The 269,379-nt window shown below is 57.9% G+C and overlaps 2 protein-coding genes across 30 annotated transcripts; one reads left to right on the top strand and one right to left on the bottom strand.

The window, feature by feature from the left end:
* Positions 1–34,054: 34,054 nt before the first annotated feature.
* SH3TC1 (SH3 domain and tetratricopeptide repeats 1) lies at positions 34,055–83,795 on the bottom strand. Of its 6 annotated transcripts, XM_060148774.1 has the most exons (19): positions 70,699–70,832; positions 64,961–65,145; positions 61,333–61,404; positions 58,932–59,059; positions 57,514–57,619; positions 56,615–56,761; positions 55,822–56,002; positions 54,937–55,013; positions 53,949–54,144; positions 50,600–50,733; positions 48,916–48,954; positions 47,171–47,286; positions 45,379–46,927; positions 42,635–42,815; positions 41,375–41,525; positions 40,021–40,143; positions 39,191–39,341; positions 38,124–38,320; positions 34,055–34,413 (listed from the first exon to the last, which is right to left on the bottom strand). In XM_060148774.1, the coding sequence occupies exons 2-19, from the start codon at positions 65,097–65,099 to the stop codon at positions 34,156–34,158; spliced, it is 3,945 nt and encodes a 1,314-aa protein (XP_060004757.1). In that variant the 5' UTR covers positions 65,100–65,145; positions 70,699–70,832; the 3' UTR covers positions 34,055–34,155. The 6 variants fall into 6 exon arrangements, with proteins under 6 accessions (XP_060004757.1, XP_060004759.1, XP_060004760.1 ...); XM_060148776.1 differs by lacking the exons at positions 64,961–65,145; positions 70,699–70,832 and adding an exon at positions 83,462–83,503; XM_060148777.1 differs by lacking the exon at positions 64,961–65,145 and having other exon boundaries at positions 70,699–70,818.
* An 18,233-nt stretch (positions 83,796–102,028) lies between these two features.
* On the top strand, positions 102,029–254,083 carry ABLIM2 (actin binding LIM protein family member 2). Of its 24 annotated transcripts, none has more exons than XR_009540427.1 (23): positions 102,029–102,156; positions 142,679–142,822; positions 151,137–151,320; positions 156,893–157,008; positions 164,292–164,418; positions 167,343–167,436; positions 178,720–178,807; positions 183,261–183,319; positions 191,900–191,974; positions 199,042–199,188; positions 201,321–201,353; positions 202,995–203,115; positions 204,501–204,599; positions 212,571–212,672; positions 213,223–213,276; positions 218,913–219,032; positions 219,997–220,049; positions 220,535–220,676; positions 231,525–231,586; positions 237,075–237,129; positions 238,490–238,601; positions 238,693–238,773; positions 252,329–254,083. XR_009540427.1 is itself a non-coding variant. In XM_060148773.1 (21 exons), exons 1-21 carry the CDS (start codon positions 129,805–129,807, stop codon positions 252,440–252,442), a joined length of 1,950 nt encoding a protein of 649 aa, XP_060004756.1. In that variant the 5' UTR covers positions 129,723–129,804; the 3' UTR covers positions 252,443–254,083. The 24 variants fall into 24 exon arrangements, 3 of the variants coding, with proteins under 3 accessions (XP_060004756.1, XP_060004754.1, XP_060004755.1); XR_009540426.1 differs by lacking the exon at positions 102,029–102,156 and adding an exon at positions 129,723–129,829 and having other exon boundaries at positions 220,538–220,676; XR_009540425.1 differs by lacking the exon at positions 102,029–102,156 and adding an exon at positions 129,723–129,829.
* Positions 254,084–269,379: the final 15,296 nt, after the last annotated feature.

Here is a 269,379-nt window from a genome sequence, read left to right as displayed (position 1 = left end):
TGGCGGGTAGCCGGCCCCGCCGCGTTTAAAGGCGCCGGCCTCCCGCCCGCCCTCGCTGGAAGGGGGCGGCCCGGCCCCTCCGCCAGCTCCGCCCCGGCCCAACCGCCCCCGCCCGGCCTTCCGGGCCTGGACCCACCCGAGGCCGAAAGCGGGGCCTGCCTGGTCTGGGAAACCGGTGTGATGGACATTCTGCGACCCCGCCCCCCGGCTAGGGGCCTTGGGGAGGAGAAGCCACCAGTGTGCGGGCCTCCGGCACCCCTGGGGATCCCTGAGCTAGCCGAGTTCAAGGCTGAGTTCCAGTGACCTCAGCTACTCCCCCTCCCCCTCCCCCTCCTAGAAATGGGCCGTCCCGGCTCCTCCCCCCCGCCTGCCTCCCCTCCCTCTCCCCCGCCCCCCCCGCCCCCCCCCCCGGGCCTCCTCAGCCAGGAAGCCCTCAGGACAGGGCCCGACCAATCCACGTTGGCGAGAGGGATGGATGTCACGGCTCCCCACCTCCACTGGGGACAGACCTTCCGGAAGTGCCGCCCCCACCCCCTGTCCTCAGGCTTTAGGGCTTGGAGGATGTGGTCCCCCAGGCTCTGGACAGGGCCTGTCTGGGGGCAGCCCCGCCCTCGGTGCTCTGTGGCCCTGGCAGTTGTCTTACAGCTCCGTGCCTCAGTTTCCTCTCCAGGAAAGGGGAAGGAATAGCACTTGCTGCCTCATAGGACGTAGGGAGAGTCCCACGCAGTGGATGGTGGAGGAATGTCCGCGAGCACTTTGCGGGTGGCGCGCAGTCGGCCCATGGGAGCGGGAGGCTGCTCCACCCTCCTGATTATTCCGCACACGGTCTCTGAAAAGCCACTTCAGACCCAGGCCCTGCCCGAGGGCCCAGAGCCGGGTGACCATGATGTCATCAGCGTGACGAGGGCTGTGGGGATCCGAGGAGAGGGCAGGACCCTCCTTTGGAGGTGAGCTTCAAGAGGGTGTAGGGTCTGGGACTGCCCTGGTGGTCCAGTGGTTAAGACTCCGCGTTCCCAATGCAGGGGGCCCGGGTTCGATCCCTGGTCAGGGAACCAGATCCCGTATGCCGCAACTAAGGGTCCTGCATGCCGCAACTAAAGATCCTGCATGCCGTAACTAAGACCCGGTGCAGCCAAATAAATAAATAAGAGGGTGCAGGGTCTGGATGCGGTCCTGGGCCTGGGGGCGGGCGGGGTCCAGCCGGGAGCTCTGCCCCACCTGGGCAAGTCAGAGTGGCGACCCATTCGGCAGAGAAAGCCCTCGGGTGCAGGCCCTGGAGTTGGGGGTCTGTACCCTCTCTGGCAGGCCCTTCAGCCGCCTGGTGAAGTCTGGCGAGCCCTGCTCGGAATGATGTCTTTTAAATGCATAAAACAAGCGGCACAGCATTACTAGGGGGAGCAATGCTCTGATTAATCCAGGTAGTTAAACATATAAATCCACGGTGTGTACGTGGCTTCTCTGTGAACCGCTTGAATAAGATCTGGCCAGCAGTGGGACACCCGGCCAGATTTCAGAGCACAAGGGGGTCTAGAGGTGCCTGCAGCCGCTGCAGCATGGGGGGAATACCTGTGTTCCTCTCGGTGACAGGGTCACAGGGGCCCTGTGGCTTGGGCCTGCTTCACCATGGAAGGATATGCTGGGCTTCAGGGGAGGGGATGGTGAAAATAAAGATTTTTTTTTTTCATCCGAGTTTTCAGACCCCCAGGTTAGGAATCTCTGGCTCAGAGGAGGGAGAGGGGTGGGGGGGAGGGACTGTGTCTGTTCCCTGAGGGCCTTGGCGTCCTTGAAGGACTGGGCACTGCTGAGAGGTTAGACGGGATGTGGCCCATCTGACAGGTACGCTGGAGGAAGTGGCTCAGGCTGGGGTACAGAAGGGGAGCTGGGGGCCCTGAGAGGCAGTGGCCGTGAGCGTAGGGTTGAAGGTCAGCTGGAGAACGGGCCGCAGGAGGCTGGGTCTTCCCTTTCTAAAAGGCCCTTTGACAAAGGGCAATGGGATATGCACTTCTGCCTCGAAAAACTGGAAATGCATTTTGCTTTGAAGATGTGGAGAATTTCAGGCCTTTCTTGGAATAACCCAGAATACCAGGGGTGGGGGACCACAGGGCTGGTCTGGGCCTCCCCCAACCCTGGCCAGGGCTCCTGGTTTGTCTCTCCTCTAAGGAGGGTGCAGGTCTGAGGGGCAGAGGGAGTGGCCCACGGACCCAGGACATCCTGGGGGACCCAGAGTAGGCTCCTTGGGGGGCCTCGGCATGCCAGACACCCAACCCTGCCGGGATGCTGCAGTGCACAGAAAAGCAGAGACCTGGGTAGGACCGGGAGCTCATTTCTTCTAAACCTTTTGTCTACAGGTGGGGAAACTGAGGCTCAGAGAGGTCCTAGGCTGGCCACAGCTGCAGACCAGAGCTCTCACGGCCCTCTACAGTTTACACGGGACAACGCCTGCTGTCCTTGGGCCCTGAGGCTGTTCGGGTGCTCTGCTCACATGAGTTGATGCCATATTCACGGCTGCCCTGGGAGGTGGGTATCGCGATCCTTGAAGGAAGCTCTGGGATGCACGGCTCACAGTGTGTGGCAGCCTGGGACTCAGTCCATGCCCTTCCCTCAAGACCACACTGCCCCCAACGGTCACCTGATTTGACCTTTACAACCGTCTTGCAAAGGGGATATTTATTCCCCTTGTACAGATGGGGAAACTGAGGCCCAAAGTGAAAGGGCCCATCCGTGGCTTCCCTTCTCCCCTCTGAAACTGGGGTGCAGTCCCTGGGTTTGCCTTTGTTTTTGCCTGAAATAGGCAGGCCCTTCTCACAGAGGCTGCAGTGAGCATGGCTGGCCCCGGGCCCAGAGTGCTCTGTCGGTGAAAAGGGAATCTGTTTCCAGATGTTCCTGCAGCTGCCGGGGAGACGGAGGGAGCAGCGCCCCCTGCTGCTCCGACTCCATCCTGCCTCTGGGTGCGAACCAGGGCACCTTCAGTGGCTTCCCCGCCTGCTGCGGGAGCCCCTCCCGCTGGATCTGAGTCTCCCCCTCCACCCCACCGTGGGTGAACGTCCTCGGAGGCCTGGGATGCTCCCAGGTGCTGCTTCAAGGAAGGTGGAGGCTCTTCCTATTACTCCCCCTTACCCCCCACCGTTGGTACTTAAGGCCTTTTACAAACAAGAACAAGATAAAAAGGAAGGAAGAGAAATCAATTAAAGCAAAAAAGAGTGAGAGAAAAATAATGGGAAGCCAGAGGTGGAGCTAATATCCAAATTCTTGTCACGAGATGCTAGTTCTTAGCGCATGCCCGTAAATTTGGCCCCCAGCTTCCTGGTAGCCAAGGCAAAGATGGAAACGTGATGTCCGTGTTGACGGAAGAAGCCATTCTCCAAAGCAGCCTGACTTCTCACTACTAAGGGGAGAGAGGTGTCCCCAGGGAGCCTCAGGAAGGATTCTGCAGGAGGGCCTGACACCTGCCACAGCTGGTTCCGTGAGGCTCCCCAGAAAATAGCTCTCAATGGGAATGAGGGGCAAGCCAGACTAGGGATCCTGCTAGCAGCTGCACTCCTTAGCAGGTGGGATTCAGACTGGCCCAGGGGGCGCAGGGGAGCTCTGCAGTAAGTGCCCAAGCTTGGTGGAACGTCCTAGAACCTCATTCAGGACCTGGAGCAGGTGATACCGAACTTGATGAGAACAGGCGTCACTCACTCGTGAGAACGCCTTCCCCATGTAACACACTACACCGCAGGGAAAGAGCTCCACGCACCTTTCAGTGCACGGGTTGGGTCAGCCCATGTGACTCCTGGCACACAACACAGCAGGGCGAGAAGGTTCCAGAAAAGGGGAGCGGGCCATGAGGACTGAAGGCCATCAGACCCATGTCAACGAGGGCCGCAGACACTCTGCCCTGGGACCCTCTAAGAAAACATAGCCCAGGGGACCGAGGCATTCTCCCCGTAGCCTGGCGCCCAAGGGCCCAGGCGGGGAGACCGGTGGGGTTGCCTGGCGCATCCCTGAGCGCCGGCAGAGCAGCGAGCGGTGGGCGGAGGGCAGTCGTGCTCCCTGCAGACTCTGCCTCACGGTCACCATCTGGGTATGGTCACCATCTGGGTCGTGCCTGACTCCGCTCCAGATATCAGCCCCTCGCAGAGAGGGGCAGTGTCTCATCTCCCCAGCGCTGGCCAGGCTGGGCGCTGGCCAAGGTTACTTACACTAATTGGAATGGAATTGAGTCTGTCCAGGCGGGAGCCCTGGGGGACCTCCAGCCCAGGCCTCCATCTCTGCACAGAGTTGGACAGCTGGCCGGACCTGGGTCCTCGGGTCGAGCTCTCCAAGCTCTGGGAAGCCTCTGCCCTTTGACCTGAACTTTGTCTAAGGCTTCACGTTGGATGAGGTCATGACTTAAGTCACTTTGGGGACTTCGCATCCCGACCGCACCTCGGCCTGCAGTAAGACTCGTCAGCCCACGTTAGTGGGTGACTCAGAGGGTGGGCCCCCTGCACAGGGTTAGGGTAGGGAGGGGGACGGAGTGGGTGGGACCCACTCTGTCTTCAGCCCCCAGCCCCTTGGCCCTTACCACACTTGGAGGAGGTGAGTCTCTCTGAGAGAGAGACTTCCCTCCTCACCCGTGTCCTCCCTGGCCCCTGGCCTCCAGGGACAGAGGGGGAGGGGCAGGCACCAGCTAGCACTCAGGACTGCTCTGGGGACCCTGGGGAATAGGTGCTACTATAGTCCCCATTTTGCAGGTGGGGCAGCCAAGGCACAGACAGGTGGGGTAAGGTGGCCAAAGGCACGGAGCCTGCCCGACACGGCGCAAGATATGGACCCAGGGTGTATGGCTCCAGAGCGCATGCCCGCGGCCAGTCCACTGCGGGGTCTCGGGGCAACCACACCATGACAGCACGCGGGGAGGATGCTGGGACAGAGGGAAGCCTGGGGGCTGGACGGGGTCCACTCTGGGGCCCAGGGGAAAGGAGGGCCTTCCCTGAGTGGACTCTGAATGCTGGGAGGGGCTTGCTGGACAGAGCAGGAAAACAGGGAACCCCAGGAGAGGGTGCAGGGGTGCAAAGGGGGCCAGCAGGGTTAGGGAAGGCAGGCCTTCTCTCTAGGGCAGTGGGGACCCCTGGAGGAGGAGAAGTAGCAGCACAACGTGGTCAGCTGTTCTGAGACAACTTGCTCTGGCTACATGAGGGCCTGGATTGGCCAGAACAGGGTGTGCAAAAAGTAAGCGACCTGGCGGGGAATTCTGCAGAGATCCAGGTGCAAGGTGATGCCTTGGCCCCAAGTTGTTAAAGCCCCACTCCAACTGGCTTCAGCAAAAGAGGGCTTATCGGTGCACCTTCCTGGTAGGGGCAAGGTGATCTAACGTCGGGTATGGCCTGATCCCAGTCCCAGGTGGCAGGAAGGTAAGTCTCAGAGACTGAGCTGAAGGAAGCTGCACAGTGACCGAGACCAGCAGCTCTGGGTATTCCCTTCACAGAGGTGGACACTGCTTGCACACCTCTAGTGACGGGGAGCTCACTACCCATCAAGGCAATCCTTCCCGTTGTTAGAATGTTTTTCCTTCAATTGAGCTAAATGCTGCTCCTGTAATTCCCATCTCTGGACTTTGCTGGACTCCAGGAGACTGTGGAGAGAACATCAGTTCCCTTATCTACAAAAGAAAGCTGCAGGGACTTCCCTGGTGGTCCAGGGGTAAAGTGTCCGCCTTCCAATGCAGGGGTTGTGGGTTTGATCCCTGGTGGGGGAACTGAGGTCCCACACGCCATGGGGTAACTAAGCCCATTCACCACAACTACTGAGCTCGCGCGCTTCACTGAAGATCCCGTGTGCTGCAACTAAGACCCGACGCAGTCAAAAAACAAAAATAAGAGTAAGGAAAATTTAAAATAATAAAGAAAAAAAAGAAGGTTGCAAACATCAAAGGCTGGTCATCACGTTGCTTCTCTATTAGTTCCCTTGTGACCTTGGGCCTCAGTTTTCTATCTATCTAGAGAATGACGAGAAGGAAACTTCCTCCTGGGGTTCCTAAGGACCAACAGAGGCAGTACGTAGGGATGTAAGATGGCCCCCAAGGTTCCTGCCCCCGGTGTACACACCCTTCCTATGCCCCTTGAGTGTGGGTGGGCCTGACCTAATCAGGTGGGCCCTTAAAAGGGCGTGGGCCCTTAAAAGGGCCTGGGCCCTTCCTGAAGGCAGAGGCTCAAAGTGTAGAGAGATTGGAAGTGTGAGGGACCCATGGAGGGGGCCACAGGCAAGGACCTGGGGTGACCTCTAGGAGCTGAGTGGTCCCCAACCGACAGCCCACAAGACAGTGGGGACCTCAATCCTACAACCGCAAGGAAATGAATTCTGCCAGCAGCCTGAAGGGCCTGAAGATGTCTTCCCCACTGGGCCTCTAGTCGGGGGTTGCAGGCAGCCAACACTGTGTGAGACCCTGAGCGAGGACCGAACAAGTCGTGCCGGAGTCTTGCCCCACAGATACCACGAGACAATACATGTGCGTTGTTTCCAGCCGCTAGGTTTGTGGTGATTCGTTTTGCGGCAGAGAAAATGAATACAGGAGGTGAAGGCTGAGTAAGTGTGTCGTTAACTCTGAGGGGACGGAGGGGTGGAGGGGTGGAGGCGTGGAGGACAGCAGCCTGGAGGAGGGGAGGCAGCCCTTGGGGCCAAGCCCCAGGCCCGGAGAGAGCCACTCCTGGGCCCCGCCTACTGGCCCAGCTCTGCCCTGTCTCGGGGAGTTTCTTTAAGTACCACAAGGCGGGCGCTAGTTACACCCACCCCTTGGGAGCAGAAAACTAAGCTAGGAGAGGTTGAGTGGCTTTCCCAAGACCCCGAAGCCATTAGGCAATGGACCCAGGGTTAGAAAATAGTCGGGTCTGAACCCAAAGTTCATGCTCTTACCCCAGCACCACACGTCTGTTCCATGCCCATTTTATAGAAGGGAAAACTGAGGCCCAAGAAGGGGAGGTGGGTTGCAGAGATGCCGGGCTAATTGTTAACAGAAGGTCACATGATTGAGCCTCAAAGCATCTGTGTCTGGTCCTCACCACATCCTCCCACTGACATGCCCGTTTCACAGATGAAAAGAGCGGGGCACAGAGGTTCAATAACTTGCCCAAGGTCACACAGTGAGCAAGGGAGCTACAGAATCGGGATTGGAACCCAGGCAACGTGCGTCTCCTACAAAAGCTGGTTTGGAACCAGCAGGGCTGCGTGAGGGCCAGGCAAGGAAATCTGAGAGGAAGGAGTGGGTAGACGTCATAGGGTCCAGGCTGATTGAAATGATGAAATCAGAGCTGTCCGGCCAGCAGGACTTGGTCCTTTTCCCTTCTTTCAAGACAACAATTCTCCGGTTTGACTGTCTGCAGCCCAAGCCCTTCTTGGAAATCACCCTGCCCCACCTCAACACTGACAGGAGTTGGATGTGAACCTCCCCCTGGACCAGAGCGGCCCACCCCACTCCTGGGAGGGTACATCCTGTCCGTCCTGTCCAGCACGGCGGCCCTCACTGGACAGCCGGCTCACCCCCCAGCCAACGGAGCAGCTGTCCTGGAGGCTGCTGGGCCTCTGTCCACCCTCTGAGGAGCCGCCAGCCTTTCTTTCAGCCCCGGAGGCCCTTCTCCATCCTCGCCGGAGCTGGGGGGCAAGTTGATGCCCAGAAACAGTCACTCTGGCCATCCAGGGTGTCACGATGGGCAGGCTTGTTGGGAGTAATGGGCAGGGATCTGGCGCCCCTCTCCCCTCTCCCCTGGGCCACACTGCTCTCCGGGACCCCTGAGCTGTGTCCACACGGTCCCAGTGGGCTGCTAGACTGAAGGTGAGCCAGAGAGGAAGCACTTCAGAACTGAGGGCGAGGGGACCGCCTGCTGGCCCTCTGGGGCTCCTCTCCAAGCTTTCATGCTGCTAATGGGACACAGGTGCTCCCTAGGCCCCCGCCCCGTCAACGGTCCTAACGTGAAACCCGTTCCCACCATGCTCTGTGCCCAGGTGTGGTTTAGCCCCCGGGGCGGGGGGCCCCTGTGCAGAAACTCTTACCATCCCCATGTTTCAGGCCTAGGGAGGTGAAGCGACTCACCCAGGGCCGCACAGCTGGGCCCTGGTTTGTGGGTGGCCAGTTGGAGACTGAGGTCACCCAGTCACAAAGATGAGCTGCTCCGGGCCAGAGGGAGTCCCACAAGAGTCTAGAGTCCCCACTGAGCGTCCTCCTCATGGGCTTGCACCCCCTCAGGGATGGGAGCCCCTCCCACACACCCTCCAGGGCAGCCCACCCCCCTTTGTTCCCTGACCTGGCAGAACCTCACACCCATGTGTCTCCTGCCTGCCGGGCCGGGCTCCCGGGCTCCCCGCGGCTCCCTCAGCCTCTCAGCCTGGACCCAGGGCAGACCTCCCGGCATCCACCCTGTGACAGTATGAGCCCTGGAGGCAGATCCCGGTGCTTTCTGAGAACCGCTTCCCATTTTCCCAATCGGCTGGAGCCTGGTTTCCTATCCTCCTCATGAAACTCAGGTGGGTCTGAACCCAGGGCCATTCAAGGGTGAGCCCTGATCGGGGCTGAGCTCGTCAGTATATCCCATCCTCCTTCCATGGTGGTTGTTTCAGGCGTGGGTCCTTCACCCAACGAGAGCCTATCCATGTAAGGTACCGTCGGCTGACACTGTCAGGAAGAAACATTTCCTTCTGCACAGACACCTTCCCTCAGCGTGGGAACCAGGAAAAGTGCGACTGGCAGCCACCCGATGACCTTGAGGGGACAGCCTGCCTTGAAATGGAGCTAACTGAGGAGTGGAACTGAGAAAAGGAGAGAAGGCAAGCTGGTCTTGAGCCTGGATCATGCCATGCCTGAAGCTGTTTTTTCTAAGCCATCAGCCGATTGAGCGAGTAAATCCCCTGTGATGTTGAGGTCAGCTTCATCTGAGTTTCCTACAGTTCCCTGCAGCTTAGGTTGTCGTACAGGGGCTGTGCCCAGCCAGACCCTGACAATAAACATAGATTCAAGAGGAGGGCTCAGCCAAGTGGTGGGGGTCGTGCACCTGTCACTTACAGAGTGCCTGCCACTGCTGGGCACTGTCTCTTTTGTGCCCCCATGACAAGGTTCCCTTTGTGCAGGTGAGGACCTGAGGCCAAGAGATCGCCGAGTCTCACCCAAGGCTAGGATTTGAACTTGGGTCTGTCTGACTCCGGAGCCCATGCCCTCCTCTGCCCCTAGGCAGTCCCCAGGCACTGCAGGTGTGCTGGAGCCCAGAGCCTGGCCACACTGGACATCCAGAACCAGGGAGGCCGTGGGACTCCCCACCCTGTGGACCCCACCACGCACAGCCAGCCCGCCAAGTCCACTGGAACTCTCTGGACCGCGCATGGCAGGGGAGCAGCACTAGCTGGCTCTGAGGGTCCCTGCAGGAGGCCTGGGCATGGCCTACGCCTGGCACTTTGGGAGGCAGCGCATGGTATAGCCGTGAGCCAGCTCCAGGATGCAGGGGGCTCCAAGCTCAAGTTCTAGGCTCTGCCACGTCCTGCTGTGCGACTGTGTCAGTGCTCTTTCATCTCTCTGACCCTTAGTTTCCTCCTCCTTAAAATGGGCACACTGAGCTTCCCTGGTGGTGCAGTGGTTAAGAATCCGCCTGCCAATGCAGGGGACACGGGTTCAATCCCTGGTCTGGGAAGATCCCACATGCCGTGGAGCAACGAAGCCCGTGCGCCACAACTACTGAGCCTGCGCTCTAGAGCCTGCGAGCCACGACTACTGAACCCACGCACCACAACTACGGAAGCCCGCGGGCCTAGAGCCCGTGCTCCACGATAAGACAAGCCACCGCAATGAGAAGCCCACGCACCGTGACAAAGAGTAGCCCCCGCTCGCCGCAACTAGAGAAAGCCCACGTGCAGCAACGAAGACCCAACGCAGCCAAAAATAAACAAAAATAAAAATAAGTAGATTTATTAAAAAAAAAAAAAGGGCACACTTGGCTCTCACCCTCCTGTGCACTACATCGCTCTCAGCTGCCACCAGGTAACCAGCTGAACAGGCGGCAAAGAACCAGGGCCCCTGTCCCCACCTCTCAGCCTGGATACCGCCTCCGCTAAGTACCTCAGGACTAAACGTACCCCACAACTCCCAGCCCTGTGGATGATGGTTTCCAGCCTAAACACACGCCCCTCACCCGCCCATCATCTCTTTGACTCTCATCCACTCCCCTGGCCCGAGCCCACCCCTCCCCTCTCTCCCAAACCCCGGACGTCTGTCCCCATCCCCACCGAGGGACTGTGTGACAGCACATCCGGTGACCTGTTCCCAGGACTCCTCACTGCAGGGAATTCCTCCTCCAGCCCTCCTTGGTCCCGGCTCTTATATCGCCAGAAACTGCTCCACCTCCGAAATCTCAGTTTCTAACAATGGTTTTATTTTATTTATCTATTTATTCTGGCTGTGCCGTGGGGCTTGTGGGATCTTAGTTCCCCGACCAGGGACTGAACCTGGGCCACGGCAGTGAAAGCACTGAGTCCTAACCACTGGACTGCCATAGAATGTCCCCCCCTTGGTTTTAAAACAAATATAACAACTTCATCGGGATATAATTCACATGCCGTACAATTCACCCTTTTATAGAGTACGATTCAGTGGTTTTTCAATATATTCACAAGTGTGTACAACCATCCCTACAATTAATTTGAGAACACTTCCATCACCCTAAAAAGAAACCCTGTACCCGTCAGCTGTCACTCTCCATTTCCCCTTCACCCAGGCCCTGGTAACTGCTCATCTATTTTCTGTCTCTAGGGATTTGCCTGTTCTGGACATTTCATATAAATGGAATCCTATAACACGTGGTCCTGCTGTGACTGGCTTCTTTCACTGACCATCACGTTTTCAAGGTTCAACCATGTTGTTGCATGTATCGGTACTTGATTCCTTTTCATGACTGAGTAATGTTCCATTGTGTGGATATACCACATACTGCATTTCCATTTGTAATCCATTGTTATCCGTTAATGGATGTTTGGGTTGTTTCCATTATGGAAAACACTGTGAACATTCATATGTAAATTTGTGTGGCCATAAGTTTACAGTTCTCTTGGGTACATACCTAGGAGCGGAATTGCTGAGTCATATGGTAATTCTATGTTTAACCATTTGAGGAACTGTTTTCCAAGGTGACTGCACCATTTCACGTTCCCATCGGCAGTGAGGCTCTGATTCCTCCACATCCTTGCCAATACCTTTTATTTTCTGTCTTTTAAAAAATTAACATAGTTATCGTACTAGGTATGAGGTGGTATCCCCTTGTGGTTTGGATTTGCATCTCCCTAATGATGAGCATCTCTTCGTGTGCTTATTGGCCATTTGAATATTTTCTTTGGAGAAATGTCTATTCAGATTATTTGCCCATCTTTAAACTGGGTTACATGCCTTTTTATTATTGAGTTATAAGAGCTCTTTACATATTCTGGATAAAATCCCTTTATGAAATATATAACTTGCAAATATTTTCTCCCATTCTGTGAGTTGTCTTTTCACTGGTATCCTTCGAAGCACAAGAATTTAATTTTAACATGAGTCCAATTTGTCTATTTTCTCTTTTGTTGCTTGTGCTTTTGGTGACATATCTAAGAAGCCTTTGTAACCCAAGGTCACAACGATTTATTCCTGCATTTTCCTCTAAGAGTTTTATAGCTTTGGCTCTTCCATTTAGGGCTATGATCCATCTTGAGTTAATTTCCGTATGTGGTGTGAGGTAGGGACCCAACTTCATTCATGTGCGTGTGGGATGCCGTGGTCCCAGCACCATTTGATTAAAAGACTATACTCTCCCCACTGAGCGGTCTTGACACCCTCTCCCCTCCCCCACTCTGATATGTAGCACTTTGTCCATCACCTGTCCTGCTCACGTGCCCCTCTGCAACGGTTCTGAGTCCCAGACCCCCTGGAGACGACCAGGCCTGACCTTTCCCGTTTTCTGGAGTCAGTCACCGTCCTGGGGATTTTCCTCTCCCTTCCTTGGGCGGCTCTGATCTTAGTGTCCATTCCTCAAGAAGTCCTCGCGAAGCCTGTTCTCTCCTCTTCGCTCTCCGTCTCTATCTCTCTTTGTCTCTCTACCTCTGTCTCTCTCTATCTCTCTGTCTCTGTCTCTTCCACAGGTTTTCTCCTGGAATATTTGAGGGCGAGTGGCAGACATGAAATCTCTTTACCTTCAATTTCTCGGCGCACGTGTCCTAAGCACAGGGCACCCCCTGCGTATCCACAACACAGTAAGCAAAGGCTCAGGTCTGCTTCTGGGGAACCCGGCCAAAGGCGGGCTGAGGTGAGAGGGCAGACCGTCTGAGTGTCCAGCCTGAGGTGAGGCTGGGAACCCAGCCCAGAAAGGGGCAGAGTTGACATCTGAACCCAGGAAGAACCCGCAGCATTTCGGCAGCGCCCTGGGGATGCTGGCTCATTAGCGGCGCTGCCCTTGAGGCTTGCAGCTTACCGGGGTGGGACAGAGGTGCTGACCCCGGCACTGGGACGCAGCCAGCCTCTTCGCCCTCCCCGTGGCAGGCTCGTGTCACTGTCTGCAGCGTGTCTCCTCCCCAGCTGGGCAGACAGGCAGGGACACCGCCCTGCCCCACCGTACACACCTGCCTTCCCACCTGGCGATGCTCTGCCTGTGACCCGCCAGGTGGTTGTTGGCTGTAAGTGTGTCCGGTGAGGGAGTCGAGGTGCAGAGAGACGGAGGTGCCACTTATAGCACGGGGACGCCCACTCCTTCCCAGGGTCCAGACTCTGGGCAGAGTGCCCATGGCCAGGGCTGTGCTGCCCGGGACTGGACACAGTTCCTGCCTCCCAGGTCCAGCCAGAGGGCACTGATGGTGGCGCGGACGTTCCCACCGGGCAGCACTCAGCATAGCCGGAATGTCCCACCGCCTGGAGGAGCCTGAAGGAGGCTCTCTGTGGCCAGAGTGTGGGAAGGGATGGAGAGGTGGGCTCTGGCCGAAGATTCCAATCAGGGCTCCTGGGGGGCAGGGGCTGGAGGGTGAGCTGAGGTGTGTCCTTGAAGGGTGGCGTTGGCCGCTGTGTGGCCAGGAGGGGCGAGGCAGGGCTGAGCGGGGATCGTGCCCATCCAGGCTGCGTCCCAGTGCTGTCCAGCACTGAGCTCGGCACTTCTGTGGCACTTTGAGCTGCAGACACGATGCCCCTTCAACCTTAGCACCCTGTGTGGATACGGTCCGTGCAAAGCCTGCCAGGCTGTTCCCATCCTGCGCGCGGCCGGGGCCCCTATAATTTCCCTGAAGGCTGGGCCGGGAGCTTCCCTGTCCCCTGTGAGGCCCCAGCGCTAGGCCCCAGCGCTAGGCCAGCTCCCGTCACCCCCCAGCCCTCCCTGACTTTGTGCAGACACAGCACTTGGGCTCCTACTCTGGCCCAGCTGTCCTGGGTGACCTCACCTCCGAGGCATGCCCCCTGCCCGCACCCCTTCCCCCTCCCCTTCTCCGGGCCTGGCGCTCCAGTGCGTGGACTGGGCTCCAGGGCCTCCACAGGGTGTAGCTCAGGCCCCTCCTCTCCCTCTCCTGGGGCCCTGCAGCCCCCAGTTCTCTGCCTCCCAGCTTGGCCAGGCTCCCTGCAGTGACACATCTGTCTGCAGATGGATGCATTGCTTAATGCTACGGAACTGTACACCTAAAAGTGATCTAAAAGGTGAGTTTTATGTTATAGCTATTTTACCAAGCCTCGTTTACTGGCAATAAAGGGCCTCGTGCTGTGACGCAGTCAGCCCCCGCCATCCCACGTCTGTCACCTCTGCGCCACCTGGGGAGATTCCTGCTGGCAGTACTCACCCCCAGGCCGCTGCCCACACTGCTTTCCCTCCGAGCGGAGTGCCCGCTTCATCTGGGAGTGCCCTCTGTGTTCCGAACCCGTGCAGGGTGCCTTTGGGGGATGGGGACACCTGGACAGACGGAGGGACAGGGACGGATTCTTGTACAGGCGAAATGCTGCTCGCAACAGGCTCCTAGGAATGTATCCCCAGGAGATGGACAGTTAAGGCTTTGCACAAACTCTGAGCTGTGATACGTCCCACGGCGCTGTTTATGACACGGAAAACCAGGTGTGACTTAACGCCACGTGGCAGGGGGTCTGAGGGATGGTGTGTCCTGGGGCACGGCACTGGTATGCAGGCTTCCACTCAGAGCAAGTGGAAAGTGTCACTTTACCTCCTAGGGTGACAAAAGGGGTCACACCCCAGAGGGGCCCTATGATGCCATTTTGGTTAAACTTAGACGGGATGTATGCCTACACATCTTTCTATCAAAATCTGGAAGGAAGTTCTCTGACGTGTGCACCGCGGTGGAGGGACCCTGGTGATTTTTTTTTTTTTTAATTGGGGTATAGTTGTTTTACCATGCTGTGTTAGTTTCTACTGTACAGCGAAGTGAAGTGAGTTCCCTGTGCTATACAGAGGGTTCTCATTAGTTACATACTTTATACACATTAGTTAGTGTATCCATGTCAATCCGAATCCCCCAATTCACCCCCCGATACCCCACAGCCCCGCTCCCCCCTTGGCGTCCATACGTTTGTTCTCCACATCTGTGTCTCTATTTCTGCCCTGCAAACCGGTTCATCTGTACCATTTTTCTAGATTTCACATATATGCGTGAACATACGATATTTATTTTTCTCTTTCTGACTTACTGCCTTTCTCTCCATTGATGCGTATGGAGGGTATAACTTCTAATAGTTGTTTCATAGAGATGTGTGTGTGCGCACACGTGGGCACATGCATATGTGTGTGCAATGTGTGTGCGTGCACGTGTGTGTATGTGTTGATGCGGTGTGTGTATTGCTTTGGGTGTGCAGGGGCCCACCTATGTGTGCTCACGCATGCGTATGTGTGTACGTGTGTGTGCGTGTGCAGGGTGTGTGTGCTGGGTGTGGTGTGTGTGGGCCTGCTCTGCCTGGGTGTGTGTCGGCATCTGCACTCTAGCCACTGTCCCGCCCAGCAGACAGTCCTGGTCCCCGAGGTGCATTCCCAGGGCCAGGAAGAGAGTTCTTCCCAGACTTCCTGTCCTGGGACTCATTCCTGGAGGCCCATGGCCTCCAGCGGGGTCTGGGCAGGGGCCAGGGTGCTGAGAGCGCAGCGCTGGTCAGTTTCCCGGGGACAGAAACTTGCTTTTCCCTTTGCTGCCACAGACCAGAAGAGCAGAGCTTGGCAGGTCTCAGAAAGCACCCACCCGGCGTGTACAAGTGGGGAAACCGAGGCCCAGGGAGGGCACGAACTACGCCCAAATCAGAGCGCACGTGAGCGGCACAGTGGGGACGTGGACTCGCGGCTCAGAGCCCTGCAGCTCCTGCCCCTTCAGCCACCCCCCAAGGGGTCCCTCCCCCGCAGGCCGGCCGCTGGCTGCGCAGGAACAACATAGACATGAGCCCTGCCCTCGAGGAGGTAGGTCCAGGAGCATTTATTGAGCACCACTGCGTACACCGCCGGGACAGGCCAGGGGACAAGTTTCCAGTCTGCATTTGGCCAGACTCCGCATTGGAAATTGTCCTTGAGACCCCGTGCCCTGTGCAAGTCGCAGCTCTGCCACTCCCCAGCTCTCAGCTGTGAGCAACGACCCAACTGTCTGAGATGCTGTGTCCTCACCTGTAAAGCGGGGGTGACCATGCTGACCTGCCCCAGTGGGGTCAAGGGTGACCTCCCCAAAGTGCTGCCCGGACAGCGCTCAGTAAACACGCTCACGGCCTCCCATCTGCTGCTCCCCGACAGCCTGCGTCACCCCCGCCATGTCCCCCTCCTCTCGGGCCGCGGCCCCGCTCTGTGCCTACACACCGGGGAAATGCCTGTGTGATGACGTCACCTGGGCACACCGACACAGCCACTCACTCCGGCAGTGTCCAGCCCTCTGCCCGGGGCGGGGAGGGCCGGGGCAGTGGGGGACGGGCATGTTTGCGCACCCGGGAGGGTCTGGCCCTCTGTTATCCATCCTTCTCAACTGTCTCTCTCTCAAGTTGGGAAAAGTAACTGTTATTATTGTGCAACTCATTTCTTACAGTATTGTGATTCCTACTGGTGCTTCTAATAATAGAATATTCTCGTGGATCATTTAGAAAGTAGGAAAGAATAGGCAGACCGGTTTTTTTTAAGTGTTTTTTTTTAATTTAAAAAAATTTATTTATTGATATATGTACATATGTATGTTTGGCTGCGTTGAGTCTTCATTGCTGCGCACGGGCTTTCTCTACTTGCGGCGAGAGGGGGCTCCTCTTGGTTGTGGTGCGCGGGCTTCTCATGGCAGTGGTTTCTCTTGTTGCCGAGCAGGGGCTCTAGGCGCAAGGGCTTCAGTAGTTGTGGCTCGTGGGCTCTAGAGTGCAGGCTCAGCAGTTGTGGCGCACGGGCTCAGTAGCTGTGACACATGCGCTTAGTTGCTCCAAGGCACGTGGGATCCCGCCGGACCAGGGATGGAACCCGTGTCCCCTGCATGGGCAGGCGGATTCTTAACCACTGTGCCACCAGGGCAGACAGTTTTTAAAGCTACCCCATCATAGTAGGTTGGATGGTGGCCCTGAAAATGGTATAGCCAAGTCTTAACCCCCAGACCAGTAGGAATAAATTGAGTTTGGGATTGACATACACACACTACTATATATAAAGTAGATAACCAGCAAGGCCCTACTGTAGAGCACAGGGAACTCTGCTCAATATTCTGTAATAACCTAAATGGGAAAAGCATTTGAAAAAGAGTAGATACGTGTGTATGTATAACTGAATCACTTTGCTGTACACCTGAAACTAACACAACATTGTTAATCAACTCTACTCCAATATAAAATAAAAATTAAAAAGAAAAAAAACAACAGACCCCGTGACTGTGAACTTCCTTATTTGGAGATAGGCTCGGGACTTCCCTGGTGGTCCAGTGGTTAAGACTCTGCACTTCCAATGCAGGGGGCGCAGGTTTGACCCCTGGTCGGGGAACTAAGATCCCGCCTGCCACTTGATACGGCCAAAAAATAAGTCAAAAAAAAAAGGAAAAAAAAGGAAATAGTGTCTTCACAGATGTAATTGAGCTAAGGGTCTTGAGATGAGCTCACCCTGGGTTATCTGGGAGTGCCCTAAATCCAGTGACGAGTGTCTTTGTAAGAAACACACACACAGAGAAGGAGGAGGAGATGTCCACACAGAGGGAGGCAGAGATTGGAGTGATGGGGCCACAAGCCAGGAACACCTGGAACCCACAGAAGATGGAGGGAGCGGACTCCTTCCGAGAGCCTCTGGACGGAGCCCGGCCCTGTAGACTCCTTTATTTGGACTTCTGGCCTCTGGGGCAGTAAGAGAATCAATTTCTATCTTTTTAAGTCACCACATTTATGGTACTTTGTTATGACAGGTCCAGGAAATGAATACTGACTCCAACCCCAGCAGTCAGGGTGGACCCTGGCTGACAGGCGGTGTGTTGTCCTCTGGCCTTGAGTCTTGGGGCGTGTATGTGTGTGTGAGTTTGTTATGTAGTTTAGATCTTACTGACAGACTTTGTAGTATCTTCATTTTAAAAAACAAGGTTTCATGAAAAATTTCTCATTTTATCCAGTAATTTTCACAGAATGTACTTTTTTCTGATAACCAAATGTATATTACACAAGACGTGTGTATTTCATAAAATTTGGAAGATACAGAAATATACACATAAGGAGTAAACATTATACTTGACGATGGCAACCAGAGATAGCAATCGTTTGTGCTTTTCTCCGACGCGTGCACCTCGCTCAAAATCTTGTCGGGATGTGTAAAGTGGTGCGGCCACTCTGGAAAATAATCCGACAGTTTCTTAAAAAAAAAAAAGAAACCTAAACTAAACCTATACATAGGACTCAGCTATCGCATTCCTGGGTGTTCATCCCAGAGAAACGAAGACTCGCGTTCACACAAAACCTGCACCTAATCCTTCAGAGCCGCTTTCTGGGTAGTGGCCCAAAGCGATGACTTACATGAACGGTTAAGTCAACCGTGTGTGTCCGTCCATCCCATCCGCACCGTGGACACCACTCCCAACGCAAAGGAGGAACCCACTGATAAACACAACAACCTGGGTGGCCTCCAGGACATCATGTGGAGGGGAAAGGTCAGTGTCACACTTCACATACTGTGTGATCCATTTATGTAAACTTGGAAGGACAAAATCACAGAGACGAAGAACAGATTCGTGGATGCAGGGGTTTAGGGACGGTGGGGAGGGTGTGACGTAGGGAGATGGCCGTGGGGGAGGATTAGCTCTGTGTCTCACCTGCAGGGTGGTTGCGTGAATCTATATATGTGATAAAGTGGCACAGACACACACATACGCACACCTTCTAACGTCAGTTTCTGTGCCGTTGTTACATAAGATGCAATCAGCTGGTTGAAGGGTACATGGGACCTCTCTGTACTATCTCTGCAACTTCTTGCAAATCAATAATTATTTCAAAATAAAATGTTAAAAAAATCCTCCCGGGAAAACAGACACCAGTCTCGGCATTTCAAACAGGTGATGAATAACAGGCACTGGGGCTTCCCTGGTGGCGCAGTAGTTGAGAGTCCGCCTGCCAATGCAGGGGACACGGGTTCGTGCCCCGGTCCGGGAAGATCCCACATGCCACAGAGAGGCTGGGCCCGTGAGCCATGGCCGCTGAGCCTGCGCATCCGGAGCCTGTGCTCCGCAACGGGAGAGGCCACAGCAGTGAGAGGCCCGCGTACCACACACACACACACAAAAACAAAAACAGGCACTGGTCACGGCACAGCAATGGAGGCACAGAAAAGTTGCAATAGGCACGAAGCCACCTCCACCCCTGGGGGCAGAGGAAGGAGGGGGGTTCCCAAGCTCTGGGGTCCCCTGGCCGCAGCTGGGGGAGATCTGGGGATCCCTGTCCCTCCCCCACTCTCCCGGGAGCTGAGCCCAGCTGGAAGCCAGCTGGCAGCCCTGAAGGGGTCTCCTCCCCCAGACACAGGGTGGATACAGGGAAGACGAAGGGGCGCTGGGGAAGCCGGGTCAGTGAAGAGCAGGGTGTGCGTAGTGGACACTCCCATCATGGCTGTGTGTCACGTTTATCGACTCACGTCACAGAGCGACCACGTCCCCCTTCGTTAAACCTTCTCAAAAGCATGCTTTAGGTGGCCACGTGTCACCTAGCCGGGTGGGTGCCGTCATCTGTTCAGTCAACTCCGCCTCCTCGCACGGTGCGCTGCCACTGATGACGCCGGGGTGAATGTCCCGGGCGTGAACGTTTGCGGGCATCGTGATGGCGTCTTTGGGGGGAAGTCCTGTAGGAGTAGTCACGGGGTCACGGATATAAACTCCTTTAAGACTTGGCACTGAGGGCCAACTTGCTTTCTAGAAAGGTTCTATTGGTTCATCCCTCCTCCAGCAGGAGGGCCCGTCTTGGTGCACCTTGGCCATCCTGGAGGCTTATCTCTGAAAGAATATTTGCTGCGCGTGGTACCCCTGCAGCCCAGCTCCTGCTGCCTGAGGAGTGTCCTCGGAAGGTGACGGGGAGGGTGTCCAGCACGGAAGGCCGGAGAGCCGCCTGTGCTCGGGGACGACGCCTGGGGTCTGGCCGGCAGCTGCTCACCTCCAAACCCTCCCACCTGGCGGCTGCTTCCTGGGCCCTCCCCGCAGCCCTGCCCTCGGCCACACCCTGCAGCTGCTGGTCCCAGGGCCCGGCCCTGGCCCAGGCGTGGCTCTTCCTGGAATTGCCCTGGACGCCCCTCTAGGTGCTGCTGCCTCCCGCGCACTCACCCATCCACACGTGGCATCCTGGGGCCGCACAGACAACACTGAGAGCTGGAGACGTTGGCTGTCGCACAGAGTCAGGCCCCTGAATGCTTCCCCTTTGTGGAACCCTCCCCAGCCCCCAGGCGGGGTGTCCAGCCCCTTCTCTGCACGCACTTCCTGCTTTCTGTCTGCCTCATCTGATGGCAAGAGGAAGGAGCATCTGCCTCTACCCGCAGCGTGTGCTGCATCGTTCCTCCCAGCGGCCCCAAGGGGACCCCAGACCCAGCACCCACCCGGCAGGGGCTCCGTGAACCCCTCACCTCACTGATGGGACCCAGGTCTCTCAGGTACACTGTGTGGAGCCCGCCCGCTTCCTGTCGCTCTGAAACATGTTCACCCCTTCTCCCATCACCATGTTATAGATGAGAACCCGGGGCCCGAGAGGGGAGCGGCTGGTCCCCCGGCCCACAGCTGGCAGGCGTCTCTCCAACCTGAGGTTAGACCAGAGCGCCCTGCCCAGGTCCCGCCAGCTGCAGGAGGTTGTGATTCTGTGCAGGGGACACAGGGCTGGATGTCCCTGGACTGAAAGAGCCCCCATGGGAGTAGGGGGTGCTGGGCTTTGAGTCAGAGGCTGTTGGAGCTTGGGGGCGCCCACGAGAGGCAGTCGACAAACACCCCCCCAAGTTCTAATCACCACTCGCTGAACTTGGAGTTCAGACTTCTGGTCTCCCACACCCCGGGGCGGGGGGCCATGGTTTCTCTTCCCGTGTGGCTGGTGTTCAAACCGAGACTCAGAAGAGGGAAGGGCTCGTGTTTGACAAGGAGGAACGTGTGGGTTGCAGGGAAGTGAGAAGCAATTTTATGTCTTCTCACTGAAGTGCAGCATTGCGCCGCGGCCAAGGGCACAGGGCCTAGGTGGACAGCTGCATGGATTTCCACAGACAGCACTCCCGTATCACCCCACCAGGTCAAGCAGCAGGTGGCGACCAGCCCTAGCTGTCAGCTACTGAAGCCAGGGCGGGGCTTACCGGCCCCGAGAGTCCAGGTAGACTGGACACAGCTCTCGCCCTCACTGTTTGCCAAGACAAACTCTCACGAACTGGGGGCCTAGAACTTGTTTGCTTTTGCAGTTCTGGAGGCCAGGAGTCTGAATCGAGGTCCTGGCAGGGCCGCTCCCTCCTAAGCCTCCAGGGGAGGATCCTTCCTGCCTCCTCCAGCTCCTGCAGGCCCCAGAAGTTCCTGGGCTGTGGCCACGTCACCCCAGCCTCCACATCTGTCACCACCTCTTCTCTCTCTTCTAAGGACTGGCCTTTGGATGTAGGGCCCATCTGCATCATGATCTCATCTCCAGGTCCTTAACTAATTACACCTGCAAAAACCCACGCTGCAAACACGGTCACGTTCTGAGGTTCCGTGTGGACCTGAGTTTGGGGGATGCTATTCAACCCACTACCCGTCCTCAGGGCCTTCCCAGCCTCCTTGAGATTATAGCTACATTTTAAGCCTGACCAATAGGGAAATAATACTTGGCATGATTTTTTTACCCTGAATCGCGGTGCCATTTTATTGCCCCAGCTGTAGGCCAAGGGCCCTCATGCAACAGTTAAAAAAATAAACCATTAAGGGGACAAGGAAAGCGTTGAAACTGACACAGGTGATGAGGGGAGATCTGTGACATTCACAGCCCCTACTGGACACCATCCAGGCTCCAGCTCCAGCCCACTTCCCACCCCCATGTGCTGACCACCCCAGGGTTACCAGGACACGCCACCCAGGGTGCAGGTCGAGGGGAGCTGGGAACCACAGGCTGGGTCTGGGTTCTGTCCTTCCAAACCAAGGTCGCCTCCTTGGGCCTCAGCTTCCAGAAGGGGCTGGGGTCATACGGTCCCTGCAGGTGCTTCATCCTGAAAAAGCCACGGCTCCAACCATCCAGCCAGGACACGTGCATTTGTCGTGCAGGACACAGGACACGTGTAGTTCAGAACAGAAACTCCCACACGTGCATTTGTCAAACACGCAATTCACAGAAGTAGCCTGGCAACGTCTCTGCAGCAGGAGATCCAACAACGATCTGCCTGGCCCGTCCTTCGGTGGAAAATATATACGACAATAACTCATGGTGAAAAACATGGCCTGGGAAAGAGGCGCTTAAGGGATTTCTGAGAAGAGAAAAGAACATTCTGTTCTGTGCAGAAATTCTCCGAGTCTCCCTCCATGTGGGTTCAAAGCCCTTTCTCAGCCACGCAAGGCAAACCTGCTGCCGTGTCCAGGGAGGCTGAGAGGCTCCCTCAAACCCCAACCCCTGGGGACACTTCCGTCCGCTTCCTGACCATCTTCACGGGAGGCTTACTCCTCCCGGACCCGCCTTCAGTCAGGAGGTCTCAGGCCCGTGCCTTCCTGTGCTAAGCCTCCTGGGAACCAGCCCAGTGCTGGGAGTGGCACAGACGGTGGACGGACCCACCCCAGGCCCCATGGTGAGCAGGACCCCGGCGGGCAAGCCGGCGGCGGTGACAGTCTAGTGTGAAGACTGCTGCACAGTGAGGTGTAGAGAACAAAGTGGTGTCCTGGCGAGGAAGCCCTGCAGCCAGCAAAGGCTTTACGGAAGGGGCCATTCATAGTGGGTCCTGAAGGGCGAGTAGGAGCCCACTGGGTAGAGGAGGGAGCACGCATGTGCAAAGGAGGTGTGATGGGTGGATTATGGCCCAGTGCCTGTGGGTCATCCCTGACATGCTTCTCCCAGAAAAAGATAAGAACAGGGCCATTCATTGAGAGTTTGTACTTTACAAACACACCCTCACGTGATCCTTGCAGTAACCCCTGAAATCGACATCATTACCCCCATTTTACAGATGAGGAAACCAAGACTCCAAGGGGGTTAAGCTGGTCACAGGTGTAGGTAGCTCTGAGCTCTGGGCTATGCCTTGGACAGGTCCCACGTGGTCCCTCATAGGCCCGGTGCGATTGCCAGGAGTGCCAGTGCCCCTGCCAGCTCCGTTCTGCGGTCGGTCTGTCCACGTGGGCAGGCATTTCTGGGGGTTGCCGCTTCCTGAATTAGAGACAAGGTCCGCGCCCTCAAGCAAGGCGATGGAGCCGGGCAGACCTGGGTGGGAACACCGTTCGGCTGCATTCTCTCCCTCCCCCTGATTCCTCTCCTTCCTCCTTCCCCCCACCACTGTCTTTCTCTCTCTCTCTCTCTCTCTCTCTCTCACACACACACACACACACATACAAACACATCTCTCAAAGGAAAAGAAACCCAGATCTCAGGATCCAGACCCCAGCCCCAGCACACAGCAGCCCTCAAGGGCACAAGGGACTCACACACAGCAGCCGGAGGGCTTCCACTTTCCACTTTCGAGGAACGTGCCAGGCCCCGCCTGTGTTCCTGCAGAGCCAGTGGTGCCCACACAGGATCTGCATTCCCAGGCTCCAGGCCACCCCCTTTCCCTCCCTCTGGGGCACTCAGCCTGCCTGTCCCAGGCTGCTGGTGTGGAGGGGACCACCGCCCCTGCCCACTTCTCTCTGGCGCTTGGCAGGGGGCTGCACACAGACAAGGGTCTGTTGAAAACTGCGCCCGCATCCCATCTCCCTCACCTGGCTCTGTAAGTCCACCTACAGGGTTTGAGTTGCCTTAGGTGGCTGTGGGCAGCAGGATGGTGCTCTCTAAAATGCTCACTCCCTAACCTTGGGCTCTGGGACCTTATATGGCAAATGTGGTTACATTGAGGACCCTGAGATGGGGCGTTCTCTCGGCTTATCTGGGTGACCCTGCACGCACTCACAAGTGTCCTTACGGGAGGGAGGTAGACCAATGGTGATGTGAAGACGGAGCAGGGTCACGTGAGGATGCTGCCCTTGAAGGGGCTGTGGCGTGACGCGGCCGCGGACAAGGAAGGCCAGCAACCAGCGGTGCTGGAACAGGCGAGGAGCCATCCTGCCCTGCAGCCTTTGGAGGGGGGCCCTGCGGACCCTGGATTTCAAACCTCTGGCCTCCAGAACTGAGAGCGTACAATTCCGTTGTTCTAACCCAGCCAGTTTGTGGGCATCGGTTACAGCTGTCTCAGGGAACGAGTAGGTTCTTATACCTGAATAAACGAGTGAAAAGTTAAAAGGAAGGACTGGCTACCAGCCCAGATCCCTGTGTGCACCTGGTGTGTTTCCCTTGCGCCCCTGCCCCGCCACCTGCATTTTCCCAGAAGGTCCACCCTGCACTGCAAGCCTGCAGAGGAGAAGGGCTTGCTTTGAACCAACGCTCAGAGCACTCCCAAGTCACCTATGGGCCCTGGCAAAGCTGGCAGGTATGGGTACAGGGAGGGCAGACCCCACCACGTGGGAGTCATGGCCCTGAGCGCTGAAAAGATCAAGGTTCTCTCTCAGGCTGCTCTCAGAGTCATCAGGGAGCTTTAACCAATTTTTTTTTTTTTTTTGACTGTACAGCGCGTGACATGCGGGATCTTAGTTCCCCAACCAGGGATCGAACCTGGGCCCCCTGCAGTGGAAGCGCAGAGTCTGAACCAGGATCACCAGGGAAGTCCCAGCTTTAACCAATTCTGTTGCCAGGGCCCCACCTTGAGCCAATGAACGAGAAACTCAGGGCAGTGCCCATGCTCGCTCCATTCCCGTGACCGTGTCACTCTCGGCTTTAAACGTGGCAGCCTTAGGATCTGAACTCGGCCACCTGGAGAGGCATCTCCCCCTTCCCCTCAGTTCTCGGGGGCTATGAGACGACTCTGCCGTCAGGGAGGACCCCAGCTGCCGAGGAGACCCACACCCCATTCCTGGATGTCACACTGCTGGCGGCCACGGTCCTGCCCAGGTCACCCGACATGAGCCCCCACTCCATTCACACCCCTCAGCTCTTCCTGGCCCCCGAACTGGGGTCCGGGTCCCTCTGACTGGCTGTCACCCCAGACACGGCCGCTGCACCGCGGGGAGCCACATTGGACCACCTTCCTCTCGCCCCCCTGCTCCAGTTCGCCTAAGAGAGTTTGATGGGTTTCAGTTTCCAGAGGGCAGGGCGTGGGGCGTTTATCGGAACCATCACCCTCCTCTGATTCACAGCACCTCCGCCGGACCGTCTGTCTTCAGTGGACCCTTGACCGATTTTTTTAAAAAAGACTTTATTTTTAAGGGCAGTTTTAGGTTCACGGAAAAATTGAGGGGAAGGCACAGAGAGTTCCCATATACCTCCTCCCCACAGAATGTTCAGCCTCTCCACCGTCAGCATCCCCGCCAGGGTGGTCCCTTTGTCACAGTCACTGAGCTACAGTGATACATCGTCATCGTCCAAAGGCCACAGTTTACGTCGGAGTTCACTCTTGGTGCTGTGCTCTCTCTAGGTTTGGACAAATGTATCATGACATGTGTCCATCCTTACAGAGTCACACAGAGTGGTTCTATTGCCCTAAAAACTTCCTATGCACCACCTCTACATCCCTCCACCCACCACCCTGGGCAACCACTGGACTTTTTCCTGTTTCTACAGTTTTTGCCTTTTCCAGATGTCCTATAGTTGGAATCACACAGTCCGTAGCCTTTTCAGATGGGCTTCTGTCACTTAGACATATGCATTTAAGGTCCCCCCCCCCCACCACCATGTTTTTTAGTGGCTTTTTAGCCCTGGATGGTAGCTAGTTATCTATCCATCACCTACTGAAGGACATCTTGGTGGCTTCCAAGTGTTGCCAATTACGAATAAAGCTACCATAAACACGTGTCTGCAGGTTTTTGTGGGGATATAAGATTTCAGCTCCTTTGAGTAAATACCATTTGATTGCTGGAGCAAATAGTAAGAGTACGTTTCTTTTTTTTTTTTTTTTTTTTTTGCAGTACGCGGGCCTCTCACTGTCGTGGCCTCTCCCGTTGCAGAACACAGGCTCCGGACGCGCAGGCTCAGCGGCCATGGCTCACGGGCCCAGCCGCTCCGCAGCACGTGGGATCTTCCCGGACCGGGGCACGAACCCGTGTCCCCTGCATCGGCAGGCGGACTCCCAACCACTGCGCCACCAGGGAAGCCCTGTTTCGTTTTATTTTTTAAAACTGGGCTTGCGAATAGTCCAATCAAGTCTAACATTTACTTCTTTTTTTTTACATTTTAGTTATTATGAATTGTAACATGCATACATAAAAGTGTACACATTGTAAGCAAGGCAGTTTGATGAATTTTCACAGACACATTCGTATAAGCAGCCTTATCAAAACCCCTGACAATACCAGCACCCCAGAAGTTTCCTTGAGCCCCTTTCAGTCACTAAGGATAATCGCTATGAACTGATTAGGCCTGTTTTTAAGAGTATGTTTAGTTTTGGAAGGGACTGCCGCGCCGCCTTCCGACGTGGCTGCACCATTCTGCGTTCCCACCAGCGGCGAGCGAGAGCTCCTGCTGCTCCGCGTTCTCGCCAGCGTTTGCTGTTGTCAGTGTTCTGGCTTTCGGTCGCTCTGATCGGTCTGTGGGGCCCTAATCCAAAGTTAGTAGGGAACTGCTTTTTGGGGTACCTTTTCCCATCTGTTAATCTAGGCTCATAATTGTAAAACTGTTTTCATCCCTTTAGCCTTTGCTCCGAACCGTCCAAGCCAAGCCCTTCTGGGATTAAAAACAAAGCCCGCTCCATGTCAGGTGCTTCCAAGTCAAGATGGGGCAGAGAGAGGGGGCGAGAGGGGTGCCGTCGGGGCAGGGACAGGCTCTGGACTGCAGGACATAACCCCGGAGACTGGCCAGGACGGGAGAATCTGCGCCACCTGAACCAGCGTTTCAAGATAACAAACGTCATATCAGTGGTGTCAGACCGTGTGCAGCGTGTGTAATCTGTTCTTCTCGTTTAATCAGTATTTATGAGATTCATCTAATAATGGCCCTGATTCCTTCACTTTCACTGCTGGACGGCATCTCACTGCACAGATCAGGATGCACGTAATTCTCCCATTGGATGTTGATGAAGTCTTCAGTTTTTCATTGTATCTGTCAACTTTTGCTGACAGATGCAAGGCAACAAGCCATCTCAACACTTAGTGGGTCTATACAATGACGCTTTTATGTAGCTCAGGCGTCCCTGGGCCACCAAGCAGCTCTGACTGGGCCGGCCTGGCTGGGCCGCTGAGCTCTCTCATGCCCCGGTGGCCAGCGGGCGGCTGCGTGATCGCATGATCTGGGACGGCCCTGCTCACGGGGATAGCGATCGATGAGGGTACCTGGGTCCTCCTCCTTGTGGCCTTTTGCTCTGCAGGAGGCTCAGCTCTCTCTCGTGAACGAGTCATTGCAGCCAAGCCCCGGTGCACAGCGTTTTTCGAGCCTCTGCTCGCATCCCACGTGCTAATGCCCGCTGGCCGAAGCCACTCCCCTGACCAATCAGGATTCAGTGTGCGGGAGGGAGACTCCACCTCTTGAGGGGAGGGAAGAACTGTGTCCGTTACCTTCTGCCACGTTTACCATCACGAAGCCGCTTCTGTGCAATCCTACGCGTCCCTGGGGCCCGTGTGAGGTTTGCTATATATGAAGGTGCCGTACTGCTCTTGGAAATGGCTGTGCCTGTCCTAATCTCAGCAGCAGCGCATAGACACTACCCTGTCCGCGAGCTCACCAGTGCTTCCGGTGCTCTGGGATGAGCGGGCATCTCACTGGCTGGAGCTCATTGACAGGACTGCTGGTTGATGCTTTGCAAACTTTATTGGCCAATTTGCTTTCTGCTTCCACAATTTGTCTGCTTCTATGTTTGTCCCTTTATGCAAAATGACTCTGTGTGTGTGTGTGTGTGTGTGTGTGTGTTTGGTTATATATGATGTTTGAGATTATCTATCTTTATATACAGTTATATGTGTATACAGTTACATTATTTATTATATACACGTGCATATACATATGTGTGCATTACACATAGCGTGTGCGCACACACGCACACACACACACAGATTGTTACCACTGCTCTGGATACATGCATTGCAAACATCTTCTCCAAGCTTGTGGCTTTTTTTTTTTTTTCCTGAGCTGTCTTTTCATGCACAACTTTAATGGTAAACAGACATCAATCTTTTCCTCTTGTGCTCTTTGTGTCTTGCTGGAGACATTCTTCCTTAGCCTGGCTCATGGAAATATTCTTTTTTTTTTTTTTTAAAAAGCTCACATCATTTCTTCTTTCCATATTTTGGTTTTTAATCTGACAGGAATGGGTATTTGAGGAGGCTGTGAGGTAGGGATAGCATTTCATAGGTGGGCAACTCAGTGCCCTTAGGTGGTAACTCAAATATGTAACTTCTCCCTGAAGATCTGCACACTTTATACCGTGTCCACATGCTGGGTAGTTCAATTCTAGGCTTTTGAGTTTTTCCATAGTTATTTCTTTATCCCTGTCCCAATACTACCCTGTATCCATGAAGTAACTTTGTAATAAACCATTGGATCTTATAGGGCAAGGATTCTGAACTGTATGATTTTCCAAATGGCATTTCCTAACTCATGTCTGTAAGAACGAAGTTGACTTTCGTTCCCTCTTCTCCCAGGAAACTTGGCTTCGTAATCATCCTAAAAGCTGTCTGAGGCTCGTCTGGGGTTTTCTGTGTAAACAATTTCCGTTGGTGAATAATGGCCGTTTGTTTCTTCTTTAACAACCTTTAAACCTATTTCTTTTTCCTTGGTTTGCTACGTTTTCTGGGACCTTCAAAGCGATACGGACTAGAAGTGGTGGCGGAGGCCACCTGGCCTCATCCTTGAACTTACGGGGAACACGTCTTAGGCTCCACTAAATATGGTAGAAAACCGTTCTCAGGTCGAGGGGGTCTGCTTCTTATTTGCTGAGAGGATTTATCGCGGGTTGGGTGAAAGAACACGCAATGCGTTTCCTGCACCCGCTGCGGTGGCTCTGGGGGTCTTCCTTCGCTCTGTCGGCTGGGGACTGGGGTGAGACATCAAGGCCTGTGAAAGGCCACGAGGTGAGCAGCTGAGCTCACGGAGGCCCTGGCCTCCTTCCAGCCAGGACCCATCCGCACACAGAGGGCTGTCCCCAGGGGCCTCTCCATCTCGGCCACCCTATCCCGGGCAGGGCCCTCTGGCCGTGTCCAGGAAAGCAGACGTCCAGGCCCGCCCATCCCCCAACTCAGCTCCCGGATCCAGGCCATGTCGGGAACAGGCGTGTCTGCTCGTGCTGGACAGCAAAGCCTGTGGTGTGCAGCCGTGACCGCGCTCTGCGGGGTCCTGCCTGCTGGCCTCAAGGAGGCTGCCCGGCCGCCTGGGTAGCAGCCGGCTCACGGCGGGATGCACGATGCAGGCAGGGGCTGCCCCACGGGGTGGAGGGGAGAAGGGGGCCTGATCCTGGGCCTGTCCCAGTCCTGCTGAGGGGACCTGCCACTCCCGCTGCCCTCCCCGAGGGGCGAGCCTGCCGGAGGAGCCTGAGATACCAGTGTTGCAAGAGCTGTTTCTCCCTCCCTCTGACTTCTCTGGAATCCCAGCCCCGCCCTCCCCTAGCCTCACGGCCTCCCCAGATTGAGAGGTCCCTGGAGAGGTCTCCTCACCCTGTGGATGGGGCACCCGGAGCCGTCAGAGACGTGGAGCCCACCCTGTCTGTGTGCTCCCGGAGGGACGGCCCCCGTTTCCTGGAGACGCCCCTACCCTGCATTCCCCTTCCTGGGACACAGGGCAAACCCAGCCCGAAGCCACAGGGATTGTGAAATTTTGGTTCTGGCCGGCGGAGACGGCTGGCCTGTTGAGCACAGTCCTGGGCAAGCAAGGGTCATGCTTGCGCCACAAGCGACTGCACCCGGGGGAGAGGGATGCCCCTCAGAGCCCCTCATGCCCATGGATCCAGGCCCACCCCAGAAGATTGCCCTCTGCTCCATGACGGAGGCCCTGAAGCCCAGGCTGCCCCGGGGGCTGCAGCTGTGCCGGAGGGTGGCTGAGAGCCTGGGGTCCTGACACGCGGGCCCCCCCGCCCCCACCTTTACTCCTGGTGCAGAAGCTGAACTTCAAGGCCTCACACATGGACGTGTAGAGGCTGGAGAGCATGGGCAGGTGGGTTGTGGGAGGGTGAGGATGGAGGTCTGCGGGGAGGCCAGAACGTGGGTCCTTCAAAGTGGGGCTCCAGGCTGCAGGGACACCTGGGGCGTGGCCTTGGTATGCGTTATCTGTGCCTCATAATAAATAATTATAAACGTAGTGGCTAAAAGCACATCCGTTTACTATCTCACACTTTCTGTGGTCAGGAGTTGGCAGAGATCTCTGCGCAGGGTCTCAGCAGACTGTATTCAAGGTGTCAGCTGGGCTGTGACCCCATCTGAGAATCAGGGGCCCCTTCAAAGCCACGTGGTTGTTGGCAAAATTCGGTCCCCTGTGGTCGCAGAGCAGAGGTCCCCATACCCTTGAGGGCTACCAGCCGGGGACCACTCAGCTCCTTGCCATGTGGCCCCCTCTATAGGAATTTCACTCCATGGCTGTTTGCTTCTTCAAGCCTGTAGGAGAATTTCTGCAGCTTCAAATCTCTCCCCGCAGGGAAGGCTGGACCCTCTTCTAAAGGGCTCACCTGATGAGGTCAGGCTCACCCAGGGTAATTCCTGTTTGAGTGACTCAGAGTCAGCTGATTAGAGACCTTAGTTACATCTGCAAAGTCTTTACCTTTGCACATACATTACCTAATTATGAGAGTGAAATCCCATCACATTCCCGGTTTCACTCAGATTATACTGGCCCTTTTAGAATTCTGCCTTGGGACTTCCCTGGTGGTCCAGTGGTTAAGACTCTGCGCTCCCAATGCAGGGGGCACGGGTTCCACCCCTGGTCAGGGAACTAAGATCCCACGTGCCGTGCGGCACAGCCAAAAAAAAAAAAAAAAAAAAGATGGAATTCTGCCTTCCCTCTGGGTGAAAACACATCTTCATTCACATCAACGCTGGTGACCTTAAACCTGGGAGAAAATGCTAGGTGTTTATGCTGTTGTTAATCTCGTTAACAGTCTGACGAGGAACGTACCCCCTTTACAGATGAGAAAAACGAGGCTCAAAGCACATTGGCATATGAAGGGCACATGAAGGGTGCCTTCTGCTGGATGCTTCAGGTCACACCAGGTTAGAGGGAGGTAAAGCCTGGACTTGACCTTGCACAAACAGACCCCCACCTGGCTGCCGACAGGTCCCACCACCTACACAGCCTGTGACTGACAGCCCCTCCCCAGCCAGGCGCTGGGCATCCAAGGAAGCACAAGCTGACTGCTCTCAACTCCCCCAAAATGCGGTGGGATCACGGACGGTACAGACCCTGGTCCGAGGGACATCTTACATCCCCTGAAGACTCTCAGACTCCGTTCAGGAGGAAGAGCTTCCGTGGCCTGCCTGAAGCCCTCGCTGATGGAGAGCTCCCTTCTCCCTGAGGTAAGCTTCCCCTTCTCTTGAGAACTCAGCCGGAGAATTCAGCTTCATGCCGAGACACACCCACCTCCTTGCAGCTCCCACCCGCCCGTTATTCGGAGGTGATGGGTTGCTGGGGCCCCACCATGATGACGAAGATGACAGATACGCACATACCTGAGATGTCACTCTCCCTCTCTGAGCTTCAGTTTCCTCATGCAAAGCTGGGGGCCAACCTGAACTTGGTTCTCCAAAGGTGGAGACAGCGTGCTGGCAGGGAGATTCAGGGCCTCGTAGTCAGGAAGGGTGCTGTGTGACCCTGGGCAGGTTGCTTTCCTTCTCTGTTTGGGAAAGTGAGTGGGAGAGTCTTCAGGGACCCCCCACAAGGAGCGTGATTTTTATCCCCAGCCCCGGGGACTTCTCCAGGAGGGGCCCCTTCTCCCTGCTTCCATGGCTCCGCCCTGTGCCTGGCCCACGGTCGTTACTGAGCATGTGCAAGTAAGTGCACAGTGAACCTGAGTGAGAAGGTGACTGGATGGACCCAGTGGAGACACTGTTTCTAAAACTGGGGCAGCAGGGCTTCTGGGCTGTGTGCCTACTGTGCGCCAGACGCATGCCCATCTCACGCCTACTCTGCTGAAAGAGGAGATTGGGGCCTTGCTGCCCGGGGCCCCGGCCACCAAAGGAACAGAGAAGGACCGGAGCCCAGTTGGACTGGAGCCCAGCTGGCCTGGGGCCCACGCCAGCCGCGCGCTGGCCTCCAGCCGCCTGCTTCTCGCCTTGGCCACAAGCGGGGGGCCGGCCACCCTGTTCCGCGTGCCTACTGTGTGCGGGCACAGTTTCTCTTCATGCTCAGAACCTTGAGGGAGGGTTTGGTTTTGGTCACAGATGCAGAGGAGACTGAGGGTCTGAGAGGCCGAGAGACTCGATCAGAGTGACTCAAGCTTTGGTTCGGGGCTCTGCAGCCTGCGGTTGCTGGAGCCCTTCCCGTAGCAATAAGCACCGTTAATAGGAAACAGGCCACTACTGGCCTGGACCTGGCCCTGCGCTGAGCCCTCTGCCTCTCGAATACTCACTTCAACCCTCATCCTCGCTTTAGCTGCGACCAGACTGGGGCTCAGAGAAGTAAACTTTCTCACCCCAAAGCCCACAGCCTCTAAGTGGGGAGCTGGGATTTGAACCCAGATGTTGGACAACCGAGCCTCGCCTGGACCTCCAGGTCTGCCGCCCGAGGGCAAGGGGTCCCAGGAGGCCAGAGCCCCCAGGGGGGGCCTGGGGTGGGGGACCGGGACCCCAGGCGGGAGGGGCAGGGGCACGACAGCTTGTGGAAGGCACGGGTTCCGAGGCACGTGGTGGGCCAGGAGTGAGCCGGCCACCGTCCCCAGCCCATGCGGCGAGGCTGCGGGCCCATGACCTCAGAGAGCTGCGTCCTGGGGTTACTGTGATGGGGCTTCCGGCTGCATCCAGCGCAGGTCACCCCGCCTCCGTGTTTCCAATTACAGCTGGCCCCCTCCTACCTTCCACACCCGCCCATCCCACAGAGAAGGCAGCCTGGGGTCAAGGTTAGATGGAAGGTTTGTTGGCAGTTCTGCTGGGACCAGCTCCTTCCCCCAGCAGTTGCCAGTTCTGGAAGCTCTCTGCTGCCCCCTGGTGGGGGAGGCCTGGGAGGGGCCTGCAGCGTGGCAGGGCCGCTCTGGGGCTCCCCGACCCACCCCAGGACCAGAGGAAGGATGATGGAGCCCCCCTGCCCTCCTTCCCCGGGCCTTCCAGGCGCTGCATCCCGGGCGCAAAACCAAACCAGGGCTCTCCTGCCTCGGGAGCCCCTCTCCAGGCTCCGTTTTTTTCTGTTAATGGGGAGGATGGGAAGTACAATGACTGCTTCAGGGTCCGGGAGATTTCTTTGGGGACACGAAAATGTTTTGGAGCTGCGCAGAGTGGTGGCCGCACAGCAGTGCGAAGCCCTAGGCGCCACTGAACTGTTCACTTTAATGGTTAATTTCATGTTACGCGCATTTCATCTCATGAAAAAGAGAAGCTTCGGGACGTCCCTGGTAGTCCAGTGGTTAGGAATCCAAGCTTCCACCGCAGGGGCGTGGGTTCAATCCCTGGTCGGGGAACGAAGACCCCATAGGCCACACAGCCAAAAAAAAAGAGAGAGAGAGAAGTTTGGAATAGTGCTGTGGGGGGGGTGAGAGCCACGGGGGATGCCCACGGCCTCTGAACCTGGCACCCTGTCTGGAAGTCGGGGAGCTGAGTTCAACCCTGCCTAGATTCCTGGTCCTTGGTGGGTTGCTGGGAGGGAAGGGGAGAGAGAGGGCGGGGAGGGCTGGGGTAGACGGCCCAGGTAAGCCTTTAAATACACTCCGCAGTGGACGCCATGTCGGGCTGGAGGCCCTGACACCACGTGTCCTGAGGGCCGACTGGGGGCTGGAGGTGGGAGTGGCCAGGCTGGGCAGGAGGACAGCCAGGTGGGGGGCACTTGGACTCCCTTCTCCTGTCTCCATCACTTTCAGGACACAGAACTGGGGTAGAGAGGTATGGAACCATGTACCCGCGCTTGGGTCCTAATGGGACACATCACATGGGGCAGGCTGGCAGAGTGGTGCAGTGGTTACTATGCTGGGCTCTGGAGCTCTGCCCCTACCTACCTGCTGTGTGACTTCAGGCAACAGACCTAACCTCTCTGTGCCTCTGTTTCTTCAACTATAAACAGATATAACAGTCCCGACTTCACAGGGTGGTTTGAGGATTAAAGGCAGACAGAGCACGGTGCTGGACATTCAGTGAGGGTCCAGGGAAGGGAGAAGAGGCCCAGGGAATCCCACCACCTGAAACTGGGGTTTGAGGGAAGGACTTGCCCAAGGCCACACTGTGAGTGACTGGCTGGGGGGACCTGGCCTGGGTCGGCTAGACTCACAGTCCTGCCCGCTCATACCCGAGGACGGGATGCAGCAGCAGGGTGGCCCCCGGGGACAGGGCCCAGTCCCCAGACACTCCCGAGGAGGCAGCCCATGGAGGGGAGCCTGAGGACTCCAGGTTTCGGCAAAAAACATTTATTGCTATTTGACCCCTGCCCTCGTGCCCGCATTTCCCAGGAAGCGAGCCCCCTGAGACACTGGGACAGACGGAGGCCACGGCTCAGGACGGGGGCCCGGGGACCAGCCAGGCCGCCCGCCCGCAGCACCGCCCAGGGGCCAGGTGTCCCCGGCGGATGTTAAGCTCGGTGGCAAAGGTCCGAGCCTTCTGGTGGAAGAACAGGGACTTCTCCCGGTCCAGGAGGAAGTTGTGGTAGATGGCAGCCAGGCGCGTGTAGATCTTCATCTGCGCCCTCTTGTTGCCCAGGTCCACGGCCGCTGCCAGCGCCAGCTGGTAGTACCCGGCCGCGTCGAGCGGGTCCTGCCGGGGAGACGGCATGTAATCAATAGGACGGCTCGCGCCGGCTGCTTTGGGGGAGCTGTCTCCCCCAAGGCTGTGGCCTGCCTGCCTCTCCAACCCCAGGGCTGGGCCCGCGACAGAGCTCCAGGGGCACAGGACGCTTCATCGCCCCAGACGGGCCACACCCGGGGCTGCCTGAGAGCAACTGGAGGTCTGCGGGGGCCTGGACTGGTGTCTCGGTGGCCCTGGTCCCTCCTGTGCTCTAGACCCACTGGTCCTCCCCCTTCCTGGAGCCAGGGTCTCGAACCTCGTAGCACCCAGCGTCCCCTCGTCCTGGAAGCCTCTTCCCTGCTCACTCCTGGGACCTGGGGGGACATCTGTGGCTTCCCCTTGAGCTGAGCTGGGGTCTGACCGGCTGCTCTGAGAGCCCCCAGCAGGGCTACCCCGGCCCAGGGTGGCCACGGCTTGACTCCCTCCAGCCCACGTCCACGCTGATACCAGCACGAACGGCCTTCCCCAGGCCAGGCCCAGCGCAAAGCCGCTCATGGGTGTCATCTCAGAATCCCCTGCAGCTCCAAGGGGGCGTGCCTCCCCCCAGGTCATGGGATCCCGTTTCAGACACATCTTTGCCTCAAACCCAGCGTTCCCAGGCTGGGATGTCCCCCACCCCCGCCAACTCCTGTCTCCCACCCCAGCATCCCCAGGTCCTCCACCCGAGGTCACCCAAGGGACTGCCCTAAACCCAAACCCAGCCCGGCCACCCCCTGCTCACAATGCCTGCCCAGGACAGAGGACAAAGTCCAATGTCACCAGCCCTGGCCCCTCACTACCCCCCCGCCCCCCGCCGAGCAAGGACCCAGAAGACAATTAAAGCAGGTGTGTGTAGCAGTTCAGCGACACTGTCCCAGCCCCGGCCCCGGCCAGGTACAGGACCCTGTGTGGATGGCAGGGACGGGGAGGCCAACACGGCGGATTCTGGAACTACAGGACCACAAGGGTCGACCAGCACTGAAACAGAGGGAAGCTGTGGGAGCCTGGGAAGCACCTGACTCAGCCTGGGGTGGGATGGGAGGGCTTCCTGGAGGAGGAGGCATCTCAAATAATGGAAGGAATTGGCCAGAGTGGGCGGTTGGGGGTGGTGGTGTGCATTCCTGTGCACGTGTGCACATGTGTGTGTAGAGGCTAGCGGGTGGCAGACCCAGAATTCACACCCAAATCTTTCCTAGTCCAAGCCTCGCTCTTTCAGCTATGACCCACCGCACACAGGCTAAAGATGGTCCTGCCTCTGTCCAGGTCCTCTTTCTCCTTCCCATCCCTGCCCCACGCAGGAGAGCCCCTTGGTCACACACAGGGCACAAGGGGGCCGCTTTCCCTCCTGGGCACGTGGAGAAGGATGGGAGGTGAGGCCTCAGCGTGGTAAAGGCAGGCGTGGCCTTGGCAGGGCGATCACAGTGAGGCTGTGGATGGTGGTACAGCCTGGGAAGCCCATTTGGAGGGAAGCGAAGGCGTTCTCTGCCCCTTGACCCCAGCTGCCCAGCCAAGGGAACCTGGCCTCAGCTGCAGCCCTGCCCTTTCCTTCCTGCCCGGAGTGACTGTGAAGGGATTAGCCCCTGTCCCCAGGGCTCCCTCCCAGCGTCAGGGGCCAGCGAGCGTTCCGCCTGGGCTTAGATCAGATACCTGGGGTCTGGAACTGACCCTGGCCTGGCTCACCCCCCCTTCCCCATCTTGGGTAAATCTGTTCACCTCCCCAGCCTCAGTTTCCCCTTCTTGTTTTGAGCTGAGGAACCTCACACGGCTCCCTGCTGAGGTGCAGAAGTGATCATGCAGAACCTGGGGTGGTACGTGCTCGATGTGGCCCTATCCTCAGACCGTCCAGGGCCACAGGGCTCGGGGCGAACGGAGAGGTTGGCTCAGGAGAGGCTGGCCCCAGTCGCTCCACCACCAGGCCCCCGGCCCAGGAGGGGGGCCCTGATGTGGAGAGAACGAGCAGGGTCGCAGGGCCCCAGGGTGCCAGGGTGTGAGTCTCGGAGGCCCATGCCCGCAGGGCAACAGGGCTGCAGAGTCCCAGGCGCTGAAGGCGAAGTGCGCTATTCCTCATTCTACCGTAATTAGCTACCCACTCCTGGCCTCAGTCTCCGCCCTGTCCTGTGGACTCACCAGCTCCTCCTACAGCAAAGCATTTGAAGAGCCAACCACACAAATCCCGGACAGCACGGAGCCCAGACAGCATGGAGTCTGGACAGAACGGAGCCCGGACAGCACGGAGCCCGGACAGCACGGAGCCCAGACAGCACGGAGTCTGGACAGCACGGAGCCCGGACAGCACGGAGTCTGGACAGCACGGAGCCCGGACAGCACGGAGCCCGGACAGCATGGAGCCCGGACAGCATGGAGCCTGGACAGCATGGAGCCCGGACAGCATGGAGTCTGAACAGCAAGGAGCCCGGACAGCATGGAGCCCGGACAGCACGGAGCCCGGACAGCACGGAGCCGGACACCACGGAGCCCGGACAGCATGGAGCCTGGACAGCACGGAGTCCGGACAGCATGGAGCCCGGACAGCATGGAGCCCAGACAGCACGGAGTCTGGACAGAATATAGCCCGGACAGCACAGAGTCTGGACAGCACGGAGTCTGGACGGCACAGAGCCCGGACAGCATGGAGCCTCGACAGCATGGAGTCTGGACAGAACGGAGCCCGGACAGCACGGAGCCCGGACAGCACGGAGCCTGGACCCCGGTGGGGCTCAGCCGCAGGGGTCATCACTGCCCTTGGGATCCCCCAGCACTGCCTGGCTCTGACAGAGCAGAGGCTGCAGTGACCACTTCTGACCACCATGTGTCACCAGTGCACAGCCTGGTCTGCCCTATAGACGGGGACTGGGGGTTACCTGCAGGGAGTGGGGAAACTTCCAGGGCCACGCCAGCTCCTAGATGCCATTAGTTGGGGAGGGGAAAGGGAAGTGCTCAGCCCCTAGGCTGGGGCACCCTCACCCCTCAACCAACACAGAGCAGGGACACTGTGCAGGTGCTGTGCTAGACGCAGAGTGGGGGTGACGGGGGGTGTCTGCCCATACGGGGAGTGGCGGGGAACAACAGAGGAGACATTTCCAGGCCCTTGTCTGCATCCACGGCGGGGCTCAGAGACAAACGGAAAAGCGGTCCCCTTCTCCTCCCAGTCCTGTGGCACCCCACCTCGAGCCCCAGCTTCCCTCTCTGTGAAGTGAGGTGATAACAGTGCCCCTACCCCCATCCAGGTGATGTGAGGATTCCAGGAAGGAAGCGCTCTGCACAGACTGGCGAGCTTCCTGGAGGAGATGCCAGGGTTTGGGTTGCACCTTGCAACGTGGGTCTCTGGGAATAACGGCGACCCTGCCCCTGCCCCAGGAATGTCTTTAGCCCCCTCCCCCATTATTTTGTGGCTAATTCCTGCTTGACTCTCGAGACTCAGCTTTGCTCAGCTCCTCCGGGAGCCCCCCGCCGCCACTACGCACCATTTTGTCCTTTACCAATGGCTGCATCATCTGTTCACACGTCAGCCTCCTGCCTGACCCTGAGCTCTAGAGCGCAGGGCCTGACCCGCAGGGGGACTCGGAGAGTGTCCGCTGGCCTTGCCTCTCCTCACAGGAAGCCCAGAGCTCTGGGGAGACCGCTGGGACCCAGGCCTCCCCGGTGTGCGTGCACGACGGCCGCCTCACCCCAGCGTCCCAGCCCTGCCTGCACCCGCCCACCTTGAGGTCATAGAAGATGATGTCTCCGAGCACCAGATACACCTTCACGTAGTACAGGGTCTCCTCGTCAAATTCCAGTGGCGAGGTGCAGAGCGAGAGTGCCTTGAGGTAGAAGTGCTCGGCCAGCTCCCCGTGGCCCAGCTGCTGGTGCAGGGCGGCCAGCCGATGGTAGGCCACCCGCTCGTTCAGCCGGTCCCCTGGGGATGCAGGGAGGGGTCACGAGTGAGGACACGGCTGCTCAGGGTGGCGGGGCACAGGTCAGCCAGGAGCGCCCGGCCGTCACCGTCTCCGAGCTCCAGCCGGCCCCTTCCTGGCCCCAGACTCACTTTCCCATCTGTAAAGGGGACCTGATAAGGCCCGCTCCCCTCTTCCTCGGGGATGCGGCAGAGTCATGGATCACGCTGCCCTGGCTCTGGGCCTGCACGGACCCTCCTGGACGGGGGGCTTTGGTGACTGTTTTGACTGGAGAACCCAAAGTCCTGCGGTCTGTGCCCCTGCAGGTGCCAGGGCTCTGGTCAACCTGCAAACACGACCTTTGGCCTCCCGCTGTACAGTCAGCGGCCCCTACGCCGTCCTCGGGGAGTCACCACACGAGGCTGTCTCCAAGACCCTCCCCCTTCCAGGGCTCCCTGCTGAGCACCTACTGTGTGCCCAGCCCTCCTGGGCTCCCTGTCTCGGGGAAGACATGAGGCACAGAGGGATGCCAGGCCTTGAGGGACCGGGCTCTGGAAAGGGGACTGGGATTTGGCCAGCCAGCAGGGGCTGGTGGCGGCGAGTGGGGAAGGGACAGCGGGAGGGGACAGCAGGCAGAAAGGCACGGGGTGGGCCCGCCTGGCGCCTTGGCCAGCCTCGTGGTCAGCAAGGTGGGGGGCGGCGGGGGAGCCGCAGAGCTGGCGTTGCCCGTCCAGCCTGCGGCGCTTCCTGAGACCCCGGGCCGGCGGACGGGGCGGGTGCGCTGCTGCCCGTCTCAGCAGCCTGGCCCGCAGGAGAGGCGCCTGCGGCCCGGGAGACGCGCGGCCGCGCTCAGACCTCAGAGGTGGAGGCCCTGGGCCCGGGGTGCGGCTTACCGAGGGTGACGCTGAGGGCCAGGGCCGTGTGGGCGAACTCCAGGCCCTCCTGCGGCGCCTCCGTCTCGGCCAGCAGCGCTGCCAGCTTGTTGCAGAGACGCAGCTCGGCCTCCTGGCTCCCCGTGTTCACGGCCAGGGGCAGCGCCCGGTCCTGCGAGCACAGGCGGGCGGGTCAGGCCTCCGCCCACAGCAGCCAGCCAGGCCCGGTACCCTCCTCAGAACCCCCACTAACCCACTGGAGCTTTACACAGCTCTGCCCCCCCAGGAAAGGCCAGCTCAGAGTGGTGTGACACCCCCAGCGTCACTGGGCCACGAGTAAGCTGGGTGTGAGCCTAGCCCATCGAGCTACACCACACACACTCAGGCCAGCCCTGACCCTCCTGGGTGGTGGGCGCCTGACCAGGAAGGTCCAACACCCCTCTAGGCTCTAAATACGCCGCGTTTATCTGTCCCCTGGGGCTGAGCCACACGCACGAGCTGGGCAGACGGACGGGGAGGAGCTGCCCTCCCTGGCAGGCACGTGCAGACCTGGCCCTGGTCCGGGTCCTCCCCTGATGTGCTGTGTGTCCTTAGGCACACCCCTGTGCCTCTCTGAGCCTGTTTCTTCATCTGTAAAACGGGGACAGTCCTCGCCTCCCAGGGGTGTTTGGATCACGGGGATGGATGTCCTACGATGGTCCTTCTTTGCTCTGTCCCTCCCAGGCTGGGGATGGGTCCCAAGATCATCCCTGACCAAACCACCGGGAAACTAAACATGTGCGTGGGGGATGCTGCCTCCAGGAGGGATGCCCCCTGAGGCCCACCCGCCTGGACCCACAGCCGCCGCTCACCCGGTAGAAGGACACGGCTTTCTCCCGCTCCCAGGTCCCGTTGAAGAAGATGTCTCCAGCCGCCTCAAAGAGCTGCAGCCCCAGCTTGGGGTCCCCTGTGTACAGGGCCGCGTTCTGTGCCACCTGTGGGGATGCAGAAACTCTCATGGTTCCCCCAGTGACCCGGCAGGGCGAGGCGGCAGGGCCCGCTGGGGGAAGCTCACAGCCACCTGCCGGCCGCCCGGGACCCTCTATCACACCGACACGGAGTGAGGGTTCTTTCCTCTCATACACCTCAGTCCCTGTGCATGTGGGGCCCTTGTCACCTGCTGGCATGAGGGCAAATCATCTAAGCCCTGTGTCCCAGGAGGAGGCCTTTCCGGCTGAGGCCCCAGGAGCCGGCACGTGTGGGCTGGGGAGGCGCTCGGGACGGAGCTCAGAGTCAGCCTCCGAATCCCGCCGGCCAGGCCCAGCCCACAGCATCCTCTGCGCGGCTTCACCTGGGGCTCCCAAATCCTGGCTCCTTGGGGCCCCCTATCTTCCCTCCCGAGCACTTAGAGACACCCGACCGCACGTCCACTTGTCTCTCCCTCCAGAGGACTGAGGCTGTCGCTCCTCTGCCGCGTCCAGGGCTTTGCACGTGCCTGGCGCGTAGTAGGTGCTCAGGAAAAAACGCCGAGTGACTGAGGGGACCAGCCCTGGTCCGCAGTCCAGCCACACCCAGCGGCTCGCAGCCCTGACCTTGCTGCACTCCCGGGCACCGCTGGGCCTTTGCACCTATGAGTCCTGGTGCAGGAATACCCCACATGCCTACCACCGCCCTACAATTCCAACAGCCTCCGTGACCCCAGGCTGACCGAGCGCACCCCCCGCTCCTTTCTGTGCCGCAGCCCTGGCCCCAGGCAGCGTTCCCTGTAGAGGAGGCTGTACCCTCCACCGGCCGCCAGCTACTGATCTGGTTCGTCAGCCCCGGCCTGGCCCAGGGGAGGGACACAGCAGGTGCCCAAAAGGAAAAAACCCACAAGGCTCTTGAGTCTCTCAATTTGTCACAAATCACGTCATGTTTGAGAAACTGTCAAAAAACGGAGCTTCTGTGATAAATGTGTTTTTTAAGGAGAAATGCCGTGCGCTGCTGAAGCAAGTTCTGTGTGTCAGCTGAGCGGGCACGACATTTGCACATTTATCGAGCACTTGCTGTGTACCAACACAGCCGGGGGCATTGTCCCCAGAGCCTCTGTCCCCAGAGCTCAGTTGGTCATGGAAGATGCTGGAGGTCTGGGGCGGCGGGAGACGGCGCGGGCACCTGGCACGCGGCGGCTTAGGGGTGAGTGGGCGGGTGGGTGAGTGACCGCGCGCACGCCCGGAGCCCTCGCACCTGGATGTAGACATCCACCAGCTCGTTCTGCTGGAGGATGTAGTAGATCTTCCCCGCCTGCAGCCAGGCGTGCGCCTCCTTGTCCTTCTTCTGCAGGTCGATGAATATCCCCAGACTGCGCTTGGTGTAGTCCAGCGCGGATTTGTAGGCCCTGGAATTAGACGTGGGCGGTCAGGACGGGTCTCCCAGGCCAGCCGCCCGTGTGGATTGGACGGGGCTCTCCCCGGGGCCGTCTGGTGACCGTGGACCTGAAACGTCAGGAGCAGGAAAAGAGCCTGCCCTTCCCAGGCTGTTGGGAGATCCGGGATGAACGTACAGCAACTCGTCCAGCAAAGACGAAGGAGGCCCTTGGGACGGAAGCAGGCACCGCAAGGCAGGAGGAGCGCACCGTTCGTCTGCCTCACTTCCCCAAACACAGGCCCGTGTCACTTCCAGACGCAGCAGGGATTGTGGCCACTGGGCAGAAATTTAGAGATCGTCCAGGCTACTGGCTATCACACCAAGGGAAAATCGGAACCACCCAGGGGGGCTGTTCAGACACAGATCGCCGGGCTCTGCTCCCAGAGCTGCTGACTCAGGAAGTCTGGAGTGGGGCCTGGGAATGTGCATTTCCAGCCAGCGCCCCGGCAAGGTGGAGGCTGCTGATGCAGGGTCCCCACTTTGTGGAGCATCGATCTAGGTCGCTGGCCCATGGGCCCTGCTGTGAAACTGAGGCCCGAGGATGAGAGGCGGAGGCCAGGACGGGCACACCTGAGTCCCGGGGAACCTGGCTCCTTCCCCGCCCTCGGGGAGCCCCCACGCTGCCGGGGGTGTTGGGAGACTCTGCAGGCTGTGTGGTCCAGCCATGTGTCACCCACCCCCGGTCAGGATGCTCTGGGTGGGCTTCTTCATATGTGGTTCTGAAATCCTGTCCCAGGGAAGCAGGTGGGACAGTCGGCTGTCTCCAGTGGATGAGAATCCTCTGGGCACACGTGGCTGCTGTCCTCACATCTGAGGGGACAGGCGAGGACCAGACTACCTCACCCAGAGCTGGGCCAGCGAGAAAAGACCCAGGGCAGAGCGGGGTCAGCTTCCAGAAGCCACCACGGCAGGAAGAAAGGTCCAGAAACACATGCTCTGCCTCCCTTGGGGATGAGACCAGGCCTGCTGGCCCAGAGCCCGTCTGACCCTAAGGGATGAAATGGCCCTTGAGGAGGGGCTGTCCTAGGATGGTGGTCCAGCATCCTCACCACCCTGCCCGCCCCCAGGGCCAGCCCTCACCTCTCGGTGCCCAGGGACAGGTAGAGCTGGCTGATGGCCTCCAGGAGCTGCCCCTCCAGCACCTTGTCGGCCACCCTGCGGGCCAGCGAAAGCTGGAACTCGTGGTAGACGACACACTGGGCCTCACTGGGCATGACTGTGCTGTAGAAGTGACACAGCCGCTGGACGGCGTGCAGCTGGCCTGGGCGGGAGACAAAGGAAAAGGCTCCCATCATGCATCACAGCAACGTTTGCAGGGTCAAAGTCCCCTGCTGGGTGCCCGCCTCTGTGCGCTGGGGTCATTGCACATGCAGACAGGCTGAGCGTCCTGCTCAAGGTCACACAGCCGGCGAACATCTCGAGACAGGGCCAGGCCAGGCATGTCACAGGGGCTCCAGGGACAGCACCGACCACTTTTATAACCCTCAGGCTGGGCCGTCCTGGCCGGGCTCTCCCACCGCGCCAGGGTGCTGTTTCTGCTTCACAGAGCTCCTCCCAGCCCAACAGGGGCTGCCCTCACACCGAGCGGACAAGGCAGCGATCACCGGCACCCCCTGTGGCAGAAGGGCAAGCTGAGTTCAAAGCCGGGGCACACGGCATGCGGGGCAGAAGGGATTCAAATCCAGCTCCGCTATTCCAGAGCCGATCCTCCTTCATGAAGCCGGGCTCCAAGCCCTCAGCCGTACTTGCCTCTCCTAAAACCAGAGGGTTGGGAACCATTGGGAGCTTCCACTCTTAAAAATAACCCGGGGATGAACAAGCCACGAGAAGACGTGAACGACACGGCGAACCAACCAGACCTAAGAGACCACAGAACGTGCCCCCAGCAACAGCAGAACACGTGTTCTTCACGTGCCCACGAACATTCTCCAGGACGGACCAGAGGCTGGATCACAGAACTATTCTCTGTAAACGTAAAAGGACTGAAATCATGCGAAGCGTGTTCTCCAGGTGCAACGGAATGAAATCAGGAATCAGTAACAGAAGGAAGTTTGGGAAATTCACAGACCTGTACACATGGGCAGCATATTCCTCAGTCACCAGTGGGTCAAGGAAGGAAACTAAAAGATATTGGAGATGAGTGAGCATAAAAGCACAATGTACCACAATTTAGGGGATGCGGAGAAAGCAGTGCTTAGAGGAACTTTATTACTGTAAATGCCTGTGTCAAACAAAGAATAAAAAATTCAAATCAAAACCCTAAACTCCCCCCTTAAGAAACTAGAAAAAGAAAAGTTAATTAGACCCAAAGCAAGCAAAAGGAAGGAAAAATAAAAGTTCAAGCGGAAATGATAAAATGATAGAGAATAGAAAGATGGAGAAAATCAATGAAACCCAGGGATGGTTCTTTGAAAAGATTAACAAAATTGACAAATCTTTAGCTGGACTGACCGAGAAAAAAAAGAAAGAAGATGAAAATCACTAAAACCAGGAGTGAAAAAGGGGACATTACTTCCGATCTCACGGAAATAAAGGGCATGCTATGAACAGCTGTATGCCAACAAATTAGGTAACCAAGATGGAACGGACAAATCCTAGGAAGACACAAACTACTGAAAGGGGCTAAAAAAGGAAGAAGACCACGCACGGAGCGACCCTGGGGTGTCACCCTAGCCCTTAGTCTCCTCGCTGTTCAATACAGGGGAGGAGCAAACAACATGACCCTCTGGGTCCCCCAGCTCTGCATTCCCAAGTCTGAATCCCCCAGGGCCCGGGTTTGGGGAGGTGGGTCAAAGGAGGTTTCTGACAGGCACACGGGGGAGCCACGTTCCACTGCCGAGCACCACCAGGACCTGCCTGAGGGCACGGGGAGGGTCAGGGACCCAGCTCTTGGTTCCTTCTGGAGGTCCAGAGGGACCCCTTCCAGCCTCAGTGAGTGCTCTACATCCCTCAGTAGCTCCCCAGCGCTCTCAGGAAAAACACCAAACCACAGCCTGGGCTCCTGGGCTCCTGGGCCCCTGCCTAGCTTCCCACCTGAGGTTCTCACCACACCCCCACCTGACCCTCTCACTCCAAACTCTGCACCTCCCTGCGCGGCCCAGCTCACTCACCCCAGGGCCTTTGCACTGGCTGCTCCTTCTGCCAGACCCCCCTCCCGTGCTTGGCTAAAGCCTCTTCCTCCCTCAAGTCCCAGACTGATCAGACCTTCCCGAACTACGAGCTGAGGCCTGGGCCCCATGTTTAAGCTGAGCTCCTGCTTTTGTCCTCTTGTGACCCAGGCATCTGTTTCCCACGCTTGGCCGCCAGCCCCCAGTGAGGACCGCTCGGGTCCCTTTGCAGGTGGAGCCCCGCACAGAGCCTGGAGTATTCATCCAAGTAGCTGTTGGATGAAGCAACTGTCCTGCACCCTCTGTGCAGGGGAGACGCCAGGGCTGCTGGGAGATGCCAGCACCAGCTAAAGCACCCAGCATTCAAGGCCCAGGGGGCTCCTCGGCACGGCTGCCCCCGCCTGGCCTGGGCTACATCCAGGGTCACCACCGCCCATTTGCCGGAGATGGCCAGGATTCCCGGCCTCGGGACTTTCAATGTACAAAGCAGGACGGTCCCAGGCAAACCGGGATGAGGCGTTTGCCCTGGTGACATCTGGCCCGGCGTGGGACACCCTCAAGGCGTCTGCAAACGTCTGCTGGTTTCCAGCACTCGGCATTGTCAGTGCAAAAACAACCGCTCGCCTCTGAATCGCAAACCCCAGGTGTGTTCTGAACAGAGGTGGAAAGAAAACGTGTTTTCTTTCTTTCCAGGAAGCCAGTGTGGCCCACACTTACTCTCCAAATGGTCCGTCTCCACGGCGACCAGAAAGGCCCACTCGTAGTAGCACTTGCCCTGCCGGGTGAGGGCCCTGCGGGTGCACAGGTGACCCAGCCGCAGGAGCACCTGGGTGAAGTCTGGGCCCCACTCTCCGCTGGGCAGCCGCGAGAAGAGCTTCACGGCCTCCAGGAAGTAGTGCTGGGCCAGCCTGCCGGCGCCGGTCTGCAGACACAGGGTCCCGAAGTTGGCCAGGACCACCGCCTTGTTCCGCTGGCGACCCAGGCGCCTGGCGACCCTCAGGGCGCGGTAGTAGCCCTCGGCCGCCTGCTGAGTCCTGCCCATCCTCTTCAGGGCGATAGCCGCCATGTTGGCGATCACGCCCTCCTGGTCCAGGGCGGCCACCGCCGCCTCCAGGACGGACTCCAAGATGTCCAGGGCTGCCGGGATCTGCCTGTGAAGCACGTGCAACCAGGCGAGGGCCACCAGGCGGTCCACGACCGTGCGGCCGCCAATCTGGGCGTCCGTCTCCGCGGCCCACGTCATGAAGGCGATGGCCCTGCCCTGTCGCCCGTGCTGGCTGTGCAGCCGGGCCAGGCTGGCGTAGATGGGGCCGCGCAGCGCCCGCCCCGTGCCCGAGGCCGGGGAGGCCAGGGCCTGCAGGAGGTAGGGGGCGAGCTGGGCGGGGAGGCGGGGGAGCTGGGGGCTGCCCCGCAGGACCAGGGCCGCGCTCCGGAGCGCGCTGTCCAGCGAGCCCCGCGCCCGCCGCGAGGCCACCTTGACGCAGCTCAGCGCCAGGTGCGGGAGGCACTTGCGGCTGTAGACGTCTGCCAGCAGCAGGTAGCAGTCGACGGGCCACGAGGCGCCCGGAGCCCCCGAGGCCCCGTGCAGCTGCAGCAGCCTCTCCAGGAAGGGCAGGGCCTCCTCGGGCCGCTTGCCGCGGGCGTGGTGCTCGGCCAGCAGGAAGCAGGCCCGGGCCTCGGCCTGCGGGCTGCGGGCGCCGATAGCCCTCCGCAGGCCCAGCTGCAGGAGCCCCGACTCGGCCTCGGAGCCGCCGACGTGGCCGGGCGTCCCCAGGAGCAGGGCCAAGGCCTTGGGCACCACCTGCGCGCACTTCTCCCTGTTCTTCTGCCGCAGGTGGACGGCGGCCAGGCTGGTGTACACGGCCGCCACCAGGACGAGGTCCCCGAAGCGGCCCCCCAGCGCCCCCAGGGCTTCCTCGAAGTACACGCGGGCCTGGGACAGCTTCAGCCGCCGGACGCACAGCCGCCCCAGCAGGAAGCAGAGCCTGGCCAGGGCCATGGGCAGCCCGGCCTTCTTGGCCACACCCCGGGCCTCAGCCAGAAGCCGGGCCAGCTCCTCATCGTCGGTGAAGCCGCCAAACACGCCACTCAGCCCGGGCGGGGAGAGGTCGTACAGGCCCTGGAGGCCGGCCTCGAAGCCGGGCTTGTCCAGGAACTGCAGCAGGGAGCCCAGGGCCTCTGGGTCAGCCCGGGCATCCCTGGCGTCCAGGCGGAAGGAGGGGTCCTTAGTGTCCGGCGAGCTCGCGCCACCGGATGCCCCGTGGACACCCGGGGACGTTGGCTCCTTGGGGCAGCCCCGGCAGGACTTGGTGTCCGGCGAGCTCGCGCCACCGGACGCCCCGTGGACGCCCGGGGACGTTGGCTCCTTGGGGCAGCCCCGGCAGGACTTGGTGTCCGGCGAGCTCGCGCCACCGGACGCCCCGTGGACGCCCGGGGACGTTGGCTCCTTGGGGCAGCCCCGGCAGGACTTGGCGTCTGGCGAGCCCGCACCACTGGACGCCCCATGGACGCCCGGGGACGTTGGCTCCTTGGGGCAGCCCCGGCAGGACTTGCATCGTTCTAGGACATTCTTCACCTTCTGCAGGGTCTCACGTGGCTCTGGGTGCAGGCAAGGCGGGGGCATCTCTGCAAGTGACCAGAATGCCCACGTGAGTTAGAGTGTGACCTGAGTCCAGGCTGGGCCAGGGGGCGTCCCTCCCCGAGCCGCAGGGTCCCTGTCACCTCTCCCACGGGGCTGCCCTGAGCGCCTGAGATTTCTGCGGATTGTGGAGCGCAGAGCTGGGCGCAGTGCGGGGCCGCAGTAGGAGCGACTGCTGGGGGGACACAGAGCAGGTTGGCCAAGCTTTTATCGAGGGATGCTCCTCGCCTCTGCCCTTCCCTCTCAGCCAGGTGAGGAGCCCCCGTGAAACCAATCAGTAGCCAATCAGCCCTGCTGGCCAGCGTGAGCTCAAAAGCACCCACAGAACCAACAGTGGCCTGTGTGCCCATCTGCCCGGCTCTAGCGTGGGGGTCATTATGACAGGAAACACCGGGAATGGCTCCCAGGGCCCGGGGCTCCCCCTTCATCTTGGCTGGTTTGGGAATCTGAGGCTCACGGGCACTAAAGGGGTAAAGAGGAGTGCCAGAGAGCCTGGGGACAAGGAGGTGCCCACAGCTGCCCGCCAAGGGACTGTTGGCCTTGGATGGACTCAGCACCCGGAGGCATGTCCAGCCTCGAGGAGCAAACACGCTACATTTCCTGTTGCAAAAACATGGGCTTTGAAGGGGAATTTGTTTGGAAGGAAAGAACCAGGATCTAAAGACTCTTCTGTTTCGAGTTCACTTGTAGAAAAATATGTTCAGAACTGTCTGTTAGTCTGTAAAGCCTAAGAATTTAAAACATTAAGTACGGTTGAGCGGCAAATGTGCGACGTGACCATGTACTCGATTAGCTAAGAAACGCCTGCATCCAGTGGCGGCAAGTGGGCTCCCCAGGGCATCTTCCCACGTTATCCTGGTTATCCTGTCCCCGACAGCGGAGATCCTCCCCGAAGAGAAGCCTGCAGAGGGTCTGGGGAGGAGGGGGGGCCCTGGCATCGCCCTGGGGCCCCGGGGGCTGGCTTCCGGGCCTCTTCAACCACACCCCACAGTGGTCCGTCCGTGTTTGTGCTTAGATGGTGCCCATCCCCAGGGAATCTCAGAGGGTCCTTGGCACCTGTGTCCCCAGGCTCTCCCTGCCTCCGACCCCCTACTGTGGGGAGGGGGAGTGTGGAGGGAGAAGGAGGGGGTCTCCCCGAACCAGCCCCCCACAGGAAAGAGCAGATCCTCAAGGGACTTTTCCAACGTAAGCCTCCAAATTCAGCAAGCTCCACACCCCCTTCACCCCTCCAAGCAGGGCGCGGGGCAAACTTCAGCTGCTCTAGGTTACCTGAAAGGAGCCCAGAACGAGGCATGAGCTCAGACAATGGCGGGGACGGTCCGTCTTTGCTGGGGACAGTGCAGGGGGACCCGGCATGGGCTTGGCCATGGAGAGGTCACCCTCCCTACACAGGCACAGTGCAGGGGGGCTGGCATGTTTGTTGGGGACCTGCTGCGGCAGTGGAGGGGAGCCTCGCCTCCACCTCACCCGACGCCCCCCCTCCAGCCCTCCCCCACGGAGGAGTAAGGTCCATGGCCAGCACCCATCCAAGCCCAGCTCTGCCCCCTCTGTCTGGCATCACCCCACGGCCCAGCCCCGTGACCGGAGGGACCCCAGGCCATGTGGGAAGAACGTACCATGTTCTTCCTGTTGCTGCATCTCAGCTTCTTCTGTGTCTGAAAAGGGAGAGAAGGAAAGCATCACCGTCTGGCCAGCACCCTGTGTGTCCAGGGCCAAGTCAGGGCGGGGCGGGGGGGGCGCACCAGAATTGTAACGTCCCTGACACCAGCTCCCTGAGGGGAAACGGACTGGGCCGGGGGTGGTGGGGCACTGGCCGAGGAGCCATATCTTCCAGGACGTGTCCCCGCCCTAGGCCTCCCCTGCAGGACTCCATCCTCCCTGAGAGGCCGCTGACTTCTGTAGCTCCCGCTCTGGGAACAGGGGACGCGCTCCCCACTGATCCCGTCAGCTCTCCCAGGGGCAGGGCGGCAGATCTGGGATTGAACCCCCTCCCCTCCCACTGCCAGCGCTCCCCTGTGCCTCAGTTCCCACCTCCTGGAAATGGGCTGGCACTAATTGCCCACGGCGTTGCCACAGAGACCAAAGGGGAAAAAGAGCTGTAAAGCCACACGGGAAGTGTGACGTGCTGCCAACTACAGAGCACCCGGCAGAGAGGATCCCACAACACCCCGCAAACGAGGGTCCCAGTGCGGCCTCCGCAGAAAGAGAAGAAATCCTGTGTCAGGCTGGCTTAAGCCTGATATGCCAGGGCCACATTTAAGTACGCCTGTTTAGGAAGAAAAACTGATTCGTGGGATCTCGAAAGTTTAAATCTAATATTGGCAGGAAAAGCCTTATAACACGTGTCAGCAAGCAGGCAGAAAAGATGTGTGTGTACATATGTGTGGGTGTGTGTACATAGGTACACGCATGTGTACATGTGTGTGTATGTATTCACTTGAGTGTGTGCATATGTATATGTACATGGTGGATATGTGGGTGTACGTGTATGGCTCTGAGTGTGTCTGTATGTATTCATCTGAGTGTGTGTGCATGTGTGTACATATATCTGTGTGGGTGTGTACACACGCGAGCATTTATCTCCATCCAGAGGGGTGAAGGAATGAGCTGTAACGTTACGTCCCCACGACCCGTGGGAGCTGGGGGTAAGTTTGCTCCAGCACCGTCCCCTCTGCTGCATTTCCTTTCGCCGTGGCTGCTGACACGCTTCCTTCATCTACGATTTGCACTGCAGCCCAGGGCCCGCACGCTGGCCCTGCCCCAGTGCAGCAGGGGGCCTTAGGCGGGCACCTGGAGTTAGCGGAGGAAAGGCTTCGCTGAGGCCCATCCTCGGGCAGCTGGGAGGCTCGGGCCCGCTTTCCTGCATCTCCCGGCCCCTTACCCTGGCTCCTCTGTGTCTGGCCCGGCATGTCCCCACCTACCGGGAGGGCAGTGACAGCAACTGGCTGGTCACCTTTAAGAGCCCAGGGTCTGGCATTCATTACAGTGGCGTGACGGAGGAAGCAGAACATTCCCGAAGGGAAGCGGGGTGGGTGCCGCTGTGAACAGTGGCTGAAGCAGGTCCATCCAAAGCTCTGCTGAATGGACAGTCCAAACTCACAGAGCCCGGTGCCGACCGCATAGGGCTGATGGGGTCTCAGCCACGGGACAGCTCTGCACCCTTCGTGGTCTTTCCAGAAGTCTGCCCCGAGAAAACTGTCCTAAATCATGGGCTGTAGGGTGTAACCAGCGGCGGGTCCTGAGAGGGGCCCGCAGTCATCCCGAGGGGGGTGGGAAGAGCGCCTACCCAAGCACACCTACCCAAGCTGTACACAGTGCAGACGTCCGTGCTGGACATCCTCCTGAGTAGCTGCCTGGCATCCTCCTCGGAAAAGCGTCCTTCGCTGCTGAAGAAAGACCTTTCCTCTTCATTGAGAAAAATCACATTTTCCAAGCTGGAAAAAATAAAGTGCATTTAGATTGCACGTTTCCAAGATTTCACACAAAGACCCTTTTCCACTCCCTCACTTGACAGATGGTCCCTGCATACCTATCCTGTGCCCAGCGGTGAAGACACCAAGATAAAAACAAAATAGATCCTGCCCTTAAGGTTGCTTTGTCTGGCCAGAGGCAGACGCCCAGGAGTGGGAAATGCCATGACAGATGCAGCTGGTCACAGCATCCTGGGAAGGTGAGCTCCTGGGCAGCCTTCAAAGCCCCACCTTAAATGCCCCTTCCCCTGCAAGGCCGGCCATGACAGCTGCAAGCAGACTCAATTCCTCCACACTGTAAGCTCCACACAGAGCCTCACACAACACGAGCTCAGGGCACGTGTGTGCTCCAAAAACTCAGGGAGAGGAAAACAGGAAGGAGACAGGGAGGGGGAGGCAACTTCTGCTTACAGGGCTAAATTACCAGCAAAATATGAAACTTTCACACGTACTTCGGAACTTAGAGGGAGCTCTTTTGAGAAGTTAAAGAAAACCTTAGGGTAGATTGCAGGACATTCGATAAAATAGGCCTGTATTCCTCAAAAGTGTCGGTGTCCTAAAGGACAAAGAGAACAGGGAACTGTCTCAGATCAAGGAAATGAGACTAAAGAGACAGACAGGTGCTCACATGGGGTCTGGAATTTTCTTTGGCTATAGAGGGAATTACCGGAAAATTTGGTAAAATCTAAGGTCTGCAGATAACAGGATTCTATCAATGTTAACTTCCTGGTTTTGACAGTTGTGCTGTGGTCATGCAAATGATGTCCTGATTTCTGGAAACACATATCGCATTATTTAGGGGTAAAGGGACATTGTGTTTGCAACTGACTCCCATAGGAAAAAAAAAAAAAAGAGGAGAAAGTAAACGTCATAACATGTCAACATTTGGGCAACCTGGGTGAAGGACATCCAGGAATTTTATGCCCTCTTTGTATCTTTTCCCTAAGTCTGAAATTATGTCAAAATAAAGTTAAAAGAAATGAATAGCTACCAGAATGCTCATTAAACAGAAGATAAAAGACTCAGATCTGGGATAGGAAAGATGTTCCGTAAACATCTGTTGAGTGAATGAGGGAAGCTGTTAGGGCTTCTCCAGCTGTAAACGGGACCAACGGCACTGGGCCCCGTCACGCTTCTGGGTTAAGGGAGGGCAAAACAGACTGGCTCATTCCCACAGCAATTGCAGCTCAGCCCGTTAGCAAGCTCAGGACAGGTTTAAGTCACATGGAGCCCAGACATCTGTTAAGCCGTTGTGGTCTCCCCAGAGATGATGACCAAGGGTGCCCAAGGAGTGTTCCACAGAACAACAGCTAATAGTGTTATCTGGGGCTTCCCTGGTGGCGCAGTGGTTGAGAGTCCGCCTGCCGATGCAGGGGACACGGGTTCCTGCCCCAGTCTGGGAGGATCCCACGTGCCGCGGAGCGGCTGGGCCCGTGAGCCATGGCCGCTGAGCCCGCGCGTCCGGAGCCTGTGCTCCGCAACGGGAGAGGCCACAACAGTGAGAGGCCCGCGTACCGCCAAAAAAAAAAAAGTAGTGTTGTCTGGAGGTCAAGTGTGAAGAACGCATTTCAACAGGAGAAAGAAAAGTTTCAGACTCTGGGTGCCTTCCTCGTGCTGGGAATCCCCGTGGACCACCAGCCAGGGCGTGTGGGAAGCACATCCTCACTGATGAAGTTTGAGATGGAGCCCTGGGGGGAACACACTTTGGGAAACTTGGGTCTAGCTGCTGCTCTGGGCATCCGAGCCCAGCCCAGCTTCAAACAGTTTCTGATGAACAGGAGGCCATGGAGCAGACAGACACTTGAATGAGGAAACAGAGTGACTGGTGGGACAAGTCGTGAAGCCAGAGTGGCCTCTGAGACTTGGTTTGGGAGGCGTTGGTCTGTCTCAGGTGCCAAGAATGAGACGGTGTGTACGTCAGGGCTAGCGGGGCGCCGAGGACGAGCATCTCACAGTGCGTCCGAGGGGCAGACGCTGACCCAGTGAAGGGTCCTTTCTCTACACTGACCCCTGGGCCGAGGTCTTAACGACAAAAGGCCAAGAGCACAGCTGTGCCGGCTGACCACTCTCTCAAGACCCCCCTGCTGCTGCCCAGGGCCAGGCAGTGGGGACTTGGAGGTGAGCAGACAGTCCTGGCTCAGAATCCCCTGGATGGGGGTGGGGAGGTCACACGGGGAGTAGAGCACAGCCAGGGAGGGTGCGCCCAGGGATGAGCCATTGGAGGTGAGACTGGGGGCCATGGAGAGCCCCCAGGAAAACGGGATGGTCGGGGTGGAGGGGGCATCTCACGTAGAGGGAGGCGCATAACCCAGAATCGTTCTAGAAGGGGTGAGCCAACCCGCACGCTGGCCTCAGGGTGACGCAATGGTGAGTGGTGGCCTTGAAACTGGGGGTGACCAGGGCCTGGGTTGCAAGAGGCCTTGAAAGACAGGCCCAAAGCTTCGAAGGGCTTTATGAAGGGGAATGGCAGGTGTACTGGCTTGAATAACGTCCCCCCCAAACCCATGTTCCCCTGGACCCTCAGAAGGTAACCTTATTTGGAAATAATAGGGTCTTTTCAAACGTGACCAAGTCAAGGATCCTGGTACGAGGAGATGATCCTGGTTATCCGGATGGTCCCTAAATCCAAGGACTGGTGCCCTTACAAGAGGCAGACGAGAGGACACAGATGGAGGAAGCCACGTGAAGACAGAGGCAGGGGTTGGGGTGATGCGGCCACGAGCACCGCCTGAAGCCACAGGAGCTGGAAGAGGCGGGAAGTCCCCTCCCGTGGAGCCCCCAGAGGGAGCTCGCCCTGGCCACACCGTGATTTGGACGTCTGGCCTCCAGTCTGTTGTTTTAAGCCCCCAGTCTGTGATGCTGTCCCCGCAGCCCCAGGACACCCGTGCACGTGGACACCTTTGTATTTCAGGGACCAACCCTGGCAGCACTTGGAGGAAGGGCGGGAGGGGTCCAGACAGGAAGCTGAAGCCATGCCCTGGGGACAGTGGGGTGGCCCTGGGCTAGGCCCAGCCCTGGGGACGGAGGTGGGAGTGACGACCAGGAAGAGGGGCTAGGGAGGGGCAGGAGGTGCCGTCCAGGACACTGCGGGTCTGTCACCTGGGAAGCAGGTGGACGGGGTAGGCTTCCCACAGGGGCGGGGGGTGGAGTCAGAAGGGGGCGAGGCCTCAGCCACTCACTCAGACGCTTGGCCCTGCGCACTGATGAGGCTCGTCTGCACAAAGGCGACCTGGCCGGAGGCCGCGTGCCGGCCCAGGCACCAGGGCAGGCCGGGCACCTGGGCGCCCAGGATCTCGATGTGGTCACCGCTTCGGAAGGTCATCTCTTCGGGCCCTGAGCCCTGGCAGTCCGCCACAGCCGAGGCCAGGCCCACAGCTGCAGGAAGGAGGCCACACGGTCAGTGCTGGGGGGGATAGGGACGGGTGGCCCTCGGCCACAGGGGTGGTGTCCCGGCCAGGGAACATGCCGTCCTGCTGAGGAGCTGATTCAGTACCTGGCCAGGGTGCGGGGCTGCCGCACACGAGGGGCTGGACATCCACGCGGTACCTGAAGCGGGGGCCTCTTTATCCCCACGCTGAGGATAAGAAACTGAGGCCTGGGGCTGTCGGCCTCCAAGGCCAGGGCCCACCCAGGGCAAATCCAGCTGTAAGTGTCCTCCCATGGGGCCTTATGTCCACTTAACAGGTCCACAGGCCACCCAGACACCAAGCAGCCTGGGGCAGAGCCAGTGCACTGGACCAGGGACCCAGGCCGTCTTTTCTAAACAAGACCCCTGCCTCTCGCTCCTCCATTTGCACACGTGGCGAATTCAGCCGGGGCCCTGCCCACCCCACCTCCACCGTCTGAGGGCCCTCCGAGGTGTCTGACCCAGTGCCAGAAAGAGAGCAGAAGTTGCAGAAGTGCTGGTCAAATAGGGTGTGGAAGTTACTCTCTAGAGGCGGGGTGCCCAGGGACCCCGGCCTGGCCTCCCCGCGTGCTGTGTGAGTTTGGACCAGCCAGTGGACCTCTCTGAGCCTCTGTTATTGCCTCAGGAACTGGAGGGGATTCTAGCTACCTCTTCTGCCTTGGGGAGGATTCAGGGTGGGTGCAGAAGCTTCGGGAATTCTGGTGCCTGCCCTTCCTCACTCACCTCTTCCCCAGGGGAGGAGGGCCAGTGGAAATACTTACCCATTGGCTGGATGTCCGGCGTCACAGGTCCACCCATGGAGTCGTTGATGGGGTCCCAGGGGACCCTAAGAGCCCACCTGGAGTGGGATGAGAGAGGATTTTAGGTTTAGGGCAGATTGAAACTGTGTGTAGGCTGGACAGGTCAATGGCCCCCAGGGACCCGAGCGAAATCCACCACCTGCCCCCACTGCACGTGTGCGCGCACACACACACATCCGCCCAGGTGTGCGGCCTTCAGCTCCAGCCATGCCCCACGGCCCCCGGCCCAGGTGTCTCCTGCCGTCCCTCATGCTGGCATCCTCGGGGACCTCCCTCCATCACCCCGGGAGAGAAACTCAGCCACAGACTGTCATTTCATAGACACTGAACACGAGGAGATGCAGTTTCTCTCTTTGCTTTGGCCACCAGGAAGCTCAAGCCAAGTTTACGCCCCACGTTCAGCACACGAGCATGAACTTGCGTGTTACCTGTCCCTGCCTTCCCCAGGCCGTCCCTGCCTTGGTTCTTATCTGCACACATCCCTGCGTGCTCCCTTGCTATGAGCACAGGCTACGTAGCTCCCTCAAAAGCTTTCCAGAACAAGCTAGAACAGGAAGCCACAGCCCCATGTCGTACACTCCCAGGCCATCCCATCCCAGGACAGCCCTGCCGGGCGGTGTCGCTGTCCTGCTGTGCAGGTGGCAGCCCCGAGGCCCAGAGAGCTGGCTTGCTGAAGCCACACACTGAAAATAGCAGAAGGGGTCGTGGCCAGGCCTGCCTCGGGCTCACACCGGTCCCCGTCTACCCGCCTTGGCCTACGGTTGGACCCGGGCCTGGGGGAGTCTCCGGGAGGCCGGACAACACGCTGGACCCACAGGAAGCAGAGAAACAAAGGTCGGTACCTACTGATGGAACGGAATCAAGGGCTCCGCGGCTGTCCGCTCCTCTGAGGATGTGTTGTGGCTGGGGGCCAAGGAGTCCACTGGCAGCGCCGCCTCTGCCCGGGGAAACCCCGAAGCCTGCCCAAGGGGCTGGAGGCCGTTCATCACTTTCACGCGGTGGTCAGGACACAGCACAAAGAAAGGCCCTTCAAAGCGGCAGAGGGTGGTCATTCAGGCGGCTGGACACAGGTGCAGCTGTAGTTTGCAGGCGGGACTACCTGTTCTCCACCAGGGATACCTGCAGGGGTTCCCCCACCCCAGTTTCTGCATCCACAGAAAGACACTGGAGGCCCCAGGGGCCCAGACCTGGAGGCTGGACCTGGGCTGGAGTCCCCAGTCCGCCGGGACTTGCCCGGGAGCCTGGCTCAGCCTCAGGCTCTCTGGGCCTCAGTTTCCCTGTCTGGGCTCTGAGGGGCTCGACATGTGATCCCAAGGGCCCTTCCTGCTTGGACCGCAGCGGCCTCCTCTTGTCCGCTCTGCGGCTGGGGAAGGATAGGCAGCCAATGGCCTGTTTGCTGCGGCCTCGGGGCCCAACTGTGAGGCCACCGAGGTACTGGGAGCAATAGCTCCGTCAGGAACTCGGGCTTAGGGGGGTGCTGGCCAAACCCCTTTTCTGTTATTTCTTGGGGGGGCTTTTCCTTGCCCCAAGCGCCCTCAGTCTCCGGCACCTCCAGAGCCCTTAGGCTGCCCGTGGCCCCGGGGCGTCCCCAGCCCGGCGAGGAGCTACCCAAGGTCACCATCGCCTGCACAGCACTCACCTTCCTGGAAAAGGAGGCTCTCGTGCGTCAGCTTCAAGGCCTCCTCATCCACGTGGACTTGGATGGCCGTCTCCTGGTCTTCATCAGGCTCGAGCAGCCAGAAGGTCTGGTCCACAAGCAGGTTTTCCAGGCAGTGATGAGTGAAGCCTGGAGCAGACAGCCCTGGTTACCAGTGGGCTCCAGGCCGGCGGCAGGGAAGCCCTGATGGCTGGGTGTTGGCCGAGCCCTGCGCCGACCAAGCCCAGGGAGATGGACCACCCGGTCCTTGGGGACTCGTGGTACCGTCCACTACCTGGGCAGGCCACAGGTCAGACCATCTGGGCTGCGAGAGGACCAGCCGTGATGGTGGACAACTCATCTGCCTCCCTGTGCCCTGGGAAGTTCGGGCGGGGTCTAGTTACTTCTTCTAGGACCCTCGGTCTCCTCTTCTATGAGATGGGACGGGAGATCAAGGAGCTCACGTGCGCTGCAGGCGTGGGCACAGCCCTGCTCCAGGGGCACAAGAAACGGTCACTGTGAGTCTAATTTCTCACTTCCTCAGCCCTCAGGTTCCTGAGGGAGTGCGGGAGTGGGGCAGCAAGTTTCCCCAGGAGAGGCACTTACACGGCCAAAGTCTCCCTTAGAACAGGGAATGTTTCAGAAAGAAAGCACTTGGGTTGAGGTTGAAACAGGGTTTCCTGGTCTGTGCTCGGCCAGTGACAGCTCAGCTGCCCCGGGGGCGAGTCGCGCTCAGACCCGTGTGCATCTGCGACTCCGCCCATCACAACCTCACTGAGAACAGATGACGTCCGCAGAGGCCATCATGAACTAACTTAGTCTAAAGCCCCGACTGGTAACATAAAATGCTTGGTGTGTGACACGCGTCCCCATGACGGGGTCTGCGAGGGTCACCGCCTTACCGAGAGCGTGGTAGGTGGAAAACTTCCAGATTTCTTCAAAAGTCTTAAACGTCACCACAATCCGATCCTGGTCACTGTGGATGGACAGCAGCCTGGCCGATAGCTCCTTACGGGGAAGAAACAGAAATGAGAAACAGTCCCAGTGGCTTTGGGGCGTCTGCCCATCAGGAGGACGGAGCCACGCAGTAGAAACGTTTTGCAGAAGTGACCCTGGCGGGACGTCCCTGGTGGGGGCCAGTGGGTAAGACTCCACGTTCCCAATGCAGGGGGCACGGGTTCGATCCCTGGTCAGGGAACTAGATCCCACATGCCGCAGCTAAGAGTGCATGCTATAACTAAAGATCCCGCAAGCTGCAATGAAGATCTCGCTCGCCGCAACTAAGACCCGGCACAGATTAATTCGTTAATTTTTTTTAAGTGACCCTGATATGGACAGCAAGCACAGAGCTGATTCTTTTACAACCAAGCTGCTCCTCTCCTGCTTCTCAAGCCAGCTGTGGCTCCCCAGGGCTGTACCAAGCCCCACTCCTTCCCGGAGCTCACAGCCTCCATGCCCTGAACCTGCACCCTCTGTGGCAGGTCCAGCATCCCCTCTCCTGACACCCATCCCATGAACACTCCTGGTGGTGCTAGGGCATTAAAAGTGACACCAGCTGACGCTGACCAAGGGGGAGAGGGTACTATTATCATCTCCATCTGGATTAAGAAATAAGGTCCCGGCTCCTTTCCGAGGTCTGACCCTGGGACAGCCGGGATTCAGCCCAGAGCCAGCGCGCACCCAGGACGGGCATCACAGGGGCAGCCCCCCTGCAGAGCACCGTGCTGGGTGCACCATGCCTGCTGCTTGCAGGTCCTCACGGCAGCTCCGTGGCGTGATAAAGCTAAGCATCTCCTGTATGTGGCTGAGGAAGCTGCGTTCACAGAGGCTGAGGGACCTCGGCCAAGGTCAGGCCAGGCTGAGCGCGAGGTCAGGTTGTGGCCTCTCAGCCCTAGGCCATGGGGAGGTCGCCCAGCTCAGCCTCCTCCCCACCAACCTCCTGACAGACCGTCCGCCTGTGCGAGGCCCGTCACCAACAAATCAAGCAGAGAATAGGACCAACTCACAGCAGTCCTTTTTGCTCCCTATGAAGAGACTCAAACTCCTAGCAGGGTGGGGTGTCCATGGAGAAAGGGACTGGGGCATTCAGAAAGTGGTGGCCCATGTGTGTCTGGGGCTGTGTGACCCTTGTTCCCGGAGCCAGACAGCCAGGAGAGCAGACGGGGGACAAGTCACCCCGGTGGTGGTACCATCAGGTAAGGTCTGGACACCATGGACAGACCTCCTCCTATGTCCACTGCCCTCTCCTCCTCGACCCCATTCACAAGAGTGGATCCCCTGCACCTCTGCCCGCCCAGGCCCCCCGAGGAGCCAGACTCACCCCGAGAGCACGGGCCACCTCCCAGCTGTCATTCTCCAGAAGACGGAGCCGGCCCCGCAGGACCTGCTGCAGGCTGGGGTCGGGCAATCCGCTTTTCCTCTGCACAGCCAGCAGCTGCAAAGTCAGGTCTGGAAGGGGAAGATGAAGGTGGGCAGTTTCCCTGGCCCAGGCCAGTTCTGTGGGGTGCTTTCCCCTCCCTGAGGGTCCTTGCCCACAATCACGGGGACCCGGATTCACAGCCCACGTGCACTGCCTGTGAGAACTCTGCACAGGTGCTTTTCTCCCCTGAGGCCCAGTTTCTTTGGTGGTAAATGAGTTACGTGCTACCCATATCTTACAGAGATGGGAGGAAGTGGACTGTGTCACAGTCCCAGGACAGGCCAGCACAGGGCAGGCATTCAGCAAATGGTCCCAAGTCACCGTGACCTCCAGCCCCGACTGCTTCCACGCCTGGGCTCTAACGGGACATCCAAACTCCAGCAGACACCCCATGGGCATCCTAGAACTCTTCATCGCCCCCCGCACCTAAAACTGGCTTGTCCTCCTTTCTTTACCATCTCCAGAAGGACCGCCTCCCCCACCCTGCTCAGACCAACGACACCTCCTTCCCTCACACACCACTGGCTGGTCCACTAGCGAAGCCCACTGACCCACCTGCAAAACCAGGCTGAACGCACCGTGCTCACCCCTCACCGTGGCCCTGCCCCATAGGGCCTCCTGAGCAGTGTCTGAGCCCTGGCCCTCCCTCCAGATGGTTCTCTGGTCCACAGAGGGCCAGAGGGTCCCCTCCCAGCCAGCTCTGGCTTATGGAAAGCCTTGGCTCTCAGCCCTCTGGGCATTGCTGTTCCCCAGAAATTTCTGCAGCAATGGACATGTTTGCTCTCTGCACTGTCCTGCACAGAGGCCACCAGCCACATAGGGCCCTGAGCTCTTGAAATGTGGACAGTGTAATTGAGGAACTGGATTTTTAATTTTATTTAAGTTAAATTTAAACATAAACAGCCACATGTAGCTACTGTATTAGACAGCACAACCCCGGTGGTTTCGCCTCTCGGGAAGAATAAAATGTGGATCCTTTCCACCTTTCCAGGTACAGCCTGGAGCATCCTGCACTTCACCCCGCCCGCAGAGCCCCACCTCTTCTCCCCCTCCCTTCCAGCCTGTGGCCGCCTCTCTGATGCCCTGAGACATCGAGGCATTCCCCCCCCCCCCCCGCAACCCACCCCAGGGCCTTTGCACTCCTCTCCCAGACCAATTCCTGGCCTGGCTGGTGCCCTTTGATTGGATCCCAGCTCAAATGTCCCCTGCCCACCCACACCCCGTCCCCCTGAGAGGCCTCCTGGCCGCAGGGATCCTCAGATCATGGGCTGTTCCAAAACTGGAGAGGGGAGATGAAGGGGAGAGGAAGGGCAGGGGCAGGGGAGAAGAGAGAGGGAGAGAGGAAGAGGGACAGGACGCGGAGAGGGGGAGGGAGGTTCCTCACACCCTCTGAATAAGCCTTGCACCTGCCTTGGAATTTTCCAGCTAGGGGACCCTCGAGCAGACATCCCCATCCCGTCCTGGGGGGCAGGGCCGGAGCAAAGGAGCACATCTGGGATCTGGAATCAGGCCCCTCCCCCAGCAGGAAGCCAGCCCAGCATTTCCCAACCGGTTCTAACAAGTGACCCCTCCTACTCCCGTAAGAGGGTGGGGTTGAATTGTCAATCTCATAATAATCTCCCTCGTTGCTCAACAGTCCTGGTCATCCCGAGTGACCACAGGCAGCGCTGCCCACCCGAAGGAAAAGCCGGAGGATGGGCGGCTGTCACGGCAAAGGTGGGCGGCCGACGACGCTGGGGTCTCCACGCCCCCCACAGCTGGGGCTCGGGAGTCGGGTCTCCGGCGTTAGGGGCTTCTTGCTGCCCCCCTCCGCCCATCAGCGCCCTGCGGAAGTCCCGCCGTTCCGTCCTCGGAGCCCCTCCCCGGAAGCAGTTCCCCGATGCCTCTCCCGAGGGCCCTTGCCATCCCCCTGCCCCCCCAGGGTGTCCCTCCTGGGGTTTCACTTCCCCTGCATGCAGCCTCCAGGGCCGTGCCCCCCTCTTGTGTGGGCAGATGCAAACACAGAGTCGAGGGAAGCCCTTTGCACGTGCAGGCGAACCCTGTCCCCAAGTGAAAAATGCAGAGTCCTGGGCCCTACCCCAGACCCCGGCAGGACCCAGGCATCAGTGTTTAACAAGCCTCTCATTCAGGGTGACCTGAAAGCAGGGCGTCCACATTAGAGAAGCCTGGGTTAGACGCTCCTGAACCAGAAGCCCACGGGATGGGTGAGGCCGGAGGGAAGGGGGGACGCCCAGGGATCCCACATTCACGTCCCCAGCCCAGACTTAACACTGACGCGTGACGTAGCGCCCAGGACGTCTACCTGTGGGGTAGGAGCCCATCTGGCCAGGAGAGGGCCCAGCAGCCGGTGCAGAAACGCCAGGGGCAGCAGCGTCTGTAACAGAGCAGGATCCTGTGATTAAGGTGAGAACAGGCAACTCTCAGCTACAGGCGCCAGCCCCCAGGTATTTCCAGAAGAAAGGTATGTCCACACCCGTATAAACCACCGTTCACACCCTTCCTCCAGGGTCATAAAGCCCAACAAGGTCAGAGGCTGAGTCTCCTACTGCGCTGCCGTTACTAATTACCCTACCCTAGAGGCTTCTGGAAACAACACAGTGTTATCTTGCTGTTCTGGTGTTTGAGACGGGTCTTGCTGGGACAAAACAAGGTGTGGGCCGGGCTGGTTCCTTTCTTCTGGAGGCTCCAGGAGAGAATCTGTGTCCTTGCTTCTCCAGCTTCCAGAGGGGCCCCGCATTCCTTGGCTCCAGGCCCCTCCTCCATCCCCAAAGCACAGCATCTCCAACCTCTCTGTGACTCTGACCCCAGGATAATCTTCCCGTCTCACGATCCTTAATCCCCTTTGCAAAGTCTCTTTGGCCGCGGAGGTAACGTGTGTGTGTGTGTGTGTGTGTGCGCGCGCACAGGTTCTGGGGACTAGAATGTGGACTTCTTTGGGGGCCTTTACTCTGTTGACCACAGAGGACAGGTGACAGCCCAGGGGGAACTCGGGGTCTGTGGCAGATGGGGCTGCATTCTGATTTTGACTGGCCTGTGAGGCCGGTCCTCTGCTGGTTGTCCCTGCCCCCAGCCCCCAGCCCCCAGCCGGGAAGCCAGCTCCCAGTCTGCATCTTGGCCAGGCCCCTCCACGCACACACCCGTCTCTGCCCTGCTCGGTTCTCATCTGTACAATGGGATGAGCAATCAGGGCCTTCAGATCAAAGGGGATCTGATCTGGAAACACCTGTGGTTCCGAGAGATGGTGCTGAACCTCACTGCAGCCTCTTCACCCCGGGGAAGTACTGCTCAGCCGTGGGCACGATGCTGCCACGTTGGCCTTGGACCGTGCAAAACGATAGGCTCATTTCTGCTCTCTCCCCACCTACGTTATACCAGCCCTAAGCCTGTGTGGTCAGAGCCCATTTCCAGCCCTTCCTTGCTCTGCATCCCCAGAGCGGGGGCTCAGAAATGCCTGTCAAATCCAAATAAGGGCACGGCACCCAGATCTCGGCTTTAAGCTCCGTCCTCCCCCTGAGAAGCCAGGGCTCCTTGAGGAACGGCTGATTCCAGGGCTGCGACAGGGAGAGCAGAGATGAGATGTGAGCCTCTTTTTGTCCCAGAAAGTAGGATGTGCTCACAGGATGCTGGAGGTGCATCACAAGACCAAATCGGGGGCAATATGAACAACAAAATAAATAATGACAGCAACTGATAGAGTCCAGAGAAAGAAATAAAGACCTCTGAGCCCACCCACGCTAAAATAAATCAATGAATACCTGGGGAGAGGGGACAGCTCTTCTTTTCAGTGGAAGGTCCATTAACAAATGTCAAAAGAACGCAGCATTAGAAAGTCACCACTTAGCAACCATCATAATGTCATGATTTCAGTCAAGAACCTTGCACGGATGATAAAACTAGTCCTTGATTAGGACCAGAGGAACCGGCTAGTCACAAAGTCCCCAAGTATCTTCCCACGGGCTCCTTACTCATGACAAAGGGAAGAAGGGTGACGTTGACAGTGACATGTACGCTGTCAAACGTCTCCTTAATCAAGCGATGGACGTGAGCCGTGAACGTCACCAGGGACCAGACAAATGGACATCGAGGTCTCCTGGTCGGCCGCACAGAGAGGAACCGAACACTTCCGCGGTATTTCTGCCCGGAGTGCCTGCCTGCAATCCTGAAAAAACAGCCACGCTTGAACTGAGCTGTACCCAAACGTTCTGCAGAATATACCTGGCCCAGAAGCTTCAAAGTATCAACCTCCAGGTTAGAAAGCTCCACAGGCACGCGGCCACAGAACGCAGAGCCTGACCAGGGTTTTCTTTGGTGGAAAGGACGTTACGGGGGCAGATGCAGGATGGGAGTGAGGTCCGTCTGCAGATTAGATAATGGTGGTGTTTAAACCAGGAGAGTTGGAAGTTTGAAAAAATTGCACAATGGTTCTGTACGGGCAGGTCCTGGTTTGAGGAAACACACACGCCAGAGCCCTGGGGGATAAAGGGGCATCGTGTCTGCAGTTTACTCTTAAACTGTCCTGAAATATAAATAGATCTGTGAATGCAGAAAGAGAGAAGGCAAGCGTAGTAAAATGTCAACATTTGAGGAACCTGGGTGGGGTACGTGGGAATTATTTATATTATTTCTTGTGACTTTTGTTGTCAATTTGCAAAAGAAGCTGAAACGGGAAGGGGCTCTGGGTGGATGGGGTGAGTCCACTGGCCACTTGGCTACTCGGGGCCAGAGAGCCCAGGAAGACAGGAGGGGCTCCCAGACCCCGCTGCCTGGGCTCACAGGTCCACCCCAATGCCAGCCAATGCCAGCTGTGCTGTGGGGCAGCTAGGGCAGGAAACACTTGGCAACACGGTCAGAATGCTTCTGGCTTGGCCGCGGCACCGACGGCAGGAATCCCCGTGCTCCAGGACTCACGGCCCCTCCGGGGCTGGGCTGCCGTGCGGGAGGCTGGTCTGGCCCCCAGGCATCCGGCGGAACCCAGCTCCTCTGTGGCGTGCTGGCGAGCACTGGAGGGCGCCCGGCCCAGTGGGATCCCCAGGCCAGGCAGGTGTCTGACTACAGGAGTCAGCACCCACGAGGCCACCCCGACCTTTCCCATCTCCGCTAATCGCCAAGGTGTAAAAATTCCGCTGATCGCCAAGGTGTAAAAATACCTCTAATCGCCAAGCATGCACGGCGTCAGGCTCTGGGCCAGGCACCGAGTATGAGGTTTTGTTTCCATCCTCCCAAAGCATCGATCCTTCGTCATTCCAATATGTGCTCAGCTGCTATGTGCTGAGCCCTGGAGGCAACTAAGCAGGTGACCAGGCTGAAGGTGACGATGTGACGAAGGGAAGCCCAGGGAGGGACAGGAGGACAGGCTGTCCCGGGCTCGGGGAGGGGCCTGGGCCCACCTCAGCCTTCCCCCCGCCCTTCCCTCCTCGCCTCCAGGACCCAAGAAGTTAGGGAGAGGGGTCCTGGAGATCTCCTAGGCCACCCCTCGGGTTTCCACGTCACGTGGCCCAGCCCTGCTCCCGGCACAGCCCCTCTCGTGCGCACATGGGCAGGTCGGGTGGGAGATGGCTCTGCCCTGGTCACACCCCTCATCCTCCGCTGTTCAGGAAGTAATCCTGCCCGGGGCCTGGCCCAGGCCCTGCTTCCTTCCCCTCCCTGGGCCTTGGTTTGCGCTCCTGGAAGAATGAGGGACGCCCCGTCCTGAGGAATCCCCGGGACTCACCTCCAAGGACAAAGCAGAACTGTGGGCACCCAAAGCTGCATTTCTAGAGGTTCCAACCCCTGCCCCTCCCGCTGCGCCCTGGAGAAGCACCAGGTGGGCCCCCATCTGTCGTAAATGCTCACTGGGCATATCCTCCTTCAACACAAGCACTGACAGTGCAGGCGTCCAGCGGCATCCTGGGTGCAATGGACGGCAGGGTGGACGCACACGCCGCACTCACCGCTTCCCACGGTAGCCTTGGCCTCCTCAGGCCCTGCTCGCCCCCAGACGGCTGACGCACTCGCTCCCGCTCTCTGGACCTCGCGGCCACCGCTGCCTCCCGGGGGCCCCACGGGCCCCCTCCCCGTCAGGCCCTCCATGACGCAGTGGACTCAGCGCCAAGGGCCCGGCATGCCGGGCTGGCCTCTGTGGAGAGAAGAGAGTGCAGGGGTCAGCAGTGGGGACCTCTCTAAGAAGACAGGCGGCCAGCACCAGCACAGATCTGCTGCCAGAGTTGGGGGAAGAGGAGAGAACGCCTCCTCTTTGCCTGGTGGACCCTTGAGCATCCTTCCAGAGCTCTGCTCACCGGCCACTTCCCCTCCAGACAGCACAGTCTGGGCGGGTAGGGGCCATTCTCACTCATCAACAGACCCTGAGGAGGTAGCTCAGATCCTGGCACCTGGAGGCTGCTCAAAACCTTCCCACCGGGGCTCCCCTAGTGGCGCAGTGGTTAAGAAGCCGCCTGCCAATACAGGGGACACAGGTTCGAACCCTGGTCCGGGAAGACCCCACATGCCGCGGAGCAACTAAGCCCGTGCGCCACAACTACTGAGCCTGCGCTCTAGAGCCCGCGAGCCACAGCTACTGAGCCTGTGCCCTGCAACTACTGAAGCCCGTGTGCCACAACTACTGAAGCCCGTGTGCCACAACTACTGAGCCCACATGCCACAACTAGTGTAAGCCTGTGCGCCTAGAGCCCGGGCTCCGCAACAAGAGAAGCCACAGCAACGAGAAGCCCACGCACTGCAACGAGCGCGACACGGAAGCAATAAAGGCCGTGTGGGAACAGGGAACAGAGCAGGTGTCCTCTTGGGACATCCCGGGACCGTGGTTTAGAGATAAGCCCACTGCACCTCCCACCCACCGAGGGCTGGGAGGGACAGACTCCCCCAAAGACAGCGCATCTCCTGAGAGAAGAGTACGCAGCTCCATTGCATACGGGGCTCAGCTGGGCTGTGACTCCAGCCTCGGATTCCCAGGGGGTCCTGCTGCTCCTTATAACTAAGTCCGCGTCCTGGGGGCCTCAGTGGGCCCCGTTTCTCTCACCGGAAGAGGACTTCACCCTGTCCAGTTTTGCAGGAAATGGGCCAGGTCCCACGCTGCCCCGTGAGGGGAAGAAGCAGGTGGCAGAGGGAGGGAAAGGAGGAAGTGGCCGGGGAGGAACCAGAGACCGCTCCCCACTCCCGGGGTGCCCTTGGGCCTCCCCCCGAGAGCCGGTCATTATGCACCACTCTTTCCTGGGGCCAGAGAGGAGTGAGGCCCTTTCCGACCCGACAGACGGTGCTGCCAGGGTCTGGGGTTTGGTCACCAATTAGAGGACACAGCAGGACACAGAGCCCCTTCCAGGCACAGGTGACAGGGAGGGCGGGTGTGCAGCCTGGGCTGGGGGGTGAGGCACAGAGGCAGAGCCCCTGCCCCCATCCACAAGGACGGGAGTCAACTACGCCCCCCTCAGTTTCCACCTCGGGGACAGAGGGGACAGGAATGGCCCCGCTCACTCACACGGAGGTGGGCAACAGCAAGGCCGGGAAGCAAGTGCAAGAGAAGGTCCTCTTGTCAGGTCTCTGTTCTCTGATGAAGAGCTGGGAGGGTTCAACCCCAAACCCCGACCAGGCCGGCAAGAATTCCCTCTGCACAGAGCGGGACGCACAGGGAGACAGGAGAGCGCACCTCTGAGCCCCTTTCCTGGGGACAAAACTGCAAACTAGAGAGCAGGTGTGGCCTCCTCCAGACCCACACCCCGTCCTGCGGTGGGTGCTGGGGAACAGGGGGCCCAGCAGAGACCAGAGGACGCTATGAGGAGCATGGGGCTCAGAACCCACTGGGCCTGCACAACCCCGAGAGCCCCTGGCCGGCCTCCCGGCTCCACCCGCTTCCTGCAGCAGAGAATGGGCAGCAGATGCGGGGGCGGATGGCGGCAGCTGTCGCGTCACCTCGGGGCTGGGGGCTCGGGGCTGGGGGCTGGGGCAGAGGACACGGGGCACGCAGGGTTGCGGGGGGCACAGCACTGAGCGCCCCGTGAACGCACAGAGGAGCCACCAGAGCGTCTTAAACCCTGAGAAGGGCTGCGTTCTATCCCTTGGAAGTTTCGTTCCTGTATTTGTGCAGAAAGGACAGAGGAGAGAGTGGAGGTGGGACCTGCGAGGGGTGGAGCCTTGGGTTCACTTCCCTGCCTCGAATTTTCACCAGGGTCAGGGAAGCTGGACCTCCGTCAGACCCAGCAAGGAGTATTTTCTTCAGAACTACGGACCCAAGGCTGTCCCAGGGCGGTGGCGAGTCTCCACAGGCTCCCAGAGGGCCTCAGACGCAAGTATTTGTCAACACCTGCATGCGCCAGGTGCCTCAGCCAGGTGCACTGCAGCCGGCGGGGAAAGGACATCACCCCGTTCTACAGATGGAGAAACCGGGCTGGGCTCCGAGGCGGGGGGCAACTCAACCCCCTACACACACACACACACACACACACACACACATATATATACTCTCACATTAACACTCTCTCACACACTCACATCCCCCCCCCACACAGACACCCCTGCCCATGCCCACCCTGCTACCCTTCTAGGCAGCCCCTCGCCCCCAGGGAGGAGGGAGGAGGCCGGGGGGTGCTCCCTTGCCAGAGGAAGAAGCAGCGTGGACCGGCAGGTTCCAGGAACGCAGCACTGCTGCAGAATTCTCCAGCAACCTTTGTTAAATGTCCAATGTCATTTCAAGCCCTGGTGCCTTGCACTCCCTGTGCCCTGGTCCCCGGGGGCCATCCCCGCCCTTGTCACGCACGAAGACCTCCTGGCATCTTTCAGGGTGCCGCTCCATCTGCCTGGCCCTCCTCAGCCCCCAGCCAAGCCATCGTCTGTTTCCTTCCTCTCTTTACTCTGAAAACGGCGAGCCCCACACCTGTCATCGAGGGCACCGTGGCCTGGTCACAGGTGGGTGTCGGGACCGGGAAGCACGCGGCTACGCGGCTTGGAGGCCAGGCTGCTATCCCCGCTGTTCTGCTCTTCTGAAGCATCTCAGTAGGGCACTTGGACCCGTTGTCCTGCACAGGTCCTGTTTGTGGGGTCTCTATAACCCCCAGCCGGGGTCCTCATCCCCCCCTCTCTACAGCCAGGCATCTTGCACAACCCACACCCAGGGCGTCTGACTCTTGTCCCCGCCTCCGCCCAGGAGTCAGGACCAGCCCATCAGCACCTGTGTCCCTGCCCCACAGGCCTGCCCCCAGCAGCTCAGGGCTGGTTTCCTGAGAAAACAGAAGGCTTCGGGGCTCAGGGGACTTCCCACTCTTGATGAGGGGCCTGCCCATCAGGCAGGGCTGCCGGGGACAGTCGTAAGCATGGGGTTCCTGGTCACAGCCCGCGTGAGGAAGTGGGCTCTGTCTCCCTGGGAGGGTCCCTCCCTGCTGGGTCCTAAAATAGCCTTGCTCAGCCCAACAGGCTGCCGGCTCCCGACTGCAGGAGGGGCCGCCCAGCTCGCAGCCTGGCGGGTGTCCAGAGCCCCCACGGGCGGCCCTGCGGAGACTCAGGGACTGTCCTTCCCTGTGGCCTCTGGCCCCTTTGCTCTGTTCACTGTTGGGCCACCCGATGCGTCAGCAACAGGCCCCAGGTCCCAGCCAGCACCCAAACCCAGGGGACGGGAGTTTGGCACCAGAACACCGCCCCATGCCTCAGTTTACCCACCAGAGAATGAGAATGAAAACACCACCTACAAGGAGGTCAATGGATTAAAGGCTGGTGCTCCTGGGTTACAGCTGCGTTTAATAAACGCGGGCTGGACAAAGGGAAGAGATGGTTTGGGGAGGTCTGGCCAGAGCTTTCTCTGGACCCGTACTGAGCAAATGCCTCGAGGGCCATGCAGACCTCGTCCACCTCACCAAGAAGCACCTCTTGAGGGTTGTCTGGTCACCCCCTGTACTGGGGTGACCAGTGCACCCCCAAAGTCATGTCCACCGCTAACCTCAGAAGGTGACCTTATTTGTGGTACGCGGACCTCTCACTGTTGCGGCCTCTCCCGTTGCGGAGCACAGGCTCTGTACGCGCAGGCTCAGTGGCCATGGCTCATGGGCCCAGCCGCTCTGCGGCAGGTGGAATCTTCCCGGACCGGGGCACAAACCCGTGTCCCCTGCATCGGCAGGCGGACTCTCAACCACTGCGCCACCAGGGAAGCCCAGGTGACCTTATTTGGAAACAGGGTCTTTGCAGGTGAGGTTAGGATGAGGTCACACAGGACCGAGGTGTCCCTGCATGCCTGGGGTCCTTATAAGAAGAGGAGGGACACAGGCACACCTGGGATGCTGTGTGACGATGGAGCCGGAGGCCAGGGCGATGCGCCCCACAAGCCCAGGGTCGCCTGCAGCGGCCAAGAGCTGAAGGACCCTCCCTCAGAGCCCACCCCCCCGGGAGGGGGGCACCGTCCCCACACCTGGGCTTCAGACTTCCAGCCTCCAGAACTGGCGGAGAATTAACTTCTGTGGTCAGAAGCCCCCAGTGTGTGGCCCTCTGTTACGGCAGCCCCAGGACAGTAGCCGCCCTGGGTGCCCCGCGCCTTGAATTTCTCTGCTGTAAAGTTGGCGTTTTGGGAGGAGGATTAAGTGACCTCAGGCCTCAGACGCCGGCTCAACACCGGATACAGGAAGCCTTGTCATGGTCGGGAGCCGCCGCCCCGCAGCGCTGAGTGTCCCCGCTTAGTCCTCATGACGGCCTGCGGGAGCAAGCGCTGCGCCCATTGCACAGAGGAGCCATGACGGCTCCGTGAACAGCTGTGCTGACTCCGCCCGGCCGGGGCGGCTCTGGTGGGATCTAAACCCAGGAGGGTCTGAGTCCAGCCCTCCACACCCACCCTGAACCTGAGCACACCCTCCACGGCTGCGCCTCTATCCACAAGCTCAGCCACGGCACGGCCCCCCCGTACCCAGCCCCCCGCCCCGTGGGAGGCTGCGCCCCAAGGGACCCGCAACACTAACTCCCGCCAGTGTGGCTTTGCCGTCTGTCATCTCTAGGAAACTCCCCCAGACAGGGCTTGGGGCTCCCGGCGGAGGGGGCCGGGGGTCACTGCAGGCCGGGGGAGGGTCTCAGTGATGTGCTGGGACCACACACCCAGGGCAGGACCTGGTGCTCTGAAGCCTTGGGTCCGGGTTTCCCCTAGAACCTTCCGGTAGGGGCCCCTAGTCAAGTCACTCGTCCCATTTGTTGATGGAGAAGAGGCCCAGAGGCGGTGACCTCAGAGTGGCCAGGTCACAGCTACAGCGCCACCCGGGCCGGGACACGTGGTGTCTACCAGAGGTGGCGTCAACCCAGGGTGGAGGCCCACTTGAGGCCCCCTAGACCCAGAACCCTGCTTGCTGGCGATGTTCCTGCATCCTGGCCAGACCTTCGGGACGCACTGGCTGGCTGCCTGCGTGAAGTGGGGGACAAGCGAGATCACGGGAGCGACTGTGCTTTGTCAAACCCGACATCATCACTGGGGCCATGGCTGCCAGCCAGCACGGGGTGCTCCCAGAGCTCTGCCCGGGAGTCCGCTAACCCGGGAGTGCCCACAGCCTTCGGGCCTCCCCAGACTCCACTCCTTCTCCCTCCCGATCCTAAAAGGTCAGAAAAGTCTCCAAGAAAGTGAAAGGCAAGACGGCTCAGATCCGACCGTGGCAAGACCCAGCTCTGTGGACGACGCCTGCTCGGCCGTCCTCGCCCGCCCGTCAGCGCCCCGTACCTGCGCCCCGCTCTGCAGGACCGCGGCACCAGGCGGCCGCTCCCAGCTCCTCACTGGCTCGCCCCGCAGGCCGTCTCTGCCGCCCGCAGCCCAGCTGACTGCACAGTGGCCGCCACCGGCCCCTCTTCCTGCCCTACTTCCTCCCTGCACCCGTGCCTCCGGAGAGAGGCAGGCCCCACGCTGCTGCACCGCCCCCAAGGGCTGGTTGATCATTAGCTCCGTCCTGGACCGGCTCCAGGCCCTGCCCCGCCTGCCCAGGGCCCGGCACCCAGGCTCAGATGTGGAGGCCACACCGCCTCAGCTGCCAGGATTGGGGAAGTCTGACAGCTGCCCCGCCAACCTCAGCTCTGCTCTCTCTTCCTCTTCCACTTACCGCACACACGTGTGCACATGTGCACACACGCGACATACATGTGCACACGTGTGTGCGTGCATGCGCATACGTACAGCTCCTTCCCTCTGCCCCGGTGCTGCCCCGGCCCGTTGGCCCAGTCAATGGGAACGCACACAGGGGACGGCTGGGCGTCTGCTGTCCTTCCCTCTTTGTCTTTCCACTGGGCTCCAGGCCCGACCTGGGTTTGACAGCAGGGGATCTCAGCCCTGCCTGGGAAGCCAGAACTGGGTCTCCTGGGTCTCAGACAAGAAGCAGGAACTGAACGCGGGTCGGCCCCTGGCCCTAGCCTCCCATGTGCTCTCAGGCCCTCACGGAGGCAGGGGTGTGGCTCTGGTTGCTGGCCCCAGCCCAGACCCAGGAATCAAGAACAGAGGGCCACCTTCTCCGTCCTGTGCTTGAGAAAGGCTGGACTTTCACTCATGGCCTGGCTTCATGACCAGGAACGTCTCTGAGTTCAGTGGTAATGTGCCCATTTTACAGACAGGGAAACTGAGGCCTGGGACATGATGTGGCATGCCCAAGGCCGGTGGTAACTAGAAGGTGAGCCCAGAACCAGGTCTGACCGACACCGAAGCCCCCGGGCTTGGCTTCTAACTGCGGCACTGCTGGGGCGATTGCTCTCTGTCACGGGGAGGGGGTTGCCATGTACGCTGGGATTTTAGCAGCATCCCTGGCCTCTACCAGCTGAAGCCGACCCCAGCTGTGACAACCATTCACATCTCTAGACACTTGTCTCCTGGGGGCAATGTCACCCAGAGTGAGAACCACTCAGGGCCGAGATATTTCTGGATGACCCCCTCCCCGCCCCGTCCGTCCTTCCTCAGATCAACTCCCAGCATTAATGCAGTCACCCCAATGTCACAAACTTCCTCCCCTCCCCAGTGGGCCAGAGCCCAGGCGTGAGGGGGCAGCTGGAGGCGTGTGGGCGCGTGGCCAGCTCACACCAGCGAAGCCCCCACTGAGGGCCAGCATGAGGCTCGAGCCCCTCTCGGAGCAGCTCTGGCCGCTGAGGTCCAGGGCAGGCAAGCCACTCCCTCCGGGGGCCCCAGAAAGGCCAGGCCCGGAGCTCGGGCTGCCCACACCCCCAGCCCAGCCGGGCCACACCCCACACGCCACCAACATGCTCGGGGACCACAAGGCAGGAGCCAGAGGTTCTAGGTGGCCATTTTCACAGTCCCCTAAGACCACAGGCCAAGTAATGGGGGAGGATTTCACGCCACCCCCTGGGTCCCAGGGGGCCAGGCAGCCACTCCCACCAGCAGCTCTCCCTCTCCGCCCCAGGGAGGTGCGGCCTCCCCAAGCCTGGCCTCTGTCTGTGGATTGGGGCCCCCTAGTTCTCCAGCCGCCTCTCCAGAACCCCACATTGTGTGGAACATGAGCTGCTCGCTTCTGCTCCCTTTGTTTTTCTGGAAACTGTGTTGAAAGAGGCCCCAGATGGGCTCCACAACCATAAAAGGGTCTGGACGCATTTCCTCTCCTGGCCATTGTGCCCCGCTGCGGCCCGAGCCCCCGTATCCTGTTTGTCTCTGTAGCTGCATTCTTGGCCCAAGGCCGAGGGGGTTTCCAAGAGCCTCCCCCACTGTGCCCAGCATCCTTCAGCTCTGCATACCGTACCCCAACTTCACAGCGTGTACCCCAACTCTACAAGTGCACCCTAATAGCCTTCCAGAGGAAGAATGTGAGCCTTTCCAAATAAGGGGTCCCTCCTGGAAGTTGCACCACAGGGCAGCCCCGTACAGCCCTGTGTGCAAGAGGCTGGTTTCAACCCCAGCCCAGCCCAGGTTTCGGGTGCCCCTGAGAGAGCCTGTCACCCCCTGGGCCTCACTTCCTCCCTTTTAAATGGTCAACTTGGGCTTAGAGATCTCTAAGTGCCCTCCCAGGTCAGCAGCTCTGATCCCTGCAGGGTTGTAATAAATTCCAATTATCACTTGCCAAAAAGATGCTGGATGCATGGATTGTAGCCATTCCAGTGTATTACCACCATCCCACTGGACTGAGTAGCAAACGGGCTTAGGAGAGGCAGGACCTGCCCCGGATCAGGTCACACAGTCCCCAGGCTGACACCAGGGCTGCCCAGGGCCAAAGCGGACCCCTGACACTCTAAGGCATGAGACACACGGCCAGAGGAAGAGCTCTCAGGAACTTCCTGTGGGAAATCCTGTGGCCACCCACCAGCAACCCAGCTGCAGCTTCTCTTTAACCCTCCCTGTGGGTCTGAGGTGGCCCTCTCCCACCTTCAGCCCGCCTGGACTCTGCTCTGCCATTGTGGACGGAGGTTCCCAATGAGCTCCCAGGACGGCTCCTGCCTGATTCCTAGACCATAGACGCTGGCCCTGGGCTGCCATCCAGAGCTGGGGGACAGGGGCTGTGGGGTGCCCTGCCTTCCATCCTCTGCTTATATTTTAACTCATGGAGCAAAGAGCAACAACTGTGGTCCTACAAAGACAAAAAGCAATTTCTAATTTTGTCATGTCATCTTAGAGCATTTTCAGTCCTCTAGGGCTGTGAGGGGCTGTATTAGCACAGTCCTGGGCCAGGAAAGGTGACCCAGTCCAACCCCCAGGTCCAGCTGTGATCCTCTGGACAGCCTCCCTGGCACATAGTCCAGCCTCTTGGGGGGTCCCACACTCTGCCTTGTGACTGCTCTGCACTTTGGGGTTCAGAGCTACCCCTGCCACCACCCATCTTGGCTCCATCATCCCAGTTCTGACTTCAAGTCCCCACCCACAAGGGGGCTCAGACAAGTTGGGGTTACAGACTTGGAAACAGACCGGGATGATGTAGCACGATCTGTGCAGTGCCAAAGGAAGGGGAAGAAGAGGGAGGCGAAATCTAGGAAGGCTTCCTGGAGGTGGAAGCGCCTCAGCTGACTCTTGGAGGAAGAGGGACTAGGCAGAGAGAAGGTGTAAAGGTCTGCCTGGGGACAGGGCCAGCCAGAAGAGCACATGAGCCTGGCCTGCTCCAGGTAGGCAGCTTGCTGAAGCATCCCACAGCCACTTCTGGTGGCTACAGATTCTGGGGGCAGGTCACCCTCTCGCCCTGAGGGTTACACTACAACAGGCCATAAACATAAATGGTGAATCCCAGGAATGCAGAGGCCCTGGGGAGGGGGTGGGTTAGGGTTGAGGGACAGGACGACTCCCTGCTGGGTCTCTGCAACAGCCCAGACAGTGGAAGCAAGACGTACAGGTGATTCTAGAACAGGGGCAGCAGATGCTTTCCATAAAGGGACAGAGAAAAAATAGGTTTGGCTTTTCAGGTCGTAATGTGGGATCCACCAGAACCCTGCGGTTACAGCCTGAAATCAGGCTTAGGTGATAGGAAATGACTGGGCCTGGTCCAGCGCCAAGAAAACCTTATTTGCAAAACAGGGGTGGGATTTGGCCCTGGGTATGGGCCCTGCTCTAGAGAATGGGGCGGGATGGGGAATTCATGGAAAAGCCCCTCAGGATCACCCTGCCACTGACGCAGGAAGGAGTCACCACGAAACATCCCTTGCCACCCTGGCATTGGGACGTGGAAAGGTTCACCATTAGGGAAACAGGGAAGAACAGAATCTGACTCCATGTTGGATCTGTTTCTTTTACTTTAATCTTTGCTTTTTGTTGCTTTTGTTACTATAATCACTAAAAGGATGCTGCCTATAGCTGCAAGCTAGGTAATGGCCTGCCTCGGGGAACCCTGCCCCTCTGCCTGAATGTTAAACGAAAGTGCCTTTGTTCACCTCACAGGAAGACATTCTGACCCTGCCCACCTGGGAATGGCTGCAGAAAAGAAATTAACACATCCCCTCCCAGAGGCTGGCCAGGCCAGGAGATATTTTGCAAGACAGGCAAAAAAACAAAAAAAACAAAAAAAGCCTTTTTGCTTTACTTCCTCCCTGTCTCTGTTCTATAAAAAAAACTGGCATGAGACCCAGATAAGATGGTACTCTAGGGGACTTCCCTGGTACTCTAGGGGGCTTCCCTGCTGGTGCAGTGGTTAAGAATCCACCTGCCAATGCAGGGGACGTGGGTTCAAGCCCTCCAGGAAGTTCCCACATGCCACGGAGCAACTAATCCTGTGCGCCCCAATTACTGAGGCTGCTCTCTAGAGCCCGCGAGTCACATCTACTGAGCCTGTGTGCCACAACTACTCAGCCCGCGCACCACAGCTACTGAAGCCTGCATGCCTAGAGCCCGTGCTCCGCAACAAGAGAAGCCACTGCAATGAGAAGCCCGCGCACCGCAACAAAGAGCAGCCCCCGCTCGCCGCAACTAGAGAGAGCCCGTGCAAAGCAACGAAGACCCAACGCAGCCAAAAATTAAATAAATAAATTTATTTAAAAAGAAAGATGGTACTCTAGGACATTAGTCCGCCATCTTCTCAGACGCCCAGCTTTCCAAATGAAGACGCTATTCCTTGCCTCAACATCTCGTCCCGATTCATGGGCCTGTAGTGCAGCGAGCAGACCGAGCTTGGATTCGGTAACATTAGGAGAGCATCTCAGTAGAGAACGGTGGAGCCGGCACCAGCACCAGGCAGCCTGGAAGACCAGTAATGACCAGAGAGCTGAAGACCGTCCTGTGCTTGATGTCGGCTCAGGACACGATACAGGAAGCTGCACCCTTCCTCCCTCCTCCCGCTGGTTAGGACTGCAGCTGCTAAATTATCGAGGGTTACCAAGAACCGGCACCTGAGAATGTTCCCAATAAAGACAGGTGATTGGGCTGCGAGGTAGCAAAGTCCGTCCTTCAGGCTTCGGAGGAACTGAGACTCCGGCAGAGAAAGCCCCTCACCCAAGGTCACAGGAGGGGGTGAATCCAGTACCCCCACTGGTCCACGCCAGGCAACGCCCCGTCACCTTTCCTGGTCTCTGGCTCCACATCTGTCAGATGCAGATGGGACCCGACTCAAGCAATCTCCCAGAAAGACACTCCTGCCAAGGCCAGCGCATTCCTGAGCCCCACCCGGGTCTAAGGAGCAATCTGCCTGAGACGTCCTTCCTTTGCACAACCAGGTCTGAGGTCGGAGCCCCGGACGGAGGGAGAAGCTGCTCGTCTGGAACCAGGCACCCGGCTGCCGCTGGACCTGCCGCAAGGGCTAGAACCAGGCGTGTGCTCAGCAGAGTTCGGTCCGTGTTTGTTGTTTCTGGCCTGAGCAGCTGAAACCAGGCCCAATCAAAGATGAGCAGAGCTCTAGGCCCCGTGATTTCAGGAACTGCTCTTTGCAAAACAAGGATATCGGGACTAAACAGCCTTTCCAGATGACTGATGGCCACCCGGGCCGGGTCGAAGGCCTGCAGGAAGCGGTCAGCAGTTCCTGTGGACCGGAGACGCCACCCGCAATGGCCGTGGCCCCAGCCCGTCCGGCTCTGTCCGGGCAGGCGTCGCCCTCTGTCCAGGAATCGCTGACTCTGCTGCCCTGTCTCCCCTCCTCGGCCCACGAGCTGGCCAGGTGCCTGGGTGTATTTGTGCCTGGGAATCTTCCACATTCAGAAGAGGGGTGCTCCCTTGTCAACACCCCAAATAATGTGACAGGGCACTCGGAGCAAGTTGGTAAGAAAGGACAAAGGTTGTTTTCACAGCCTATAAGGGAGCAAGGTCCGGACTGGCATGTCCTCCTTGTCACATCCTTAGGGGGGCCCTGTGGTACCCACCAGTTCAAAGTAGCCCCCTCCTTTAAAAACTAAGGGACGGGGTGGAAACTCCCCTGGTGGTACAGTGGTTAAGATTCCACACTCCCAATGCAGAGGGCCCAGGTTCAATCCCTGGTTGGGGAACTAGATCCCACATGCCACAACTAAGAGTTCACATGCCACAACTAAGGAGCCAGTGAGCCGCAACTAAGGAGCCCTCGAGCTGCAACTAAGACCTGATGCAACCAACCAACCAACCAAATAAATAAATAAATAAATAAAATATATAAAAAAGAATTAAGGGATGGGGTTCTAAGCGGCCACACAGCTGGCAGTGACCGTGTCTTAGAGGTTCCTCCCATCATAGGACAGGCTCGCCCCACTGCCCTGGGCCATCCATCCCCTGAGTCGTGGGTGACCAGGAGGCGGCTGCCTGGAGGAGATGGGAGTAGGGGGCTCCAGACTGGGATGCACGGTGTGGCCTTCACGGCTGCCGTTTTCCCTGGGAGCCTGGGGAAGTCACCCAGCTTATAAATGAGACCCCAGGGACACCCCGATCCCGTGGGCCCTCACCCTCCAGGGTACCAGCATTCCCGAAGCGGGGTGTGGCATCCACCGGGATTCTGGGCGTTATCCCAGCCCAGGCACCAGGGGATGGATCTCGAACTTGGCTGTGCAAACATTAACCCAGGCCCCAGCACACACTTCCCAGAGGCCTCCCAGACAAGACCCACCACTGCAGGTGGGACAGGGCAGGAGGGCTCGGGGGGAATTTCTGCAGCCCCCCGATGCCGCTCCCTGCTGCGCCAGGACTACACATGGGTGGCGCTGGCTGGGGGCGTAGCCCCCTTTCAGCCCCCGTGTCGTTCATTTGGCGACTTCTCATCTCTGCTCCCTCTGGCGAAACCTCTAGAGCCTTCTCCCCCAGCCAGCTCTGTGCCCCTCCTGAGCCTCTCCTCACCCACTCCCCAAAACTGCCCTTGCCCAGGCCGCCAGCACCTTCCGCGTTGCTAAATCCAATGGTTTCGCCCCGTCCCCATCTCGCTGGCCCCTCAGCGGCCACCCTCCGCCTACCTGCCACACTGCTCTGTCTACACTCGTTCTCAGGTGTGAGCGTGAAGGTCGGGGACTTCAGAGCCCTCTGCCCACACTGACAGCCCAGGTGCCACCTCACACCTGAGGGCGATGCCAGGCCTTCCTCTCGGTGGGACTGGACCACTGCCCCCATTGCCCACCACCCACCCCTCCATCCCCCGCATCTCAGAAAACAGCACCACCGGCCACTCAGCACCTGGTCCTTCACTTTCCACTGACCTGTCACACTCAGGCCACCCCGTTCCCCCGATGGTTGGGGTCCTTGGGCTCCCTGATCCCCTGTGCCCCCCACCACTTCCTCTGCATTTGCACATCCTTTTCCTGGTCACCTTCTCCTCCAGGCTGTGACCTCAACTCCTGTCTGTCTCCTTCCTGCATTGCCTCCTTCTGAGGCCTCGCTGACGTGGAAGCCACCCCTTCCCCAGCCCTGAGGGTCCTGGGCACATCTGTGCTGTAACTGGGGTTTCTTTCTAGGCTGCCGCTCGGCTAACACTCGAGGACCCTCAAGGGCACTGCCGGGGAAGTCTGCAAGCGTTTGTTGAATGACTAACAAACAGGCACCTGAACAGGAGCCCCTGTGCGAAGGACCTGCCTGCCCCAGACTCGCAGAAAGGGTAGCCCCCTGAGTTACCGCCTCGGATAGGGCAAAGCCGTACAGGACGCTCACCCGTCTCCTCCTGGCCGATTTGTAGCTCCCCGCTTTCTTCCTGGCTCTCCAGGGAGGCAGCTGGGTGGGAGGGACTCAGGTCTCATCCACGGGCCCCCGCAGGCTCCGAGCAGCAGCCCCGCTGCAGGTGGACATCCGCACCTGAGCCCTTCACACGCCCAGCCACCCAGCGGCAGGTTTCACAGGCCGCGGCGTGGGGGGCCTGGCTGGAGCACCCACCGATCTGGTGCCATGCCCTGTTTCCGCAACATCATCTCACGTCGTTATGGTACGTTTGTCACAACTGATGAAGCGATATTGATTGATACCTCACCATTAACTGAAGTTCATACTTCATTCGGTTTCCTTGGCTTTTTCCTAGTGTCCTTTCCTGTCCCCAGAGCCCACTGGGGCCACCACCTCACACTTCAGTATCATGTGTCTTTAGGCTCCTCTGAGCTGTGCTGGTTTCTCAGACTTTCCATGTTTTTCATGACTTTTGACAGTTTTGAGGCCTGACCAGGTACTTTTGCAGATTGGACCTCAGCTGGGATTTGTCTGCTGTTTTTCTCAGTCCCTTTACTGTTCATTTTCAACAAACAAAATCTGCTGCGGGTTTTGGTTCCCAGTCAGGCTGGACCCGGCCCTCTCCCAGCAGGTGTTTCTAATTAAACCGCACCCGAGATGCTGACCCCCGTATTCCACGCTGGAGGAAGAGGCCAATGACTCTACAGAAAACCTTGGGGACTGGACACGGGTCCGTGTCCTTGAAATGCATGAAATGATGCTTGGAAGTGCAAAGTGGTCCCAAGAGACCCTTTGTCACCTCCCAGCTCCACAGCCACCGGCCTCTGTCAGGACACCCTCAGCGGGGCTGCGGCGAGCCCGGGTCCAGGCCCACCTGAGGCTGGGTTACCCCCCAACTCCTGTAAAGCCGCAGCGTTCACCCTTTGCCTGGCAGCCTCTGGCATCCCTCCGCAGATGACTGCCTGCTTCTGAGACGGCAGGGCTCCGAGGGGGCGGGGGCTCTACAACAGCGACTTCTCGGAAATGACCCAGGTGTCAAATAAATCAGCGCCGCAGAGGGTTGAGTTGGGAAGCCTGGGAGATTCTTTTCAGGTTGCGAAACTCTGTGTGATTCTGTGACAGTGGATACCTGACACCGTGCATTTGTCAAAAGACTTTAAACTTTATAGCACAAAGTGAACCTGAACGTATGCAAATAAAACAAATTTAGGAGGACAGGGGAATGCCAGGTTGGATGCAGAGTACGACAAAACAGTGAACAGTATCACAAATGTACGAAACAGCGTCACCGAAGAGAGGGGAGAGGTACCTGCACATCAGGTTGGCAACGAGTGGAGGCTGAAGGTTGAAGGCAAAAGACCTCACACATGGGCCCTGGGCTCAAGCTGGTCGTGTTGTTCCCCACGGGGGCCTGGGTTACAAAATCTTACGCTTCTATACGTGTGTCCGGTAGTCAGAATGTGAATAATTAAGTAAATGGGTGGTGGGTGGTGACAGCCGGGTTTCTCACTGTTGGAGTGGGAGCTACAGAAAACCAAGGAGAGGAGGCTGGAGTGATCCATGGGTGACGGCTTAGAGGTGGAGACATCGCTGTGAATTCGTGTTTCACTTGATAGAGATACACAGGTTACATATAGATACACTTATTAGATATGTGTGTATACGCGAGTTAGTATATGTGTATATATACATGCTAACTTACAGATCTGTGTATATAGATGGGTTAGTATACACATTCGTACACACTAACTTATAGATATGTGTATATATACGGATACACGTACACACGAGTAGATACTTACAGATATGTGCGTATGCACGGGCTAGTGCACACATATATACAGGCTAACTTATAGATATGTGTATTTACATGGACGTGTGTACACATAAGTGTACACATACATGTGTGTTTATACATGGGTTCGTATGCACATGCACATCTGCTGAGAGGTCCTAAAAGACACCCAGGTAGCAACAAGCACACACAGAGTGCAGGTGAATCTTGGTTCCTAAGACTTTTCTCCCACAAAAGGAATCAGGACTCTTGGAGAAATGGCCGATTCTAGGACTGGGCCAGGATAGAGACACGATGAGCCTGGCTTGTAGTGGCAGAAAAGTAAGGAAGGACATGAATGAAGCAACAAATGAATGAAATCCCACCATGATGAGATGTGTCAGAGGGAGGCAGGGCCAGCTGAAAGAGCCCTCCGTGGCCAAAGCTAGAAAAACTTGAGTTAAAAAAAAACGAATTAGCATCAGATTATAACCCATAATCCCTGTCTAATCAGAAAATTCCTAATTGAGGGGCATTTTACAAAGCACCAAACCAAAACTCCTCAAAAACAAAAGAATTCAAATAAGAAAGGCTATACAGGTGGCCAACAGGCACATGAAAAGATGCTCAACATCACTAATTATTAGAGAAATGTAAATCAAAACCGCAATGAGGTATCACCTCACACCAGTCAGACATCATCAAAATGTCTACAAACAGTAAATGCTGGAGAGGGTGTGGAGAAAAGGGAACCCTCTACACTGTCGGTTGGGAATGTAAACTGGTGCAGCCACTATGGAGAACAGAATGGAGGTTCCTCAAAAAACTAAAAATAGAACTACCATATGATCCAGCAATCCCACTCCTGGGCATATGTCCAGACAAAACTATAATTTGAAAAGACGCATGCACCCCTATGTTCACAGCAGCACTATTCACAACAGCCAGGACATGGAAACAACCTAAATGTCCATCAACAGAGGAATGGATAAAGATGTGGTACATGTATACAATGGAATACTACTCAGCCATGAAAACGAACGAAATAATGCCATTTGCAGCAACATGGATGCAGCTAGAGATTATCATACTAAGTGAAGTAAGCCAGACAGAGAAAGACAATACCATATGATATCACTGATATGTGGAATCTAAAATATGACACAAATGAACTTATCTACGAAACAGAAACAGACTCACAGACATAGAGAACAGTCTTGTGGTTGCCGAGGGGGGGTGGGAGGGATGGAGTGAGAGTTTGGGATTAGCAGGTGCAAACTATTGTATAGAGAATGGGTCAACAACAAGGTCCTACTGTAGAGCCCAGGGAGCTATGTTTAATATCCTGTGATAAACCATACTGGAAAAGAATATGAAAAAGAAGATTTATATGTATAACTGAGGCACTTTGCTGTACAGCAGAAATTAACACAGCATTGGAAATCAACTCTACTTCAAAAAATAGAAGAAAAAAAAAGAAGAAGAAGGAAAGTCTGGGAAATTGTCACAGTCCAGAAGCCCTGGGAGATGTGACTAGTAAATGTCACACGGGGTCCTTGATGGGGTCCTGGGGTCCTGGGACAGAAAAGGGACATTAGGTAGAAACAAAGGAAACCTGAATGAAGTATGGGCTTCACTTAGTAATAATGAATCTATTGGTTCACTAACTGTGACAGATGTATGGAACCGATGTAAGATGTTAGTAATAGGGGAGACTGGGTAGGGCTTACAGAAGCTCTCTGTGCTATATTTGCAATTGTTTTGTAAATCTAAAACTGTTCTTGGACTTCCCTGGTGGCGCAGTGGTTGAGAATCTGCCTGCCAAGGCAGGGGGCAGTGGTTCGAGCCCTGGTCCGGGAAGATCCCACATGCCGCGGAGCAACTAGGTCCATGAGCCACAACTACTGAGCCTGTGCGTCTGGAGCCTGTGCGTCTGGAGCCTGTGCTCTGCAACAAGAGAGCCCGCGATTGTGAGAGGCCCGTACACCGCGATGAAGAGTGGCCCCCGCTTGCCGCAACTAGAGAAAGCCCTCACACAGAAACGAGGCCCCAACACAGCCAAAAGTAAATAAATAAAAAAATACGGGAGTCCATGTATTTAAAAAAAAAAAAAATCACATCTTTTTTTTTTAAAGAGGCCCAGTAAGGTGGAACAACCTGCAAGTGTGGAGAGAGAAGGATGGAGGGCGTGTCTCAGGCCTACTTGCCGTGTGGCCTTGGGCCAGCCTTGGAGCCGCCCAGCCTGCACGAGGAGGCCGAGAGGGGCCGAGCCTGGCTCTCCTTGTGCTCTCCTTGCGGTCCGAGGCACTGGGAGAGCCAAGGCAGGCCTTCAGCGGAGGCCCCGGTTCCAGCCACGACCTGGTGGTGATCTCCGGCAAGTTACGCCCCCTCGAGCCTCCTCGGGCCGGGCCCCTCCACAGGTCACCTGAGAATTGTAGGCTCTGTTTTGTGTAAACAAAACTCAGCCTGGGGCCTGACCCGCAGCCCCCGAGGTGGGGAGGGAGCGAGGGAGAGTCACCAGGCTCTCAGTGCCTCGCCTGGGCCACAGGGCTGCCCCTCACCCCGCCCGTCCCCGCCATCAGTCTACGTGAGGTCTGCAGTGCACCCCAGGGCCGCGGGGCAGGGACGTTCCCCACCCCTTCCACCTCCGCCCCGTCCCCATTCAAAACCCACTCTCGGGCCCACTGCCCAGTGTTGCAGGGACTTTGGCCCCTGGGGGGTGGGGTGGGGGCTGGGGGAAAGAGGAAGAGCAGAGACCCCCGGTGCTGATGCCCAGGGTGGGCGGGGCAGTCTTAGAGGCAAGGGGAAGCCAGGACCTGGCCCCCAGCCCAGGGCTTCTGTTCCTCTCCAGGGCTGTGGGCGCCGTACCCCCCGGGGCACACCGTCCTGAGCCCCAGCACGGACGCTCACCTCTCGCAGATGGCAAACTGAGGCTCAGAGGGGGAGGCGCTTACTCGCAGGCCAGGGGCTCAGCCGAGATCGGAATCCCGGGGCTGCTGCCCCCTGGGCCCTCGAGAGCCCTCCCCGCCCCCCGCTGTGAGCCCCACCCCGGGGAGGCACCTCCTGCCTCACAGCTGCCACCCCGACAACGTCCAGCTTCACCACCAGCCCTTGGCCCCTTTCTCAGGCGCAGGACCAGCTGAGCACTGCCCTGCCGCTCCCCGGCCAGGACTGTTTTGGGGACACACGCCCACCCTCCCCTGGCCTCACCTGCCCCGACAGGTGACCCTCAGCGTGGGGCTGGGGGCCGCAGCATAGGGGCGGCTCCTCCTAGAGCAGTCCTGCCCGGTGGTCTGGAACTCACCCTGCCAAGGAAGGGAGGGAGGGAGGCTCCCGGGGCCCCTCGGGACGGTCGCTGGCTGTGCGATGCCTGTCGCGGGCAGGAAGGCGCACATCTGCAGCAAGCTGGCCCTCCAGGCTCCGATCAGGCGGCCCGAGCTGTCAGCCCGGGTCATTGGCTGTGCCCGCGGTCAGCCCGCCCCGCCAGGAAGGGGCCGAGTCTCCTCCATGACCTTCCTCCTCCTTACCGGCCCGTGGAAGTCAGCATTCCTGAGCTGGGCGGGCAGGGGAGGCACCCCCCTGGTCCCTGTACCGCAGAGAGGCAGGAGGATGGGCCCTTGAGCACGGCTGGGCTGTCCAAGAAGAGTTCGCCCCTCTTGCTGGGGCCGGTTTCGGTAGCTGGGAGCTCAGCAAACATCCACTGAGCAACTGCTGTGTGCTGGGCCCTGTGCGAGGCAACAGCAGATCTCAGGGCGTCCAGAGAGACCATTTCCCAAAGTAGTTCCTCCTGGGTCACCGGCGGTGTCCTTAAAGTTACAGATCCTCGACTCCAGACCCACCGCGTCAGCACCTTCCAGGGCAGGGCCCAGAAATCTAGATTTTTAACAAGTTCCCAAGGGGCCCCTGTCATCAGGCAAGTCTGAGCACCCCATCCCAAAGACACGTCTATGCTCAGACATTCAAATAGGTGGGCAGAGTCACCTGTGACAGGCAAGCCTCCCGTGCCCCTCCACAGATCCCTGAACCACGAGGGGCGGGGCCCCTGCTCCCAGGACTGGCCATGTGACTTGAGGCAAGTTTCTTAACCTCTCTGTGCCTCCCTTTTTTTTTCTTCTGGCCAAGCCATGAGGCATGCAGGATCTTAGTTCCCCAACCAGGGATCTGGGGATCGAACCCGGGCCCCCTGCAGTGGAAATGTGGAGCCCTAACCACTGGGCAGCCAGGGAAGTCCTGTGCTTCTCTCTCCCTGTCTTTGAAATGGAAGAATGCTAGATACTCGGCCCCCCCATCAGTATTCGTGAGAAATAAAAGAGTTAGTAATGGTCAAGGGCTCAAAGCAATGCCCTACATACACATGCATACACACACACACACACACACGCACACCCCAGCTGGGCATTTTTATCAGGCATCCTGCTGGCTCTGACTCAGCCACACGAGATGATCTGTGCTGTCTTGGGGGAAGAGCTGGCTTGGGCAGGAGGCAGGAGGTGCTGGGCCCGCGCTGGCCTTGGGGCTGGACAAGAGCTGGCCGCTCAGTGCCCGTCACCCATGTGGATGGACGAATGAATGAGTGAATGAATGAGGTACAAAGTGTCTGACATTTTCTTTGCTTTTACTTACAAGAGCACAGAGTTGGTTCCCACAGCGCCCCGCTGGCTGACACCTGATAATACTGGTCACCGTGGTCCCTGACACTCTTCCTTCAGTCCAGAAACCTGGGCTCGCTTCCTGTGACCCCTTGGGCTCACCCTGTCTGGCCTGTCCCAGGACCGGGGCTCTGGCCTCAGGGCTCACATTCCTGTGGGTGTCAGCAACCGTCAGGCCACAGGCGAAGGGCGTAAAGACCGCTGATTCGTTTTCAACCACGGAAAGTAGAGATTTCACACTAAGATATCTGGCTGCTCTGGAAAGTCGGGAAGCCTGGACACACGGGGCAGCCTTCCCCCGCCGCTCACCAAGAGCCTGCTGCCCCTGCATGGAGGGTGAGCTCTCCCATGGCCACGGCCACCAGGGGCTCCCCTGGCTCCCGCGTTGGCACCCTGCGGGCACTGAGCTGTGACCCCGCTTCCCTGGGCCAAACCCTGGCGGCTTGGTTCCCAGGAACCTGCGCGGGGCCCTGAAATTCCTAGTCACCCCCACCAAGCTCTCTAATGCTGCAGGCCTAGGCTGACCTGCAGGACCCCACCGGGGGCCAGGGGAGGGTGCTGGTCCCAACCCCGAGGGAGGCCAGGCCGGGGGCTTAGAGGTAGTTAGGTCCTGACCACCCTCCTCGGGGGGCCCTCCCCCAGGTCGAGGGCTGGCAGGGTGCCACGCACCTGCTCAGGCTTAGATCCCGAGGGCTCCCATCCCCCAGCCACTGCCCATTTCCAGGGTTGGAGACCAAGGCCCCAAGGGGCCCAGCAGCTTGGACAGACTCTCCCCCTGGAAGTCCCCTAGCCAGGGTCCCACTGCAGGATTTCTCCTGCTCAGGTCTCGAGTCTGGAAGCCCTCTTGTGCTAGAGACCCTTCCCCTGCCCTTCCGTAGCCCCGTGGGTCCTCTCACAGGGCTGAGCTGTGTCAGGAGTCCTGTATTTTCTTTTCCTTTAAATTTTTTTTTTGCACTGCGCTGCATGGCTTGTGGGATCTTAGCTCCCCAACCAGGGATCGAACCTGCGCCCCCTGCAGTGGAAGCGTGGAGTCCTAACCACTGGACCGCCAGGGAGTTCTCAGGGAGCCCTGTATTTTCAATCCCGGGGTCACTTCGGACAATACACAGCTCTCTCTGGGCCTCAGTTTCCCCATTTGCAAGTGGGAAGTGGACGGCCTGGGGACCTTCTGGGGACCACGGCTCTGCAGCAGACACCTTCTTCCCAACCACCAGACCGCAGGCATCGCTGCTCCTCTCAGCGGTGCTGGCTGAGGGGCCCGAGGCCACTGTGAGCCTGCGTGGGATGCCCTGACGCCTCTCCTCAACCACACAGCATCCTCACATCCGCCTCCTTGAACCTCATTTTGATGGGCTCGGGATTGGTACAAGGAACACGAGGGCTTCCCTGATGTGCATGAGGTGTACAAACCATCTCGCCTTGGGGATTGGCGCTGTGGAGCCCAGAATTCACTTATAAACAAACAAATCGCCTACATCCTAAATTTCTTGTCTTAACCTTTTAAAGACCATTTTGGAAATCTTGCTTTAAAATAATGAAAGCCAAGGGCACCAGCCGTGATCCCCAAGAGGGAGCACAGTGGACTGGGGCTGTCTTCCGGGTGAGTCTCCCCAGCGTGGAGGGGCCGGGGTGAGCCATGCAGCGAAGGGCAGAAGGTGGCCTGAGGGGCAGGCGTGACCACTCCACGAGCAGCTAGAAGACCCTAGAACGTGTGTTGACAGGGCGAGATACCCACAGCCGGGAAGCAAAAGCTATGAATTAAATGGACAGTACTTGGTCTGATCCCTTCTGGGATAAGCAGAGCTCCCTGCGGCCAGAGTGACATAGAAACAGGGGCAAAGACAAGGCTGAGACCTGCATGCCCGGTGGGGACAGGCATGACCCCATGGGCACAAAGCAGCTTTATATGTGAATAGGAGGTTGGGGCATCACCCCAAGGCCACGTGGACTTGGACTTGGTTCTTGGGACAGGGTCATGGGGGCTATCTCAGCGCACTCCCATGCAGTCGCTTGGGGCTCCCTCTAGGACTAGGGTCCATCCCAGCCCACAGACAGCGGGAAGTTGCCAATTACTGTAGATGTTATGGCAGGATAAACACTGACTACACGAAGATATTCTCAACGTATCCTGCGAGGCCAGGCTGAAGGAGGGGATTTCAGAACATCCTGGATGATCAGAGCCTATCTGTGGTTTTGAAAATGCTCTTTAGAGGAAGAAAACTGGACAGAAGAATATGAAAATGTTCTCTGTAGTCATCAGGGTGATGTGGTCGGGGCCATTCAATGTTCATGACACTCTTTCTGTATTTTCAGGGTGTCTCACTTTAAAATCAGAAGATAAGGGCTTCCCTGGTGGCGCAGTGGTTGAGAGTCCGCCTGTCGATTCAGGGGACATGGGTTCGTGCCCCGGTCCGGGAAGATCCCACATGCCGCGGAGCGGCTGGGCCCGTGAGCCATGGCCGCTGAGCCTGCGCATCCGGAGCCTGCGCTCCGCACCGGGAGAGACCACAACAGCAGTGAGAGGCCCGCGTACCGCAAAAAAAAAAAAAAAAAAAAAAAAAAATCAGAAGATGATTACTTTGTACTCAGAAACAATGCAACTGGTGGGTAATGAAACCATGTTTTGGATGCACGTTTATACACGCAGGCGCTCCTGAGCAAGTTTCTGAGCCCAGGAGGAGCACACTGGCAGCGGCCCCCAGAGCGTGGGCTCCTGCAGCCACGTTCCTCGGGAGGCCCCGGGCTCGGGACCTCCGGCCCCCCTGCCCCCCGTTTTTCATCCTTTAAGGTGTTGTCACTTGCTCATGGTGTGTCTCCCTCCAGACCCCCACTGTGAACAGGCACGTGGATGAGCCCCAGGGAGCCCAGGGGAGGGGGTGTAATTCTCTCCCTGAGTGGCTTTGGGCAAGTCCCACCTTCACGCTCAGGCCAAACCCGGGGGTTGGGGGGACGGGGGAGTGGTGGTGGCCCCTGCCCACCACTGCCCTCTAGTGGAAGACTGAGCGCAAAAAACGCCGCATGGGTCACCCCTCTGGGGCCCGCGGGGCTAAGATCCCTGTGGCGCCCTCAGGAGGTGCACCCCAAGGCTGTGTTCCTATAATCACCACCCACTCCCCAACAGGTGAGAGGGGCGGGGCTTGCCCAGGAAGTGCTGAGCTGTCTTCACCTGGTTCTCCCTACTTGTTAAAGCCCTGGGTTTTCATCATACAATAGTATGGAGAATTTAGCGACAGATAACGCATATTAAGAGCTTGCAGTGACGATACTGTCCCCAGCCACATGGTCACTTGGGTCCTCACCTGATCACCAAAGCTGTCCTAGGAAGTGGGTGTTCTGGCCTCGCCTCCTTAGAAAGGAGCTCAGAGGAGACAGAGTGAGCCCGAGGTCAACAGCTGGTGACAGGACTGAGCATCAATACGGCCAGGGGCTCTGACCCCACTGGCAGGACTTGTGGCCAGCCACGAAGTGGCTGGTGCCTGGGGTGCCGTGTTCGGGGTGATGGGGTCATCGGCTGACGGAGTCAAGGCAAGGGCCCTGCACGAGCTCTCAGCCATCTCTGTTGCTCCAGACAGGGAGCTGACTGAGGGCAAACAAGGAAGACCTAGTCTGAGTCCCACTTCCACCAGCCACCCAGCAAGACACCTGGGCAGATGCCTCCCCCGCAGCCTAAGTAATATCTGTGAGGGCACGGCAGGGATGCAGAAAGAGCTGGCCAAGCCAGGACTCAGTGCGGCAATATCATGGGGCATGTGTGAGCCCCCAGCGGTGGGAACTGCCAACAAGGACAGAGCAGGTGCCCTTCCCTTGGAAACTGCAAGCGCCGTTCCCTCCTGGCTGCCCCTCGTGGCACCCACCTTTCAGAGGAGGCAGGGTGGGGTGGAAAGAGAGAAACTCACCTGGTTCTGACACTTCCGGCCGTATTTCCTTGAGTCAGACCCTTAATGTCTCCAAGCTTCACGTTATTCATCTTCAAAATGAGCTCAGAAGCGATCCTCCCCACCCAGCAAAGCTTTGGATGAGACCACAGTCCAGCCGACGGTCTGGCTGCAACCTCCCAAGAGCCCTTGAGCCACAGAAACCGTGTGATGAGAAACGTCGGTGTCTGTGAGCCGCTAAAAATCACAGAGCTCACCCACAGGACAGGAACACGGACAGCGGCATCAATCACCCCTGGGGTCTGTGCACTTCCCCGCTCTGCCATTTGCTAGCTTCGGGAGGACCTCAGTTTCCTCATCTGTGAAATGGAGCCAGCAGTATAAGGGGCTGCCAGGAGGACAGGTAGGGTAACTCGGGTAAAGCAAAAGCAATGCCTTCGCTGACAGGACCGCCCATTGCTCTGGGGTCGAGTCTTTGGCAGGCAGTCATTGCTTCATCAGTGTCTACTCCCTTCCCCCATCGCCCTGGAATGTCGTCTCCTTGTTTGGAGAAGGAAACACAGGAAGGCCGCAGGTCTGTTTTGACTGCACCTTGGGAGAGCAAATGACAAACGGGACCTGATTTTCTGGAAGGACGAGGATGAGGGTGATTTGACAAAACGCTCTGGCAGACCCCCTTGGTCGCCACAGTTCACGAAGAAAGCACCTGGGATTAGAAAGCACTTGATCTTGGGGGTGTTCCCGGCTCTGCTGATGGCTGGCTGTGTGACTGCAGGCAGGGTGCTCATCCTCTCTGAGCCTCGGTGTGCCCAGCTGTGAGGTGGGTCACGCGTGGACCAGATGACACACGGACATGTTGTAGCTCTGCCTGTTCTCCCCCCAGCCTGCCTGCCCCAGGAGTCTGTCTGGGAGTCCCTGGGTCCCCTAGTCTGCCTTCTCATCTGAGTCCAGATTTTATTGAATCCATCAATCTAAAATCTCCAGGTCCTGCTCTTACGGGCAGACCCGGTCTTACTGTACAACCGCCTGCAGACTGTCCTTCTTCAACCGTATCCACGCCTCGACCTCCCTGTGAGGTCAACATTATCATCCACATTTATGGATGAGGAAACTGAGGCTCTGCGAGATCAGGAAACTTGCCCGGGTCTCACGGCTCAGCAGTGGCCCAGAGGGGCTGGAGCCTGGGTCTCTGGCTCTCCCGGGAGCCACCTCTTCTAGGGACCCGGGAAACCCAGCAGGAGCAAGGCCACAGGTGAGGCGGGGGCCAGGAGACCCGAAAGAGGTGGGGAGAGAGGACCCTCCCGGGGTGTTGGCTGGTCTCCCTCGTTCTGGCCCGGCCTCCTTGGGACCACCTCGGCACTGGGCAGCCGTGGGCAGCTCCAGTTACGGTCAGGGAAGCGCTGCTGTAGGGGACCCTGGTTAGCCAGCCACAGGGAAGGACTGAGCCCAGGACAGCAAGCGTGTTCTGCTCACGCAGCGGACGGGCCGGATGGCTGGACGGGCTTCGGCTGCCATTCCAGACCTCAGCCCAGCCCTGTACGCCTACTGTGCACCAGACCCTACAGAACACAGGGCGGACCTGGGTCTCCGGTCCCGGTGCCCTGGCCCCCAGTGACATGACCTGGGGAGACCCCTCCCTTCGTCAGCCTGTTTCCTCACCTGTGTGAGGTGATCGTGACACAGAGTTGGTGAAGGACTGGAGGTAACGTATAGGAATGCTGTGCGCCCAGCCCAGGGAGAGCACTTACATCTTGCTGTTTTCATTATTTTTACAAATTTTACATACAGTAAAATTACTTTTGCTCTGGTGTCCAGTTTTAACACATATAATCGCCCCACGACAATACAAAATGATTCTGTCCCCTCTCCAAACACGCTCTGAACTACGAATGCAATGCTTCTACCTGGAGGCGGTCAAGCTGGCGGGCTGGGCCCCGCGTCCCCGTCCGGTCTGTGTGGACGGCAGTTCCAAGGCCAGTTCAGCTTTTGAAGCCTTTGCAGGGCTACATGGATCTGACTCTCGTGTGCATGACTAAGACCCTGACCCAAACTTAGTCGGGCCCCCCCGAGCCCTTTTGCTTTTTTCTTTCTAAAAAACTTTTTATTGGAGTATAGTTGATTCACAATGTTGCGTTAGTTTCTGCTGTCCAGCAAAGCGAAACAGTTGTACATACACATATCTTCCTCTTGTTTGGATTCTTTTCCCATATAGGCCATTACAGAGTACTGAGTAGAGTTCCCTGTGCTAGACAGCAGGTCCTTATTGGTGACCTATTTTATATATAGTAGCGTGGATATGTCAATCCCAATCTCCCAATTTATCGCCCCCCCCATGCCCTGGTAACCATAAGTTTGTTTTCTACATCTGTGACTCTATTTCTGTTTTGTAGATAAGTTCATTTGTACCCTTCTTTTAGATTCCGTAGATTCAGTGTTCATTCTAACTTTGTCCTAAAGAGACAGAACCCAGCTAAGCCGGTCCAACGCCTCGACCCCAGCGCCCCCTAGTGGATGTCCGATTCCCAGCCTTCAGCAAGGATGCTGTGCGGGGGTTTAGCCGGAACCTCTTTCACCCCGATGTTCCCTCTTAGTAATCTTCCATCCAGCGACCCCACCTGCTCCTGGGCCATAAACCCCACCTGTCCACCCTGTATTCAGGACTGAGCCCAGTTCCACCTATTGCAATAGTCCAGAATAAAATCCCTTTTCACTGCTCTGACATCCAGCTCTGGGTTTTCTCCGACGTGCAACCCCCAGGATTCTCTTTATGGGCAGCATGGGGGTGGGCAGCCTCCTTGGCCCCCGCCCCCCAGGCCCAGGGAGGGCGCTTCACCGAGTGGTGGTGGGTGCTCTGCTCACAGTCGGGACTTCTGTGGCAGGAGCTCCTCCACGGCAGGAGGTCCACGGAGGCCAGAAGGACTGAAGCTGCTAGAGCCAGGGGCACTGAGGGACTCTCACGCCCCCTGTTCGCCTGTGGCGGGGGGACGGGTCGCTGAGCACCGGCTCACATCACCTCATTATTCTGTCCGTGCCAGCCTGCGAGGGCCCTAGGATTGTTCCCATTTCAAAGATGAGAAGAGTGAGGCCCTGAGAAGGATGACAGTATGACAACCGCACATCCTTCCTCTGTGGCTGGTGGTTCAGGTTGTGGGCATAGTTGCTCAGAAAACCCACGTGCGGGCTTTTCCTTCGTTAGAAGTTGGAGGCTGCAGGGCCGCTACCGTCTTTTCTCGGCCTCTGTCTCTCTCTCTCTCCCTCTAGCCGAGTGTAAGAAGACAGATAGTTTGCCGTTCAGAGAATAGGTCAGATTACCTGTTATCAGCAAGAATCCTCCTAACTCCTCCCCCTCCTCCCTCGCAGCGGCCCGGGACGTGCTTAGAGAAACGAGGACAGCATCCAGGGTGCGGGATTCTGACGCCAATGAAACATCTCTCGCCCTTTGCTTCCTTTCAACTGTTCTCATCAAGGATTCCTTGAGAAAATGGAGCTCTAATACCCTCAGGCATCCACCGTTCTAACGAATTAACCCCCTGCCACCCCCATGCAGCTAGAACGTCCACGGCTAAGCATCCCTGAGAGAAAACAGGCCCGCGAATCACTGAGTCCTGGGTTCAGAACTTGGCCGGAGAAAGGCGGCTCTGTTTCCCTTTCCCATCACTCCCAGCTCCCGTTTCCCTTCCCCTACCCTCAACTCCTTCTCCATTTTTTCTCTGTCTCTGTGTCTCTCTCCCTCTCTGCCCACCCCTCCTCCCCACATGCCTGATGTCTCTAGTCTCTGCCATCTCACAGTCACTCAGATAGCTCAGACACGAGACTCGGCCGCTTTGATTCTCCCAGGAGCCCCGGCGCCTGGGATCTGCGCCTGGGATCCAAGGCTCCTTCGGTCATCGCTCCCACCCCCCAGCCTTGGCAGCCTCCTCTCCTGCTGGCTCCGAGCCCTCCCTGTCTAAGCCTGGTCTTCCTTCCCTAACCCCACTCCAGAAAGGGAGACAGGGCTTTGAAGAGGAAGTTGACTGTGAAAGTGATCCCCGGGGACAGGAGTGAGGCCCGAGGAGAGGGCCGCAAGGCGGGGTGGGGGCCAGTGATGAATGGAGGCTGTCGAGCTACTCACCCTGGACCTTGATCCCTCTGAGATCTTCTAAGGAGCCGAGAGGAATGGGCCTGGGAATTGTCCACTCGAGCCTTGAAGAGGGGCCGTGGGTGCCCAGACTCCAGCCCCCCTTGGGCAAGCGTGGCCTTGACTGATGGTGGCCTCGCACCACTGGGTTGGCAGACGGGCCAGTCACGCAGGCATCCACACCACGCATTAGCGAAGCCCAGGGCAGAATCGAAGAGCCTTGCAGGCCCGCCCTTGCGTGGCTCAGCTCTGCTCACGTCCCCATCAAGGCCCGGCCACCACGCGGCCTCTACAGAGACTCACTCAGGAGGTTTAGCAAAACAAGGCTTGGCCCTGCGGCCTCAGGAGAGGCTCCCACGGACGCTCGTCCTCTCTCTCCTCCCTGCCCTTGACCGGCACCTCCATCAAGGTCGCTTGAGGGACGGGAGGCCCAGACCCTCAGTAGCCCTTGCTGCCGGCCCCTTTCACACAGCGGTCCTTGCCCTGCCTGTTTACTGCCACCGCGGGTGGGAGAGCCCAGGGATGCCGCCGTGGTCCTCCGGGTTCCGGGCTTACGCCCCCTGCCCTCACTGTAGGGGCACCCCTAGTTCCTCAGGATGATCAGGGGCCGTCACCGTCCCCCGCCACTCCCACCCCTGGGAGAGTAACTCTGCCTTTCTGGTCCGTTGGTCTGAGGTCCCCACTCGCAGGCAGTTTCAACTTCAATGGAATCTTCACTCCGTCCCCTGGTGGAAGCATCCCCATCCGCTCCGCCCATGCTGAGCCAGGACCACTAATCCAGCAGAGCCCAAGGTCGCAGAGACGAGCAGCACACATCCCACTAGTGGGTCCCTGCGGATGACGGTGACAGGGGCCAGGCGCGCTTCTGCTCTTGGTTCGGTCCTGTGCACCGCCTGCTGGTGCCGGGCGTGTACTGCATCCTGGAAGACAGGGCTCCATCTGCAGGGGACGGTCCCTGTGCTGAGCCTTGGAGGGGGCATTCTATCAGCTGGCAGCTTCCGGGGCAGGACAAGTAGATCCCTTGGGGTGGGACTCAATGTCATGTCTTCTTTGCTGCAAAATGGTACTCCTGTTCTGAGGCCTCTTCCTAAGGAGCCTACATAGACAATATTGCTGCTTATCATTCACAAATTGAACACTGACTTCCTATCAGCCCCCACTGGGTGAAGAATTGGAAACCCAGGGAGTATTCCATGGTGAGTGTACTTCCCCTTCCAGGTCTTGGCAGGTTGACCTCTAAGACTTTCCCTGACACACAGCAGATATTCTTTTCTTGCTGAGTCTTGCCTGGAACAGAGTTGGGAGGTGCCCCCTTTCTTTCCATCTCTGATGAGGGTCAGGCAAGCCAGAGGCTCTCAGGTATTCCCCCATCTCTCCTACCAGACCAGGGAGCAGGTGAAGGGGAGGGCTTCCTGGACTGTCCTGCCACTTAAGTCAAGTGCAATCCAAGCATCATTCCATCTGGAGGGAGATCCTGCCCAGGATGCTTTCAATGACATCACAAACAGTGATGCCTTAGGGGACTTGAGGGTGGTGTAATAAATAACGAAAGACTCAAGCCCACGTGGCTCAAAGGTCTTTCTTGGCTCATGGACTTGGAAGTCCAGAGATAGGTGGGTCTCAGTACTGGCTTGATCCAGGGGCTCTGGCCCCACTTCTCCATGATTTCCTCCTGATGTTGGCTTCATTCTCAGGCTGTCCGTATGGGGACAAAATTGCAATACATACCCCATCACAACATCCAGACCAGGAGAGAGGAGGGCGTCCTGGAGCTCTCTCCTAAGGAAGACAAGTATCTTTTCCAGCATTTCTCCCCACTCGCATCCCATTGGCCTGAACTGGGTCCTATGCCATTCCTGGAGAAAGCCCTGTGTCCAGGGAAAGCTGGGTGCTAAGTGGTGTAGCTGATCCCTGTCTCCAGAGGAATGTAGTCGCCCTTAGACCCCTCAGAACCTTCTGAACTGGGCCAGCTTACTGGGAAGCCCATGGGAACTTCTTACTGGGGTTGCATGGTGAGCAAGAATGGAAATTTGGGTGCTGTGAGAAAGCAAGGAGCAAGAGAAATGGGCATCAGGTAAACACCAGTCGGGAGACAGAGAGTAAGGAATTCCTGAGAGCTGCCCCACCTCTCCACGCTCATATGCTTCATTAGGTCATGATTACAAACTACATACAGCCTCTGCAGCCAACACCTCAAATATCAGGAAAGGGTGAGAGGATGGCTGAAGACCTTGCATGAAATTGCGCCCCTTCCTCTCCCCTTGTGTTGGCTGAAGGCAGGTGCGTGGGTGCTCTTTACCAAGAGCAATGTCTGCACACCTATCCTAGGCTGGATCTAAAGTCTTGCAACGCAGGAGAATGAGCACTCTGTGATAGCATGCCTGCAATTAGAGTACTCCACCACGTGGGGGCAGTGAAGCAAAGAGATTGATTGGCCTTGTTGAAACAATACATCTTCCTGTGAGAACAGTAACCTGAGAAGTGTGGATGATAGCATATTTTTCTCTTCTTCTATTTACCTTTCTGTTAAAAATATGCCTCTTCACGAATACGACTGAGTTCCTTTTAGGAAACTTTTGCTCCTCACCTGCAAAGTGCCAGGCTTTCTGTGCCCTGGACCCACAGTCAGTGCCCAGGCCTCTGTGTCCAGCCAAACAAAGGACAGACACAAAGGGGTGGTTCGGGGAAGTGGCCCTGGGGATGGACGCTGCATGAGCTCCGGTTTGTGGGTGAAGCCAGGCTCGCCTCACCCCAGGGACGGGGAGCAGGCTCCTAGAGTGTTGGGGGTGGAGAACAGCACAGTTCCCAGCAATTGTTTTTAGTGCTGTGGACACAGGGCACATGGGGCTGGGTCCCCTCTCTGCTGGGGCAGTGTTCCCACCCACGGCGGGATTGGGAGTCAGACCTCAGCCCTCACTTCAATAGACTCAGCCGTTATGGAGAATCAATGCCCCTTTCTCCTTCCATCCGGCCTGGAGAATTCAGAACTGTAGGGTGTGATGCTGAGCTTGGACCTGAATTCGCTGAATAATCCAGGTGTGTGGACCTGTGTTTGAGGGAGTGAGCTCCAAGATGTGAGTCACATGTTATTTTTACTCCTGGTTTCATGTGGCCGGGTTTTAAATTATTGAGTGGCTGGAAAGATCCCACAATGAAATCATATTTCATTTGTTTCTCCATTTGGCTGTTAAGTGAATCAATTTCTGGGCTGTATTTGGAGGTGAAGGAAAGTACAGAGAAACCCACAGCTTGGGCGAGAAAAGGCCTGGATGTGCCCTGGGTTATTCAGGGCCTCTAACTGTGGCTCTTTCATGGGCCGAGGGCCTCCCACTTGCAGGATGTCTGCACAGCTGGGTTTCCAGGGTGACACCTTTCTAGACCAGGCCCCAGGTGAGCCCAGCCACACCGTACTCTCTCTGTGGAGAAGCAATTTGTGGGAAGCCTCAGCAGATCCAGGGCAAGGTCAGGAATGTTGGGAAGGGGCTCAGGGAGTCTTACATCTTTCCTTTTGCCGTGCTGAGTGAGAGGCAGAAAAGGGAATGTCAGCAGGGTGCACGCTGACCCTGGAGTTCAGTGGCTACTCTCCTGCTCGCTGGAGACCCCGGGATGCACTGGAGACCCTGAGGTGCTCTGAAGACCCCTTGATGAGCCCGACATAGCCCTGCTTGGGTGGTCTGATGTCTGGTGAGGGCGTCAGGAAATAAATGGCAAGAGCATAGAGTGACCTGGCAGGGACAGTCAAGGCCTCGGGGAGCAGAGGTGGCCCCTGGTTTAGCTGGGGGTTCAGGGGGTCTTCTCCAAGGAGGGAATCTCCAGTAAAGTCCAGTGGGGGAGGCTGAGCTGTCAGGTGAGGGTGGGGCATCCTCCAGCACAGGGGGCAGAGGGCCTGTCATGGTTTGGATCCAGTGGGGCAGGTCCCTATGGGCCAAGCACCTCACCCTCGGCTCGGGCCCCTCAGCCTTGTCAGTTGGCCTCCACAACGCCCCTTGGAGGCCCGACAGATCCAGGAGGGGCGTGTGCCGAAGCCCAGAGGCTTGCTCTTCAGAAGGGCCTGGGCGTGCATCCCAGCTCTTCCACTGGGGAATATGTGCATTTGGGCAAGCTAAAGCCTCGACTTCTCCATCCGTTAAATGGGTGTGAGGATGAGGATGGAGGGTTCTCTGACACAGAGTGGTCCCCGGGCATCGCAGCCCTAGTCCTGACTTCTTGCCTCACCTGGCTTGGCCCTGGGCAACCTCCTCAGCGGCAGGTTTTTGGTTTTGTTTTTTTCCTTCTTTCTTTCTTTTTGGGCTGCACTGCACAGATTGTAGGATCTTAGTTCCCCAACCAGAGATCAAACCCGGGCCCTCAGCAGTGAAGGCCTGGAATCCTAACCACTGGATCTCCAGGGAACTCCCTCAGCTGCAGTTTTATACTTATCCTTGGTTCTCTCTACCTGAGCATGAGGCTGGCCCCACTGGGGTTAGACAAAACCTCTCCACCCAGGCTCTTCTGCCCCATTTAAGCAGCCCTCTGGCCCCTCTCCCTCCCAGCCCCTCCTGGGCCGGCCTCAAGAAACCCAACATAAATCCCCACTCCCCCCCAGACTGTGCTGGTCAGCAATGGGGTCTGCCCCAGCCTGCCCTGGCCCATCCCACCACTCAGGATCCTTCACTTCCCAAGACCCTCAGGCTCCACAAAAGGGCAGTAAACATTTGCAGGACAAATACCCGAATTTTGAAATGATTTGCAGGCCCTCAGAGCAGTGGTGGGGTAGGGGGTGGGCATTTGTCACAGAAAGAAAAGGTCTTTACCCACAGGTCACTGGACTCATTTCTTGAAAACCGTCACCCGGCACAGCCCATGCAGGAAAAATGTTCCCCAGAGGTACACCAGGAATGCTGTGGTTTTTCAGCTGAGCAGGGTGTTTTACGTAGTTAACAGATGCTGGGAAAGGAACACGTTTGCAATTATCATTTTTGTGTTTTATGATCACGTCTGGGTTACCAGGAATGGAACCTCCAAATTATAGCCTGGTGCCCACAAGAGAGCAGCGTTTGGTGTAGGAGGCTTGACCTTGGACCCAGCTGGGGCCGGGGGTCTGAGGCTGCCCCCACCATATTCCACAGCCTCCATCACCAGAACAGTCCACGTCCCATACGAAGTGGTAGGAAATTAGAGGAGGTGGTGGTGTGGTAGAGCTCCCCGTGTTTTCTCCAGGGTCCTACCTGGGCTCTTCCCATCTGCTCCTGGCCCCCTGTGCTGCCTGCTGCCACTGGGCACGCCCCCCCTTATGACCCAGGGCTCCCACATCCCAGCTCCAATTATACCACTGTCCTCCAGGTTCAGACAAGGAGGGCGCCAGGCCACAGAGCAGGGGAGAAGTGGAAGTACCCGCTTCTAAGGGCGTCCTCATTGCGAAGGTGACCATGAGAGCCCCAGAGGCGGCAGGCTGAGCGCCCTGAGATCCATCCCAGGAGGAACGTGGGCCAGCGCTACTGGAGGCTCTGGCCAGGGCGCCTAGTCCGCAGATGTCCTGGAAAGCTCAGCTCTTTCTGTGCTCCCCCTGAGTGACGCCTGGCCTGGTCACATCCGCTCTCCAAGCCTGTAGGGTAGAAGACCATGGCCCTCCTTCAAAGGTCGTGGGGAGGATGAAAGCAAATGAAACCTGTGAGTCCTTAGGCAGGAATGATGGGGCAAAGGCGGCAGGAGCAGGTAGAGGGCCGGGGGGCCACTGCCTGGGGCACCCACCTGCGAGGGGCCGGAAGGGGCCCCTGTGACATGAGCTGGCAACTCCCCCAGGGGGAACGTTTGATAAGCGCTTGAAGGGGGAGTGGCCCCAAGGAGCAGGCATAGCCCCTACTCTGTGTCCCTTCTTTCTGCAGGAGGTGTGAGCCCGGCAGGGGTGGGGGGGGGCAGACCAGGGAAGCTCCCACTGCCTCATGGTTCCTCCCTCTGCATCTGTACTCAGCAAGGCCCAGCTGTTCCTCTAATATCTGAACGCACTGGACAAACGTTGAAAGGGTCTTGGTTTGACCAATAGCCTGTCTAGGACCTCCTCGTGTCAAGGAGCCCCTCTGACACCCCTTTCCTCAGGGCCTGCTTGAAAGCAGGTGGTGGGATTTCCCTGGTGGTGCAGTAGTTAAGAATCCACCTGCCGATGCAGGGGACACGGGTTCGATCCCTGGTCTGGGAAGATCCCACATGCCGCGGAGCAACTAAGCCCGTGCGCCACAATTACTGAAGCCCTCAGGCCCTAGAGCCCGTGCTCCGCAACAAGAGAAGCCACCGCAATGAGAAGCCCGTGCACTGCAATGAAGAGTAGCCCCCGCTCGCCACAACTAGAGAGGAAGCCCACGTGCAGCGACGAAGACCCAACACAGCCAAAAAAAAAAAAAAATCAGGTAGTGGCATTTTCTCCAATGAATCATGTGACTCGTGATATAAATTCTTGCCTGTTTTCTTCCTTAGAACGGTGCCCAGTTCACTAAAGGTATTGAACACATGGTGGGTGGATGGATGGATGGATGGAAGACGGGCTGGTGATGGCGCGTACTGCTCCCTGGTCTGCTTCAGTGACAATAAATATCATGATAACTACCATGCATTGAGCCCTGACTTTTTGAGCTTTGAAGGGTTTTAGTCACATGACTCATGTGATCCTCCCAACAACCCTATCAGGCAGGCACTGTGGTTTGAAGGCTTAGGAAGCTGAGGCACAGAGAGGGCAAGGAAGTTGCCCGAGGTCACAGCTGGTTCACAGCACCGCGGATGACAACCGAAACCTGGTTCCGTCTACCCAAACCAACCAGTCTCTGCGGGCCCCGTGCAGCAGGCCTGGCCCACTTGGAGTTCCCTTGTGGGAGAACCAGCTGGGCCAGGGCAGAGGCTCGGCTACAGGACACCTAGGTCAAGTCCCTGCATGTCAACTTGCTGGGCGCCTCTGGCAGGACTTCCTTGGGCTTCAGTTTCTGCCCTTGTGAAGAATGGAACCATGGGACCCCGAGGTCCTTCCTCAAGGAGTTGAGAACTGCTGTGACTCCCCTGTCCCTGCCCCATTTGGAGATATCTGCGCAGAGAGGTGGGGCCGGCTCCATGGGGAGGTCTGGGTGGCCGCCTGGCAGGCTGAGCTCTGGGACCAGCTGAGAGCCAGGCCACCCAGACCCACACTCTGACTGACGGGGACTGGGGAGCAAGTGCCCGACCACACCTTTCTGTGGGGAACTTGACGGAGAGCTTCCTGAAGAGGCCGAGTGGAAGCAGGGGTGCTCCCATGTTGGATGGACTGCTGCCCAGGGTGATGGCCCAGAGGTGCCAGGTGCTGGGGGTCAGCACCCTCTCTCCTTCCCTCCATTCTTCTCTTTAGACAACTGGTACCCGTGGAGTGCCCACTCCGTGCCAGGCCCTATGAAAGGCACTGAGAAGAATAATAACAGGCTGATAACATCAAAGACATTTACTGATCTCAACTCCTGCTGGGGCACAGCATGTATTAGCTCGTGGCATCCTCAGAGGTATCCTGAGAGGCAGGGACTGCTAACGCTCTAGCGATGCACACGGAGGAGAAGCCAGGCTCCCCACCAGGCGGTCAGATGCCCGGGCCCCCACCACTAGTGGCCTGCCTCTGCTCTAGCCAGGACTAAACACCTGAATTTGTTTGTTTATTTTTTTATACAACAGGTTCTTATTAGTTATCCATTTTATACATATTAGTGTATATATGTCAATCCCAATCTCCCAATTCATCACACCGTCATCTCCCCGCCCCCCCCGCCATTTCCCCCCTTGATGTCCATACCTTTGTTCTCTACATCTGTGTCTCCATTTCTGCCCTGCAAACTGGTTCATCTGTACCATTTTTCTAGGTTCCACATATATGCGTTAATATACGATATTTGTTCTTCTTTCTGACTTACTTCACTCTGTATGACAGTCTCTAGATTCATCCACGTCTCTACAAATGACCCAATTTCGTTCCTTTTTATGGCTGAATAATATTCCATCGTATATATGTGCCACATCTTCTTTATCCATTCATCTGTCGATGGGCATTTAGGTTGCTTCCATGACCTGGCTATTGTAAATAGTGCTGCAGTGAACATTGGAGTGCATGTGTCTTTTTGAATTATGGTTTCCTCTGGGTATATGCCCAGTAGTGGGCTTGCTGGATCATACGGTAATTCTATTTTTAGTTTTCTAAGGAACTCCCATACTGTTCTCCATAGTGGCTGTATCAATTTACATTCCCACCAACAGTAAGCACCTGAATTTAATGCTCTCAGCCACGGTGGATCCATCACTCAGCCACTTCATGGATGGGGCCCTGATGCCCAAAGAGGGGAAGGGACTCGCTCAGGGCTGCACTGAGAGCAGAGCTGGGTAGAGAGCAGGGCACCTGCTCCTCCTAGTCTCCTTCCGTCATCACATCCACTTGTGTTCTGGGCAAAAGGCTCCAGGGGACAGGCATTGGAGCTGGAAAGCTGCAGGACAGCCACCCAGCCAGGCCTTCTGGGTTTCTAGGGTACGTGGGGATTTGTCCGACCGGCCTTGCCCACGGCTGGCTCTGCAGGACTTCGGGTCTCCCCCGGAGCCGCTGTCCTCTGGCCTCTCTGCTCCCGGCCCCTCTGCTCGGCCCCTCCTGGCCGAGCCCTAGACCTAGAGTTGGGAGCGCAAGCCTCATCGGGGCGGGTGGGTGAGTCCTGCCGCCCGCGCCCCCCGCCTCAGTCTCCCTCTGCGGACTGGGGAAGGAGGAAGTTGACCCTTTGCAAATGCACGACTCAACAAGAGCTGCACCAAGCTTGCTTCTCACTCGACCGCCCGCCTCGCCACTCGCGGACCGTCGCCAGCCAGGCCGCCAGCCGGGCCCGGCGGACAACTCCGCAGAGACCCACGAGTGACTGCGGGAGGCCGCAGCGGCGTCGCCCGCCTGCGCATGCGCGGGCCGCGCAGCCTGCCGGGACTGTAGTCCGTCCCTGCGGGGGTCGGGGCGTGAAGGTGAAGCGGCGGGGGCGCGGCGCCTACACTTCCCAGGGTGCGCCCCGCCAGCAAAGTGGCGGGGGGCGGGCGAAGGGCGGGGCCGCGGGGCGGGGCGGGGTCTGCGGGGCAGGGCGGGGAGGGGCGGACGCGCCGCGGCGCTGCGGCGGCGCTGCGGGCAGGCGGACGGAGACAGCCGGGCAGGCGGGCGGGCGGCCCTTCGCGCTGGTAGGCGCGGCACCTGCGGGCAGAAGCATCGGCTGCGCAGAGCCCAGACGACCCGACTCCGAGCTGCCGCTGAGATGAGCGCAGGTGAGTGTGGGGACCGAGGGACCCGCGCGTCCCCGAGCTGGGTCGCGGCGCCGCGAGGGCTGGGGTGGCTGCACCTGCAGACTGGGGGTCTGCTCCAGCCAACTTCTGCTTCAGGGTCTTGCAGTCCCGAGGGTCCAGCGCGCAGCCCCCTGTCCCTGCGCCCCAGGCGGTGAGCTTGGCAGCGCGCACTGGGGAGCCTTTCCCCGCGCGGCGCCGGGGTGACTGCGCCGGGCTGTCTGGAAGGCGCCACTCCTTTGCTTCTCCCTGGCGTCCGGGCTCGCCACAGGCTGCAGGAGGCGGCCAGGGTCCAGCGAGGGGGCACGGGACCAATGTAGACCCTGCCACGGAGAGGTGTGGTGACATGGGGCCTTTGCGTCAGGGGCCGCCGCCCTTGTGCGGCTCCAGCAGCGCCTGGGTGGGGGGCCGTCAGGCCGACGCCCGACGCCCTGGGCTGGCCCGGGTCAAACTTGGGGTCGCGGAGCGCGCAGGTGTGTGCGACCCGCCCGGACGTGCGCGCGTCCTCTCTGCGGCCCCTCACCCCTGCGTATCCCCACAGCTGGCGCTGGCGACGCACTCGCTGGGTCTGACAGCCTCTGTGTGGCGCTGAAAAATCCCACGTCGCCACAAGCCAGCCGCGCCTAGTGCGCTTGGGGAAACTGAGGCCTAGAGCCGGGGCCTTGGCTCCTGGAGAGAGTCTGGAGCGACCAGAGCCCCTTTTCGAGAGCCTTCTGGGGCTCGCCACTGGGCTGAGGGCTTCCCCCTACATTCCGTGGCAGGGAGGGGCCGTCACCCCATTTTTCAGGGTGCGACCAAGGCTCACCAGACTTGAGTCACTTGCTCAGCTCACGCAGCTGGGCCGGGTTTCGGACTCCTGTGCTCTCCCCTGAGCCTGTCTGGCCGCAGACTGCAGTATGGCCTCTGGCCATGGTGCAGAAAACAGTGGGGACAGCTGTTTTTCCGGGGGGGGGGGCTGGGGAGGACTGGGGAGGGAGTGTGCCTTTAGTGAGCACTTACTGTGTGCTCTCTGCTTGCGGGGTATGCTTCCAGGGACCAACCCCTCCCAGGGGGAAACAGTTCCCTCCCCCTCCTAGGTGAGGAAGGAGGGACCACATGGGTGGTGGGAATTGGGAAAGCGGCGGGGAGCAAGTGGCAGGCCCTAGGAGGCAGAATTCTCTAGAAGAGGATTTCTGAAATGGCCAACCTGTTCTCTGGAGGTGGCTGGGGAGCGGGGCACCCCAAGACTTCACAGAACCTCCATTTATCTGCATTTATCTAATGGCAGGTGGGGGTAATGGCAGGGTGCACACAGGGGAATTTTAGGCTTTCCATGACCATAATTGATACCTCCGGTCTCTCCTGTAATCAGGGGGACCCTGGAAGAAGCACTGGCCTTTCCCCCTCCTCGTGTGTGGTTGTCCTGGGAGAAGGCGTACGTGGGCACCAGGGCCCTGGGGGATCATGGGCGGAAAGAACAAGGAGACTGGGGTTTGAATCACAGCGCCCACCTGCTAGTCGCGGACAGATCGTGGCCCCTTCTGGAGCTTGGCTTCCTGATGTGTAAAAGCAGTATTGCTGCTTCCCTGGAGGGGATACGGTAGGAGTGGGAAGCCCCCCATGCAGTAGGTCCTCCCTCGGTAGCTTGTAAGGGTCAGTAGACCTCAGCCTTGCTGAGTTAACCGAGCCCTTCGGAACTGGCAGTGGGCATGCTCTCCCCTCGACCTGTCGCTCACAGCCCAGCTGATGATTTGCAAGGCAGTAGTTTTCACCCACAGCCGTGGTGGGGGAGAGCAGATGGTGGTCCCTTGTGCAGGGCTCTTGGGCTCTAACGTCTGGCCACTGTGCACATCTGGCAGGTCAGGGGCTTCCATCATCAACAAGGTCAGGTCCCCTGACGGCCCTCCCCAGGGAAGGCTGGCATCACCCCCAGAGCTTGGCGCCAGTAGATGTGGCTGGGATCACGTGGTCCAGTCTCCGGCTGCCCAGGCGAGCCGATGGTCAGACTCTGAGGCGACCTGTACAAGCACCCCGGGTGGGAGGCTCCCCTTTCCTTTATGCCATCGGGGCCGCAGGCGTATCTTCCTTTAGTCCGATAACCCAGGGCGCCTTTGAGATGGCTCTGGTGTTGGCATCAAGGGCGCATGCAGTTGTCTCCATGTGTTGTTGCACAGTCATTTCGAGTGGCCAGGGAAATTGTTCAAGTGGCAGCATGGTGAGGTAGAAGGAGCTGGCGTTCTGCATCAGATAAGTTCACTAGCTGTGCTTGATTCACTGTTACCCCCGCCTCGGTTTCCCCACTGTGTGCAGGGAACGCCTTTGGCTCTGTGTACAATGCTGGCCCACACTTGGTGGGACCCAGGAGATGATGGTGAGTCTCGTGATGGCTTCCTAACATCACAGCCCAGGTGGTCACGGCAGGGCAAGGCGGGGCAGAGGAAAGAACCTGAGCTGGGAGGGGCTCCGGCGCCAGCTCTGCCCCCGTCGGGTCCGTGCTCTCCTGCAGCCTGCATGTCCTCCCCGGGGCAGCTGCAGGCCTGGTGGGTAGGATTTCCCCAGGTGGTCAGAGGTTCGTGGGGGACTGTGTTAGTCTTCCAGGACCGCCGTAACAAAGTAACCACAGACCGTGCAGCTTAAACAGCAGAAATTTATCTTCTCACACTTCTGGAGGCTGGAAGTCTGACATCAAGGTGTGGGCAGGATTGGTTTCTTCTGAGGCCTCTCTCCTGGCCGTGTAGACGGCCACCTCCTCCCTGTGTCCTCACATGATCTTCCCTCTGTGTGTATCTGTGTCCTTATTTCTTTTTTATAAGGACACCAGTCATCTTGGATTATGGATTTGGTGGGGGGGATGCAGGCCCAGAACAGGAGTGCAGGGCCAGGTGGAGAGGGTGGCCGGCTCAGCCCTCTTCTGTACCTGTGGCCTGCTGTGTTAGGGTCACGGAGCTGGGAGGGGCCTGGGGGATGCTCCAGTCCAAAGCCACCTACCCATACAGAGGGGAAACCGAGGGCTGGGGAAGGAAAGGCAGCCCTCCGGGGGCCAGGAGGGTGTGTGGCAGACAGCCCGAGACCCGGTCCCCTGCTCTGGCTGGCTCAGCCCCGGCATTTGGAGCAGAGAGACACATTTCTAATCCAAGTGTGGGCTCTGCTGTCACCACAGACATTCACCACGGCGTTCCTGACAGCAGCAGAAAGTTAGAAACCAGCTACACGTGGGGGGAGCGATGGGATACTAGCCATGCGATTGTTCATCCAGTCGACAGAGGTTTACCAAACGCCTGCTACGTGCCCAGCACTGCTCCGGGCCCGGGGCTCAGCCGTGGATGAGAACAAACGGCATCTATATCCTCCTGAAACCTGTCCTCTGGGGGTGGCGGGAACATTCTAGTTAACTGTATGACAGGGGTTTTTCATGCTAGGAGAACGTGCTTAAGAAGAGCTTAATTTAGACGGCAGCTGAGGACAAGATTGTATATCTTATATGACTGCAACTTTACAAGACAGTGGAGGAGAGCAGACTAAGGGAAGTAGGTCAAGCCGTGCACGGCGTCCTCCTGGTGGAGGTGGCAAACGAGCCACTGCTCCCCCCTCTGCGTCTCTATACTGCCCGTCACTTTCCCCAGTTTTCTTCACTGTGTGCGCCTGTCTTTTGCAATGAGAAATCAACTGAGACAAGAGGGCGTTGCTTCCAGGTCTAAGGCGGCCGCGTGCTGCTTCCGGAGTCTGTGACTTGGTGAGAGGTCGGACGGTTCCATCCGCGGGGGCCACTGTCCTTAGCTCGGGTGGGGGTCTCCCAGATGGCAGCACGTGGCTCTTAGCACAGGTAACGACACGGGTGCCCGTTTTCCGTGTGTGACTCCATCTGGATTAGGTGTGGCCAAAGAGAAATCATCCTGACCCAGAAATTCATCCGAAATGGCATCTGCAAAGGGTGGCCGTTGCCCAGGAACCAACGGGACGCTCTTTCACTCAGCCTGGGCATTCTGGTCTCCGAACTGTGGGTCCCTCACGTCCAGGGTCACTTCCTAACCCGCCACCCGAGACCCTTCGATTCTTTATGGTTTCCGTCCAGGAGGTAGTTTGGGGGTAGATGGCATATTCTCTAGACCCAAGCCCTGACTTTGGTGAACTCTTGGACCGTCCAGTCTTACTGTCCCAGAAAAGGGAGTGGGACCCTCCCTCTGGAGAAGTCTCCTGTCAGACCCCCGGACCGTCCAGAGCATCGTCTGCATTGTGGGAGAGCTGTGAGCTGGTGAGAGGGAATCAGCAAGTCTGGTGGTGAAGGGAGCGGGCGGGGAGGTGTCTGGCCTCTGGACGGGCCTCTCCTGCCGCCGGGCCTCAAGGCCAGGCCAGCTGCCGGGACGCTGAGCTGCTCGCCGGATGCCTGACCCCAGAGCCCCGGCTCCGCACAGACACGGGCGCTTCCTTGGCCTCAGATCCCAGCTCTGCCACCTGCCAGCACAGGATCGTCAAACCTCCCTGAGCCTCTGTTGCCGCCTCTTCTGGGGTCTCCGTGGCGCCCGAGGGTGCTGAGTACGTGGCACGCGGAGGAGCTTGGAAATCAGTTAAAATAGTCGCAGCAGGAAAACTTGGGTGGTGTTCAGACGGCAGCGTGTATTTCTTGAAGGTGATCGCGTGGTCTCGCGAGCTGCCGTGGGGACCGGTCAGATGTGCGCCCAGCCCGCCGGCTGCCCGAGCAGCGGGCCTCGGGCCGCTAGGACGCGAGGCACAGCAACCTGAGTGCTGCGTCTTTGTTTACTCAGGGATGTTTCCATTGCCAAGGTCTCTTGGGTGTCGGGCAGCACCCTACTTCAGTGTCACGCAGCCTCGGCTTGTGGGGTGCTCCCTTGGGGCCCATGCCGGGACCAGATGCTCCTGGGACCTTTCTCAGGGCCGCTGGAGTGTCCCCACCTACAGATGGGGAAACAGATGCCTGGGCGGGCCCGTCAGGTGCCTGGCTTCACTTCAGGACGTTTGCAAATGCCAGAGCTGCATTTGAACCCTTTTCTGCCCCTGCATGTATTAGCTGTTACAATGGTAACTTTGTAACGTGTGGCCGAGGATGGGTAAGGCTTGACCCACTGGGGGCATCACGATGACGCTTTCTAGTGTGAGTGGTGGTTACAACCCATCTCCTCCCCTGAGCCGAGAAGCGTGTTCCCATTTCCAGGCGTGGCGCCTGCCCGCATAGCCAGGAAGGCAGAGCCAGCCCCAGCCCTGCTCTGTCTGCCCCCAAGCGTGTGCTCTTGGCCTCCAGCGGGGGCTCCTGTCTGGGGTCATGGCGTGGCCCCAGGGATCCACCCGGGCATGGACAGCTCGGACCGTAAGAGAGTTTCACCAGGTCAAGTCCCCATGCCCCCCGTAACCTTGACCCCTGGCCCCAGTTCTTCCCTCTGCTGGGTCCTTGTGGCCTTCCGGAGCTGGAAGGCAGCGTTCATGGCCGTCCCAGGCCCCTCCAGCCCCAGCTCAGCCCTCCAGCGTCAACCAGCCCCGTCAGTGCCTGAGCTCCTTGGACCCTCAGCCCCACCTGCCGGACCTCTGTGTGACCTCGGGTGAGCCGGCTTCCCTCTCTGGGCCTCAGGGTACCTGTCTGTAAAAACAGGGACTGCTGCCATCCTCAGGGGTGGGACTGGCTTCCTTCTGACCACCCTGTTCCCCCACTGCCCCAGAGAGAACGTCTGGCTTTGAGGCTCGGCCACCGTTTCAGGGAAACACGCCACGTGAGCCCGGAGGTCTCCGAGCACCTTCTGTGCCACGTAGGCCCCATCTGACAATATCGCAGCAGGGAGCACTTTGCCCTTTACGCGAGGGTCCCAGTGTACGGGGGTTTCTCCGCAGCCTGTCAGGGAAGCGGCATCTGTGGACGTCTGACGGATACCCAAGCCAGGAGAACATCTGAGTGCGTGTCCGCAGGAAGGGCTGGGGTGGGTAGAAGGTGTGCTTTGAGTTCTGTGATGCTCGCTTTGCCTTGGACTCAGCCAACAGCGAGCCCTGCGGGTGCCTCCTGCCCTCGGGGAGGCTGCCGGGCTGGGGGGGGAGCCAGGCCCACGTTAAACGGGTCCTGGTGCAAAATGACGGACTGGGGGGTTCACGCACCGTGTTGCCTTGGCTGAAGATTCCTAAGCAACCAGGCAGGTGGTCTCGATGCCTGGGTGGCTTTCAGAACACCTAGGCTCCGGTGTGGTCCAGCCTCAGTCTGGTCGGGGCCACCTCTGTTCCCAGCCACCAGGTTGCGTAACTCACTGCTCTTTGCCTCGGTTTCCCCACCTGTCAGGTGGAGATCATAGCGCCCGCTTTACAGGACTGTTCATGGGCTGTGGTGTCAAGGGCCTGGGGTGGTTTTTATCATAGCTGCACACACTGTCCAGGGCTCGGGGCAAAGCCTGCAGGGTCCACCGTGGCATCAGCTGACATCGTCAGCTGGCTCACAGCTCTTCCTCCATTGCTGGTTCTCCTCCCTCCCCCGCCTAGCCCGCCGGTCCTGTTCACACCCCCTGACCCGCCCCCGAGGGCCGGGAGAAGCCCAGTCCCCGGACAGCTGCCCGCTCCCAAGTTCTTAGCGGTGCTTGGGTTGCCTCGGAGCCCCACCACCCGCACGGCGACTCCGCCGGGCCCCCTGCACGTAGCGGGCGCGCTGGCTGTCCTGCTTGAGTTTCCTCACGTGCAGAGCAAGGGGTTGGAGAGGCGAGCCGGCAACCCGATTCCAGCCAGCACGCCAAGAAGCCACCGCCCAGTGTCACTGCAGGGCGCGCGCGCGGGGCTGTCCCCGCTGGGCGCGTCTGTCCTCGGGGCTGGGCCGGGCTGAGCTGTGTGGATCCCACCCCGCCCCGTGTCCGCACAGGCTACCTTGTGACAGGTGCTGCACGAACACCCGGAGCTCGGGTCCCGCTTCGCGCTCAGCCTTCTCGTCTGTTTGCCCTCATCCCGGGTCGAGGGCCCACAGTCAGGCCTCTCTCCGACCTTCTGCTCTGACCTTCTGCTTCTGCTCGGACATCCGTGGCCCCAGGATCTTGCTGGAAAATGACATCTCCAAGGGCCCAGTCGGCGCTGCAGTTGGGCATGAAGTTCCAAGAAGGAAGGATTGCGGGGACCACCCCGCGGACCCCGTAGCAGTTCGGCAGCCCCGCAGCTGTCTCCATTCACGTTCCGAGAGACGGGGATGGGGGTGCAGGTGGTTTGCCTGGGAGGTGGTCCCAGGAAGCACAAGTGGGAGGGGGAGACGGGGAGGGAGGCAGAGCCAGGGGGGTATCTGGATGGGTGGGTGGTCACTGTGGGTCAGGGGGGCTCAGTCCTGCTAGGGGACCGTGTGGAACGCTCCTCAGAACCAGGGGACACTGGGGCCTTTGTCCTCCTGGGCAGAGGGCTGGTCCTGGAATTGCGCATCCCCCCCGCCCCCCCCCCCCGCCACCGCACTATACAACTGTCCACCGCCACCCGGGGGAGCCTAGAGGCGGGATGGAGGCGGGCAGCACCGTGCAGCCACAGCGCCCACAGCGGCCCCCACGGGCCCCGGTACGGTCCAGCCTCCGTCTGGTCGGAGCCACCTCTGTTCCCAGCCACCAGCCGCCTCTTGAGGGCTCACAGCTATTCTGGAAAAGCTCGCTCACTCGGTTTGTTGAGCGCCTGCTGTGCGCAGAGCACTGTCCTGAAATTCCTCCTCCGTCTCCCTCGCCTCCCCCGGAACCCAAGACGCCCAGGACCCTTTCCTCCACTCCTTTAGGGTCCTCCCTCATCAGGACCGTGGGCAGCAGACGGAGCCAGGGGCTCCTGCCGAGGACTTGTGCCTGGTCCTGCCTGCTGTGTGACCTGGGGCTAGACACTGCCCCTCTCTGAGTTGCCTCATCTCAGACTGAACAACGGCCCCCCAAGATGTCCCTGTCCTCATGCCCGGACCCAGTGGGTGTGTCACCTACATGGCAGAAGGGACCTCGAGGATGTGACTAAGTTAGAGAGCTCGCAGTGGGGCTCAGGTGATGCGGTGGGGTCCATGCCATCGAGGAGGAGGGGGCAGGAGGGTCAGAGAAGAGGGGCTGTGGTGGTGGAAGCAGAGGTCAGAGAGGAGAGAAGACGCGGCCCTGCTGGCTTTGCAGACGCGGGAAGGCGCCCCGAGCCGAGGAAGGCGGGCGGCCCCGTTTTGCCAACTGCACGTTGTTCCGGAGCTGCGTGATGGGCTGTGGTGTCACACGCAGCCGGGCCTCTTCCTACTCAGGCTGCCTCTGCCTCCAAGGGCTTTAATGAGCACCTGGGGGGCCAAGGAGGAGACAGTAGCACGGAGACCTGGCCGCCACAGGCTGCGGCCTTACACCCGGGGCGTGGGATCCCCGCCGGGCTCAGGACGTGCCGGGCGCACGCGCGTGGCTGCACCCCTGCTGAGGGGGGCGTGGGGAACCCTCGTAAATATTCTGAATGTCACTCCTGGTAGTTTGCAGTTTACTGGTAAGGAAACCGAGGCTGGACAGCAGGGGTGTGTCCGGTAACCTGGCAGCCGGGATTCTAGCCTGGCCAGTTGCCTGGTCCAAAACCCGCATGGCCTCTTGCTGAAACAACCCTCCCGGCCTCCGGTCGGCTTCCCGCTCCCGTTCCCCGAGTGAACACCTGACCCGTGAGCTCTGAATCGTCCACACCTGCCGGTTCTGCGGCCGCACTCTCTGCCAGCTCAGGTGGCCCAGTCTCCCCTCCGGACGGGGCGCAGTCTGATACCCCTGGCGTGCGGGGACCCAGGCGGGGTGAGGCTGTGCGGGACCCGTGCGCTCGCGCGGGAGTGCGACCCAGGTAGGCAGGGAGGTGGCGAAGGGTCAGCAGACCGTCCAGTGTGGCTGGAGTGAGCCAGCCGCACGGGAGGGGCCGTCCGGATGGGTGAGCGGGTGTGCGCCCAACGGCGGGCCCGGGGCCTCGGCACGGCCAATGCCTGCGGCCCCGAGCATCCCTGCTGCTGCTGTGATCACGCCGCGTTGACTCGAGGCCCCCGGGGGCCTCTGTGACACACTTCTCGCGGGCCTTCCTGATGCTCTTGCTGTCCTTCGGCTCTGAGACCGGCCTCGTCTGCCAGGCGCTTGGAGAGTAATTGTGGAGTGCAGGGTTTCAAGCATCGGTTCCCTTGAACACACCTCCGACGTGCCACGGAAATCAGGAAACGTGATATGTGTGCAGAAGCCCAGCATCCAGCCAGGTGCCTCCCTGGCTGCCTGGGACGGGCGTGGGACGGGCGTGGGGTGCAGAGCAGGGCTGTGTGCTGAGGATGAAGGGTGGCCCTGCCAGGGCCGCCTCTGGAATCCTTGGGCAGGTCTCCCTGCCCTCCCGACCCCGCCAGACCTCAGTGTTGCTTTCGCTGCTCTTCCCTTCCAGCCCTCTCCTCCCGCCAACTCATTCTCTCCCCTCTGGCCAGGCTGGGCCCCTCTGCAGCCCTGCGAGGCCCGGGGCTGCCACATGAGAGCTTTATTCTGCCCCTGCCACGGCTGACCCTTCCTTTCCTCCATTGGCACCCATCTCCTGACCTGACACCCCAAATTCCTTCTCTGAGAGCAGCTCACTGGGGCACAACGGAGCAGCCGGCCAGCAGCCTTTGAAGGAGCTACAAGGAATTAAAATAGCTGGCGGCAGCACACACGCCGAGCCCCGCAGTGAGCCCCTTGGGGAGGCGCTCTGCAGCGCACGGCGAGGTTTTCTGACAGCCCATGCTGCTGGTGAGGGAATGGGGCTGGCGAAGGAGGGGTCAGCCTCCGTCACTGGGGCGTCCCGTAGGAGGGGGGCTGCTGGAATGGAGCACCGTAAACCTCGGGGCTTAAAACAACGGAAGCTTATCCTCTCACAGTTCTGGAGGCCCGAGGTCCAAAATCCATGTCACTGGGCTGAAGTCAAGGTGTCGGCAGGGCTGCGCTTCCTCCAGAGCTTCTGGGAAGAATCCGCCCCCCGTCTCTCCCAGCTGCCAGCGCTCCTTGGCTTGCGGCCGCATCGCCCTGACCTCAATGCAGGCATCTTCAGGTCTCTCCTCTCCCATCCGTGTGTGTGGTCAGATCTCCCTCTGCCTCTCTAAGGATGCTTGTGACTGCATTTAGGGCCCACCCAGATAATTCAGGAGAATCTCCCATCTCAAGGTCCTTAACTGTATCACATCTGCAAAGACCAACCGCGTGATTTTTAACCAGGTAAGGTCACGTCCACAGGTCCTAGGGCTGAGGACGTGGGTATATCCGGGGGAGGGGGGCATTATTCAGCATCCCCAGGCAGCTTCTCAAACGTTCTGTCTCTGGGACTGAAACCCTTTCTCCTTCCTGTGTGGGTCTCTAGAATAGCTGAAGGTTGGAGGAAAGACCCGTCGTTAGTTAAAAATTGTTACTGTTGGGGCTTCCCTGGTGGCGCAGTGATTGAGAGTCCGCCTGCCGATGCAGGGGACACGGGTTCGTGCCCCGGTCTGGGAGGATCCCACATGCCGCGGAGTGGCTGGGCCCGTGAGCCATGGCCAGCCTGTGCTCCGCAATGGGAGAGGCCACAACAGTGAGAGGCCCACGTATCGCAAAAAAAAAAAAAAAAAAATTGTGACTGTTAAGTCAGCTAATTGTACACATCCCCCGATCCTCTGAGCTGGATGCCGTCGCGGACGGCTGACCGTCAGTGTGCATAGTCTCTGAGAGGCGGTTAGGCGAGATGCACTGAGGCTTATATATGTTCGTGCCCTTTGGTAGAAGAAGGCGGCTGATGTGATTTGTGCATAAGAAGTCGTTCGCTGAAGGGGTCACGTACTCTGCAGGGTGAATGTCCAGCCACAAATGCTGGGCCAGTTCATCATCGTCCGTCCATCCGTAGCAGCTGTTCTCCAGCTTTGAGGGCGTAGGACCCCTTCACTCAAATTTATTGGGGACCCCAAAGAGTTTTTGGTTGAATGCATGGTATTTATTGATATTTGCTGTATTAGACCTTAAAATGGAGAATTTTTAATTCATTGAATAAGAATAATAGCCCTTTGTATGTTAACGTAGGAGTGTTTTCAGGGATCAGAGTGGCATTGCTTTACGGTTTTGCAAATCTCATTAACGTTTGGCTTAAGAGACATCTGCTGGAGCTCCTGTCCGGCCTGTTTTCTATCAGTTGTGATGTCACATGTCACGGGGCTTCCAGAAAACTCCATGGTACACTCAGGAGGGAGTGGGAGCGGTGGAAGACAATAACATCTCAATCTTTTTTATTTTTGCCTCTGCGCCTCGAGGCTTGCAGGATCTTAGCTCCCTGACCAGGGATTGAACCTGGGCCCTGGCAGTGAAAGTGCGGAGTCCTAACCACTGGGCCTCCGGGGAATTCCCCATCTCAGTGTTATTATGAACATGGCTTTGACCCCGCAGGTGCCCTGCTAGGGTACTGGGGATCCGATACCCTAGACCAAACTTGGAACTGGTGATAAAAGCTGGAGTATTACGTAGCCATTAAAATGATTGTGAAGGAGGAGTACAATGCATGTGTCTATGCTGGTGATAAATGAGGAATATAGATTACACGCAGTGTCATCTGCACAATACGCAGGCAAAATGCACCAGAAGAAAATACATCGCGATGCAAGAGCTACGGGCAGCACTGCCTTTTTTCCTGATGCTTGGCTGTTTTATTTCCTTTCGCTTCTTCATTTTAAGGATGTGAGGGGGACAGGATGGGTCTCAAGAGGCTTGACTGGAGAGCAGCTGTCTGACCTGCTGGCAGCAGCCAGGTCATGCTCCAGGGACAGGACGGCGTTCTCTATTTTGGGAGGTGGACTTTCACTGCGGAACTAGGGCTTTGAGTGGCACTGACATGATACAGGAATTCAGTGTGTGTGTGTGTGTGTGTGTGTGTGTGTGTGTGTGTGTGTGTGTGTGTGCTCTTGGGATAATTTAGTCTACTGTCATAAACAAGGGAAGTTGTGCTCTGGGGCAAATTTCTCGGTGGCCTATGAGGAGCTGGGAGCTGGTCTGAAATTCGGCGTCCTCTGTGGGAATGCCCAGCCCCGGCAGGGCTCCAGCAGAGAGCTAAATATATCCTGGGTGTGTGCTGGCAACCTCGGGCGCCTCAACGCCCAGCCGGCCTCGGAGCAGAGCTCAGGGGAGTAATTGATTTGTCTGATAAAGTTCTATGTCTGCTGTTGACGGAGCATGTAGTAACGCCAGGCCTGGTAGAGACGTCGTCCAGGCTCCATCTTGAATGCCGCAAATCCCTGTGGGGCGAGGATTCTTGCTCCCAGTTTACAGATGAGGGCAGGCAGACAAAGACAGGAGGCAAGACCGCCCCCCCCCAAGGTCAGCCCAAGGTCAGCGGCTGGCAAGGGAGGAGGTGACTACCCGCTCTGGGAGCACCGCCAGCGCAGCCTCCTCTGCGTGCGCGCATCTCCCCACCGGGTCTTCTGAGAGACCAGAAGCGTCGTTACGCTTTTCCAAGGGCTCAGGCCTCGCAGGTGGAAGAGAATGGCAGTAACGATAACAGTAACGGCCCCGGACAGTATCACTCATTGAGTGCTCCCGACGCCGCGGGGGTGGTTTCCGTGACTGCCCATTTTACAGGTGGGGACCCGGAGGCCAGGTGACCTCGAGAAACCTGCCCCGAGTACCCAGTTGGCGGTGGGAGAGCCGGCCTGTGAACCCAGGCAGCCCCTCCAGACCCTGGGCTTCTGCTGGGCGTTGTCTTCCCTCCCTCGTGATCTGCGTCACATGTAGGTCAGTTTGCTCTCAGCTCATCATGAGCCGGGCTTTAGGTGCCTCCACGCCTCGCGTGGCAGAGAGGGTGGGTTCCTGCTCTGCCGGCTGGGTTGGGGCGTGATGGCACAGGGATGTCGTCACCTGGGAGGGGGCGGTGGGAGGGGCAGCCTCTGAAATGGACTTAGGGAGAAACTTTCCCTCTTTTCACTTAAAGTGTGACCCACAGCCTCCAAGATTGGCACCTTGGGCAGAACATCTTGCTAGAAATCGGGCCTTCAGGACACTCCTGCCCCCCGTCCCCCGGGCACAGGGCCCGCTTCCCCATGGGTGCCCCGCTCTGAGCTTTGCCGCCCCCTTCCCCTCACTCCCAGGGCACCCCTGCAGCCCCGCAGGAGACCTCAACAGGGCTTTGCTCTGGATTTGGGGCTCACGGTGGGAGAGCTGGGCCTCAGAATGCTTCCTAGCCGTGGCACCTGCTGGGAACCCCCTGAAAGCAGTCTGTAGGGAGGGGGTGGCTCCCCAAATCCTCCCCAACGAAGTTCCTGTTTCCTCTATGAGGGCCTGCCCCTCCCCAGGGTGACTGACACCGGGAAGGACACCCCTTTCACAGGAGACCCTCCCCCCCTGGGTCTCATGGACAGGCAACGAGTCAACCCAGCATCCCCGGGCCGGGGGTTGGGCAGAGCCGGTGGTTTCACTTGAGTGTATGGACCCCTTGGCCAGGCACTGGAGGTGGCCTTGATGGAGTTCTTCCCTCCCGGAGCTCCCAGCTTAATGAAAAAGGCAGATAGCACGTGAGGAAAACACACCATGAGAAAGCACTTCTCTGGAGAGGCTGTGGGGACAGAGAGGAGGCCGGTAAGGAACCTGCTGTGAGAGAGAAATCCTGGCAGGCTTCCTGAAGGAGGTGACATCCCACCAAGTAGGAGTTAGCCAGACAAATCAGTAGAAGGGCATCCGGCAGGACATGCGGAGATGAGAGTAGAGCGAGTGTTTGAGGAGCTTCACTCACGCCCCTGCCCCAGGCTAGGCCCTGGGTAAGTGCCAGGCCCATGGCAGGGGCCCACAGCCCATCTGCCTCTCAGGCACTATGTCACCTCTCAAGGTACCTTGCACGGCACCTCGCTTGCAGGAAGCGCTCAGTGATGACGTGGCTGAGGAGTCACCGCATCCGGAGAGGAGAGAGAGGGAGGGAGCGTGGGACCACGCCTCTGCTGAATTCAGGCTCCTGGGCGTCTGCTAGAGCTGCACCGCGTCCCCCCTGCCCGCCCGCCATGATTCCGGGCAGAGCCAGGGCGGGGATGGGGGTGTCAAGCCCTCTCAACACGTCTAGCTGTGAAGGGAGGGAGTAAAGGCCCTGGCGCAGGTGTGGCCAGGGTGCAGGGAGGCCTCACCTGTTTGTCACTATGGATGGCAGGGGGGATGGGACCAGCAGAGGGGACACGGGTGCCCCACTCAGCTGTCTTCCTTGGCCGCTTGTCCTCCCCCAGCCCTGGGACTCATCCAGGGCCATGCCCAGCCCACTTCCTCTCAGAGGGCTAGGGGCCTGGCAGCTTCATCAGGAACGGTGGCCCTGTTCTCCGGGGGCAGGGGGAGGGCAGAGGGAAGCGGCACCTTTCTCCAGCCGTGCAGGGACAGCACTGGGGGTCCAGGTGGAGGCGCGGCACCTGTTCAGGTAGCCTGGGCCCCCTCCCTGCCCAGCAGCAGGGATGCCCGTGACCCAGTGCTTGACAGTCGACCCCACGAGCCCTTGCAGCCCACACACAACCCTGGACATCATTTCATTCAAGAGTGGCCGACGGCCTGGGGCACAAGTGGCCTCCTCTGAGGCTTTGGCACATCTTCCTAAACCCGGTAGCTCTTCAGGTCTGGGGTGAGGAGGGCGACCCGTGACCCCGGGTGATGGGCACGTGTGCCCACCGCATCTGAGGTGGGAGCCGCGCGCACGGCTGCGTGCCTACCCTGGAGGCTGGGGTCCCTGCCCGGTCCCCACTGGGTGATGCCAGGCAGCGCCCCCTGGAGGTACAGTCTGGCCAGGGAGGCGGGCCTGGGCGTGGTGGGTCACAGCGGTGGGCTTCAGTGCCGTGTAGACTGGTGAGACCCAGAGACGCGGAGAGGAGGCTCAGGACCCACTGCCCCAGTTCTGGGAAAGGGGTTACACCAGGAATAGAACCTTTTATTTCCCACGGCACCTCCTGACGCGCGGGGCCACAGCAGTTTGGAGAGGAACGGCGCTAGTGGCTGGGATCTGTGGCTCGAGGTCAGGGGGCACAGTCACCGGCCACCTGGGCAGCATCAGGACGGCCTTGTCCAGCAGCGCCTCCCTGCACCAAGACTCGGGGTGTTTTATCGCCTCCTGCTCAAAGCCGGGGAGCAGAAGCTCGTGCGCAGACAGTGTGACGGACCCACTCAATACGGAGGCTGTCCCTTGGGAAGTTTGAGGGGCTTGGCCCCAGGCGCGCGGACGGAAGAAATTTCACGATGGATCCCTGGACCCTGCCCGGCAAGCCAGCGCCTTTACTTAGGGCTCTGAATCACCTTCACTTGCGGATCAGCTGTGATCACACCCGTGTACAGGTCTGCTCGGAACACTAAACGCGGTCTCGTGCACCCTCCCCTCGTCTGTGGAAGCAGAAATATTCAGATATCGATTCCTCGCCTCTGCTGGAGCAAATAGACCCGAATCCTGTCAATATTTGGCGAAGGCCATTTCCCTGGGTGCCCGCGAGCTGCGGGAAGATGAACTGCACAGCAGGCTCTGAAGGAGGCCACGCGTGGCCGTGGTCCTGCCCAGAAGGGGGAGGGGCTGGTAATTAACTACCAGCCACGTCTGGGGCCCAGACTTGTGGGTCTTTCTAGATCTTTTTTTGTCTGCGTTGGGTCTTCGTTGCTGCACGCGGACTTTCTCTAGTTGCAGCGAGCGGGAGCTACCCTTTGTTGCGGTGCGCGGGCTTCTCATTGCAGTGGCTTCTCTTGTTGCGGAGCATGGGCTCTAGGCGCGCGGGCTTCAGTAGTTGTGGCTCACGGGCTCAGTAGTTGTGGCTCGCGGGCTCTAGAGCGCAGGCTCAGTAGTTGTGGCGCATGGGCTTAGTTGCTCCGCGGCATGTGGGATCTTCCCGGACCAGGGCTCAAACCCGTGACCCCTGCACTGACAGGTGGATTCTTAACCACTGCACCACCAGGGAAGTTCCTTTCTAGGTCTTATAATCCATAAGATTACAGCTCACATGTGCTTGGGCCATTACTTCTCTGAGCGCTCAAATGTTTGTGACCTCATTAGAGTTTCCCCAGAATCCTCAGAAATGCTTAGGGCACTAGGGGTTGGGGGGAAGGGGCGGCTGAGGTCACACAGCCGGAACAGGGCACAGCTGTGATTCGAGCCCAGGGCTGTCCATCGGTCCCAGGCTCTCCCCACCGCCCGGCGATGGATCACAGGAGAACGGGGTGTGCAGACAGCGAGAGCTGGAGGGCAGGTGTCATGACCTTGCAGAAGGTGTGTCTGCAGGGAAGCAGGCATTGCTGTTGGTTTTAATGAGAAAAGAGGCTTAAAAAAGACCCTGCTCACACACCCAGGCCTCCTCGGCATTGATTCAGAGTCTCCTGGTCCTCCAGAGTTCTCAGCTGCCACTGCACTGCTCTGACCCTCCAGTCTGGCAAGCTGGACCGTGGCATCTCTCTCTCTTTTTTTTTTTTTTTTTTTTTTTGCGGTACGCGGGCCTCTCACTGTCGTGGCCTCTCCCGTTGCGGAGCACAGGCTCCAGACGCGCAGTCTCAGCGGCCATGGCTCACGGGCCCAGCTGCTCCGCGGCACGTGGGATCTTCCCGGACCGGGTCACGAACCCGTGTCCCCTGCATCGGCAGGCGGACTCTCAACCACTGCGCCACCAGGGAAGCCCGGGGCATCTCTCTTTTGAAACAGCTGGCTCTTGTCTTCTTTTCACACATATCTGGGTGCCACCCTCTGCCACCAGGGACCTTAAAGGGGGGACCTGACCCCTTCTAGGGGTGTCACTCTCACTTGAGTTTTTCAGAGTCTGCTTTATCATTAATTGTACAATAGACAAGACAAGTGTTTGCTTTTGCAAGAGCGGACGATTGAAGAGGAAACAGCGTGTGCCTCTGGAGAGGCCCGTGGCCGGCTGTCCCGTCTGCGTGGACCCCACCTCAGGACCCACCCGGCAAGCTTCCCTCACGCAGGACATACGGTCCTACAGCACGCTTATGAGCAGCTGGGTGTGATTCCGCTGAGTGGGTTTTCTGTGGTTTGGCCACATTCTCTTTCCATCACTAAGTGCGGAGTATTCTTTGCATTAAACAAACTTTTTCTATTGTGGTCAAATATACGTAATATTAGCTGTGCCACTTTAACTGTTTTTAAGTGTGCAGTTCGTGGGACTAAGTACATTCACATTGTTGTGAAACCTTCACCACCATCCATCTCGAGAAATGTTTCCATCTTCCCCAACCAGCTCTGTCCCCATTAAGTAAGTCTTCATCCACCCTCCCGCCCCCCGGCCCCTGGTGCCCAGCGTTCTGCTTCCTGCCTCTGTGGATGTGGCAACTCTAGGGTCCTCACAGAAGTGCAGTCAATCATTCAGTACTTGTGCTTTTGTGACCAGCTCATTTCACTGAGCCTAGTGTCCTCAAGGTTCGTCCATGTTGCAGCAGCTGTCAGAACTTCCATCCTTTTCAAGGCTGAATAATATTCCATTGTGGGGATGGACCACATTTTGTCGATCCATCCATCCTTCCGTGGACACGTGGCTTGCTTCCTCCTCTTGACTGTTGGGAATGATGCCGCTGTGAACACAGGTGAGCAATATCTATTTGAGTCATTTCCTTGGGGAACGTCCCAGGGTGGGATTGCTGGATCAAGAGGTATCTGCTTCATTTCTTGAGATGCCATGATGCCGTCTTCCTGGTGGACTTTCCCATCGGTGCGGGGTGCTTTGAGGGCGGGGCCTCGTCTGGTGGGCCTCTGAGCCCACCTTGCCCCGGCCGGACTCGGAGTGGCTGAAGAGCATCCCCACAATTCCACGTGGTCGCCGTGCCCGGCGGCCAGGCTGGGCTCTTGGAGGTTCCCCAAGTGGGCCACCCCCTCTCCATCCCCCCATCTTTGCCCAGGCTGGTCCCCTTCTGGGGCGCCTTCCTTCCCTTCCCCTCCCCGCAGTCCTCCAGCATCTGGCCTGCGGGTGGATGTCCTGCTGGCTCCCTGACCCTGTCCCATTCCTGCTGTCATCCCCACTGCTTGTCCACTTGTCCAGGTGAGTCTGGGCCCTTTCCATCTGCCTCCCTCTATAGGGACTCCAGAGGGGGCACTGTGTCCCCCGGCTCAGAATCCTCTGAGCCCGTGAGCGCCTGTGCAGAGCAGGGGCCCCGGACCCATGGGGGCCTAAATGCCTGAGCTGTGTCAGGGTGAGGGTCCCAGGGCCACAGCTCCCAGGACCCGGGAAGCATCTCTGTCCAGCAGGGCAGCCTTGGTTCCCCGAGGCCTGAGTGGGAACACGGCCATGCTGGGGAAAGTTGCAGCTGGACCCAAGGCCACATTGCGAGATGCTGCCCCAGGCAGCGAGGGATAAATTTAGCCCCGTTGATGAGAAAATGTCCTGCACCTTCCTTCCTCTACTTTGCTTAGCCTGTGGACGTGACTCAGAGGGGTATGGTTGTAACTCCCCTTAACCTACCCCGTTGCCTGGTGATGCAGAGATGCTGGTGGGTGATGGTCCCCTGACCCATAAGGCAGACCCGACGGGGTCAGTGGGTGAAGCCCACTCCTCCCTAGGCTCAGCCAGAGCTCCCCCGCCCCCCCGACCGCCAACACCTTACTGCTTTGGAGTTTCGCTGACCTGGCCACGGGGCCAACTAAATTGTGGTAAAATAAATACAACCTAGAATTTGCCATCTTAAATAAGCATTGTTAAGTGTACAGTTCTGCGGCGTTAAATACATTCATTCTGTACCACCATCAGCACCATCATCTCCTGAACTCTTTTCATCTTGCAAAACTGAAACTCTGTCCCCATTAAACACCAATCCCCCACCCCCTCCCCAGCCCCTGGCAACCACACTTCTGCTTTCTGTCTCTAGGAGTTTGACGGCTCTAGGGACCTCATATAAGTGGAAACATATAATATTTGTCCTTCTGTGACTGGTCTGTTTCAATGAGCATAACATCGTCAAGGGTCGTCTGCGCTGTAGCCTGCGTCAGAACCCCCTTCCCCTTTAAGCTGAATAATACTGCGTTGTATGAACAGGCCAGATTTTGTTTGTCCGTCCATCGGGCTGTGGACACTCGGGCTGCTCCCACCTCCGGCTGTTGGGAATAATAATGGATATGCAAATACACAGTTTGGGTTTTCACGGTCCCAGCGGCAGCTCTGTGGCAGGTGGTCCTGTGGTCAGGCCACAGGCAGACCAGGCCAGAGCCCTTAACATGTGGGACTTCACTGGTCCTTCCCCACCATCCAGTGAAGTGGGTACTCCTTGTGTCCCCGGTGTAGATGGGTAAAGTGAGGCCAGCAAGGCGAAAGGACTTCCTGCCATGCCAGCCTCTAGGCAAGGTGTCGGGGCACTGGGTGGAGGGTTTTCCACATTCGGAACCCACACCATCACCTTTCCCATGGGGTGTCCAGTCGCCTACGTGCAGTCATCCATTCTCTGGCTGTTTGCTCGTTCATCAGACACTGAGTGGATCCACTCTCCTCCTTGCCCTGGGATGGGCCAGGCGAGATGCATCAGCTCCATCCCACCCTTAGGAGCTCACGGGATGGGGACCGAATCACACGGACACAAAAAATAGTTGATTGACTATCTATGTCTCCACGGATACGGGCAGTGGGGGGGAGTGTGCAAGCCATGCATTTGCCAACTCTGGCTACAGGTGGGGAAACTGAGGGCCAGGAGAGAAGACGGTTTCCTCAGCCACAGAGCCAGGTGTTCTGAGCCCCGGGCCTGTCTCTGTGGCTGCAGGTTTTTCCAGGATCCGTGAGGGTGAAGTTAGCGGGTCATGGTCTATGCTGTTTCTGGGGGATTTCTTTGTCGTCTTCATAAGTTTCTCCCCCAACTCTTTCTTCTGAAAAGTTTTAAGCATACAGAAAAGTTGGGGGGAAAAGCCAGTACAATGAACGCCTTGTAATACTTTCATCTAGATGCGTCCGTTATTAACATTTTGCTCTCTCTCCATCTCTCTCTCTCTTTTCTGAACCATTTGAAAGTGAGTTGCGTCATCACACCTAGGCTTTAGCACAGGCCTGTACCCAAATATCACCCACAGAAAGTCCCCGGTCCTGTTTCCCTGCCCCCAGGGCTCCTTTACAGACGTGTGTCTACCTTCCCTTCTTCAGGAGTCGGTCTAGGGTCAGCCGCCACAATTGGTGAGCATGTCTCTCTGTCTTTAGTCTCCTTTATTCTTGAACGTTCTTCCCACCTGTTTTCTTTCATGCCATTGACACTTGAAGAGTCTAGACCTGTTGCCTTGTGGATCGTCCCCCATCTGGTTGGGTCTGTTTCTTAGTGATGGGATTCGGGCTGAGCATTTTTGGTGAGATGCTGCCGTGTGACCTGCTTCCCGCTCAGGGGGTGCACAGGGCCCGTTGGTCCCGCGTGCTTTCCGATTTTTAGCACAGCCTGAGCGCATCCCGCGGGGATGAGAATCCTCGCACGTACGGCTTTGCACCCGTGTGCAAATAGACCTGTGAGGGGAAGTTACAGACATTTCCGGAAGCAGAAAGGTAAATGGGAGTATTGTCTGCCGACCTGCTCTCCCTGGAGGCGGACCCCGTTCACACCTTTACCAAAAGGGCACCAGAGCTCCTTGTCCCTCTCTGCTCCCTGCCCAACACGGGGCACTGTCAGTCTTTTCATATCTGCCAGCTGATGGGAAAAGGACACCTCCCTGCTTTCATCTGCCTTCTCGGGCACCCGAGGGTATTTTTCTAGCTTCCGGGCCATTTGTGTTTCTGTGAATTTGCTGTTGCCCCCCCCCCCAGCTTATTTTCTGTGGGGTTGCTTGTCTGTCTGTATTGACTCAGAAGGCGGATGGGTGCGTACCCTGCGCTCCGCCCAGCAGGGACATGGAATGGCTCTCCATCTGAGCGCGGGCAGTGGGGCCTGAGAGGCGGTGTGCGTTGGGGGCCATGGGCAGGACGCGGGCACCGCGGGGCGCGTCCAGGTGTGTTGTCGGGCGGGGAAGGCAGCGTTGGCTGAGGAGGGGGTGTTCAAACGGAGACAGAAACTCGGTCACCTCCGATCAGCCTCCCGGGTGATCTCCCTGCTCACCAGGTTCGGGGGGCTGCTGAGACCTTCTCCCGTGAAATCAGAACGCGTCTCGGCACGCAAGCCCACCTTTTGCGGCTCTGGGCAGCCTCCTCCTGGCCTCGGGGGCCTCACACCTGCGGGCTCCTCTGCTGCTCTCAACCGCCTGCGCGTAAGCTTTTTCTCAGCCTTCAAAGTTCGTTTCGGCTTCATTTCCTCCGAGAGGCCCTCTGACCGCCCGAGCCCAGCGGCTGCGGAGCCCCGCTGCCCCGCAGCCGCCGCTGGGGCCGGCCCTGCTTTTCTCCTTTGTTACACTCATCGCAGGTCGGGCCTGCACGTTCATCTGTTTCCCTGGCTGTGTTTGTTGCCCTGCTAGTCTGCCAGCTCCCGGCGGGGGGCTTAGGACTGACAGGTTCCCCCCTCACCGGGCAGAACACCCTGTCCGACTCATTCCTCTGTTATGTGGACGGGACAGCCTCCAAGTAGCCCAGCCCTTGGGCATCTGGGTCAGTCTGGCTGAAGCCACCTCCTGGCTGATACCTTGGGGGCCTTGCTGTCCTTTGCCTTAGGGGACCCTGGACTTACTGTCTCGGGGGCATACACGTCACAGATGGTCCTGCAGATGCTGTGAGGACCCACGGTGTGGCCCTTCGTGAGCACGGCTCCCCCACGTGGACAGGGGCAAGAAGAGTGGACTGAGAGGATGCGGTCCAGCCAGGCTGGGTGTCTGGGACAAGGAGTTTGGTCTCAATCTGGGAGGCCTCGTGAGCCCCCAGAGGTGGTGCTCGGTGCTGGGGACCCCGAGGTCAGTCTGGCAGGGTGGGGAGGACCAGTGATGGGGCACAGGGTCTCAACCAGGTGAGAAGGGGTGGGTGGGAGGGGCCAGAGAGAAGGGGAGGCCCCATGAGGTACAGGGAGAAAGCGCTACCGGCAACGCCGACGTTCCGTGCTAGCTGCTCCGAGACGACAGATGATTTTGGTGACACTGGGAAAGTCCATGTTCTAGGTTGAATTGTGTCCCCAAAGAGAGACGTTGAAGTCCTGACTCTGGTCCCTGTGAATGTGACCTTATTTGGAAATAGGGTTGTTGCAGACGTACCTAGTTAATACGAGGTCATATGGAGTAGGGCGTCCTGATAAGAAGAGGAAGAGAGACACAGAGGAGAGGCCACGTGACCACAGAGGCAGAGGTTGAAGGGCTCTTCAACCAACCATTGCTGGCTACCGTCGGGAGCTGGACGAAGCGAGGGAGGATTCTCCCTTACGGATTCCGGAGGGAGCACGGCCCTGTTGACACCTTGATTTAGGACTTCCGGCCTCCAGACTGGGAGAGAATAGATTTCTGTTATTTAAGCCACTCGGTTTTTGGTCCTTTGTCCCAGCAGCCACGGGAATCTCATACAGTTAGGAATTGGGAAAGAAAGATGCCACTTACCAAGTGCCCATCAGGTACCAGGCGAGGTGCCTGGCCCCTTCATGCGTATCATTTTGTTTGGTCTCTCTGCAGCCAGCAGGCAGGCACCCCCATTATATACATTGGAAATTGAGGCCCAGAGAGGTAGAGCCGCTGGGCCAAGGTCACACGGCTAGTGAGAGATGGAGCCGGTTGCAAACACAAGTCTGCCTGAGTTGCACAAGGGGAGCCAGCTGGGTGAGGGTATTGGTGTGTGATGTGTGGCCCTGTTGGGGGGTGGGGAGTGGTGGGGGAGGGAGGATGGCAACAAGCCAGGCATTCTCTTTTCTGACTCTGAGGTTCCTGGGGGGCTTCCAGGTGGAGGCGTCCAGCACGCCGCTGGCTCTGGGGGTTGAGTGCTCAGGAGAGGCCCAGCTGGACTCTTAGGAATCCTTGCCCAGGGACTGGACGATGTCTCAGATCCCTTCAGACCTAATTTTTTATGCCCCTGAGAAAGCGCCAGTGTCTTCCTTGCCTTAGACCCACCTGGAAAATCTGTACCATCTGTCGTAAAGTTTCCAGGTCCTCGATTTCATTTGTTTCTCATCTTTTAAGAGGCATTCAGGAAGGAAGATGTGAGTGGGCGTACCTAGTGATGGCACAGTGATGAGTGGACGTGGCGTGGGGCTGTCGGGTGAAGAATGATTCTGGAATGTGGAGCAGGGGGTCTGCCAGGAGGAGGGGGAGTCAGGGGCTTGGGGAAGCAGGTGGAGCCGCCGAAGCCACCTGTGACCACGCCCCCCCTTGCCTTTCTGGTCCTGGCCCCTCCTCAAGTCACCTGAGGAGCCGGCCCGCTCGGAGGACGCAGGCCACTGTTGGGGGCTGCAGGTGGAGGACCCTCCGTGGGGCAGGGTGGCCTGGACCATGTCCTCGAGTTCAGGGGTCCTTCCAGGCACCAGTCAGTCCCACCCACCCTCTGTGCACAGAAGGAGCTGCGTTTCTCTCCTTTCTTTAAATCATCATCTCTTTTGCTGGGTTCCCCCACCCTGGCAGGGGTACAGGTGTGGAAGTTAGGCTGGAACTTTCTACACTGCAGGTGGCGACCCATTTGTGGGCATGAAATCAGTTTAGTGGGTCACAGAAGACTTTGTTACGTAAGAGGTTGAATTGAATGCAAGATAGCAGACCCATCCCAGGAAAAAAAAAAGAAAAGAAAAGATAGAAGAAGAGCAGAGCACATCCCGAGTCATAAGGCTACTAGGTATTGTTTGGTGAGAAATGTCTGTTACGTATTCACATACCATATAAACTATTGCTGCCTGTGGTAGGCTGAAAAACGGGCCCCCCAGAATATATCATGTTCTCATGCTGGGACCTGTGAGTGTTGCTTTATTTGAAAAACAGGGTTTTTGCAGATGGGATTAAGGTGAGGACGCTGAGCTGGGGAGATCATCCAGGATTATCTGGGTGAGCCCTAAATGCCATCACAGTGACTCTTAGAGAGGCAGAGGGAGGTTACAGACGGACACACAGAGGAGAAGGGGATGGGGTGGGGGGAGGGGCAGAGATGCGGTGATGCGGCCGTGAGCCGGGGATGCCGGCCGCCACCAGGATCTGGACGGGGTGGGAAGGATCCTCCCGCAGAGCCCAGAGGGAGCCTCGCCCTGCAGACACCTGGATTTCAGCCCAGTGGTACCGACTTTGGACTTCTGGCTTCCAGAACTGTTGTCTTACCAGTTTGTGTTGGTTTGTTACCGCAGCTACAAGAAACAAATACACTTTGGAACAAACAGCCCCAAAGCGCAGAGGCAGAACTTGGCAATCAGTTATCCTGGCTGGGGGCCTGCGGGCTGGCCGGGGCTCAGCTCACCAGGCTCGGCTCCGTGGGGGTGGCTCTGCCCCATCTCATACCCTCCTCCTGGGACCAGCAGGAGGCAGAAGCACAGTAGGGCAGAGGGAGCCGCCTTCGGCCTGGACTCAGAACTGGAACATTGTCGCTTCCACCCGCATGCCATGGCCAAGCCAGCCGCGTGGGCCAGCACAAAGTTATGGGACTGGAAGAACCCTCTCCCCCGAGGAGACCCTGGCGAGGGTAAGGCTGCAGGGGGAGCCCGGACTCAGTTCATCCCACAGGTGTGCACACCTGTGCCTGGGGGCCACTGCCCGGTGTACCCCTCTCTCTGGGCGCTGATGTTGGAACAGTTTGGGAGCCACTGGCCGGGGGCAGAGAACCCGGCTCGCAGTGCCTATCCCCCGTGCCCTTGACCCTGGCATTCACGAGTTTTCAGGGCCTGGCTCTGCCTCTCTGCGACTCTTCCTGAGAATCAGTCCGGAAGGTTCCAGATGGGGCTGGGACAGCATCTCGCCTCACCCCCTCCCACCGCATCCTCAGAGGAGAAGAGGGGCTCATCCCGCAGGGCCCAGGAGGGAAGAGGACTGCTTCCCCAGCCCCAGCCAGTCGCGGCCCCAGGATGGGACGTGCAGATCCGAAATTAGTGTGAGTTCCTCGGGGTTCTGGTCCTCTGCTTTCAGACCACACCGAGGACCTTGGAGAGGTCATGGGGCAGGAAGCTCCCACGAGGCCGGGCGCCACGGCCGTGCCTCCCCATGGGTGCTGGCCACACTGCCTCTCCTGTCCCCTCCGCCCAGAACCGACGGGCAAGGGGCAGGGCTCAGGCGCCCCCTCCACCCCTTGGCCCTGGGAACCACCTGAGGCCATGGGAGAGGAGGCCATGGGTCTCTGGACCCCTGGACCTCTGTGGGTAGGGGAGGGGTCCCCACGAGCCAGAGGCGGCCTCCCAGGGGCCCGGCTGCCACTACAGATAGGGGAGCAAGGTGCTGTGGGAGCTGAGCTCCATGGGGGCATTGGTGTGAGGGGAGGAGAGCAGGCAGCTGAGGGTCGGGCAGACGCCTGGAGAGGCACGAGCCAGGCCCTGGGCTGATTTCTACCCAAGGGTCCCGGGGCCAAGAAGCCCCTACGCCAGCGTGCCCGTCTCCTGGGAGGCTCTTCTTGCAGTGTTGTGGCAGATGGTCCCATGCACAGGTGTCCTGGCCTCCGGCCAAGGTGGACAGGAGGCACCAGGTCCGTGGGGGACCCTGGTCGGGGGGATGCCGGCCCTGGGGAAGTGTGGCCCAAAGGCAGAGGGCCGGCCCCCTGCCGGGCGCTCTCCCAGGGAGCCAGCGGGCTTGGGGTTCGCGCCCACGCTGTCCTCGGGTGGGGCTCGTGGGAGGGGGAGCAGGTCCTTCCGAGGGTCCTTGTGACTGCCCAGTGCCGTGCTGTTTCCAGAGCTGAAGCAGCGCCTGCCCAGTGGATGGATGGTACCCACGGCTCCTCCTGCTACAGTTCTTTCAGACGCCTGGGCAAACCCTCAGCCTCCCTCGTTCTCAGGGTGACACCCATGCTTTGCGATGGACCGTCCGTTGCCCTGGCCCCTGCCCACCTCCCACCGCAGCCCCGTGTAGCCGAGGGCGCCCGTCCTCCCGGGAATGTGGACTGGCCTCGCCCCCTTTCCAACCTCGCACAGGCCGTTCCCTCTGTCTGGCTCACCCTTCCAGCTGTTGAGCAACTAGCCGCCCCTCGGCCTCTGAATCTCCCGGGGTTCTCTCCTCCGAGGGATCCCCTCGACCCTCCGGGAGCTCGCTCTGTGTTACCCTCGATCGGGCCCTGGTCGCCCACCGTGCTGCCCCTCGTTCCCCGTCTGACTCTCAGGCTGGGAAAGTAGGGACGTGACAGTTCCTGTCTCAGGTGTGGTGCAGTGTATGGGACTTGCTGAGTGGGGGCTGCTGTCATTGTCACTGACACTGTTGTCGTTTCTGCCCTGAGCTGGGCACGGGCCGCAGGGCGTAGATAGCTGCAGAATGAACGATTGGAGAAACTCTTCTCACTTACAGGCATGAGGGGCTGCCATTCTCCGCCTGGGATGCATCATCTGTCCCCACTTGCGGGACCCGTGGGCCTGGCGGTGATGCTCTGCTGCCCTGGGGTTTGCTGCAGGGGTACTGGTTACCATCCCCTGTCCGCTGGGTGGAGAGCTTCAGACCAGAGTGAGTCATGAAAGTCAGATCAGGCCAGGAGAGTCCCCGCTGGCTGCCAGCACCTGCTCCGACCCTTCAGAGCCGATGGGATGAGGTATTTTCTGCTGGGTGCTGGTGGCGGGGTGACGCGGCCCACCCAGGGCCTCGGCAGGCAGAGTGGTGGGAAATGTGGCTCGGGCTGGAGGGCGTGGCCCCGGAGCCTCTCAGCTGTGGGGTCCCGGCCCGGGCTCACTAGGCTGGGTTTGCACCCATCACGTGCACGATTAGCCAGGATAATGCCTGCGGGTTCTACGCTGCGGCGCGCTGGGGGCGAGGCGGTGCTTCCTGCTTACGTAGCTGACAGGTCACATCGCATCTCTGCCCCAGGAGATCTTAAAGATGAGTCTAGCAGAGGGGCACCAAGGAGAACGGGGGTCACCTAAGGGACCAGGCTGTCAGCCAGACCCGGGCAGGACCCCAGTGCTGCCTTCCATGCCCGGCGGCCTCCCGTTGGTCTCCCAAGCGTCCCGAGCCTCAGTTTCCCCTCTGGCACGCTGGGGCCGTGGAGTGGGTTAAGTAGGTCGGCCCCAAACTCATGTCCACCTGGAATAGGGTCCACCTGGGACCTTATTTGGACTAGAGTCTTTGCAGATATAATTAACATAAGGATGGAGATGAGGTCGTCCTGGAAGGGGGTGGGCTCTAAATCCAGTGACTGGTGTCTTTATAAGAGACAGAAAAGGACACACAGAGACGTACAGAGAAAAGACATCCATGTGAGGACAGAGGCGGAGATGGCAGTGATGTGGACACAAGCCCCCAGAAACTGGCCGATGCAGGGCAGCATCCTCCCCCAGAGCCTTTGAGAGAGCGTGGCCCTGCCTACGCCCTGGTTTCGGGCTTCTGGGCTTCAGGCTTCCGGGCTGGGAGAGAATAAACGTCTCCTGATGAAGCCCCCAGCCTGTGGGGCTTTGTCGCTTTGTCAGGCAGCCCCAGGACACGGGTACTGGCTGGGAGGGGCCGGGAGGGCTTGTGGGCTGCGCCTGGCACACGGGACGTAGATGGTCCCGGCCCTCCCCCAGTCCCTCCCCCACTGCCTTTGCAAAGTCCCTTTCCCGGACGCCTGGGAACAGGTGCATCCTGGAGCTGGGTGGGAGTCTGTTTCGGTGTGCGGGGAAGGGCCTGGCCCGTCCCTCCTCGGGCATGAGGGTGGGTAGCTGCCACGTGACCCTCTGGCATGTCCGTCTGGAGCCATGTTGGCCTCAGAGGCTCGAGCCCTCGCCCAGCTGCCGCCGGCAGCCTCCAGGGTCCTGGCCCTTCGGGTGGAGGTCACCGTCCATGGGGATGCCCGGAGGAGGGACAGGTAAGGCCCACACTGCCCTGTCCACTGGGACCGCCAGCCCAAGAGGATGGCTTCTTTTCTAACTAGAAGCCTCCAGTCCCCCAGATAAGCTCGGGGTCCAACACGAGGGGGGCAGCGTGAGCTCTGCCTCTGTTCATAAAGGCACAGAGGACCGGCGCTCACGCACGCCGACTGTATGCCCGGCCTCGGGGACTCTCTCGTGAACTCCTGATGACAGCCCTGTGCAGTGACCCGTTTCACAGATGAGCAAGCTGAGACTGGGGGAAGGGGAGGGTCTGGTCCGGCGTTGCACCGTGGTGAGTGTTGCAGCTGGATCCTGTAGTCTGGCCGAGTCCCTGGGCCTCGGCCTCTGCGCCTTCCCGCCCTCCCTTTCTTTCCTTTAAGGCGGTTCTCGGTTCTCGACCGAGGGTGGCTTTGCTCCCCGGGTGGACTTTGGCAACATCTGGAGACACTTCTGATGGTCGCAGCTTGGCGGGGGTAGGGGTGCCCCAGGCACGTGGGGGATGGAGGCCACGGACGCCGCTCACCCTCTGGCAGTGCACAGGGCGGCCCCACAGAAGAGGGGTCCAGCCCAAAATGTTAGTTGGGCCGAGGCTGAGAAACCGGCCTTAAGGAATATCGTAAAAGACTTCGGTCCTTCCGGCGTTGATGCAAAGAACAGGGCCCATCAGGCTAGTTAGACGGAAACAATAAGTAACTTGTAATCCACTCAAACCCCACCTGTTGACAGGTGAGAAAGCTCTGGGGCAGGGTCGGGGTGGGAGAGTGAGATGGCGGAGGGGAGGGGGAGGGACAGGGAAAGGGGCTTGGACCCCCAGAAGCAGAGAGGTGGGTGGAGCCTCTGTGAGCCCAAGGTGTGCAGGGGCTCCAGCCGGGGTCCAGCCTCCAGGCTGAAATGCTCCCTGGTCCTCAAGCCTCCGTCCGGGCGCAAGGCTCGGTGCCCAGCGGACCCCTCCTCTCTGGGCAGCCACAGCAGAGCCTTGCCCTCACTGGCGTCCCCCTTTCTGGCTGCGGAGTCTGTCCAGAGGCAGGATCCGGGACCCGTCGTCCATATGTCCCCGTCAGCATCCCACACGCTGAGAGACTCAGGAGATTTTTATGGAAGGAAGCAGCTCGGGGGTGGGGCAGCAGCAGTGGCTTTGAAGCCAGACCAGTGAAGCTTCCAGCCCTGCCTCTGGCCTGACCTCACTGTGGCCCTGATCAGGGTGCTTCCCCACTCCGGGGGCGCTCAAGGACCCCCTCTGTAAAATGGGGGTGATTACATTCCTCCCTCCCAGGGTGCTGTGGCCCAGCATCGCAGACCCTCCATCTTTGTCCCACCAAAGCGTGTAGCTGTGGGTGGCCCCTGGCCTGGCCAGGCTCAGCCCCCCGTGGAGGTCTCACTCCAGGACTTAGGGCACCAGTTGGCTTGGGGTCAGGTAACATCCCCCAACCTGCTCAGTGTACTGGATTGTTCTGAAAATAGCGGCAGATTCCAGGAGCTGAGACATGTGACGATGTTCATTTCTCAAATGGAATTTCCACGCGGTGGTTGGGCAGGTCTCCCCGCTCAGCTGAGAACGCAACGCCCTTCACTCCCTGCCGTGCTTTCGCCAGATGATGGGCAAAGGGCAAAGCAATATAATATTAAAAATTGCACAAACCCGGTGAAGTACGCACTGTTGCTCCCGATTCACCGATGAAGAAACGGCATCTTGTGATAAAAATAGCAGTGAGGGAAATGTGATTCTCTTTATGTAAGATTATCATAAGAGCTGAAAGTAAAAAAAAAACAACTCTAAAACTTTTAGAAGAAAATGGAAGGCTAAGCCTTTGTGATCTCGGATCGGACAGCGGTGTCTTAGAAATGACACCACGTACACAAACAACGAAAGAAAATGTAGGTGAATTGGATTTCGTCAAAATTAAGCACCCTTGTGCTGCAAAGAACATTATGAGGAGGATGAAAACACAACTCACAGAAGAGGAGACAATATTTGCCAATCGTCTGTCGGATGGCAGGCTTGTATCTAGAATATGTAAACAGCCCTTATGACTCAGTCAGAAAAGAACCAAATTCAACGGACAGACAAAGGATCCGAATAGACGTTTTTCCAAAGAAGATATTCAAATAGTGAACAAGCACATGAAAACATGTTCAACATCATTAGTCACCGGGAAGTGCAGATCCCAAACCACAGTGAGACAGACTTCACACCCACCAGGGTGACTGCGATGAAAAGGACCAACAGTAACCGATACTGGCAAAGGCGCGGAGAAGCTGCTGGTGGGAAGGTGAAATGGTTCAGCCACTCAGGAAGATAGGCTGGCATTTCCTCAAGTGGTTAAACAGTTACCGAATGACCCAGCAAGAAAGGGAAAGGTGTCCACACAAAAGCGATGGTGCGTGATGGTCAGAGCGGCTTACCTGTAACAGCCCCAGAGCGGACACAAGCCCCGAATCAACGACGAATGGGTTCATGTAGTGGAGAGTTATTTGGACATGAAGAGGAATGAAACACTGACACCTGCTGCAACGGGGGTGGACGTTGAAAGCGTTATTATGTGTATATATCTGTAGGATATGGGCTCCCACACTGCGGTGTCTCATGGCACACAGCCTGGAGAGTAAGGGTCCCTGGCGGGATTAGCTCAGCCCTCACAGACCTTCTCAGTGGGAGTTGACAGCTGGGGCTTGGGATCCTGCAGGCCTGGGTTCCAGTCCCAGCTGTGCTGGGTGCCCATTTCCAGCTCTGTGACCCGGGTCACGGGTGGGAATCGCCCAGCGCAGTGCCTGGCCCTTAGTCCGGGCACAAGAGCTGAAAGACGATAGATATTGTCACTCAGACTCTTAATTTTCACCCCCGCAGGGCGCTGTACTGTGCTCGGACTCACCAGACGCATTCCCTGTTTCCCATTAGATTTAAGGAACCTTTACGGGGCATCTTCTGTGTGCCGGGCCCGAGGCATACATTGTTGGTCCAGTGGTGGCCGCCCTGGCTCACGGCAAGGTGACACCAGGGACACGCACTGGCCTGGGAGCCCAGAGACCCAAGCCCCGGTCCTGGCCTGGCCTCAGACTTGCCATCTGTGGCTCCCCCTGTGTGTGGGGAGAGAGGATGGGCCCGGGTGCCCGCTAAGCCCTGACCTTCCGGAATGCTGCCCGTGAGATCCTCAGACACCACTCCGGTCAGGAAGGGCTGCTCTTCCGGCGATGAAATAACACCCTCCAGGGACGTGGGTGGCCAGGGCACCTGGACCAGCTGCTAGAAGCTTCAAGAGTCTGTGAGTTGCTAGAAACTCAAGCTGACGGTGACTGGGCGCCCCTGCGGGCAGCCTGAGCTTCCAGGGGGCTGTTCACTGCCGTGTTCTCCCAGCTTCTGCCTCTGGAAGGACCCCCCCCCCCCAATCCAGCACACACCACCCCTGCCAGGCCCCTGCCACGTGCCAGCCTCCAGAAGCCCAGCCTGGGGCAGCGTCACTGTCCCACTACAGAGGAAGACAGGCTCAGACCGGGGGCGGGGAGCCGGCACGTCCCAGGCCCCGCTCCAGCTCTTTCTCCCCACAGGGCTGGTTTCCTGGGGCCACCGTAACAATAACAGACGTTATTCTTGGACAGTTCTGGAGGCCAAAAGTCCGAGATCAAGGTGTTCCCGGCGTGGCTTCCTTGGCTTGCAGATGGCCGTCCTTCCCCCTGCGCTGCACACCATCTTCCCTCTGTGCGTCTCTGTGCCCTAGTTCCCGTTCCTAAGGCCACGGTCACATTGCATCCAGACCCACCCAAATGGCCTCACTTTAACTCAGTCACCTCTGTCCAAATCAGGTCACATTCCGAGGTGCTGAGGGCTAGGACTGCAGCACGTGAGTTTGGGGGACATAGTTCAATCCATCACAGACGAGTTCCTTTCTGTGGCCTCGTAGGAGCTCCCCCCAGCGTTTTCCAGCTAACACGCTCTAAGAGTGAGGGAGACAGGGCGGCTCACTGGTTTTCCTTTCCCTGCCACCCCTCCTGTACCGCCCGACCCCCGGCCCCAGCCCGGAGTAAGGCTCATTTCAGGCTCAGTGGGGCTGCTTGTGACCCCATGGCCATCTCTGTATGGCTGAGAGTCCGAAGGCCCCCCTGCTTCAGGACAGGAAGAGTCCTGGGGCTGCAGGGACTCTACCCCACCTCACGGGGCCCCCGGGGGTCTGAGCTGAGTTGGCTGGAATCTAGAAGCCAAGCTCTTCTCGCTCAGCTAGAAATCCCTTCTGACTCTTCTGCCTCCCGGGGTCAGTGGAGTTTAACCTCGTGAATGTCCCCCAACCTCTCGGTCATGGGGGGGTCTTGGGACCCTGACCTGCCAGAAAAGGACCCAAGCATCAGTACCGCCACTGTGGGCATGGGGACCCTGGATTCATTACCCCAACTGAGACATGTTGGATAGAATAATTGTGCTGGGACAGCAAGCAGCGCCCAGGATGGTCCAGGGGAACTGGGTCATTTGTTCCCTGCCCGGCATAGGTCTTTAGGGGGACCCGGCAAGCAGACAGGAGCCTCCAGGGGTGTCTCCACCTGGGGAGCCCAGACTACCTTCTGCACGTCAGAGGCTTACTCACCATTGTGGAGAGGTGACCTGACTTGTCCAAGGTCGCACAGTCCGTGACCCAGGGGGACGATGGGCAAGTCCCCTCACCTGCTGTGCCTCGGTTTTCACACCTGGAAAATGGGTACATGTTCTTACAGGATCACTGTGCTATGGGAAACGCTCAGCACACAGTCGATCGGTACAGAAGGGGCCCTGGACGGGGGCCTTGAAGGCTGAGCTGGGTTTTCACAGGCAGCGATGGGCAGGCACAGCACCCCCAGGAGGGCATGGTGGGAGCCAAGGCTGGTGCTGGGACCCCTGAGGACAGCTTTGGGAGAGAGTCTGTCTGCCCCCACTCCATCACAGAGCTGTGGCTGCCCTGTACAGATGATAGGCGAGGCCCAGGGGCGAATGGCCACCCAGAGCCCTTGGCCCACAGCTGGCCTCCCATTGCCCTCACTGGTTGGACCTTCAAAGCCTCCTGGGAAATCCACGGTGGCTCCTCTTCCTGGTCACTGTGGGGTTATCATGTCTGCCTGTGGGGGTCCCCGCATGAAGCAGGAATCTGGGGTTTTCCCCGCAGTGACTCCACCAGAGCTCTGCCCTTGGTCACTGGGGGCCAGGACAGCTGACCTGCAGTCTAACCTGGCATCTCCCCGGGCTAAGCAGCTGGGCCCCAGGCGCCTGGGGGATTTAAGCGAGATAGCCTCATGGGAACTGGCTAGGACAGCTCTGGTTGAATTTGGAGCAGGCAGGACCAGTTTCTGGAAGCAGACCCAGAAGGTAATAAACTTGTCCCAGTGCAAAGAGAGCTCAGAGCTGTCTTCGCTGGATGGAGGACAGATGAATGACGTGCCTGAAGAGTCAGAGAGGTCTGGCAGGGCAGGGACAGCCTGAGACCCCACAGCCGGCTGGCTGGGTCCAGGCTACTGACGGCCTTGGTGAGAACAGGTGGGAACAGAGAGCCGCTTACTGGCTCCTGGTTAGAATTAGCAGTCAGCCCTGAAGGAGGCTAAGATGGAAGTAATGACGTGTGATTTGGCTTGATTTTCCAACACATAACGCTTGGGAGGGCGGGAAGGGAGCTCCCGGCCTATTCCTGAACCTGTAGAGGACATCCTGAGGGCGGGGGAGACAGACCCCCTAAGGCCTTTGTGTCATTAGCTCCATGTTTAGAAAACCAGTCTAAAGAAACCCCTGTGCTGGAGGGCGTGCTGGCTGCAAGGATGCTTGTGGCCACGTGCTATGTGAGAGCCGCCTCCCAGCCAGGCCTGGCTGAGCGCATCTTGCTCTGTCTGCACTGGTACCCAGTCCTAGGGAGCCGCACTTCTCAGACCTGGCCCCTGGCCCTGGGGGACTTCAGGCCAGAGAGGCAGATGGCCAGTAGGCAAGGGCCACCCAAATTGGTCAGGATTGTGATGGAGATGAGCACAGTGATGTGTGCTTGCTGCTGTCCCAGAAGGCACCTGTGCCTCTTGTGTCACCTCCTCCTGGAAGCCCTCCCTGACTACACACAGGTTCACCTCCCCACCGCCCTGTGCCTCCCGCCATAGTTCTCTGCTCACTGTCACGGTTAGAAAGAAAGGCCTGAGGGGAGGCGAGAACGGTGAGCCTGGGAGCCACTCTAGGCCGTTGGGACTCTCAGGAGAGGGTGTGATGCGTGGTCTTCCAAAGCTTTCAACAGTAGAACAGAGTCATACTTGTGGAAACCCCAAGCCAGCTGTTTGCATAATACCGGGAGCAGGGTGGAGGGCTCTACAAAAGCCCCCCGGCTGATGGAGCATGGGTTCCAGTTAGATCCCCAAGGATGCAGGGAGCTCCACCTCCTGATACCAAGGTGGATTTGCCTCAAGAGCAAACCCTGGAAAACAAGCTGAACGTGGGCTGTTGGTCTTTGGCCAACCCAGCAGTGCCTGCTCGGGGATCCAGCATTAACTGGGCCCTTCGAGAAGGGACAGGACCAAATGCAGAGCCTGTGAGGGAGAGCGGAGATAAACAGCTGAAAAAGTCCCCAAGGACCACAGAACGACGTGTGCTGTGCTGTCTGGGAGGTGAGACATGAGGTGAATCGCTGGAAGAAGAGGGGCACCTGCCCCCTCCACGCCCACTCCCTGGGCCCGGTATGTCCCCTCTCCTGCCGCCTGCCTACACCCGTGCCTGGCCAGTTTGCATACCCGCCTCCCCGGATGCCCACCAGCTCCTCTGTTCCTGTTTGGTGAACAAGTGAGCCCGTGATTTGGGACTTGCAGACCAGCAGGTGGCAGAGGGGATGGTGGCATCAGACACCTGAGGGGGGACCCCAGCGGAGTCCCTAATCCAGCCCTGTGGCTTTGGGGAAATCCCCGTGCATCTCTAAGCCACCATGTCCTCATCTGTGAAATGGGGGTGATAGGCCATTCCTGTGGGGTGTGGTATGGACCAAATGATGGCCAGGGCTGGGTCTGTTTTGTTCCAGTGGAATCCGGGCACATAGTAGGTCTCAGACATTTGTTGGGTGAATGGATGAATGAACAGCAAACAAGAAGAAGCAGAGCTTTACTGTTTGGTGTTTGGAGTTGAACGTGCGTCGGCCGAGCACCCTGCCGTTTTGCCGTCAGAATGAGGTCGAGGTGACCTGCAGCAGTTTCCGTGGTTAGGGCACCGGGAAGGGCCAGGATAGACGCTCCTTGGCAGGAGAAGGCAGGGCCCGCCGTGCTCCCTGCACAAGCGAGGACCCCGTGGAGGAGAGATGGTGGACACGTGTTCAGGTGGCATCACAGCTGGCTCCCAGGTCCCACGACAGGAGCACATGGCACATTTGCTTGTGTGTCTTCACTGATGCCAGCTTGGTGAGTTACTGTGAACAAAGTGGGAAACCGCACCCAGGTGGGTCTGTGCGAATGGAGTGGAGGGGAGAATGGGGTGGGTAACCCGGCCAGAGGCGAGCTCCCCCAGCTCGCTGGGCAGAGGGTGTTGAGGCCCCATCTATCAAAGTAAAGAAACCTACAAGCCCCCTGACGCTCTTGCCCGGTGTCCTGGGGGTCTGCCCGCCAGGATGGACATGGAGCTGAGAACTTGACCTTGACCTTGGCAGTGGTGCCTGTGGGGCTGCTTCCCAAGGCAGGCACCAGCGAGGCCCAGCGCTGGATTTGGGTGGATCCCATCTGGAACATCAGGACTGGCCCCAGCTGGGCCGAGCGCTGGGGAGCAGAGGGCAGTGTTGAGAAGCCCCCACTGATCCAGAGATCGCCATCAGACCCTCTTTGGAGGGAGCAACTGTGTCACCTGCACCCCGTCACAGTCCTTGCCTCCTGTGCCTGCCTTACCCAGCGGGCGCCCAGGTGGTCGCTGGCCTCATGTGTGTTCTCATCTGACGCAGACACGGGTCCCACATTTAGGAGTACCTACCCCCATTTTATAGAAGGGAAGACTGAGGCTCTGTATGGCCATGTTGGCCTGCCCAGGGTGACAGCCAGGGAGGGGGGCAGCTGGGGTCAGTGCAGGCTGCCCCCCCTTCCTGCTCACCCACCCAGCCGCGGACCGAGGCCAAAGACAAACCTGGGACAAGCTGCCGATGAGGCTGCTGAGGGAGCGAAGGTGCGGCCCCTCCCGACAGCCTCTGCCCCTCCCCACCCCCAAGTCACGGGTCTGCTGCCTCTGAGACCCGGAAGGACTAAGCCAGCAGCTGTTGGTCCCCGCACCTGTCAGGCATTGTACCAGAAGCTTTCTCCACGTCACTGGGTTCTACATGATGCCTCCTGAGACCAGCCTCCGAATTAGTCGTGAACACAGAGGCTTCTCAGAGCTCAGTCAGCTCTCAAGGTCACACAGCTGCCCCTGGATGGTGGGGGGGTTCCAAACCCGGCCCTGCCCGCCGCCGTCCTGGTTCCTCCAGGCCTCGTGTACCTGGGGGCAGGTCAGGACTGTACCCGGAGGGATTATAGAGGCGGGATCACAGCGACTGCCAGGGCAGACCCGAGGAGGCCACGTCCCTCCACTGTGAACATGAGTTCTGTGTTGATGGTACCGGTAATCGTTCTTTTCTTCCCAGCAAGGCTCCCCAGGCTGGGATTTCATTATCTCGGGGGGATTAAGTAGTCACGGCCCCATGGGATTGATCCTTTACCACTTGACTCTATGTTTTACGTTATTATTATCATCGCAGTCAGAGACTTGTTAAATGAAATGTTACAGCCGATCCAGAAATCGTAGAGAGATGAGCCTGCTGCCTTCAGGGTTAGGTCTGGAGTGTGGTAGTTCGTGTCTCTCTCCGTTTCTCTCTCTCTTTTAAGTTTTTTTTTTTAATAGACTTTATTTCTTAGAGCAGTTTTCAGTTTATAGAAAAATTGAACAGAAAGTAAGGAGTTCCCATATACACCCCACCCCAAATCCCCAGTTCCCCCTGTTAGCATCTGCCTGTTAGGTTGTTGTAATGTTTGTGTGTGCTCCATTTGTTACAACTGATGAACCAGTTTTGCTATATTATTATTAACTAGCGTGCACGGTTTCCATCAGGGGTCGCTCTTGGTGTTGAGTGTTCTCTGGGTTTGGACCAGCGTGTAACGACGTGTATTCACCCCTGTGTGCCACCCACTTGTCCCTCCCTCCCCACCCCTCACAACCAACGACCTTTTACTGTCTCTGTGGTTTTGCCTTTTTGATGACGTCATAGGGTTGGAGTCACGCAGTGTGCGGCCTTTCAGACTGGCTTCTGTCACTTAGTAGCATGCATCTGAGGTGCCTTCAGATGGCTTCATAGCTCATGTCTTGATAGTTCTTGATGTAATGAGGTCTGGCCAGAACTGCCGCATCCCTGTCTAGGGGCCCACTCCTGCCCTGTCCTGCCACGTGAGGGTCCCGATCCCTCCTTGCTGCAGTCGTGTACCAGCTGGGCCGCCGCTCCTTGGCCCCAGTCCACTCGCCGGGCGGCGGCAGTGACCACAGCACTTGCTCTGCCGGCTGCTGGGAGCACCAGTCCCCTTTGCAAAGCACCCAGTCGGGCAGCTGCAGGAGGTTCGAGGAGTAAGCCCATCCTGAGGGGTAATCAGGCCCACACCTCAAATCCACAGGATTCTCAGGCTGTGATCCCAGGGCCAAGGGGGCAGATGCGGGTTGGAGGGAGCACCTGCGCGGTTGGTACCTGCACAGACGGGCCCCCTCTGTGCAGTGTCTACTTCCCACCACCAGGGGGCAGCACCCTGCTCTCTCGCCCTGCCACCAGAGGCCCCCTCAGGTTGTGGAGGACGCGCCAGGCGGGCAGAGTTGGTGCTTCCATGAAAACGATCCTCTTAAAGCAGCTTTCACCCCACATCAAACAGTATTTCCAGTAACCAGGAAACTGGTGATGTCAGGCTGTGTATCCTTGAAAATGACAATGGCTATTGTGTGTTGAGCATTTATGGTCTGCTGGACCCTGGGCTGCTTGCTAGACAAACATTTCTTTCCGTGGTCCTAGCATCCCCTGGGGCAGATGCTGTGAGCAGAGGCCGGATGGCAGATGGACAGACGGCTGGGAGTTCCAGGTTACTGCATGTAGGAGGTGAAGCTGGGCTGCACCCGGCCGTCTGCGCCCAGGGCTCTGACACCCATCCCCCACCACCACCACGTGGGTGGTGGGTAGACCTTGCCTGGCTATCCATGGGGACGTGAGGCACATGGTCCTTTGTATGCGTGATGGATGAAAAGATAATAGCGTTGGAGGTCTTTGCGGCCACGCCCTCACATCCTGATTTAGCCTGTGTGGACTGGGTGACTCAGGAGCCCATCAGCCCCGTGTGAGCCCTGGGGCTGCCCTTGCACAGCCATGAGCCGGCTCCGCCTGAGGTTTCAAACTTCAAGTCCAATGGCTCGTTCCTCACAGGGAGTCCTAAATTCTAGCCCAGGACATCCTTGCTCTCTGCCCGCTTTTACCAATTTTACTAAGTACTGGATGAGGCAGTTTCTGTGATCATCGTATGTTGACGCTTAAACCAGAGTGGAAATGTCAGCACAGCTCCCAGGACGGCAGACAGAGCTCTGGGGCCCTCGCTGGGCTCTGCACGGTCCAGTCTGCCGTCTGGTCCTGACGCCCTTGGAAACGCAGGCAGGCCTTGACCCTGGGCCTGGGGTACTAAGGGCGACACCAAAAAATGATTTTTTTGTGCCCATCGTCTCCTTTTTGGCACCTGTGTCTCCAGGCTGTGTGGCTTTTGTCCCCAGACAGCTGACACCTGCTACCCTTGGGGTCTTCAGAGCCTCCTCCTGGAAGGCCTGATGTCCCCAGCATGACCCAGGCCCTCCTCCATGGTCAAACTCCCCACCGCGGACAGGACCCAGAGGAGGGAGCCCTGTGCTGCAGGAGCGGGGCTCCTGGGACGGGACGGGGTCTGGTGGGCCTGGGGGGGCAGGCTGGAAACTGGATGGAGAAATGTCCTCCTCTGTCTGACAGCCACCTCCTCCGTTTTTACAAGAATAAGGAGACCTTCTGGGGCTGATACTCAATCAGTGCTGGTGTTCAGCGATTTTGTAAATGTGTGTGTGTGCATGTGTGCATGTCCGTCTCTCTGTGTGTGTCTGTGGGTGTTTGTGTGTCTGTGTGTCTGTGTATCTGTATGTCTATGTGTGTATCTGTATGTCTGTGTATGTGTGTATGTCTGTGTGGGTGCATATGTATAGTTGTGTCTGCGTGTGTATGTGTATTTGTGTGTCTGTGTGTGTATGTATGTGTATCTGTGTCTCTGTGAAAGGGTATCTGTGTGTGTACGTGTATGTATGTCTATGTGCCTGTGTGTATGTGTGTCTCTGTGTGTATGTACATGTATATCTGTGTGTCTCTGCGTGTGTATTGTGTGTGTGTGTGTGTATGAATACGCTTAACTCTCCAATGAAGCGTGGTGTATCTGGGGCATCCCAGGTGGCGGGCGTCTTCTGGGCCGCATCACCTCCCCGGGGCCCCCCTGTGGCCCCAGTGGTGTACAGGTGGATGGTGTACCTGGGCCTGTGGACTCCCCGCCTCAGGTGCCCGCGGCTCCCTGGCTCTTTCAGCCTCTGCTGAAACCTCAGAACTCATTCAGCCCAGGAAAGGGAGACAGGAGTTCCAGCTTGGGGGCAACCCTCACTGGGGCGACGGGAGCAGGACCCGTGCCCCGGCCCCCTTCCTTCTGAGGGACGCCCTGGAGGGGCTCCGAGGGGGGGTCCAGCTCAAAGCATGCCATCGCTGCCCCCACTCCTTCCTGCCACCCGGGGTCCCCTAGGTGCACCACCTGCACCCGGCCCCTGCCTCAGCCTCAGGTTGGTGACCCCAGACCACGACGGGAGCGTGGGACTGGAAGATGTGGGTCTAAGCGGAGACCCGCGCTTGCGAAAGGCAAAGGCTGTTTGCTCAGAGCTGGCTGGGCGGGGGGTCAGCCTTCGTCACGTGCCTGGCGGAGACCCAGAGGCAGGCAGAGGAGTGGGCGAGCTTCCCAGTGGAGAAGAGGGGGCTCAGGGGCCTCTGATGGGGGCTGGGGGGCTGCTGCAAGGGGTGTCCCAGGCGACTGGCCAGGAGCAGGCTGCGCCTCCTTGGGCTGGTCCTGAGTGGGGGGTGTGGGCGGCTGGGGCCCCGTGGTGGGCTGTGCTCTCTGCCCGCGGTTCCGCCGCCTCCTTGTGCTGGGACAGAGCTGGTCCCCAGCCCCTAGGCTGTGCTGGGACAGAGCTGGTCCCCAGCCCCTAGGCATCCCCCGACCACAACTCTGCCGCTTGGCCTGCAGCTGGTACTCACCTGGCTGCCGCCACTCCTGGGCTGGAGCTCCCCGAGCACAGACCCGCCGTGGGCCCCAGCCTCCCGCACGCCGGCCTCCGCGGGCACTGCCCAGACCCCAGGAGCCCCACAGTCGGGCCCTTTGACCGTCCACCCTGACTTGTCCCTCTGGGGGTCTCCAGTGCCTCCTCAGCCATCCTAGGTCACGGCTGGCTCTAAGGGGGACAGTGACAATATTCAGGTCCCTGTCCCCAGGGCACAGAGGGGATTCAAAGCGAGCTCACAGGAAGATGTGGTTATTGCACTCTCAGGAGAGGGGACCTGGGTCCCTGGCTGCAGAAGGACTGGCCAGCTCACCAGGCCCCTGAGGGCCACAGTCGTGCCAGGTCAGGGCCGCAGGGGGATCAGCTGCCCTTTGGGAGGTGGGCACACAGAGGTGGGGGACAGGACCGCTGTCGGGGTCTCGCATGACCTGACCTCCGCTGGTCCCCCGAAGCCCTGTGGGTTGTGCTGGGAGATGCGTTGGGCCCCGAGTCCTCGCACAGTCGCTGGTTTGCCCACTGGTGCCCGGCATGTCCCACTTTCTAACACAGCGCCTTTTCCCCACAGTGTCGGAGCCCCAGGCTGCCCACGGTGCCCCGGAGAAGCCGGCCAGCACGGCGATCCTGTGTAACACCTGCGGGAACGTGTGCAGGGGGGAGGTGCTGCGGGTGCAGAGCAAGTACTTCCACATCCAGTGCTTCGTCTGCAAAGGTGAGCGCCGACCCACGTCCGCGATGGGGCCAGGCACAGCCCTGCCGTGTGGCCGAGCCCGCCTCCCAGCTGCCACGCTGGGCCCCAGAAACTCGTTAGATCTGGGATGCTGGAAAAACGGACCCCAAACCTTCATACAACAGCGTGATCTTTTCAGCGTGGCCCGTGTCCCCCCCGTGTGGGGGTGACGGGGGCATCTGCCCAAGGGGGAGGGCCAGAGGACGAGGTCCAGGTCCCGGGCAGTGTCCTCGGATGGCCGTAGCCACGTCCGTGATCCACTGGCCAGAGCAAAGTGGCCGCTTGGGCCCCGTAGCCACACGGTGAATGGCCGTCACTGGTGGCATGAACTCAGCACCTCAGGGTGCACAGGACCTAAGCTGGGCCACGAACCTCGGGCGCCCCTGCACCCTCCCAGAGCGGGACTGAAAACGTTACTGTTCACTCCAAATGAACACGGCTTTTTCTCCGATTATAAAAAATAACATGACTATCACTAAATTCAGATAATACCAAAAGGATAAGAAGAAAGTAAAACAAATCACTTGAAGTCCCTCTATCTGAGCCAGGCTTTGCTCGGGGCGTCCTTCCAGCCTAACCTTTCTCCCTACGCTCAAGTCACTACATATTCTGTCGTGCACAACGGGGTTTCGTGTATTTGCATTTAGTTTCCTGAGAATAAATGAAAAGTAGCATTTTGGGGAAGGGATGGGCAGATCAAACCAATCTGACACAGTGTCCAAACCCAAAGAATTGGCAGTTTTAAAGAAAGAATTCTTTTAATGGCCCTGCAAACCCCTCCTTGCCTCTGGACAGCAAGCGGTGTCATCACAGCCTGCTCTCCTGCGGGTTTGAAACGACGTCCAGAGAGGCACAGACATTCGCATGTGGGCCTCGACGGGCCGCGGGGGCAGTGAGCCCCTGGGCTTTATGGGCAAAGATGGGAAATACGCCACGTGTAAGATAATCCAGCGATGTGGCTTTTATCAGCACCACGGGGCCCGTTAACTGCCTGAGTCCCCTCAGCCCACCACAGTCTCAGGAGGCCCTGCTGTGCACCAGGCCCGGCTTTGGAAAGCGCTAAGTAGGAAGACGTGAGATTTACCTTTGACAGGTGAGGTCTGGTGAGGAGATCAATCTACCAGCTTGCCGGGAGTAGTTGGGTGTTAGTGGTAGAAGCCGAGTGCTGGGAAGGTGGCCCACCGGGAGGGATCTGGGAACTTCCAGAGAAGGCTTCCCGGAGGAGGTGGCGTTTTGGCTCTAAGTTCAGCCAGAGAAAGAAGAGGAGAGCTGGGCCGTCGGAGGCGGCCAGGCCTGTGCCCGCGGTGCGGGGCGCAGTGTGGAAGGCGCAGCAGGGCCGAAGGAGGGGGACTGAACCTCGCGGGCTGCCCGGGAGCCTGCCGGTCCTGCCGAGGAGGCTTCCTTCTCTCACCTTCTCTCACCTCTGCTGAGCACTTCCTGTGAGCTCAGTGCTTTCCGTGTGTTTTCTTCCAAAGTCCTCCAGTATTAGGGGGGCTGAGGCGTTGTCTCAAGTGAAGGATGAGGAAGCAAAGGGTGACGTGTGACTCGCCTGGTTGACACCTGTGGGAGCAGCTGGCGAGAGTGGGGGGAGCCCTTCCCACGAGCCTCAGCTCTGCCCCAGACCCGGCATGGAGGGATGGGGTGCAGGGCCCCCAGCAGGGTCTGCGTCCCGGTGAGGAGGGGGCGGACACGCGTCCACCCACCCACAGATTCATTCTGTGCCAGGTGCCGTGTCAGCCTGCCGGCAGAGCGGGGGCCCCTGCCTTCAGTAGGTGGCATGTCTGCTTCACCTGCTGAAGGGTGACAGGGAGCATCTGAGTTTTCCTGCAAGCTTTTGAGAAGTTGTGTTTTGTGAAGCTTGAGGATTGCAGTCTTAGATTGAGCTTTTATCCAGGCTCTCATGAAGATGCAAAGTCTGTGAATCATTGAGGGTGCTCTTGGATGAACAAAAAAGAAGACCCAACTTATAGTTGGTCTTAAGTTACGCGGATATGTGTCATCTTAACAGGAATTCTGGAGGTCGCCTCCTCACCCCTAGAGCTGGTTAATTTAACGGCTCAAAGAAGTCATCAAAGGCTAGGTTCTTTTTCCACTCCCCACCCCCAACTCTCCCCCCCCATCTTATACATGTCAGCAGTAACTCTCCTCATGGTCTCAAGATGGCTGCTGTAGCTCCAAACATCACATCCTCACAGGTGGACACTCAGCCCTGGGGAAGAAGTTGGGCAGGGGTGTGCACAGGCAAAGGGGCCCTCCCCCTGCATGATTACTCTGACTGGGTCATCAGGGTAATCTCCCTTCGATCAGGGAGGAGAACCTTTTCCCTGGAAGCCCACACAGGCTTCCTGTATGACTCGCTGGCTAGAACTAGGTCACACATCCACTCCACCGGCAAAGAGTAACAGGAGGATGGGGACTGACTGACTCCAGCCGTGTTCGTCCCTGGGTGGGTGTGTTGCCAGGCCGACCGAAACAGGGTCTGTTAGCCCAGAAGACAACTGTGTCTAATTCTGATCCAGGAGATCCCGACGTGTTGGGTTCCTGCCACCCAGGGACTGGCTTGATGTGCCTTGGTTTACATCTCAAAATCTGAAAGTTAAACCTGAAAACCTGTGAAAGAAATCACATCATTCTCCAGACCGTCTTGGCCGCCTCAGGCTTGGGCTGTGATGCCAGAAGGTCTGGGTTCAATTCCCACCTCTTCCACCCCCAGCTCATGTGGGTCTTAGACATGTTCCTTAGCCTCAGTTTCATTCAACAACCCGACTGGGCACATACTCCGTGCTGGGCAGTGTTCTGGGTGCCTGGGATGCATCCGTGAACAAAACAGACATCCTTGTCCTTGTGGAGATCACACTCTAGGGCAGGGAGACAGACAATAAGCACTAGATAGAATAAACAAGCCAATTTCATCATATGCTGAAAGTGAAGTGCTAGGAAGGGGAAGACAAAGAGCAAGATAAAGACGGGGCTGGGAGTGCCGGGGAGTTACTATTTTAAATTGGGTAATCAGGGCAGGCTTCGTGGAGGAGGTGACCTTTGCTCGAAGACTTGAAGGAGGTGAGGGAAGAGCATTGCAGCCAGAGGGAACAGCCAGTGCAGTGACACTGAAGCAGGGAAGTGTGCCTGGCAGGTTCCAGGACAGCACGAGGCCTGTGTGTCTGGAGTAGAGTGAGGAGGGGGAGTGGGGGAAGGCTGGGGGGAAGGGGGTCCTCGTGAGGACCTGGGCTGCGACACCGCGAGAGAAAGAACACAGGAGGATCCTGTCCATTTTAGTTTCGTGGACCACTGGGTGCTGTGCTGATGAGCGGAGGCCAGGGCAGGGTGGGGAGAAGGGCCTGGGCCCCAGCCTGAGACCACGGCAGCTTGGACGAGCGTGTGAGGGGGCGTCTGCTTCTGGATTGTCTTGAAATCCAGCCAGCTCTAGTTTCACGATACAAAATGGGAATCTGTGTAAGATAGAAACATAGCAAGCATCCGCACATAGCACATCCTCAAGAAAAAATGAAATGTCGCCACTGCTACAACTGAAATTTGCACAGGAAAACATATCCGGTTCTCTTGACCTTTTACGTGTAGTAGAGTTCTGCGCTTTTAGGACTTTTGTGGCAGGGGGGCCGCACCACGCAGCATACAGGGTCTTAGTTCCCCGAGCAGGGATTGAACCGGCGCCCCCTGCCAGAAGGTCTGGGTTCTGGAAGCGCAGAGTCTTAACCACTCGACCGCCAGGGAAGTCCCTAGAACATTTGTTTTCAACCAGGAGCTTTTGTAGCCCTGCTCGTGGTGCCTGGGAAACAAGGGCCCCGACTCTGAAATGATGAAAAGGTGAGGCCACAACCATGTGTGACCTCAGGAAAGCAGGCGTTTTCTGATCTGTGTGACAGCAGGACTGAGCGCGCTCATGACTGCAGAATGAGCGAAGGAAACAGGAGGGAGGGAAGCCTGTGTGCGTGTGTGTGTGTGTGTGTGTGTTGGGGGAAGAGGCCACCAGCTCTGCCTGTAACTTGGTAACAGCAGGTGGGGTTGTCCACAAGGACACAACCCCATGGGGACCATGAAGAGACACACCCAGAGCTGGTCTTAGCGACTGGGGGTGACAAGGGAATGGGGCAAAGGGATTGCGTTCCAGGGACGTTTATGAGAACAGGCCCACATGGCAGAATTGTGGAAAGTCACGGCAGGAAGCCATCTCCGGTGACGTGGGCCTGTTATTTTCAGATGGAGCATCTGAGGCAGAGGTTAGGTCAGGACCTGGGCTGGCAGTGACCATGCTGCCCTGAGCCAGCTCCCTCCAACTCACATGAACGCCCTGGGGTTCTCGGGCTGCTTTGTGTTTTAACATCAATCACTCTCTCCTCTTCCCAGACACCAGGACAGGAGCATCCCTGAGCTGACCACCCCAGGGGAATTGCCGTCCGTATTTGGGTAGAGAGCCTTCCAATCTTCTCCTTTGTAAGAGTCTTTTCGATCTGAAGTCCTGTTGTATATTTATTTCCGTGTCCCGATGTATTCTCTTTAAGGGACTGTGTAAGCCCTTTCCCCATCATACATCCTTCAACATCAATTTCAGTATATACCCAGATTCCTTCAGATGCCTGGCCTGCAGCAGACTTAGCCATTCCTCAGCTCTTAAACGTTTACATCGATTCCAGCCCGGCACTGGGCTGGTCAGTTTCCTATGCCTCATCCCGTGAGTGATCAGTATGGTTAACCCTTTGTTACAGGTGAGGACTCTGAGATTCAGAGAGGTTAAGTAACTTGCCCCAGGTCACACAGCCTGGAAGCAACAGGAGGAAGCATTCATGCCCAGGCTGCCTGTCCCTAAAGCCCAGCGTTTATTTCCTACATTATACTGTAGTGATGCTGCAGCCAACACCATGCAAGAACGCTTCTGTGGACGTTCACGGTCAGTTCCTTGGGATAGAGTCCCAGAGAGAGACGACTGGGTCAAAGGGTAGGAGCGGTTTTCACATTCCTTTGAGTCGATGCCAAAGGGTGTTCCAGAAAGTGGTGCAGATTGTCTTCCCACCATGGCCCGCCCCCTCCCGACCGTTTCTCAGAAGTGACCACAGTGACCGCCAAAGATGGGGGGCGGGCTGCTCCGGGTCACCCACAGCTGCTTGGTGCCCTTCACTGGGTCTCGGCTACTTGGATAGACAGATGGAATGTGAGGAGAATATATTGTCTTGATTAGGACGTTCAAAATTATTAACGAATTTGGACTCTTAATTTTTAGCAGGCAGAGGTCTGGGTTTACTGTCTGGCCCCGACCTTAGTGGACCCAGCCAGCTACAATCCAGTCAGTAGCAGAGATGACCGGGGCCGGGCAGGGAGGATGTAGCATTGGCCGGGCCCGGCTCTCGGGGCAGGAAAGCGGCTTTAATTCAGTCTTCTGGTGCCTCCGTGATGTAGATGCAGGTTATAGTGGGGCGCTAGATCCCTCTTCACATTCTTCTCCTTCGAAGAACAGTCAATACGGTCATATCTTTAGGAAGATTAGAAAATGAGCCCTGGAGCTCGCACGCCACTAGAGAGAAGCCTGCGCGCCTCAACGAAGATCCTGTGTGCCGCAACTAAGACCCGACACAGCCAAAAGTAAATAAGATAAATAAATAATAAATCTTTAAAAAAAGAAAAGAAAAAAAATGAGCCTAGTACCAGAGCCAAGGGTGTCCGTGAACCAGCCCGTCACTCAAGGGCTGAATTGTTACAGGCAGCGTTTACTGAAAAAGTCACTAATTCTCCTACAGAGGCCTCAGGGAGCCTGTGCTTCCCGAGTCGGGGTACATCTGCTTGGCCTACGCTGTGGTGCAAGATTTTCTTTCTTTAAATAAATGTATTTATTTTGGCTGCGTTGGGTCTTTGTTGCTGCACGCAGGCTTTCTTCAGTTGCGTTGAGCAGGGGCTACTCTTCGTTGCGGTGCGCAGGCTTCTCATTGCGGTGGCTTCTCTTGTTGTGGAGCCCGGGCTCTAGGCGCACGGGCTTCAGTAGTTGTGGCTCACGGGGTCTAGAGCGCAGGCTCAGTATTTGTGGCGCATGGGCTTCAGTAGTTGTAGCACGCGGGCTTCAGAAGTTGTGGCTTGCGGGCTCTAGAGCGCAGGCTCGGTAGTTGTGGTGCATGGGCTTAGTTGTCCACGGCATGTGGGATCTTCCCGGATCAGGGCTCGAACCCGTGTCCCCTGCATTGGCAGGCGGATTCTTAACCAGTGCGCCACCAGGGAAGCCCTGTGGTGCAAGACTGAACAAAGGCTTTTCACTCTCGGGCTGGGTGAGAGAAGGATTTAGAGCTGGGCACCGGCCTCGGGCCTCCTGGGGTGAGTGACGTCAGTAAAACGATGGCCTGGATGGTGGCCCCGCACGACTTGGGGCTTATGTCACGCTAGCATAGGATGTGCCTCTGTGCTGCCCTTCTCACCTCTGAGTAGGCCCAGATGAGGACTTGGGGGCCCAGAGAGATCAGGGCCTTGCCCAGGGGCACACAGCGCAGTGCACGAGTGGAGCCTGCATCCCCCAGGCAGCCCTGGAGTCTGGGCTTCCAGCTGCTCAGCCTTATGTCCAAAGAGCCAACAGCTCCTTGACGATGTGGAAGGAAGGATTTCCAGCCACTCTGGTGGCTGTAACCGGGTAACAGCACGTGCAGCCCTGTGGCCCAGGTGAGGGGACAGGGACACCCGGGAGAGGCCCACCACCTCGCCCTGTGTAGGGGTGGGAGCTGAGCTGAGTGGGTCCCACCTGGCAGAGCCCCCCGGAGCCCCCAGGTCCTGGGTCGTGTGCACCGACCGGTGCATGAGCTGAAAGGGCACTGCTGACCAGACCAAGCAGACCTGACCCCCGGGGACCCCAAGACCCTTGGAGATTCAGACTCCCACACTTGCTCTTCCCAAACTGACCAGCCTGAGAAGCCACCTGCAATGGAGGAAGGCTGCTCGGCTGCCCTCGCCTTCCAATCCCCCAGGGCGCCAAACAAGGTGGAGTTTAAAAGTCGGGGCTCCCTTGATCAGACACCAGGAACTCCCCTCGACCACCACCATCCGTGTCGTCAAGAGCTGCACTGTGAAAAGCTTGTCCTCTATCCACGTAATAATAATTTACCAAAATTTACAACATATGTGTTGTTTTGATAGCTTTATACTAGTAGCAGTCATCACAACACTACCCAGAATAAGCTATTAAATATTTAGAGCCTGGTGGCCATAAGAAATTCCTAATAAATCAATTTCCACGTAGACGGAGGGATTTTTGTTGCAGAGAGCCACAGGCGCCTTCCATCTCTGAAACACGTCACGTGTGCACGCAGTTCTGTGGGGGAAAGAGATGGCAATAGGCTTTCCTAGCAAACGAGGAACAAGGTGAAATGCCTGCTTTTACTCAGAGCCTGTCTCTGGGTTTTGTAAACAGAGGTCAGTGGTCTTGCTTCGACATCTACGATCTACTAGTTAAATTTAAAGATGCCAGTGCTTACAGTTCACCAGAAACTACAGCCTCTGCAATCGGTTAAAGTTTTGATGAAAATTTTTAGGCGTTGATTCAAAGATGGGCTACATGGTATTTCAAGGCTCTGGCTGGGGGGCTGCAACCCACAAAGACCCCGCCCTGACGGGCTGGCAGGCTGGGCCTCCCCAGGGAGGGCGCGAAGGCTGCTCCCTCTGGAACCAAGCCTGGTTCCCATGTGCCCTGGGGCCTGTCCTGAGGGCAGGCACTCCATCCTCCGCCTGGCAACGTCCCCCTGGTCCTCCCTGGGGCAGGAGGTATATGAGGGGTCAGTGCGAGTGTGCCCGGCCTCTCTCCCTTTTGCAGGGGGTCTGGCCTCGTCCATGCTGGGGGAGACGGGTGGAGGGGGTCAGGAAGCCTCACTGTGGCCAGGGGATCCTCCCCCCCAGAACAGGGCCCAGCACGCGGTAGGTGCTCAGGTGTGAACCGCCTCCCCATCTGTCATTTTCCTGCTGGGAACAGCCCACCTGGAGGAGCGGGGGTTGGGGGGGGCTCATGGGGCATCAGCACTGCGTCCCTGGTGGGCTCAGGAGGCGAGGAGGCGCTGGGCTGGCCCCTCAGCACAGCCTGCTTCTCATCCCGGGTCCGTGCCCCTTTCTAGAAGCTTCCACAAGAAAAGCCACTCGTCTCCAGGCTGAGGGGCCGGAGCTGGAGTCTGTGCTTAGGGCCTGGCCCCCCGAGGGTTCAGCGAGCCACCCTGAGTTCGCACCGAAGCCTGTGTGTAGTGAGGGATACGCGCGGAGCCCGGCGGGACTGGGGAGCTGGTGGTCACCTGCTACCTCGGCCCCTCCCGTGTGTCCCCAGAATGCGGCTGTGACCTGGCCGAGGGCGGCTTCTTCGCGCGGCAGGGCGAGTACATCTGCACCCAGGACTACCAGAGGCTGTACGGGACCCGCTGCTTCAGCTGCGATCAGTTCATCGAGGGCGAGGTGGTGTCGGCGCTGGGCAAGACCTACCACCCAAACTGCTTCGTGTGTGCCGTCTGCCGGTGAGTGTGGGACCTGCAACCGCCCCTCCCCAGCCCTCCCTCCTCCCTCCTCCCTACCCCTCCCTCCTCCCTCCTCCCTACCCCTCCCTCCTCCCTCCCTCCCCCTCCCTCCCTCCTCCCTCCTCCTCCCTCCTCCCCCTCCTCCCTCCCCCCTCCTCCCTCCTCCCTCCCTCCTCCCTCCTCCTTCCTCCTCCCTCCTCCCTCCTCCCTCCTCCCTCCCTCCCTCCTTCCCTCCCTCCCATTGTCTCCTATGGCCGGGAGGGAGGTGGGACCCAGCCAAGGGATGGCAGGTGGACCCTGGCCCTGCTCTGAGGCACACCTTCATCCAGCCGCACACCTTGCAGGCCCCCACCCCTTGCCCGCAGCACAGGATCAAGCCCTCTTTCCGGGATGCAGAGGCCCGTGGGTTCTGAGACTGCCAGCACGAGGCCTCTGGTGGCTTCTGGGGAGGTGCTCGCCCACGGCCTGTGCCCTCTCGGCCCCGCCCACCAGCCCCCGCCCGTCCGCAGCCTCCACCTCGTCTCCTCTCACGTCAGTGTCTGCAGCGCCCACGCTTCGGCCTCTCCGTGCCCAGCCACTGCCTTACTCAGACCCAGAACTCACCTCCCTGGAGTCCTGCCAAGGCCTCCACACTGGGGTCCCTGTTTTCCCTCTGCCTGTCACTCCTCCACCCCACCCCCATGACCTCCACGAGAAAGTCTGAGCCTCCCAGCCTGGCTGAGAGGAGCTTCACAGTCTGTTCCAGTCCCTTCATTCCTTTATTCATTCATTCATTCATTCATTCATCCAGGCTTTTCTAGATGCCTCCGTGGGCCAGGCCCCAGGCTGGCTCTGGTGACTTGGAGCTGCATTAGCCCAGACCCTACGGGCACAGCATCTGGGGACACAGCAGTGCAGCAAGAGCTGCCTCCCCCCAGCCTCCCTGTCCCCTCCCTGTCCCTCGTCGCGGCTCCCCTGCATCCTGGGCCCTACAACCCTTCTGTGGCACCGTGTCCCAGAGCTGCTTGACGGCAGCACCACGTGGGCAGGGACTGGATTTGACTCCTCCGGCGCCTGCCGCCTGCCACAGAGCAGGTGTCCGGTGAATGGCCGCTAGAGACAGAATGAGGTCCTCAGCCCCGGCAGCAAGGCTACACCCGCTCCCCTCTCTGCCCTGCACCTCTGGGGCTTGGGGGCAGCAGCAGGCAGCCCTCCCACGTGGGCATCCTGCCTCCCCCCTCCCTCCCTCCCTCCCTCCCTCCCTCCCACCCACCACAGCCCCAGACACATTGCTCCCAGGGGGAATGTTCTGTCTAGAAAACAAAGAATGAAACCCCCAGAGTTTATTCTCTGTTCTCTCTGTCTCACCACACCCAGTTGAAAGGGGCCTTGTTGAGTGTTGTTCCCGCTGTTTTCTGTAGTTGTGGCACGTGCTCTAGGCGAAAAGGGAAGCTTTTGTTGGGGGTGGGGGTGGGAGGAGGTGCTGGGCCAGGAAGGAGCCATGACAAGGGACATTTCTAACGGAAGAGTCACCGTGTGTCATTGCAGCGTGCGTGGGTCAAGGTTCCCCCAAGGATAATCTGCATGTTTGATTTCTGTGAACGTAGCTTAGAGACAAGGGGTGACATAATCACAGTGGGTTTGAAAGATCACCTCTGTAATCCGATATCGTAAAAATAATACCTGACAGCCCTGTCGTGCTGGAGTCACTGGGCCTGGACTTACCCACCCGCTATAAAAAACTAGAAGACTGGAAAAAATATGCAAAACAACTGTTTTGGGATACTGGCGTACAGGCAGCTCAGGACTAACAGAGGGAAGACGAAAGAAGGGACCCCTGTGACCACCCAGCTTTCTGCCTGGAGGCTGTTTCTTGAACCAGAGGACAGGAAGGGAACCAGGTAGGGCATGGCATCCTCCCCAAGTTAAGAGACAGTGATGTGAGAGGCAGAACAGCATAGCAGAAGGGAGAGAGCTATGCAGAACGAAACATCAGGAGAGTTGCACAGAGGTGCCTTTGACTCTTGGACTAAACACGAAGCCATGTAGACGGAGAGGAAATTTCACAAGGTTGGGCAAAAAATGACCAGGTTACTGTAAGCTAAACATTCCCAGGGCTGGGAGACATTCGAGTTCTGGCCAGGTGGAGATTCCTTGTGGAACACCCAGGCATGCAGTGGGGACACCAAAAGCATCATGCCTTATTAGCGGAACTGAAATCGCCCTAGAGTGAAGGCGTAAACCTGCTCGAAGTTCAAGAACAAGCCTCAAAGAGATCACGCTGGTCTGCAAGCGAGCTAACTGCCTGCCAAAGTAAAGTGTAACACTCTTCGTAGAAAGAGAAGAAAACCCAGCCCTCAACAACATAAAATCGACAATGTCCAACACCCATCAAATGTGACCGGTCATAAGAAGAAGCTGGAAAACGTGACCCAGGGCCAGAAGAAAAATCAGTCAGTAGCAACAGACCCAGAAATGAGATCAATGGTGAAACTAGCAGACGATGACTTTAAAACAGCCGATGTAAATATATTTAAGTATGCAGAGGAAAGCATGAACATAAGCAGGAACATTATAGAAGACATGGAAAGAAACCAAATGGAAATTATAGAAATGAAAATTGAAATTTCTGAAATAAAAAACTCCCTGAGGGCTTCCCTGGTGGCGCAGTGGTTGACAGACCGCCTGCCGATGCAGGGGACACGGGTTCGTGCCCCGGTCCGGGAAGATCCCACATGCCGCGGAGCGGCTGGGCCCGTGAGCCATGGCCGCTGAGCCTGCGCATCCGGAGCCTGTGCTCCGCAACGGGAGAGGCCACAACAGTGAGAGGCCCGTGTACCACACACACACAAAAAAAGACATCAAGAAAATGAAAAAGCAAGCCATCAGCTTAATAGAAGATACATATCTGGTGAAACACAGTTATCTACAATATATAAAGAACTTCTACAACTCAATAATAAGACCAAAAACACTATTAAAAATGAGCAAAGGAGTTTAGCAGATACTTCACAAAAATGTATGTAAATGACCAATAAACAAATGAAATGATTACATTAACATCACTAGTCATCAGGGGAATTCCAATTAAAACTCGTTGAAATACCATCCAATGTCCTCTAGAATGACTCACAGTAAGAAGATGGATAGTGTCAAGTGTTGGTGAGGATACAGAGTGAAAGGAGTTGTCACAGGTCTCTGGTGGGAAGGCAAAGTGGTGCAACCTCTACAGAAAGCAGTTTGGCAGTGTCTTGTGAAGTTAGGCACACAGTTAGCACGTGGCCCAGCAATTCCGCTCCTAGGTATTTACCCAGGAGAAACAAAAGCACACGGCCACACAGACTTGGCAGCAAACGTTCTTAGCAGCTTTATTTGTAACAGTCCCAAACTGGAAAGAATCCAAATGTCCTTGGACATGAACAGTTCATCCGTGCAAAGGAGCAGCATTTGACAATCAAAAAGAACAAACCAGTGGTGTGTGCAGTCGTGTGAGTGAATCTCAAAAACACGCAGCAGAACAAGACATCAAAGACTGCGTACCGTGTGATTCCATTTATAGGCAGTTCCAGAAGATCAAGTCTGATCCATGGCACAGAACGCCGATCATAGCCGCCTGGGGCCGGGGTGGGGGGATGAGTGTGGACGGTCATAGCAGGCTTTTTACAGTGGACAGAAATGTCCCATACCATGACTGTGGTCCTGGTTACATGAGTGTGTACATTTGTCAACATATACTTCAATGAAGTTGAATTAATAAAATAATAGCTACCATCCATTCAGCCCCTCCTGGGTCCCAGGCATAATACTAGAGCTTTCCATGCTGTAGGTCAGATGCACGGATGGATGAATAACAGCCTGAGACACAGATGTCCGTAGTCCCGTTTTACAAGTGAGAAGCAGGAGCTCGGAGAGGTTAAGCAGCTTGCTCTGGGTCACACAGCCAGAGATTCTCTCCGAGCGCATCCAGGGATGGCAAGGGACTCCCGCTGTGGCCCAAGACCCCCATTACCAAGGCAGCTGCAAGACAGCAGGTGGGAGAGAGGTAGACCCCAGCACTAACCACGCGGGATGCAGCGCACGGCGTCAGATAGCTGCCAGGGCAGCTGAAGGACGGAGAGCGGCAGGACCATCTCGCAAGTCTTGGGACGGGGTTCAGCTCAGCTTATATAGGTCCTTGCTCCCTAAGAGCTGAGACTGGCTGGCTGGGGCCCTGCTGAATCCGCCTAGGGCCCTGAACGCCAGCCCCACAAAGTGGGGGGCTTTGGCGGGGCTTTTTCACGGGAAGGCTTGGCAGCCTCATGGGTCAGAAAGCTCTTCTGGTCGCAGAGTCGGGGCTGGACTGGAGCCGGCGTGACCCAGGCAGGCTCCGAGAGGAGGCCCTGCAGGGGAAGGCGGCTGAGCTAGGCCTCCAGGGGGACCTTCGGTTATTGACGTGTTCACGTACTTGCTCATTCTTTCACTGACAGTGACCTGTCGAGCACCTGGCTGTGCCTGGCCTTGTCCAGTCCCGAAGGAGGCGGGGGGGACACGACGAAGGCTTAAGCCAGAGGACGGGGTGTGCCCTGGTCCAGATAATTCAGAGACTGCCGCCCACAGGGCTCAGATTCTCTTGCCAGGCTGAACTGGGGGAGGAGGTGGCCCAGTGGCAGGAGGTGGCCTGACCCTAGCTCACCAGAGGCGGGCACCCGATCCACCTCTGTCACCAGAGGGGAAGTTCCGGGGCTGAAGCAGGTGGGCCGGCTCTGCTGCCCCCACCGGCCTCGCTTGGGCAGCCCAGGGCCGTAACTTCCCCTTGCCCCAGGGCTGGGACTAGGGACTCTGCTTTGGATGCAGAGTTTAAGGGGAGGCCAAAAAAAGTGATCAAGGTAAATGATATTTTAATGTGATACTTCAGAAATTGGAATGAATGCAAAAAAGAAATCCATGATGAAAAAAATGCCAGACTTTAAAGACGGAGTCCAGCATACAGTCTTGCATGCTCCTAGCGGCACTGCTTTCTGAGAGACCCAGGGAGGCAAATCACGGCGCTTTGGAGTCAGACAGGTCTTGGTTTGAGTCTGGTTCTGACGGGCAGCAGCCGTGTGTCCTTGGAAAAGTCAACTATCCTCTCTGAACTTCAATTTTCTCACCCATCGAGAAAAACAAAGCAAAGACCAACCTGGGCAAGCATCTTAATGGTGATAAATGAGGCAGGCATTAAGGAATCTGTCATAGAACCTGGCCTGGCACCTAGTAGATGCTCAGTAAACGGTGCTGTTGCCATGAGTATTGAACTGACAAAGCGTGCTGGGCGGTCAGAGGAGGCAGGGTTGGATGGAGGAGGCCAACGGCTGAGACTGCCCAGTTGATCGCCCCGTGCAAGCACTGGCCGGCCCCCACTGCTCTGGCCCACTGCACCACGGTTCTACCTGCCGGTGCCGATGAGGAAACTAAGGCTAAGATGGCCCAGCGGCAGCGCCTGCACGCAGACACCCAGCGTCCTGGGCCTGTGGTCCCCGGGGAGGTGACGGCGTGGTGTCTAGGATGGGGCTCCCCTCACCCAGGAGAAGAGCCAGGAGGTGGTCCTGGCTGGTAATGCGCTGTCTTCTTTCAGGTTGCCCTTCCCGCCCGGGGACCGAGTGACCTTCAACGGCAAGGAATGCATGTGCCAGAAGTGCTCCCTGCCCACGGCGGCGGGCGGCAGCGCGCCCCTGTCCCAGGGCCTCTGGAGTAAGTGGACGCAGCACGGCGTGGCGGAGGGGGCGTGGCGGTGCCGGGCGGCGGGCGGCAGCGCGCCCCTGTCCCAGGGCCTCTGGAGTAAGTGGACGCAGCACGGCGTGGCGGAGGGGGCGTGGCGGTGCCGGGCGGCGGGCGGCAGCGCGCCCCTGTCCCAGGGCCTCTGGAGTAAGTGGACGCAGCACGGCGTGGCGGAGGGGGCGTGGCGGTGCCGGGCGGCGGGCGGCAGCGCGCCCCTGTCCCAGGGCCTCTGGAGTAAGTGGACGCAGCACGGCGTGGCGGAGGGGGCGTGGCGGTGCCGGGCGGCGGGCGGCAGCGCGCCCCTGTCCCAGGGCCTCTGGAGTAAGTGGACGCAGCACGGCGTGGCGGAGGGGGCTTGGCGGTGCCGGGCGGCGGGCGGCAGCGCGCCCCTGTCCCAGGGCCTCTGGAGTAAGTGGACGCAGCACGGCGTGGCGGAGGGGGCTTGGCGGTGCCGGGCGGCGGGCCCGACACCACTGGGACCAGAAGTAGTGGAAGCGAATAACTGTGGATGAACACAACGAAGGGAGCCAGGGCCAGGCGTCTCTGGGGTACTCCTGCCTCTAAGCCTTTGCTCAGCCTGTGCCCTCCCCCCTTTGTGCCACTCCACCTTTCAGCCCGGCTCTAGCCCACCTCCTCCAGGAAGCCTTCTGGCCTCCTTCTGGCCTTCTCCCTCCCGCACCCACACTCAGCTCCCCGCAGTTATTTCCAGAGCATCCGGGAGCCCTTCAGGAGAGCCACTAGGAGAACAGTGACCTCTGGGCTCCTGGGGTCTGGGGCTCTTGGATTACGTGTTCCGTCCCCTGGGAGCTGGGCCAGGGTGCGTATGCAGTGGGTGCTCAATACATGCTTCTTGAATGAAGAAGGGGGTTGTTAGTGAAAACGAACCAGTAGCAGGGGCATGTCAGGAGCTTGTGGACGTGGGGCAGAGAGCGAGGTGGGAGCAGAAAGGCGCTGGCCTTTCCCTGTGGGTGGCTCTTCCAGGACCAGAGATGGGACACAGGGACGGGGAGGGAGCCCAGCGCCCCAGGACTGCTCCCACCAGGCTCCCACTGCAGAAACGGGGTGTTCAGAGCCCATCCTGTGTGCATGGTGGCTGTGGTGTCCCAGTGCCAGAGCCACGTGTCCTGGGACAGAGGAGGGGTTTGTATTGACTTCCAGAGCCAGCCCCTGACTCTCCTCACTCTCCTGTCCTCTCCCGCTTCCTTGTCCGCGACACTGAAAGTCTGTACAGAGGAGACTGCACATCCTCCCAGGAGCCGAGTGTTGGCTTCAGGGACTGGTAACAATTTTATCTGGGAAATGAGGCGAAGCCTTCATCCCTTGGGGAGGCAAGCTCACGGCAGTCACAGTTGGTGAGGCTGTTGCTTTGAGGTCTGCTAGGAGAGTTCTCCGTTCAAAACTTGCTCTCCAGCTGAGGTCTGGATTGATTAAATTTTTGAGAATTTGCTTCAACAAACAGCCCTATTATCATTAAGCCTGAGATAGTAATCAAAAACTACAGCAAAATTTGAAAAGGCGGGGATTAGTTTGAAGAGTTTGTCCAGAGCTTCCTGGCAGCCAAAGTAAAAAGGGAAATATGCCCAATCACAAACTCATTGTCTGAGACTTTTTTGAGATTTTTTTAAATGTCATGGGCAGAAAGGCTGCCCTCTCCAAATGGAAATTTATTTTAAAATATCAAATTTGTGTTTTCAAAGAACAAATGCTGCCCTCACCCCCAGATGGGTCTGTAACCCACCCCTTCTATAACCTATCCCTTCTCGCAGTCCATGGTGATAATCCCCAGCTTAGAACCGGTTTTGTGCCTGGAAGGCATTACACATTCATCACCAGTTCTTGGCTTCTGTGTGGATGTCTGCATTGTCTTCCCAGCTCCCACCTCCTTTTGTCCCCAGAGCAGCCTGGCCAGGCAGGAGTCCCTCCCTCCTTCTGCAGGAGCATAAGTGCCCTGAGCCTGGTGGAGAGCAGCAGAAGTGCTGGGTGCCCAGTGTCCAGCTAGGGAGGGGTGGGGCTGAGGTTTGAGGCAAGGCCTTTAAAGTCCAAAGCAGGGGAGCCCGCCCTGCTGTGACCAGAGGCTTTCTGAAGAGGTGGCCTTTGTTCTGAAACCTAAAACACAGGTTTTCGTTAAGTAGGCATTGAGGGGAGGGCACTGCATGAGCTGGGCCCAACTGCCACCCCCATGTGAGTGGACAAGGGGGGTGCTATGTGGGAGCAGGGAATGGAAGTGAAGAAATCAGGCGGCAAAGCCATGCCAGGGAGCTCCTGCTGCATCCTGGAGGCAACGAGGAGCCATAGATGGCTGTTGAGGGAGGTAGTGCCGGGGTGGGTTGGGAGCACGCTAGGAATGTGAGCCTGCGCAGCGTGGTCTGCCCTGCAGGTGGTGGCAGCTGGGGGAGGGACGCGGCCCTTCTTGCATAGGGTGGAAAGCTGCAGATGGCCACCTTTGGGGGCCGCCTTCCCTGGGGGAAGCGGAGAGTGGCCAGCTGCTCCCGTGGAAGTCAGGCTTGGTCCCAGGGACCTGAGCTTCCCTCTTCCGCTCATTGGCCTGAGCCTGTTGCTTAGTAACAGGATCAGCGCTTCTTGCTGGATGCCCACGCCTTCCCTGGGGAGGGGTGCACCACTCCTTCTGGGTGGCCAGCTCCTCCACCGCACCTGAGCGTTCCACGCCGCTTCTGCCCTGCACTGCCTCCCCGACTGCCCTGGGGGGAGGGTCTCCTCCCGGAGAGCCCGCTGGGCGCCCATCCAGGCTCCCCTTTTCCAGGCTCCTCCCGTACTCTCCAGCTCTGAACCGGTTGCTGGTTGGAGCCGGTCACAGGGCAGCCCTCAGAGAGGCCCAGCGCCACTCCAATCAGGGCGCAGCTCTGAGCCCGGCTGTGAGGAATAGACCCCGCCACTCACCACCTGGGTGCCCTGGGCACGCTGTGTCCCGTCTCCGGGCCTTGGGAGTGGATGTGGGGTCAGCAGTGGGTGTGGGCAGTGGCCCGCAGGGGCAGCCTGGTGTGGCAGCAACCAGGAGCTGGGAACGCGGGACCTTGGACCGGGGCAGCCCTGTCCAAGCTGAGGAGCCCCGTGACCCGTTCTTGGGCTCGACTCCACCTGCTGGGGCCCAGCCCAGCCAGGACGGGGTCACACCCGGAACCTGGGGTCACACTCGGAGCCAGGATCAGGAGGCCCACCGAGGTCAGGAGGGAAGGGGCAGGGCCCTGGCATCCAAGGCCTCTGCTGGCTGTGTGCCCGTGAGGGGCCGTCCTGTGGGCGGGGCGGGTCCTCAGGCCTTCGGACGTGCCTCCACCTGGGCTGTGGCCCTCGGAGCTTCTGTGTCTTCCGCCCACGTGGGGTTGCACTGTCCATGTGATCAGGGGTGGGTGACGGGCTCAGAGCCCCGGTCCCCCCTCTGGAAATGGGGTGAGCCTTTCTTGTGGCAAGGCTGAGGTTAAATGAGGGGATGACGTGGAAAGATGAGGAGGGGCTGGGCCCCAAGGGGGGAGCAGGCATGCGGGCTGCCTTGTGGGGTGCAGTGGCTGCCTTGTGGGGTGCATCTGCCTTGTAGGGTGCTGTAGCCCCCAGGAACCAATGTCCCTCCTGGCCGCCACTCCCCGCCCCCCAGCCACTGCGTTACAGTCAGGGGGTCGAGTCGCCAGTTCAGTGCAGAGCCCAATGGGTGGGATGCACTTGAACCTTTTCTATCTCTCCCAGCAGATGCTCGCAGGCCCTCCTGCTTGGCCCAGGCTCCTTAGAGAAATCGCAAGCCAAGCCCGTAACGTCTCAGGCATTTTAAAGTTAGAACTCTGTCGGTTCCTTGCCATCAAAGGTCAATCTCAGATTCGACCCAGACCCCCCTCCACTCCCAGTTAGATCTGAGGAGGACAGTGGGCGAGGGGGTCTGATCCTGCACCCCACTCCCAGCCCGAGGCCACAGCTGGGGCTCAGAGAGGCCCCTGACACGTCCTGGGTCCCATGCGAGTTAGTGGCAGAGCCGGGCCTTCGAACCCATGACCGCGTCTGCTAGAGGAGGGGGCACTTGAGGGGAAACAAGGAGACTTTTTGGAAGGTTCTAGAAGGGTCATGCTGGGGAAGGGGCCCAGGTCCATCCTGTGGCTGTGATGGCAGAGCCAGGCCCAGGGTGCGAGGATGAGTGGGTGGCAGGCTTTGGCCCTTCCAGGCCAAAGTGTGCCCCCCTCCTGCCCCCGGGCAGTGGGGACACACTCCCTCAAGGACGTCTGCGCATTGACAGCTGTTGTCGAGTGGATTCATCCCAGAAGATTCACCTGTCATTTGCAAAGCCCTGCGAAGCTATGCTGAGCTCCAGATGTGTTTAGAAGATGAGGATTGCCGTTTCCATGACAACAGTCCTCGCACCTGGCCCTGGCCTCCACGTTCACGGCTCACTATTAGTGAGACTCTACCCCGAGTCTACGGGGACAAGGAGGCGGTGTGGAGGTGCGGAGCACGTCCCCCCCGGCGGCAGGTGGCACGTTTGCCCGGAGCCTCGGACCCTGCCCTGGGGGCGGGCACACTGCTGATCCAGGAAGAGGCAGAGCGGGGGGCTTCCCGCAGGGAATCGGCCCCTCACGAGGTGTCCCCCTCGAGACAACAGCGGTAATAGTTCGAGCGTTCAGCTCACGTGCGCTTATTCATTCCTCAAACGCATCCTTCACACCACACGCCTGTCTCTGTTCGCTCATGACAGCTGCGTGAGGCTGGTCCTGTTACTACCCCCATAAAATGCGTCCCTGTCTTAGTGGGCACAGAGACGTGAAGTGACTTGGTCACTGTCACACAGCTGGCGGGGACAGCCTGGCTTCCAGCCACTGCCGTGCCCCGCCTCCCCCCAGGCCCAGCGTGGTCCGGGCTGCTCCTTGGCTTTGCCCGTCTGCGAAGACCTGGACCGAGGCCCTGAGCAGGCTTTCTCGACTTCAGCGCTGTTGACATCTGGGGCCTGACGATTCTTTGTGGTGGGGGCCGACCTGTGCCCTGGAGGGTTTTGAGCAGCGTTCCTGGCCTCCGGGCCCCTGGGGCACGACCCCCACCTTCCACGCCCAGTTGGAAGGACCAGAATTGTGTCCAGACACAGCCCAAAGCCCCCGGCAGCAAAATGGCCCCAGTCAAGAGGCACTGGCACGGAGCGCACCGTGCGTGCCCGCGGTCACCCGCGAGGTGCGCGGACCCAGCGCTGGAAGGCGGTGTCGGCCCTGCTCTGCTGGGGACAGACTGAGGGGCCGGGAGGGGAGGGGCCTTGATGCCTCCGGAACTTGAGGAGGGAGCTTCCTCTTGGCTCCCATGCATTCAGGCGTTCGTTCACTGAGCTCTTCTCTGCCGCCAGCCTGGCTGGGCTCCATGATCCTGAGATGGCTGGGAGGTCCCCTCTTCCCTCCCAGCCCTGGACCTTGGGGTTTGAGCCTGTTCTTCGGGTCTTTTCCAAAGTCGCCAGTGGATTTGATGGTGTGGTAAATTAAGAAATCTAGAGTTTGACCAACAGTTCTGTAGATATTAAATATTTTTTATTCTTAAAGATAACGTGATGCTGGGCTCTGCCCAGAAGGAGAGCAAATCCCTGTCAGAGCAGAGTCTGGCGAGCCCGCCGTGCGTCGGGCGTGTCCCGGCAGCATCAGCACCTAGACGTGCGGGCTCTGCTGTCTTCATATGAGATCCGTCATTGAATGTGACTGCCCCGCCCCACCCCCCGGCTGGAAACAGGGCTCCACACGGAGAGGAAAGAGCCTTGTCCAGTGTGACCCCGAGGAGTAGGGCCAGGATTGGAGCCAGGCTGCTGGACCTTGGGCCCCATTCTTTCATCTAGGGTGGGGGGGTCCCTGCCTGGCTGAGCCCAGGAAATGCTGAGTCCCTCAGGGCACCCCCTGCTCGCCTCTGCTCATCAGGGCCCTTTGGGGTCCCCAAGGCCCCACCCTTGTCATGTCCCCGACACACACAGATATACATGGAAATACTAGACACACACACACATAGAGACACACACATGCAGCCACACACAGACAGACACACGCAGAGACGGATAGACCTACATACAGACATACACACATTTATGCACAGACACAGACACACTTACACAGACACACAGACTCACGCAGGGACACACACTCACACAGACACATACACTCATGCATACACACAACACATCACACACACAGGCATTAACACACGCATACATAGATACACCCCTGCACACACACCCCTGCACACAGTCACATACAGATATACCTGTCTGCACACAGACATGTCACACAAAGATACAAGTGCACGTAATCAGACACAATACATGCACATAAGACACACGTGTACGTACTCGATACAGATATGTGCACACACACGCACGCCCCAGGCAGGTCATGCTGCCTGTCTCTGCCCCTGACGTTGCCCGGCCTGCTCCACCCCCTGGTCCTTCAGCACACGTGGCACTGACTGTGGGAGCCCCTGGTGTGGCTGCCCATGGCTGGAGGGGTCGGGAGGCAGCAGGGCCGTGTCCTGAGCACCCGAGACCCTGGGGGGGGGCTTGATCAGGGATGGGCATGGCTGGAGGGGCAGCGGGGAGACCAGTCAGGGGCCCAGACCAGGCTGGGGGCCATGGGAGGGAGAGCCCCCATCACCGGGGGTGAAGGTGCTTCCTGGGGCCTGGCTCCGACCTGGGCTGAGGCTGGGAGCACAAGCGCGGGTGGCCACTGTCCTATGTCCGGGATGTGGCACGGCTGGCCACAGAAGGAGCTCAGAAGCTGGGGCCGGAGGGCTTCCTGGGAGGGGCACCCTGGCAGGCGAGCGCTCAGAGGACAGGCATCGGGGCTCCAACCTCTCTAAAGCGGCACCTTTCCTGGTGGGGGGGCACAATTAGGTTCAAAGTCCACCTGCCAACAGAGCAGGACAGGCGAGGCCACCCAGAGCTCCTGCCATCATGGCACCCTGCTGCCCGGGCCATGCTTGGGGCAGTGCCCACTGCAGGGTGCCCCTGTGCAAGTCCACATCTGCTTCCGCAGGCCTGGACGCCCATCTCTGGAAGGTGGGGCCTCTGTCTAGTTCATGCTGGTATCCCAGGCGCGCGGCCCAGGCTGCACGCAGTCGGCGCTCGACGCGCGCTCACTCTGGCCGTCGTATAACGGCCGCGCTGGACGGTTCCGTCTGTCCCGTCCCCAGGCCCGCTCTCACTGCCCCTGGGGTGTCTGAAGTCCCAGCGGTGCAGGGCCGTCACCCTGCGCCTCTCGCCCACACCCACGAGGATGACGGCTGTGCTCCATTCTGTCTTCCAGGTTGCAAGGGCTGCGGAGTGGAGATCAAAAACGGCCAGTCCCTGGTGGCCCTGGAGAAACACTGGCATCTGGGCTGTTTCAAGTGCAAGACGTGCGGGAAACAACTGAACGCGGAGTATATCAGCAAGTGAGTGGGCGGGGCTCGCTGGCCTGTCACCTGGGGGCGGGGCAGGGCTCATCCTGTGCCCACCCTCCTGCCAGCTCCTCCGGGGGAGCCCCTCTCCCTACCAGCCTTGCGTCCTCAGTGTGGTTTGCAGAGACTCCCATGCTCTTTCTGTTCACTGGGACAGAGACTTTAGCGCTCCCACCTTTGACCCTGTAAAACACCTCCCCACACCGCCCCTGGTGTCACCCTCGCCCGTGGAATTCGCCCCCCTTGCTGGTGCCTGCACCCCCTGCAGGATGCAAAGTGGACGTCAGCCGAGGCCGGCAGCAGAGCAAGGAAGAGAGGGCTGACCGGGCTCGGGTGTCACAGGTGTGACGGCGCAGCCCTGTCTTCTGCCGCGGGGCCATCGGCAGCTCCCGCTGGCCGACACAGGGTCCCTGATGTGTGCTCAGGATGCAGCGGTGGCTGGTTTGGGGTGCGGGGGGAGCACCGTTATCCAGAGGCAGTGGGGAGGGAGCTTCTGGGGATCGGGCCCTGAGCAGAGGCAGCTGGTCTGCCAGGTGCATTCTAATCCCTGGAGATCAGGAAACTGAGTCAGGTGAGCCCCCAGACAGCACCGGGGAGGGAAGGGTTACAGGCTGAGCTCAAAGGAGCAGCTTCTCTGAGTGCAGAGCGGCTCCCTGCTGCCAGTTAGGGGCTTTTCTGGCAACTTCTATCAAAGACTGTGCTAGTTCTTGATGCTCTGAGGGAATAGAACCATCACAGGAATTGACTGGGGTCAAAAACCGCTGCAATAAAACTTCCGAGAATAAAACACGCACACATACATGCATGCACACGCATGTGCAGGCGAGAGCGGGTGTACACTGGGGGAATCCGAATCGGGTCGCTGCGTGTACCAGTGTCAATTTCCTGTGGACCTTGTACTCTAATTCTGTAAGATGTGAGCCTTGGGGAAACCTGGGGAAGGCCGTCCTGGTTTCTCTGTCCCGTTTCTTACAACTGTGTTTGGATCCACAATTATCTCAAAATCAAACATTGCCAGTGAGAGTCCCCACATCAAGATGAGCCTCTGTCCAGGCTGGGTCAGGCTGGGGGGGTTGCTGGCCACTTGGGCCAGGACCTGTTGCCTCTGTCATAGTAAAGGGAAGGGGTGAGTGACACGCCAAGGCAGCCTTGGGGACAGAGCACTTAAAATAAAACAAAATGATGCCCAGCCCCCAGAGCGCTGCAGCCCCTCTCACCCACACAGCGTGTGCGTTACTTAGCAGCCTCTGGGACAGCCCGGAATTCGTGATGAGGGCGTGGTGGTGTTGCCATGGAGACGTCATCTTTGAACCTCCTGGATTTGCTGCATGTACAGCCTTTTTTGGGGAGAGGTCGGGGCCCTGAGGTCAGGGCATTTGAAGGTGGACCCTAAGGGCCCAATATACGTGTCCCCTCTCCTGTGGAAGGAAGGGCTGCTTCGTTTCTGAGGCTGCAGAGAAACACCGGGACCTCACCCCTCCTGCCGTCATCTGTGTGACCCAGACGAGGTCCTGAGCTTTGAGGAAAAGAGGGCGCCACTAGCTGCAGTCTCCCAACAGCTTGAGAAATCTCACCTTCTGTTAGCAGCTGAGCAAACATCGAAACCAAACTGGGGCTCACACGGCAACTGCAGCAGTGCGGGGTTGGGGGCGGGGGGGGATGACGCACCAGAGTAACGCCCCCGACCCTGCACCCCCCATGCCAGTCGCCTCCACGTCCAAGTCCCATTGGGCTGGACCTGGGGCCAGGGGGACAGCCCCGGTTGGCGATGGCCACCGGGTGCCAGGTGCCGGCCATACCTTGTCTCCCTTAGACCTTGCACTTACCGATCCCACTTTACAGCCAGGAAGCTGAGGCCCAGACGGGTTCAGTGACAGCTGGGACTCTGGGCGTTTGAGTGCAAGCCTGTTCACTCACCGCTGCCCAGCAGGAAGCATTGGCACCACCTCCGACACCGTCACTGCCACTCGTCCCGTGGCGTTGACCCCATAGTGATAATTAATGAGCTCCGACCGCAGGCCAGACACTGTCCAGGCCTTGTGTCTGCGTTGTCTTCTGTCCACCACCTGCAAACCAGCTTCTCCTTACAGTTGAGTGAAGGGGGCTCGGCATTTAAGCAGCCCGCCCACGGCTGCCCAGATATTCATGAGCGGTGCCCACGAGGTGTCCCGCTCGTCCCAATTTCCCAAAGCCACGAGCCACGCGCGCGGCGCGTAGGAAGCCCGCCATTGCTGTGCGCGGGGAGCGCGGACGCGTCGCTCCTTCCTGCGCAGCCTGATGCCCCTCGCCCCTCGGATTTCGAGAGCAGGAAGCTCCCGGCCACGCCCGGGAGGGTGAGGGTCGGTCCCAAGGCACGCCTGCCACTTGGCATCTTGTCACCCTCAGACCTGGTCTCCACCGTGGGCGGCTTTGTCACACCCCCTTGTCGGCTCACGTTTTTCTCCAGCGCCCCAGGCCCCTTTCAGAATGAGCAGGAAGCCACCCAATGCGTAAATAGACTATTTCCCACCCCGGTTGTTAAACACATGACAGAATGAACTGGAAGGAAGAGCCACGTCTGCGGACACGTCTTTTATTTCCCAGACGCAGCTTTGATTCCTTGCGCTCAGCCTTTGGAGCCCTCCGCCAGCCCTCGCTCGCCCCCTGAGCAGGCGGCCCCACCTCTTGCACCTCAGTTTGTCCACCTGTGAAATGGAACGATCTTTGTGGTATTTCTCTTGGGGCTGCCCTGATGACCGAGGGGCCGTGCTGGTGCCCATAAGTGCCCCATACACGCTGTTCAAGGGCTGTGCTGTTACCCAGAGTAGGAGGAAGTGGGCGTTTGCCCCTTGGACGTGGCCGCTCTCGTTGGCGAGGACTCTGAGGGCTTGGGGGTCCCGGGGGTGCCCCCGCCGTCCTGACTGCCGGCTCTGTTGCAGGGATGGGCTGCCCTACTGTGAGGCGGACTATCACAGCAAGTTCGGGATCCGCTGCGATGGCTGTGAGAAGTACATCACGGGGCACGTGCTGGAGGTAAGGAGGCCCGCCTGGAGGCTGCAGGCGTGACACTCGCCCGCTCTAAGGTCTTCTCTGGGCACTGGGGTCTGCCCGCCCCCTAGGAGTTAACAGAGAGGATAAGAAGGTGCCTCTTGTGGCGTCTGGGGTGTATGTTTGTGCAGGAACCCGCAGCCCTGAGCCTCTGCCTCCCAGCTCTGCCAGAGGGCACCTTCCAGGGTCTGCCCAGTGAGTGCCACCTCCTCCAGGAATACTTCCCTGCAACACTCTCTCACCTGTGCCCTTTACACGTTGACAGAGAGGTGGGAAGAACTTGCGATCCTGGTTCAGCCCTTTGGCATCTAGATGGGAAATCTGAGGCGTGGCGGGTTGCAAAGGCAGCCTGGGAGGCAGGGCTGGGTCCGCAGAGGCGGACAGGTCACCCAGCGATCTCAGGTTGGGGCATTTCTGGGGTGCTGACAGGTGCGTTTCTTGGTCTGGGTGGTAGTTACACGGGTGTGTCCCTTTGTGAAAATAACACGTGTTATGCACTTTACTACATTTGTTCAGTAGGATCAATTCCATGGGGTGCACAGGACCAAACCCACCCCCCTGATGCTCTGGCCCAGCCTGCCCCCCCACCCCACTCTGCAGCCCCTCCTGGGCTCTGCGCTGGGGCGGGTGGATGGGCCATCCCTCGGCGAGCATATGGTCTGTTGGGGAGGGCAGAGGTAACCAGAGGACCTGGGGGGTGGGGAGGGGGCAGAGCAGTGGGAGAGGAGGGGCCCTGACCCAGCCAAGGGGCCTGGGAGCCTTTTCCAAGGAGGTCACAGAAGCAGCCTCTGGGGGTGGGAAGACAGGTTGGGGTCTGAGGCTGCAGGGCCCAGGCCACCCTCCCAGACAAGGGCTTCTGAACCCTGGAAAGCCTGGGTCGGATTTGCATGCCAGAGAGCTCCCTCAGGCTGCCGCTGAGGCTGGACTTGAGGCCGGAGGCCGGGAGGCCAGCCAGGAAGGGCTGGGCATTCCCACATCCCCGAGGACTCCTGCGCTGCCCGCCCCACAGCTAGAGCCCAGCCGTAGCGGGCGCAGAATGCCTCGGTGAATTGCACGCTGGGCACTGAGCCGCTTTTCTTGAAATTACACTTGACATCAGAGCTGCAGGGAGAGAGTTGCCCCAGGGCCTCAGCTCCAGGTAGCTGGGAGGGGAAGGGGGTGGCCACACCCACCCAGGGGCAGTGAGGCCCTCCCCACCATCTCCCCATTTCCCAGATGCCACAGCGGGAATGGTCCCAGGCTCTGTGCAGAGCTGTGCCCTTCTACGCCCAGAGGCCCCTGCGGGGGGCTGTGATTACACCCTCATTGACTGTAGAGAGTTTGCAAAGCACAAATAAGGGGGGATGTCACTGACATGCGATCATACTTAGCTGAACTTTTTGGCTGGATTCCTTCCAGTTTTTTCTCTCTCCACATGTCAGAGTTGGCATCAAACCATTTATACATTATATCCTGATTTTTTTCAACTCCCATGTCCTATTTAATAGGTTCCTATGTTTTTGTTTTGTGTTTTATGCGTCTTTTTGTAAACAGCCTTATTGGAATATAGTTCACATACCACGCAATTCACCCGCATAAAGTGTGTGATTTTAGTATCTTCTTTTAGTATCTTCACAGAGCTGTGCACCCATCCCCACAGTCCATTTTAGGACGTTCTCATCACCTCAAGAAGCAGCCCGTACCCCTTAGCTGTTCCTCCCCTACACCCTGAGCCCGTGGCAGCCACCAGTCTACTTGGGTCTCTGTAGAGTTCCCTGTTCTGGACGCATCATATAAATGGAAATCATCCACTATGTGGGGTCCTCTGTGATTGAATCTGTCTCACAAGATAACATTTCCAGGTGCATCGCACATACGAGTGTTTCAGTGTTGCATCGGAATGCTTTAGGCTGATCGTTCATTGTTGGACATAGCACCGTTTTCCACTTCTTTACTACGATAAATAACACTGAGATGAACATCTTTTTTTATTGCATTTCTAGTTTTCCTTAAGATTCATTCACAGAAGTGTAGAAACTGAGCCAACAACCATGAACTTTGTAAGGGTTCTTGACACATAAATTGCTTTCCAGAAAGTTTATTCTGATTTACGTGCTTATCGACAGAGCGCGATCTTTCCCATCTCCCCCCTGGGTGTAATCTTTATGAAATCCTGTGTCGAGCTGATAGGGGAGAACGGGGGGCCTCGCTGCTGTTTGCTTCCCTCCCACCCCTAGTGGTGCCGGGTCTTCTTTGTCATTTTTAGCCCATCAGAGTTCTTGCATTTCAGTTATCTTCCGTCAGCATCGCCTGTTTCTACACTGGGGGCTCCACGTCTTTCTGACAGAGTTGGGCGGGTGGTCACGTGATGAGACTGTTGACATCTCATCTGATGAATATCTTGTATGTTTTTCTGGGGTGGTGATCACGCCTCATGTTTGTACCCCCATCCTCCGAACATGCACGAAGGATGCGTCCTCCCGCCGTACCCCACGGTGACGTCTCACCTGGCCCTCCCGTCTCTCCAGGGCTCTCTCCTCACCCAGACCCTGCTGCAGACCCTGCTCTGGGGGAGTCTGGGCAGCCGCCACCTCCGGCAGCAGCACCGAGGCTTCTGGAGGATCCCCCGGCCAGGGCCCCACCTGCCGCAGTGCCTGGCAGTTCAAGCCTGTTTCTCTCTGTTCCCCCAAAAGACTGTTCCAGACCTTCCTCGCTCTCCTGGGCTGCTGCCCTCCCACCCCAGCCGGCCAGCCACAATGACCTTGTCTAAGACTTCACAGAGAGAGGGTCAGACGCCACTCAGGGCTGTCTGCGAAGCCTCTACCCCACCCGCTCCTGCCCTTCCTGACGGAGGCTCTGTCTCTCCTCCCAGCCACAGCCCCCAGCCCTGTGCTCCGGTCCGAACCCCGCCCACCTCCTCTGGAGCCTTACCCTGCCATCTCCTTTCCTCCCTGGGGGCCACAAGGCATCCTCCTGGTGGCTTGTTGAAACAGCTCGTCGCCCCCGTTTAAAGAGACTAGAAACCTGTCACCCTCACCTGTCCAGGTCCACCAGCCGCTGCACCGTCTCTTCAAGCCGCTCCCCAGAGCGCCGGCCCCCTCCCGCCCTGCTTGGTGCCCTCACTCTGTGGGCTCGTGTCTGTGTGTCTGGGAGAGCGTGTGCCGGGCTATTGGCCACACGCAGGGCCGAGCCCAGGAGGCCCAGCCGGGCTCCCGGTGCCTGTTCTTGGCCCGACCGCCTGGCCGCCCCCTGCGTAGGTGTTGCTTTGTGCTGTTTCACGCCACGCTGTGATACCTGATGGCCTTAGCGGGCAGCATCTTAGGCTCTGTGGGCTGAGCAGTTGTCGCCACAGGTGTGTGACTGTAGCCTGGCCCGCTTCCGGCACCCTTTGGGGTGGGCGGGACACGCCAGCCCCGGCCCTGGCGGCCCGGTCACCAGAACCTCCTCGGGGATCCGAGGGGTCGTGTCTGCGGAGTGTCCCCCAGCTCAGCGCCGGCCACGAGGTAGCTGATGGGGGCTGGAGGATAAAGAGCCTCCCAGGGAAGAGGAATGCTTTTGTTTTCGCCCCTGCGGGCGGCGAGCTCCGCGGTGTGTGGCAGTTGAGTCAGCGGGACCTGCACAGCTCTGAGGTTCCTCCCCAGCGAGGAGGCAGCTGCAGGCAGGCGGGCGGGGACAGGCCGGCTCCACAGAGGGAGCAGCCGCCGTGCTGGGACCCCGCTGGGCGTGCAGTGGGCTCCTGAGGGCCGGCGGGTGGCAGGGGACAGGACCTGAAAAGGAAAGAGAAGGATCCAGACCGCTGGCTGGAGGGTGAGGGCATCTCTGTGCCCCCGCTCTCTGCCCCCGTCCTCACGGTCACACTGCCTGTTCCTGCCAGCCTGTCCCGGGAGCGGGGCTAGACAGGGGCCGAGGGGCCGACTGCTCCGACTGGGCTGTGGCGCCAGGACCCCGTGCAGGTAGGAAGCTCTCTGGGCCGATGGGGAGGCCACACGGGCTGCAGGTGGGTGGGATTGCAGGGAGCGGGGCAGATCAGCCAGGTGCAAGGCCCCCAAGGCACCTGCCACCCCACCCGGCTCTGACTCCTAAGGTGCTTGAGTAGGGGAGCAGCCCGGGCCTCTTCCCCGCCCCTGCGGAAGCCCTCAGTCTGTGCCGCGTCTGCATGCACCGGGCCCGGTACCAACTTATGCTGGGCGCCCGCCCGTGAGATGTGCATTTGGTGGTAGTGCAGTCCCCCCACTCCCTCTGTCACTTGAAATATTTAACATCCTCCACTGCATGTTGTCTCGCATCCTGCGTGTCTGGGGTGTCTGTCCTGATGAGCCAGCTCCATGCCGGGAGCGTCCTGGGTCCGGTGGGGACCTGGGAGGGGCTGACACAAGCCCCCTCCCCGTCGCGGGGTTGGCTGGCTGGGGTGGGGGGGGCAGGGCAAGGAGCAGAGGTAGGGGGCTGGGAGCAGCCCTGCTGCAGTGCTGGCTCCTGGGGATGGAGTCTCTCCACAGAGAGAGCTGGGAGGTGGCTGTGCATTGTCAGGGGACGGTGGTCTAAGCAGATCAACCAGCCCAGGGCTGGACGAGCGGAGGGGGTGTTGAGTGAGAGGGGATCCGTGGCTGAGTCCCTGCCATCACGTTGTTCTCTGCTGGTTCTCACAGTATTAGCAGGAACAGGTGGGCGGGGGCGGGGAATGGGGTGCGTCTTGGCCAGCCCCATCCTCCTTATAACCCTGGCGGGGCCTCTGTCTGAGCCCCACCTGCCTCCTGCAGCCTGGCTGTCTCCATGGTAACGGGAAGCCCAGGGTCCCCCTGGGACCACTAATTAATCCCTCCCTCCCTTTGTTCCTTCCTCTGTGCTTCCCTCCCTCCCTCCCTCCTTCTTCCCTTCCTTCCCTTCTCCATCCACTACTCACCTTCCTGAAGGCTCACTGTGTCCCAGCCTGGCCTGGGGGCGGAGTTCCCGGTGAGGACGGTGGCAGGGGTCCCCCTGCCTGACCTGGAGGAGCCCTGGAGGGAGGGGGGCGGCCAGCTGAAAGTTTCTCCATTTCAAATGGACCCTTTCCTGCGACTCCCGACACTGGTGTGTTTATTTCTTCCTCTTTTCTTTTCTCCTTGGCACTTTTCACCCTCCTAAGCCAGCAGGACTTTTATCACTGGGAGAAAACAAACCCTGAGTTCCGAACAAATAAAGGCGTTTCCTAAGGATAGAGGTGAAGTCAGCTTCCCAAGACCCCAGCTTCTCGCTCCCTTTTTAAAACTTAATGAACGTGTTTATTTTAAAAACACTCTCAGAGGGAATACCTGTTTATCCTAAAAGAAAAATCATCTATAATGAATGTCATCACCCAGAAAACTACCGTTAGCATTTAGACGTCATCCTTCTGGATCATGTGCACACACACACAGACACACGGACGCACACACACACAAAGACACGCACAGACACACAGACACACACAAAGACACACACAGACACACGGACACACACAAAGACACACACAGACACACACAAAGACACACAGACACACGGACACACACACACACAAAGACACGCACAGACACACAGACACACACACCCACACAGACACACGGACACACACGAAGACAGACACACGGACGCACACACACAGACACATGGACGCACACACACGAAGACACACACGAAGACACACACAGACACATGGACACACACACACACAAAGACACACACAGACACACGGACACACACACACACACGGACACACGAAGACACGCACACACGGACGCACACACACACAAAGACACGCACAGACATACGGACGCACACACACACAAAGACACACGGACACACACGAAGACACACACAGACACACGGACACACACGAAGACACACACAGACACACAGACACACGGACACACACACACACAAAGACACGCACAGACACACACACACACAAAGACACAGACACACGGACACACACGAAGACAGACACACGGACACACACACACAGACACACGGACGCACACACACGAAGACACACACAGACACACAGACACACACGAAGACACACACAGAAACATGAACACACACACACAAAGACACACACAGACACACGGACACACACACACACAAAGACACACACGGACACACACACACACAAAGACACACACAGACACACGGACACACACAGACACGCACACACGGACGCACACACACACAAAGACATGCACAGACACACGGATGCACACACACACAAAGACACACGGACACACACGAAGACACACACAGACACACGGACACACACGAAGACACACACAGACACACGGACACACACACACACAAAGACACACAGACACAGGAATACTCACAAACTTACATAGACACAGACACACACAGAGACACAGATACACACGGATACAGACACACAAATACACAGATACACACACATAGAGACACACACAGGGACACAAAAATACACACGCATACAGACTCACACACACACAGAGACACACAGAGACACACGCGGACTTGCCTTCAGCCTGACGCCACGCCCTGCTCAGCACCCAGCGAGGATCAGTGTGTTCTGTCCTGGTCCTTAACCATCGGTCCGTCAGCACATTCCCGGGCATCTGGGTTGAGAAAGCCCGGCAAGGGCGCCACACCGACGTCCTTACTGCAGGACTTCTCAGAGCCTTGATAGCTGACGTGCCCGGAGGTGGAGTATGTCACTTCGCTGCTCCCACAATCACTGGTCAGAACCCCCCTGTCCTCTAGGACCCCGTTATGCATGCCTGGTGGGTACTGTTTTCTCGTTCAGAACATCTTTATGGGACAGCCCCTCTGCGTGCAGCTCTGCTCTAGGGCCTGGGACAGCAGAGAACGAGGGGACAAGGCTTAGTCCTGGAGCGGTCACCCCAGTCCTGGAGCTGCGGGAGAGAGAGGAACACAGCCCAAACACAGTCAGGGAGCCACGCCAGCCTCCATGTGGTCCCCCAAGACCCCGAGCCCAGAGCGAGCCTGTCCCGAGGCCTGTGGCGTCAGCAATGGGGAGGGGGCAGGGCTGAGTCAGGGGTTCTGGGGAGGGTCTTTGCTGACATGGCACAGAGCTGGGAGGGCTGCCAGATGCTCCCCCCTCCCCCGACCGCATCCTTCCTGCTACAGATCTTGATTAGCTTCTCGGTAAATTTCATTTGATCGGTTGGCCCTGGAGATCAGGGCTTTCAAGATCCGGTTCCAGTTCTGGTCATTCACGAAGGAGACCAAAGCTTCAAACTGGGGGCTGTGCCGGGAGCAGCCCCTGGGAGCTGGGCTGGGGGATGTGCGCCCTGCAGCGGGGACCCAGGGGAGGGCCCCAAAGCAGGCGGAGGCACAGCTGCTTCTCCAGGGAATGGAAGAGGCCATGGATGGCTTTAGGGAGGAAAAGGGGGTGCCTGCTTCCGATGGGGTAGGGGAGGCCCATCCCTCCGTGCTTCCCACAGCTGGGGGAGGGGGGAGGGGTTGGCTGCTCGTCTCTGCAGGGAGGGGAGGGAGTTTCTGCAGCCCAGAGACACTGCCACATCTCCACAGTGCCAGGCCGGTCCCTAATGTCCACGGTCGGGCCGCGCTCAGTGCCCTCCACTCTGCCTGGGTACCGCTGAGGAACAGCGCTCGCTCTGTGCCCCCGGAGGCTGCGTTCCTAACGAGCCTGGTTCTGTCTGATTAAAGATGACAGCCGCTTGTCAGAAGGCACGAGACATCGTTTCCAAACCACGCACCGCAAAATCTCATGGGCTTTTGATACACTTTCAAAATCTGCGCCATCTTGAGTCCCACCTGGGTAAGGGGCTGCGCTGCCTCCCGGGCTGGGGGCTGGCGTGACGGCACAGATGACTGAGGCCCTTCTAGGACAGTTGTAGGGAGGAAAGGGCTCTGACGGAGCAGGGGCTGCTGCTGGGTTCCGATCACGTGGAACGCCCCGGCCACCGTGGCCACTGCGAGACAGAGCAGAGCAGCAGTGGGGGTTGTTGCAAGGGGTGAGGACACTTCTATTTTGGACTTCGTGAGCCTGTCTCAGTCGGCTTGGGCTGCTGTGCTATGAACTGCGAGGCTTAAACAACGGCTCTAGAGGCTGGAAGTCCGAGATCAAGGTACCAGTGCACTGGGGTCCTGGCTTGGAGATTGTCACCTTCTCCCCGTGTCCGCCCGTGGCAGAGAGCTCTGCTGCCTCATCTTGTAAGGACACGAGTCCTTATAAGACATCCTGGGGGCCCTACGTGGCTTTTCATGGCTGAATAATCTGCTGTTGTGTTTATCACACTCACATTTGGACATTTGGGCTGGTTCCACCTTCTGGCTACTGGGAATAACGCTGCTGTGAAGATTTACGTGTGCGTTATTGTGTGGACCCAGGTTTTTATCTCTCTTGTTCTCTTCCTTTTTCCTAAATACCTAGGAGTGGAATCGCTGGGTTGTGTGGTAGTTCTGTGTTTAACTTTTGGAGGCACTGACAGTGTTTTCCACAGTGGCTGCACCGTTTTACATCCCCACCACCGATGTGCAAGGGTTCCAATTTCTCCGTATCCTTACTAGCACTTGTTATTTTCCATTTTGTTTTACTTACAGTCGCCCTCGTGGGTGTGAGGTGGTGTCTCATTGTCGCTTGGATTTGCTTTTCCTGAATGACAGTCATGCTGAGCATCTCTGATTTGCTTCTTGGCCGTTCCTGTATCTTCTTTGGGGAAAAAATGTCCGTCCAAGCCGTTTGCCTATCTTTTAACTGGACTGTTTGTCTTTTTGTTGTTGAGCTGTAAGAGCTCTTTACATATTCTGATCCTAAACCCTTATCAGATCTGTGATTTGTAAATATTGTCTCCCATTCTATAGTTTGTCTTTTCACTTTCTTGATAACGTCCTTTGATGCACAAAAGTTGTTAATTTTTATGAAGTCCAACTTATCTATTGTGTTGTTGCGGCTCACGCTTTCCGTGTCATATCCGAAAATCCGCGACAAATCTGGGGTCAGCAAAATATACCCGTGTTTTCTTCTGTGGTTTTATACTTCTGTGGGAAAACTCTCTTACTGGCATGTAACACACAGAGGAGTCCATGAATCTCACACACTGGACACACCCAAGCCACCAGCATCCAGACCAAGAAAACACATGCCCCGCACCCCAGGCAGCCCCCTGGGGCCCCCAAGGCAGCCACCACCCTGACTCTGACCGTATAGATTCATTTGCCTCGTTTTGAACTTTGTAAAAATGGAATCGGCTCCGCGGTGTCTGGTTTCCTTCCTCGGCCTTGAGTCTGTTCTAGGCCTCCAAGTTGATTGCTCAGGGTGTGGGGTTTGGGGGTGCGTGGGCATGGGGTGCACACCACAGAGTCAGGGACCCCCCTCCGGCTGGGGACAGAGGCCACAAAGGCCAGACTCCTGGGCGCCAAGCCTGGCTCCACCCCCTCCTGCTGTGTGACCTTGCTCAGCTTCCTCCACCTCTCTGTGCCCTGGTGGAAACAAAGGTAGTCATGAACCTCACTTGTCACAGGATGAAGACCAGTCAGTGTGTGAAGCGGCTTCTTGCCTCTCCCTGTAGAAATAAGCGGTATCCCCGTCGCTTCTGGGGCGTTTGCTGGCTGCTGGGTTGGGGGGTGCTTTCCAGAGGGAAGAGTGTGGACGTTGGGCCAGGCCCTGGCGGTGGCCGCAGGGCTGTTTCTCTGCTCAGCCTTAATTCTCATTGGTCGGGCTGGGGTTTCAAGCCTGTCCTCTTACAGACTGTCCCCACGGCTTTCTCCCTCCACCTGACTCACGTGTAGACGTGCCGTGTAGGCAACAGTGTGTGCTTTCTCCCCCAAGTGGCTGTCACAGAACTCCTGCTGTTTGATGTCATGAGGGTGGGTTGCTCCCTCGACCCAGAGTGAAGGGGGTGCCTGCCTGAGGAAGGCGTGAGGACAGGTCAGAGGTCACAATGTTTAAAGCACGTGAGTCCTCAGTTGACACCTGGGACCTGATAGCAGGTGGTTTCTATTAAAGCTACAGCGCTGTTCCAATCTCCTGTTTGTACCTCAAGGACGGAGCTGCTCTGACCGCTCGGCATTTTAAGGCTGAAGTGGCAGCTTCACCCTCACTCTGCCTGGGCCCAGTGCTGCAATGTGACCTGCTCCCAGATAGATTCCTGAGACTAGGGGCCCCCTGCCCTCGGAGGCTCACTGTCTAGCGGGGAAGACTCACCCGAAATAATTGTCAAACCCTGTGAAAATGGGGCTGTGGGAGCCCAGAGCAGGGAAGCAATCAGGGGAAGCTTCCAAGAGGAGGTGGCGTTGGAGATGAGATCGGGAACATTCCAGGTGGTCCCGGGTGCGAGAGTGGGGAGGGCAGTCCTGGTGGAAGGGGCTGCAGGTGCAAAGGCCCGGAGGCCGCAGAGCCGGCAGGACTGAGCACTCGGCATTCTCACGCTTCCCCAAGCATCCCTTTGCCTGGAGACACGTGTGGGCCACGCAGACTGACACCTCCGGTCCCACACGCAGGAAGGGAGTCTGTTCCGGATTCTTCCTCCCTGATACTCAGGGGTCCCCTCGGGCCTGGTTTGCACGGAAGGCACCGGTGGGGAAGGGGAAGGAAAGTGAGGTGCTTGTAATGAATTTGCACCCCGTTACTTACTGATTCAGGAGAGTATTACTAATTAAGTTTTGAGAGCGGTGATTAACCTTCGCATCTCAGGAGAGAGTGAGGGGGTTACATCCACATCTAGCAGCAGGCCACAGCCACACCCAGCCCAGGTGAAGGTCGGTGTACAGTCATGCTGAAGACACCGTGTAGCAATAAGCCAAACTTGCCAATGTCCTTTGTTTTGGTTATTTCGGTATTAATATTTTAATCGATTTGAATGGGTTTCAAGAATGATAGAAACAGCAAAACGCTCCTTGAGAAAACTGAGCGATACAGAGAGACAAAAAGAAAATGATCTATCACTTTCACCCCACCTGTCCTGTCCCTCCGTCTGGGGAAATAACGTTAGGTCCTCCCTCCCCGCCCCACCAAGATACAGAGGTGCATGGGACCTGGCCCCCCTCTGCCTCGTGGGTGGGGCAGACCCATCCACCACTGAGCCGGGAGGAGCTGGCGACACAGCTGCTCTCCCGGAGGCCGGTCTCTGCTCCCAGGCATGGCCCCAGGGGGCAGGGGCCACATTCACACACCCTGGACGGCCTGGGGCACCACCGGTCCCGTCCCATCCCCCTGGGTGTGGGCTCTCCACCACACAGCCCGCCTTCCTGCCTCACCTGAGCACCTGCGTGAGGACACGCCGTGCCCTGAGCAGAAACGCCTGTGCTTTGTGCTTTTTCCAGGCGGGGGAGAAGCACTTCCACCCTCTGTGTGCGCTATGTGTCGGGTGCGGCCGGATGTTCGCGGAAGGCGAGGAGATGTATCTGCAAGGTAAGAAGGAGAGCGTGCTGCTCGGGACCCGAGGGCACCAAACAGGCGGCCCCCGGCCCCACGCCCTGTGCCGGGTGTGCCCTGGCGTGTCAGCGAGCTTTCCTGCTAGTTAGGGAACCCCGCCCCCCAGCAGGGATGGGGGTCCAGGGCCCAGCAGGCTCTCCCCACGGAGCACCCGCCAGAGTCGGCAGAGTGACAGCCTGCCCGGTTTTGCATCGTCCATCCACGTGATGTCCGTGAACCTGAGATGGACGCGATAAGAGAAAGGCCAAATTCAGGAGCAAGATGCAGGAGTGTTGGAAATTTGGGTCCCAGCAGCCAAACGGAAGTGGCTGTGGTCTGTGGTCGCTTCAAGCCTGTCCTGAAAGCCCCTCAGCTCAGGGCTTTCCCCCGCACTACCCTCCCTTGATTGGTGAGGGAGCGTGGAGACCACGGGCCGCTCCTGAGGCTTTTCTCCTGGTCAAGGGAGTCGCCAAAGTGTCGGTAAAGAGAGTTCTGGAGAAAAACATAGCCAACCTTCTAACCCATTTCGTGGCATTTCATGGGAAATCCCCAAGCCATTCACCATTAAAATAATAATAATAATAGAATAAAGGCGAGGCGTCCTGTGGCCACCAGACCTGGAGAAGCAGCAGGTGACAGCCAGTTGCCCCCTCCCTCCTGCAGTGACCCTGTTCAGCTCGTTCCTGCTTTTGTTCAAAAAATTGCACCAACACTCAGACCAGAGCACCCAGCTCCCAGCTATTGCTTTACATGTTTATTCACCGGGGTGCTAGGAGTTCTCCTTCGAGCTACACTTAGTTTTATCACCTTGAAGACCCACCCCATCCCTGTGGCTTATTCATTCCCAAGCCTTGATAAAGAAAGATTATTTGGACACTTGTCAAAACGGTAGGAAGACGGTATATTCAGGACATGGCAGAAGGTGGGAGGCGAGTCAGGCCAACTCCGAATTCACAAGGACGGGGGATTTATAGCCAAGGAGGGGGTGGGGATTAGTGGGGGACGGGTGGATGGAAAATTACCAAGAGGAAAGGCCGAGAAGGATTCCTGCTGAAGACAGGCCAGCGGCCTAGATGCAAAGTCAGTGGTGGGGCTGAGGCTCCCCAGTGCCCTCGCTGACACTGGGCTCGCAGGTTGAAGGCCTTCCCCGAGGGGCCTGGGTGGGTTGGGTTAGATGCTGAGACCCCCTGTCTCTGTAGTCACATTGTCTTTTCAAGGACGTCAGTGTCTCCGTGACCCCGGAGGCAAGCTGAGTAGGGCCAGACGGGCTATTGGATGACCTCACCCCGCGTCCTTCTGGGGCCGTGTGTCACACAGGCCTCCCTTTCTGAGACTGAACCTCGTGGGGTGACGTCAGCCAGGACTGGCTGGTCCCCAGCGTCCCCTCTTGTTCTTCAGTCTTGAGAGCTTATGAAAGGGGTCCTTTACGTATGTCCGGGTGGGGAGGGTTCACCCTGCCCGAGGCGCCCACGCCCACTGTAAGTGGCTCCTTCAGGACGTACTGACGCCTAGCACAGTGGCATCGAGCGGGCAGCTTGGGGACACGAGCTGGCCATCAAGGGGACCCAGTCTCAGAACAAAGATGCTCTTCATGGCTCTGGGCTCCCTGTTCCTGATGCGGGACCTGCCCTGACTTTCTGTGGGATGTCGCAGCCCATCCCGTCGCCTCCCAGCCTCTTTCCCAGTCTGTGCCGGAAGGGTTCAGACCCGGTCGGTGATTTTTCACGCCCCACTCCACGGAGCACCAGAGTTCCACGGTGAGGGGCCCCTTTGGGGCTCTGGCCCTGCCCTGCACGGACACCCCGAGACCCTCTGCCTGGTCCACCTGGATGCTGGGGCTCCAGGAGGGCGTATTTGACGGGTGAATCCCATGCAGCAAAAGCTGCAAGGAGCAGAGGTCCCGGAGAGCCCTTTGGCCTCCGAGGGAGATGAGGTGCCCCCCCGCCAAATACCAGCACTGCCACCCAGCCCTGGACGCACCTTCCTGTCTGCAGACTCAGTGAACATAGGCGGGGCCGTCTGACTCTCGCTAATTATCAGGGAGACCCAGATTAAAATAACGCGTTGATGTTATTTTTCCCACTGGGTGGACGAGGGTTAAAAGGAAAGACACATCCCCATGCTATGGGGATTGGAGGAAACGGGCGTCTTACCTGGCTCGTGGGCGAAAACTGGGGAATTGCCAAGATGCCGCAAGAGCCTTCAAAATGCCCACACCCGGGCTTCCCTGGTGGCGCAGTGGGTGAGAGCCCGCCTGCCGATGCAGGGGACCCGGGTTCGTGCCCCGGTCCGGGAAGATGCCACATGCTGCGGAGTGGCTGCGCCCGTGAGCCATGGCCGCTGAGCCTGCGCGTCCGGAGCCTGTGCTCCGCAACGGGAGAGGCCACAACAGTGAGAGGCCCGCGTACCGCAAAAAAAAAAAAAAAAAAAAATGCCCACACCCTCTGAGCCAAGACCCCACTTTTAGGAAGCCCTCAAGTAAATCAGAGAGATGGGGTGGAACTCGTGTACAATGGACTCCCCGCAACTTTTTTTTTTAATATAAATTTACTTATTTATTTGGCTGCGTAGGGTCTTCGTTGCTACACGCGGGCTTTCTCTAGTTGTGGCGAGTGGGGTCTACTCTTCGTTGCAGTTGCAGTGCGCTGGCTTCTCATCGCGGTGGCTTCTCTTGTTGTAGAGCACAGGCTCTAGGCACGCGGGCTTCAGTAGTTGTGGCACATGGGCTCAGTAGTTGTGGCTCGCAGGCTCTAGAGCACAGGCTCAGTAGTTGTGGAGCACGGGCTCAGTCGCTCTGCAGCATGTGGGATCTTCCCGGACCAGGGCTCGAACCCGTGTCCCCTGCATTGGCAGGCAGATTCTTAACCACTGCGCCACCAGGGAAGTCCCTCCCTGCAACTTTATTCAGAAATAAAACTTTGGAACTAACAGGCAAGGAGCAGATAGAGACGTTCTCATCAATCCGTACGATGCAATATTATGCAGCCCTTAAAGTTACAGTTTTGATATTTAATTACGTGCAGAAATACTAAGACACTTTTAAGCAAAAATTGCAGGATACAAAACTGTGTACCTACGTTGTATTTAATATGTGTGTACGCTGCAAGACAGCCCGACCCAAGGTGGGTAGGAGGTTACAGATGATTTTAATTTTCCTATATATTCTTTTTTAGGCTTGTTTAAATTTTAATCAGAAAAACAGCGATTACCTTTGTAATCATAAACAATGTTTTAAAAAAAGAAAAGCTTACGCACAAACCAACCGAGGCCCGGTCTCTCTGGGAGCTCCGGGTTGGAGCAGATATTTTCCCAGGGAGGAGCAGAAATAAGTTCCCTTCCCCGGCGTTAACTCACGTGACCTGGAGGCTTTGCAGGCGGAAATGGGGTGCAGCTCCTTCCTGCCACCACACATTTAAGCCCCTGCTGTGTGCCGGGCCCCTACTACGTCCACTCTGTGTGGCTTGTTCGGGGGATGTGAGAATGGGATGGACAAGGCTCCCACCTCCACGCGGGGCATGGGCTGTCCTGGCAGCGGTGGATGTAAACGCGGACACAGCAGCCGTGGCCACCCGCAGAGGGTGCGTGAGTGGAGTGCGGATGGACGGAGGGAGAAAGGGGGCCGGGCTGAGGTTCAGGGAGGCCCAAGGGGGGAAGCAAGCGCTCTGGGCCCTGAAGTTATTACCCCTGTTTAGTTATATTAAATCCTGCTAAAGGCCTGAACAGGTAGGGTTATTGTCGGCCCTGTGTGCAGGTGGGAAAACTCTGAGACTCGGGGAGGTCGAGTTTGAATTAGAAAAGAGCAGGGCCCTTGGGGTCCTTGGGACGCTTGGTGACCTGTTACCTTGAGGGTGGCGCCTGTAGCTGTGGAAGCTGGGCGGGGCCGGCATGAGCGAGACAGCGCAGACACCCCGCGAGTGAGTGCGGGGTCGGGCCCCCAGCCTGCAGCCCTCATCTTCACCCCACACCTAAGGTTCCCGCCTGGGGGTCCCCGAGGAGAGCCCTGCCCCAAGCCCTCGTTCCCCAGGCAGGTCCCACTGGGCTCCGGCCCCCCACTGCGCCCATGGCTGGGCCTGGCCACTGCCCACCCGCACAGAGGAGCTGGTGCAGGTCGCACGGCAGCCCCTCTTGTCTCCCCTGCCTCTGAATAGAAGCCACCCGCAGACCCCCTCCTCGGAGAAGCCTCGTCTGGGTGCCCGGGGTTCCGAGGGACCCCATGGGAGCATCAGCTCATGGTGGGGCGTTTCCTGTCTGTTTCATGTCCTCCCCTTCCCGGTGGGGCTGTGAGCCCCCGTGATCGGCCCCAGACCCAGCCCTGACCTGTGACTCCGGCACAGACGAAGGGGAGTGAGGGTCCGAGTGTGGACGCCAGCTCCCTCCTCCTGACACTCCGCACGGCCCCTGCGTCTCCGGAAATAACACTAACACTTCCCTCTTGGGAATCTGTCCCCAGGCTCCTCCATCTGGCACCCGGCGTGTCGACAGGCAGCCAGAACTGAAGACAAAAGCAAGGTTGGTGGAATTCAATCTCTTCCGACGCCTTTCCCCCGCTTCTGCGCTATCACCACACGGTTAAGAGGACGCTGGCTGGGTCTGCAGACTTGCCGGCCAGTCCCACCAGGCTCTGGGGCAGGTGGCCCGAGGCCTGGCGATGTTGAGGTGTAAACAGGTAGATCAGCTGCTGGGTGGGACCAGGGCCCTTCCCGCACTGGCCCTGCCGACCTCTTCCTTTGTTCAGTGGACGCTGATGGCTGTGGAAGTTTTGGGACAACTGCAAAGTTAGCGGGTCTCCAAACAGTCCCAAGACCATCCATACTTCTGACGCCAACGGCTAGTTCGAGGGGTCCTCACAGCTGCCCGCAGGTTCATTAATGTGTCTGAAGCACTCACGAACTGTTACAGCCCCGTTATGGTTTATCCCGGCAGGGGGCAGGGGGAGATACAGAGTGAAATCAGCCCAGCATGGGGCGGGGTCCAGGAGGGGTCCGGACACACGGTACCATTGTCTTCTCCCCGTGGAGTCCAGACTCGGCCCCTCCCAGTGACGGGTGACAGCGCACACGGAGTATTGCCAACCAGGGAAGCTCCGGGGCCAGAGACCTTATCGGTGCTCCATTAAATGACTGATCGGTTGGTTGGTTGATTGATTGGTTGCCATGTGGTTGATTTCACTCTCCAGGTGACATGACCCAAGACCACCAGAATCATAGGGTTGGTCTTTCTGGCGTGGCCAGCCCCACTCTAAGAATTTTGGGTGCAGTTAGCCCCCTCCCTAAACAGAGACATCCTATCGGGTACGATCACCTTCCAGAAACTAGAGCAAGACCTCCCTCTGGGCCAGGCTAGACCACCCTCTAGGCCAGGCCAAATTCCTTGCCCCTCAGAGGCCCTGTGCTGGGCGCCAGGCTGCAGGTGCAGGGTGAGAAAGGAGGCCGGCATGCCCCTGACCCTTCCGGGGCTGGCGTCCCAGAGAGAGGCAGAAATCAACGCCTCAGCAAGAAGATAATGCAGCAGTGGTTGGCGGGGCAGGAGAGCGGGGAAGGACCGACCTCACCTGGGATGGTTGGGGGGATGGGGGTGCAGGCGGTCCTCCAGAGGAAATGAGTGGGAGCTGAGCCAGAAGATGAGACAGTGCCAGCCCTGAAGAGAGGGAGAGGGAGTGCGGTTCCAGGCAGGGTGGGGGTTCGTGCAAAGGCCCTGGGGCAGGAACAGGGCAAGCTCCCTTTGGCTTGGGTGGCGGTGGGGTGAGCAGGGGAGGGGTCCCGCTGCCCCTGGGCTGCCACGCCTCCATCCTCACCGCTCCCTTTCTCCCCTGCACCTTCGCAAACGCGTTGCTTCCGCCGGAGATGCCCTCTCGTGCCCTTGCATCACGCATCCTGGCAAACTCCTCCTTTGGGATTTAAGATTCACCCAGAACGTCAGCCCCTGAAGACCTTGCCAACTCCTGCTCCTGCCCCGCGTCCTCAGCTCACACCCCGCAGGCAGCTCCCTCTTCCCTAAAAGCCTGGAGGAAAGGCTCCAGTCTCTCCGTCCTGAATTCCCGGCTCCCACACGAGTCCTGGCAGGTGACACACTCAAGCGTTTGCGGGTTGAAGGAAGGAAGTGAATACAATGAACTGCAGCCCAGGGGACTGCAGGCCCTCGAGGGGAGGCGTGTCAGCCAGCTTTGCTCTGTCAGGCACTACCAGGCCCTGTGCCAGGGGGCCCCCCACCCCTGCAGGACCCCCACTGGGAGCCACGCCCTGCAGGGCCCCGGGATAGCGTAGCTGGTCCGCGGGCGGCGAGTGGTGTGTGACCCACAGGACCCCGGGCCCGGCCTCAGGACGCCAGCAACCCCTGGCTTTCCACTCTGTCCCCCATGCCTGGTGTCCCAGGCATGCCAACCCTTTTAAAGCCAGCAGACAGGCTACGGATAAGCCGGGTGGCGGTGGGCCCTTGAAGACCCTGGCTACTCAGATGCCGCATAGCACGGGTCTGCATCCGTGTCTGGGAGATGGACAGGGAAACTGCTGCAGGGGGTGGGGGGACGCACGGGGTCGCTAGCGTGCCCGTGTGTGGTGTGCAGAGTGATGCTGGGATCACTGCAGAGTTCAGACCCAGCCTTCTTGGACCCAAGCCCGTGGGATACCCAGAATGCCTTTCCGGGGTGAGGGGCTCGCTCTGCTGGTGGCAGCTCTGGGTCAAGAGGCCGAGGTGACCGGGGTCCCTGGGTGGAGGCGGGGAGGGGCTGGGAGGAGCAGAGGCTGGAGAGTCAGGCAGGTCCCCCGGGAAGCGCCGGGGGTCTCGGTGGCTCCCTGCGCCTCTGCGGCAGCTGCGTTTGGCAGGAGGGGCCGTTGCCCAGAGGAGTTCGGCTCCAGGAGGAAAGGGGCAGAGCTCTGCTGTTGGGCGTACTTTGCTCTGTACTGTTGACGCTGGTTCTGTTCGTTGAGCCCTTCACTGATACCTTGCACCTTGGGAGCGAGGGGTCAGGGCTGCAGAGTCCCCCCCACCCCTGGCTGTGTGGAGGGAGCAGAGCCAGAGCAGAAACTTGTCCCCAGACCTAGCAGACGCCGCGGGGGCTCAGGGCTTGGGAATTCCTGGTGGGCTGGATGGAGACCCACCTCGTGAACTTTGGCCCACGAGACGTGATGGGGGCATGGGCTGGTGGAGGGGACCCTCCTCGTACCGGGCCCTCGGGCTGGGTGGGACCCAGCCCAGTTCAGCACACTTGCCAAGCCCGTTCTGAGAGAACTGAAGAGGGAAACCCTCACATTTTCTTTGGCAGTTGATTTCAGGGGGTTTGGAAGCCGCTGCTTCTGGGGCATCTGCCCCTTCGTGATGCGTTCGTGGCTCTCGGCCTGCAGCACCGAGGTGACTAAATCCAAGCCCTGCTGTTCCTGATAGAGGCGGGAACAGGTGGACTTAGGGGCACGTTACGTCCGAGGGCCGTGGGGACCGTCCTGCTACCCCTGGTGTGTCACGGCGACCTGGGGAAGGGTGGCCCTGAGCCGGGGTGGGAGGGCTCTGCGGAGGAGGACCACGTGCCCCGGGCCCTCTGTGTCCCCAGAGCCCCCCCGGCCAGGTCAGCGTGCCCGGCACCAGCCCCTGGACTCTGGACCCACTGCTGAGCTGGCCTCAGGCTGCTGCCAGGCCTGGTGGCAGCAGCCGCCTCTGCTCCCAGCCTGGAGGCCACTGGCCCCGCGGAAGCGAGGCTCTCTGAATGCTGCAGGCTGGCGGGACAGGGAGGAAGGGAAGGCTTGTTGCCCCGGGGACTGGTCATTGCCCTGGACTTGGCTTCCTGGGCTTGTTTCCACAGATGCTTTGGGAACATTTGGGGCAGAGGCCAGCAGCCTGACAACAGTTGCCCTTCCGTGTCCTGGGACAGCATCCAGGCCCCAGTCATGCCCTGCTTGTCCCTTGTTTCACCCTCCCCGGGTCCCAGCCCCACCTCCGCCCCTCAGGGCCTCTTCTGTCTCGCCCGGGAAATGAGAATAAACTCTGGGCCTGGTGGGCGGGCAGTGAGTGGGCACATCAGTGGGTGGACAGGGCAGTGAGTGGACAGGGCAGTGGTGGGCGGGGCAGTGAGGGAGTGTGGCAGTGAGTGGACAGGGCAGTGGTGGGCGGGGCAGCGGGTGGGCGGGACAATGAGTGGACAGGGCAGTGGTGGGCAGGGCAGTGAGCAGGACAGTAGGTGGACAGGGCAGTGGGTGGATGGGGAAGTGGTAGGCAGGGCAGTGGGTGGGCGGGGCAGTGAGGGGGTGTGGCAGTGAGTGGATGGGGAAGTGGGTGGACAGGGCAGTGTGTGGACAGGGCAGTGTGTGGGCGGGGCAGTGAGGGGTGTGGCAGTGAGTGGACGGGGCAGTGGGTGGACAGGGCAGTGAGTGGACAGGACAGCGGGTGGGTGGGGCAGTGGGCGGGCCAGGCAGTGTGTGGACAGGGCAGTGATGGACTGGGCAGTAAGGGGTGTGGCAGTGAGTGGACAGGGCAGCGAGTGGACAGGGCAGTGGGCGGGCCGGGCAGTGCGTGGACAGGACAGCGAGTGGACAGGGCAGTGGTGGGTGGGGCAGTAGGTGGGCGGGGCAGTGAGTGGACAGGGCAGTGGGTGGGTGGGGCAGTGGGTGGACAGGGCAGTGGTGGGCTGGGCAGTGGGTGGGCGGGGCAGTGAGTGGACAGGGCAGTGAATGGACAGGGCAGCGAGTGGACAGGGCAGCGGGTGGGCAGGGCAGTGGGTGGGCCGGGCAGTGGGGGGGCCGGGCAGTGCGTGGACGGGACAGCGAGTGGACAGGGCAGTGGTGGGCGGGGCAGTAGGTGGGCGGGGCAGTGAGTGGACGGGGCAGTGGGTGGGTGGGGCAGTGGGTGGACAGGGCAGTAGTGGGTGGGGCAGTGGGTGGGTGGGGCAGTGAGTGGACAGGGCAGTGGTGGGCTGGGCCGTGGGTGGGCGGGGCAGTGACTGGACAGGGCAGCGGGTGGACAGGGCAGCGGGTGGGCAGGGCAGTGGGCGGGCCAGGCAGTGGGTGGGTGGGGCAGGCACAGATGATTTTCCCTGGGCACTCAGGTCCCCTTGGAGATAGTTCTCCAGCCAGCTGACTGCTTCCTGCCCGTGCGGCAGGGAGAAAGCTGTACCTTTCTGTATTGTTCGCTGCCTGCAAGGTAGCTAACGTGCATGAACCAGCCAGCCCCGGTCAGCTCCGGGTCAGCCCAGCGGGGTCTGCTCAGGGGGCCATCAGCCCCTGAGAAGGGCAGCAGAGGTGGCGTCACTAACTCCCTCTGAGTCCGGCCTGTGGGTGGAGGCAGCTCCACTCTTATGTGGTAAATCCAGACGAGAGCTAACTCACTCGTCTGGAGAGCTGCTCAGCAGTCATCTAACTAGTGCCCCTCACGCCAGGCCCAGTGGGCTCCAGGACCCCCGGGAGCCAGCTCCATCTCTGTGTCCAGCAGCAGGGGCCGGCACCGGAGTCCATGCCAGGCCGAGCCAGGAGAGGGAGGGCAGTCCTTCCTCAATGCCCGGAAGGCCTCCCTGACTGCGTGATCCCCTGGGGGATGGGTGCCCCCCCGGACAAGGACGTGCGTCTGCTGAGCGTGCCCATGGAAAGCCCGTCGGAAGGCTGTGGTCCTAACTGCCCGTCCCCAGTGCATCGTTGGGCAGTGAATCACATGGTCATTCAACACACAGCCACTGAGCACCTGCTGTGTCCCTTCTGGGCTGGGTACCAGGAACATGGAGGTGAATAAGACCAGCGGGTCCCTGCCCTACAGGAGGGCCCACGTCCTCTGGCAGGGGAGACAGATGGGCAGGCTCCAGGGTGCAGGATGCTTGCCTGTGACAGGGGGAGGGACGGGGCCAGCTTCCCGGAGCTGAGACTTGGCAGGTGTGTGGGAGAGTGGGTCACAGGGCCCAGCCCTGTTCTGGCTCTGGGTCCCAAGCCAGAGGGGCCACGATCTGCTGGGGATTGCATGAGGGTTTCAGAGCCATGGTAGGGGCGGCCCCGTGTCAGCTGAGTAGCTGAGAGGAGCTCCTTGCATGAAGAAGGTGGCCGGGGACAGCCGGGCGGGTTCCTGCTCTGTTGGCAGCAGAGGGAGCCTGGACTGACCGGGCTGGTCCCCCAGGCTGCGGGTCTCCACGGTTACCGTTTCAAGAGCCCATGTCCTTCCCCACCCCCACCCCAAACCCGGGGCACAGAGGTCCGGGCTGCTTACCGCGGGGGCACCTGGAAGGAAGCAAGAGCCCCTGTGCTAACTGTGAGGCCGCTGAGCAGGGAGAAGACAGGCTTGTTGAGATGGTCCCAGAGGCCCAAACGCAAGGACGGGGTGACTGAGCATGAGTGAGAACGTTTTAGCGGGAATTCGCAGAGGCCGCCGGGGTGGGAGAGCAAGCCTTGGTGTTGGACTCTGCCTCTGCCCAGCTGTGTGACCTTGGGCAAATCACTAGCCCTCTCTGAGCCTCAGCCCCTAGGCTTTAAGTTGGAGATGAGTGGGTGCTGACCCCTCACGCGGTATCCATGCAGCTTGTGTGGGACCTTAATGAGAGCCAGGCGCCCCCGTCACTGTTGTAGGACGACGCTTCCCGGGACCAGGCTGAGCGGTGGGGATAGGGCTGGGTGAGCTGCCCGGCCCTTTGCTGGTGTGAACAAGGCCCTGGGGAACACAACTGGGTATTGGGTTTGATTGTGAGGCTCCTTGGAACGAATTGGAGTCAGGGTAGGGAGAAAGTGAGAGAAAGCCCAGGTCTCCTGACTCTGGGAGAATCACCTGGACTCGGCCCCCTCGTGTCTGGGCTCCCTGACCTGTGGGATGCGGGGACGCCCTGGCCCTCTCCGGGGCTGGGAGCCTGGCACAGGGAGGAGAGCACCATGCAGCCACCCACCTGCCTGCTCGGAACCCTGAAACATGCCAGAGCAAACCCAGGCGCCCGCTGCCGCTCAAAGAGCCCAAGCCCCCTTCCGTCGGGGTCGTGGTGACAGTGAGCCGGTGCCGCCCCACCTGTGCCGGGAAGTGTCCCTCTTGGTCTGGGGGACAGTTCTTGGGCCACTGCTGCAGCTCTCAGCTTAGGGGCACTTTTCTTGTAAGACAACCAGTGTTTGTCGGCTTTGCAGACAAGGGGCTTCCTGCCGTGAGCTGGAATCAACTGAAGTGAAATAAAAGTAAGGACGATTGACCAGTGCCAAGCCCCTAGCAGGTGTGCCTACGTCCTCAGAGACAGAAAGCACCTTCCAAGCAGCTCTTTCCATTTCATAGAGAAGGAAGCTGAGAGTCAAAGTTTTCTTTCAAATGTATTAAGTGTGTACGTACATCATTTTTGCCTAGTAAAATAGGCAGCCCGGCCACAGGGACAGTGATAAAACAGACGCAGTGTTACCGGCCTCCGACGGTGCATCTCCTTTGCAACAGCACTTGACGTTGTGTTTTACTGGGGGTGGCCGAGCCTCAGGGGTCCGGCTGAGCTCCTTGAGGGACCCCAGCCCCTGCCTGCGAGGGGCCCGGGGAAGCAGGGCAGGCCTCCAGAGGATGCCAGGGTGATAACTGGGGCAAGGAGAGGGGATGGACCAGCTGGACGAGTGACCGAGCGCAGAGATGGGAGCATCACGCCCTCTCCCTCTTCTCTTTCCCTTGTAGATACAGAGCCAGGCTCCCAGTCAGGTTTACCCAGGCACCACCCCCTATGCCCTTCAGGTTTGTCCCTCCCACCAGCGTGTCGGCCTCACATCTGGTGCTGGTGTTGTCCCATTCTCGCTGGTGTTGTGCTAAGTGTAGCCAGAGCTGGGGGTCATCCACTTGGCGGGGGTCCATGATGGGTGTTAGTGTCCTGGGGCTGCCATACAAAATGCCACAGACTCGGGGATCTTAAACAGCAGAAATGGATTTTCTCACAGTCCTGGAGGCTGGACGTCCAAGATCAAGGTGTGGGCAGGTTGGTTTCTCCTGAGGCCTCTCTCCTGGGCGTGTAGAGAGCCGTCTTCTCCCTGTGTCCTCACATGTCATCCCTCTGTGCCTGTCTGTGTCCTAGTCTCCTGTTCTTATACGGACACCAGTCAGGTTGGATCCAGGCCTGTCCTAAAGACTCCGTTTAAACCTAATTGCATCCTTAAATGCCCTGTACCTCCAAATACAGTCACAGTCTGGGGTACTGGGGTGTTGACTTCAACGTATGAGTTTTGGAGGGATGCAATTCAGTTCATGATGCGGCCCCTCCCAGGCTGCTGGTACCACTGCAGCAGGTGTGGACCACTGAGAGGGGCTGGATAGAATTCCAGGAGGTGGGAGGAAGGGGCCTGCTGAGAAAACAAGAGAGGAGCCGTGAGTGGGTAGGGAGAGGGGGGCGCTTTGTGAAGATGGGTCCCGTTTAGACGGGGCAAGTGGGAGGTGTGGAGTGTTAGGTACATGGGTGGTCCCAGCAGGGGTGAGGGCTGGACCAGGAGAGGGTCCAGGAGCTACCCGGTCACGTCCGACAGGTGGGGATGGGCACAGGTGCAGCGAGTGGGGTGGGAGCTGGAGACAGGCAGGGTCCTCACAGTGATGGGGGGCCTGACGCGGGGGAGTGGAGGAGATGGACAGTCTTCTCGGGGATGTCACCTCGGGGGTGCAGGAGTCATGGTCGGAACCGAGGGAGGAGGGGCGGGGGAATGGTTCCAAGCCACAGTGGGCATGCGAGGAGCAGGCCACAGACGTGACGGCCGCCGAGTCAGACAACAGAGGCGGGGCTGGCGGAACGAGCTGCAGTACGTCCCCCGTAATCCACATGGAGAATAAGGTCTCTGAGCAGCACAGTTCCGCCTTTGCCGTTGGAGCGCGCAGAAACACGGAAACGGCATCGCTTGCTCTCATCCCCCGGAAAACAAATAGTGTCGACGCCGTGAAAGCTTGGTGATCACGGGAGCGATTCCGGCCGGCGCCGAAAGCGTGGCTGTTTGCTTGCAGCCAGGGTCACCTGCTGTGTCTTCTGGTTACAGCTGTGCTGTCGTTCATTCAAGCCTGCATGTTTATTTTAAGAATTCTTTCAACCTGCAAATAAACAGTATCTCGTGAGCCGGCATTTCTGTTGGAGCGTAATTGCCTCTGAAAGGTTCTTCGCGCTGACAGTCTGCTTCAGCCGCCTCCTGTCTCCTCCTCTCCTAGGAAACCAGAACCTCTTCAGAGAGCATTTCCGTCCCTGCTTCCAGCACCTCAGGGTCTCCGAGCCGCGTGATTTATGTAAGTTGGATTCTCTCTGTGGAGAGTGGGGAGGGGCCCCGGGGCCTGGGGTCATCGCTGAGTGTGCCCTTGGAGTGGGGGGCCGGGGCCAGCGCCCCCCGGAGGCCGCGGGAGAGGTTGGTGCAGACCGTGAGGCTGGGTCGGAGCCTCCAGTGTGGATGTGCTGTGTGACCACGGCCGCCCCGTGATGGCGACAGGTGCGCAGAGAGGTGTGCTCACAGCTGTGGCTACAGGGGTGACAGTGAGTCACATCCGCATCCCCACAGCCAGGACTCACCTGCGTAAATAACACTCGGGCCCGTGTCACAAATAACAGTGCAGATCCGTGCCGGCTGCTGTGGAAAGTTCCTAACGTGTCTTTAGAAGAAGCATGTGAAGGGTAGTACATGTTATGGGATCCCGTTTCCGTTTGTGTGTGTATGTATTTTGTGCGTGTGTGTGTGCATGTATTTGTGTGTGTGTGTGTGTGCATACGCATATGTGTCTATGTGCACGTGTGTGTGCGCGTGCGTGTGTATTATGGGTATTTGTGTGTGTGTGTGTGTGTATGTGTGTACGTGCACATACAAGTCTAAAAATGATTGGGAACATTTTAACGAATAGTTAATAACAGTTACCTCTGGGTGGTGGGATTAGAAATGGAAGGTGATGGTTATTTGCTAGTTTACTTGTCTAAGTGGCAAACTCCATTGTCTGGGAAAGAGCCTGTGCGGGGTGGGGGAGGGGAAGGGGGCGAGCCCTGGACTGGGTGGCTTGGCCCAGCTGCACACCCGAAGGACAGCCGGTGACTTGGGACGAGTCGCCTCCCCCCCGCCACCCGGCCAGGGCCTCATTTTTCTCTCACACGATGGAGGTGGAATTCGCTCTTCTCAACACTGCTTTTCACTCCCCAAACTCTCCTTCTAGTTGGGCTAGGGCCGTTCCTGACCCTAATTCTGATAGGTGATAATAACAAGGGTTCTAGTCCGGAGAGTAAATCGCAGAATGACCCTTTGCAGATGCAAACCCAGAGGCTCAGAAAGGCAGCACGACGTCACCCGGCAGCTGTGTGCCCTTGGGCGAGATGTTAGCCTCTCTGAGCCTCTGGGAGCTCACCTGTACCTGGGGACCCACAGTGCCTGCTGCCCAGGTCCACTGAGGTCCTGAGTGGGAGGCCCCGGGCACAGCCCTGAGCCCAGAGGGAGGACAGGAACCGCTCGCTCGCTGGGATTACTGTTATGACGTCTGTACTCGTTTGCCGGGGCCGCCGTAAAGCCCCGCAGACCAGGGGGCTTCAACCACAGAAATGTATCTTCTCACCGTCCTGGAGACTGGGAGTCTTGAGTCAAGGTGTCTGGAGGGTTGGTTCCCTCCGAGGCCTCTCTCCTGGACGTGTAGACGGCTGTCTTCTCCCTGTGTCCTCACTTGGTCGTCCCTCTGTGCGCATCTGTGTCCTAATCTCTTCTTCTCAGAAGGACACCAGGCGTACTGGATCAGATCCCACCCGAATGACCCCTTTTTACCTTAATCACCACTTTAAAGGCCCATATCACCAAATGTCGTCACTTCTGTGGTGCTGGGGGCTAGTGGTTCGACATAGAAATTTGGGGAAGCACGATTTAGCCCCTAATACCATCATCATCATGAATAATAATGACTATTGTTATCTGAATGAGATCGTATTTGTGAAGCACTCGGCATGCGGCCAGGCATGGTCGTGTCCCCAGACTGCAGCTACTGCTGGTAAACTGCTCATTAAACATGAACTATTATTTTTTGAACAAACTGGTGTTTGTAAGACGCTTAGGTACGGTAGTGACCATGTAACGGTGCAGTGAGCAGTGACCAGAGTCCCTGGGCTCTGTGATCACTGTTACTTCAAAGGTCATGCAGCGGTAAGCAGTGGAGCTGTCTTTGAACCCAGGTCTCTGCCACCACAGAGCTTGGGTTCTTCCCAGGGAACCCCGCTGCTCAGTGCTGAAAGCCAGCCCTGCTGGGTCCCTTCTTCCACCTGGCAGTTCTCAGCACAGCCAAGTCCACGCCCCTTGATCGGGTCACATGGCCTTCCCGCCCTTGGGGAGCACGAACTTGCCAATGATGACGGTGGGCAAAGAAGTTGCCCACCAGCTGGGTGTGCCTTCAGCCGGGGTAGATTCCAGCTGGTCGCACCGTCCCAGCTGAGACAGACTTCTCGCTCAGCTAATACGAGTGTGCTGGATTCCTGTTTAAACAGAAGGCCTTGAAGTGTACACACGGCTATATGTTTTAAAAAGTAAAAGTTAAAAAAAATAAGTGAATAGAAGACCTCGGGCGAATTAATTTAATCCTGTCTCCTGAGTCTGAAGCAGCAGTTGTTAGTTTGACACTGCAGAGGTGCCTTGAGTCCTGGGTACCAAGCAGTGTACTCTGCTGTCTGCTTTTGCCTCTCAGCATCCCAGTTAGATGCAGCTCAGAGAGGTGCAGAAGCTGGTCTGTGTCACAGCCTCTAAGTCATGGGGCCACCGTCCAAGGACCTGCATCCATCCCTAACACATGGACTCCCAGCACCATGGCCAGCGCCCAGCCGGGAAACGTCCCACCCTGGCCATCCCTCCCAAGTCAGGGTCGGTATCAGCACCAGTTGGCAGTGCACATCCATGCAGTTCCTTCCCTGAGGAGACGAGAGTCTGGTCAAGCAAGTGCCCTTCTTATCTCAGGCTCAGCCCCTCTGCTCTTCCTTCCATCTCCCTGTTGGTATCTCCTGTCACCCTACTGTGCGCCCAACTCTGCTCAGCGCCGGGCACGCTCAGGACCTCAGGACGGTGGTCCCAATCCATGCACCAGCTCAGCGTGCTTAAGAGGATGCCAGCCGCCTGGGACCCGCCTGCTGTGGGATGGTTGTTCTCAAATGCAGCTTCCTCTCCCTCCCTCTCCCTTCCTGCCCATCAGGAAGAGATCAATTCCCCGCGATGTCCCTGTCTGCAGGAATGGCAGGGAATTTATCATGTGATGTGGCTACCGTCTCCCACACGGGCTGTGAGCTCCTGGCGGGCGGGGGCCGTGCCTCACTCACCTTAGTATCTAGGATAAAACATGCACACAGTAGGTGCTCAATAAATTGTGGGTTTTTAAAAGTAATCTTTTCACCGCCTTTTTCTTTATTACAAATGTAACCCACATTTATTAGCAACAAAATAGCGATTGGTGCAGAGGTGAAAATGAATACCATTTATAATCCTCCCAGCCAGAGTAGCCACTGTTAATATTTTGAAGTGTGCCCTTTAGGTTTCTTTTTCTCTGTGTGCGTGTATTTTTTTTTTAAACAAAATGAGGTCACATTGGCTATATTGTTTTGTAACCTTTCTTCAGCATGGCAATAACGCAGTGAGTCGGCATAGCATAAAAGCGGCATCATGAGATTATATCATCGGTAGGATTATGTTATAGCTATAACATTGTATATGGTCATATCTTATTATTAGTTGTTATGCTGGATACAGTGTAGGAGAGAAGAAAGCTAAGGGAAAACACTTGTACTTACACACACTCCAGTGGCCTTCCGCCAATGAGACAACATAGCCTGTTGTCATGGCAACCGCCCTGGGACTTGGATGCAGGGAAATGCATCTGTGAGCCCCGCGGGGCAGGACAAATGCTGAGAGCCAGGAGCACAGCCGCCTAGCCGGCCAGCTGGGGGCGGGCAGGCTTCCTTCTGAGCAGGGTCATGTTGGTGGTAGTTGGCATCGTCGGGCCGCCTCCCTGATGCCCTGTGTCAGGGCAAGGCGGGCGCTGTTGACTGTGCACCTGGGGCTGAGAAAGCCAGCGGGCACTGAGCGCTGCGATCATAGCAGGACAGAGGTGGGTGGGCGGACACAGCCTCCACAGTGACCTGTGAATGCGGGCCTCTCCCAGCCCCTCGGCAGCATCGCCCTTTATATCGAGCTGTGTTGATGGTCACGAAATCCAGCAGATGGACAAGGCCCAGGTGGTATTCCCATTTTCAGGGGGAGACAAAGACCCAGAGAACCCAGCTGGCTTTGGCAAATGCGCAATCGACTTTAGCTCAATTCGGCATGCCTGCCCCGAGGGCCTGTGCCGCGTCAAGCATGGAGTTAGGGAGAGGGACTCCATGGTGAATCAGGGTCCTGGACCCCCAGGAGCCACCAGCCTCAGGAGCAAAGGAGACAGATGCGCCAACGAAATCAGCACCTTTACTCACAGGAGAAGGGGAGCTGGTGGAGGGGAAGCGTGCTGAATCTGGAAGGACCAGAGGATGAGCCGGGCAAAGAGGCCTGGGAACGGCATTTCGGAGGGAGGGAACAGCATGTACCAAGCCCTCATGTAACCGAAAGTGCGGTCCAGCTGCTTGCCGCTCAAAGGCTAATAAAGAGGCAAGGCTGGTGGAAAGGAAACATGGCTTTATTTTGGACGCCGGCAATGAGGGCGAGGTAGAGGAGGGCGGACTCCTGTCCAAAGGCTGACTCCCCCCGTGACAATCACTGGGCAAGAGCTTTTATAGACGGAGGGAGGGGGCTACATGCAGAAACTGCACAGTCAGCTCTGACCGTCGTCTTGAAATTGGTCATCGGTGGTCTGACCAGCGTCATCTTGATTGTTTTAAGTACAGTTAGTCTTCGGTTTCAGGGTCAGTCTATTCCCATTTCCTTGAGGTCAATTCTTGGAATTGTGGCCACTTATGTCATGGCTACAGTCTGTCATCCTGTAGTTAACTTCTTCCACCTGGTAGGGGTTTCAGTATCTATAAGGCAGCTCCCAGGATACGGCTCAGAATATTATCTGTAGCCCTTAAGGAGGAACTAAAGGTCTTTGACTTTGCTTAATGATTAAACTATTATCATTTGGTCTCCTTTGATGGTTTCCTTTGTTTCTGCATCTTCTCACTTCTCTGATTAAACTTTGGCTGAAGTTTTCCTACAGACAAGAGGCAGGCGGAGGACGTGGGCGGAAGCACCATAGGGTCCTGCTCCGTTTCACTCAGGCTGTGGGTGTTCTGGAAACTGTAAGGGGTCGAGCATGACAAGGGGCATGGGTGGGGGAGTGAGAGGCTTGGATGAGCAGATACACAAGGGCCAGGTCCCCAGGGGCCTGAGTTCAGATTTCCCCGGAAGGCAGAGAGGAGCAGCTCAAAAATGCTGATTGGGCGGTACCACAGTTACAAACGACAGACTCAGGGTTTGAACTCAGGTCTTCTGAACGTTGCCCAGGGTTCCCAAGGGAATCGCCAGAGATCTGAGACATCAGGTGTTCACTCTCTCAACCTACGTCACAGATGGCAGGGATTGCCCCTAGCGTACCCAACGACTCACGCGAGCCTTGGAGTTGGTGGTCAGGGAAGTCTTCCTGGAGGAGGTGGGCTGCCGGACTTCAGAGGATAAAGGAAAGCTGGAGGGTGGAGGCTGAGCCTGGCACACTGGGGGAACAGGGAGGAGACACCTTATGATGAATGGGCTGGAAACATCAGGGCCGAGTTTGGAAACTGCAGTGAGGGCTGTGTCACCCATCCCGGAAGGGGCTGCCGGAGGATGTGAGCTGGAGGACGACGGGGTGCAGCTGGAGTTTGAGTGACGTGGCCCTGGCGGGGAGGAGAGCCATGGTGGGGAGGGGAGCCATGGTGGGGAGCATGGCTCTGGACTCAGACAGCCTGCGTCTCCTCCCTGGCTGTGTGACTTTGGGCAAGTTACCTGGCCTCTCTGGGCTCCGGTTCTTCCTCTGTGAAGAGGACATCCTGTGAGCGCCCCCAGTGCTGTCCAGGGTGGAAGGTGTAGTGTCACGCTGCTGTTGGTGGTGTTTGTTAGAAGAATTGCTGGCAGGACAGCCCCCCAGAGGCTGTGGCTGGATAGGGACACGGGCAGTGAGGGCCTTGACCAGAGCCGCCTGGGTCTGGGAAGGGGCAGAGAGGAAGGCGGGGGCAGCGTTGACCTGGCCGGGGGCACCGAGGGAAGCCGAGGTTGAGATGAGGGTTCCTGCTTGGTTTGGGGGTCGAGCCGAGCCAGCGGGGGCAGCCCGAGTGGCCAGCTTTGCCTGTGGCTGGCAATGCCAGGCTGAGATTAATCCTCGGAGGGGACCCGGCGGAAGGAGGTGACTGGTGTGTCAGCTCCAGGAGGGATGGGACCCTGGGCATCCGCCACACCAGGAACTGGCTCGTGCTGGGAGCAGGCTGGGGACTCACGTTCTCTCTTCCGTAGGGCTCGTGGGCTGTAAACATTCCGCCGGTGCTGGAGGGGTGCTGCAGGGACACGGGGACTGAGACCGGTGTTTGGGGGGGAACCTCGGCCCTGCTGTGAGAGCCAAGCTGAGGCGGCCACCCCGCTCCAAGGCCTGTCCCGTCAGTCATGCGCCCCCGGGCAGCCCCCGGAGCCAGGAGGAGGGGCCCGCGGGCGGTGCAGGGGAGGCCGGGCCCAATTGCAGGGGAGTGAGCACCCAGGTGGACCTCACCTAAGCAGACGTGGTGGCCCCTGAGTGTGTGTGTGTGGGTGGCTGGGTAGGGAGATGTGTGCGTGTGCACTAGTTTGGTGGGTGAGGTTGTGTGGGTGCGAGTGAGTGTGTGGAGGTGCAGGTGTGTCAGTGTCTCCCCTCTGCAGCTGTAGGCGGGCGTGTTCCCCGTGTGCGTGCATACGTAGATTGTGCATGCAGGTCTGCGTGTCCGTGGTGGGTGTTTGCATGTGTGCGTACATGCCTGCACACGTCGTGCATGTGTTTAAATGCACGTATGTACATCTTTTACGTACGTGTGTATTTTATGTGCACACGTGCGTATGTGCGTTGCGTGCGTACAAGTATACTACGTGCACGCATCCACGTGTGCGTGTGTATGCATGTCTACACGTGTGTGTTCTGTGCCCGCACACATGTGTTTGTTTACACGTACATGTGTATGTATGTGTGCGAGCATAGATGTGTGTGTGTGTGGCTGTGTGTGTATTTAGACCACGGGCTGAGTTCTCACTGTCCGCGGGGACGCAGGTCCGTGTGCCACGAGGCTTCCCCACGCCTTTGCCCCCGGCCCCACCTCTACCCACGGCTGCCGAGCGACCACGCCTCCAGGTGTGGGTCTGACCACCCCCTCGACTCTTTCCTTCCTCTCGCAGGCCAAGCTGGGTGATGAGATCCTTGACTACAGAGACCTGGCCGCTCTCCCTAAGAACAAGGCCATCTACAGCATCGACCGCCCCGACATGATCTCCTACTCGCCCTTCATCAGCCACTCGGTGGGGGACAGGCAGAGCTGCAGCGAGGTACGGCCCGGCCCGGGGCCAGCCTGCAGGGCGTGGCACCTATAGCCGGTCCCCTTGGCGTCTGTCCCCACGGCCATCCGGCGGCCTCAGCCTACTCTACCCCCTCAGATAACCTGCGCCTCCTCTTTAAAGAATTCCCAGTGTGCTCTGGCCCCGAACTGCCCCTCGCAGACACACTGACGGAGAGGGTCTGGACAGGCCCCCTCGGCGGGCGCAGAAAGCAGGAATCTCGCTGGCGATCAGGAAAGTGACAGGAGCAAAGCGAGAGTCTCTTTATTTTCTTAAGTTGGGAAATGTATCCTGTTCCTTTGTCCAGAGCGCTCCAGGCTGCGCTCCGGCTCTCCCCACCCTGGCCCACTCCTCCGTCCCGTGAGCTCCCCGAGCTGGCTTGACCCCTGGTTGACCCCAGACGACTTCTTCCCCGCTGTCCCGTGGGCAGTGTCCTTTGCTGGACCTTCCTAATCGTGGCCGCTTCTCTCCATTTACCCTGGAATTTGCTGGTGAAGTCACTTTTCCTTTGTGAGACTTCAGTGTGACCGGGCCACGGGGGTGCCTGGGATGGAGAGGAGGCGTGTTTTGCCAGCTGTCGGCCATGTCTGTGTGCCGGCCACATGGGGTGGCCCGGCGTGGGCGCCCCGCTCCGAGTCTCCCAAGGTGTAGCCGAGGCTCCGGGGCGCCAGGCTCGACGCAGACGCCTGCTGTGGTCCAGCAGCTGGTGCAGCTGCGGGGCGTGAGGGCAGGGCGGGGACAGCCCGGGGCTCCGGGGGTCCGCGGCACGCTCACCGGTCATGCTGCAGTGGCCTGCCCTTGTCGCTGATATCACAGTCATCACCCGCTCCTCAGGCCCGCTCTCACTCTGCGCTGACACTGGGCTTCTGCGTCGCCCCGCCTCCTGTGGCCCGGCACTTTGGGAATGACCGTCCCAGGGTATAGATGAGAAGACGAGGGTGAGGGGGAACGAGGGTGAGGGCCCAGGACCGTGCTGCTCACGGGGGCAGAGCTGGGGCTTGGGCCCTCGTGGCTGGCCTTGGTCACTGCTGCCTCCGTGCCGGCTGTGGCCATTGCCCAGAGCAAGGTACTGGGCTTCTGTCCCTCCTCCATCTCCTGGGACCTCGAGGCCTCTGCCCTCCACAGGCCCTGCCATGCCCCGGCTGCAAGCCTGCTCAGAGGTGTCCTCTGTGGGAGCCCTTCTGTGGGTAAATGGTGGAGTGGGCCACAGAACGTGGGTCAGTGCGCTGAGCTGAGCAAACCCTGGCCTCGGGGCCGGACCGCTTCCCCTGCTTCTCTGGAACGGCAGCCTTCCAGCAGTTCATCCGAGTGTGGGAAGCTAGCGGAGGGAAGGGCAGTGGGCTGGGAGCACAGACATCTGCCAGCCTTTCTGAGCCTCAGTCTCCCCTTCAATGAAATGGGAAGATTGGGAAACACTTTCCCCTTGCCGTTCTAACGGTACGAGAAAATGTCCCCAGTCGCCAGGGCTCCTCCTTGGAAACTCTCCACAGCGTCTTCCTACCTGTCCAGGAGAGGGGGAGACAGGTGAGCTTTCCTGCCTGGAAGCCCCGTTTCCAGAGCCCCTTCTGCCAGGCGCTCCCTCCCTAAGTCCTGGCAACACGTCTGTAGGTGGCAGGCGGTGCTCACCTGCTCCAGCGGGAGGTGCCTGGCCGGGGAGGCCGGTCACCGCTCCCCAGGGCCCCGATGACCCCCCTACCCCGCACGCTGTCCTCACCCCGAGCCCCGAGGCTCTGAATCGTGCTTCCTGCCTCTGGGCCCCTTTTCTCTCTTCGGAAGAAACCCGAGGGTGATGGGCTCGCAGGGTGTGGCCACCCAACGCCCGGAGCCAACAGTCTTCCCTTCAGAAATGAGTCCTCGTGGGGGAGAGGCAGGGCGGGGGCGGGCCAGGATGAGACAAGGTCCAGACTCATCCTCAGAGAGGACTGTCTTGGGGACCTTTTCCTCGGGTGCCATTGACTGTGTGTCTCCAAAAAGGTTTTGGGACGTGTGTTGGGTCTCGTGCTGGGGTTCCCTGCCACGTGGAGGAGGGTCCGTGGTGCAGATGAGCCTGGGCCGGGGCGCTCTCCTCCCCGAGTGACCACCAGGCGCCGGGCCTAACGGGTAACTCTGTGTTGTGTCCACAGTCCCCACGGCTGCTCTCGCCGACGCCGCCCGAGGTAACCGCCCCCGGCCCACCCCGTTTGCTCGTGGCACTGCCGCCCGGATGGTAAAGATAACCAACCGGGGCTCCCCTAGAGGGTCTCCCAGGCCCTTGACTGTGGCCTCTGCCTGTGGCATCAGGCCGTGACCCTCTGAGGCTGGGGCTTCCTCCTCGGCGTTGGTTATTTTTATAATCGTATCCCATCTGCATGCTTCCCTTGTGTCTGCCGGCCCTGGGACACCTGTGTCTGACCTGAGGTCTGGGTCACGGCTTTCTTTAGAGAAGAAGTCCAGGGGCTGGGTTAGCCTGGGCTACGTCATGCGCCTCCAGGTGGGACTTATGGGAATATCTTGGGTCCTCGAGGATAAACGTGCTAGAAGCATTTCTCTATCAAATAGCAAGGATTAGCATCCCGCTCTTTTTTCTTGCTTCTCAAAACTGATCCGCGACATAGACAGCCACCAGTCAGACTCCAGTCTGCATGGGCATCAGACCTTGGGTCCAGGAACGCGACAGCCAAAGCCTGCGCGTGGGCAGCTAGCACCGAGCTGCCACGCCCACGTGTGGCCGCAAGCCCCGGGCACAGTGCAGGCGAGAAGATAGGACATCTGTATGATGTCAACTGGCCAGCGGGGCTGTGCAGAGGATGCCTGGGGATGGAGGCTAGACGGCAGGGCTGCAGCCATCCCAGGGGAGAGAGTGTGTGCCCATGGCCAGGATGGGCCGGGCCGAAGGGGCTCGGGGTGAGGCATGGGTGGGGCCTGGCAGGTGTGCTCCCGGCATGAGGGCTGCCTGAGCGGAGCGTGCAGGTGGGCACACAGGCAAGCTTTAAGGACAGTGGCTCTGTGGGTTCTGCTAAAGAGCAAGCCCTAGGAGGCGGGAAGTCAGCTTGGAAGGGCATGGGAGCCGTGAGCGCCAGACCCAGACTCTTCCATTACTCATCCCACGCCAGCCTGGAGGGGCAAAGCGGCAGCGTCCACCCCACGGCAGGACGCTGGCCCGTGTCGTGCCTCAGGCCAACGTGCCGAGCTGTGGCAGGCGGGCGGTCTGCTCTGCCCCCGTGCCATAGTGCCACGCCATCTCATGCCACCTGTCACCTGCCCTGACCCCCCCAGACAGTGGCCATCCTGCTTGAATGGAGTCTGCGTTGTCAGTGCTTGTGGGTCTGACTCAGCTGGGCTTCTGGGCCGGGGCGGGGGCCTTCCTCCTACTGCCCGCACCTGGGGAGCCCCTATCAAGGCCGGGGGAAATACAGAATCTCAGTGGTTCTCAAACTGTGTTCCGAGGGGCCTTGGGTGCCGGGAAGGATGGGGCGAGAGGGGAGCCGAAAGACGGAGGTGGATGCAGGTGCCTCTGCCTCCTCTGTGGGAGCCCCAGCTACAAGGAGGGGCTGCTGGAGGCGTGGGCAGGACCCTGCCCTCCAGTACCTGGCAGGCACGGGGACGATGCTCAGGCCCAGGGGAGCGTCAGCACCAAGGCCAGCCCCCCGTCTGGCTCTTCAGATGTGCCCTGGAAGGTGGGGGGACTGCGTCCTGGGGCCATGTTGAGTCAGCCTCTTGGGTCAGGAGAGCAAACGCCGAGTGGAGGGCGGAGGGGTGGGTGGATACGGGTGGGCGGTGCTCTCGGCGCCGGGGTTCACCAGGCTGTCTTCTCCCAGGGGTATCAGGATGACCGCTCCTACAAGCAGTGCCGGACCTCCAGCCCGAGCTCCACCGGGTCGGTCAGCCTCGGCCGTTACACCCCGACCTTGCGGTCGCCCCAGCACTACAGCCGTCCAGGTACACGCCCCCCGCGGCCTCTTTTACCCCCGTGAAGCTCTGCTTCTTGTGGCTTTTCCTCTTATGAGTCTGTCTCTTACTTGAGCACCTGGAGAAACGACCGACAGGGCGTGGGATTGCCAGTGGGCGATGGAGAGCCCGTCCTTTTAGTGAATGAAAAGGCCCTCTCGTGCCGGGGCAGGGAGGTTAAGTGCAGGGGCAGCCGGTTACCCCGTTGGTTAGAGGAGCCGTCCCGTGACGCACACAAGGCAGCGCTGAGCACGTAGAATCCAGCTCACGTGTCAGTAGCAGGAGATGTCAGGAAGGTGAACCGGCACGAAGGACAGGAGGCCAGAGGTCACTTAGCTGAAAGCTCGCGTGGCTCTGGGAAGGTTTGCGCTGTGGAGACAAAACCAACGCACAGAAGCTAGAGTCAGCACATGCATTGACGCTTCACCGGTAGCTGGGTTAGTGGCCCCAAAGACAGCTGTCCCCGGGGGCCACTGCCAGCCCCCTCCCAGTGGGGAGAAGCCCGAGCAGGATTCTCTACCCCATCCCACCTCATCCCCCGCCTGGCACCCAGCTATGTTCCATTCCTTTCCCTTTTAAAAATCCGCGTTGCCCTCAGCGTGTCCGAGCCACAGGGACTCCACACAGAGGCCGCTTCTTGAGGGATTTTTGCCAATCATCTCCTCCTCGGCCAGCTGTTGCATGGCTCTATCCTCCCCTCCATGGACTCAACTCTGATTTTTGCAGCCCTTGCGGAAAAATCAAAACTCATTCATTTGCAAAGTTATTTTCATGGACTCCCTGCAATGTGCCTGGTACATACTGCTCAGTAGATGTTTGGAAAGTGGGTGAGTGAGTGAATGAATGAATGAGTGAGTGAGTGAGCGAGTGACCAGGTGAGCAGGTGAGCCCAGGAGAAGGGCTGTCAGCCTCTGCTGACCCCTGCCCACCATATTTGGGTCTTCTGGCCTTGTTGGTTGTGCCTGGTCAGGTGGTCACCCCAGAGCTGAGACCCAAATCTCTCCTGGGCAAGGCCGGGGCACCTGTCAGGTGACAGATCACTCCCTGGTCTGGCCATCTGCCCTCCACCTGGGCCCTGGATCCCAACGAGCCCCCTAAGTGGGGCAGTGGGCAGGGCTCAGGGGCCAGCAGCCCCCACCCAGCAGGCCTGGGGGCGCTGCCACCCTGACCCCAGAGGGCAGGACTTCCTCACTCGGAACCCAGGGCAGACTGGCCCAAAGTGTACTTAGCGGCGCCCCTTCAGGTGCCTCAGAAAGGTGTGCATTCCTCGAGAGAGGAAGCACAAATGTTCCTAGCAGAGCGGGGCCTAGGAATATTTTGCGGCTTTGTGGCCCCGAGCGCAGGGCCGACTCTGACTTGTTCTCTGTTGCCCGCAGCTGGTACTGTGAGTGTTGGTACCAGTAGCTGCCTGTCCCTGTCCCAACACCCAAGCCCTACCTCCGTGTTCAGACATCATTACATCCCCTACTTCCGAGGTAAGGCGCTCAGGGCTGCGGGCTGTGGTGCAGGGCCGGCCGTGCGTCTGTGTCTCGCTGTCCCGTGTGCGCCGCATGGCTTCCCCGAGCCCGTGTCCCACGCCCATGCTCCCCGCTTTGCGTCTTGTGCGTCCAGCTCTGTCGGCGTGTCCACGTTCCCAGGAAGTAACTTGTGTCAGGGAGCAAGCGGCGAGGCAGGAAGAGGGGTCTAGGACCTACCCAGCGCCCACCCTTGGGCTGGTGCCCAGAGCCTTTCCCTAAGTTATCTCCTTTTCTTTCCCACGTCAGCTCGGCAGGCGCGGGGACCGCTCGCCGTGCTTATCGGGAGCAAATGCTAAGGCACAGGGGGTGGAGATGTCCACGACCTCAGCTCCTGGTGGCCGGGCGGGAGGCGTACCCCGCACGGCTGCAACTCCTCCCAGGGCTCAGACCTACCCGCCTTCCCCACCCATGCCCGGGCACGCGTGTGTGAATCACACCAGGAAAAGGACCAATTCCTTTTCAGTCCGTATATTACGGGCTGAATTACGTCCCCCCAAATTCATACATTGAAGTCCCAACCACCAGTGTGACTGCGTTTGGAGAAGGGGTCGGTTATTAGGGTTACATGAGGTCATACAGGTGGGGCCCTGATCTGATAGCGTGGGTGGCATTTACGAAGAGGAACAGACGCTCTCTCTGCACGCGCTCAGAGGAGAGGCCACGTGAGGACAGAACAGTTGTCTTCAGCCAGAAGAGAGGCCTCACGCAAAACCGAGCCTTGCCAGACCTTGACCTGGGACTGCCAGCCTCTGCAGCTGTGAGAAATGAATGTCTGCTGTGTAAGCCACCAGCTGTGGCCCTTTGTGATGCAGCCCTAGCTGATTAATACACCATGAAAAGACTCCCAGGGCACGAGAGGAGCAGCAATGATCTCTTGCTGATTCCCCCAGACGCGTGTTAAGGTCCCCGTTCCTTACAGCTACTGAGTGGTGAAAGTTTCAAGAGAATCATCTGTCCCCGAGGGGCCAAGGGAGGACAGCTCAGCTGGATTATTCCATCATTGGATGGTCACCCGGCAGGGCTCCTTGGAACTTGGACGGTTCTCATTGTCATCATCACCTGTTTGCCTGACTCCATCAGCCTAACTGAGAAGAGAACCCTGGTCATCGGGGTGCCTTCCTCTCCTCTTAGTGGACCTATCCCCACAGCTCATGGCCTGTTCTGGACGTACTGACTCTTCTGAGAAGCAGCAAAGCCCAAAATCCTGTGAGCGGGAGAGCAGCCCACAGGGCCTCTTGCACACCCGCGTGGCACAAGGGTGTCGCGTGGCCGGGGTGTGCCCCCACCCAGAGGTGGACAGAAGACTCACTGCAAACGGGAGTGAATTTGACATTTAGACAAGTCATAGCAGGTCACCAAGGAGAGATGCCTCTTCTTCCTTTGCTTGAAGGTCAGAAGAGCACAGGGCTTTCCTCCCGCCTGCTGTGGCCCTGCTTTGGGGTCCCTGGCAGAGGTGCGGCCCAGAGGCGAGGCCAGACGGCAGGACCCTCGCCCTCTTGGCTGCTCTAGCCTCGCGCCCCGGGGCAGCCCCTTGTGGGCTGGGCTGGCTGCCTGGGGGAGGTTTTGCCTATGTCCGTCCAGGTGGGGCAGGGGCCATCACAGACGCTGCCCCTTAGGAGCCTCCACCTCGAGTTCTTACTGCGTCAGGCGACCTCAGCCCAGGACGGGCCCCCTGGGCAGCTGCCCCCAGCCTGCAGAACCGCGTCCTCAGCCACATGAGAGAGGGCCAGGGAGGGAGGCCGAGGGGAGGGCAGCCCACTCACCTCAGGCAGGAGCAACGAGGCCCTTCCTTCCATCCTGTGCTGGGGGCAGGCGGGGCAGGCAGGCCCCCACCCCACTGCCCACCAAAATGTGGTTTAGAAACCACATTTCTAAGTGTCATAGCCCTTCCAATGGTGTCCCTGAGGTCAGGGGGCACGGTGCCCTGCGGTCTGCTCCAGGTGGGCACTGGCCCCGCGGTGGGCAGGGCTCTGCTCCGGTTCCCTCCTGACTGCTTTGGCCCCCAGTTCTCTTTTTTTTTTTTTTTTAACATCTTTATTGGAGTATAATTGCTTTACAATGGTGTGTTAGTTTCTGCTATATAACAAAGTGAATCAGCTATACATACACATATATCCCCATATCCCCTCCCTCTTGCATCTCCCTCCCTCCCACCCTCCCTATCTCACCCCTCTAGCTGGACACAAAGCACCGAGCTGATCTCCCTGTGCTATGCGGCTGCTTCCCACTAGCTATCTATTTTACATTTGGTAGTGTATATATGTACATGCCACTCTCTCACTTCGTCCCAGCTTACCCTTCCCCCTCCCCGTGTCCTCAAGTCCATTCTGTACGTCTGCGTCTTTATTCCTGTCCTGCCCCTATGTTCTTCAGAACCATTTTTTTTTTTAGATTCTATATATATGTGTTAGCATACGGTATTTGTTTTTCTCTTTCTGATTTACTTCACTCTGTATGACAGACTCTAGGTCCATCCACCTCACTACAAATAACTCAGTTTCGTTTCTTTTTATGGCTGAGTAATATTCCATTGTATTCATGTGCCACATCTTCCTTATCCATTCATCTGTCGATGGACACTTAGGTTGCTTCCATGTCCTGGCTATTGTAAATAGAGTGGCAGTGAACATTGTGGTACATGACTCTTTTTGAATTACGGTTTTCTCAGGGTATATGCCCAGTAGTGGGACTGCTGGATCATATGGTGGTTCTATTTTTAGTTTTTTAAGGAACCTCCATACTGTTCTCCATAGTGGCTGTATCAATTTACATTCCCACCAACAGTGCAAGAGGATTCCCTTCTCTCCACACCCTCTCCAGCATTTATTGTTTGTAGACTTTTTGATGATGGCCATTCTGACTGGTGTGAGATGATATCTCATTGTAGTTTTGATTTGCATTTCTCTAATGATTAATGATGTTGAGCATTCTTTCATGTGTTTGTTGGCCATCTGTATATCTTCTTTGGAGAAAGGTCTGTTTAGGTCTTCTGCCCATTTTTGGATTGGGTTGGGTTTTTTTTGGCTATTGAGCTGCATGAGCTGCTTGTAAATTTTGGAGATTAATCCTTTGTCAGTTGCTTCATTTGCAAATACTTTCTCCCATTCTGAGGGTTGTCTTTTCATCTTGTTTATGGTTTCCTTTAATGTGCAAAAGCTTTGAAGTTTCATGAGGTCCCATTTGTTTATTTTTGGTTTTATTTCCATTTCTCTAGGAAGTGGGTCAAAAAGGATCTTGCTGTGATTTATGTCATAGAGTCTTCTGTCTGTGTTTTCCTCTAAGAGTTTTATAGTGTCTGGCCTTACATTTAGGTCTTTAATCCATTTTGAGTTTATTTTTGTGTATGGTGTTAGGGAGTGTTCTAATTTCATTCTTTCACATGTAGTTGTCCAGTTTTCCCAGCACCACTTGTTGAAGAGGCTGTCTTTTCTCCATTGTACATTCCTGCCTCCTTTATCAAAAATAAGGTGACCATAGGTGCGTGGGTTTATCTCTGGGCTTTCTATCCTGTTCCATTGATCTATCTTTCTGTTTTTGTGCTAGTACCATACTGTCTTGATTACTGTAGCTTTGTAGTATAGTCTGAAGTCAGGGAGCCTGATTCCTCCAGCTCTGTTTTTCTTTCTCAAGATTGCTTTGGCTATTCGGGGTCCCAGTTCTCTTTGTTCAGAAATTAGACAAAGCCCCCTGCCCTCCTCTCTGGTGCAGGATGCAGGGGAGCCTGGCACCCATGGCTCTGCCCCCTGCTGACTTCAAGGGCCGTCTGTGACCTCAGGAGCCCCAGCCTTTTGCCAGGACTCACCCCTGGGGAGACCAAGGCTCAGGGACAGGTCGCTGGGCAGAGCCTAGAGGCAGGCCCTCGTTCACTAGGTGCGTCCACCTGCTGGCCGTGGGGCCACCACTTCTCCCTGACACCTCTCACTGAGGCCCACGGGCTCCGGCGCATCCCAGCCCATGGGCACTCCGCAGCCAGCTGTGCCAGGGGCCACCTGCCTTCTCCTCAGCTGGTCACGGGGCCTGGCATCCACCCACGCTCTGCGGAAGAGCCTTCCCTGGTCCCTCCTCACAGCCTCTTCAGCTTCTGTGGCTCCTTAGGTGGAGATTCTCCCTCTGGACGGCACTGTGGGTGGAGGCCTCACCAAGGAGAGGCCAGCGCTTGCCCTGATCTGGCCAGGTGCCCCTCCTTCCCACCCACCCCCATCCCAGACACACCTTCCCACCGTGTCCTGGTGCCTGGGGCCACCCTCCTGCCAGGACCCGCGTGCAGCGTAGGTGCCAGTGACAGCCGTTTACGCTTTAGTATGAATTTCAGTCCCCAGTGTCTCCCAGGACAGTGTCGGGTTTAAGACTGACTTCTCAGCTGTTAAGGAGCAGAGGCCGCGGGACCGCAGGTGCGTGCAAGCGGAAGTGATGCTGCCAAAACCGTCTTGCTGGGCAGTGATGGGAAGTGACTGCAGAGCCTGCTCCCGACACGGCGTGAGAGGGAGAGGAGGGGCTGCAGATGCGGAACCTCAGGTCAAGGCCACTCCCCCACCCACCCGCTGCGCCCGTAGCCATCTCTGCATCTCGCCCCCATTCTGGGGCCCTCCACCTGGTGGCTCTGGCTGACTCAGGTGGCACGTGGCAGTGAGAGGGGCAGGTGGAAACCCACCCACGTCTTGGTGACCCATGGGGTCCCTGCAAGGGGCTGGGGGCTGGCCTCGCCTCTGGTCACCTTGAGCAGATCCACAGGAGCAAGTGAGGGGGCTCCCGAGGGCAGAGCTGGGACAGCTGAGCAGCAGAATGAAGGACACGGTGTTGGATCGTAAAGCAAAGGACAAACGTCCGCGCGTCCACACCGATATGAAGGAACGACTGGATAAATAAGTAACTGGGGGGGAAGAGACAAACTCCCGGCAGAAGAATCCCCAATCATTCACGCGGACCCTCCACCCTCCAGGAGGGCCCCCCTGCCCCGTGTCAGGTGTGGGCTGTGCACGGCGGCCCCCTCCCAAGGAGCACAGAGTGGGGGTGTGGGAGGAGCTGGACGGGGAGAATCCTGGCCAGCACGACCTCGGCCGCGGGGTCAAGGTCAATCGCAGTGGTCGGCCACGTGGATGGCGGTGCCCCTGATGTGATGGGAGGGGGTGCCTCCCCTCTGTGCTCTTCCTCCCAAACTGTGAACCCCGTCCAATCATGAGAAAAGCATCTGACGAACCCCAGCTGAGGGACAGGCTGCGAAACACCGACCAGCACTTCTCAAAACTGCCAAGGCCGTGAAACGCAAGGAGAGTCTGAGGAACGGTCACAGCCCAGGGGAGCCTGAGGACGCGTGAGGACCAGTGTCGCCTGGTGTCCTGGACGGATCCTCAGATACAAAAGGGGAAAACGGGTGAAACCCAAATAAAGTAAGGCGTTTAGACAACACCTGCGTGGCAACGCGCCGGTGGTGCGTAAAGTAACGGCGGGAATGACTTGGGGGCTGCAGGAAGGCTCCGTGCCGCCCGGAGATGCTTTGCAACAAGGCGTCAATTTGGACAAACAGGCGAGGTGGCCGCTCACCGGCCAGGGGTTCCCCGGCTCTGAGAGGTCCCCTTCCCGGCATCCTCGCGTCTCCCTGAGGACGCTGAGGGCCCCTCCCTGGCAGAGGTCAGAAGCGGCCTCGGTCCTGACCCATCTCCAGGAGAAGCCACGCACCTTGGCCCGAGGGGCTCCGTGCCTTTTCAAAGTTGCCGCTCAGCTGGGTGACCTCTGGCTTTCCCCCATCCCCGGTGACATCAGTGGTTGGGGGTTTTGCCCCCAAGGCCCATGGGAGAAGCTGGCCCTCAGAGCAGCACCTGAGGCCGGGCCTCACCAGGACACCGGCCCCTGCAAAAGGCAGTCGTGGTGGCGTGGCCGCCGGGCTGTCGTGAGCAAAGTGCTGCGAGAGGCCCCATGTAGGGTCTGTGTGAGGGTGCATTTGATGATGATTTAGCAACACGGTGAACGGGCAGGCAGGTGTGTGTCCAGAGAAGGGAATGGTCAGCTGGGCTCTGTTCTCTGGGAAGGCTTTGCACTTGAGCCTTGACCCAGGAAGGGTCTGCACAGGTGGGGAGGGTTGGAAAGGAAGTCCAGAAGGGGATGGGGCAGAAGCAGAGGCATCCTAGGTCAGGTCCAAGGTCTTAAGAGTCTGTTGACCGGTGTAGAGGCCCCTGGATGGCAGGTGTAAGGTGGGCCTGAGAGCCCAGTGTGGCCACCGCATGGTGCCTCCTGACCCTGGTGAAAGCCGTGGGCCTCCTCAGATGCGTGTGCGCGTATGTGCGTGCACGCGCGCACGCACACACACACACACACAGAGTCTTGCCTGTGAGGTCAGACACTGCACGGTGGGCCTGGGGACTGAGGTGGGGGGGTGGGCAGGAGTCCCGTGACATGTTAGAGACTCCAGCCACCTGGGCAGGGGTGGAGAGAAACAGGCCACTGGAAGCTGGGTCAAGACGTGCCCGGCACAGTGGTGCCGCCCTAAGTGAGCGTCCTCGGCTGCCCCAGGGTCCGAGCAGATGAATGTAAGGCCCCTGCTTCCACCGTGCTCCGCTGCCCCTGGAGAAGCACGAGCCACAGCCGGCGGAACGGATCTGAGGTTTTCTTTACGTGCCCGTGGGTGTGGTCTCCCCGGGTGCAGGAGTCTGGCCTGGCGTGAGGCTCCGGGAGGCTCTGTGCCGTGCTGGAAGGCGGCAGCTAAGGGAGAAGCAGGGTTCATGCCCCGAAGAGGGGGGCAGTCATCTACCTGAAGCTCCGTCCACGCCGACAGGTGAAGTTGGTGCCGCACCCAGGGAGATGCTCAAGCCATAGTCAGCAGCCCCCGTGTGGCCTCAGCCTGGTTCAGGCCGTGGCTGTGGTCTGCTGAGCCCACCCCGCCCCGCAGGCCCCCCTTTGCCCTCAGCGCACCCCTCCGCCAGGCGAGAGCGTCCCCCACGAGCCCGGCTACTGCGTCTCCCCCCATTTGCCCACCTCCAGCGCTCACTCTGCCTCATCACCACGTCACCTCGGGGTCCTGCGGCTCCCAACCGGGGGATTTTCACGTCAGGGGTGTCCTTTTCCCTTTGCCAAGCTGTCACATAACGCGGCGAGGGTTTCCTGGGGCTAAAGGGGAGGAAATGCGCTGTGCCTTTGCGTGTCTCGCTAAAGGAGCCGTATGCCTTTCGTGCCGTGTCCGACGCCCGTCACCCCCTGTGTACCATCCCATCCCTCAGTAGGCGTGGGGGGGGCAGGTAGGATCGGCGGGTAACCACGGCTGTCTAAATTTGTGACTTGATAATCCAACCTTGTTTGCAGAACAGAAATGACAGTCCCGACGGGATAGAACTCGGGGCCGGAATCCGAGGACTCTTTCCGTTTAACTGGGCAAAAAAATTGCTTTATTTGGGAACATGGCATCTGATTAACACCAGTGGTCTCTTATTCTCCTGTGGCTGATAGGATTTGACTCAGTGGCTCTTCAGGACAGATGTAGATGAGTTCTAGCCCTTTAATCCCGATTCTGAATGGCTAGTTTGTGAATTCTCCAAGAAATCCGCATCTTTTTACGCAAGGATACTCAGGACGTGGGCGTGGGGGGATGCTTACTTTTGGTGAATTTGTGACTTTCTGGGTTCCAATGGCAGCCACGGCAGAGCAGCAGTGGGCTGTGCCCGTCCCAAGGAGAGGGAGCTCTGCCGACGGCCAGGCCAGACTTTGCAGGAACTGGGAACCAATACGGGCTCTGCCCTGGGCGTACCTGTTCCCTCACCACGGGGCCAGCGAAGGGGGTCCCTCGAGGTTGGATTAACAAGCCGTGGGGCCCACCTGGAGGTGTCGGTGAGGGTCCCTCTCCCTGGGCAGCGGAGAGGGGCTCACTTTCATGCTTGAAATGCTCTCCTCTGCTTTTCCCTTCCCGCCTTCTGTCTGCCGGCTTTGCTTTCCCGTCTGGAGGCAGTGAAAGTGGCCGGAGCACCTCCAGCCTCTCCGTGCTCTCAGACAACAAGCCTCCCCCCTCCACCTACCAGCAGGCTCCTCGCCACTTCCACGTCCCAGGTAGGCGCCCAGGACACACGGCCGCTCGCCAGGCGGACCGTCTGTCCGCCCCTGAGCTGTCGGGGCAGGGGGGTGGGAGCGGGCTGCCGTGCCTCGCGGGGGTGGCGTGGTCCCCGAGCCTCCCCGTCTCCCTCACCCCTAAATTCCGAGATGCTTTAAAAGTCCGCAGGTGGCCGCGCGCATCCCCAAACCGGCACGTGTTTGAGTTTCTCCTGAATCTCCACAAACACCAGGGAGGCGTGGCTGCCCCCCTGAGAACGGGCTGGAGAGAGGGGGGCTGACTGGGTCACAGTCGTCGCTGGACGCCCGCTCCAGCCGCCTCTGTCCCTCTGCCCCCTTCACACGGCGGGTGGCGTCGGGGCTGAGCGAGGCTGACGTGCGCTGTGAGGCCTGGGTGCCAGGCTCCGGGGCGGGAGCCAGATCCTTGCTGGGGACCCTAAGTCTGGGTGACGGATTGCTGTTCACACAGAAGCGGTAGGATGGAAACCACCACAATTTGCTTGCTCACCCTGCTGTTCTCTCCTTTTTTTTTTTCTTTCTTCTTTCCCAGACACTGGCGTCAAAGATAACATCTATAGGAAACCCCCCATCTACAAGCAGCATGGTACATACAGTCGGATTCCTCTGCTGCTGTGTTTGCCCTGCATGTCTGTCAATGCCTTTGCTACTGAATGCTTCCCGTTGTTGTGTTCTGATACGTGATGGGGAGGGTACCTCGGAGGCCCCGCAGTCTAAACGTTAGGTGCAAATTTGCCGGTAGGCTCCCGAGAGGCCCCTTCATAAATTACAGCAAAGGGTGTGTCCTACTGAGGACACCTCTGTGTGTCTGAACCCGGGGCTAACACACGTGGGCCGGGCTGGGGACGGGGATTTGTAACCAGGAGCTGGTCTCGGTGTGTGGCTTCAGGGACGCTGCTTTGAGAGAGGCAGCCAGACTGACTTTAGCCAAGATGATGAGGGACGGAGGTGCTTGGACCACAATCTGACGCAGCCTGGTCTTTGTAAAACAGGACAAACCAGAATCAGTCATTTATTCCTCCATGAGAATTTAAGTCCTGTGTTGTTTTTTGGTTTTGTTTTTGTTTTTGCGGTACGCGGGCCTCTCACTGTGTGGCCTCTCCTGTTGCGGAGCACAGGCTCCAGACGCGCAGGCTTAGCGGCCATGGCTCACGGGCCCAGCCGCTCCGCGGCATGTGGGATCTTCCCAGACCAGGGCACGAACCCACGTCCCCTGCATCGGCAGGAGGACTCTCAACCACTGCGCCACCAGGGAAGCCCAAGTCCTGTGTTTTGAGAATTTCTGATGATAGAATAAATGACTGAGCCTTTGGTTAAAGGGATTTCTTGCATCAGCAAATAGGGACAGGAGATGCTTGGTTCCAAGGGCATCTCTCGCCCCCCAGTTTCCTTCTCAGGGGTGACCAGACACCTCCGCTCCACCTGAGTCTGCAGGGGACAGGTGCACAGGGAACAGAAGGCTCCAGGTCTCACCTCTGTTTCGTCCCAGAATTTCTGGTGATTTGGGGCTTGTTGCTTCACCATCCTGAGCCTCTGTTTCCTCATCTGCAAAACAGGACCGACCCTCCACTCGGCCCTTTTCCCAGGCTGGTTATGAAGACCGGATGGGATAATGAACGTGGAATCATGTTCTAAACTGTCGAATGCGGTGCACGTGATGGAGATTGTTATTAAGACACTAGAGAGATGGGAGGAGGGATCCCCATACTTCAAGACCTTGTCCAGACGCACCCAAAAAACAGCCACGTCCCCCGTTGACAACTGGATGGACGCTGTTGGGTGGAATCTGTAAAAGTGTGTTTTCTGTGACTTACTGACAAATCCGTGCTCTAGTTGCACAGGCTTTGTGTGTTTTATAATTTTCTCCTTGACTGCAATAGGCCCTATGCCTTGTGTATTTCTTCCTCTTCCCAAGAAAGAGAAAGATGAATGGGAACTCCTGGGTTTCCGCAAGGCGATGCTTCTCACCGTTGCCTCTCAGTCGGAGAAGCAGGGAGCACAGATCTTCCCGTGGGATCCGAGAGGAAGGGACGCGTAGACTCCAGGGCCCTCAGAGGTGGTCCAGACTAGCTCCCTGTGTTACCAGTGGGGAAACTGAGGCACAGGAAGGCATGAGCAGGCTCAGAGTGGTGTCTTTCCATCGTGGCGCCCATACTGCAGCCAGGAGGCTGTGCGTGCTGTCCGCGTCCACGGGAAGGACTGACTGACTTGGCCTTTTATCAGCCACTAGCTAACACATCACGTACACACACAGGGTCGGAGGGCCGGCCCCCGGGAGGGGAATAGGCGGTAAATCAGATTAGGAACTTGCTCACGAGCGTCTGACGGAGCCCGATCTAGGACAGAGGACTTCCGACAGTAAGGCCCTTAACCAAATCGTGCAGTGGAGCTTCGGTTTCTTGTTTTTGGCCATGCCGCACAGCACACGGGATATTAGTTCCCCGACCAGGGATCGCAGTTCCCCGACCAGGGATCACACCCACGCCCCCTGCAGTGGAAGCGCGGAGTCTTAACCACTAGACTGCCAGGGAAGTCCTGGTTTACTCTTACCAGGGGCAATCTTTGTGTTTCTTTTTTAATCTGGATAGAAACGCCTCTGTTATCCAAAGGCAAGTGAATTCCTCTTTGACTGAGCCCTGAACAATGACCCAAACCCTCTTAGCATTCTAGAATGTGGGTTTACTGATTATTTTATGAAATGAACGTTATAGAGCGCCTGCTCTCTGCCACGCGTTCAGCCACGTCGTGGGGATGAACATGAATGCAGTCTGTCCCTGCTTGACTATAAATGGGCCGTGAATGAAGTGAGTGCTCACGGGTGCTGTGTAGTCCTCTCCACCAGCTTTCCTTAGACAACCGTCAGGTCATAACGGATGTGGGACTTCCCTGGCGATCCAGTGGTTAAGACTCCGCGCTTCCACGGGAGGGGTCTTGGGTTCCATCCCTGGTTAGAGAACTAAGATCCCGCATGCCGTGTGGCACGGCCAAAAAAATAAACTAAGGACATAATAGATGTGATGGGATGCATTTGATTTCCAATAGATTTGAGATGTCTTAATTTTACAAGATTTGCCCCATCGAGCTGGACCATATCCGGGCAGAAGTGCACTGGGGTGGGGGGCATGCATGTGTACATCATACATGTGTATGAGCATGCGTGTGTGAGAGCATGCATGAGTGTGAGTGTGCACGTGTGTGTTTAAAGCCCACGTGCAGCCAGCCACCAGCCCCCATCTCAGCAAACTGACCGTCCCCTCATCTGTCAAGGGAGAGAAGCACACACCTCAGGATCACCTCAGGAGAACCCATCCTTTTTTTTTTTTTTTTTTTTTTGCGGTACGCGGGCCTCTCACTGCTGCAGCCTGTCTCGTTGCGGAGCACAGGCTCCGGACGCGCAGACCCAGCGGCCATGGCTCACGGGCCCAGCCGCTCTGCGGCATGTGGGATCTTCCCGGACCGGGGCATGAACCCGCGTCCCCTGCATCGGCAGGCGGGCTCTCAACCACTGCGCCACCAGGGAAGCCCCCCATCCTTTTAATAGCCAGACTTTACGGAAACAAACTCTGGGTGATGATGTCGAGTTCCTGGACCATTTAATTAGCTTAAGATAATATTTTCAGTGAGTTTTAAAATGTTATGCTTTTTAATTAATGTATTTACTTTTCAACTTTTTATTTCCATCTCATCAAAAGTTGTTGTGTTTTGGGTTTTGGTTTTTTCTCTGGTGCTCTAGTCCCATTGGTGTTTTTGGGGAATGAGCCTCCAGTGTGAGGATGCTCAGGCCTGGGGACTCAGCGGGGGTGGGACCCTGGCGTTGAGGACCAGGGTTAGGTTTAGGGTTAGCAGTCAGAGAGCTGCCACTGAATGCATCGCGTGTGCTGGGGTTTCATCTCAACACAGCCCTGAGGCAGGTATTATTATAGACAAGGAAACTAAGGCCAGGGCCGCAAAGTGACCCATCAGTGGCCAAGTCACACCAGGTCTGCCTGACCCCTGAACCCACCACTCTTAATTTACATCATTTTGCATCATTAGAGACCAATAGTGCTTTCTTAGACTACCTTAGTTCCAATTCTACTTGGTTACAATTTAATGGCTTCAGAAAAGAATAAGAAAGAGAAGAAAGGAAGCAAAAGAACTGAATGGGAAATAAGAAGGAAGGGGAAGAAGGAAGGGAAGGAAGAACCACATCCCGTCGGGCAGAGATGCTTCAGGACCAGCGGAAGGCGTTGGACGGGCTGGGAGGTGGGGTGCAGAGGACCTCCCACCACCCGCTAAAGGTCCAGCTGCTATGGGGACATTTTGGGTGTCTTTCGAAAGGTCCTGAATCAATCACAGTGTTGAACCCAGGATTCTTTGGGAGGCAGACAGGATTCCAGCCACAGCCGCTCCCCTGCCAGCTCTGTCTCTCGCTCTGAAGAACGGAGTTCTGGCTTCGAGGGGCTCTGCATGAGGCCCCATGATGCTTGGCACAGAGCAGGGACTTTCCTCTCAATGGAGTGAAGCTGACCCAGTTTTTAGACTGTTTAAAATGAATTCAAGAGGAAAAAGTAATGTCTCCCCCAAATTTCCCAGGAAGCTGACTGTCCAGCTGCAGGGACAGACGTTTTGTTTCCTTGGTAAGCGCACGTGAGCCGTCAGATGGCAGTGTGTGCGGAGACGCAGGCCCAAGAAGCAGGGGTGGCGTCTCACCACCTCCCACACCTGCAGACGGTTGGGGGCTCGCTCCCACCTCCCAGAGCTGCCCACCCACGCCAGACGGTAGAGGCGACCCGTGTAGCCTGTACTCTCAGCTCTTCCTTTGGCGCCTGGTTTAAGACGGGAATTAATCACATCTCCTGTGTCTCTGGGATTCCTTTGTAGTGGGGTCGAGTCTTCTTTTGGTTTGGGGATGGGAGGAAAGGGAATGGCCCTGTATCCAGAAAGAAAATTAGAGACCTCCCCCTCTCATTGGGACGCTCCCTCTAAAGGTCCCAAGGGACGCAGGGAGTCGGCCGTCAGCCTTTCCCAAAAGGGTGCTCACTGGGAAATACTTCCCAGGGCTCAGAAGGAGCTGCCTTGTGTGATAGGAAAGACACACGCAGCTCGACTTCTCTGCTTGTCCTGAATTGATCTGTCTTTTCCCGAGACTCTGAAACGTCATGTTACAAATTAGCGGCCCGGTTAGCCTCTCGTTTTATTCCTAATATTCCAAACGTGTACGCTGAGCTCCCCATCGTGTGACAGCACCTGCGTGTTATCTCATGCGATCCTCGTAAATTGGAGGGGGGGGGCGTCATTTGCCCATTTTACAGATCAGGAAACTGAGGCTCAGAGCTGTTAAGGAAGCAGCCCGAAAATAACACAAAGCTCCGGGTTCCTCTGTTTTCCTAGCCGTGCTCCATTTCTCGAGAGAATCCGTTGGGTGTTTTGCGGACTGGCAGAGACGGGGGCTCTGGAAAGCCCTTGGTTTGAGTCTGGTTAGCTTGTGCACACCTCGTGGAGCTGGTGGCGTTTGCAGAGAAAACTGGCTACATCTTGGTGGGATATCCCCCTTTTTGGAGGTGGGGCCCTTCTTTAAGCCCTGAGGTAGCTCTACAGGCAGAGTTTGTCTGGCCCAATGTGCTCCCCGAGGCTATGGAAAGTCCTCGGACCCAGGAGGGACGCTGTGATCTGAACTCCTGGGATCTCAACATTCCCAAAAGCCCTTTGGTGGGAGCCACTTAATTGTTTTTGCATTTGCAAATTACCCCAAGTGTGGCTGTCCATTTGGTCCACTCGGGGGCCCCTGTGGGCTGTTCAAGGATCCAGCTAGCGTACTTTTACCAGCAGACCTGGCCCTGGAGGCCTTCTCTGGGCTGGACAAGGGCAGTGGTCTTAGAGCTCCAAGTAGCCGCCGCCCGATGTCCCTGGGGCGACAGCGCCGCTGCCAAGAGTCCCGGCCGATGTATGGTCAGACGCTCAAGGCTCCGCTGCCTGGCGACAGCCGTTGTCTGGGAAACAGGAGAGCCTACACTGACGGGCATGCGTCCCTCTGAGCCCCCTTCTCCCTGCCCCTCCTGCACGGTGCCCCGCACGGAGGCTTGTCATCACTTTGCCTCTGCAAGTACACCCGGCAGGGTTTTTATCTTCACTTTGAAAACCACTGTCTCTCCTGGGAGACGGAGAAGCAGGTGGCCGTCGGGAGTAATGAACTGTCCGTGTATCCAGAACCATCTTCACTCGTGGCCTTATCTCGTCAAGGTCCTGTAGCCCAATCCCCAATTTCCAAGCTCTCGGGCCTGATGTCAGTCTTGTCCCTGGTGGTGCACAAGGCAGGGTGCTCCAAAAGGCTAGAAGGTCCGAGCCCTCCGCAGGCTGCAGGTAAGGAGCCCACCCTTGGCATGTCCTTGCTATGGCCTCGGTCTCCGTGGCAGGTGGCGAAGGACACTGGGGTCTTTCCTTTCATCGTTCCCTGCATGGGGGTCAGTGGTTTAGCTTGGGAGGCACAGGATGGGTCTTTACCGAACTGGATGCTGAGAACCGTCAACCTGCCCTCGTGTGATTTACTCATCATGCTTGGTGGAGATAATGTCAGCCCGGCTGGGTGACAAGCCCCCATCCCCAAACAGGCAGATGGAGAATACAGACACCTCTTGACGCAGCTCTAGATAGTCTGCTGAATAACAGACGTTTGCTTGCTCTGTTCCATAGAGCATACCTCTGGTTGTCTGTTTTACCCTCTTTACTGCTCTGCGTGGAATTCTCCCAGTGGCATAGCTCACTCGCCTTTTTGTGTTTTGCGAGCAGTGAGGTGGGGCAGACAGAGGAAGGACTTAGAGTCAGACAGCCTGGGTTCAAATGCCAGCCTCTGCCCCCCGCTGATCCATGATCTTGAGAAAGGCGCCTCTGAGCCTCAGTCCTCTGATCTGTGAAATGGGTCAGGTGGGGATGAGCAGTAACGTCTGTGATGCACCCAGCGGAGTCTGACCCAGTAGGGGCTGGATCGCCGGGCCCTTCTGTGCCTTTGAACTTGGAAGATAGAAAGTATGTTCTTTGAAATGCCGAGCGGCCGCAGGGTGGTTGGCTGGAATGTCAATGAGGCATCACTTCACACATCTGCTCTCGATTTACCACATCCTGTGCGAGGCCCCAGGCACTCCCCAGGCCACATTCCTGCGGGGACCTTCGCCAGCTGGGCTGGTTCCTCAGCCCTTTAAAGTACGAGTGCTGGCGACTTTTCTTTGATTATTTTCCATCTTTGAGCATGACTGTGAAGTGGGAACTGACACATGGAAACCCAGAATCTATGGTGCGCTGCCCTGACAGATTGATTTTTCCCTTCCAGCCGGGCGGCGATCGGATGGGGAGGACGGAAGTTTCGACGCGGATAACAGGAAGGTAATGCAGGGGCAGACCTGCTTCCGTGGGGACTTCTCCAGCTTCAAGCCTCAGGCTCCTCCCCTTAGGTTGTGCTCCTGAGGGATTAGGCAGGGCCACATGGAACGGGGACCAAATCTAAGTCCCCTTACAGTTAGGACTAGCACGTCTACTGCCAAAGTCCTCATTCTATGCTGTGTAACCTGGTCATGGTCTAGAACCAAGGAGATGTCCGATAGGAAAGGAAAACAAATCAAAATGCATATTTTAGGGTTTGGCCCATGGGCTGAGTTTGCCCACCCGCCCTGGCTCAAGAGGTACGACCCCCTTTGCTTGTCTTTAAGGAAGGTAGGTGTGTGTGGAAAGAGCCCAAGGCTGGCTCACCCTGCTGTCTCCTCGTGAAGCCATGTGGGCCCTGACCTCCCTGAGCCTCCGTTTCCTCCTCTGTAAAGTGGGGCGATGCCACTGCAGGTGACCTCAAAATTCACTTCTGTTTTTTTTCTCAGCAGAAGACCAACTGGCTGCTTCTCAAGGGGGACGGAGACACTAGGACCAACTCTCCAGACCTAGACAGCCAGTCTTTGGCCCACAGTAGCGGGACTGATAGAGGTCCTCTCCAAACGATGCCAGGGGACAACATTTACTCACGTGAGTGGTTCTTTTGAGCAAGGAGCTGTCAGTGTGGCATGAAAGTCCTTACAGAAAAGGGGCCCACAACCTCGAGCCAATCCCCCCCAGATCTAAGCCTTGTTCATTAAAAACTACGAGAGCAAACCCACAGAGTGGCGAGCCCGGTAGGAAGCAGACCAGTAGCCGTGTGCCGGCTTCCCTTGGTGACACCCTGATTCAGCCAGCCTGCTGCCCAAGGGCCACGCCAGCGTCTCCCGGAACTCTCCAGAGCCGGCAAGAGGGCAGAAGGCCAACTCAGGCTCCTGGGCTCCTTTGGGAAAAGGGCTTGCAGGCTGCCAGGCTGGAAGTTGAGGGCCCGGCTCCCTCCGGAGCGGACAGGAGCATGGTCCAGGGGGGCGAGTCCAGACTCGGAGCCGAGAACGGCATTATCTTGTCTCCTGTGCTCATCTTGGGCGAGGGGCCGGGAGCTGGGACTACAGATCCTCAGGGAGTGCAGGAGACAAAGACCCCGTCTGCCTGATCCGGGGGGTCATGAAGCTGCAGTAGGTGTGACCTTCGGATGCCGGGCCAAACTCCCCATATAACATTCTTCACGTCCAGAGGCTGTAAATTACAGGCGGAAACGACAGCAAGCTGCCGTCTGATGCCCGCGGTAGACGGTGGGCAGAGTCTTTGGGTCTCAGCAGCCGTGGGTGGGTTTCTGTGGACAAGCTGGGGGCTTAGCTTGGAAGCAGAGGCCAGGAGGGGATGGTTGTGGACGTGAGAAAGCCAAGGAGAGACACTGGCTTTGCCGTAAGACAGACCTGAGTTCAGATGTTGGCTCACCACTCGCTGGGCCCCATTTTCACCTGTGTGCCTGGCGGGGTCGTTAGAGACCCGGAGGAGGTGGCACGTGTGCAGCCAGCACTTGGCCGGGCCCGTAGTAGGTGCTCATCGTCATCACCACCATTCTCGTGACTGTAAACCGTCTCGCAAATGAAAGTGCGTGTGTTCCGACGTGGGAAGAGGGTGAGAAGCGTGGAGGTGATCACTGGTTAAAGAAGACGCCTAAACAGAGAAAGCATGTGTCGTTTTGTGTGTGATCTCTGTAAGCAGATGTCTGTGTGCCCTGGGCCCCGTCCGCCTGGGCCTCTGCTCTCTAAATGGACCCAGAGCCGGAGCACAGGGCTGACATCCCCGTTGGAAGGTCACACCGGAGAGTCCCCCAGAGGACACCAAAGCGTTAGCCCCGGGACTCGAGAGCACCCAGGAAAGGACTATCTGGGGTCCTCAGGGTGGTCTTTTCTAGCTTCAGTCCTTCCCTTGCTGGGAGGTGGGTGGGCCTGCATCTGCAGCTCCCCGTGCTGTCTCTCCTCAGGGGGCAGCTGCTGTCCCCAGGGAGTCCCACTTACCTTCCGGTCTGCCTGTGGCTTGGGGCTTAGGGAGGTGGGGACACCATCTGGGGAGAAGCCTGGGCAGGAGACGGGCCGCCCCGTGGGGACCTCCCTGTGCCGCGCTGACCCGTTCGTGTTTCCTCACCTCTGTGCACTGCTTCCTCGTCTGCACGTGCTGGACGAGGCGCCCTGCGGTCGTCCCAGGTGTCCCCCAGGCAGTAGGCCCTGCGAGACCCGGAGGCTGTGCAAGTGTTTTGGCCAGTCACACACCTTCAAGGTCTGTTTGTCAGCGCCGTTCCTTGCTGCCGTGTTCCGGTAACAAGCTGCAGGTGTAGCTGCGGATGGGAATGGACCGCCTCCCATCCAGGTGCGCCCGGCCGGCAGGAACTGGAAAGCCTATGCTAGAATTCGTGCTCTAACTGGGGCGAACCCTGCAAAGTACAAACAACCTGCGTGTGTGTGTATGTGTGTGTGTGTCCTCCTCCTTCAGGGCAGGCTCACGATGACCATGACAATGGTTCTGTCATCCCTTCGCTTTCTACACATGTTCTGATGTCAGTTCCTCCGAATGGGAAACCCACTGTGTCTAACAATTACAATTGTGCCTTTATTTCTGTCCTGGTGACATCGCCTTGTTTCCCAATGTGCATGGAAATAGCAGCGAGGACCCAGGCTGCTGGTCGTGCCTAGGTCAGGCGTGCCTTGCTATCTGCCGGCCTCTTGAGACATTTGGACGGGATGAGCACACTCTTAAACTGAGAAGAGAGGGGTATCCGCCTTCTTTTCTCGGGTTCCTTCCAATCTCACCATGTAGCCCCCAACTGTGAGTCCATCGACACCAGTTTCGTTTGCAAACAACCGTTATTGAACGAAGTGTTTGCATGTGGCAAGGCGCGCCTGCCTGCATCCCTGGGACATCCATCTGTAGCGCCCCAAGGAGGGTAGGATTGTGACACTCAACACAGTGGGCGCTCAATAAATGTTTGTTGAATTGAGATGCATTAAATTCAACGGGTATTTATTGAGCACCCACTCTGTGCCAGACGCTGTGTAGGGCACCGAGGGGGAGACCGAGCAGACAAGAGCAGCCCCTGACCCAGAGGCGCGTGCAGGGAGCTGGGACAGGCAAAGACGCCGTTGAGAGCAAGTGCACACGCACCCTGCCGCCACCTGCCTGGGGTCCCCCGTGGGCTCTCCCGGGCCACGCACAACCTCATCCCACTCATGACACCATCAGCACATCTCACCTGAGACTAAGTTCATCATTCAGTCATTCATCCACCCCTTCACCAGACATTAACTGAGCACCTACTATGTGCTGAACACAGTGCTAGGCAGCGGAGAGGAGGTGGTGAATATGGCCCAGTGCCTGTTCCCCAGGGAAGCAGACAACTGACAAACCAGCGTGACATCCCTCTCCGCTATGGCAGTGGTTCTCAGCCAACACTGACAGCCCCTGCGAAGGAGGTGTCATTGAAATACACACTGTATGACAGACAGCTCGTTTTCCTTTATGCTACACTTAGGGCATTACCTGGACTATGCATGTAGTAGGTTATATTATTGATGAATCTGATTTCTGCACAGGAAAGGGATGGTACTGATTTTCTGTTACAAGAAGAGGGTCTTGAGCCTTACAGGATGGGATTCACTGCCCCAGCAGAACACGAGGTGGTGTGGGCCCCCCTCCCCTGGTCTAGACCCTGTGGGCCGGCCTGCTGCTGCTCTGGGTCCCACCTTCCTAACCCTTCACGTCCTGTCCTCCCTTCTGAGGTTTCCCACATCCCCTCCGGGTGGTCACAGGTGTGCTGAAGTAAGACAAAGCCCCAGGCCAGCTGGAGACCCTTCCCTGAGGGCTCAGTGACCCGTGGAAAGGACCCCACCCTGCCAAAGGGAATAAGGCCCTTCCTCAAATCCCAGCATGTGAGGGGAGTTAGGGTGGGCTTGGAGGTCGGGGTGAGGGAAGCCCCACCTTAGAGACCAAGGCGGTGCAGATGGCTGGTCCCGTGGGGACCACTGCACGCCCACCCGGCCTGTGGTTTTGCCGTTTTACGTCACCCTCTGTGTGTCTGTCCCCGTGGAGTCCCGTCCCCTTGTCTTCGCCTGCTGCCCACCCAGTCCGGGCCTGGTCTGGAGCTGGGATCCGAGATTGCTTCCTGGGTCACCCACCCCCAGCGCCCACCAGTGTGAAGCTCGGGAGACAGCACCTCTGTTCCACTTTTCCTTCCCTGCTGGCAGGAGGAAAGCGGGTTTGAGGCCTGGCCAGAAGTGGCTTTCCTCACCCCCTGTTAAGTCCTCTGGAGTTTCCAGGCAAGAAAAAGTCATTCTCACATTTCTTAGTCCACGGCTGAAAGAGAGAGAGACCTGATTTGCTGTCTGCCAACCCCATGAGAATTTTGGGGGGTTGGCCATCCTCAGTCTGGGCATTGGGACCTGAGGACCCCAGGGGCAGGATCCACGAGCATCACCCTGACGGGACCTCAGTCCCGGCCCTCATTTTTGGACAAGCAAGAGAAGGCCCAGAGACAGGGTGTGACGGCCGAACAGGTCCTGGGGCCGGAGCAGAGGCCAAATGGACAGCACCCCAGCCCCAGGAGCTGACGGTCCAGAGGAGGCGGGGACACAGACAAAAAGCACATTAGAAAGTAAGGCCCATGGCGCGTGCAGGTCGGGGGGCCAGGCGCTGCCGATGGCTCGGGGAAGGGAGGTGCTAAGTGAGCAGGCTTGAGGGCTGCAGGCTTGAAGGGGTAGGTGTGGGAGTGAGCCCTCCTCACACAGGTGAAGCCTGGCTGCTGGGCCCTGCGGGAGGGCTGGAGCCTGGGACGCGCAGGGTCACAGAGGGCTCTCTGGGCCTTGGGAGGGCTCGGCCTGGCCTCGGAGTGGAGGACAGACCTAGGGGTTCTCAGCAGAGCCCTGGCCGCCTCGGACTGAGGTTTCAGCCGGACTGTCGGGGCAGGAGGGGAATTGCCGTCATCCAGGCTGGGGAGGGTTCTGGGGGAGGTAGTCTTTTGGGGGTGTCCTGGGGTGTTCTGAGCAGCAGTTTGGGAAACAGGAAGCCAGTGGGGAGGCGGGAGAGGACAGCCAGAAACAGCTGGTCTGTGCGTGATGCTGGGAATTTTCTTCTCTGTCTGCTGGGGCCCGGGGTTGGTGCGGCAGGGCCGTGAGCAGGAGATGAGGTGATGTGTTTTATGTGTTCAAACACGGACGGGCAGCTTTGCAGAGGATAGACTGGAGGCTGCTGGGCCGGGGCTCAAGGGACTGGGGTGTCCAGATAAGCCATGGGGAGGCCCCCCTGAACAGTCTAAACAGCAGGACTGGTGCAAGCAGTCGAGGAGGGGCGGGGCGGGGGGCGCGGAATCAGGAATGGCCGGGGCATCCTGGTGCAGGTGGGTGGAGGCATCTCTGTTCACAGCTGGGCAGGAACAAGGTGGGTTCTTCACGTTGAGTCGGGAGGCCGAGATGCCCAGACGGAGCTGCCGGGCCATGGACGGATGGGCGCTCAGGAGAGGATTCTGGGCTGTAGGCAGAGTCACACGGGTCCTGGGCTCCCGGATGGGCCCGGGGACGTGGGGGTGGGTAACCTGAGACCCAGGCCCTCCTCCAGGTGGTTTCCTGAGCTGTGTTACTTCTCAGAAGGGTCCGAGGCCCAAAGAAACTGTGACTCTCCTGCTCAGCGCCTACCTCACTCCCCAGTCCTCGGGCCCTGTTTCCCATCTCCATCAGACGCAGCGGGAAGATGGAGAAAGTGTGGGCAGGGGGAGGCCCAGAGATGGAGAGAGCCCGGGCCAGCGGAGGGGGCGGGGGAAGGCTGGGAGGGAGAGGCCCGAGGGAGCTGGAGGGCTTGCATCCGGCACCCGGCATCCAGCAGGTGGCTGGGACTCCCCTGGGGCAGAGCCTGCTGAGGAGGGCATGGCCCGCCCGGCCTCCAGCTGGAGGGACAGAGTACCCCCTGCTCACGTTCGGCCCCAGCAAGAGCAGTGAGGGTTCCAGACGTCAGGGAGGGGACCTCGGCCCAGGAGAAGCCACCTCTAGGTGCGAGAGGGGGGCACCAGGACAGAACCCTCTGCCATTCCCTGGGGGCTGGCTGGGACTCTTCGCTTTTAGCAAAGGTCCCTGTGCCCCCCGTGATGGGCAGGCTTGCCCCCAGCTGGGGAACTGGACAGGGTGTGGCCTCAGATTTGTGGGCAGAGGCGCAGGCAGTGCCTGAGACCCTCAGGCGTCCGGGGGAAGGAGCCCACGTCCCAGGTCACAGCTCTCAGGGCCTCCTCTGTCCCCCTACACACAACTCTGCCCGGGTCTTGAGGTGTTCCCACCCACCTGGGAGCTCTGTCTCCCCTCCCCCGAACCCCACCGGAAGCACCTTATCTATGACCCTGTTTGTCCTTTTCTCCCCTGAGGACCGTTAGCTCCTGGGGAGCAGGGTCCAGATGGGCCCCCCGTGCCTCCCCCTGTGCCCACAGCAGCCCCCCGGTGAGTGCCCACGGGGCGGCGGGTGCCCAGGTCTTCCCTCCTTCGTGGGCCCCAGCACGGTGGGGGCTAGGAGGGGAGCGACAGAGTGCATGAGATCACGTGAGGGGTCAGCAGAGATGGCTAGATGCGGGTGCGATCCCGCTGGGTTGAATCCTAGCCTCTCACTTGCTATGTGACCTTGGGTACGAGAGCAAACTTCTCTGAGTTTGGAATCGCCTCGTCTGTAAAAGTGGGGATGTTCCCGTCCTCCTGGCAGGCGGCACCCAGGCTTTGGGGCTCAAACGTGGGCATCCTGTGGGCTGAGCCCCGGGGTGTCACACAGAGCTGGTCAGATCCACAAGCCAGCCATGGTGAGTGGACCCCTCTCGCTTGCTTCTGAAGCCTGAAGCTCAGACGGCCCAAGGGGCCTCCTGTTCATGTTCCTAGGGGCTGAAGGGGGTCCCAGCCCCTCCTTCCTCAGACGGGGATGCCGAGGCTCAGAGAGGGGACCCGAACCTGCACAGGGCCACGCAGCTGCACGCTTACACGTTCGCACATCAGTGAACTGAAAACCGTTCACCATCCCGGTGAAACTGACGAAGATCTGCCCAGGGAAGTGGCTTCCTGACCGTCGTCCACAGAGCACCCTGGATGCTGATGAGCTGTGTGCCTGTAGCTGCACCTGGAACAGCCATCCACCTGCAAGGGGCCTCTCCTTGCCCATCCGTCCAGTGGCTCCTCTAACCTCTGACAAGCCAGCCCAGAAGATGGACAGACCCAAGGAGACCCAAGATCAGTCCCAGCAGAACGCTGAGGGCAAGGTTGCCACGGGTGGGCTTCTGGGAGGAGGTGACGGGGAGCCTAGTTAGGCTGAGCTTGGACATGGGGCGTGGGCCGGTGTCCAGTTGTTACAGGGCCTGATACAACTCGGGGTCACGAGTACCCAGCTGCCACCTGTGCAGGTCCGGCACACCTGCCTTCTCCCTGTGTGCCTTCTCTCTCTCTCCAATATACACACAGCACACACTCTTAAGGCCAGCCAATGCCACAGGCCAGGCAGGTCCCTAGAAGACTCCCACGCCTGCAAACCCTCACCAGGGCAGAGCTGCTGGAGCAGATAGGGTTACTGGTTCCCGAAGCTAGGGTCCTGGGAGATTGTCTCATCCTCTTCGTGAGTAACAATTTAATATTATACAGGTCACTTAATTTCACTAGGCCTCAGCTTCCTGAAATGTAAAATGGGCTCATGTGTAATGCCTTGGCTTGTGACGGTCAAGAAAATCTCTGAGTACGTGAAGGGACCTTTTAAACGGGTGGTTCTCAATCACGGCTGCCCGTGGGATCCTGGGACCTTGGAAATCTACTGATGGCAGGTCCCATCCCAAGAGAAACCAGTTCTAATGGGTCTTGATAGCATCCCAGGGATGTGATCTCTCCCTGCTCTTTCCCACTCAGTACAACTGAAAGGCCCAAGAACAATAGGGCAGTAGACAATCACAGAACCCTGGAGGGTAGAGAGAGGAAGGTGGACTGGCCAGAGACCTGAGGACTTGAGGAAATATGCGGGACCAGTGTCTCTCACCTCCCATGCAGTGGACAAGGTGACCAAGTAGATGACTGCCCTCCCTGGTACCCAGCAGAAGGCCCACTGGCACCCAGCAGCCTAGAGAATAGGCCCAGGGAAACACGCTCCATCCATGGCTGGTGTCTCCCACCCCCACCTCGGGGTACGGGGCAACCGGGGAAGCACCTTTCACCCCAGGCTGCTACCAGAAACACCAGGTGGACGCAGCAGACCAGAAGAGCACTTTAACTAAACTGACTTCGGACTCACAGCCCATAATAAGCCATGCCCCACATGTTAAACCTAAGCACAGGGACAGCCTGCTGACATGGAAAACTTAGCTAGGATCCAGGTCTCCCAACCTAACATCCGAATGTCCAGGATGCAGTGGAAAATCACTCCTCACAACAAGAACCGTGAAGATAACTATTTGAATGTGAAAAGGCAATCAACACATCCTAACACGGAAAAGAATCAGATATTGGAATTATCCTGAGAAGGATTTTTAAGGCAGTCATCGCAAAACTGCTTCAACAAACAATTGCAAATACTCTTGAAACAAATGAAAAAGAAAAAAAGAAAATCTCACAGAAGAAATACAAGTTATAAAAAAAAGAATCCAATGGAAATTATGGGAAAGAAAAATAAAATAACCAAGATTCAAAAATTCACTGGATGGGTTCAATGACAGAATAGCGGGATTTGTCAGAGGAGAGAATCAGTGAACTTGAAGATAGAACTACAGAAATTATCCAACTTAAACAGCAGAGAGAAAATAGCAGAAAAGAATGGACGGAGCCTCAGAGACCTGTCAGACAACACTTGTATCACTGGAGTCCCAGAAAGAAGAGAATGGGTCTGAAAAATATTCAAAGAAATAACGCCTGAAAACTTAACAAATTTGGCAAAAGCCATAAACTTCACACGCTCAAGAAACTGAGTGAACCCCAAGTAGAATAAGCTCAAAGTAATCCACACCAAAACACACCATAATTAAACTTACAAAAACTAAAGACAGAAAAAAATAATACTGAAAACAGCCTGAGAGAAAAGACATATTATACTCCCTACCGGGGACACCAACGCAAATGACAGCCAACTTCTCCCCAGAAACCGTGGCGGCCAGAGGAAGATGGCACGTATATAACGTGCAGAAAGACATTTGCTGTGGACGTGAATTCTATCTCGGATGGAAATATCCTTCAGGAATGAATGGAAAATGGAGACATTCTCAGACAAAGGAAAACTCAGACAAGTTTTCACTTGCAGACGTACTTGGCTCAAAGCAGTTCTCCAAACAGGAAGGAAGTGATAAGAGAGCTCGGAAATTCAGAAAGGAAGAACATCAAAACAGGTTAAAATGAGGGGTCAGTATAACAGACTGTCCTTCTTGTGATGAGTTTCTTAAATCATTGATGATCGAAGCAAAAATTGTTACACCATCCGATATGGAAACTCAAGGCAGGTAGAAGAAAGAGCGAAGACAGTCATAGTTGATGAGTGAGGAAGACGGAGTGGCCTGAGTGGAAGTAAGGTCTCTACACCTACTGTGAGACCAGAGGCCGGCAGCCTGAGCACAGGGGATTTTAGAAGCTGGCTAGGGGACTGCAGTGCATCCGGGTAGAGAACCGCTGGTTTAGAGCAGGTAAGGCTGGAGGTGAGGGCATAGTTGTTCTCGGGGCCCTAAGGGTTTCCAAGCCTTCGTGTGTATCAGAATGCCCTGGAGGGCTTGGAAAACACAGACCGCTGGACCTCAGCCCCAGAATTCTGAGTCTGTAGGTCTGGGGTGGGTCCTGAGAATTTGCCTTTGTAGCAAGCTCCCAGGCGTGGCTGGTGAGCTTATTATTGGAGAAGACGACGCTGGCATCCCCCACTGACCAGGAGCTCCTGGGTCTCAGCTGAGGGTCCCTTAGATCCTCAGCCCGACAGCCTCACATGCCCAAGTGTGCCTGGCTCTGGGTGTAAATTGGGAAGCAGGTGTGTCCTGGAGGGACCTCAGGACTGTAAGTCAGGAGGCCCTTGTCTTGTGTCCCAGGGCTGGATGACCTTGGGCAGGTCCCTCTGTGTCCCCGGGCCTCAGTTCCCCTTCTGTGAAATGGGAGGAGCTGGCTAGGTCACTTACCTGGCGGAGCCCAGGGCAACCAGGAGGGGCGAGGGATGCCCGGCAGGTCTGGCCCCGCTTCTCTCCCTCCAGCTCCGCTCTGCTCTGTTTCATGTATCGGAGCTTTCACATCGATTTCCTGTGACGAGAGGGCTCCTTGGCTAAAACCAGCTTGAGAACCCTGCCCTTGATGTCGTGAAAGGCCCTTCCTAACCCACATCTGGAACCTTCCCACGGACTACCCTGGGACAAACAAGTCCCCAGGCAGGTGTCCAGCTGAGGCCTTTCCTAGGGTGTGACCTGTACAGAATGTCTTCTCTGACCCTCCACCCCACAAGACAGGCGCCTGGATCGACCAGCATCCTGTGTTCAGAAGTGGGCCTTCCTGGAGTGGGCGGGTGGGTGGACGGACAGGCAGTTCTGTGCATGGTGCCCATCTCACCTTTGGAGGCTCAGTCCTCCGGTTTACAGCCTCGTGAACACAGAGGGATGGGACCCGCCGTCCCCTCTGAGCCCTCGGGCAGCCCGGTGGCTCCCAGGAGCCAGTGCTATTGCCTGAGCTGTGGGGGACAGGGACCCCCAGATGCAGCAGACATGGGCCCTGCTTTTTACAGGCCCACAGGCTATGGAAAGACAGTTCAGGCAGCCGGGAAAGGCCTCCTAAGGGTGCTTCTAAGGGTGGTGGAGGTCCCCTGCCCCTCCAGGGGGCCCAGGCTGTGCCCCTTGGCCTCCCTTCTGGGGCACATCCCACATGGACTTCTGAGCCAGGAGTTTCCGCTCTGCTCTCTCCAGACGTGGCATTGAAGCGGTTCACTGGGGAGGTCTCAAAGTCCTGGGCCCCCCCAGAGCAGCCAGGGATGTGGTCAACGGAGGGAGACCAGGTGTGGGGTTCCCACAGGGAATCCAGGGCCCAGTGTCTCAGACTGGCCCTTTGAGAAGCTAGAAATGAGGATTTTAATGTGAAATCCGCCAACTGCAAACAGCTCAAGGGTTTTGAAAAAATAGTCTGCAGGCCACCTCTGGTGGCGCTGGGCCTCCGCTGGCCGCCTCTGCCACAGGTTAGCACAGCCCTACCCTGCATGGGGGCCCCTTCCTCCCTCTGCCCCCCGCTCTCCTGGTCAGCCAGGTGAGGAGCTTGGTCCGGTGATAGAGGCTTCCAGAGGATGCAGGTGCCTGCCAGGCCGGGTCGGGCTCCGTGACGTTCCTGGTGTCATGGGCGGGCTCCGGGACGTCCCCCACTTCCTGGCTTCATCCTCAGTCAGTGCCCTGGGGATAGAGGTCTCGAATGAGGCAGCGGGATTTTCAGGGCCGTCCCATGTCACCTGCGCAGCCCCGCCGACCTGGCTGCATGCGTGACAGCTATGCTGTGTCTGTTTCAGGGTTCCCCTATTCCAAGTCTGACCCTGTCCCAGGACATGGCAAGAATGGCTTGGACCACCGGGTAGGTACTCGGCCCCGCACGCCCTCCCCAGCACATGCGTACTAACGGCCACCGTGAGCTAGGGCGGCTCCCACAGCTTGGTGACCACACGGCCAGGAGGACGGGCCCTGGGGACCCTGCTCACCCCCCCACGTCTGCCTGCTGCTCTACCCAGGGCCAGACCACCACCCGGCAACACCCCTCCTCCCCTCTGCTCCCAGACCCCAACCCCCAGGGAGACCTCAGTGTCGGGGGGCAGGGGCAGCGGGGCCACCCAGAGGAATCAGACCCTCTTTAAGGCCCTCCTGACCGTCCTTCTCCTGTGACCTAGAGCCTAATAAGGGTCTTAAAGGATGGAGGGGTTTCGTGAGCCATGTGGGCCCAGGATCCACTTCCTTCCCTGGAGCACCCTTCCTCCCCGGCCCCCAGTGTTTGTACCATCACCATGGTTACCACTGATGATGCCCTTAGCACTGTGACCGTTACTGGGGCCACACCGAGGGGCCGGCTTTCTCTGTCCACTCCCAGCCGAAGGCTGCTTTGACTGCCCCCTTCCCAGCTGTCTGAATCCGGGGACATGACAACGTGAGCCCACACAGCGTGGTGCCTGACTTGTCCCCCGCAGCTGGGCCCTTGTGTTTGTCCCTCTCCCCACAGCTTTGCTAGGTCTCCAGTGAGGACCCCTCAGGCGGAGCGGGCGTGATGACACCAGACGCCCCGCCAACCCCCCGACACACACACACACACACACACACACAGACACACACAGACACACACACACACAGAGACACAGACACACACACAGACACACACACAGACACACACACAGACACACAGACACACACACACACACACAGAGACACAGACACACAGACACACACACAAACACACACACAGACACACACACAAACACACACACACACACACACACACAGCCCCAGGAGTCTTGCTACCATTGAGGCAGCCTTTTCCCAGTCGGAGGAGGTTTGTCCACAAACCGAGGCCATTCACCCCCCAAGAGAAGCCACTCAGACCTCAGTCCCCGTGTGTTGCCCTGGGGTAGTCCCAGCAACAAGTGTGTATCGCAGGGGACAGCGACCCCTCAGGCGGACCTCAAATCCAGGGTCCGAGCCATGGGGCACATCCAAGAACAGGGACGCCACCACGGAAGCTGCGGGTGTCCTCGGGCCTTTCTGTCATTCTCGAGCTCTGTTGGCCCTGCTGCCGTGCATGTCCGGGGCCCAGGTGCTTCTGCATGGTTTGCTCGAGGGAACCCCGCCCATCCCACTAACCAGTCCCCCCGACCCCGTTTATTCAGAATGGGCCGAGCTGGAATGGCACGTAGCATGCTTCTCTGAATTCCCTTCTAAGGACGGATGCAGGGGACATGAGAAAGCAGGAGTCCACAGCGCCGGGGAACGTAGATCCTTGGGCTCAGCGTGAGGGTCCCAAGGGCAGTAGCACCAGTCAGAACGTTCTCTGTTCACCCGGCAGGGCTATGCTCTGACTCCGGGGCCGTGAGTGCCGAGGTCACGGACTGGGCCATGTCCATGCCGAGGCATTCCACCCCGCAAGCCAAGTCCTGGGGTTTCTCTCAAAATGTGGGAGACAAGAGCCTGAACGTCAGCCCTTCCAGGCTTGCGTCATCGGGGGCGGGGTTATGCATCCCCTAGGGAGAGTCCCTTCTTGGTTGCCAGGCTCCCAGCACCTTGAGGAAGGCGTGGCCTCCGGAGGCTCCACCCCCAAGGAGTCTGGGAACAGCGGATCCAGACACTCTGGCGGGGACACCATCTTCAGGCCTCTCCTAGAGCAGAGAGCAGACTCTAAGCTTTACAGAGTCAGAGCTGAACCCTCCGGGAATGTTTCCCCTGCTGGCCTCAGGGTGGGGAGCAGAGTGTTAGAAAGCCTGTGAGTGAGGCCTTCTGCACATCTTGGGGAGTCGATAAAGATGGAGTTCATCACCACATGAGGATTTTTAGCGTTTCACATTACAATATCCAGGAGATTGATAAAAGTTATTGCTGACTTTTTCGGGGGATTCTTTTTTCCCTACTCATGTTCTCTCCTATTTTTTTTTCTTCACTCTTTCTGAGACTCTAATGTAATCGTACGCCTGCTTCTCCGCTGAGAAGCCAGGTGATTTGAGGACCAGTCTTTTACGGCTCAACCATGTCAGATGAAGTTGTTTCTGAAAGGATTCCAGGTGACCTAAAGTAAAAGCCCAGATGCAGAGTGACCAAAAACCCAGTAACACCAAATCCCAAAGGAGAGGAAAAGAAAGCAGTAGGAGAAAATTACATCAGAGACACACAGAACACTGGGAAAAACCACCGACGCTTAGCTGTGAGCTTCCTGAGCGTGACCGGTTGTGTAGTTCTCTTATTGTCAGATGGAAGGAAGGAAGTCAGTAAGTCAGGGGAGGCAGAGATGTGCCTGGTTCTTGTTCCGGAAGGGATTTGTCACAAGGGGCCAGCACCATATGTCCCAAAGCTTGTTAAAACGTCCTGATAACTAGCCCGCCACAGAGCCTGACACATGGTAGATAGTCACACCTCTCTGTAGAATAAATAGGGAAACAGCCACCTACTAAAGGCTTTCCTGTGGATGAGACAGCATTGGTTCCAACATGTGCCACCCGGTCTGCTATTAAGAGACTGACCGCTGGTCACCAACAGGTCCACACGGTAGCCCCTTGGAAGGAGTCCCATTTTGAAAAACCCTGATGCTAACTAAGAACAGACTGAATTTTCCTACTAAATGACAAAAACTGTCAGGTTAGATTTTTTTTAAATAAAAGAAGAAAAACATGTATCATCATGAGATGAACACAAATTATTTTTTAATGGATTAGAGGTCAAAGGATGGGAAAGAGATACCAAAGTCACAAGTAGAAGGAAAGCATGAGTGGCAGTATTAATGTCAGATAAGGTAGAAGTTAAGGTTAAGATGAATTAGTAGAATTTGTGGTAAAAAGAAAGAACACTAGCTCGTGATGACACAAGTTATAAAGCAGTTAACGGCATTCATAAATGTAAACTTGCCAAGCAACGTGACAATGCCAGAGACCTTGATAAAACGCAAGTATGGTAGGCCATTTGAACATGACTCTTGAAATCAGACATGGATCTAGTGAAGGAGAAAAAAAGTATGGAGATCAATTTAATAGTGCAAACAGCAAACTTAATCTAATAGGCATATGAAAAAAATTCGTATATTTTGAATCGGGTATTCACATATCCATAAAACATTAATGAAAAGGTTCCTGTATGTCACTACAAAGAAAACCTTAACAAATTTTAAAAGTCGGATATGCTGGAAAGAGTACATGCATTGTCATCAGGCAGCCCCGAGTTCAAATCCCAGCTCTGTCACTTCCTGGGTGTGTGTTTGGGCAAAAGTTACTTAAATTCTATGAGTCTCTATTTCCTAGTCTTTAAAAAAATTATCCTTACCTCTTAAGGTTATTGCCGGGACACATAACATTATAGTTGTGAAATCTTCTAAGTTCTATAGCGTAGTTCCCAAACGAATAGTTATTATGAAAGCTAGTCTCTACTCCTTCTTACTTCCACCTCAGTGGCTAGTGAGTAAAATGGCACGCTCCAGTGTGAGCTTTAGCAAGAAAAGAACAATGGTGAGATGGCCATGATTTCCTTCTCACCGTTATCAATCTCAGTATAATTTTTGAAAAGTAAAATGCACGGGTTAAATTTTTTACAGTTCCATATATTAGCTGTGTGACCTTGGGCAAGTTGCTTCATGTCTCTGAGCCTCGGCTATTAAATGGTGATAATAATCACCACTTGGCATTTAGAAGGCCAGGAGTAGAGAGCTCTTTCCCTGCTCTGGACTGATACCGTGACCGCCCCCCCACCGCCTCTACCCGGGGGACGCCCCACCCTCCCTCCTGAGAGCCTCTGGCTAGTCTCAGAGCCTGGCGGACCAGAGGAAGCCGGTTCTGCTGCCCGGAAGTGGGTTTCCAACTGCCCAAGGTGGTGGCGGTGGCCGTGGAGATTACAGCCTGTGATGCAGGGCAGCGGGCACTAGGGGACGGCATTTCTCTTTCGTATCGCAGCCGGGCCAGGTGGGAGGCAGGTTTGCCTCGCTTTATGCAGGAACGTCCCTAACCAGGCAGGTGCACGGGGGCGGCGGGGGGGGGGGGGGGGGTCCTTGTCAGTGGCCTAAGAAAATGTCTGCAAATATTGCTCTTGAAAACTCCCAAGGGGAATCATTCAGTCAAGTGGAGGAGGTGCAGGGTCACGGAGAGCCACCGGCAGGTGAGGGGCTGCCGGGCTCTGGTCCCAGTGCTGGGACTAAGGTGAGGCATTCAGGGCACTTACCAAAGGACTCAGTTATCAAGGTAAACAAGGTAATACAATGTTTTGAAAACTCCATATTAATGAAAAAAATCCATGATGGACAAAGTATCAGAAATGTAAAGACCAGCTCCAACCCTCCACTTAGGTGCTTACCCGCCTCGCCGCCCTCGTCCCGGCGTCTCTGGGCCTCAGTTTCCCCTGTTCAGGAGGAAGGACTTCGGACTCGGTGCTTTTGGGGGCCTCGTCCTGCCCCCGCGCTCGCTAGGACTCTGACCAGCTCCTGGCTTATCACCTCCTGCAGTAAATTAGTGCTGAAAGCTCTCTCCCTGTAATACAACCCAAGGGCGAGGAATATAATCCCTTAACTGCAGAGCTCTCTCCTGGAAATTTAACCCCTGTACCCAGTTCCAGAAGCGCTGGCCAAGACCCCTGACCCCGTGTCAGACTCTGTACCAGGTGCCAGGGATACGGGCACAAAAAAAACATTGTTCTCCACCGTGGGCAGCGGATGCAGGGCCAAGACAGTCGGACAGGAGAGGGACTGACTGACCCTGCGGGGCCTCAGCACCTGCATTGTGGGGCAGGAACCCTCTGTCGAGGTTTGCAGGATGACTTTTTCAGGTGGGCAGAGGGAAAGAGAATTCCAGACAGCAGAGTTGGCTGCTGGTGCCGTGGACAGGTGAGGGAGGCACCTGAGACAGGTGGCCGGGTCCATGCCCCCTCCGAATACCATCCCTGGACCTCATCAGCCATCACAGCCACAGTGATTGTACGGGGTGCTCACGACACTAGGGGTCTGTGCTGGGGACTTTACAGACACCGGCCACCTGAGTCCCTGGGGACAGTGCGTCTGGAGGGAGCAGAGCCGTAGCCCTAGTGAGCCGCCCTCCGGGTTCAGGCCAACTGCGGGCCGAGGGGCCGGGCGCCCTGGAGCTGTCATCACAACGGGAAGGAGCTGGCTGGACAGGCAGGGGCAGCTCAGGCCTGAAGGTGGCGGGAGGTATGTGAGCAAACCCGCCGCGTGGGAAGCCGGCAGCCCCGACGAGTGTGGGCGGCCACACGGCCCTTCCAGAGCCCGGCCTCAGTGGGCACCGTGGGCTGACCCTCCTCCCCGGCCAGGCCGCCAGGAGCCCGGCGACAGCCTGCGCCCTGCAACCTGCCCCCTGCCGCCCTCTCTCTTTCTCTTCCAGAATGCCAATCTGGCCCCTTGTGGAGCAGACCTGGATGCCAGCTGGGGCACGCGAGGTACAGGAAGCGGGGACCCCGTGGGTCTCTGGCTGGGGCAGGGGTCGCTAACAGGTTTCCACGAGTTTCGTTCTGAAACCACCCCCGACCAGGGCTGCTGGCAGAAGGCTCTGAGCATCGTGGAGTCGGGGAGCCTGGGGCAGTCATGTCCCTGCCTCTTCCGGTCAAGGATTGGTTTACCTCCATCCTAAAGCTGCCGGCGATGTTCCCTCTCCTCTCCCCTCCCTCCGGTGCTCCCCACCACCTAATTCAGAGGCTTCTCCACTTCCTGACCCAGGTGCTCGCCTCTTGAGCACTGCCAACCCCACCCTGACTTACTTGTCACTCCAGGTCACCTGGGGAGAGATCTGTGTTTGAATGTCCGTCCCACGCCAGGGCTGAGGCCAGCCCACACCTGCTGTTAAATTCTATAGCAGTAAAGGAGGCAGAGACACAGTGAAAAGCCCGCGGGTCTGAAGCTGGGTCAGATGCTGCCCCAGCCCTGCTCTCCGTGTGGCCTCCCAGGGCTTCACACCAGCAGGGTGGCCTGCAGGGAGGTTGGTGTTACTAGAGAGACCCGGTCACGTGGCAGGCGCCTGCCCAAGGGCTCTGCCAGCTCTGAGCCGCCGGGCCCCGCGATGCTCACTCATGATTGTCACCCGAGGGTGACCGGAGCGGGCTCTCTTGGGCTGCTTCGCGCTGGATGTGGGAGTGGAGGGAGCTCTAAGTGGCCTCCAGGGCCCCAGGCTCAGAGCCGGGGCGGCCGGGACCCTGCATGGCACATGGGGAAATTCAAGGACCGGCCCCCCGGTGCCCAGCCCCTCGCCAGGGTCTCCCTCCCGAGACAGGCTTGCTTGTGGCCGAGATCCAGAGATGCTGCCCTGTGGGTTCTGCGTGCTCACGGAGGCCTCCCATCCGTACGACTTTAATTTTTAACAAGCCGCTTTTAGTCTGTAAGGAAAACCTTTTTAAAAAGCTAGCACGCGGAGCTGTGTATTGAAAAGGAGGAGCTAAAGGGTCACTAAGGGAAAACAGTAAGAGGCAGGGGGGTTCGACCCCAGCAAGGCTGCCTGTCTCCACGGGGGTAAACTGAGGCAGGCCCGGACCACCAGGGAGACAGCAGCACGGCTGAGGGAGAACACAGTGCCGCGTCTGGCTCCCAGTCTGGCCTGCAGCCTCCCGACCATGCCTGCTGCTCTGGCTTCCCGCCGGAGATCCCAGAGCCCGTCCCCCTGCAGCTTGGAGGATGCCGCGGGCGGGGATGGAGACCGCGAGGCCCGGCCCACTGCAGGTTGGGGGTCCTGGACGGGCTGCGTCCACCTTTGGGCCGAGCTCGTGCGTGTTCTAACCCGGCCCCTGTGGTCTCTGCTTTCTCTTACAGAGTACAAGGTAAGAGGGGCCGCCCGATCCCGCGCTGACCTCCTGCACCTGCCCAGGTTAAAAGTTCCTTTTGTGCTTTCCCTGTGAAGTGTGTGTGTCAGATGCAGACGCAAGTATGTACCTCCCCGCTGGCCTCGGGCTCGGCTTTTCTGTCCCCGCACGTGCTTACTTCCCGGGTGAACCCGGACTTTCTTCTCCCCGCAGATCTATCCTTATGACGCCCTCATCGTCACAAACCGAATCCGCGTGAAGCTGCCTAAAGACGTGGACCGGACGAGACTGGAGGTGAGAGGGGCCCCCAGGGGTGGAGGGTCACGTCTGCCGAGCGAGTCTCTGCAGCTGCCTTGACAGCCACAAAGTCGACGTTCATCGCCCCCAAGGTCCCCGTGGCGACCGCGCAGTGCCCGGCGATGGGCTTGGAGTCAGGTCCCTCGTTGTTTTAAAGACCGGAGGACATGGTCATGTACCCAACAAAGGTGGCTGTGCAAAGGGGGGCACAGGTGCTTGCGGTTTGGGGCAGGAAAGCCTTCGTCACTGTGCTTAACTGGGTAACATTTGCCTCTTCCCTGAGCGCTGATGTTCAGAAAATCGGCCCAATTCACGGCTTCTCGTTTGACCACACTCACCCCCATCTTGAATAATACTGAGCTCTGGGAACAAGTGTATGTTTACAAGACCCGCAGGTAGAGGGCACAGACATCTGTTGCCCGGGCCCCACCGCGAGCCATGGGCCCAAGTGGCCAGAGCGCGTACTTCCTCCATCCTCACTGTCTTCCCACGAGGAGATCAATGGCCCCAGTGGACTTCACCTCCTGAGCCATGTCAGGAAGGTTTCACTGGGGTGAGGGGTCTGGAGGCTCCTGAAGGCCCAGGGCCACCTGCCCCACCTGTGCCCCGGGGCTGGGAACACCTGAAGCAGAGTGTGTGTCTGGCCAGCGCCAGCCCCTGCCCTGCTGCTCCTGCGGGCGGGGGCTCAGGTGGCTTCTGGGAGGGAGCCGTAGGGGCGTGGATGTGGCTGAGGGGCACCAGCAGTGCCCCGGCGGGGCTCAGGAGGGCTGCCAGGTGGGAGCCAATCATCTGTAAAGAAACGCCGTCTCAGGTGGAGCCCTGATCTCCGCCCTTTAGGGTGAGGGTATTGATATGCACTGGGTGGGTGGCTGTACCCACGAGAGGTCACATAAAGCCCCTCCCCCAGGGTACGGGGTAGCGGTGGCGAGGAGGGGACGGGGACGCTGGCATGGCTGCAGCCGTCGGGGGGGGGGGGGGGGCGTGTCCATTTTGTCTTCTCTGTTGCAATAGTAGGAACTTGGCCCCAAGTGGTTTAAGCTGAAAGGGAGTTGCCAGCTCCTACGACTGACGACTGACGCGTCCCTTCGGGTGGGGCTTAATCATGTCTCCAGACCCAGACTCCCTCCCTCCATCTCTTGAATGTTTCCTCTGTGTGTGTTGGCCTGACTGATGGACAGATGTTCACCTCCCCTCCCCCAGGCTCAGCGTCTGCAGGGAAGAGCCTCGGGGTGCGGGGGCTCCTAGAGGGTCTCTGAGACCTGGGACCTAGAGACAGGGAGGGTGATGCTGGGCTCACAGCAGCAGCAAGGGCTTAGCTGCAGGGAGGTGGGGAGCTGAGGCCGGGGAGGGGAAGCAGCAGAGCCAGCAAGCCCGTGGATGCCGTGGTCAGGCAGTGCAGCCCACCCGCTGAGTCTTGGAGTCCCCAGGGTGTGGGCAGCATCTTGTCAGCAAAGGACCGCAGAGCCGAATGACCCCAGGGCCTCTTCTCAGGAGGCTGGCCACTTAGCAGGACATTTGGAGCTCACCCCGTAGAAGAGGAAGGACGACTGGAATGTTCTGACCTGTTAGGAGGTGTGCGGGTCATTCCCGGGGCTGGGGGCGGGGCAGCAGGACCGGCTAGGAAGCTGGGGTGTGAGTGGGGGGCAGGGAGAGCACGTGGAGGTGCTCCGAGAGCAGGAATGCACAGAGCAGGCCCCGAGTCAAGCTTAAGGGGTGCCTTCCCTGTGATCTGGAAGACGAGGTCCTAGGCAGCCTCTTCCGGGGCCTCCCCCGCGGCGATCCCCGCTGCCTCTGCAGGGAACACACTCTGGCTCCTGCTGAAGGTGAGCCCTTGTTGAGGGTGTGGTCTCGTCCCACTGCCGTGAAGCAGGAGGGTGTCGCTGCTGGGTGACTCAGTCAGGAGCCGCCTGAAGGGGTCCCGCTGTCCTGCTTGTTTGTTCCTTAAGCCTGGGTGCCCTGAGGGCTCCTGGCTCCCACCGTGGGGTGGGGGGTGGGGGGGTCCGCTCAGCTCCAGACGCAGCAGCAGCCTCGGGGCCACCCGCCCCTTGGGACTTGCTACTTCCCTCTTGGGTCTGGGGTTCGCTTTAACCAACTCCCATACCCCAACCCTTATTTTCCTACAGTACAGAGAGAAGGTGCAAAACATCAAGTGGTTAATATGTGTAAATGTTTCCCTTTTTAAAAAAAAAACCTTGGAGGACGGGGGTAATGGGTTTAATCACCCAAATCTCCAAGAACACACCCAAGGGTGCGTCTCTCTGTAATCATTCTCTTCCTGATCTCAGGCAAGCCGGGAGGCAAATTGGAAGCTTCTCACAAACGGCGCGGCCCACACAGCCTTCAGGGTTTGGAGCTGGGGTGTGAGCCAGGAGGGGCTCACGAGGGGCTACCTCCCAGCAGGAGAGAAAGGGACACCGATGTTTTTATTTCAGGGGAGAGAGCTTTATTTTTAATATAAAAACAATTCATAACTCTTGTAAAAGTCCAGAAAAACACAAAGAACGTAAACATTACATGGAATTCCCCTACCGAGTCAAGACTCCTGTTAGCTCCGGGGCAGACATGCTTCCGGAAATCTCTTTTTTTGCACAAATACCCAGAGATAACTGAATTCTCTTTTGGATAAGTAGCCTCGTACTGTTTATGCAGTTTGACATCTGCTTTTTCTCTCTTAAATGTTATGTGAACATTTTTCCGTGCCATTTCACGGGGATCTGCCCGTCCTTTTAGTTGGCTGCGTGGTGGTCCCGCATCCCGTTCTGAGGCCGAAAATTGAATGTCCGAACCTGGGTGGATTTGATGAGTTTTGTAGCAATGGTTGGTTGGGGGGGGGTTGCTGATAAGATTAGGGTGTGTGCAGGGCCTGCACTCCTTTAATCTGGCCTCAGGTGGTCTTTTCTGGAATGAAGAATACTGACATCTTCCATTTATTGGGGTTCTAGTTCTATAAAGAGCTCAAAATATATTGTTATGTGTATCCCTCAAGGTGGAGCCAGGACCCTGCCCCAAGGCTGCACTAGCATTTCTTGGCCAATCTTCCCTTGTTTCTGCATCCCGTCCCTTCCCTGATTAGCAACTGTGCGAATCTTCGCTTTGGAACTCAGGGAAGGTCGTGGTGACTGGAGTCTGTTCCCTACAAACAAGAAACGGGGGGCACAGAAAGGCTTCCATGCCCAGGAACTGCACAGTGTCCTGCTCAGCTTCAGTTCCACACCGGGGAGGGTCCCAGGGGCCAGGCTGTGGAGGCCGTTGGCTGGGGCTCGGTCACGTGGCAAAGCTGCAGGTCTGCTGTGTGCTCAGCAAGGGGAGAAGATGGACGTGGGCAGACAGCTGGTGGTTCCCACACACCTCTGTAGGGTCGGTCCCTGGAAGGAGGACCACTCTGTCCGTCGAATGGTCAAGGCTTGTTATCCATCCTTTACCGCCAGAGTGCTTGGCTGGGTCTCACTGGTTTGGTGAACACGGGCCAGGCACTGAGCTGGGCCCTAGGGGACACACGATGAGCAGAAACCAGCATGAGCTCTGCCCGTAGACTCAGCTTGGTGGGAGGTAGACGTCAATCAACTGATGACCCAAATGAGTGTGTGAAGTTACACACCAAGGTAAGGGCTCTAAAGGAGAGGAGGGTGGGCCTGTGAGCATTTAAAAGGGGGTAAAAGTTAATTGGGTGCAGTAAGTGTGCCTGCTTGTGTGTGTGTGTGTGTGTGTGTGTGTGTGTGTGTGTGTGTGTGCACCTAAGGTGAGTCATGGCAGGTAGGAAGAGAATTCCAGGAAGAGCACACAGCAGGTGCAAAGGCCCTGGGGCAGGAGGCAGCATAGGCTGTTTGAGGAGGAACTAGCTGTGCTTGAGTGGGTGATGGGCAGGAGGGGCCAGGCCTCGTAGGGCCCTGAGCCACATAAGCAATTTGGTTTCTAGGAAAGGCAAGGCTTTTAAGTTGCAGGACGACCTGATTACGTAAGTAAAACAGTGCCCAAGGCTGCACCGTGAAGCCTGAATTGGCCGTGTGGATGCAGGGAAACCGTTTTGGAGGCGGTTGGGTTATCCAGGCAAGAAATGATGGCATCTTGGAGAGGGTGGTGGCAGTGCGGAGGTGAGAAGCGGGTAGATTCAGGCCCGATTTGGGAGGTCAAGGTGGGAGGGGCAGGGACACTCCTGGCGTGACTCCGGGCTGTCGGGATGGGGTGCTGGGTAAGTGGTGGTCACGCGGTGCAGCAGGACGAACCCCGGTTCTGATGGTGTTTGTCACTCTGGCCTGTGAGGCACAGACAAGGGAATACAGGATGCTCAGCCTGACAGAGAGGAAGGTGCCATGTCGGCCCCTGGAAGCCCGTAGTAGGTGCTCAGTAAAGGTTGGTGACTCATGGAGGTGTTTGGAAGGAGGGTGGCCGTCCTCCGCTGCTCTGGAAGCGCTGTCACATGGAAGGCGGTCAGATGAATCGTGTGATTCCAATGCGCAGAGCCAGGAAGCGCTGTCACATGGAAGGCGGTCAGATGAGTCGTGTGATCCCAGTGCGCAGAGCCAGGTTCGGGCTTCCCCGGGGAGACCCGTCCGGGGCCAGCTTCACACCATCCCTGAGATCCAGCACTTCCTGTCCTGGGGGGTCTGGGTCCCAACGCCTACCCCTGGCACCCAAGGACCTCATGCCTTGGAGGGTCTCAGATCCTTCCTGCGTTTGGCTGTGCCAGGCGCTTCCACTCTGAGGGGGAGGAGCCTTGCCTGCCCCGGGCAGACTCAAGTGTCCTCTTACCTGAGGCCACTCCTGCAAACCTCTGCCCGGCTGCCCGACATTTGCCGAAAGACTGGCCTTTGGGCTCGTGCATCAGCCTCTTGCCATCCAAAGGTGGCATCCTGGTGGAGGGAGAGAGCACTTAGGGTCGGGATGGCCTGGGTGTGAACCCAGTCTCCATAATGTCTAGCTGTGTGACCACAGACAAGTTACTTAACCACTCTGAGCCTGACCCTTACTTGTCAGATGACATCGCTGTTGCCTGTCCTGCTGGGTGGTTTGAGCATCTCTTCAGTTGTTCAGAAGTAGCCATGAGCACCTGCCGTGAGCGAGCCCCAGGCAGGTGTGATGTGCACATGGTTTCAATTATTTTGTCCATGTTGCCCCCAGTTTACCAACCTGGGAACCAAGTAGGCCAGTATGGATTAGAAAAAGGTTTCCACGGGGATGGGGTGCTATGGGCTGGCCAAACAATGATTGCTAAGAACTTAGTGGAAGAGCAAGGTGACTGGCTGTGAATGGAGGTAGGATCGGCCACAGGCTTGGCCGCCAGGAGAACAGAGGTCCCTCCCTGATGCCCGATATGGGGAAAAAACAGGATGTTTGAGAATTTATCAGATTTGGCTTGTTTACAAGCTCTTGATCATTAGGCTGTTCCAAGCGCTTGACACGTTCCTGTGCTTGGTTTTCACAAGTTGGTGCAGCAGCTACAGAGGAGGCCTTGGTGGGAAGGGGTGGGGGTAGGGGAGCTGGAGGACATCCCCAGGCCCTCGGCTTCTGGGGGACAGACCTGGGGTTCCAGCTAAGTAGTCACACAGGGCCACGCGCTGTGCATCTTCCTGGATTAATTACAGAATTAAAAGTGAATTTCTAACCACGCTTCCTTGCCCCAGCCTCCCAGAGCACACATTTGGCTCCTTAGGTAGGAAAGTGTATCAGCCAGGGCCCTCCAGAGAATCAGAACCAACAGGATACAGGTAGACAGACGGACAGACAGATATGGACATAGACATGTATTAAGAAATTTAATTTAAGGAATTGGCTTCCCGTGGGGCTGGCAAGTGTGGAATCCGCAGGGCAGACCAGCAGCAGGCTGGATGGACACTCGGGCAGGAGCCGACAGGTAGAAGCAGAATATCTCCTTCTCCAGGAAGCCCTCAGTGATTGCCCCAGTGGAGTGGATGAGGCCACCACATTAGGGAGGGTCATCTTCACTTAAAGGCTGATTGTAGGCATGACCACATTGACAGAATACCTTCCCAGCCACCCCTAGACTAGAGTTTGGCCAAGCAGCCGGGCACCAGGGCCTAGCCAGGCTGACTCATGCAGAGAGCAAAGGCTGCCGGCTGAACAGGTTTGGAAGGAGGGTGTGTCCCGGCGAGTCCCCAGGGTCCTCCTTTCTGAGTGCTCAGCAGAGGCAAGGCTGAGCGGCTCCTCTGGGGCCCCCTCTGCCAGACCCTGAGGCTAAACGCACACCTGAGTTTGCTCAAGCAGGAAAAGCCCAAGCTGTAGGAATGTGCCTGGAAAATAAGGCCCCGCAGTCAAAGAATACGTCCTTTGTTCAGACCCATCCAACCGGTCTGATAAGAACCTGACAGACTGATGGTGAAGTGTGGGTTCCCGGCCACTGGGTGCGCCTGGGAGATGGGTCTGCCGCAGCCTCCGGGACCCTGGGGCCTCCCAGGAGAGGCTCGGAGCACAAACAGGAACGGTCCTCCAAGGCCAGGCCAAGTGGCAGGGACTTCGGGGTGGAGGGCGGGGAGGGAGGGGGGAGACACAGTGCAGAGTAGGGCAGGCAAGTGGAATGGGCTCTGAAGGAGGAGAGAGGAAGCTGGGAGGCAGCGTGGCCGGCGAGGTGAGAGCACAGATGTAGATTCAGGGATGCAAGGAGCACAGATTGTCCCTGGGTGAGGATGGGAGACAAGCCCCTCCTGCCCTACTGGAGCTGAGAACCAGGCGAGATCAGCAGTGGCTCTGTACTGAGGGACACACATGGCCTGGGGCCTGCTCGCTTGGCTAGTGCAATCCGGGAGGGCCCTCTGGAGGAGGGGGGCATTTGAACTGGTACCTGTAGAAGAAGGAGGAGCAGCTCTGTGCAGTGGAGGGAGAGCATGGCATGTTCCAGAACCCGTAGGTGCCCACCGTGGAGCAGAACGGTGGTGGAAGAGGTGGGCAAGGACACGGTGAGGCAGGGCCTCGGGGCCACCTGGCAGCCACGTCACTCCACATCTCGGAGCCTCCGTCCCCGTCCTTCCGCATACACTATGCAGACATCACGAGCCTGTGATGGAGAGCTCCCGGCTCTCACCTGGCCCAGAGGAGCAGTCCGCAGATGGCAGTGATCATTGTCATTATGGTGATGCTGTCGTTATGGTGATGCTGTCGTTATGGCGATGACGTCAGGGACCTCCGGCTAAGACGGCAGAAGCTTCAGAGCATGGACCCAGCTCAGCAGCGCAGGGCTCCCCTCTGCAGACAGGGCCTCCTTGTACAGTGTGTGGGGCAGGGAGGCACCGTGGGACCCAGGCCTCAGAAGAAACGTGGGCCCTTGCCGGTCCAGGATTCGCAGGCTGAGCGGGTCTGGGGCCTGAGCCCACCCGATCAGCCCCCATTGGAGCAGGGGGCCTGGCAGTGGCCGGTGGGCTGGCGTGGGACATCTGAACTTGGTGCGGTGGGCAGGGGGTACTGGGAATGCCCTGCAGGCCAATCCCAGCAGGGTGGCAGCTAGCCTGGGATACCCTGCAGAGCAGGGGGAGCACAGGCCGAGGGCCTCCACCACAAAGCCCCGGATGCTTCCAGAAGCTGCATCAGCGGGCAGGGAGTCAGGACTGAGGGAGGGCCCTTGAGCCACCTGGCCTGGCGCCCAGGCTGCGTGCCCTCGGGCGAGGCATGGGACCTCTCGGAGCCTGGGTTTCCTGAGGTCGTAAAATGAAAACTAGAATCTCAGGGCAGGTGACGATGGCAGCAGCTGTCATGAAGTCCCTTCCCAAGCCTGGCCAGTGGCCCTGTATCAGTGCAGGAGGATGGCGGGGTTCAGGGTCCGAACTGGGATCCCCGAGTAGGCGTCCTGGGCCCGGACGCTGCGTGTATGAGTGTGCATGATTCTACCAAAATGGGCCACTGCGTCATCGTTTCGGGGGGCCCGTGACCCAGAAAAAGTGGGACTTTCTGCCCCAGGGGGACAGCATGCGTGGCCCGGCTTCCAGGTACACAGGCCTCGGTGGGCCCGTCTGCCAAGGGGAGGGGTAGCCCCCGAGCTGCGTGGACCTGCTGGTCTGAACGGCACGGCGGTCTCAAGGAACGGCCGGTCACAGCTTCTCAGAAAGAGCCCTGGCCCCCCGGCCAGAAGGTCCGAGTTCTAATGTGCCACTTGCAGGCTGGGTGACACGGGAGACGTCCCCGTCTGTGGCCCGGTCCTCGTCCTCTGGGCACCACCAGCTCCCACACTCGTTGCCTCCCTGGGTGTGAGTGCACGTGTGCCCTGGGTTCCCGGCTACCATCCCTTGATGAGCCCTTGCTGCGAGCAGAGGTTAGTGGCCGTTACTGATTCCTGTATTCAGGGAGCCCTTGGCGATGGAGCCAGGTTACAGGCTTAAGTCAGATCATGTCCCTCAGAAAACTACCTCTGGCTGTAAGATGCTGGTGGCACGTCATCAGTGCTTCACAAGGCTTCAAGGCCTCCAGGTCCCAGGCCCTCGAATGGACTTAATTATGCTCTGACCCACCTGCCCGGCAGGTGTGCGATCTCTGTGGGGTGGGCGCACCTGGTCTGGTTTATTTCTGCGTCCCGGCACCTGAACGAGGAGAGAGCAGAGCGCCTGCATAGGACCAGCCCTTCCCCTCCCTTCTCTCCGCTCACCCTACCACCCAGGAGCGCCCCATGCAGGGTCCCGGGCACACAGGCCCTCTCCCTGCCCGGGGGTGCGCGTTACGGAGGGACCCCTAGTGCATCCGGCTCGCTCAGAGATCAGGGGCTGCTAGAGCCGCTCGTGTTGTTATATTTTCAGGAACTTCCCACGCTGGTTGTTAAACCAGCCATTACTGAAAAACAAATGATGTAAACTTAGGATTATGAAAATTACATTTAAAGCAAAGGTGATAAATACCCAACACTCCCTCCTCCCTAATCTCTCAACCACATTTTACTACCATCTGTGCTCTCGAGGTTACTTAACCGCTATTGCGTCTGTGCGCGGGAGGAATAAGCTGTGACTTGCCCCCGGGCATCTCTTTCCAGCTCTGCATTCAGTGGCGTCACGTTGGAAGCTTGAAACTGGCCGTGGTGTATCACCACGGAAAGGAGGCTTGCGGGTCTGGGAGCCTGGGGTGACGGGTGCAGTCAGGAGAGACTTCCTGGAGGAGCTGACACCCAAGCCCAGCTCTGGGGAGTGAGTAGGGGTTACGTGGGCAGAGGAGGAGGCCCGGCATTCCAGGCAGAGGGAGAGTGGGCTAAGGCACAGACAGGATGATTCCGATTTTACAAACATCACAACTGAGGTCGTGTCGCTCAGCACAGCTGGACAGGCCTGGAGCCAGGACCGGATTCCTGTGTGTCTGGCTCCTGAGCCCGAGGTCTTTGCACGATGCTGCCCTGGACGGTGACACATAGGCGGACCCCTGGCAAAGCGTGTGGGACCCCTACCATGCTGCAAAAACGGCCTCCTCCCCAGGGGCTCTCCCCAGTGCACCCCAGAAGCGAGGCCATCCCGGGACGTCCCTCGGCCCAGGCACCACGCCCTGGGCTGCCTTCCTGCCGGCTCAGGAGGGAGTTCGGCCGTGCCGTGCCTGGCGGGGCAGGGAAGCCTTCCGGAGCCAGCGGCCGGGGGAGTTGGGCCAGGGTCAGAAAGCCGGCTCTGGCCTCTGGGGTCAGCCGTGCTCTGCCACGTTCCTCCTGCTGTGGCAGGCACTCGGGCGGGCAAGAAGAGCCCTGGATGGGGGGCCCTGACTCTGCCTTGACGGACATTACCAAGTTCCCAGCTGCCAGGAGCGGGGGCCTTTAGCCCCTTCTTCCCTGGGAGGCCGTGGGATCAGCCAGGTGTGGTGAGATACTAGAGACCACACAGCTGGAGCTGGGATGGCTGAACAGGTCCCTCTGCCAGGCCTCCCCCTGTGACCCTCTCCCGCCCTCCAGAGCCCTCAGGCAGCCGAGTTGTGTTCTCAGCCTACAGATGGGGAAACAGGACCAGAGCCCGGGGGTCCCTGCCAGCCCCCAGGACTCGCCCTTAGCCTGAGTCCCCAAACCCAGCTGCCATCAGCTGCTCTGGGAGGCATGTGACACACGTGGGCTCCTGGGCCCCTAAGGCTGCCTTGGGAGGTTTTGGGGGGGCAGAGGGGAGGGTGCAGGCACTCTCAGATGTGTCAAGCACCCAGGGTCATTGTGACAGGCCTGCGGGCTTGGGAATCCAGCTGGGACGCCGTGCAGCACCCCTCCCTCCCTCCTGCCTCCGGCTGCCTCCCCGGCAACGGGGTGGGCTCCTGTGGCCAGGTGGGGGCCAGGCGGGGGGAGCAGGGTTGGGAGCGCCAGCCCCAGAGGGTCCTCTCCTTTGCCTCTCCTCCTGCCCGCTCACCCACCACATGTCCCCAGTTCACAGGTCCCCAAGGTCGGGTGTCCCCTTGCCCGTAGAGCCCAGGTTCCTGTGCAGCTTTTCGGACTCAGTTCTCAGGGCATCTTGGTCTGGAGGCTGGAGGACGGGCTGCATGGGACCTGCGGGGGGTGCCGGGGGTAATTGACTCCTTGGGCCCCCTTGCCGCCCCCCACAGGCCCTGTCATGGTCCCCCTGCTGCTAGCGGGAGGCTGCTGGCCGGTGAGCACAGGGTCACCCTCACCGCACCGCTCTCCCCTTCCCAGCTTAGAGCGCGGTGACCTGTGTCGCCGCTCTCCCCTCTCCTCCCCTCTGTGTGTCACCGCCTGGGAGACCCAACCCCGGAGACACCCGGGGGCCCTAAAGCAGGAGATCACAGGCTGCAGGGGCGCTGGGCATCACCCTGCCAGCCCGGTCCATGCCTCCCTGGGGTCCCTGTGCGCCGTCCCCTCTGGGCCCCTTCCCCTGGCTTCCACCTCCCCAGGGCCCAGCCCTGGAGACCAGCATCTCGCTCAGGCCTCTGATCTTCCTCTGCCCCGCCGCGCTCCCATTAACCACCCACAGCCACGCCCCCCGGGGCCTCAGGACCCCGGCCTGTGTCAGGCTCCCGCTCAACACCCAGCCAGTAACAGGAGACGCGATTTCCCTTTTCTCCTTCCCGTTGGGCGTCTTGGTTGACCCACTGTACTTGGGAAGGTTGTGACGTGGTACTGGAAGTGGGTGCTGCTGTCTGAAGTGACAGTTCTGAGTCCCCGTGGGCTGGGTTGTGGCTTCCCCAGATCGGCAGGAAGCCCCAGTGTCAGCGCCACGGAGGTGGCTCGTTTCTGGCATATGCCGGAACCTTCTTCCTGGTCGCAGGTGCGAGACGGCAGCAGGCAGCTCACGGCCCTTCCCTGGCAGACTAGCTTGATGGTGTGCGTGTGTCTGTGCGTGTCTGTGTGTCTGTGTATGTCTGTGTGTGTCTGCATGTCTGTATATGTCTCTGTGTGTGTGTGTCTGTCTTGTGTGTGCATGTGTGTCTGTGTGTCTCTGTGTGAGTGTGTGTCTAGTATGTGTGTATCTATGTGTCTGTGTATGTCTGTGTGTGTCTGCATGTCTGTATATGTCTCTGTGTGTGTGTGTCTTGTGTGTGCGTCTGTGTCTGTCTTGTGTGTGCATGTGTGTCTGTGTGTCTCTGTGTGAGTGTGTGTCTAGTATGTCTGTGTGTATCTATGTGTTTGTATATGTCTGTGTGTGTGTCTCCGTGCGTGTCTGTCTGTGTCTGTATATGTCTGTGTGTGTGTATGTGTGTGTGTGTGAGAGTGTGTGCGCCCTCTGAGGACCCCAGGCCCAGATTCAGTTAGGAGGGCCTTTTGTGACTCAGCAAAAATGGGTCCCTTGGGTTCCCTCCCCCATATCCTGCCAGCAACTGGGCTCCGAAACCCAGTGCGTGCCACACATATTCGGTGATTTTTATGCAGGACACAAGTGGCAGTGACTCTGATGTTTCTGCTTTCCGTAGTTAGCCATGTGTCTTCACACCGTTTTCTCTCGATCATCACATGAGGTGTTTTGTTTTAAATTTAAGGAAACCACTCTTGGAGGGGCAAGAATTGGGCTTTTTAAATTATAAAAGTCACAATTTTAACCATTTTAAAGTGTATGACTGAGTGGCGTTTAATACGTTCTCAAGGTTGTACGACCTCCACTACCTCTATCCAATTCCAGAACACTTTGATCAGCCCGGCAGGAAACCCCGTACCCCTGACCAGCTATTCTCCGGTCCTTTCCCGCCCCAAGACCCCGGCAGTGACTACTCTGGTTTTGGTCCCCGTGGGTCTGCCCATCCTGGATGTTTCGTATAAGTGGGATCAGCCTAACGGCCGTGTCCGTGTCTTAACGAACGTCAGAGCTTCACGACTTTTTATGGACGAACCACGTTCCCGAGTCTGAATGGAGCTCGTTTTGTTTATCCGTTCGTCCTTCAATGGGCAGTTGGGTTGTTTCCGCTCTTGGCCCTTGTGGACGGTGCCGCTGTGAACGTGGGTGTGCGGGTGTCCGCGTGAGTCCCTGGTTTGGGTCGTCTGGGACCTGCTTGGGAGTGGATCTGCTGGGTCGCACGGTGATCCTGCTAAGTACGTGGAAGAACAGCCATACTGGTTTCCACACAGCCACACGGAAGCCACATTTCCAAATGGGGGCCAGAGGGGCATCTGAACCGGGTCCTCTGGGGCCAGAACCTGACCCCCGCTCCTGTTGCAGACTGTCCCCCACCTCCTTTCCGTCTTCCCCTCAGCCCTCCCAGGCAGGAGGGGGACAGCCTCACTCCCCCCGGGAAGCCCCCCGGGAGATGGTGCCGTGCCCACCTGAGCCGGGTCTCGGAGGACAAGGAGTTACTCAGAGCCTGCTGAGGAAGACAGATGTGGGGTTGATGGGAGCAGAGACCTGCAAGGAACAGTCTAGAGTTCGGGTGGCAGTCAGGGGAAGCTCCAGAGAGGTGGCTCTATCTCGGATCATAACAAACGTGCCCAACACACACTGGCCCTGCCCGTGGCCGGGCTCAGCCCTGAGAGCTGACCTGCACTGACCCGCTCACCCACACAGCTCTGGGGGGGTTGCCAGGGTGACCCCATTTACAGGTGAGTAGACTGAGGCTCCAGAGGCTGGCTGGCGCAGGTGCCCTTGACACCGTGCCGTTCAGCCTCTCCACTGTGCCCCCGGGATCGGGCTCAGAGAGACAAAAAACTCACTCACGGTCACACAGCAGAGGAGGGGAAGAGGGAGGATTTGAACTGAGGCTCCTTTGCTCACCTTCCACACCTCAGCGTCCTCATCTGTGAAATGGGGGCGAAATAAACCACTCACTTCCGGCTCTCAAACGGCGGCCATGAAAATTAAATGAAATCATGAATGTGCCCACGTATGCAAATCTCCTGAAATCTCAGCCGTTTCCCAGCAGGAGGAAGTCCTCTCCCGGGTGTGCTTTCACACTTCGTCTGCAGTGGGACACGTGTCTGTAGGTGTCAGGAGGCAGGGCTCTGGCCCCACTTCTGCAGCTGGTCACCGTGGGGCCCTAACCGGATCTCTTTCCTCTGGGCTTGGTTCTGTCCACTGCAAAGCAGAGCGATGGGGATACAGAGGGAAGGTGGGAAGCCCGAGGGCCCCGGGTGCGCTGAGGGGACCACCCCATCCTTGCTGCAGATCCCGTCTCAGGGGCCGAAGTTGCTGACTGTTCCCCTCTGGGTTTTCCTTTTTATCTGAAGAGACACTTGTCGCCCGAGGAGTTCCAGGAAGTGTTTGGGATGAGCATGGAAGAGTTTGACCGCCTGGCCCTCTGGAAAAGGAACGACCTCAAGAAGAAAGCCCTGCTGTTTTGACGCGCCGAGGCCCTGACCATGGGCACGCCTGCGGGAGCCACCAGACCCCTCCTCTTGCACTTGGCTTCGGCTTCTCTGTGTCCACGGTGGACGGTGGGCGCCTGGAAGGGCCGGGCTGGGGCCTGGGGGCGGGAGGAGGTCCCAGAGCAGGTGCAGCCCCCCCCACCCCCCGTTTCTGCCAGCAGCGCTCCCGCCCGTAGTTTAGGGCCCAGACGCCTGGCTTTGCACTACTCCTTCCCCGCTGTTGCTTGCCATCACGGAGATGCTGCAAGGTCACTGCCCCGGAGATGGGGGAACAGACAAGGGCAGCCCACCCCCCAGGCCTCCGGGCAGTGCCCACCCCACGCTGGTAGGACGGAGGCGATGGGACCGGAGATTTGAGGAGGCCTGTCGATGACAGGGTCATGGGTGGGTGGGCGCACGGCGTGGCCCCCCTCACCCGCTCAGCCTTAGGAGGCACGGCCTGGCACACGGGCCCCCCACCCCCGAGGCAGGGGGAGTGCCACCCAGGGCTACAAGAAGCATGGGGGCTCGGTTTTTACGGCCTTTGTGATGAATCGGTGTTTAGGGAGGAACTTCAGTCTAGACAGGCACCTTCTGCCAGGGCCCCCCGTGCACTGCATCATTTTTCTTCCAGATCATCCCTTAGATGCCTAAATGATATCTTTAGAGTAACACAAAAGTTTTTATTTTATTAAAAAGTAGAGCCTACTTAAAGACGCCATATATAAAGAGTTTAATTCTATGGTCCCACCGCAGGGGAGCACCTCCAGCCTGATTCTCCACTGTTCGCATCTGCGTGGTTTCGGGTTTGGGGTATGTTCCTAACACACAGGACTCCTTGTCTGTTTTCTTTGTGCTTTTTTGCTTTTTGACCTGTCATACAGGTACCCCGAAAGGCAGACCCACTCCCCGCACCCCCATAATGCTGTGTGTAAGTACACGTAAAGTACAGCCACCACTGTTTTCCTCGCTGTCATTTTCCAAGTCTTGGAGAGAAGACATCCTCCCCTGACGGCCAGTGCCCCAGAATGAAGGATTTCCATGTCCTCTTGGTGGCATGGCCAGGGGTGTCCCACCTTCCCCCCTTCTCCCCTATAAAACACAGACACCCCCAGGGAGGGATGCTCGTGCCCGGTCCTGAGACCGACAGCCAGACCCTCGGGGAGACGGGACGGGAGGTGGCACCTGGATCACAAAGTCAGCAGGGCATCCACGGCAGGAGGCCGGCGGGTCCCCGCGGGAAGGCGTCCTGCTTGTGATTAGGTGTGGGCTAGAGTGTGGTGCCTGATGCGGAATGTTTGTCAATGCGTTGAGAGGCCTGTGAAACACTGCAGAAGTGTCCCCGGAGTCTGTCCCCCTCCCCGTCTCTGTGAAGCTGCATCTTTCTGTGTGTCCTCGATGTTCCCATCCGTGCGTCACCGTCACTCAGCTTCCTTTTGGCCCCGTAACACGCCAGTCTCTCTGCGCGCCCGGCTTCTCACCAGCCCAGCTTGGCCAGGGAGCGGAGTTCGCAGCACCTGGTACGCGTCCCTCCACTCTGCGATCTGAGCCCTGGCCACTGGAAACCCCCGGTTTCTCACTAGTGAACGTCATGTTGGACTAGGGGAGCCTGGAAAAATAAAGGATGATGTATTATAACTTGTGAAAGTGAAAAGCCACTTCTTATTAAGGTGCGTTGTTTCTAGGCATGGACCCCCTTCTGCTGACAGTCGCTGGGGAGAGCGTCTGCCGAGAGTGGTCACCCCGGAAGCCTGCACAGAGCCGGGCGGGACGGCCCCAGGGTTGGCATCGGGAACGCCCCGGGACAGCGCTCTCAGGGGCAGCCCCTAAGGGTGGGGCCCTCTGCTTGCTCTAGAGCCCCTCAGCTAGGCACCAGGTGCTGACGGGAGGGATGCTTATGCCTGTCCCCAGTCAGGCTGGGGAGACAGACCGGCAAACAGACAATGACAACAAGACTGACCCTTTGGGGAAGGTCCAGAGGAGGCCCCATATACACCCCAGAGGTCAGGGGGCTGGGCTTTCTGAGAAGGTGTTGCCAAACTAATTCTTGACAGATGAGGAGGTGTTCCCAGAGGCCAAGGAAGGGAAGGGTGTTCCAGGCAGAGGGAACAGCAGGAGTGGACCCTGAGCCAGAGGCGGCTTCCCCGGTTACGGAAACTTGGGTTGCTGGTTATGGCTGGAGCACGTGGCTAAGGAAAGGAAGAGAATGAAGGCCGGGCTCCCTCCAGGGAGGGCCCAGCAGGTCGGCAGATGTCATCCTGGGATGAAATGCTTTATAATCTCTACCTTTGTTTGCTCAGGCCGCTGTAACAAAAACCATAGACTGGGGGCTTAAACAACAAAGATTTCTTTCTCTTGGTTCTGGAGTCTGAAGTCCGAGATCAAGGTGCTGGCATGATCCGGTTCTGGTGAGAGCCTGCTTCCTGCTTACAGAGGTGTGAGCTGTGTCTTCACAGGGCAGAGAGAGATCATCTCTCCTCTCATCTCGCTCAGCTCCTCAAAGGGCACTAATCCCATTGTGAGGGGCCCACCCTCACAACCTAATCACCTTCCAAATGCCCCCTCCTAATCCGTCACACTGGGGATTAGGGCTTCAGCATGTGGATTTGGGGGGACACATTTAATCCACAGCAGTTTCTAATCTTATTCCAATGACATTAATGACTTTCATAAAGACCCAGAAGCCTGTCCACGTGTACACAATCTGCCTCATTTTCGTATACCCAGGTTTGCAAGTCAAAAACCAGCACATTCCTTCGCCCCCAAGGATGGCCTGTCAGAGGTCCTGGTTCCACCCTGAAGCATCTCTCTGTATCTCTCCGTCTCAGCAGACACTGTCACGGAATTATCCAGATCAGAAAACATCCTGAGAGTGGAAGGTGGCCCAATGACCCTTACCAATGACCCAGGGACACAGCATACACCTGGCCTGTCCCAGGCAAACTGGACATGTGGTCACCCTGACCATACTCCCTCCACCCTCACCTCTCACCTGGGTGAACCCAGCTTCCCCATCAGCCTTCTGTCCCCACTCTCACCTCCGGACCTGTCATTTTTCACAGACAACCAGAGTGATGCTTTGCAACCATCAGCTGGATCATGTCAAGCCTCCAGCAGCACCTTCTATGACCCCCCGCTCTCCCCTCTCCCTGCTCCACACGGGATTGGCCTCTGTCCATACGTCACAGCCACGCCGCCTTCCTCCGGCACAAGCCCTCAGCTTTTGCACACACTCTCCTCCCTCCTGGAGTCGGGGGCGTGCTTCTGCTCCAGGCAGGGCCCCCCTCACCCCTCTTGGTTTGGCTCTGAAGTTCCCACCTCAGACAGGCCCCTCTGCTGACTCTAGGAATTTCCCCACCAATGCCCGCCCCTGTGTCAGCACATTCTTCTTTTTTTTTCTTTTTTTCCCAAATCACAGTTTCACTTTGACTTGGAGACATCTTGCATTTTCTCTCTTCTTTTAATTTTTTTTTAATTTTTAAGTTTATTTGATTGAAGTGTAGTTGATTTACAATGGGGTGTTCATTTCTGCTGTGCAGCAAAGTGATTCAGTTATACCCATATGTACCTTCTTTTTCGTATTCTTTTCCATTATGGTTTATCACAGGATATTGAATATAGTTCCCCAGCACATTCTTCTTATCTGTTTACTGATGATTTCCCTGCAAGAGGGCTGGCGGTTTTATAACGGTGCTCTGTGACCCGTCATTGGACTATTTGGTAACAGGACTGGAGCCCAGAGCTCCTCCTGGTGTCGGCGCTCGAGCCCAGAGCTCCTCCTGGTGTCGGCGCTCGAGCCCAGAGCTCCTCCTGGTGTTGGCGCTCGAGCCCAAAGCTCCTCCTGGTGTCGGCGCTCCTGGAGCAGCGCAGCCCAATAGAACTTTCCGCAAAGCGTCCTGTACCCACACTGCCCAGTATGACAGCCACTAGCGTTTGAAACGTGACAGGTGTGACTAGGGAATTAAGTTTTAAGTTTTCATTAGTTTAAAGGTCAGTTTAAGTAGCCACGCGTGACTCGCAGCTGTCGATTAGACAGTGCGGACCTGGAAGGTGAGACACTTCCAGTGTCCTGAGCGGGAAGACCGGCTGCTGCAGGAGGCTCGGGACCTGTCATTCTGGCTAGTGGAGTGTCCGTTCGGTGCCTGGTGTGTAGGGTCGTTTAGAGTACGTTTGCTGAGCCCCCGTCTGCGCCTGGCACTGTCCCGGGTGCTGGAGGTATGCACAGCCAGCCCGTGCCCCCCAGAGCTTACATCCCCACCTGAGCCCCAGCTGTCTCGGGTTCTAAGGAGCTGCCCACCCCAAAGTCCCAAGCCAAGTCCGGCTCCGTTCTCCACGCCAGCCTTGGAATCTGCTAATGGCACCAACATTCCCGAATGGGCCCCAGCCTGGGCCTGTGTCAGGAGCGCCGAGACTCATGGGGCCGGGAGCTGTCAGCCTACAGGCCTCCTTCCTGGACCCTTCTCCCCAGGGCAGCTGTGCCTTCTAAGCCACTGGAAGCTCAACCCAGTGCTTCAGAATTCACTGCTTTGAACGTGAGGACGAAGAGAGGCTGGCAGACCACACAGCCCATCCTAGGGTTTGGCTCAGAAGTGACACGTGTCGCCACCAGTCAGGCCCATGTTTCAGAGTTAGTCACGCGGCTCCATGCAGCTGCAAAGGCATCTGGGAAGCACGGCACCTGTGTGTTGAGAAGGGGAGAGGACCTGCTCTATGGGTGGGCACTCCCAGCGCTACAGCCCAGGTTCCCCGAGGCCTTCTTGTCTCCACGTTCAACCCCCCGTGCCTTCAGTGGCTCTTTGTACGAATCGTCAGGAGGCCCCCAGCTGCCCCGGTCACCATCCTCTGCAGGTGAGCTGCCCTCACTCATCAGTGCCCAGCTGCCCACCAGCACCACATGGACCCCAGTCCCTCCGAGGCTTTGCCATGTTCCGTGCCCCCTCCTTAATGCGCTTTACCCGCAAATCACCATGTCCTGCCCACGACCTGCTTCCCCCAGCACAGGTAACAGACCAAGAATGGCCCCTGAGCCCCCTGCAGAGCAGACTCCCTGGTCACCCTGTGTGACATTTCTTCCCCAGGCCCAGCCCGAGAGACTCCATTCTGCGTGGAGATGGTCTACCCAGTCAGCACTCTCTCAGGGAGCCAGACTGTGAGATGCATGAGTCAACCGGGGGGTGGACAGAAGCAGGGGACACCCAGCCACAGCGCAAGCCGGCAGGGACCACGCGGTAAAGAGAGGGCGCAGAGAGAAGTCGGTCAGGAGAGCAGGAGGGGGAAGCAGGAAGGAGGTGGAGCTGGAGTGGCCCGTCACAAGCATGAAGGACATCGTGAGTGGCCCTGGGGTGGCTTGGGGCTGGCCATAAGCCCACCCACCCCTGCTCTAAGTCCTGAGCCGGGTGAGAACCAACAGGAGACGGATGAGGAACCAGGGACTGTATCGGTTTCCTTAACGCACCAGAGTCTGAAGCGCCAATGCAGAGCTTCTGGAACAGCTGAGTTGGAAGACGTTGCTTAGTGTGTTTTAGCTCAGAAAAGTCTGCAAGAATGGTCCACGTCCTACCCGACCCGCACCTGGACCTAAGGTCCCACCGGCTGACAACTGGTGGCACGGGGTTGGCAGAAGCACCCTCACCGGCCAGCACCACCAGGAGGGGGCCTGCCTGTGAGCCCGCCTTCCCGGCGAAGCAGAGGGAGAAGGGCCTCCAGGCCCATCCCCAGGACCCCGGCCTGGGACCCGGCTTGGGCACAGCTCCTGCGGGAGGTGAAGAAGTGAATAGCGTCCCTTTACAGATCTCACTGTCTGTCCCGCCCTGTTCTGAGCACCTGAGGTCCTCACAATAATACTATGAGGCGGACCCTTCTGTAATCCCCACTTTGCAGATGAGGAAACTGAGGCACGGGGAATGTCAGATAAAAGATCTAAAGCCCGCCCTCTGCATTTGGATAAGGGGCGTTGTCTCCCGGGTGCAGAGCTTGGGCGCAGGTCGCCCTCAGACCAGGCCCGCAGCTACTCCATCTCACCATCCAGAGAAGCCTCGGTCTTTGTGGACAGTCAGGGACACTCTCGATCCCTAGACAGCCCGCCGGCCCCGGCCCCGAGGGCACTGAGCGTGCCCTGCTGCTCAGTCTTCGGCAGGTGGAGGGTGGGCTCCTTCTGGCTGAGCCCCAGCTGCCCCTCCCACTGCCACTGCCCCTGCCTCTCCCCGCCTCCTCCAAGGCCATCGCCCCCACCTTCCTTCTGCTCCTTTCCAGGCCCCCCTCCCCTACATCACCTCCACCCCTTGCCATTGTCTTTCTTAGTTCCCAGGCTGCCGCTGCAGAGGGAAAGCTGTCTACTAAACAGGTGAAAGTTGGATCATTCCAGAAGCCAGTTCCCCTGGCCCCTTGTCTCCCCCTCCCCAGCCTCCACCTTCCCCACCTTCAAGAGTGGAAGAAACCCTGGTATTGGGTAAGTCATCCACCTGTGCTACGCGAGCCAGGATCTGGCCCAGTTCCCAGCCCACGGGCTGAGAGGGCACGTCCCCAAGTGTGAGAGCACTTCTGACAAATTAAATGAGAAAGGAGATCAGTGCCTCCCTGGTGACCGCCAGGGGCTGACAGGCTATTACTGAGCCAGGTTTCATGAATATAGAGGCTTCCTTTTCTCCTGTCTGCAGCGTGAGCGCCTGAGCCCTCCTCAGCTGCACATATTTCTGAGCGCTCCACAGAGCAGGCGCCACATCCTGCCCGTGCTTCCCGCCGCCAACACCCCGAATCTCTCTGTCCTAATACTTACGTGCCTTGTCATTCCTCCAGTCCACCCTGTGCTCAGAGGCCCACAGCAACTGGTCTGTAGTGCAGGCTTGACTGTGCTATCTCCTGCCTGGACACCTCACCACAGGGACTTCCGTGGCCTGTCCTCCGACTCCTTCATGGGCACCATCTGGCCACTGATTCCCTCTCCAGACTCTTCTTTACTCCTCCATTCTGGCAGCCTTATTTCTTGAGCATCATCTTCTCACCTCCCTCCCAAACATGGCACCCTTAGCAAGGGCTCTTTTCTTTGCCCCATCTAGCAAACTCCTATTCATCCTTCAATACCCAGCTTAGACGTCATCTTCTCTGCAAAGACTTCCAGGATACGACCCCTCTCCCCAAACTGTTACCACCCTTCCTTCCATTCAGATAACCCTGTTTATGAACAAATATTACTGAGTTGGGTGTGACAAAGCAGAGATGAAGAAGATACTGTCCCTGACCTCAAGAACTGATCACAAACCCATGGAAGAGATGTGCTATGGACTAAATTGTGTCTCACACACACACACACACACAAATTAATATGTTGAAACCCTAACCCCCAGTGTGACTGTATTTGGAGACGGGCGTATAAGGCGGTAATTAAGGTTAAATGAGGTCATAAGGGTGGGGCCCTAATCCAATAGGGTCTGTGCCTTATAAGAAGTTTTCTTGCACAGGCCCTAGAAAAAGGCCATGGGAGGACACAGGAGAAGGCAGCCATCTACAAACCAGAAAGAGAACTCTCTCCGGGAACTGAATCTGCCGGCATTGTGATCTCGGACTTCCCAGCTTCCAGAACAATGAGAAATAAAATAATGTTGTTTAAGTCCCTGTCTGGGTATTTTGTTATGCGGCCTGACTGACTGGTACAAGGGTCACAGGAACAGGCAACAGCAGCACAGGTAGAAGTGCTGTGATGGAGGGTGGGGGCATGGGAAGGACCCTAACTGGGAGCGGAGCGGGCATCTGGGAAGGCTTCCTACACCCAGCCCCACTACAGCTGAGTTCAGAGGGGTGAGCAGGAGTTGGCCAGTGAAGGCCGGAGTGAGGACGGGTGCAAGAGGCATTCTAGGCCGAGGGCACAGCACAGCAAAGGCTTAGGACCGGAAGCTGCCTGGAGCCTCCAGGAGCTGCACAGTATATCTGGGGTAGCCTGGCTGTGCCTGGGACACTTTCCACCTCGGCTCCTAATGACCTGTGCACCCTGCCAGGGAGACGCTGCCGGGCCTGCCTGGAGGCCTGGGACCAGCAGGATCCGTGGATCTGGAGGCTCCTATGAGACCATCTGCACCTCTGGCCTTGGGCTCTGCTCAGCCTACATGAGGGGCAGGCCTGGAGCCCCAGGGAGTTAACCCACCTCCGGGGCAGCCCTTAACCAGTGAGGCTCCCCAGACCCTCCCCCATGGGTGGGACATCTCCGAGGTTGTCCACACTGGGCTCGAGTTCCCGCTGCCCACGGCAGCCACCTGCTCCTGGACACGCCTCCCTCGGCACCTTCCTTACCTTCCCCGGCCCTTCCCTCCTCCATGCTTAAACCATTTGTACAGAGTTCTGGTTTCTGGGGTTACTTCTGGGGATACCTGTCTTCCATCAGGCCGCCCCTGCCGAGGGGCGGGGAAAGAAAGGTGTACTCTTACAGCCAGCCTAGGGCTCTGGCCTTCCCAGGTGTGAGCAGAGCCACGTGGCATAACCGTGCAGGGCCACGGAGGGAGCCTGGGTGATGGGCACCGCTGCTGTTGCAGTAGGGCAGGGGCCCTGCGCCGTGGCCTCGCCCCCACTGCTGATGCCAGGCTCACTAACACACAGAGCTCTTTCTCTCTCTAGCCTATAGAAAACACTTTCCGCATCTCATGATGGATCCTTCCGGAGCGCCCACAGGAAGCTTGGTAAACTAGGTAGCAGTGTCTCCATTTTACAGCTGAGGCAGCTGAGGCTCAGAGAAGTTAGACAAATGGCCCGAGAGCACACAGCTGGTAACTGGCAGACGGATTCAGACCAAAGCCCGTGTCTGTATCCTCTGTCATTGCCGTGTTGGAGAACGAATTGCATGTCAGGCGTGGGGCGAGGAGTGTTACACACCTTAGCATCTAGCTTAACAAGCACCCATTTTACAGATGAGCAAACTGAGGCTCAGAAACATTAGGTGACTTGTCTACCGTCATCTGGCTGCTTAGCAGAGGTGCTGGGATTCCAGCCCGGGACCACCGAGCGCTAACCCTCCTCCTTCCCTACCTCCCGCGCACAAGGCTCAAATTCAGCAACTTCGAATGATGCCTGTTCTGTGCTTATTTTTTTCGATAAAGAGTCCCAAGGGAAAACTACTGATTGGTACAAGTTTCTGTGTGAATCATTTTCTTGTGTAAAGAGGCACAACTTACCCCCGCCAGAAGATGAACATTGAATGAATGCATGCGTGCACCAGTGGGTTCACATTCAATCGATCACATTCATCCTAGTCCAGAGCAGAGTGATGGTGGTGGCGCAGAGGACCTTGGAGACCAGTCAGTCCCATATGGGGATACGTTTAGGGCTTGGGGGACAAGGGCACCCATACCTTTATTTTGTCACTGGTAGGCTGGCTGGTCAGAAATCTATGTATGTACCAACCTGTGACTTAAACTTTTTTAAATAGTAAAATACAGCTTGGTGGCTTTGGTTGAAGTGGCTTAATCCACTTGCTGGGTAAAAAAAGCATGTAAGGTTCTGGACAATGTGGTGAGAATACTGAGAGATTTAGCAGGTCTCTCCCCTTCTGTACCAGCCCCTTCTCTGCACTCCAAGCTGATGCAGACAGGGACCCGCCCCCGCTTTGCGGACCAAGAACTCCTCTCGCCCCAATTCTGCTCACACAAGGCTAGACTTCCACTGAAGGACAGGGAGAGAGGCCAAGGGATGAGCATCACGCTGCAACCTGGGGTTAGTGGAGGTGCTGGGCGAGGGACTGGCCTCTGGACATCCCTGTTTAAAAAGTCGCAGGCTGACTATGGAGAACAGTATGGAGGTTCCTCAGAAAACTAAAAATAGAGCTACCGTACGATCCTGCAATCCCACTCCTGGGCATATACCCAGAGAAAAATATGGTCCAAAAGGATACATGCACCCCAATGTTCATCTGTTTTCATTAGCCAAGGCATGGAAACAACCTAAATGCCCATCAATAGAATGGATGAAGAAGATGTGGTACATATATACAATACTCAGCCATTAAAAAGAATGCAATAATGCCATTTGCAGCAACATGGATGGACCTAGAGATCGTCATACTGAGTGAAGTAAGTCAGGCAGAGAAAGAGAAATATTGTATGATATCGCTTACGTGCAGAATCTAAAAATAATGATACAAATGAACTTATTTACAAAACAGAAACAGACTCACAGACTTAAGAGACGGAACTTCTGGTTATGGGGGGGGGGAAGGGTGGGAGGGAGGGATAGTTAGGGAGATTGGGATTAACATGTACGCACTGCTATATTTAAAATGGATAACCGACAAGGACCTACTGTAGAGCACAGGGAACTCTGCTCAATATTATGTTAACAACCTAAATGGGAAAAGCATTTGAAAAAGAATAGATACATGTGTATGTATAACTGAATCACTTTGTTGTACACCTGAAACTAACACAGCCTTATTAATCAACTCTACTCCAATATAAAATGGAAAGTTAAAAAAAAAAGTCCCAGGCTGTAACTGCCACTAGACATTTCCCAGCAACCAGCTTCCCGCTACGGCCCCTTTCCTCTTCTCTGCCCGCTGCCCTCACCCCTCTGCCATCTTTATTTCCCCTTCTCTGGGGGTGCTCCCAAATGCAGCTGCCCATCTGTTCTTGTCCAGAGCAGTTTAGCTCTCTTTGTGTCTCTGCCTCAGCCCCTCCACTGATGACCAGTGGGTCTTTATCATCAAAGCTAACCTTCAAGGTGGCTTCCCATACAAATATATGTGCTTTTCTCTGGGAAAGGACTTTTGAGGTTTGCTCTTAAAGCACTATCTCCGCCCCCTTCCTTTGCCTTGGGCTGCTCCCAGGAGAAGCGGTTGGAGGGGCCAGGCCTTGAGGCAGAGAGACTGATAGAGATGCTTTTGCCGTGATGCTGGGGAGAGATGCAGCCTGGGAGGAGGTCGTGGCAGGGAGGCTGGGGTGGAGGATATGAGTTCCAGAAGGAGATTCAGCAGGACCTGCTGATTGGGCTGGAGGATGAGGGGCCAGGAGGAGTGCAGACTGGACCCTGCTTTCCCACGTGGCAATGGGAGAGATGGTGGAGGGGCGAGGAAATGGGGGGGACAGCACGTTTGGGGTGCGTGGAAGAAGAAGTTCTGTCTACTGCATGTCATGCATGAGGTACCCACCTCCAGGGGGACGTGCTCAGGAGACAGCTGGCCGTGAGGCCCAGTGGATGTCTCAAATGTCCTCACGGATGTCTGCGAGGGATGGGCAGAGTCACGGGCTTGCGGGAGACCGTCCCGGGACATGGTACCGAGTAAGCAGAGTGAACTTTTCAGAGTTTGGTGGAGAAGAACAGAGTACAGAGGAGAGTAAGGAGGGGCAGCGAGACGTGGGCAGAGGACCAGGAGGGTGCAGTGTGACCGAGCTCAAGGGAAGAAAGGGGGTCCACGGAGGGAGGGATTCAGAGAGCAAATGGCGAGGTGAGGGCAGTCCGGTAGGACCCAAGGACATCCTTTGGGTTTACTCCCAACTATTTCGTTGATGACGTCGGCAAGGAGAGTCATGTGAGGTGGCAGGGGGAGGTGGACAGCAGGCAGAGTGGACTGAGGCTTGGGGAGGAGGCATCTTGGGAATACACATCTGAGTCCGCATGGGGGAGAGGCTCTCGGGGCAGTGGCTGGAAGGGTGAAGGGTGAGGCAGAGGGAGGGCCTGTTGGCATGGATGATGGTGTAGGGGATGTGTTCTTAAAATGAGAGAGACCTGAGCATAAAAATACCAACGGGAAAGAGACAGGGGAGTGATGGAGGGAGACAGGAAGTGAGAAGAGAAAGAGAAACCAGTATGGACTGGAATCACGTGCCTACCAGGCAGACTGGAAACGATTTGAATCTCTTCAACCCTATGAGACTAACTGACTAATTCAGCAATTATTGAGTGCCTACTGTGTGCCAGGCACTCTTTCGGGATCTCCAGATACAACAGTGAACAGGATAGATAAAAATCTGGAGCTTACCTTCTATCTGGGGTGGGAAGAGCAGACAGACAATACACGCGTCAGGAGAGGATCAATACTAAGGAAGAAACAAACAGGATAAAGGGAGAGAGTGACAAGAGAGGGTGTTTTTTATACAGGGTGGTCAGTCCTGGGGGAGGGGAAGTCCCTTCTTCCATAGTGACAGGGAAGGAAGGAGGAAAGGAAGGCTGAGACACTGCTTAGCTTGTGTCCGGAATAGGCTCAGCATAAGCACAAGGTCTGGACAACACGTTTTAACCCTAAATTGTTCCAATCAAATAACACATTTCCATCAAGCATGTACAATGGAGCCAGGTGCCTTGTGGGTACCAAGGAGATAAGTATGAATCAAACACACCCTGCCCTGGAAGAGCTTGCTGTTACATGGGAGAGACAGATCTGGAAACAGACCATAATGGTGCAGGGTGTTAAATGTAACAATATAGGGCAGGTTGTTCAAGCAGCAGTGAGATCATGGTAGAGGCAAGGAGGCCTTCCTGGGGAGTGGAGGCAGCTTCACAGAGGCGATGACATTTAGCTGGGTCTTGAAGAATGAGTAGGAGTTTGCCAGGCCAGAGCTTCAGCTGGAAAGGAACTTACATCTATAAGGTGCCTACTAGGTGCCAGGCAATTTACATATAGGATCTCATTTAATTCCCAGAAAGTCCAGCATGGTGGGGATCATGCATATTGACTGTTGTGTCTGCTGAGGCTCAGAGAAGCTAAGAGACTTGCCAAGGTCATACAGGTGTTAGAGCTGGGTTTCAAGAGATGGTTGTTATTACTCTCAAACTTATTATTTCTCCAAACACGAAGCCACCATAATAACTTGTTGGACCAGTGTTTGCAAAGGCACCAAGCAGAGCAGGAGAATGCCATGCTTAGGACCAGCTGGGAAGTGGCTCTTTTCCCATCATGCCATGTGCATGAAGGAGACAGAAAACAGTGCATGTAAGTGGTTGTAGCTTTTGGAGGAGACAGATTAACAGTTTTGTTTTTTCTTTCAACATTATGAGACTGTTATCCCATTGTCTTTTGACTTCCATTATTTCGGGTAAGAAGTTATCTGTAAGTCTTATTGTTATTCCCCAGAATATGGTGTTTGTTTTCTATGTCTGCTTTTAAGATTTTATTTTATTTTATTTCATTTCATTTCATTTCATTATTTTATTTTATTTTCCACCACGTGGCATGCGGGATCTTAGTTCCCCGACCAGGGATCGAATCTGTGCACCCTGCCGTGGAAGCATGGAGTGTTAACCACCAGACCGCCAGGGAAGTCCCAAGATTTTATTTTAATCATGAGTTTTCAGCAGCTTGGTAGGCAGCCTCTGAGAAGACCCCCAATGATCCCTGCTTCCTGGTGTTCCCACCCTTGTGTGGTCCCCTCCCATTGAGTGTGGGCTGGACCTTCTGACTTGCTTCTGATTGAACACAGTGAAGTTGATGGTATCTTCCGGTAACCTGTGTAGCTTCCATCTCAGGTGTTCTGGGGAAAGTCAGCTGCTGTGTTGCGAGTGGCCCTGCATAGCATTCACATCTTGTGAGGAATGTGGCCTGCAAGAAGCCATATGAGTGACTTGGAAACAGATCCGTCCCCCAGTCAAACCTTCACATGAGACCGTGGCCCCAGCTAACAGCTTGGTGGCAACCTTGTCAGAGACCTTGAACCAGAGGCACCCAGTTGAGCTGTACCAGATTGCTGACCCACTGAAACTGTGAGATAATACTTATAAGTTGTTTTAAGTCTCTAGGTTTTGGGGTTATATGTTATGTAGCGATACATGACCAGTGCGGCAGCCCTGTGGGCTTTCAGTGCCTTGGTGAACTCACATCACATCCTAACCTGGGCTTGGATTTCCCACAGGTGCCCAGTTGCCATAGATGGTATGTGCTCCCTCTAGGCTCCGGAATCTAGGAAGACTGCATCAAAGGTGTCATGGAAATGCACCTTACCTTGTGACATAAATAGCTTGTAATTAACTTTCTTCCTCAAGAGATGTGTTACTGGCAGAATCTGGAAGAGATCTCTGGTCACTAACCCTACCTCATAGCCCTTCACAGTATCAAACTAGGTCAGGAACTTCTACAAAGAGTGTTGGCCCAGCTCTTGGATCAATAAACCTTGATTTATTTTCCCATCAAATGAACACTCTCTTTACATCAGAAGGGCTGTGGTGGCAAAGAGGGATTGGACTTATTTTCTGAGGTTCAAGAGGTCCCAAAATTTCAGTTTTATATAGGGAAAAACTTTCTACTAGTCAGAGCTGTGCAATCATACCCTGACTGGTTTAATGGGTGGTGAGTTTCTTGCTAGTGGACATAAGCCCAAACAGGATGACCACTGATGAGGAAGGATGGTCAGGCTGAGTTTATTAATTTGACAAACGTTTCTTGAATGTCTATACACTTCAGTTAGGAATTCTGTAAGTAACACAAAAATTGACTAACAGTGGCTTACATCCATAAGGTTTTTGTTTTTCCTACCTAATAGAGAATCTGGAGGTAGAGGATTCCTGGTCTTGATTCAGTGGCTCATGGGTAGGAGAATCAGAATCTCTCTGATTCTGACTTTTGCTTGTCGTTGTGAGATGGCTGCTACAGCTCCAGACATCACATGTGTGTTCAAGGTACTAATCCCTGCTGCTTAGAAAAAGCTGTATCTATTCCTTTCCTGGCGGAGAAAAATCTTCCCTAGAAGATGTGCTGGTAAATCTTCAATTACCAGCATTCTAGGGGATGGAAGGAAGGAAGAAAGTCCTGACTTGTACCAATTACCAATTTCTGTGGTATAAATTCTCCTACCACATCTGATTTCAAGCTACCAACATGACATTGCTAGCTGCGGGTATGGGAAGAGATGACTGTAGCACACCATCATATACTATTTCTATCGTACAGTTATGATAGATGTAAAATCCTCAGTGGCATAGATCATTGTAAACTGCAGTGAAATAATTAGGAAGGAAGGAATTTTCAGTATTTATTATCTTTGCTTTTAATATGATTTTCATTGTAAGTTTATATAATTTAATTTTTGGGTAATGATTGGATTTAACAACTGACTTGCAAAATTCCTAAACAATGAGCAATTGGCTCTCATGGTCTGGTCCACATTGGCTCCAGGCCACCACTGCTGGAAACATTTCTGCCAACTTCCCCTGTGTCTCACTGGCCAGGACAATAACACATGGCCACCTTGGGCTATAAGGGAGTTTAGGAAGGCAGAAAACTATTCGAGTGTCTCTGATGGACTATGCCCAGGGGAAAGGGGGCTGGGAAGGACAGTAGGGCCAGCCGACCCACTGATGGCTTGGTCTACCTTTGACCAATTGCCTTAGAAGAAAACTGGGAGGTCATTTGAAGCACAACACACTCCATTTCTGTTCTCGTGGGGCTTTCATGCTGGTGGCAAGAGAGCAATGCTGAACAAATTAGTAGAATCGTGATGAATGCCAGAAAGAAGTACGGGGGGCTATGAATGTATGTATTGGGGAGGGGACCTAGTCTTAGTTTTTTATTGTTTCATAACAAATAACCACAAATATAGCAGCTTCATGTAACACACATTTCTTAATTCAGTTTCTGTGGGTTGGAGTGTAGCCCATGTTAGCTGGGTCCTCTGCTCAGGGCTCACTCAGTGTTTTGTCTGGGCTGCATCCTCACCTGGAGGCTTGACTGGGGAAGAGTCCTGCCAAGCTCCTTCACGTTGGTTCCAGATGTCGCTTCTGCAGGCCTGCCTGACCGGGGACCCAGCTCTTTGCTGGCTGTCAGCTGGAGGCGATGCTCAGGTCCTACAACCATCCGCAGGTGACTTCTCCAAAACCTGTAAGTAGAACCTCTCCTTATAGTCTAAGACAAATTCTTTTTTAAATTAATTTTTATTGGAATATAGTTGATTTCCAATGTTGTGTTAGTTCTGCTGTACAGCAAAGTGAATCAGTTGTACATTCACATATATCAATTCTTTTTTTAGCTTCTTTCCCCAAATTGGTCATTACCAAGTACTGAGTAGAGTTCCCTGTGCTATACAGGAGGTACTTATTAGTTATCTATTTTATACATAGTAGAGTGTATATGTCAATCTCAATCTCCCAATGTATCCCTCCCCGCCTTACCCCTGGCAACCATAGTTTGTTTTCTACATTTGTAACTCTGTTTTGTAGATAAGTTCATGTGTACCCTTTAAGATGAATTCTTATGTAATGTAATGTGACCTGGGGAGTGACAATTCATCACCTCTGTCACCTGTATTGGCCAGAAGGTGTCACAGGTTCTGCCTGCACCCAAGAGGGGGAGATCATACAGGGGTGTGACTCATTGGGGGTCACCTCAGGGTGTGTCTGCCATAGTTGTACTTGGCGCAGAGGTGGCTACAAAGCCTTCCTGGGGAAATTGACACTGAAGGTGAGACATTGACGGGTCAGTGGGAGTTGGCCAGGTAGAGGGAGAAAAGTGTGTCAGGCAGAGGGCAGCATGAGCAAAGAGGTCTGGGACTGGGTGCTGTCCTTCGCAGTAACTACTTCCCTTCCTGAGATTTTTTGTTCCTGATCTCTGAGTACATCCCCCAAACATGGGGCCTGGCTGAAGGGGCATAGGGAAGTTTCTTATCTCCAGGGAGGAATTTGGCAAATCAGACTGGAAACCGGGCTTTCAGTGGTGTGCGTGTGCGTGTGCGCGCGTGCGTGTGAGTGTGTGTGTGTGTGTGTGTGTGTGTGTGTAGGGAGATGGGGATAGGGTCTGCCCCAGTCACTGTCAAGACCTTATCCATGCATCCATTCCTTCTACCAGCAACCCTGAGTGCCTTCAGAGTGCCAGGCTCTGTTCTGCACAAGAAATGACTCAGACCCCTGCCTTGTCCTAGAGGTCACACCTCACTGGAGGTGGGAGGAAACCACTCATATGGAAAGCTCCAGCTGGTGCTGTAACTAAGGTGGCCACGGATGCGTGGGGATGTGGAGAAGGCAGGCCTGGCGGG

Source organism: Lagenorhynchus albirostris, chromosome 4 (genome assembly GCF_949774975.1).
Source record: "Lagenorhynchus albirostris chromosome 4, mLagAlb1.1, whole genome shotgun sequence".
NCBI classification, from domain to species: Eukaryota; Metazoa; Chordata; class Mammalia; order Artiodactyla; family Delphinidae; genus Lagenorhynchus; species Lagenorhynchus albirostris.
Note: the sequence above shows the minus strand (reverse complement) of the source record. Positions and strands in the feature narration are given on the sequence as shown.

Coding starts and splice junctions, on each gene's coding strand:
- SH3TC1 (XM_060148779.1), bottom strand. CDS start 65,099: ATGGAGGGCCTGACGGGGAGGGGGCCCGTGGGGCCCCCGGGAGGCAGC. Junction 59,060..61,332: donor GATGGGCTCCTACCCCACAG/GTAGACGTCCTG, acceptor TTCCCCTTCCAG/ACCTGACTTTGCAGCTGCTG. Junction 47,064..47,129: donor GCGGGCTCGCCAGACGCCAA/GTCCTGCCGGGG, acceptor CGGTGGCGCGAG/CTCGCCGGACACCAAGTCCT.
- ABLIM2 (XM_060148773.1), top strand. CDS start 129,805: ATGGGGATGCCCGGAGGAGGGACAG. Junction 199,189..202,994: donor ACAGGCAGAGCTGCAGCGAG/GTACGGCCCGGC, acceptor GTCTTCTCCCAG/GGGTATCAGGATGACCGCTC. Junction 220,050..220,534: donor TCGACGCGGATAACAGGAAG/GTAATGCAGGGG, acceptor TTTTTTTCTCAG/CAGAAGACCAACTGGCTGCT.